The 288,358-nt window shown below is 45.8% G+C and overlaps 2 protein-coding genes and 1 pseudogene across 2 annotated transcripts; 2 read left to right on the plus strand and 1 right to left on the minus strand.

Moving 5' to 3' along the window:
* The first annotated feature begins 15,056 nt into the window (after positions 1–15,056).
* On the plus strand, positions 15,057–54,311 carry LHX4 (LIM homeobox 4). Its single transcript, XM_037145533.2, has 6 exons — positions 15,057–15,132; positions 31,848–32,019; positions 46,580–46,782; positions 51,127–51,281; positions 51,660–51,831; positions 53,917–54,311. The coding sequence occupies exons 1-6, from the start codon at positions 15,057–15,059 to the stop codon at positions 54,309–54,311; spliced, it is 1,173 nt and encodes a 390-aa protein (XP_037001428.1).
* A 12,533-nt stretch (positions 54,312–66,844) lies between these two features.
* On the minus strand, positions 66,845–201,439 carry ACBD6 (acyl-CoA binding domain containing 6). Its single transcript, XM_037145628.2, is given in 9 exon segments — positions 66,845–69,601; positions 87,696–87,726; positions 129,297–129,386; positions 140,364–140,469; positions 155,900–155,982; positions 189,974–190,070; positions 192,706–192,770; positions 200,663–200,686; positions 200,688–201,439. Coding segments are annotated over 9 exon segments (843 nt in total). The 5' UTR covers positions 200,880–201,439; the 3' UTR covers positions 66,845–69,446.
* On the plus strand, positions 70,602–73,523 carry LOC128627156 (NADH dehydrogenase [ubiquinone] flavoprotein 2, mitochondrial-like; annotated as a pseudogene).
* Positions 201,440–288,358: the final 86,919 nt, after the last annotated feature.

The following is a 288,358-nucleotide window of genomic DNA, read 5'->3' on the forward strand; positions in this document are numbered from 1 at the left end:
AAATTCATTTTGCTTATTTTAATAGGCAACACGTGCGTAAGTATTAAAAGGATTCAGACGGAGAGTGAGGTGTCTTTCTCTCCGCTGTGTCCCAGCCACGCAGGTCCCTCCCGGGCAGCCCAGGGGCCGCTGGTTCCCTCCTGTCCTTTCAGAGCTGCGCTGTGGAGGCACCAGGAGAGACACGCATTGCAAACACCATCCGGCACCGCGCTTTCTGCACTTAGTACCACACCTCAGGGGCCCTTTCACTGATCGCTGTCAGTTTTGGCAGGGAGAGCAAAGTGGGGGGCTTGTACTACAATAATTTTTTAAGTGTGTTTTGACCATAGGAACAAATCAACAGACCAATGGATCATGAGGGAAAGTTCCACGGGAGAACCATGAAAATACGGAAATGTCCCGTCTGAAGAAGGTGGTGTCACCAACGGAAGGGACAGTTGCTGGTGAGCGGGACTCGGGCTCCCTCTGCGGAGAAAGACGGCTGGACCTCTGCCTTGCACTAGAGATGGGCTCCAGACGGATGAACAACCTAAATGTGAAGGATGACAAATTACAAAGCTAACGAAAGAAAGTATGGGAGCGCGTCTTCGTGACGTGGCCGTGGGAGAGCGATTCCCGAACAAGACCCCGAACAGACACCGGCAGGACACGTCCCGTTGGCCGGACGAGACCAGGGCAATGGGGCTAATCACAGTGTCTAAAATGACCCTTGTCACCATCTGGTGTGGAGCCAAGGACAACCCTGTGTGTGGGGTGGCCTGGCAGGAGACTGTCCTCGCCTGGATCAGGGGGAGGGACAGGGCTACCAGGTGAATAAGCCGGAGAACGCAGCAGACAGATGACTGTGACTGCCCGGCAGCCAGGCCACCCCCAGCCAAGAGCGCAGCATCCAGCCCTCGGTGGCGTTTCCGCCACCAGCTTCGCTCACACCACCCGCCCGCCCGCCACGGGCCAGACCCTGTGCTCGGCCTGCCTGCGGAGTGTGTGGTAAAACGGGCCAATTCCCTGCGGGCTGGTTTGGGAGTGACGAGTGTGAAATGCGGCCTTCATGGTGGATTACCAGCCAAAGGAAGCTGCCCTCCGGGCGTTGGGAGAGAGTGCACACGCCCCCTTTCTTCCTGGGAGAATTCCTGTCTGTGTCGAGCCTGTGGCCCGAGCAACAGTGGCTGTCACCCTGTCCCGCTTCTGTGACCAAGAAGACCGAATCAACGTCCGTATGTTTTTTCGGGGGTGGGATGGGGGGAACTTGCTGCTGCAGTTGTGGCTTGCAGACTGTGGAACAGAGTCTCCTACGGAAGGGCTGGTCCTCGCACTTTGTCCCCGCTCCAGAGGAAAGCTTTGGGGGGTGGGGGACTTCTCCTGAGGGGCAGTAACATTCAGAGCAAATGGCGGCGTGTGCCCTGCACTCAAGGAGTTTGGAGTCTCGAGAGGGAGACCCATGTGGAAGAGTCCCATTACGACTCAGTCTGTAGGCAGACACCCTCGGAATGGCTGCAGTTACCTCCCCTTCAGGCAGGGAAGGTGGGGGTCATGCAGGAAGAGTGGGCGTTCACCAGGATATTGGCATGAGGGACAGGAGTGGGGGAGGGAGAGAGGCGGGGGGGAAGCACTAAGCGAGAGTGAGAGGGCCGTGGCCTGAACAGGGCACTGAAGGAACAGCCTGGGAGTGCAGACTCCCTCCTGCAGGCAGGAGAGGCTGGGGGTGTCTCAGTGAGACAGGGCACAGCCTGGGGTGACTTTCAGCAAGACATCCCTGGTGTGAGGGGCCCAGGGCCGAGGGGCAAGTGCCCCTGGCCAGTAACCTGTAAGTAGGACTTGTGGGTCCCCCGGTCTCAGGCTGTTCCACTCCATGGGCCTTTGTGTGTGCCCTTCCCCCCACCCACAATCCTTCCCACCCAACTCCCGCCTGGGTTACCTGTCCCCTCCTCTGAGGAGCCTCCCGGCTGTCAGCTGCTCCTCCCTCTGGAGGCCACGGCAAGCCCCACCGGTTCCCTCTCCCGTTGCCCCCATCACCTCGCTGATGCTGTGTGCTGACCGCGTGATCTCCCTGACCCGACCGTGGACTCTGGGAAAGCAAGGGCTGCATCCCGTCCATCCCTGTATTTCTCTGTTTGTCACCCCAGCTGCTCAACTAGTGGCTGACGAATGAATGCGTGGCCTCCGTGTCCCCAGGAAGTAAAACACTTTCTGAATGTGCCAGGACTCAGCCCCTCCGCCCTAGGCTGGTTCGACTCTCTCTGCCCAGCATGCACTCAGCCTCCTAGGGAGAGGAGAGATATCTGGCCCTCAGAAGCACCCTAAGATCTGAGCATTGGTAGACCTGTTGTGGCCAGGTGCCCCCCATGCAGGGGTCTGTGGACATAAATCTGCAGGAGCAGGCTGGGCTGGGAGTCTTCTCAGATGCTTCCAGGTGCAGGATCTGGTTCTGCAATGCTGGAGGTGCTGGGGGCGGGATGAGGAGGGCCAGCCAGCACCCCACAGGCTCATGGGCAGGACCCCCAGCCTCATTCCAGCCACAGCGGCCGAAGCAGGAGGCTGCGGTGGCTCTTCCTGCGCCTCGGTGTCTGGGTCATTATCCCAGGCTTTCCTTTTCTTCGGTAGCTCTCATCACAGGGACCACGTGGCTTATGTAATAAAGTCTGCGGGATGCCCCGAGAGAGCAGGAAGTACATAAAAAGCCAGGGACCATTAGGAGTGACAGGGAAGCAGGCCCTGACAGCCATAACCACGCGTTTCCAGCCAGCGACCTCACCAATAACGGGTCCCGCAGCCTAACCGGTCCTGACAGGCCACTGACCCACCGCCAGCCACTCCACTGCCCCAGGCAGGATGCGCTGGGCTCCTCCCCATTCCTGGGCTGGAGCAGTGATTTAATCATCGCTCACTCACCCCTTCCTCCTTTCAGGGAACAAATGCGTGCCAGGATGCCATCCTATGCGGGCCTTGTCCTTGGAGCTGGGGATGTGATGGCGAACGAGACAGCTTCCTCACTGTCAGGAGAGGGGCGTGCCAGGAAAGGGGCCAAGGCGTCAGGACAGCACCCGTTACCGTCGGGGAAATGCTTCCAAGGGCCAGGCCCTGAGCACGAGTTCATGTGTGATTCTGGGGGGCAGGAGTGCCCCCCGTTTGCTGAGGTTTCCAGCGCTGAGGCCTCTTGTAAATAAGATGTCTTGGGAGAGAGAAGCTAATGAGAATCAACCCTCCCTGAGCAATCACGGGCCTTCTCAGAGTTGCCCATGCGGTCCCCACGACGGGGTGGCTGGAACGAGGTGGACGCGCCCAAGTCTGTCAAAAGCAGGAATGTGTGCTGTCGGGGACGTTCTTGTCGTGAAGACCACTGGAACCCGAGGAGGGACCTGTCCCTTGGGAGCTGAGGGGTCTGGGAGGGGCAGGGTGTTCTCAGGGAGCAGGGGCTCTGTCAACACTCTCCGGGGTCTGAGGCCAGGGCGCCCGGACCCTGGCAGACTTGAGGAGGCCCCCGTGTGGTGGTTGGGGGCGGGGCAGGCTACCTGCAACACCAGCCTACTCCCAGTACTCGCCAACTACCTTCAGACGCTAACCCCGCGCCCTGACAGTTGGGCAGGGGCTGGGCGGCACCCTGATGCCCACCTCAGGTCGCAGCGGCCCTGCAAAGGAGACCCTGGGCTTCTCTCTTCAGCCTCAACAAACAGCAGGACTAACTGGCACTCAGCCTGGGGACAGGCACCTCCCTGTCCCCAGAACGCCACGCACTTTTCTCTTTCCCTCCCTCAGCATCTTCTCCTTCTGAGTAGCCATCCACCCAGTCTTCTGCCCGACCCCACAGAACACAAATCCCTTGCTCTCCGGGCTACAGCAACCACACCAGCCAGGAAAACCTCTGTTTAACCCTTGGTGCCAAGGTTAAGCTCACTAGGGGCTGAACTGTGTGTCGCCAGGGCGCCGGGTGGGCCTGAGAAGAGCCCGTGAGAGGGGAAGACCCCCTGCTCTACAAGATTCATGCCGTGGGTCAGCAACGTGCTTCACACGCTGTTCCGTGCTCCCAGAACTCTTTCTCTGTTGCCTGTACTTGGGTTTTTCTCCTTGTTATGGAAACTGCGGCCTGCTCTCCTTAGAATATATTTTAGGTGTTTAAAAAGTTGTGTTAAGCAAACAAAGTGGTTGTATAGCTGGAAAGGGTAGGCAACCAGACAAACTCTGGTTACCGTGGAGGAGAGGAGGGACCATCTCTTGATGGAGCAGGTGGCCCGCAGGGCCCGGAGCAGAGTCCGGCAGTTGAGACTGGCCCGTGTGTCCGGAATCTTGGGTGCCCGTGGTGCCAGGACATAGGGGACTGGTGGGTGGGCCTCCCACCTAGGGCTTCCCACCTAGACCCTCCTGCCAAAGCCCGGATACAGCCTGACTGTGCGAACAGACAACATATAGCTACTAATACCGCCCCCTGCATATCACGCATGGAACTCTCACTGTGAGCGTTCAGCAGCCCGAGATCCCCATAAGGCGCCTGTTATTACCACTGTGCCCGGTTTATACATGAACCTGTTACCACTTCCCCTTACATTATTTCAGTTTATCATGACCTTTGACATTCTCCAAATGTCAGCCACTCGTATTTTTCTGTACCCACTTTCTGGTGCCAGAGGATGCTGACTCAAACCCTGCCCCTGTCCTCGCTTATTACTTTTGCCTTTTCACTCACTGGATCGCCTTCTTCCTTCTCCACCTACCCAGAGCCTTCTTGTCGTCCAGCCAGCTGACCACGCTGTGACCACTGCTGTCTCTCGTATCTGACCTTTGACCCCCTCACCCTGCCCCAGAGTTAAGCAGGGTAAATCCCTGCCTCTGTGAACGGTGGGGCCCTCAGGCCCTCTTGGTCACTTTCAAAGAGCCCGGAGGCTGTGAGTGGCCAGAGAAAAGTCCCCCCAGGGCAGGCTGGGGGCCAGGAGAGGGGAGCAGGGGCCCCCAGAGGCTCCCCCAGCTGAGGGACAGAGCTCACCAGGCTCAGGGTGGAGGTGCTGGGCTGAGCTAATCACCTAAATGGACGCAGGCTGTTGAGAGACAGGCTCTATTCCCTAATAGAATTTGCCCTCAAGTGCAATTTAATTTTCTCTGAGGCGGTCTCCAGCCCCCTGCTCCCCTCCCCCAGGCAGACCCTCATCTCCCCAGCTTCCAAGGGGGAGCAGAGCTCCTTCTCTCAGAGCAAAGAGGAGAGGGGCCTCCTCTGGGCTGCGTCCACATCCTCATCCTTTGGAGCAGCCCCCAGCCACCAGTCACGCCCCTGCCCCCGTGCCCACCCTGGACAGGACAGACAGTCTCTGACTTCCCCGTAAAGCCGCCTGCACTCGGGCAGAACAGCAGTTGCAGCCTCCACCTCCTCGCCATGAAGGCCGATCCTTCCCCTGACCTCTGGTAAGTTCACTCGCTTTGAGAATTCTCTTTGTCCTGCTTAGTGTCCGAGGCTTGGGGGGAATGGTCAGGAGGAGAGTGAGGGAGACAGGGAAGTGGGAGGGTCCGGGTGCATGTGGACATACACTTGGGCCCCAGTGGAGGGGGCGGAAATCAGCTCAGAGCCCAGTGGTTTGGGACAGAGCCCAGTGCTCAGCTCCTGAGCGCCCCAGGGACCCTCCTGGCTCCCCAGAGCCTCTGTGGGAGCTGGGTTTCCCTCCACAAGTGCCATATCCCCAGATCCCAGGATGCCATGCCCTGAAAACTGACCCTGGTCCCTGGTTGTTGGGAGTATGGGAGGATGTGAAGACCTGGCTGGGGTCTGGGCTCTGGGCTCTGGGTTGTCCTTTCCTCCTCCCTGCCAGTTTCCAGGTGGAAGGGGGGGCATCTCAGAAACTGCTTTCCCTCCCACCTCTGAGCCCCCTTCTGGCTGTAACTGGGGCTTAGGGAGGTCAGTGCAGGATCAGGCCTGGCCTGTGCCCAAGGTCATGAGCTTCCCCCTGCCTCTCCCCACCCCCAACCCACCCCCAACAGGAACAGGGCCAGGGCCACAAAGGCAGCCCCGGGGGGGAGGGGGGGAGCAGAGGAAAGGGGCGGCCCCCCTGGGGTCAGCTGCGGTGGCACTCGAGGAAGGGAAGCCTAGTGGGCACACAGGGGTCCCTGGACTCCACACAGTCCCCTTTATGTGGCTGCCCCTGGGGAGGCAGCACCAGAATTCCTTTTTCTCGGCCATCAAAGCCTTGAAAAGAGCAGAGGGCGGGGCTGAGCATGAGGGAGAATGGATGGGTGGCAGGTCAGGGTCAACTGCGAGGGGGAGATGGTCGTTCTTCAGGCACAGCCACCTGCTCTGTGTCTGGCGCTGTCTCGGGCAGCTGAGGTCTCTTCATCAGCAGAGGGGCCTGTCCCTGGTGGGGCCACATGCAGGAGCCTCCTTCCCTCAGTCACTCAGCAAGGGCTTACTGGTCCCTTACTTGGTGCCAGAAGCTGTGCTGGATGCCGGGAAGGAAAGGGTCCGCCGTGGGTGTCCGTGTGAGCACACACGCACAGCGCGTGCGAGTCAGCACGCCCCAGAGCAGCACCGTCCAGCAGAAGTGTAACGCCAGCCCCTCAAGTCATGCACTTTTCCAGTAGCCAAGCTAACAGAAGAAAGACGTGAAGTTAGTAATGGATTTTACTTAACCCGATACGTCCAAAATACCATCATTCCAACATGTAATTGAAGTTTTAAAAATCTTTTTTTAATCTTTTAATTTTACTCTTTTTAAGATTTTATTTTTATGTATTTATCTTTAGAGAGGAAGGGAAGGAGAGAGGGAGGGAAATATCAATGTGTGGTTGCCTCTCATGTGTCCCCTGCTGGGAACTAGCCTGCAACCCAGGCATGTGCCCTGACTGGGAATTGAACCTCAGTCGTGTGGTTTGTAGGCCCGCGCTCAATCCACTGAGCTACACCAGCCAGGGCTAAAAATCTTAATGAGATATTTCACACCCTCTCCTTTGTACCATATCCTCAAAACCTGACACGTGATTTGGGTTTCTAGTGCGTCTCATTTCTGAACGGCCCCATTCCGGCCCCTGTAGGCACCTGCGCCTAGTGGCTGCAGTGTGGGGCCGCAGAGGCCGCGAGCATCCGCGCAGGCGCGTGGCCTCCAGGCCTGCAGCGTCGCTGTCGCCTGGAGACTTGTTAGCGAGGTAGACACTAGTGCCCTGACCTGCTGGGTCAGAGTCTGTGTCCGCCGGCAGCCCAGTGGCACAGGCCGTGGGTGGGCACAGCACTGTGGGCGGGGCCAGGGTCGCAGGGGTTTGCGGGAGGACCTCTCTGTTGTGGACGGCACACGGGCCCCTTCTCAGGACAACAGTCTGAGTGTCATTCCCAGTGAACAGGAGGACAGAGGCCGGAGAGTCCCTTCCCTGACCATCCAAAGCGGCCATGGCCGCAGTGTCCCAGTCCCTTCTCTGTGGACCGATGTTTTCATGCCGAAACGTTGGTGACCAGGAACGGGCTCCTCATGGTGACCCAGGGCTGTGAAGAGATGTGAGAGGTGCTGCGTTCGCTGTCCTTACCCGCTGAATAGAGGGGACATGGAGGGACCTCCCTGCACCAGGCCCTGGGCCCACAGCCACAGGCCGCCTGTGACGATGCTCTCGGGCAGGCGCCGTTCCTCTCCCCACGTCACAAATCTGCACGCGGAGGCTCACAGCGGGTCACACGCTAGCTGGACCCCGGAGCCCGTCTGGCCCCAGAGTCAGGAGTGTGACCCCTGCCTCACTCCCCCCACTCACGAATCCCCTGGGAGGGGTCTTCCTCCTGTCACCTCCGTCCCCATCTGGGACACCCACACCTTTTGGTTGGAAGTCAGTTCCTGGGAGGAAGCTGCTGAGTGAAGCTCCCCCAGTAAAAGAATCTTTTGCCAAAGGATGATGGGTGTTTTAATAGGTTAGCCCTGATACCTGCCTCTGGTTTCACATGGAGCAGGGCTGGACTTCCCGCCCCCTCCTCCTCTGCCCCGGTAGCCTCCTCGCTGGGGGCTCAGGGACTGAGGTCCACCTTCCTGCCTTGTTTCCTCATCTGCGACATGGTCGTCAAACCATGCGTTCTGTCGACCTCTCGTGGGAGGTGTGGGGGAGCCAAGGTGCTCAAAGGCCCTTAGCAAAGTACAAAGTGCTAGTAAAAGGCTGGTTCCCAAGATCGGTCTTGGCAGGGAGGCCTCTGCACCCTGGAGACTGCAGGGGAAGAGAGGGAAGGGAGAAGGGGCGGTGGCTGGGCCGCCTCTGGAGCCCACGCTCTTTTGTTAAATAAACTTGCACAGTCAGCCGACTTTGAAAACAAAACAAAGAGCGTAAGTGCAGGTTGCGTGGGCAGAGTTGTGTGTGACGAGAGGCCAGAAGGGAAGTACCCTGGTGTGAGGTGGAGGCTGTCTGGGGAAGTGGGAGGAAGGAACCAAGTCTTCCCACCAGCACTGCAGGTGACAGTTACTGACATGTGCCAGAGTGACATCTTAGCATCTTCTGTGGGTTGAATGCTGGGCTCTGGGGTTCAGACATATCATCTCCAGCGCAACAAGCATCCTGTAATGGAGGCAGCTTTATCCCCATTTTACAGATGAGAAAAACCAAGTTGGTGAGATTGAGGAGCTCACCCTCGGTGTTGGGGTTTGAGCCCTGGGGGGGCTGACTCAATGCCAGAAGGTTCTTTTCAGGGAAACCCCCTCCCAGCTGGCCCCCCAGGATCATGGGTTTCTCTCTTTCCCAATGAATATTTTTAGGAGCAAGGAGCTCCCAAGTTCTAGTCTTTACTTGGAGACATCCAGGAGAAGTTCTTGTCCCTGGTTTCTTCCATAAAAACAAAACAACAAAAAGGAAAACAGGCAAAATATTACAGAAGGGGGATGATAACGGTGCAGCCAACATTTCCAGGGAAAATCTCTGTAGGTGCTTGGGGGACTGTCTCTAAGGAGAGGACGTGCTATTTTTATGTCATTTAGTCAGCGAGAAGGCAAAGTGAAGAACCTGCCAGAGGTTCCCCCACCTGGGACGTATCCAAGTGGAGATCTGAGTGGGCATACTCTGAGCCCAGGGCCCAAATGTTCAGTGACCCATTCTCCGGCCCGTCAGCGTGGGGAAGGTGGATGCACCTGGCAGTCTTCGCTGACACTCGTTCAGGGGAATGCAAAGGGGGCTGTGGGCCCTTGTCTTCAAGGGTCTGGCATACAATAGGTGGTCAATAAATGCACGAGTTAAGGAATGACCTACGATAGTCTAGATTTTGAATGGGAAACAAAGAGAATGAACCCTGAGATTAGAAGGAGCCCAGATTCCCCAGTTCATTCTCCAGCTCCCCATGCACACAGGCCACGGGGTGTGGCGGCCACACAGAGGGACCTCAGAGGACTTGGCCTGGCCCGGTAGTGTACTCTGCATGGGTCCACCACCTGGCCCTGCCCAGGAACCTTCAAACAAGAGTTGTTTGGTGATGCTGGCAGTGCCAGCAAAGAAGGAGCCTGACTACCTGTGACCATGCCCTGGTCCCACTGCCTGTGCAGCATCGGGCACATCGTTTGACCACTCTGTGCCTCACTTTCCTCGTCTGTAAAGTGGGGGTAGTAACAGTCCCTGCCTGGAAGGCTTGGTGAGGATGAAGTGAGTTCCTACCCCCGGAGCCCTTGCAGCAGGGCTGGCCACACGCACCAGCTCTTGCCGCGTTCCCTCTACTCCGAGGAGCCCAGAGCCCTTCTCTGATTCTGTTTCTCAGCCACTGCCTGGCTCAGAATCTTATCTTGGGAGTTCGATGCCCACATGCAGGGCCAGCTCTTTGCCGTGTCCCCTCAATCCCCGTGTCAAGGACACAGGGCAGGTTTAAGATGAGCAGCCACTGCCTTCTGATCGGCACCGTGGGGGTGGGGGGAGACCCCTGCAAGGTTCTGGGAAGAGAAGGAGACAAATGACAAAGTGCTGGGCCCACGAAAGGGACCCGTGACAAATGACTGGAAGGACTGGGTGGACAGATGGAGAGGAGCAAAGGCCCCTGTCCTTTTATTGGAGAACTCCTTGTGGTTCCCTGAACAAGACAGTGGCTCCCCAGGGGCTGGGCTGAGGGTTGGTCTCCCCGGCTCTCTCTGTGGGGATGAGTAATATGGACCGGGGCAGAGGGTCTATATCAATCTAGCCCGCCAGAAAAATGAATGAAAATTGAATTCCCCAAGGAGAATCGGGGAGCTGTTATCCAGACAGAGATAAATCAAAGGATGCCAGAGAGACAGGGAGAGCAGGCTTGCAACAGCAGGAGAATAATTAAGGAAACAGTTTCAAAATGCAAATGATAAAAGAGGGTTTGAGAGGAAGGAGGGCAAGGCGGAGATGACCGGAGATAGGGTGACGGGGAGCAGGGGCGGTGGGTTCGCCCCCCCAGTGGGTGGAGACAAGCTGGGTCTCCGGACTGCGGGCAGCGGGCATCGGAGGGTGGACTGGCCCACTCGGTGAAGCTCCTGCAATGGAAGGAAGGGTTTGAAAGCTCAGGAGTCTGCAGTGTGCAGCGGCGAGGGCACCCGATTGGGAGTCCAAGGCTGGATTTAATTTCTAGTTGGCTCTGCAACTTATTAGCAGTGGGACCTCAGGCAAACCACTTAACCTTTCCATGTCCTGATTATGCCAGACCCAGGCGCGAGCAGGAAGACCAAGTGAGTGAAAACATGGGGGAGAAGTGTGAAAAATGTAAAGTGCTAGACAAACGCAAGCTATCACCATTTTTCTTTTGCTTTTTAAAAAGATTGTATTTATTTATCTTTAGAGGGGAAGGGAAGGAGAGAGGGAGAGAAATACCAGTGTGTGGTTGCCTCTCTCACACCCCCTACTGGGGACCTGGCCTGCAACCCAGGCATGTGCCCTGACTGGGGATTGAACCTCGGTCATTTGGTTCCCAGGCCTGTGCTCAATCCACTGAGCTATACCAGCCAGGGCTATCATCATTTTTCTAAATTGAGTTTCTGGAGGTTCTTCCCTCAGAATTGGATCCACTGACATGATGGGTTTGGCTCCCAGAAATGTCTAGGAAGTCCCGGATCCTCTCACTGTCTTACTGACCCACCGTCTTGACCGAACTGAGACTTGGCGCCATCCTCTGGTGCCCACCCTCCAACTAAGCCATAACCAGCAGGCACAGGTCTGAGGTCAGCTGTGAGCCCTGGGTGGCCTTCTGTGAGAACAGCCCCAACTGAGTCAGCTCAGAGGTTCCAGTCCAAACAAATCCTCCTGAAGGGTCTACCTGAGGGAATGAGCCCTTCCCCCTTCTCTGGGGATACAGACTAGCTTTGCCCCCGTTAGCCTCAGTTTTATCGCCCACCCAGAAGGTAGAAACACGACCACTTACTGACCTGTTGTGAGGAGTAGATGGAAGTATGTGGGTGGAGGCACCTACCTGGGGGCCCGGCACTGTTTTCAACTTTCAGTGACTGTTGGTTGCTCTTATCACCAAGTAGGCTTTTGTATTGTTATTGTCATCACTATCAGCAGCAGTAGGTACTAAAAATCTACTTAAGGAAGGTTTCATGGTCAGAGAGCAAAGCAGAGGCTCCGAGAGGGACACGAAATGCCTTGGCAGAGGGAGATGTTTGGAAGACCTTGGGAAGGGGACCCAGCTCATGCCAGCAGGCCGATGCATCTAGGAAACTCTTGGAAGGTGACAAGGGCCTCTGTCAGCTGAGCTGCTGACCACAAGAGCCAGGAATGAGGGACAAGTGGACCTCCCAGAGCTCTTCTGCCACTGGGTAGAAGTGACAATGACCTCCCCTGTATCAGTGCTGGGCACAGGAGCGTCCCCACCACAGTAACGCTGCCCCTCACCCAGTGACAGGCTAGTGACAGGCCACAACTAAGAAGAGGGCGGGACCTTGGCAGGGTCCTACCAGGGGGAGCTAGGCGCTGCAGAGAGCCTTTAAAAAATCTAATTCTAAATTATAGAAGTAATTACCACAAGGCTCTAGGTTTCACTGCATATAAATATTTTATCTTTTAATAATATTACTGAAAAAATATAATCACTTTACAGAAAATCTGGAGAAGAGAAAAAAGAAAAAAATCCACAATACATCTCCTTATAGTAGTAGATTACTTTTTACACTTGCATACTTTGAATGGCATTTTGGTATCTTTCCTTTGTCCCCCCCCCCATGCTTTTGAACAGCTTTTTCTGTTTTATAAAATAATGTGCTTATTGAGGAAACTGAAGAAAAGCAAAAAGAAGGAAATAAAAATATCCACTGCACGGAGAAACATTTTTCTGTTTTAGCCTATTTTTCCATTTGTTTATCTTTTTAAAAATTATCTTAAAATACATACTGCTTCATATTCTCTTCCCCCCCTTATAAATCTCAAACACTTTTCTACATCACAAGATAACCTCTGTTTTATTTTCTAATGACAACATAACATCCATCACACTTACTCTAGTTTACTTAATAATCCCCTATTGTTGGATATGTAGGTTATTCCACTTTAAAAATGTTATGAGCATCCTTGAATCTATATCCTTATGTTCTTGGCTATTTTCTGTAGATACATTTCTATATGGATTGGGCTGAAGTTTTAGGTGACAAACATATCCCCAAAATGCCTTCAGGAGACACCGTTGTTCATTCCCACCAGGAAACTGTTTCCCAGTTTCCAAACACCCTCCCCCACAACCTGTATTATCATTGCTAACCTTTTTCCACACTTATAATTGTACAATATTGCATCCTGTTTTTACTAAAAATTAGTCTTCATTTCCCATGTTGCTTAATTTCCTAATTAGTTTTAATAATTGCATAACATACTAGCAAGCAAATATACTTCATAAACATCATTTATTTGGTTGAGTCCATAGGTTATTTTTCTCCAAGATGTAATGGTATAGACACATCTTTATGCATGAAACGGTTGTTTTCGAATTTTATTATTTTGTGTACTAGACACTCAAAAGTGGAATTACATGAGCTAATGCTATGAAAAATTTATAGATTTTGGTACATACTGCCAAACTGCACCCCACACGGATTTAAGAGTTCATATGCACACCAGCAAATATTTGTGAGTTCCAGTTTCGAAGCAACTTTGCAAGTACTTAATTCTATGACTCCCCTCCCCGCCCCCCCCCCGCAGATGGTCATTTAACAGACAAAGAGAGGTAAGGACCTCGTCGTTTTGTTGCGATTCTCTCTAATTGCTAACAGAAGTTGGCACTTCCTCGTGTTTGTTGACTAGTTATGCTTTCCAAGAAAATATATGGGTAAACGCTGAACATGTCTCAGGGTTCTTTGCCTTTTTGGGGGGGACTGGAGTCCCCTGGCTGGTAAACAGGGAAGAAACTGTGCCAGGCCAGTGCCGGCAGACACGGAAGTCACTGCGACATCTTTGGAGACAAATTCTAAGCGCAGCCCGCACGCTGTCTCCCCGCACCCCCATGCTTGTCCCTCTCCAATCCTGGTGTCCCCTCTTTGGGGACCACACGGTGGGGGGGAGCAGGGGACGTGATGGACGGCTGGAGAGGGTGCACAGTCCTCCCTTCCCACTCTAGCTGGACCCCGGTAGGCTGGGAGGACACGTCTGTCTGCACATCTGGAACGAAACTCAGAAGGGGGTGTCGAGAGGGCTGGTCCCGAGAGCCGCTAGGTCCGGGGGCGGCGGAGCTGGGTTTCCCGAGCGCGCGGTCCGCGGGCTGCGGGCATCTGACCAAGCGTTGGAGAACCTCCACGGAGACCTGCTCCAGCAGCGGGCTTCCTGTTTTATTTCCTCCAGGAACTTGCGTCGAGAGTGTAAGCGTTTATGTGTGTCTTGTAATTACAATAACCAACACACGCCGGGGTGTCCGTGTGCACGCGGCCGCCCTGCACGCACGAGGTCGAGAATTGTTCAAAGCGCCCGCGGTCGCAGGGAGCGGCGTCCCGGGACTGAGGGCAGGAGCGGCCTGGGAGGCCCTGCCGCCGCCCGAAGGCGCGGGGCTCCGACGGGGCGGAGAAAGAGGGGAGAGCGGACTGCAGGCCACCGCGTAAGGGGGCGCGCACCGTGGGCCCGCGCCCCGCCGCCTCAGCGCGCGGTCCCCGGCCGCCTGCTCCGGCCCGCCGCCGCCCGCCGCGGGACTCGCGCATTCCGGCCGGAGGGAGGGCCGGCTGTCCCTGGCCCATCCTCAGCCAGACTCGGCGGAGAGAGAGCAAGAGCTGGGGAGCGACCGCTGGAAAGGAATTGGCCCGAGAGGAGGAAGAGGAGGAAGAGGAGGAAGAAGAGGAGGAGGAGGAGGATGGAGTCATCTAGTTCAAGAGCGCGCTCGGTCCGGCGGAGAGAAGCCGGGGGCCGGGAGCGCGCGAGGAGAAGAACGCGCGGTGCAGCCCGGGCCGCCGGAGGGCCTGCCCCGCCCTTCCCCGCCTCCAGGTCCCAGTGGAGGGGCGGGGAGGACGCGAGCCGCGGCCGGAGCCTGAACCCCCGGAGGACCCGCGGGAACCTGCCAGCCCTCAGCGCCCGACCACCTGCTGCCGCTGTCCAGACCGCCCGCAGTATTTATACCGGAGAGCGGGCCGCCGGGCCACGAGCCGGGGTGGGGGTGGGGGACGGCCCGCCAGGCCCCTCCCTGCTCCAGGCGGCCCTGCCCTCCTGCACCGGCGACCCCATTCGGGGCGCTAGGACCCTCACTCCCACCGGGGTCCGCCGCTCGCCGCCGGTGGGCCGATTGGCTGAAGGGCGGGCCTCCCTGCGGAAAGCGACGTCACGGCTGCTCCTGCAGTGTGAATGAATCAAAATGCCTGGGTGACCGCGGCCTCCCCGGCGTGCGTCCGGCACGCGAAGGGTGGCGGGGGAGGGGGAGGGAGGCGGGCGGGGGAGGGAGGAGGGGAAAAAAGCCAGGGCTGCAGCAACAGCGTCTCAGCCGGGATGCGCACCAACCCGGGAGAGCGAGATCAAAGGGATTTGAAACAGACCGAGGGCTGGCGGGGGGAGGGGGCCAGCCAGCCTGTGGAATCCTCCTGGAGAGGCGGAGGGTCCGGCTGCCACCGTGACTTCGGCGGCCTGGTTGGGCTTTTTATTATTATTTTCAAATTTCCGAATCCAGCTTGAGCGGGAGAGCGAGAGATCTCCGTAGACTGCGACTCGCCGGCTCTCGCTCCGAGATGATGCAGAGCGCAGCCGTCTCCGCGGAGGGGGCTGTCAAGGGGCTCCCGGAGATGCTCGGTGTGCCGATGCAACGTAAGACACCCCCTTTCTCACGGATTTAATTTAATAACAAGACGGCCGGCAGCCCTGGCCGGTGCGGGGCGGGCCGGACGCTGCGCGAAGCCTGGACCGAAGGGGCCGGGAGGGGTGAGGGGCCGGCGGCCCGGGCGCAGAAGCGGTCACAGGGCAGGGGCGAAGGGCCTGGCTCTTGGCTTTTGGGGCCGAAAGTGAAAGCCTCTCAAATCATACTGAGGGCGAGCCGAGGACACCCAACCTCGCGTGGCCAGCCCATGGCTATTCTAGGACCGTTGGGGAGAGTGCTGTTTGGGGACGTCAGGGGAACAAGCTGCAGGGCAGGCCTGACCGCTGGGGCGTTCTCTCAAATCATGCCCGCCCCCCGCTCCCCGGGGGCTACGGTCAAAGATTCCAGTACAGCTACAGCAACTTAACCCTATCTGGAGGAAAGTTGGAGAGCGCGCCCCCCGCCTCCAGGGGCTGGCGGCACTGAAGCCCAGGCCACACGTTCTGTTCCCGTGCGCAGAGCGCGCGCGCCTGGTGCGTTCCCGGCGGCTGCTGCCCGCGCCGCCCGCCGCCTGGGCCGCCGGGGCTGCCTGCTACTAGAGAGGAAGTCCCCTCGCCATATTCCATCTCGCCAAGGAAGGCGCAGGAGGGAGAAGCCCGAGGACGAAGTTGTGAACTCAGGGGACAGCCTTTGTGCACGCGAGGGCAGGCTCTCGGGACGTCTCGGAGGGGGAGAGACCAGGGTGTGTGGGTGCTTTGCCTTCTGGCCTTCTTTCCCGCGCCCGAAATTGGCAAGGCGGAGGGATAAGCAAGGCTCTGGGCTTGTTTATCTCGGGTCTGTGTCTGTATAGGTGTACGCGCGCCGGAGGAAATCTGTCTCTATCTCCCACTTCTGAATCGGGGGTCTGCGGTGGAGAATCTACGAGGAAGCCGGAACGCGAGTTCTGCCCCGCAGGCTGGCGGGCTCTTCGGGACTCCCGTGGGCTCCGTGGAGAGACGAAGGGTCCTTCTGCTTGCCAAGTGTCTGTGCTTCTGCCCGAGACCTCTTTAATAGAGCAGTAGGGGCGTCCTGTAGGTTTATTTTCAGTAAGAACCGGCTCATCCAAGGATGCTGCCCACCGATGAACTGGAGCGCACGAGCGCGCCCTCCTGCGCCTCGGGTCTCCACGGCAGGGTTTCTGACCCCCGCCAAACCTCAAATGGCAGGCTGGGTGTGTTCCGGGGCTTCCTGGGAAGTTTCTGAGAAGGGGCTAGAAGGGCTTAGGTTCCACCTAAACCTATTTAGGGTGGTTTTTTTTTGGGGGGGGGGGGCGGACTATGTCCTACAGTTACCCCTTGTGCCTAGTTCTGTCAACTGTTGACAAACAGTTCCACGTCTGCGCGGCGCCTTGGGAAGTTTGCTGACTAAGGTGTATCTGTACAAAGCCTTGGGGATTCACTGCCTCCCCCACTGTCCCCACCCCACCCCAGGCAGGGAGGGAGTGAGCGAGTTTTCCGCCCCTGCACAAACACAAATCCTGGCAAAGTTGCTGCAGGTCTCTAAGCTGGTTGCAAGTCCTGAAGCCCTGCCCAAGTCAGGGGAGTGTGTACGCGGGGCTGCCCTCCTTGCTGCCCAACACTCTCTGTGCTTTAATAGCTGCGGTCCCTACACGGACTGTTGGAAGGAGGCGAGGGCCATGGGTGCTCTGAGGCCTTTCTCAGGTGGGACTCGGACACGTCTCTCAGGGGGTCTAACTTTTTGTTTCTCTTACTCAGAGACAACTTTGATTTCCACGTCAGGAACTCGATTTCCTAAAATGCCTAGAACTCCCCCTCAAAGCTGCAGTTGGGCAGGGATCCGCGTCTGGCGGGGAACTGTGGAAAGCTTCATGGGATGGAGAAGGGGACTCCTCCCTGGTGGCCCATGGAGGCGATGACCAACCAGGAGGGGGTGGTCTCTCCTTCCCTTTGTCTTGCCCAAGTTCTGCTTCCTGGGTTGGCCTGGGAGAATTTGGGATGCAGCTTTTTTTGTTGTTGTTGTTCTTTTTCTTTTAGGATGTGTGTGGATTATATCCGATCCCATCGAAGCAAATCCGGCCACTGCCTATTGAGCTCTTGGTGCTGGGAAGTGGGGTGGGTGCCTGGAGTCTGCACACACAAACACACCAGTTCTCTTCCCTGGGCCAGAGGGCCAGGGCCTAAGAGTCCATGTGGGAGCGGAGTGAGGGACAGTTGTTGGGCCTCAGGGAGGAAGAGCAACCGCAGGCCTGTTCGAACCGGGGTGGGGGGCCGGGTGGAGGCCGGAGAAAGGCTCTCCCACTGGGGTCCCTTCAACCCGCCCCCTCCACACACGCACATTCTTGTCTTGCTCCTTCACCCCGAGCCACTGCCCTTGGCGCACTTGGGGGCGCAGGCTTAGGGATCCCCGCCCTCGGTGCCTCTGGTGCTCCGGGCTCCGGAAAATTCTTTTGCTTTTGGGGGACCAGTGAGGTACATGCACTTAGATAAACGTTGCCAAGCGGTGCAATATTTCTCTTTCTCTCGGCGGTTCTCTTCCGTACGCGGTGTCTCCCGCCTCCCACCACTGCTGGCTCCGGGGTGGATCGCGGTCGTCGCGGTCACCCTCCTCCTGCTTCCCCTGCGCAGAGGTGGCGGGGCGCCTCCGGGCTTCGTGCTCCGCTCCCACAGCCCCGGGGCGGCCCGATCAGGCCCGCTGCTCCCAGGACAAGCTCCGGGGTCTTCATCAGTGTGAAGGAGGGGTGCCCTGGGGCCAGAAGCTCGGGAAGTATCGGGCGGGAGGTGGCTGGGAGTCACCCCGGGGCGTCACGGGGCGGCGAAGTAGAGTCCTAGGCCCTCAAATCCCGGCCCCCCGGGCAGCCCCTCCCGCCTCGGGCCAGTGCTTCCTGCGGAACTCGGAGCCCCGGCTCCTTGCTCTGCGCGTCGGAAAAGCTCTGTTTGCAGGAGGCGGCACCCTCGGGTCAGGTCCAGTTGTAGCCGGGCGCCCCTTTGCAAGGCTTTGGCGGGTTTTTTTGTTTGTTTGTTTTGTTTTGTTTTGTTTTCCCGGCCGGGCCGCGCGGACAGGTTCGGAAACAGACCTGGTCACAAGCTGCGGGCCCTGGCTCCTCGGACTGCGACGTGGGATGGCGGGCTCGTCTAGTTTCGGGCGCACCCTGCCTCTACCCCGCGCTCTCCCGTCCGCCTCCTCCGCAGCGGCAGGAGCGTGGTGGTCCGAGTCCGCACCGCGCCCCTCCCGGGCGCCGCCGGGTGCGGCGAGCGCGTCCCGCAAACTCGCACCTCGCGAAGGCGGCCGCGCTCCCCCAGCTCCCGCCCCGCGCGTCTCCGTCCCGCCGGCCCCTCTTGCGGGCCAGGACGACCGTGCGGGACGTGTACGGAGGTGGGCGGTTTGCCCGCCCCTTGCCCAGATAGTCTCCCGGGCACCGAGGGAAAGGACCAGGGACACCTGCGGCCCCAGATTGCCGGCCGCAGAGCGGGTCAGCCCGGGCGGGCGGAAGAAGCGCCCTGCCCGGTACCGGCGGGGGTGGTAAATGGAGAGCAGGCCCGCGGTGTCTCCTGTCCCTCTCTGATCTCCCCAAAAGTCTACTGCTCGCAGCTCTTAGGAACCCCGACGCTGTGCGAGGAGGGTGTTTGATTTCGGGTCGACGGCACCTGCGCGAGGGACGCAGCGCTCCGCTTTCCTGCCTCCCCGGGGCTCCGGCCCGCGGCCGCCTCCCAGCACCTCCCCCGCCCCCGCGCCGCCGCCCTCCCGCAAGGTCCTTTCGGAAGGGGTGGGTCGGACTCGCGTCCTGGGCTGGGAGTTCCCTCAAACTCCGGAGCAGCGACGCGCTCTTCTTTCCATTCCTGCCTTTACCGGGACGGGGGGGGGGGGCACAAAAACATCCTTAGATATTCAATCGGACTCCAATACAGAAATTCAAACGGCTGCCCCCAACACCGCAAACCCCCTTTCCCGAGTCGCAGACACATTTTCAGCCGCGAGCCAACACTTAAAGGTCAGACGGGGTGTCCCCGCCGGCACATTCGGGCCTAGCGGGCTACGGGTTCGGATTCTGTCACCGCCAGGGCACCGTCCCAGCCGCGGGCCAGAGCTGCGCACCACCCGCAGGGAATTTGGAGAAACTGGGGTGACCGAGGCAGCGGGTCGAGGGCGCCCGAGGGGCCAGGGGCTCCCGCGCCCTCCATTCCTGTGCTTCCGTCAGAGAGGGCAGGGAGGGCGGAGGGGAGCCCTCCCGGGAAGCGGTTTAACGCTTTAACCAGGACCCGGAGCCGGCCCGTGGGGTGGGTGAGGGGCGAAGGTCCGCGCTGAGCGGTCCCCATTGTCCGGAGAAGACAGGAAGTCGGGGCTGAGAGGAGAAAGCAGGACCCAACTCGGGGTGTCGCCTTGCTGGGTCCGGGCTCGGAGAAAGCCAGAGCCTGGCGGGGCTGAGCGGGAGTGGGGTCCTCGGGCCTGGGAGCGCGACCTGCCTGTCCTCGCCGCCACTAGGGCGGAGCTGCCCCGCCCCACGGACAAGTGCGGGCCTGGGTGGCCTGGGGACTGACGCCGAGTTCCTTCCGCAAGCGCCTGCTGCGCACCTGCGCGCGGCGTGGGTCCCGAGCGCCCTCACCACCTGTGCCCTGGGTTTTGGTGGGCTCGGCAGGGGACGCGGGTGCGGACGGGGTGGCCCTGGGAGAGAGCGGGCTTTGCGGGCACCGCGTCCGTCAGTCCGGAGCAGATAGGAGATCACGGCTGCGAAAGAGGGAAGAGAGGGACTGCGGCGGTGTCTACCCCGCCGCATTTGGCACCTCTGCGCCTCGGCCTTTTCCCTCCATCCACCTGGCCCATTCCTCTTCCTGTCGTATTTCTTTCTGGTGGCCTCGAGCGGGTTGGGGACGTCCAAGCCTGGGACGCCTGTCCTGCCGCTTTGGGACCGCGGCGGAGACTTTTCTCCGCGGGGAGAAGGGTGCCCAGCGCGAGAGCGGACAGTGCGCCCAGCGCGAGCGGAGACCCGGCGGAAACCCCTCTCTCTCCTTACCCATTTTGCACCAAACATTTGGAAAGACAGAAGTAAATCCCAGCGCCAGTGACACGAGTCTTTCGGTCACTTTTTAACCCTTGGAAAGCGGTTGTCCCTTGTTTGGAGCAGCTCCTCCTGCACCGAGCCTGGAGGTGGCCAGCGGGTACAGGGATCCCTGCGCGCTGCCGGTGTTCGAGCCCCAGCTCCCCACCCTGCTAACCTGCGCTTAGCGGACCTTGAAGACCGCAGGCAGGCTCCCTCGAGAGACGAGGTCTCGACCTGGGCAGCCGGTGCTGTAAATGAATCGACCTGGAGAGGGAGTTGGTGACGCTGTGCAGCGGGAAGGCGGAAAGGCGCGGGCCGAAGGTCGCACCCAAGGGCCCCCGAGGAAGCCGCGCCAGGCCTGGGACCCTGGGGCAGAGATTGGCTTCACCCAGGATGGGACTGTTATTACTATTACTATTATTACTATTATTATAAATAGGCAGGCAAGTGTCTTTCAAAAGGATCTGCAGGGTGAAACTAATCGGGAAGGAGAAGAGTTGCGAGCAAAGCGGGGCAGGACAAACCCGGGAGGACATGAGGGAAAGAAGGCCGAAGCCCCTGTACCTGCCTCTGGACACGGCAAAGCCAAAGCGGGGTTAAGGCAAGAATGTGCCCTGCGTGCTCTGGGGATTAGAGCGGCGTGCGTCCTCGGGAAGCCTCAGAGACCGCCCACCCGGCTGCGAATTCCTGCGTGAATTTTTTTAAAGCCGAGCCCTCCTAGAGGTGGGGGAGGAGGGAAACCGGGCCTTTCTTTCCATTCAGTCCACAAAGCAGGACCCACAGGGGCGTCTTGTGCATTGAGCAGTGACCTGATGACCCCGCTGACCAGGTGTAGACAGCCTCAAGTCCCAAATATTTCCATTGTCCGAACTTCCCACTGGCCTCGGACTTCAGTGCCCTTTCGCTCCGTGCTACAGTCAATTAGTGATTGCTTAGCCCCAGTGAGGGGCAGGAGCCCGGGAGACAGCCGTGCGGGGGAGGCGCGAGTCGCACCTGCGGGCGGCCGGGGGTGGAAATGGGCAAACGGGGACTAACCTTTCTCTCCGCCACATTGTATTGTTACGAAAGCTCCTTTGAGCTTCTTGTTTCAGTAAAGGGATGGAGGATATCTGGTGGGTTTCCCTGGCCCAGGAAAGTAGTCCCCTCCTCCCAACTGAAGACTTTTGTGGAGGGGGGAGGGATGGGGGACCTGTGTCATTTCTTTCAATTAGGGAAATGTATCAGGGACAGAGCTGAGGGACTCTGGGATGCACAGGGGCTGGGGACCACTTTAGCTGGTGGGGGGAAGGAAGGAACAGTGTTCCCGGCTTTGGGAAGCCCCAGGCTGGAGACTGCCCAAAGCGGCTGTTTGCTGTCTTGGATGGACTGCCGGGTTTGGGAGATGGTGGGACTTTGGTGAAGGTTTTCTGCCTTTTCTCTGGAGCGAGTGTGAACACAGATGTGAGCAAACAGGGTTTACTGCTTTTGGTAAAATTCCATTGTGGCTTGAAGGCCTTCCTTTCTTTTCTTTTTCCTCCCTCCTTCCCCTCCCTGCCTCCTCTGTAAAAGCTTTGCAGGGGGAACATGGATTTGTGCCTGAAACCACAGCAAAGGGGTTTCTCTGGGGTTCGAACACCCAGCAGGCTGCAGGGTGATGAGGTTCCTCTCTCGCCCTCTTTCTAGGAGGCCTGGGGAGGTGGGGCAGTTTCTGGGCTCAGGACAGAAAGCACCCTGAATCTGGGGTATTCTTTGTGATAGAAAGAAATCCACGTGAAATGTTTCTAGGAGCTCCAATCCAAATGGAGCACAAACCAGCGGGTTTGAGGCAGTGCTGATGCGGGTAGGTGGAGGAGCCGGGTTTAATTGGCAAAATTGAAATTGATTCACTCTTGGAAGATGCACTTGGGTTAGCTGTGTTACTGGCAGGCTGGAACACCATCTTGGGAGGCAAGTCCTGACTCCTGTTGTTATTTTGGTGGATTTCTCCCTCAGCTCTCCACAGCCCCTCCGCTCTGTCAGGCTGGGTCGAGCCACAGATGTTTTACGGTGGAATCTCACCCCCAAATGTCTTTAAAGTATAATTTGCTTTAATTATAATGTTAGAGGGTGAAGGGATTGGTTCTGGGAATAGCTTCATAGAGACAAAACTTGGAGCCAAATTAATCGAAAGTTTCTGCCTAGGAGGGGGAGGCTGCCAAACGTACGGAATATTGGTACAGAATGAGATATCAGAAAAATACGTTGCGGAGATGAAGTGATGATTAAACGTGTCAATGGAGTGGAGGCAGATGCCTGGAACATCTCCACAGATTGTCGTGGATTTATTTGATGTGCTTTTCTGTTTTATTTGCAATTACTGGAGATACTCAATATCCTACTGAAGATCACAAATTTTGTGCCAATATATAACTTAGAAGTAACCCTATACCTGCAAATCCGTATTTACATTGTGTATCTTATTTACTGCAAGACCCTATTAGAATGTCACCCAAATGTGTCCTTAAAATGGTAACATTGAAATGGTCCCCAGGATAATTTTGAATGTGATCTTTTATTGAAGGGGTTACTATGTTTGAACTGAGCAGAAACAGAACAAAGAAGGGGTTCCCAGGGACCCCACGCCAGCACGTGAAACCGCTGGGAACCGTGGTGGGAGGCAGGAGAAGCTGAGGCAGATAGTGTGTGTGTTGGGGGGGGTGACCCCTTCTGATAAGAGAAGGGTTTTCTGTCTTTTTTTTTCTGGTTGTTAATCATTTGTCAAGGCACATAGAAATCACTACAAATTAGATGTGTGCAGATTGGTGTGTTTTTAAAGTATGTAAGTGAATATAATTATAACAGAGAATATGATTTACCTTAAATGTAATGCCATTTTTTAATTAGAGTTTTCCCAGTGTTTCTGTGGCTGGCCCAGGTCTCTGTCTAGTCCTGGTGTTGCCATTGCAAAAACATCACAGTGTTCAACGCATCTTTTCACCTTAAGTGTTAAAGAATTAATATTGGAATTTTTGGCTTCAGCTGTGATATTTATGAGCTTATGTTTATTAGGTTATAAAGGTCCCTTAAAAGGAAATTTACAAAACATTTTGTTATTTTCAAGGTACATTGGTTTAGAATAAGGAAAAATATAAACAGGAAGCTATACCTTGTGCAGTAAAGATTAATTGTCTTCAGTAGGGAAATGGCAAATACAGAGCCAGGAGGGGAAAAAACCCAGACACACTGAGTCGTGGATTGCCAGGTAACACGGCATCCTCCGCCCCAGGTTTGCCCTGCGTGTGGGCAGGTTGCACAGATGAGTCCAAGGGTCCTTTCGGCACAGTTACCCGGTGATGTTAGAGGGACATCATGACCTGGACGCTGGATTTTACTGTCTGTGGGGCTGGTGGCAACTTTGAGTGGGGAAGTTTTATTTTGAAGTGTGTACCCAGTACCAGAAATCTCCATGGACTGAACTGTAGTTTAGTTATAACCCTGTTCTAATCCTCTGATGAGGCTCTTCCAAGATGTAAGGATGCGTTTGGGCAGACACCACGCCGTCCTACGTGGTGCGTCTCGTGGCCTCAGAGTCAGTGGTTCCCAGACTAAATCAACAAGCCCCCTCTGAGAGTACATCCCCAGCCTGCCTGCCTTTTAAAAATCACCTTCCTTCTTTAGTACTGGGGAACCTTAGGTAAGGGGGCAGGAATGTTTGCCATTGGCTGTTTTCTCTCTTTAAAATTTTTAAAATTTATTGATTTTTTAGAGAGAGAGAAAAGAAGTGAGAGAGAAAGGGAAACATCTATTTGTTGTCCCATTGTTTACGTATTCATGAGTTGCTTCTTGTATGTTCCAGGGCCAGCGAACCAAACTGCCCCCACCTTGGTGAATCAGGTGATGCTCTAACCAACTGAGCTACCTGGCCAGGGCCTGTTTTCCCTTATAATTGGGGAAGGAGCAGAGAATTCCAAGAAACACGCTTGCATGATATTTTAATTGCATGTGTGTTTCCTTAAAGTCCCATTAGGCTTCTCCGTTCGATTTGTAGTCAGTTAAAAAAAACCCAAATAACTGAAATTATGTATTTTTTGAACCATACATCAGCCGAGTGTTATTTAAGACAGAACTCAAAAAACAACTTACTCCTGAAGTGGAGTCACCAGCAAAAGGGTTTGGGGGAGAAAGCCACCAGATAGAGGTGATTTTGGTGAGCACAGTTGGAAGCCTGGGTCTCCCCTCAGCCCCACAATATGCCCCAGAGAAAAAGCAGCATCGAGCCCCTGCTTGGCCCCCAGCTGTGCGCCCTCAGGGAAGCCCTTTGAACTGTAGAGATTGACTCCTCCCGGGTCTCCGAGAAGAGTAAATAAATGAGCTTGCAGATTTTCAAGTACTGGACCAAGTTCTGCATGCTGCAGTCCTCAAGAGCCGAGTCACGGCTCCGGTTCTGCAGAGGGAGCCGCCCTAAGTGGGCCGGGTGCCCCTGGGAGTCCCAAGGTATTGTGAGCTTTATGAACTGGGAGACCCTGAAGCATCTTCCACATCTTCCCCTATCCTGAAAGAAGCAAGGGGAAGCTTGTCCTGGGCGTTAGGCTATCAAGGGAAATTGTTTGCCAAACAAACAAAGACATTCTATGTGTCTGAAGACAGTTTAAAAAGCAATGCCTCCCGACAAGCCAAAGGAGCCCACTGAAGTCCGCACTTTACAAAACGTTAATCTGATCTCACAGTGTGGTTCCATGAACATCATTCCTATCAGTACCAACATGTTAAAGTATTCATCAGCATTATCATTCCAATGGAAATATCTGAAATTCTACTTCCCCAGGAAGGCACACTTTAAACAATACATTCTAGAAGTCTAGAAGTCCTTGTCAACCGTATTGCTTGTAGCTTTAGTCTTTTTAGTGAAAAAAAAATTTTCTTCCCTCACCTTGTTGATCTGTGACCAAAGAGATAGAAAACACCATTTTTCAAAGAATTAAAATCGATCAAACAAACCAACCAACCATCTCTGAAATGTTTCATGGTGGTTCTTGGTTCCCTGAGAGCAGTTGCTTGAAAATGAAGAGATGTGAGTGGGGAATAAAAATGCACAGTATTTATTACAGATCACCAGGGGATATGGGCAATTTGGTGTGCCACAGACCACATCAGACCTTTTTATGTCTTCCAGGGACCAGCATTCTGAAATCTCACTAACGGAGGAATTGGGGAATTTAACGTGGACTCCATTTTCGGATGGGCCACTCTGAAAATAAGTCCTTCCAGTGTCCACCACAGCTCAGGGGCTGGGCATTCTCTTGTGGGTTTTATAAGCTTCCTTGATAAAGAAGTGGATCCCAGCTGCAGGCAAAAGGGTTTTTAGCCATTTCTTATCAAATAAACAAAGTTGCTTTTTCATTGGGCATTTAGATGTATCCAAGAAAACTTCTAGAAGCTTCACATGGTAATTTGAATTCAACCCCTCCTTGCTTGAATGTTTTATAGCAAAAGTGAAGTGAGGTCAGGCAGCTGGTGGTTCGAACACCCCTGTTCTCACCACTCACAAGTGGGGAGGGGAGCAAGGTCTGGCAAATTTGCCTTTCTTCTGTGGAGGAAGCAATCTGCCAGATTTTATTTTTTACTTCAAAAACACTTAAGCCCTTGTAATGTTGCATGATCTGCCATTCATACTCTGTGTTTATGCTGATTAGAAAGAGGTGTACATCTTCCAGGTGCTTTAGACCTAAGGGGAGGGAAGAGAATTTTGGGTGTTTTGGTGAGGAAGAGTGAGGGAGGGAAAAATAGTACCTTGGAAAGTAATGAATCATGGAATCACTTGGGTGCCCTTTACATACGCAAATTCATCTTGCTGGCGAGTAACTGTGAGCGTGGAGAAGGGAGCTGACCACTGAACTTAGAGGGTGGGATTCTGGGGCCTTAAACTCATTATCGATGTGATTGCACAGCAATGCCGAGGGGCTGGTGCTGCTATCCCCATTTCACAGATAAAGAAACTGAGGCTCAGGGGGTTCAGCTCTTTGTTCAAGATTACATACTTGGCGGAGATGGGATCTGAACCCAGGCCTGGCAGGCACTGTGATCTGAGATTTATTGTAAGCAGTTGGGCAGACCTGAAGGCTTGAAGGTCTGAACTCTACACAGAACTGGAAACTTTCAAATTCCCTCAGTAGTTTTCCAAAGAAGTGTGTGACCAAAATGTGTCTGCTTCTCCTAGCTGTCTGTTCCACTTACTGGCCACTTCCCCTTCCACCCCAGAGTTGGACAGCTCCCTTCACAGGGATGGCCAGAGACTTTACCGGGCTTGGCTTCAGAGGGATTGGCTTTATCTCCCAGAATGGTGGTGCCGCAGCCTCTGTGTGAGGATGTGTGTATGTGTGTGTGTGTGTGTATCTGCAGTGTGTGTGAATGTGTGTGCTAAGCGTGTGTGTCTGAGTGCATGTAGGTATGTGTGTGTGTGTCTGTGAATGTGATATGGATGGGTGTCTCGTGTATGTATGTGTCTGTCTTATGGTGATCTTTGTGACTGTGTGTGTTTATATGTTGTGTCTGCGTGTGAGCTGTGGACGCAGGAGGCTGGTGGGCGGGACCTGCCCAGGGGCAGCGTATTGTGCTGTGTGGTCCAGCCTCTCTACTGATACGCTGCTCTTCCTGGGGTGCTCCTGCCTTCCACAAAGTCCCCCGTGGAGAGTGTCACCGTGGAGCGCTTGTGTGCAGAGAAGAGAAAGATTTTCTTTTTAAATGAAATGACTCCTCGAGTCAGGAGCTGAGCTTATAGATCAAATTCTGTCTCAGGGACTCCCGGGGCCTGCCTCTGTTTCCGTCTGTAGAGTGGAACTCGGTGATATTAAACAGCACAGGAAATGAGTGGGCTTCACCAGGGGGGACTGGGAACTCCTCTTGCTCCTCAGGAACTTCAGCTACAACTTGATTTCTGGTGGGACACCCATAGCACCTCTGTCCTGTTCAGCCTCTCCAAATTGTAAAAAGTAAAAGCCATAATTTATTGCAATTTTTTTAAAGGCTTGGGTTGTTGCACTTTGAACATTGTCTAGGTAGCTTGCATTTCACATTAATCTAAGTAGTTCCATAAGCACTGTCACCTGCAGGGTGGGCTCTGTGCCCCCTCGTGAGGGGCAGGGTGAATCTGACCTGGACAGACACCATCCACAGGCTGGCCACTTGCAGGGGGGTGGCGGCCATAGACCACACAGGGGTCCTGTTTCCAGGCCTCCTCAGGGTATTAGGGGTCCGTCACACACACACACACACACACACACACACACACCAAAGGACCTGAATCTGTGCCTCAAACATTCCCATCTGCCCAGTTGTTTAGGAAACATCAAACCTATTCCCTTGCCCTTGGCCCCGCTCCCAGCCCCCCGCCTCCCTCTCTCCGTAAAGTGATAGTGTAGAGCCAGCCGGGTGAGGCCATGCCTCAGACCTGTCCACTCTCTGGTGGACACAGGCTCGGCTCAGATCCTGGCTCCGCCACTGTGGGACCTCGGGCACTTTGTGTATCCTCTCCCAGGCTCAGTTTCCTCATCTGTGCAGTGGGGATGCTGACACCTTCCTCACCCAGTGGCATGGCTTATTGAGGTGATATGCATTCAGGACCTGACAGAGGTATAACACGCTCTCGATGCCTGGTTTTACCGCTGTTAGTCATATATTATGAATCTCTTATTTTTTTAAATTTAATTTTTTTTACATTTTTGTTGTTGTTCACGAATCTCTTAAATAAACCAGTACTACATTACCTTTGTTTTTAAAACTCTCTCCGAATCTATAGGTTTTATTATTATTTTTTAGTTAAAAAGCACCTTTAGTATGTCCCTTACATTGTTGCCAAACCGAGCGCCCCAGTTTGGCCCCCAGGCCTCTCTCTGAGAAGCCCAAGTTCGGGCAGCCCTGCGGGATCCCGCGGGAAGCCTGCCCCGCAAGCCAGCGGCTGATGGCTCCTCTGATTTCGGTCTCGTTCCTGAGCGCGCTGTCTCGGCTTGCAAGCCTCTCCAACTCCGCGCCCGCCCTCCCTGCATACATTAGCCTTAATGTATTCTCTCTTGAATACTCATCATATTAAGGCTCCCGCTAGATACCTTGCTCGAAATAAATTTTATGGGCATACATCCTCGCCCTCATCCCCGTGCATTTGCGGACGGAGGAGAAATATAGCCGCATCTTTCCTCCCAGGCAAGACCAGACAACAATTAGGTGGGAATCAGCGGCCTCTGGCCCCGGGTCGGCGAGGTGCGGGGAGGGAGCGGGCGCGCGCCCCGCCGGGGCTCGCCCTGCGCCCCGAGGACGGCTGTCAGTCCGGTTGTCCGTCTGGTTCTCCAAGGGTGAAGCTGCCTCAGCTAGCCCGGCCCCTGGCTCCCCAGAATCCAGCGTCTGCTCACACAAAGACGCCCCCAGCGGGCGCTGTGCCCCGGGCGATTGCCGGGCACCAGCCGCCGGGGCCCACGGGTTCCTGCGCTCCGCACCCATTTGTCCGCAAACCTCTTCCCTGAGCCGGAGGGCTCCCTGGTTAGAGCCGCTCTCCCTTCCCTGCGAAATGACGCCGGGCGATCTTCCCGATGCCCCGTTCCTCAAGCCCCTGGCCCAGCAGCCGCAAGGGCTCCCCACGCAAACGCGGGCAGGAGAAACCCCACCCCCGTGCCCTGTAGGACCGCCTTCGCCTGCTTGTCCCTCTCTTCCCCCGCTTCCCAGGCTGGAATCGCCGCACCACTGGAGCTCCTGGTTACCCTGGTTATCCACCCATCACTCCTCGCAGTCTCGCCTGTGTGCGTCCAGCTATCTCGGCTCCTAAGGCCCTCTGCTCCCTCAGAGCCTCCCTGGCCCCTCTGGGGAGGCTGGGTCCTGGAAATGTCTGCAGAGAGGCAGGGGCGTGGTTGCATGAGCACCTACTGGAGGCAGCCGGGCAGCGGCCCAGACTCCCCATACTTTCTGCGTCTTGGGGGTGCGCCCTGAGCCTCCCCGGGGGGTCATGGCCCCTGCGCAGGGTTCCCAGGAGGCTTCAAGGGACCAAGCCAGGTCCCTCACTTTCCTTTCCCTTCCCCTGCCTTCCCCGCCGCGCCAGCAGCACCACATCCGACACCTGGTTACTGCAGGTATCTCCTAATAACAGCAAGCCCTCATTGAGCACCAGCTGTATACTGGATGCTTTGTTTGGTCTTCACAACGATCCAGTGAGGTAGCAGGTCACCACCGCCTCCCACCCCACCGCTTTCACAGGTGAGGAAACCGAGGCAGAGAGGGCGGTGTAATTTCTCAAGGTTAAAGAGCAGCGGTAGGATTCACGCCCAGGAAGTCTAGCTCCAGAGCCCACGGTCTGGCGCTGCACGGTCCTCCCCCGCCCCCCCCCCATGGAAATCCCTGTAGTCAGCTGTGCTCAGGGCTTTGCTGGGCACATCGAACTTCTGGGTAAGTAGTTACTGATTGAACAATGTCTTTGTCATGGAGGAAACCTTTTGAGTTGGAAAAAAACACCCATGCACACTGGGACAGGCATCAAACGTCCCATCTTCATGTATCTCCCTATGTGTGACCCCTGGGCGTTTTCATGGGGCATTTTGGCCTGAGAATGGGGTCAGAGGGCAAAGTAACCGAGGGGTCTGACATTTGGGCAAATGTTGCTGGCCTGCTGAAGTCAGGGAGACCTGAGTGGGGCTGGGGTTTAAATGGGTCCCAGACTGATGCATGTACAGGCTAGTGATGACAATTCAGTGACTGTCCCAACAGCCTGTCTCTGAGTTTTGGATGCAAATGACAATACTTGAGAAAGCTTTCTCCCTACATAGCTTTCCACGTGTTCAATCCCCACCCCTCACCCTGTGCATTGAGGCTAATTCCCTTATGTGAACACTTTGAAATTACATCACAACCAACCAACATGACGTGAGTGAAGAAGCATGTACGGTCCCTGGGAGGTTTGGTTTCATAACCCTGGTCGGCATTTTGGAGTGTTCGTTCGGAAGGAGCATGTGAGCAGTATTTCCAGGTGGGCTTCTTAGAGAAGAGTTGATCAGCCGTTTATCCAGTGATGAACGTCTCTGGTGTTACTCTTGCGAGCCGGGCACAGTGCTAGGCAGTGAGGTTACAAAGCTGAGAAAGAAACAGGGGTCCCACCCCCTTAGGGTCCCACCTTCTCATGGGAAAGACAGTGTGCAAACAAATAGTGAGCCAAAGTTCTATTTATAATAGAGGGGGAAACACTGGGGCTGCTGGCCCCCCAACATGCTACCATAGGAGGCTACCATAGGGGATGACATGCTGGCACTTGAGTGTTTTTTGTTCTCAATTGGTTGCCTTCCCTTTTGGGGGTGGGGAGGGTGGGTCAGGTAATGGTTAGAGATGCTGGCGCTATTTATTCTTCCAGCTTTGGAAGCCTGATCATTTTGTCTGTTTTGAAGCTACTTAATTGGCTCAAAAATCCCTTAGTAAAGATGAAATGGCAGAAAAACAGGCCTTGGGTAGGAAGTCCCTGTGGGAGGGCAAAACAGGGTTCAGCTCCAGACGACTGAACCCACTTTCACTATTTATGTAGAAGGTGGTCCGTTACCAGGTATTAGGCAGCTCTCACCTCAGTGCAGCCAGCTCTGGGCCCAGCTTCCAGGAACAACTCCCAGCCCCCAGAAGTTCATTGCCTCTGCCATGATCGATCAGGACATTACCCCCACAGACCCTCATAGCCGCTGCGTGCTCCACACCAGCACTGTGGGACCCTGCCCATTGGCTGTCCCTCCCTTTAACTTAGCTCTGAATCCAGGTCCCTTTTAAGTGCATCAGATTGGCAGACTCTAAGTTCCATTTGGAACCTGAGCTGCAAGGGAGTCTGGAAACGCAGTCTCTGCTTTGTCTGCCTGCAGCACAGGGAGGCAGATGCAGAGGGGATGGTGTTGGGGCCAGTCCACAGTATCCATGGCAGTTTGTTAAAATACTCTCAGGGGAGTCTCTCAGAACACTGACATTCTCCCCTGCAGGACCACCCTCAGACCTGGACCTCCATCACTGCTCACCCCCCACACAAGTCACTTGCTTTTTCAGTCTGATGGCCTCTCAGCCCATGCCTAGGCAGGGCTCACTTAGGGGCTGATGTGGTTAGCCCAGATTCCACCCAGCAGTGAGTTAAAATGTCAGGGAAATGGAGGAGAATGTTGTTGGCCTTCCTGGCCCATTGACTGTGGAGTTTCAGCTGGCATAAATGGCGTTAGCAGATGCTGCTGGCCTTGTGCTGCTCTTAGAAACACAGGCAGCTCGCCCTGGCTGGGTGGCTCAGTCATCTGGAGTGTTGCCCCACGCACCAGAAGGTTGTGGTTCAACCCCCTGTCAGGGCACATACCTAGGCTGCAGGTGCGATTCCCAGTGGGGACATGTACAGGAGGCAACTGATCAATGTTTCTCTCTCTCGCCCACCCTTCCTCTCTCTCAAATCAATAAACATATCCTTGGGTGCAGGCGTGGGTGAGGATTTAAAACCCCTCACGGGCGACTCTTGGGCCAAAGCCACCCAAGGCCAAATCAGCAATGCATGGTCTGAACTTCAGCCCCTGGACCAGGGCCCTCTGTACAGCGTACAGCCTGCATAACTGTATGCGGCAGCCCTGGAGGTGTGGGTTGTGTCCTCTCCCACCGCTGGCAGAGTGGGAAGGCATCCAACCCCCCCAGGGCCGGCCTGGTCAGCAGGGCTGTGCGGAAGGCTCATGCTGCCCCTCTCTCCTCTCCCCGCAGAGATCCCCCAGTGCGCCGGCTGCAACCAGCATATCCTGGACAAGTTCATCCTGAAGGTCCTGGACAGACACTGGCACAGCTCCTGCCTCAAGTGTGCAGACTGCCAGATGCAGCTGGCTGACAGGTGCTTCTCCAGGGCCGGGAGCGTCTATTGCAAGGAGGACTTCTTCAAGTGAGTCAGAGCTGGGACGCGGCCTCCCCTTCCTTGCCTGGGTCTGTCTCTGCCTCTCCCTGTGCAGTGGGTGGAGGGGGTGGGAGCTGGCAGTGAGGCATGTTGGGTCCATCCATGGGGGCGGTGTATCCTTGAGCTGAGAGGCTGCTCCTCTGAAGACCCCCGTCGGATCACCAGCCCCATCACCACCAGAGGGCCTAGGGGTCTCCACCTCATCTGAGCTCTGCCAGGGCAGCCGGCAGGGAGCATGCGCCGGACTTCTGCAGGGTGTAGCCTAGCACAAAGTGCTCCTGCAAACCCCGAAAGGAGATGTTCTCTCTGTCCTGATGAGTCCTGGTGAGTCTGTGCTTCACGGCTGTCTGTGTCTGTCTGCTTCTTGGGCCTCAGAGGTTTGGAAGACTGCTTCTGGTAGTGGTCCAGCTAGGGTCTGTGAGTGTCATCACTTTCAACGGAAGAGGCAGTTTCATGCGACAGTTAGGAGCCCAGACCCTGCCTGGGTTTGGAACCACTTATTAGCTGTGTGCTCTTAGGCAAGTTGCCTAACTTCTCTGTGCCTGGGTTTGCTTACCTGTAAAATGGGGCTGATGATAACAGTTCCTACTCCATGGAGTTGCTATTAGCATTGGGTGAGTGAGTCTGTGTGAAGCCCTTAGGATAGCGCCTGGCATCTGCGTGTTGGTTCCTAACACAGTTCCCTTGATTTTTCATTCCGATATTGGGCCCATCAGAAAAAGGCCTGTTGGAGCTTTGGGTCAGGGTGAAGGGACCACCTGGAAATTTATTTCCATGGCATTTAGTCTGGAACTTGTGTCCCAGAATCTAGTACCCAAAGCACTTAGGCCAGTGCTGCTGCCACCGTGGACCAGCTGGTAACAGCAAAGCGGGAAGGTTCGCCAAGGCCTGGACACATTTGGTGCAGGGGAGCAAGCGCACCCCTCGGAGGTTGTGTGTTCTGGGACAGGGAGAAGAAACGCAGTCCTGGAAACAGAACATGACTTCTCCCAAATCTCCCAAGTGTTTAATTGTAGGGAGCAAGCCCTCTGTGTTTCTGAGGATTTCCAGCTGCTTTTTTCCACCGCCGGCTGGAAAGCACATTAAGGAGCGTCGTGGTAATGACTGGGGCTGCCTCTGAGGCTGTGTCCAGAAGGCGGCTCTCACTGTCGGTGCCCATCCCACTGGGGCCCAGTAGGCACTGCCGTCTCCTTGTGCGTGTGCGTGTGCACCTGAGGGTGGGGCAGTTGCGGACACACTGGACAGACCCTCCACGGTTCCGTTTGGGAGAGGGCCTCTGGTCCTGCGTCTGAGCCTTTCGTATGCACTTCCGCTTCTCCCGTCTTCCTTCTCCTTCCCCGGCTCCGCCCCTCTCCCTGTTTCCACACACTCCACCCACTCCGCTCCTCCGTGCGAGGAGAGTGCGCCTTTGTCTCCTTTCCTCAGTGGTGGCTGCTCTTGGACACCTGAGGGGGGGGATTGCATCGTGTGTGTGCACGTGCAAGTCTGCACCTGTGTACACTTGGGAACAGGATGGTGTGTAGTGTGTGAGGAAGGCAGGGAAAGCAGGGGCTTGGGAGAGTTGTCCCTGCCCCACAGTCAGGCCACTATCCCTTCCATGTGCCTTTGGAAAGCCTCAGTGAGCTCTGGGGGAGGCAGCAGGCCCTGTCACCTTCCTGCTGACTGGGGGACAGGGTTGGTACTGGGATGTCCCTGGGTCAGACCCCCCGCTGGTCCAGCTTGGCAGGTCGGAGCAGCCTGTGGGGTGCAGGCAAGGCCTGTCCACTGCAGAGCCAGGGCCCCTGTCTGCAGAGAAGCTCTTCTGGGCCCCAGAACCACGTGAGGGCGCCCTCTGGTGTGTGGACCATGACTGGCAGGTTGCAGGGTTGGGAAAGGGAGGTGGCAGCTTGGGTGCAGGTTTGGGGGAAGGAATGCTGTGGAGAGAGAATCCCCCTAGGCCCAGGAGGGGCTGGGGGTGCGGGCTGGAAAGGGATCAGCACTGCTTTACAGACAACAAGCTCTTGAGAGGAAATAATGGCAGCCACTCACCCAGGCTGGTGCCCCATGCCCCTGCCTGCACAGGCTCCCCATGCCGTGGCCCTCATTTGGAATTTTCCAGGCCCTTGCTCAGCAATAACCTCCTGACTGATCCCCAAACCCCTCTAGCCCACATGCCTCCCACCACACCAGCACCCTCCCTTCCAGCTCGGGTCCTGCCTGAGTACCCCCAGGTCTCTCAGTAGGACCCTCGGCCTGCAGAGTATTCCAGGTGCCCTGCGTCCATCCTTCCTCCCAGTCCTTAGCTCACTGCCTTGCTGGGTCCCAGACACCCCCTCCCAGCAGGCTGCCCCCTTTCCCAGGCATCATTTTCCCACCTCCACCCCGTGGCCACTGTTTCCCAGGCTGTTTCATCATCCAGGGACCATGCTCAGCCTTTCAAGGTCTCCCCTGGTCCTTTCACGGCCGTGAGCCCAGTGCCCTGGCCACTGGGGCCCCTCAGAGGCATGGCCACCCGGTCTCTTCTGGTGACTCAGCAGGAGCAACCTTGTTTCGCTCACTCCTCATGAACCTCTTTGATCTTCCCGTTGACTTGAGGGAAGACTTAATTGCTAGTCATTCATATTTCTGTCCTTCACCTATCCACTGGCCCCAAGCCCTGGCCATGGTCTGTCACCGGGTTCAGTGCCACAAAGCATAGATTATAGCAGTTGGTGGCCAGCTTTTTCTGTCCCCTGCATGGTGTCCTGCGAGTCTTTGAGGCCCAGGCTGCCTGGGAAATGCACAGTCCCCTTATTTAGCACAGTATTCTCCCTGCCCCCACAGGACTGCCCTGCTTCACAGAACCACCGGTTTCAGGGGTAGATCCTTAGGTAAAGCACAGGAGCTGTCCATGGCTTTGGTGCTGATTCCAGGCCATTAAGGCTGAGAAGCGGGGGCGGGCTGCTGTGCGGACAGAAATGTAAAACCCCATTGCCAACGGAGGCTCAATTAGAGGTGAAGATCAGGCAGCTCCGAGGCCTCTGGCCATGTGGATTCACAGGCAGCTGGGCCCACCACCACCCCAGCTCTTTGGGACCGTGGCTGTTTGGTACAGGGAGACACAGCTGCAGGTATCATCCCAGTCCTAGGTGAGGACAGGGAGGGAGGGGGGGTGGGAGGGAGTTGTCCAGGGTCAGAGTGGCTTCACCACCAACCCCTAGGAGTCTTGGGACCTGCTGCTTACTTGGGGCTCAGGCTGTAATGTGGCCAGAATTCTGAGTGTTTTGCTTCTCATGGCAGCTCAGGAAATGCCCGGAGGTGCCTGCTTTCAGATGGCACAGTGGGGCACTTGTGCCATTGGGCACCATGAGCAGAGGGAGCAGGGTAGTCCCTGGAACCCCAGGTCCCTCCCTGGTCTCATGTAGGCGTGGGAGCTGGTTCAAGTGCTGGGTGCCCTTAAGCAAGTTCCTTGACACCTCTGAGCTCGTCTGCTTTTGGAAAAATGAGAATGTTCATGGTGGCTGCTTTAGAAAACCTGGCATGCTGGAGCATCTTGCAAAAGGGAGTATTTTCACCAGCAGAGTGGGTTGGGGAACCCAAACTCTGCACCTTGTACTTGAATTTGCCCATCACACCTCCGACAGCTTTCAGCTGTGAGATTTGGAAGGTGCCCAGTCAGAGCCAGAGAGATTGCCTTCTCTATGCCCCTTGAATCGAAAGAAAAAAGAATCCTGACTGTAATGTGAAGAGTGGCCCCCTGAGGTGTGTCATATCTTGGAAGTGGAAGCAGGACCCAGGGGGAAAGCTGGAGATGAGCTTTGAACTCCAGGCGATGCGGTCATACTGGTGACTGGCAGCAGAGGGCGCTGTTGCTGTGCCACAGACAAAGCAGTGTTGTGGAGGTGGTACTCTGTGGTTGTTGCATTTTTCTATTGGGGACTGTTAAACTGTCTTACTCAGTAACATTGACTGATTTGTACTGTTGTTGCTTCTCGGGTTCTTGGCTCCCCTTTCTCCAAAGGAAATAAGATTCTGAGGCCCGAGAGGAGAGCAGCAGTGTGATTTCAAGGCCATCCAGTTGCAGTCACAAGCTGAAGTGCCAACAGCTCCTTGCACTGCGTTTGCTAAGCAGGTCCTTTCTGGACTGTGTTCCCAGCATGTCTCGGGTCCCATGTCACCTTGCAAAGGGTCTGAGAGTAGGTCCCCTGGGCCCCCTCTGGTCACTGACTAGGTTCTGGCAGGAGCCTGGCAGCTCCCTGGCTCTGAAGTGCAGTGAAGCCAGGACGGGATCTCTGCTGCGTGAGCTGGTTCAAGTGCTGGGCGCCCTCAGGCAGGCGCCGTGAAATGGCCAAGCGTGTGTCTCCTTCAGGAAAAGTGGGAATGCTGGTTGGTGGAGGCTGCTTTAGAAGACCTGGCACGCTGGAGCTCTTCTGAAAAGGGGGTTGTGTCAGAAGCAGAACAGTTTGGGGAACCCCCTGCTCGCTGAGCTCCTGTCCTGTGTTTTACTAGCTGTGTGTCCTCAAACACGGGAGCCGGCCCTTCTGACCCTACTCCCTTACCTGTGAAGAGGCGCTCCTGCCCCACGGGGTTGCGGTGAGGTGGGAAGGTCGTGTGTAAACTGTGCCCAGCACCAGGCGCTTTATCAGTATCCCTGGGTTTCTGGTCCCAATGTGGCCACGTGACCACAGCCCTGGCAAGCTAGGCCGTCCGGGTCCTCCCTCAAGGCTGGGCTTGCGCTGGCTTCTGGCCTCTTCACCTCCATCCTCCCACCACCCCACCTTCCCCCACCCTGCCATCCCAGGTGTGATACCTTCCCACTCGGGTGACTTTTTTTTTCAATTTAAAAAATATTTATTTATTTATCTTTAGAGGAGAATGGAAGGAGAGAGGGAGAGAAATATCAATGTGTGGTTGCCTCTCGTGCGTCCCTTGCTGGGAACTGGCCTGCAACCCAGGCATGTGCCCCGACTGGGAATTGAACCACGATGCTTTGGTTCACAGGCCCGAGCTCAATCCACTGAGCCACAGCAGCCAGGGCTCAGGTGACTTTTCACACTAGCACCCCTCAGATGGAGGCGGGGCAGCCTGGCAGAGTGGAGAGTGCGTCCAGCTGCATGCTGGGAATAAGCCACGGGGTAAAGATGCCATGTGGACTTACACGAAAACTTGGGAAACAAATCAGTGACTATTATAATATGAAAACAAACAGCTATAGAATCAAAAAGAAGGCAGCAGTCATACAAATACTTAAGGTAAAGCACAGCCTTCCAGAACATTCCAGGCTTTCGGGGAGCTTCAGACCGCACCCCTGGCCACCAGGGTACGTGCTCTCGCATCTGCCTGACTGAGGGGTTGAGGGGAAGAGTTGGGGGCATTCTGAGGGTGACTGCCACGCCAAGGGGTTCCTGTTTAAAAGGTCCTGCTTCTCTGGGGGTGTCTCCCTGCCCCCAGGGCCCTCCCCTGCCTGGCTGGCCGGCAGAGGTGGGCACTGTCAGGACCTGGCGGGGTGGAGGGCCCCTGCGCTGCTTGTCAGTGGCGAGCTGAGCTGTGAGAGCTGCCAGGCGGCCCCACGCCGCCCCCAGCCAGTCAATCTCCGGTCGTCAGCAGGGCTGTCGGCCAAGGGCCGGTAAGCGGTGTCCTTGGGAGCCGGGAGCTGCTGATTTATCCCTGCGGTCAGAACAGCCTGTTTCAGCTCCGGCACACTCTGCCTTTGGCCTGGCCGCAGGGTGGCTTCTCCAGCTCATGTCAAGTCTTCCCTCGTGACCTTGGCCCCATCACTCCGGTGACCTGGGCCTCCATCTCCCAGCTGGGCAGATACCCATGGGGTGGGGGGACTTCACAGAGTAAGCAGGAGTGGGGTTCGAATCCAGGCTCCGCAGGGGTGTGGGGCATTAGACCTCTCTGAGCCCCACCAACCCGTTACTGAAAGGGGAGGGGAGTAGAAACACGTCCTGTTTTGAGTGCTGTGAGCGCTAAGTATAGTGAAGGAAGTGCTTAGTTATCCATACTGGCAGCTCTTCTGATTGAGGTCGTGATGGAGGAGGGTCTCGGGCTATGAAAGGCCTCAGGCCACACAGGGGTCCTGGGGTGGGAGGTGGGGCCTGTGTCCAATGGCAGTGGCCGGTGGGACCCACCACCCCAGGTCTGTGCGGGGACAGCCACCCCTCCCTGTGGGGTCCAGAGCCCAGGGCAGCGGCTGCAGCCCTCACCCTCACTTCCCAGGGCCAGATTCCCAGCTCTGGCCAGAGGGACCAGCCTGTGCCCGTGTGGCTGCCTCCAGCTGGCACCCTGCTGCTGCAGGAAGACACCCTCTCAGCTCTGGAGTGGCCTTCGGGTACGGTCTGGGGCCAGGTGCTTGCTGAGCCACTCGTTATGTCCGACAGCGACACCCCTGTGAGGCCACACACATGCGCACACGCACCCCCCCCCAGCAACATGTGTTTAAGGGACCCCCAGGGGAGGGTCTCTGACGTGTGACTTTCCATAATTTCTGAGTAGTTTATAGTCTTAATTTCCTCGCTAAGCAGATTAAACCTTTTAAGGTAATGACCCAGTGGTGGGGATGGTGGCTGAGCCTGTGGATGTTTGCAGGATTCAAACACACGGGTGGGCCCAGGCCCACAGTCCTCTGCCAGGGCCTGCAACCAAGGCAGAAGCAATCACTTAACGAAGCAGCTCCCCCGGGACCCCAGGCCGTATATCAGGGTGATGAGTCCGCGGGCTGCTGTCTGCCAGCCCTCCCAGAGCCCTCGTGACATTGGTGGTACCTGCGTCCCTGAGACGTTGCTGCCTTGGGGTGTCTGTTTGGAAGCTAATAGTCACAAATCATCCTGGAGTCAGATGGCATCTGGGCTGTGGGAATGGGGTCCCCGAGCAAAGAGGGACCCAGGTGACGTGGGTGTGGGAGGTGTGGATCAGTGTCTTTATCCCAGGAAACCCCCGGCCAGCAGCGCAGTCCCCATTCTCCGCCCCCCATTCAGGTACCAAGTCACGGGGTCCCGCCTCCAAAATGCCCTCCCTTTCCATCCTCACCGCTGTCTCTGCCTCCCTCAGGCCACACCTCTGCACTACCAGAAGCTTCCCAACCGGCTGTCCTTGGCCCTGGTTCCCCCTCAGCCAGTCCACACCTTCCCACCGGGCCTGTCCTTGGCCACGCTGCCCCATGGCCTCTGGAGACTTCCAAGCTTAGCACTTAAGGGCCCTCAAGGATCTGGCCTTACCCCATTTCCTGCTGATTCTGTGGCTGAAGTCACACAGGGGAGTGTGAGAGCCGTCTCTGGCTTGTCACTTGGGGTTTAGGGGATCTGTCTGTGCCCCAGGAAGCCCCCCTGGAGGAGGCTGGGCTCTGCAGTGGGTGTGCTGGGCCAGGGCAGTGGGGGAGCCTGGAGTGTGGTGTGAGGGGGGTGGATGGGGCCTCAGTCCCCGAACGCCCATGCCGTTGCCCGTCATAGTGCCTGCCATGCCGTCACTGAGAGTGAGTCCTTAGGTCCGAGGGGCCCAAGAATCAGCAGGCCATCTGCGGGCGCCACACGAGGGCCAAGAGCACCTGCCACACAGGGCTCCTCCAAGAGTGGCCCTCGGAACAGCTGTGTGGGCTTGTTAGAAGTATGGGTTCGGCTTCTCCTCCCAGGTGGCCTCGGGGTAACCTGGTGAGAGCTGAGTTAAGGCCTCGGCAGAGAAGAACGAACCGGAAGTAAGGAGGGCAGCTTAGGTGCATGGGAGGGTGGAGGGGGAAGGGGGAGAGTGTTGTCCGGCCAGTGAGCCCGCAGCTCCAGGCCTGTCCCCACCTGTGTGTGAGCAGGGAACAGTAACCGCTACCTACAAGGGCTGTTGTGTGGTTTAAATGCGATGGCTCACCTGCCATGGCCTGGTGCGTGCTACGTGCTTTATGAGAGTTTGCGAAAGTTAAGGGAGGGGCTGGGCTCTCCCAGAAGAGGCTGGAGCCTGCCTACCCCCAGCAGGAACAGCAGGAACCGGGAGAAGCATGGTTGAGGGAAAAGGAGAACCCATCTCTAGCTCCTCTTCTGCCGCTAACCGAGCTGTGTGATCCTGGGCCAGTCACTAGCCCTCTCTGGGCCCCAGTTCCCTTCTGTGGTAAATGAGGGGGTTGGGCTAGGTCACCGGTTTTAAAGCTTTTTCAGAAGCATTCATCTCAAAATCACACTGAATACTTGGGAAAAAGAAAAACGTATTTAAAACCCCTAAAAGCAGGGCAGTTGGTGGGGGGCTGGGAGGGATGTGAGTGAGAGTGTGCATGGCCGGGGGCCGGGGTGGCTGCGTCCCCGCTCCCCAAAGTGCTAACGTTCTCTGGTGTCAGGCCTGGTCCAGGTACGGCCCTGCCAATGCCTGAGGAAGGCCCGCCACTCCGGATGGGATTGGCGTGCGGGTGACGTGGCTGTGGCGCTGATTTGTGCCGGCAACGCCAGCGCGCACAGCAACAGTAAATATCCGCAGCCGACCCGTCAAGTGTGCTGATAGATAAATACATATAGCGAAGTGTCGGCTGGGCAAAATATACGGCCTGCGGTAAATCACCGCCAAGCAATTACAGCATAAAATTAGGTTGTGCCCTATTTCGTTTCCTGGGGATGGCGTACTGGGCTGGGGTGGCCCCGCGTGCGGGAGCCTGGCGAGAGCCCGGCCTGCCCCGCTGGCTGCCTCCCCGTGGCCACCAGCAAGGAAGACCATTGGGTTCAAATCCCAGCTCCCCCACTATGGCTGTGAGGCCCCTGGCAGGCTACCCACGCTCTCTGAACTTGTTTCCCCATGGGCACACCGCGGAAGGGTATCAGTGCTCGCTGTACGCGTGGGCCACTCGTTATTCATTCTGCAAGTATTCACAGAACACAGAGCCGGGGCCGGGTACTGCGCTAGGCGCCGGAACAAAAGAGTTGCGACCCCGGCTGGCCGCCCAGAGAGGGAGAGGGACAGTGAACGGTCAGCCGATGCACAGGATATCCTCTGGAGGTGGGTGCTCTGGAGAGGGCAAAGGAATGTCCCCTCCCCCCCAGGGAAGGTGGTGCTGGAGAGGAGACCTGTAGGTCACGCAGGAGTGAGCCAGGCAGGTATCTGGGGACGGGTGTTCCAAGCTGAGGAAGCAGTGCCAGGTGGAGGATCCAGGTGGCTGGGGTGAGTACGCAGGCAGAGTGGCTAAGTAGAGACTAGAAACTTGATGGGGGCTGGAAAGCGACCTTGACCTTTGCTCTGAGGGAGGCGGCAGGCACTGGAAGGTTTGGAGCAGGGGAGTGAGATGGTCGGGCTCAGGAGCCCTGTGGCTGCTGCTTGGAGAAGGGACGTGGGCCGAGGGCTGAAGCCCTTGGGCCCGTTTGGATGCGGCGGTGGGTGCGGGGTGGTGGCCCTGGTCGAGCAGTGGAGATGGTGAGAAACGGCCCCGCCCTTGGTGTCATTTTGGGTAGAGCCGGCAGGATCTGCTGACAAATCAGATGAGGGTGTCCAAGCTTTCTGCCTGAGTGATGGAAAAAAATGAAATTGCCCTTCTTGGAGATGGGAAAGACCCTGGGAGGAGCGGGAGTTCAGTTTTGGACGACCAAGTAGAGATGCTGCAGAAGCTGTGGGATACACCAATCAGGAGTCAGGCCAGGGGGCCAGGCTGGAGGCGGACCTGAAATCCCCAGGGGCCTGGAGCCCTGGGGAAGGGGTCTGCCCCCCGTGGGAAGTGGTGGGGAGCTGCCAGCAGGAAGAGCCGAGCCAGGAGAGCTGGGTCCTGGGGCCAAGTGAGTGTCGTGTTGAGAAGGAAGGGAGGCAGGAAGCCAGCGCCGCCGGAAGGTCCGGGAGGCGTGTGTGCGTGTGTGCATGTGTGCGAGAAGAGATTTACTGTGAGGGTCGAGTGACTCTGGAGGCTGAGAAGCCCCGAGATCTGCAGTCAGCAAGCTGGAGACCCTGAGGGCTGAGAGTGTAAGTTCTAGTTCAAAGCCAGCAGGCCGGAGACCCGAGGAGAGCTGATGCTTCTGTTCAAATCCAAAGACAGGAGAAGACCCACGTGCCAGCACCTGTGTCAGGCAGAAGCCTCTCCCTCTTGCTGCTTAAGGGACCTCCTCTCGGTCCCTGTCAGGCCTTCAGCCGACTGGAGGGGGCCCCCCACACTGGGGAGGGGACCTGCTTTACTCAGTCTACCAATTCAAAGGTGACGGCCCAGAAGAAACACCCTTACGGGCACCCTCAGGATAATGTGGGGCCAAACATTATTGGGCGCCCAGGGTCCACTTGACACATAAAACGAATCACCAGAGTGGATTCAGGAGAGGGGGGGAGCAGAGGGAGTAGGGGGGCGTAGAGGGGAGTAGATGGAGGGAGGTGGGCGGGTCAGAAGAGGGACTTTAAGTGGCAGAAATAATAGCCTGCCGGACGCTGCTGGGCAGGATCTGGTAGAGGGGAAAATTAATGAGGCGAGAGGCAAAGGGGACAGCTGCTGGAGGAATCGTCTCCGTCGGCGAGAGGGTGTGGACTCTGTGCCCAGGTGTGCGGCTGGCCTTGCACAGGAGCGAGGATGGACCTGCTGCGGGAAGCAGAGGGTGGGCAGGAGGGCGGGCAGGTGGACAGGGCGGTGGGCGCGTGTGGCAGGTCGTGGCTGAGAGTTCTCTTTTCTCCAGGGAAACAAGAAGCCGGGCAACCAGCTGAGATTGAGGATGGGGAGTGTGAGAGAGAGAAGGTGGGAGACAGGGGGAGGGTGAGGCGAGATCATATGCCTACAGTGGCACACAGCAGGTGCTCGGTGAACAGGAGCCTTTTCTCCATCCAGTTTCGGTGACTGGACTATGGCACCTGATCACAGGCCAGAACTCAGAACCAGGCACAGGCCAGACATTGGTGGTGTAGGGTGTACGTGCCCCTGTTTCTAGAAGGTGTCCTGCCCGCAGCACTTGCTCAGTACCCTCTCGCTGCAGGACCCAGGCACCCTGCCCTGGAGGGTGGTCCCAGCAGGCCTCTCAAGAGCAGGGAGGGTGGACAGACAAGACAGACGGGCAGATGGGAGCTCAGGCTGAGCTCGAGGACACAGGCCCGACCCCCTTCCTGGGGTCAGGAGCAGTCCCCAAATGTCACAGTGATATGGGGTGCACTCCTGACCTGGCCAGCAGGACACAAGGTGGCGAATGTGGTGTGACTGTTGGTGTGACTATTGGTGTGGGTGGGTGAGGGGACACTCCAGGGGGTGAAGGCTTTCAAGGCAGCTTCATGCTTGGTGGCTCCGAGCAGCTGGCAACACCTGAGGGGGACAGGGACCTTCCACCCAGGTTCCCATCCAGGGTAAAGGCACTGCGCCCGCGCCTGGCTTCTGATGCTGGTCCAGCACAGGGGCAACACAGAGCAGCTCCCGCTGCTTCCCCAGGGGCTCCGCACTCACCTGGCCCGGCAGGCTGACCAGAGAGGCCGTGCTGAAAAGCAGGGCCAGTGTGGTTTGCATCCGAGTGGGCTGGGCCCTGCACACAGTAGGTGCTCAGGGGTAGGATGCAGGGGGCACTATCTGAGAAATCCCCAGGAAGCCTTTCCCTTGGCCAGTGTCCAGCTCTGCCCCCACCTCCAGCATCCTTCACATTTGGTCAGGTTGGTTAGAGGATTGTTTCTCGGTGTAGCAGCCAAGTTCACAGTGAGACCTCATTCTGGACCAGGGAGTTGTAACCACCCTGTCTCACTGTCACAGAAGCCGGGTGGCCAGGCCGTGGATGTGACTCTGGCTGGTTCTGGATCTGAGACTCAGAGCCAGCGTCTTCATAGCCCCGTGGACGGCACCTGATGCTGGCTCTCCTGGCTCTGAGAGCGAGTGGGGTAGGGGTGCGTCTGGGGGCTGGGCCATGGTGGCTGGGCCGTGGTGGGGGCACCCCGTGGGCCAAGGGAGTGCACGCAGTCAGCCCCTCACCAAGTGTCCCACTTGCTGTGCTCCGGGGGAGCAAGGTAATAAGGAACAACTTCCTCTTACCATCACCGTAAATCCCACAATCAGGAGAATTGCTTCAATTGCTAAAAAACGCTGGTGGAAGAGTCCATTTATTTTTCATTCCTCTTGTGCACTCGCCACCCTCATGCATGAATCACTGTCGGTATGCAGATTAAATTTACACCCCCATTATCTTTCATGTCTGTGGGGCGCTGGTGTCACTGGGTTTCTGGTTACTGAAAGCCACTGTCTGCTTGGTGGTGGCGAGAGAGTGTGGCCCGGCCTGCTCCGTGGGGCAGGCCCTTGGGGGTTCCACCTCCGCCTGCTTCGGTCTCTGTGCCCTCCCCACCTTTTGGCCGCAGGATGGGACTTACTTTTTGGAAAGTCCCAGTGCCTCTCTGGAGCTGCCTCTGCTGCCGTGTTGGCACCCAGCTTTGGGCTGTTTCTTCAGTGGGGGGTCATAGCGAGCGTGATGAAGGCGCTGTTTTATTTCAAACACCAGCTTTGAGAACTGGTCTGGACGGGATGCAAAAACCACAGGCACTTTGAAAACACGCTGTAGTCACACACACAGCGTAGGGTTGCGATGGGCTTACAGTTGTCTGTATGGAAAATAATACAATAATGAATAAGTAATCATAATACAAGAATAAGCTGTGTTTTGTGTACTCACAACTGTGAACCTACGTTTGTCCACCCCTCTGTCCAGGCCTCCTTCTGCATTGTTCCCCCAAACACACACACTCACACACTTGTGCACACTCACGCACACTCACATACTCACACACGCACACACACTCGTGCAGGGTAGAGCGGGTGCCTGCTCACCTTCCTCTTTGACACACACCGTGGGCTTAGGCGGCCACGGTGGAGGAAGCCTGGCTCGCACCGGTGTGCCGGCAGGTGTGACGGTGTGCCCTGGACTGATCGTGCAGGACTAGGGCTGAGAGTGTACTTTGTTCTCCAGCCTCACGACCAGCCATTCATGCGTGTGTCCTTTGAACACATGCTTCTTTATTTTCTGATTTCTGATTCCACAAATGTTAACTCTGCTTTTCTGGGTTGGGCCCCTTTGAGAATCTGCCGGAAGCCCAGGCCCCTCTCTGGATGCCTGCATTTGGAGAGCTCGGGGGTGCTTTACAGAGAGCCCTGTCCTGGCTGCCGTAGACAGACCTGCTCCATGCACCGCACCCCTCCCACCATCCCCACAAAAACCAAGAGCTCTTCTGGGAGCTCAGGGGTCCACAGTCCTTCCAAGCGGGATGCCTCAGCCCCTGGTGCCCCAGCTCAGATCTCAGCTCTCGTCTCAGAAGAGCAGTTCCCTGGGCCCCACTCCTGCTCTTTCGGGATCCCCCTTCCAGACTCAGAGACCCCCATTTCTCTCCGAAGCCACAGCTGGTCACGCCTGCTCCAGTCCCCCCAGCAGGTGTCATTACTGCGTACAACGCCCATCATTCTGCATTAATCTGGGATTCATCATGATAGCCACGACCATAATTAATTTATTTGGTATTAATGTGGATGAAATATGTACTGTCCTTTCAGGGGAAATCAGGCTGCCTATAAGCATTAGTTAAAAGGACCATTAAAATCAAACCTTCCCCAGATCCATTAGGCGAAGTCTTTCATCCTGAAGAAGATAAAGTTGTGCTGTGTGAAATGTCATGAATAATTAGGTTGATTGCTGTTTTAAACTCTGCCCCTGCCTCCCCAGCCCCTCCCATCTCCCTCCTGAAGTGGGGAAGGCTCACCTGCAGCAGAGTGGCCCCTCTGTCGCCCACGCCGGCCCCGAAATTCCTGCTGCCACTCTGGCCGCTGGTGTGGCTCTGTATCGGTGGCCGGGATGGGGAAAGGAGCTTCAAGGACTCACTGGACTATATTTCCAAGATGTCCCCGGCCCTTTCCTTCCTAACCTCAGCTCAGGGTGGCTGTAGGTACCTTCCTGTTGCCTCGGTGCTGGTCCATAGGTGTAGACCAGGGGGTGTCTGAGGTGGTGTTTTCAAATAGGTTTGTAGATTTCCTGGCCTGAGTGGCACAGGGACCAGAAAATGCAGTCCCCGTCTCAACCCACATCTCAGAGGCTGTGCATGGGAAGGGGATGGAAGCCAGTCTGGCGGGGTTTTGGTGTGCGCTGGATGGAGGGTGAGGCAGGACAGAGAAGGGGGGACCCGCTCTGCTGTCCCCGGTGCCAGGTCTCTGGGCTGCTGGGGTGGAGCCGGGCCACGCGGGCTGCTGGGGGAGGAGCATGCGCAGAGAGGCTCTGCCGGTTGCCATGGGCACAGCGGCCTGGGCGCAGTGACCTGGGCGTAGTGGCCTGGGCGCACGCAGTCTCCCCGTGGGCTGGCCCTCTGTACCTCTCCACGGAGCTGGAGAAACGGGAGGTGGAGGTGAAGCTGCTCGATGCTCGGTCCCGGGTGTGTCGACGGGCGTTCATCGGGCAGTTTTGAGCCCTGGGATGTCAGCCTTTGCGAAGGGAGACTCCAGTTCCAACCCAGCTTCTTCATTTTGTGGTTAAAGAGCCTGGACACAAAGCAGCGAGGCCAGTGAGAGGCCGAGGGACCAGGTGGTAAGCGCTGGCTGGCCCAGGGGTTGAAGCCCGAGGACGCCCCTGGAGTGGTCGGGTGGGAGAGGGGCCCTCGGAAGGTGGGAGGACGCCGGCCGCCCCCTGAGCCCTAATCCTCTCATGCCACCCCCCAGGCGCTTCGGCACAAAATGCACGGCCTGCCAGCTGGGCATCCCCCCCACCCAGGTGGTCCGCAAGGCGCAGGACTTCGTCTACCACCTGCACTGCTTCGCCTGCATCATCTGTAACCGGCAGCTGGCCACGGGGGACGAGTTCTACCTCATGGAGGACGGGCGGCTGGTGTGCAAGGAGGACTACGAGACGGCCAAGCAGAACGGTAACGGCGCCGCCCTGCGCGTCCCTGCTCTGGACCTTCGATGGGGCCGGGCCCTCTGCCCAGAGGCCTTTCGTCTGGGTCTCTCGGGCCCCTGCTGCCACCTCTCAGCAGAGACAGTTAGCTGTCAACGTCCCCAGCCCTCAGCACTAGCCGCTTCCTGGGAACTGTGACCGAGTGGTGGTTACTGAGAGCGCACTCGTCCACACTTGGCTCGGGGCAGCCAGGACCTTGGGTCCTTTTCTCGGTGGCTTCTTGCCTGGCTGGGGTGGGGCTGGAGGGTGATCTGTCTACAGTGGACGCTTGGGGTTGTTCTTAGTCTTGTACATTGGGGTGCGCAGTTACTTGGCACCCCCACACTCAAAGTCTTCAGCCAGTGAGAGCCCTAGCGCTGGCCTAAGTCACCCTTGGGATAGCTAGAGTGGACTCCAGTTCACTGTGCCCTGTTCCCCGTCTCGGCCCAGGGCCTTGTAGAGGCCGGGGATGCAGGGGCACCAACTCCTCGTGTCTCCTGATGCCCCTGGTGTGAAGCAGGTGCTCAGCCAGTGTCCACATTCGGGGAGACCCCCGCTCAGCCACGTAACTCCCCCCACCACCCTCCCTGCCACCTTGGGGTCATTGCCCATGGCCTGCGGCGGACCCTGCCGAGTTCCACAGCCAGACAGGTGGTGGTTACTCCCGCCCTCCAGTGCCACGTTCCACGGCAGCCCAGGGTCTCTCCGGGGCCCAGACTGGGCCTGGACCCCCCATTCCTCCGAGCCCCGCTCAGGAAGGCCCAGTCCGATGGCCCCTCCTGTGCCCCTCCCCCCACTTTAGGTTCCTCACTCACAGCTGTGTCCTGGGCGGGGGATACCCTCCATTGGCCCCTAATGTGGCATTTGGCCAAACCCAACCTGGGCATCTCAGAAGCACAAACTCACAGAAGAGCGAGGTCGTTTGCCTTGGACAAGGAGTTGATCCCCTCAGTGGGTGGGGGGGGGTCGCTGTGGAAAGCAGCTCCTGACAGCTGTGGGCTGGATGGAGAGAAGAAAGTGACGACAGTCTCCTGGGTGGCCTTCCAGAGCTTTCCTGGGCCCTCCCACATAGGTCAGTTAGATCGGATCACCACACAGAGAAACTGTGTTTGCTTAAAGAACGAGTCCAACATAAAGCGTTTGTGGTAGTGAGGAGGCTGAGCGGCTCAGGGTGAGTCAGGGATCCCCCAGCTCCCACCACCCCCCGCTTGGCCTTCCCCGGGTGAACAGGCCTTCAGTCCCTTTCTCCTCTTGCCAGGGCCTCTGTTAGCCCCTTCCCGGGCTCTTTGCTGTAATGCATTTATCTGCTCTGGTTCCTTAAAGCTCACTGGACGTTGTTGCTTTGAGCTTTGGAGTCCATTACGATGTCACAGGAGATTAGGGCGGCTTGTCAGGGCCAAACCGTCAAAGCAGATGGGCTCAGATGCCCGTCAGGTCACCAGGTGCTTGGGCTTCAGGGCCTGCCCAGGGTCCCTGGCTGCTCCCCAGGGTCAGCGGCCACGTTCAGGCCCTGAGTGCCCCTGGCCTGGTGTCTGCACTGCAGTGGGTGGCTCAAGGGAAGGACAGCCTAGCTGGGCAGACCAGGGCAACACGGTGTGAGGATGATTTGCGCCGTGGCACACCTCTGTGGCACCATGGAGAGGGTGGTCATCTCTGCTGGGTCACCTACTAGGCGGGGTCCCTTGGCAAGCTCTGTGCTCAGTAGAGCCCAGGCTGCTTAGCTGCCTGTGGGGGACAAGAGCCCCTGCCACACAGAGCAGTTTCCTGAGGCTTCGATGGAACGCAGAGTGCGGAATGGGATGTTGAATGAGGACGAGGCTTGTGTGGAGGAGAAACGCAAACGGGGGTGGGGGTGGGGCCACGTTTACGTTTTCAAGGAGCTGAAGGTTGCTCAATATTTCCAATGGGCCCCCCAGTCTCCGCTGACAGCAAGGCGGAGGTCACGGCCACCCTGTGAAATCCCGGTGACCCTAAGTGCGGCGGGGGACCACTGTCCACTGTGGGACATTTGGCCCTCTCTTTGGATGTTTTAATCCCCCCTTGCTGATTCACCCCCTATTTCGGGCTTCCTTTCCCTCCGTGTGTTACACAAAGGGTCTGATAGCTGCTGTGTGTCCGTTAGTGTGAGCGATTTCGTTCATTTGTTACATCTCCCCGGATCTTCACATCTTCAGTGTAATGAGGTTGCGTTTTGTGCCAGGGACAAGTACTGGGAGACCCTGCATAATTCAGAACTAACGTATTTTCAGGCTAATTTTCCCATAGGAATTAATGTAAAAAGTCAGGGGAGGGGGATGTATTCTGGGAGCACATAAATCCATAACCGGTGAAGTGTGTCTTTGCCTTAATGCCACGTTTTATTTTCAAAGCCCTCTGCCTCCTACCTCCCGATGCTCTCTCCTAAATTAACAGTCCAGGGCATCCTGGTCTCGCATGGCCTTCCTCATAGCATTTTATCACATTTAACTTCCGTCCCGAAGCTATTGATTTTTGGGTCCATTTTTCAGCGTGAGCGCGGCCACCACGACTTAATGAATACTTGGATGACATTGTTATAGGATATGAAGAAGATTTTAAATTATAATAACAGTGAATGTTGAAATAACAGCATGAGAGTCCTCGTAATCACAAGAGGAAAGGCCTGTGTGTACAGAGCGTGGCAGCCACGCACCACCAACCCGGGGGGACGGGCGTGTCCCAGCAACCTGGCTGTGGCACCCACACCGTCTAATTTACTAGGGCAACTCGCTTCAAAAGTGAAGACGTCCTCGATGAGTTCAATTTTGGGGGCGGTTTCATTATTTCAAATTTTACCTATAAAGGCTGTTATAGGTATTTTAAAGGGCACTATTTTATATTGGAACCGAAAGCTGTAGTGCTGGCACCTCTATGCTTATGGGAATGATTCCCTAAGACGGAGTTTAAAGTCATGTGTCTTGGAGGTTTCCTTGCGTGCCCACCACAGGGGCTCTGGAATCCTTCCTCTTTGGGTTCAGGGCTCTGGGTGGGGTGGGGGTGAGTGGGTTGGTGGCCAGGGTTCGAGGAAGACTGCAGCTCTGCTGGGGAGAAAACCAGCCCAGGGAGAAGGGGGGACACGCTTCCTCGTCCCCCTGCCCCATGTGCGTGGGCCAGGCTTTGGAGGGGAGACCGAACGTGCCCCCATCCCTTGCTCAGCAAGAACCCCAGTCTTCTGACGCCAAGAAAAACCTCTCAGAGTTGTCGGGAGCACTGTATGGCCACACGGCTCTTATCAACCCCAGGCAGGGTAGGTGGGTAACGAATGCTGGATATTATCCTTGTTCCTAAGAGAGGGTTTTTTGAATGGAAAGGAGGGAAGAAAGAGAGGAAGGTAGGAAGGTAGCAGACACAGTAGTTGGCTTTACTCTTGACCGGTGTTTTTCAAAAAATGTTGACTATGATCCATAGCAAGAAACTCATTTTACATCATTTCAACTTAACACTCATGTTTACACAGCGAACACTAAAGAAGTTTCATGAAACAGTGGTTGCCCTGATCGATCCCACCCGGTCCCGTCCCATTCATCTCATTTCCTCAAAGTTCTTTTTAAAAAGACTTTATTTTTAGAGAGGGTAAGGGAGGGAGAGAAACATCAGTGGTCGCCTCTCACTGCCCCCCACTGGGGACCCAGCCGGAAACCCAGGCGTGTGTCCTGACTGGGAATCAAGTCGGCGACCCTTTGGTTCTCAGCCTAGCACTCAGTCCACCGAGTCACACCAGCAGGGGCTCATTTCCTCACAATTTTTAATCCACCAAATTGACTTTACAGCCACTGGTGGGCTCTGACCCATAACTCATGCACATTCTGTAGGTGGCTAGTGAACGCACACAGGCCACCCCTGCTGTGAGCCTGGGGAGCCCACGGCAAAGGAAGGGGTGTGATGGGTGGGGCTGGGGAGACACAGGTTACTGGTGGGGGGAGAGGCAGGAGCATGTGGGGTGGCCCAGAACAAGCTTCACTCTGGCTCACTCGCCTTCACAGCGCTGGTCACCACGCACAAGGATGTCCAACCAGAGCACTGGCCATGACAGGGAGATGCGTGGCACTGGGCCTTCGGTCTGATGAGAGCCCCTGTGTTGGCTGGGTTGGCGGGGGACAGGGAGGCCAGAGGGAGGACGGTGGTGTCCTTGTGGTTCGGTGACTCAGGAAGGCTGTGGTGCAGGAGTGGGCTCCACGGGTCTGAGGAGGCTCCACCCTGACGTCCGCCGTTCCTCCCCGCTGCCCTGCACACAGCAGGCAAGTTTATGTGAGGAATGGGGACCGGACCCAGGAGTGTTGGGTGGGCCGAACCCAATAAGGGGTTTTCATCGCAGATGACTCGGAGGCCGGAGCTAAGCGGCCCCGCACCACCATCACAGCGAAGCAGCTGGAGACCTTGAAGAACGCCTACAAGAACTCCCCGAAGCCCGCCCGGCACGTGCGGGAGCAGCTGTCCTCAGAGACGGGTCTGGACATGAGGGTCGTGCAGGTGAGACGCACCTTTGCCATCTGGGGACCAGGGACCCAGCGCCAGTCCTGCAGGGCCCGGGGCCAGGAGCAGGGCTGGAGGGCATGCTGGGCCAGTCTGCGAGATGTCTGTGCCCACTACGTGATGTCTGTCACTCCTCTACTTGGGGAGTGACAAACAGGACGTGTCACTGACCATCAGTAGCATCACTGACCCTCTTGGGGAGTTGGGCTCAGGGCCACGCCCCCAGGGAATTCACTGGGAGGGAGATTTCTGAGGCTCAGAGTCCTGTCTGCCGAGGCCTCAGTCCCTGTCTCTAGCCACCCATCTCGGGGACCCTGGGGCTGTGGGTTCGTGGTGGGCGCCCCCCTGAGTGTGCCCCTTGCGCTTGTATGGCAGGTCTGGTTTCAGAACAGAAGGGCCAAGGAGAAGCGCCTGAAGAAGGATGCCGGGCGGCACCGCTGGGGACAGTTCTATAAGAGCGTCAAGAGGAGCCGGGGAGGCAGCAAGCAGGAGAAGGAGAGCTCTGCGGAGGACTGTGGGGTTAGTGACAGTGAGCTGAGCTTCCGAGGTGAGCAGGGCTGGAGGGGCGGGGCTGGGTCCTAGAACTGGCCCCTGGGAGGCAGTAATCCGTGACTCCTGACCTTCTTGAGGCCCTGACCACTGCCGCCCGAACACAGGCTTTCCCCTGTGGCTGGCGGCAGCGGTGGGTGGGGGGGACATGGCAGTGGCCCTTTCAGAAACCAGGAGAGCTCTGCTGCTGGGAGTGGAAGCTAAGTTCCCCAGCACTGTGGGCCCCACGGCCCCCCACTTTCCTGCTGACTGGGGCTCCCTCACCAGCCTGAGCAGCTGTGAGCAGAGCTGGGTCTCAGCCCATGCGCTCAGCCCATCTTGCCTTGCGTTTCTTCCCTCTGCAGGGGCCCTGGCTCCCTCCACCCCCACCCCGGGATTCCCTAGAGTTGCCCCTCTCTCCTCTCCTGGTGGTGGGGAGGACGTGCTCACCAGGCCCCCTGCCCTGGGGAATCACTGCTGTGAGTGCAGGGGAGATGGGACAGGCCTCATTTCCAAGTCCCGCCCCCTCCCACCCCCGCCACGTACTTCCTGCCATCCGACTGCCCAGAGGCTTTGCAGCATGCGCTACGTTCAAATCGGCGCGTCAGCAAAATTGCAGATGGCTGCACGTTTTGGGTCCTTAGGTTGTTTGCAAATAGCTGTAACTGTTCTACCCTGAGCTGCAAATGTGGAAGGCCTTCTGTCGCAGGGGAGGGAAGCATACCACACAGGGTCCCAAGTCGGGTTTCCAGCTATGGCTCTGCATACTGATCCGATTCTCTTGAGCCTCAGTTTCCCCGCCTATAAAAGGGGAGTAGCCACATCCTTGCTCACCGCACAGTGCAGCTGTGGGGACCAGTACACACTGATGACTCTGGGTGTGTTTGGAGATGATTGTCCCACAGTGGGCCCAGGTCCCATGGGGTGACAGGCACAGGCAGGAGGCCAAATAATGGCTGTGGTACCGTGGCGCCGAGCCTTCCTCTGCCTGTCCCTTCTGAAGGGCATGTGCTACCTGCCTCCTCTTCATGTCCGTGGGTGGAGTGGGGCGCAGGCTGTTAGAAGGGGCGGGCCTTGAAGTCTGATCTGGGGGTCCTGGACAGGACATGGCGCCCAGGCTCCGGTGGGGAGAGGAAAGCCCGTGGGGCAGAGGGTGGACAGGCTGCCCGCCAGGAACACAAGGCCTTGCGGGGACCGTAGCTCAGCCTAGAGGTCCGTCCTGGGCCCTGGGGACGGCTCAAGGGCCTTCCACTCACCTCCTAGGCCTGTGGACAGGGTGGGGAAGGCCACTTCATGTGGTCCGAGCTGCTGAAATCGATGCTGGGAACACAGAGGATGGTCAGGTCTTGCTTTGTAGCTCCTTTCTGTCGGGTGCAGGCGGGTCCCCAGGATGACACATCGTTGGTCTGTCCAATGATGTAATTGTAGAATCCTGTATTTCCTAAAACTCAAACTGTCCACCTCTGTTGGAGAGGTGACTTCTTCCAGGTGGCAAAGATCCCATTAGGTGCCCTTAAGGAAATTCTCCAAGAGACAAGAAGGTCCATTTGTCTCAATCAAGTCAACACTGCCCCCAGTGGAGACCTTATTAGACAGAGAATCCAAGTTCTTGGGCAGTAAATGTCTCCTCTAGGTAGACCAGAAGGACTCTGTACGGGTGACTGAGTGTTCCTTTGCTACCCTCACCACACAGGGCTGCTTGTTTCCCAACCAACTCGCCCAAGCACTGTGCTTGCTTGGAAGCTTTCAGATTAAATCTTGCGGGCACGAAGCTTCCACTGTGACGTGGGGCATTCACAGTCCCCAGTGTGGCCAGATCCCCTTAGCACCGGAGCGACACAGGACCCACCTGCTCAGCCAACACCGTGCAGCCTTCTGCGTCCTGGCAATTTAGCCTCCGCAGGGGTTTCTCGTCCCCCCCCACAATGTGGGTTGGTCTCTGGGCACCAGGCTGCCATGGTGGTACCTGACCCCTGCATGGCGGTGAGGCAGCTGCGGTCCCCTGGCTTCTGTCCCAGCCGTGCGTGTCCCTAGGTTGTAGAGAGCGGGGCCACTGGAGTCCTGCCCGGGGGCTGACCGTGAATCTCCGTTCTTTTGTCCACAGAGGATCAAATTCTCTCAGAACTTGGCCACGCCAATAGGATTTATGGCAACGTGGGGGACGTTGCAGGAGGACAGTTAATGAATGGGAGCTTCTCCATGGACGGGACGGGACAATCCTATCAGGACTTGAGGGATGGGAGCCCCTATGGAGTCCCCCAGTCTCCATCCTCTATATCATCCCTGCCATCCCACGCTCCTCTGCTCAATGGGCTGGATTACACAGTGGACAGTAATTTGGGCATCATTGCGCACGCAGGGCAGGGCGTGAGCCAGACGCTGAGAGCCATGGCCGGGGGACCCACCTCTGACATCTCCACAGGAAGCAGTGTAGGCTACCCCGACTTTCCTACCAGCCCAGCCTCTTGGCTTGATGAGATGGATCACCCTCCTTTTTAAACTCTGTCCTCCCCGCCCTCCCTGCCCTCCTGGCTTGAGACGATATCTTCGAGGATCGAAAGAGACTTGCCTTTTTAGGGCCCAAAGTGCGCCAAGTTGAACTTCCATTATTTTCAATGGAAGTGCTCTGCCGCCCCCTTGGAGGTCACCTTGCTGGGGTGTCGCTCTGCTGGGGACACGGTGGGGGGCAGCCCCCTCTCCGAACACAGCACAGGGGGCAGAGCCTCGAGCACTGGGGTGCTGGCCTGTCGGCTCCCTCCCCCACCCTGCTTACAAGCTTTGGCTGCTCAGTGCTTGGTGGCCGAGGTGACCATGCCAGGCCACCCTGGCCTTCGGGAACTCTGCTCCACACGGTGTGTCTCCCGAGATGCCCCGCCCCCGACCAGGGCTCTCGCCAGAACTGAGGTTCCTGGAGTGGAGACAGCACATCCCTTCAGCATAAGAAAAATGAGTTTCAAAATAAAAGAAGTCGCTTGTGGAAGGCCCGTGGAAACTTTGCTGGGCCACGGTTTGATAGTGGAACGCGCCCCGTCCTTGTTCTCCTGCTGTGAAAAACAGGACTTTGTCCCGCTCCAGAAGTGCGAGCCAGAGAATATTTGTCAGTTGTGGTCTGTGAGGAAGCCCGTGCAAACCACCCAGTCTGTCCCCAATGGCAAGAAGTGGTATTCATGGCAGGCGACTCCAAGGCTGGAGCCGAGTGGCCCTGCACCGTCCCAGCGACCGCCTGGCGAGTCCCCTCGGAGCACAATGTGCCTTTTTGATTTGCTCATGTCATTTATTCCACTAGACAGGTTATGGGTTATGAAATGGTCGAAGCTAAACTGTGGAGAGAACAGAATGACAATCAGTGGAAGTGTTTGTAGACCCATTTGGAGTCCCAGCGTGCAGTCCCTGAGGCCAGATCAGCAGATGCCGGTCTGCAGAGCCGCCACCTGCGGGCTGAGAGCACAGGGAGCATTTGTTTTGAGGGACCAGGTTCAGTTGAGTTTGCAAACCCGGCCCACCTGCAGCCAGCCCTCCCCGGCCCTTTAAAAACAAGATCTCCCTCTGCTGTGCTAGCAGACTCGGTTGGAGAATAGTCTTGGCCTCTTCTCTAGCACTAGCAATGCTTTTTGGCCCATTGCGGTTGGGAGGAATCATTTAGGGAGCAGCCCTAAAATTGTGCCGTAGGTTCCAAGCGGTCCTCGGGCAGCATCTGTCTGGGTTTCTGGATTTCTGGGTTGCCGGCTGGCCTCGCGCCAGGCCCTGCGGAGCTCCGGGCCTGCACTTGCTTAGGACGGGGAGCTCTGCGGCCAAAGGCAGTGCTGCCTCACAGCTTGCGGGTACGGCACATCACCAGGCCTGAGGCGAGGGCAAGGCCAGCCCCCGCTTTGTGAGCTGCCAGCCCTCTGCAGACTGCCCTTTGGTGGGAAATAGCGTCGTGAACGGTGCTGCGACCCCCACTTATGCACCACCCCTTGGTCCGGCAGGGGCTGTCCACGGGCACACTGGGCATTTGCCAGGAATTGGTTTGCTCCTCCCGGCCTCCTGTGTTCTTAGCCAAGACCCGCAGAGTAGGGAAAGGTAAGAAGGCATTGTCTCTCTTTCACATTAAGTGATGGGGCCCAAGATGCTAAGGACCCTTTCTTTTGTTATTTGTCACCTTTTGAGGACCACAAGGATTGAAGTGTGTGCCAGGGAGGCTCAAGGAGGAAATAAGTACTTCCTCTTTGGCCGCTGCATTTTCTGTAGACGCCTTCCCAGGACGAAACCACGGTCAGTTAGTCTTCTTTATGATATGTAGTCCGTAAATTCCTGGGACCAGCCTTCAGACCACCTTTTCTCTGCTCAGTTTTGTAGCGGACCCTCATTTTTGGACATGCTGCAATTGTGGTTATGGCTCGGGGAGCCTGCAAATGTAGGTGCTTGGTTTTTTTCTGAGGCTCCGGAAGTAGGGATGAGGGAGGGTGGAGCCCAGACGGTTCCCAGTAACTGAACAGTGGGGGGTGGCAAAGACCGTGAGCCCCGTGAAGGAAAGGCACCTGCTGCCATCTTTTTGGAGGACAGAGTCTCGAATGCGCTGTTCTTAGCAGGCTGCTCGCAGTGCGCAGGGGAAAGACTGAGCCGGGCACTGGCCAGTCAGGACTGTCCGCCCCAGACCACTGTTGTGGCTCGACCACCTGGTGTAGGGGCTCCTGGGGGCTCAGAGGCCCTGCCTTATGTGGGGTGAGCAAAGTACAGGGAGCGTGAACTCTCTGAAGTAGCATGTTCCTCCTCCCCAGGGACAGCCTTGTGTTTTAAGACCAGCTGACCAGTTTTTGTTTAGTATAGGAGTTACTCCTGCTCACGCCCTAGTCCATGGCTGGGGGAGTGGGAGGCCTTCCGCCTCCATATCAGTCCCAGAACGCGGTCGCCGGGGACTCTGTGAGCAGCGCAGCTGGCTGTGGTGGGAGCTGCCTTGGTTTCGGCGGGGTTAGCTGGCTGCAGGAACTCTCAGAGCACTGGCCACCAAGCCGGGGCAGATGAGGTCCCCAGAGCCACTTCCCCAGGCAGTGGCAGACACCAGTGCCCCATGCAGAAGCACAGCCGTGACAGGCCTCAGGTTTTATGCAGCTGTCCTTGCGAGTGGGGTTAGCATTATGGACCAGCAGGTGCCACTGCGTGCCGGGACTGTCCCTTGGCCCTTTTGCGGCTTGGGGACAGAGAGCACAGGACGCTACTGTGTGGTCCTCTCCAGACCCTCTGCTACTGCCCAGCAGCCTCCGACGGAGCTATAAGGTGCTACCTGGGAGCGGTGGTCCCCTTGCTAAAATGACATGGGTGCATTTAAAAAATGAAATGAGACTTCCTAGAACAATTTACATCATCTGGGCCTCTCTTTGGCTCCAGGAGAGCAGTTAACCAGCAACATTTGTCTGTGGCACCCAGCTGACGGACCTTAGAGTAGGGAGTTTCTGAATCCAGGAGCAAATCAATAATAAAAAAACACCACACCCCAGTTTCCAGCAGTAGCTGGTATGAGCAAAGATGGGACCCGTGGGGCTATGGGAGAATCTATATGCCCTAAAAAGTAATAAACCCCAGAAGAAGTCCCCAGTGCAGGGGCTGCGCCGGCCCACTGGGAAAATCCCGAGGTTGGGAAGACTGGTCTGGCCCTTCCAGGGACTTGCGGTGCAACCGGACGCAAACCCCTTTCTGTCTGCGCTTCCTCTTTCTCCCCCCATCTGATAACTGTGAATATAATGTAGAGCGCAAACCAGCCACCACTCGGACACCATATTCCTGCAACCTACTGCAGTGAAATGCCAGGGAAAGAGCACACAACTAAGACGTAAGAAAAGAATTTGGCGGGGTTTCTAAAAGTTGGATTTTTTTTGCCAACATAAAATATGAAATCTTCTCAGAATGCATTGGAGGCCATTCGATCTTCCTCCTTATGTTCAGTTTGCAGGAAGCATACGTAATTGGAGAGCAAAAGACACGACCCTCTCTGAGGCCCAGGCGAGTTCTCTTGCAGTCAGCGCCCCCTGCAGGAGGGGGTGGGAGGCTTCTGCTGAGCGAGAGCTGTGTTCTGGGTGGTGGTGCCCTGGCACCCACACTCCCTCCCGCCCCCCCCGCACCCCCCACATGCCACTACTGACAACATGGTTATAACCATGGAAATCATGACCGTACCTCCTCGGCCAGCAGGGTCTGCAGGAACCGAGGAGGCTCATTTTTAAACATTGCACTTTAAAAATTGGAAACCGTGAGATGAAGACAAATTCAATTAGGCGGAAATGAGTTTTGTTTTATTGCCTGCTGCTGAGGGCTCTGGGCACGCTGGACACGAACTGAAAAGCACACCGCTGGCTGGCTGTCTCTTGGATTGGTCAGTTGGCCCTTTTTCTTGCTGTCGTTGCTCCAACTGCTCTCCCACGGTGACAGGAGCCAAAAAAAAAAAAAAAAAAAAGAGAGAGAGAGCCCAGCAAAGTCATCCCACCCACACTCTGCGTGGTAGGCCCCGAAAGCACAGTTCCATGCTGCTAGCTCTGGTGAGGGAAGCTGCAGGTTTGGAGGCATTGCCAATGCCAAGTGTTCCTTTGCTTGGGGGGGGCGAGCTCAGGTGGGCGGAGAAGGGCAGCCCACCCTCATCTGCTGCCCCCCGAGAGACGAGAGTCATTTGTGCTCCCTGACTCGAGGACTGTGTTCAGCCAGACGGGCAGGTTCAGGGCGGTGGGGTCCCCCCCACGCGCTGCCCTGACCTTGCACTCCGACCTCAGAGCCCCAGGCCCCCTAAGCTCTGGATTCTTGCCCTCACCCTTCCCAGTGTAAATTTTGTACAGTGAAAAGAAATGACGTCTCATTTGCTAGGGGGAAAAAAAGGAAAAGGGGAATAAAAAAGACCCACCCACCCTTATTTATTGCCACGTGACTTTGGAACAGAGAAGCCGGTGCGTTTGTATAATATGCTTCCTGTGTGCCGGCATGAGATGTGTATGGTAAAACGATGTCAAATAAACACGGAAGTTCTTTAGAAGCTGGTGTGTCTTGCTTTTTATTTGGCTTTCTGGAGGTTTTTGCTCTTGACTTAAATCAAATGCGAGGCCATGCTGGCAGGGGACCGTTTCAGCACTGGGAGAAAGCTCCGCACACAACGCCAAACGCCAGAACCACTCGCAGCCACAGATACCAGCACCGCCCAGCGAGGGCCGGTTAGAGAAAGGTCTGCGACGTTCCTCCTGGCAGTTTCCTGGGGCCCCGTCCTTGGGTCTAGGTGTAGGGACAGGGCAGAGGACGCCCATCGACCACATAGTTTTTAGTTACTGTTTCTCCCTTGAGAAAGTGTGTGCAAATGTGTACATCGGCGTGAGGTGGGCAGACAGATAGAAACTCCTCATCAGAGTCACTGGGGCCTTGGACAAGCTTTTCTAGGGAAATAACCATTCAGATTTTTTCTCTGCAGGGGGCTCGGTTAGTAATGGGCCGGACCTGAAGTTTAGTGGGAGTGGGAAGTGCAACAGAGAGTCTTTAATTTAAATAAAAAGTCATAGGCCCTGGCTGAGTAGTTCAGTTGGTCAGAGCATCGTCCTGCTACGCCAAGGTTGTGGGTTCAATCCCTGTTAAGGGCACATATAAGCAGCCACTGATGAATGCATAAATAAGTGGAACAACAGATCGATGTTTCTTTCTCTCTCCTCCTCTCTCTCTCTCTAAAAATCAATAATAGTAAAAAAAACACCTTATAGCCTTTCTTTAGAGCTGTAGTCCCACCGAGGAAAAACCATACAGTGCTTTTTCCATTAGTGATTAGTAGTTTGGTTGAAGAGAAGATCCAAACAGAGGTGTGCTATCCAGCACTATGGCTACTAGCCACGTGTGGCTATTTATACATAAGTTGCCTAGTATTAAATAAAACCAGAAGTTTAATTCCTTATACTAGCCATATTTTAAATGCTCAAACCCACATGTGGCTATTTAACACTAAATCGATTAGTATTTAAAAGTCAGAAGGTTTAGTTTCTCGCACTAGCCGTATTTCCAGTGCTTACTGGCTACGTGGCAGTGGGCACCGAGTTTGGACACCAGTACGAGGGGTTTCCACCGCAGCAGGAAGTTCTGCTGGGCAGTGCTGGATGGAGTCCGGGGCAGGAGAGTGGGCGGAGAGAACTCCCTCTTCCCCTCTTCACCTCTTCAGCTACTGGTTTTCCTGGAGGACTTGGCGAAGCACCCTGAGACTCACACAGCGGTAGTGACAACTGTCGTGTCTTGTGTGGCTTGCTTAGGCGCACCTCACCAGGCTGGGCTCTGGCCTCCCGACTCTGCAGTCTCAGGGTGCCACCAGGCGCCGGGAGTCCACCTAAGCCTTCGACTTGCTCTGTGCCCCACAGTCTACCCACCTGAACAGGGGAGAGCGCCCCTTCCTGGGCAGGGCCTCCCCTGAGACTCCTGGAGGGCTTCACGGTCTGCCGTGGAGACCCAGACCTCTGCTACCGAGGGAAGGATTTATGGTCCTTTGCCAGTCACCTCCTGTGGTGCCTACGTTACTAGGCTGAGACAGGCAAAAGGCCGTACTGGGTTATCTACCGAGGGAGGCTGAGGGTGAGAGGGACCCTTACTGGGTGCGAGGGAGGGTGAAGACAAGGGCGCCCAATGGGAGTGGGGTGTTGGTAGAACAAAATGCAGGAGGTGCTGCACGTGAGAATTGTGCTTCTTCCCTTGCTCAGTCCCTTGGGTGGTGGTTAGGGAAATCCGCCAGGTGGCTACGAAGGGCTGTGTTGCTACTAAATGTAATCACTCATCTGAATATTCCTAAGGCACTCAGCGCATGCGCAGTGCGCCCTGACCGGCGTCTTTCATCCCAACCCCCTCATCACCTGCTCTCTGCTGAGTTGGTACGTGCCAGGCACTATCCATTGCTTCGGGCGTGTCAGGCTGACAAGTCCCTGGGCTGCTTCCACCTCGTGCTCTCTGTCCCCTGACCCTACGGCAACGCTAATCGAGTCACATTCTGAAATTGTCAGATGAGTTCTCAGCTCACAGGGGAAGGCTTTTGTGATCTGGCCCTTCTTTCTAGTTTGGTCGCCAGTGACCAGCTCCTGAGCATGTAATTCTTTGAGAATGACTTTTCAAAAGGACAACTGCTTAAAAAAGAGTAAAGGAAAGAAATCACCCGCCAGAGAGAACGAACTAAGACACCAGTTCTGGAGAACGGACTAAGGCTCCACAGTGGGTGTTCACTTGGCTTTCCCTGCCTTCTTTCTCCCTGGGCCCAGGATTCCCCTCAATTAAAGTCAGAAAAGGACTAAAAAGAAGCATGGCTGATGTGGATCAGCGCTTGAGTGCTGGCCTGAGAAACAAAGGGTTGTTGGTTCGATTCCCAGTCTAGGACCCATAGCTCGGTTGCCAGGTCCCCAGCAGGGGTCGTGCAAGAGACAACCACACACTGATGTTTCCCTTTCTCCCTCCCTTCCCTTCTCTAAAAAGCAATAAAATCTTTTTTTTTATGATTTTATTTATTTTTCTTTAAAGGGGAAGGGAAGGAGAGAGGGAGAGAAATATCAATGTATGGTTGCCTCTCATGTGTCCCTGCTGGGAACTGGCCTGCAACCAGGCATGTGCCCTGACTGGGAATCGAACCGCAATCGTGTGCTTTGCAAGCTCGTGCTCAATCCACTGAGCTACTCCAGCCAGGGCAGAAACGAAATCTTAAAAAAAAGTCAAATGCAAGTTGGAATATTGTAAATTTTAATCAATGGCCAAATTAGAAGTAAAATCATAACAGAGGTGATCCTCAACGTATGGATTTCCTTAGATTTGATGCTTGAGACATAGTTAAAAAATTGTCCCTTATAGTCTAAACAGAAAACCGTTGCATCCTTTTGCCACATCTCTTTACATGAACGCTATTACAGGTTTTGCCATTTAGAAACCCAGGAGTCTCTCCCCATAGCGCCCTCTGCTGTCTGTGCAGCGAGTTGCACGCAACGGGGTTCGGGCTGGGCGCTGGTCTGGATCGGGGCTGCTCCGGAGAAGTTAAGCGATGCTTAGCCTCTGCTGCTGAGGAAAGACTGCGAGTTAGGAAGGAGGAGAAAAACCCCAATGTTTATAAAATGAGCCAAATCATTAGGAAGAGGAAACTTTTTTACTATCATTCTTCTAAAAGGAGTAATAAAAAGAACACATCCAGGCTATTAAATAAAGGTCTTCACACCAGCAGCTCTGGCCTGGGGCAAGCACATCACATCCCTTCTGAGAGGCAGGCGGGGGCTTTTGATTTTCTCTTGATGACTTTTTCATTCCTTTTATTCTCTCGTTTTTGTCCACTGTGATTTCAGGATTTTCCTTTTGAAACCCTTTCCTTTGGCCCTCTCCCGTTAAATACAAACATTGAATTTAGGTGTGTTATTAACTGGGCTGTTGTTCTGTAATTAAATGAATGAGTCACAGAAGCTGTCCCTGCTGGCATGCACGTGACCCCTCTCAAGAAAGGGGCTCCTAGGAGAGAAGCGTGACCCCGCGACTTAGTCACGCCTGGGGTGGTTCAGCGGACCCCTGGACCTGCCAGAGCTTTCTGGGCGGGGCTGTCTCCGGAGCTGGGGGAGGGTATCTGTTTTTAAAGATTTATCTTTCTCTCGCTTGCTTGCCAGCCCTGGGCCAGGATCTCCTGTTGGTTGGGAGGGGCTTGGGGGTTTTGGAAAGGCTGACGGCTGGGAACTGCTTCCTGAAAGATAAAATACAGACCCCGAAGAGTAGTCTTGGCACACACTCGCAGCTGGAAATAAGCAGTTAAATAAAAGGCCATTAGCATGGTAAATAGGTTTCAACAGATGGCTTCAGCACAGCAATGGAAAACCCGGGCAAGGACTCTGGGGTTAAATCTTCTATTTTAGTCACCTGGGACTAGCTCATCATTCCAGAAAAACAAACATCTGTGGAGTTGCCAGCTCCCTCCCCGCCTCTGAAGTGGAGGCGGGGATGGCCAGGGATGGGTGGCCTCCGGCCTGTGCAAAGCGACCTAGGGAGTCGAGAGTCACTTTCTCGACACCTGTCAGCTGTGGGGCTTAAAGGCTGGAACCAGGAACCTGTGTTACTGATGGGCCTGGACTTTTATACTCAGTGTGTGTGCTGGCTTTATTATTTTTTTCAGAATCATTTTAACATTTAATGCTTCTCAATTAAAGTGATTTCCTGGAGTGGATGCCAAGCCTCGTTTCGAATGCGCATTAACCACTTTCCCTATCGGTAGTTAAAGGCACTGGGGGATTTAAACAGCAATCCACAAGTCTGTTCAGTCAAGGTTCGGTGGAATAAAGCAGATTATAAACAATAATATATGTCTTTCTCTTCTTTGTTTGGAAAGGTTCCAAACTCACAAACGCAGCTAAAGTGCTATGAACGTATCCAGGACTAAGCTTTGGGCCCCACAAATGTACTCCGTGCAAGCCTCCGGCCCTGGGGCGCCACTTTTTATCCTGCGTGGGTACTTTAAAACAGCCTTTTATTACACAAAGTGTCCATCAACCGAACTTACCTTCTAAATATTAAAATGGAAACCAGGACGGCTCCCCAAGTGAGAGGGAAAATTAATCCCAGCAGCAGTGTGGGGGGTGCACTGGCTGCTGCAGCCCCCGAAAGCTACCTCCCTGTCCCTTCATGCCCTCGCAGTCCCCCACGCTGGGTTCAGATGGTCATTTCCCCACGAGGGACGGCCACCCTGAGGGCCTGGAGTTCTGCCATGAGGCCAGTGCGGGTTGCGGGGCGGCCTCTTGGATGGTTCCGTCCGGTTTTTAACCTCAGTATTTTAATGCGAAGTTACAGTCATTCCTTCTGAGCACATAGGCCGACAATGAAAAGAAAGAGTCTGTCCTGGCGTGACGGAGCACGCTGCCTGTGGCCGGTCCCCCTGCCAGAGGGAGGAACGGGGCCCCTGGGGGCCCGTCCTGCACCTGGGCTCTCAGGAGGAGAGGGTGACAAGTGTAAAACAATGACATTTATCACGGTGCAAGACAAAGTAACACCATAAAACACAGGGAAGGAAAGTGTGAAGAATTTATATATGAAAGTAAAAACAGTAAATGAAATGCTGCAAATGCCCAGTAACTATGGCGACTTATACAAAGTTCGAGCCATTAAGCCCCGCTTTTCTCGGAGGAGCACGACAGGAATATTTCAGGGATAAGTGAATAAAGATGATGTTAAAAAGCTTTCCCTGCTCAGTCCTTCAGTTGATGCCAATTAATGCGTGTGTGGAATTGACCACACCTGGTGCAAAATAAATGTCAGGTGATAAGTGTAACAAGGAAGCTTTTTCCCTTCTGTTTGATACTCTGATACTCACTATGCTTTGGCCCAAAACCTCTCTGAGAAGGAACTAGACTGGTTACTGAAATAATTAAAGACACTCAAGGTAAAGCGGCAATTACGATCATCATAATTTTTCACGTCACACGATTAGAGACTGCACTGAAGCCTTTTTACGTTTCAAGGAGCAAACCCAACGTGCACACATGAAATCCATGAAGAGCTTGACCAGGCACCTGGAGTGTGGCTGCTGTTGTTGTTTACGCTTTAGCGTACCCTGAAAGCAGGCTCAGGGAAAACCGCTGGGCTTCGTGTGGCAAGGCTTGGCCATCACCTTGACTCTGAAAGAATAAGATCGTGTGTGTGGAAGTGCTGTCTGTATGAAAGTCTATACCCGTTCTGAGTTTCAATTTCCTCATTTGTAAAATAGGGAAAAATGCCAATTACTTCTAGTTTTACAATGATTTTGAGGTTCAATTAAGACGCTGGTATACAGCCCTGGCTGGCATGGCTCAGTGGATGGAGCGCTGGCCTGCGAATGGGTTGCCAGTTCGATTCCCAGTCAGGGCACATGCCTGGGTTGCGGGCCAGGTCCCCAACTGGGGGCATGTGAGAGGCAACTGATCCTCTTCCTCCCTTTCCCTGGATCTAAAAGTAAATAAATAAAATCTTAAAAAAAAAAAAAGGATGCTAGTATATAAAGTCCTGTATAAAAGTAAGGTGTAATTACTGTCATCTCCTTGAAGGTCAGATATACTAACTATAAGATACATTAGTTTATCTATCACTAAGAAACAAAATGCCATCAATTCAGTTATGATATACCATTGTTTGTAAAAGAACCAATTTTGGATATGTTAAGATATGAAAAAAAATGTGTGCCTTAGAATTAATCAAACAGAATTGTGGGTTCTATTGCAGCATTTGACCGTGAACCCCACGGGAACTGGAACTCGAAGTGCATTAGAATGTTTGAGCTCCGTATCAGCCCGGGCGCCGACCCCCGCTGCAGCCCCAGCTCGGCTCTGCTGTGGGCACTCGCCGTGTTCATTAATCCTCGGGGAGACCGCACTGTACACGGAGTAATTACCCATAGCCAAGTAGTTAAACCTGGCAGGAAGCTGAGAAATACCTATTTAATAGAAAGGTTCACTGGATTATAGCAACCTTTTAGCTGGGAAATGCTGAAACATTAAAAAGCGATATAATAGCTGCGCTTCCAGATATTACACTGCGGTTGTTGCCCTTCTGCCTGACAAGCATGAGAGAGAACAATACGTGGTCAGTTGGCTGACCTCTCACATCTTTATTAGAGACACAGGGATAGTCTGTTTAAAATATTGAGATTTTTGTTAGCAACTTAGGGATTTCTATGAGACTTTTTGAGATGTCTCATGCTATATCTTGACATAACAGGGACAACTCTGACGCTGCACGAGGGTGTGACCAGAGATGACGGTGGCCTGGAACAGGCCCGCCATTCAGTGAGCGCTCTGGACTTTGGGCACAGAAGAGCTTGGCCACCTCGCAGGAGCCGTGCGCCCTAACACAAGGCACTGGGAGCTGTTGGTCACCCGCACTCACCTGTTCACGCCTCATCCTCCTTTAAGTGGTCTTAATGGCATGTGCGGTAGCTACTTCAGAGGGCTACCATGGAGGGGAAGATTAAAAAATGCTGAAAAACATTCTGAAAAGTCAGAAAAGATAAACATATACACAGGCATCACTAGGGGGTAACAGGGTGGGCAGGTGGGCTCATTTCTGTCCTGTAGCCAAATCAGAGGTCGGAGGCCAGTCCTCTTTAGAAATTTCCCAGTGTGGCGGTCAGTGATAAAACTACGTCTAGTGTTGGAATCTTAATCAACTGTTAAAAAAATTACTTTCCCATTCGTTCAAACAGGCATGGCAATATCCACACACCCTCTGGTAGGAGCACTTACACCATGGAAATGGGGTCAGTCATCAAAATAATGATCTCGTTGAAATTCTCTAACAGAGACCCAGACAAAAATTCTCACTCGGACCCACAGACCCCTGGTGGACTCCACAGATGAGCTCCAGGAGGTCTGCGAACTTCTCAAAATTCTACGCACAACACTGTGTTCTGGGGGAAGAGCCCCAGTTTCTCAGCCAAAGGAATCCCCAAGAGTTAAGGACGCTAATTAGACTTAAGCAAGAGTTCGGAACAGCCAATCAGACACGGTTCTTGGCCTCCCCTTTGATGTTTGTTTACACGATCCTCTTGTTTTTTCACTACTGTGCCCAACAACTACTGGGAAGGCAGCCTCTTAGCTCAGCGGGTAGAGGGCAAAGGCCGTGCGGGTCATGAGGGAACACTCAGCACAGAAGGGTCGTTAGTACTGTTCTGATCACAGTACCTTCCGGGCACGAAAAAGCAACATATTCACCGTCTCGCTTTTTTAAAGGCATAGGAAACTGGGTCTGGGTGTGAGTTCATGTGTAAACACACATCTTCAGAGGTGGCTGGAGGACGAGACAGTGAATGTGGAACTTGAGGATGCGGCATGAGCAGAACAGCAACGTGTCAACAGCAAGGAAGGTGCAGGTGGCAAAGCAGCGGACAGTGACTGCTCACAACTGTGACAAACGCCTTTTGTTGTTCACTGTCGAGCTGGTGTTATGAGTCCTCCAGCCCCACAGGTTTCCGGTTTGAGAACACAGTGGCGACCGGAGTCTGAAAATACTCATGTACGCTGAAAAAAAAAAAAGAGGTGAGTGAATTCTAATCCTAGTTTTAAAAAAGTACTGAACGAATGAAGTTCTTGTTGACTCATGACCAGAAATGAACCTTCAGAGAAAGGCTGTCTATGATATTTTAAAATACTAATTGGCTCAGACATCGTTAGTTTGTCCAGAGAAGGAAAGTTCTGGCAGCAGAAGGAAACTCACATTGCATCCAAGCGTGTCTTTGTTTCGTCCTGCTGAACGTACAGAAACGCGATTCCCCCGCATCCAGAAGTCGGCCGGCTCTCTGCCCCAGTCCACCAGTGCCCTCTGCTTCGTGGGCATGACCGCAGCTCTGGGCAATGGGACTCTCCATCTGGCTGAAGTGAGAGGTACTACACAACAATTCAGTCATTTAAGGGGAATAAAAACAAACCAAGACCCGGTTTTCTCTGACATTTGGGAACAAAACCTCTCCCTAAGGCTCAGGGAGATAACCCACAGATTGTTAATGTGACAGCAAAATTTTTAAAAATTCAGATACCGGCGACAAGAGATTTCCGAAAACCTGTTTTAAAACACGGTTGAAAATATTGATTATTTTTAGTGATAGTTTTGAGTGTAAATTTTAAACCTTCACAATAAAATGAATAAATACCAAGTGACAGTCTTTGCTTAAGAACAATCTATAGTTTTAGATGTGGCAAAACAGGCTATACAGCAACTTGTCTAGGAAACAGCACGATCAAATTACAAAGGAAAGATGGAAAAAGGGGTTCTTGATAGTTCCTTGCTCGGATAACTACCCTGTACATCTGAAATGAATAAACACTCTTTGATTTGCTAATGCCCTGAAAATACACAAAGAACAGCTGATCCTTGAATGGCGCACGGGGTGGGGGCGCCAAGCCCTCTCTGCCATCAGAAACCAAGGTGTAACTATCGCCTCCAAAAAACTTAACTCCTAACAGTCTGCTGTTGACCGGGGGCCTTTCCAATAACATACACAGCCAGTCAACATGCCATTTGTGTGTTATATGTATTTTGTACTGGGTTCTTCCAATAAAATAAGCTAGAGAAAAGAAAATGTCATAAGGAGGAGAAAACACATTTGTAGTATTCACTGAAAAATAACCTGCGTGTGAGTGGACCTGCGTGGTTCAAACCCGTGGCATTCCAGGGTCAGCCGCACTAGTGGTAGAAAGCTGCACGCGACGTCTCAGGCACTTTTACTGTAACTAGTGAAGAGGCTTCTTAAACCCACTCAGGTAATGTGGACCATGAGTGTTCAGCTAAATAGCAGGCTGCGATGTGGCTGCGCAGTACCACTTCAGCCTGTACTAACCCGCAGGTCACGTCCACAGACACTAGAACAAATGCAGAGTTTGGGGAATGGTGCGGCTTACAGCTCAGAAAACAGGAAGTTTGCTTAGAACAGTCCCACAGCGAGCGGCACACCCGTGTCTCACTTCTGCTGTGAGGGGCCTGGTGAGCCCCTTTCCGACAGGTCGGCTGGAGCTGCAGAAACTCCTGCCAGGGCCGGGGACTCCACTAAGAGAGCTGGCTGCTTGTTACTTAACGGGGACACATTAGAAAAATTACTGCTAAGTGGCGATGTTTGCACCTCAACCTCTTATTTCATTTTTTCCCCCATCACAGCTTGTCTCCTTTCCTTATACAGTAAGAAATGTCATGAAACCCCCCAGATGGGCTTCTTTAGGCTTAAAGGAGAAGTTTACGAGCCGGTTTCAAGGTGGGCAGACTTGTCTGTCCATTCACAAAAACTGTGCTCTACTTGTCTATGCTTTTGGTAAAAAACGGATGCTCTCCTGGTATCCAGAAATAACCCGAGTCACCCCTAAGGACTGGGCATTATGGCTATTTCACATTAGACCCAAAGAGGCTCAACAGTTCAGGCCCGAGCTCATACACAGACTGCCACCATCAGTGACAGGGATGTCGCAGCCAATTAGAAGGCCACATGGCAGGGGAGGAGTCGAGGGAAACTCCTCCCTGCCATGTGAGGGTGAGAGTAAGGTGTCCTGACCGTGAAGTGGACTCCAGACCCTGTGTTTCAACCTACAGTGAGGTCACTAAATCACTCTGAAATGCCCAAGGTTTCGAGGTTTTCCTCTGACTTCTATACCCTGATGTGATAAAATTGTGCCCTTGCTTTTGCTTTCTTAACACCCCTCTTCTTCCCTATCTCCCCCAATTCTGTCTGCCAAGAGGCTGGACATTTTAGCTCCCTATGAGGACCCACTGTCCAAAATGCCACCAGATCACGTCACCCCCACTCCAGGATTTCAAGGAACTTCCCCCCATTGTCAGTGTCGAACTGTCAGTCATGTTTTGCTTCTGTAAGTTCCTTAAAAGGGCAGCCATGTTTAATGCTGTAAAATACGATGTGTCTCCTCCCCTGACCCTCGACTGCAGTGATACATTTCACAGCTCGCTCAGCAGAGCCTATCGCATTACGCACGGTGCACATGCTCAGCACCAAAGCTGTACTGGTCGGAGGGCATGCAAGTAGAATGAACCGCCGAGACTTCAAAATCCCCGATCCTCAGAACCGGTTTTATTAGCAGACAGACAGCAGAGATGGGTGGTAAAAGCAGCATTGTTTTCCCAGTTTTCTTTTGTCGCCGATGCCCGATGCTGTTGGACGGTGCCTCCCAGTCTTTCTGTCTAAGCCTGGCCAGCCGTGTGCTGCTGTAACACCAAAGACACGGCCTTGCATCCTGTCACCTCTTCCGGCAGGCAGCCGTCCTGGTCCCGCAGGGTGGGGTCGGCGCCGGACTGGAGCAGCAGCTCCACGATGTCCAAAAACTCACAGGCAGCAGCTGACGGGAAATGGACAGATACGGAGACAAGGTTACTGGGGGACAGAGGAAGGAGACTTCGGCAGGAAGGCGATCGGGCCTGTCCACCGGGACTGTGCCAGCAGGCAGACCTGTGAGTGTCAGCGGCGCGAGATGGGTTGTTGGTTGCCCAGAAGCAAGCAAGTGAAGAAACACACGTTTTAACAGTGAGGTTTCTGGATCCTATTCTTAAGGATGGGGCGAAGGGCAAGAACAAAAAGAATGTTTAAGTATCTATTATACTGGGATTGGGATAATGTTAGGTTTGCGACTATCCTAAAAGGCTAAAAATTTTGTCAACGTCAAAGAAACAATTATGTTTTGTTTTTGAAGAGGAGGTAAGTGGGTAACTAACTGAACTTTAAAATTTGTGCATGAAAAAACGGAAGCTGGCCTAGGTATGAGACCATCCCTTCCCACAATCTTCTTCCCCACCAAACACTAAATGGCACCAACCACACAAGGCACAGGAAGGGGACAAGGACCTATAATACGAAGACCGATTATGAAGATGGTGCAGCACTGCCCCAGGATGGACTAACGGACCGAAGGGCTAGAACACAGAGCCTTCCACTCCTGTGCATCCCAGGTCTCTGGGAGAGCAAAGCCCCGTTAATTAGATGGTGCTGAGACATGTGGGCTAAAGGCAAAATGGGCATTTCCCACGAGATGAAACAGAAATGGCAATAAGCATGAAACGTGAGCAACTACATTAGTAACCAGGTAAATGAAAAGGAAAACCAGAAGACACCACTTCATAGCCAGTAGGTCGGTGAAATGAAAGCTTAGACAGTGCCAAGCCTTGAAGGGGACAGGGGCAGGGGACACTCCCCTTGAGCTGTGAGGGGGTAGGGTGGCGTGGGCGCTTTGGACAGGTTGGCATTACACACTGACCCGAGACAAAGGCACACCTCTGACTCAGCTCCTCTGCACCCAGCTGCATGCTCTGCAGGGACGTCTGCAGGGGCTGGGCTCCCCAGAGATGCCGGCGAGAACGCACACGGCAGCGCTGCTCACAGCAGACGGCAAGTGTGCAGCACCCAGTGCCCGTGCGGAACGACATGCGAACACCAGACACTGCTCACTTACACAGTGAAACCCCACACAACACCGAAAACTAATGAACATGAGTTCACACCCAGAAGATGATGGTGAAGGAAAGAGAACCCCAACACAGTATCACAGCGTGGCTGCGTTTCAACAAAATTTTAAAAGACAAGACTAAACACTGCTGTTCAGAGACACAACTATGCCATGAAACGATCAGGGGAATCGTTAATATACAATTTGGGGACAGTGCTAATGGGTGGGGCTGGGAGTGCAGGGAAGCTGTGTGATTGGATGGATAGACACTCTCAGATGTGGGCGAGGTTCTATTTCTAGCTAGGTGGCGGGTACCTTTTTTTAAAGCTACATTTTAAGCCCTTCATACACATTTATCACTCTTTTGTGGTATGATCCATTACACAACAGCCACTACAAAAGGTTAGATAAAAGGGAAGAAGGATAAGGAGCTTGATTCAATGAGTATTTTATTGAATACACACTATATCAGTCCTATCGAGGATACAGGCAAGATTTCTGCTCGGGGGAATTTATTATAAAACAGCTGGGAGAGTAATATGTAACTCGGCAACCCTACCACAAAGGAATGCATAAGTGTTGTGGCAGACAACACACACACGCACACACCACGCAAAGGTGGAGGAGGAGGGGGGTGAGGAACAGGAAAAACAGCACCAGTGGGTAGTGTGGAAGCTGGGCTCTGAAGGACCAAGTAACACCGCAGGTACACTGAGGGGGAAGGCGCTGCAGAGTGAGAAGGGGCCAGGGCACAGGGAACCCGGCTGCAGGCTCCCGGAGACAGTGGAGGGTCTAAAGCAGAGAGGCTGGGTTTTAACCCCACTGTGCAGGGCGCCTCGAAAGCCGCACTGAGGAGTCTGCCTTTAAGGCAGGGGAGCGGTGAAATTCGGCTTCCGTGTCAGGATGATCATTCTGTGAAGAGAGACCTGCGGGGCCGAGAAATCTGTGGCAGGAGGCCGATCAGGAGCTGGTGGTAGTTCTTTAGGGGCCTGAAATGAGCCAGTGTCAGCAGGAATAGGGAGAAGGGGCCAAAATTCAAGGAGTGGGACATAGCAACATACTTAAAAAAATGTTTGTGAGCACTAAATAAATGGAGCTGATACAGTGTTCTATTGCTAGGGACCGATAAACATTTAATTATTTATATTTGTAAAATTTCCTTTTATTTTCCGGGACAAAAAATATTTTATTTCAAATATACTTACAGGTTTTTGAAAAGCTCATAGGCTTAAGGCCCGTGATCATAATGTTTACTGGATAAAATGGCTCGAGTATCTCCACACTCGATATGAAACCCAGATGCCATAAAGAAAACTAATGGTAAATCTGAACACACAGAAACTTAAAATTGGTAAATTTGAACACACAGAAATTTAAAACAGCCATACCACACACACAAAAATACTATACAGAAGGGTAACCACACTCTAGGAAACAGTCACATACGTAAGACAGACAAGCGCTAATACCCTTGATATTTAAAAAATATTTCACAAATCAACCCAGAGAACAATGGGGAAAGAGCTACGAGAACCAAAGATGACACGGACATTTCCAGTTGGGGGGACCACACAGGTGTTGGTGACGTTACTTCTAGAACAAGGAACCAGAAGAAGGGAGCACAGGAGTTTCTGGAGGGAGCAGACTTGGGTCGGGACGCGACAAACACAGATAAACCAGGCCGTCCACACTGCCGTCTCTATTTTTGTCCTACGCAACTTTCTGAAGACATGTGTCCTGGTCTCAGGATTCTTAGCACTTTTTTTGGTTACTCTGTTAAATATATTTATATTACATGACCTCAGGTGGTCTCTCCCTTACCATGCCAGAGAGAGATGTTTGAAAATAACATATGGCTCACTTAGAATTCCTAACGGTGTCCTTACTAATAGACACATTTATGTGGCTGGGAAATAGATAACGTCAGAGGCAAAAATTGTTAGTGCCAGTTATTAAATTTCCTCTTGTATTTCCTTTACTACAGTTTATATTCATCTACTTCAGATTGTGCCAATTAACATACAGTGTGAGCTCTGGGGATCCTCGTCTGGCACCGCGGGGAAATACCAGCAGTTTTGCCCACCACGTTCTCTGCAGCACTCCGGGCCCGGGTGGCTGGACTCACCGCCCAGTGGGGAAGACATACAAGGAGTCTGCATAAGACAGCTGTGCAAAATGGAGCTGAAAGAGCCTTATTTGTGCACAGAAATACTCCTGAGAACAACCCAGATACTCCACTTGATTTCACACCAGAAAACTGTAAGAGAAGAGAAGCAATTGTAAAAAACTACCTGGAAGGGCATGAAGCAGCAGCTGTGCCCCAGTCCTGGATTCACCCAAAGACAGAATGGACGGCTGCCCATCTCTGCTGTGGACAAGACTGCAGAGGTTTTACAAGTACACCCAGTGAGAGTCTATGAAGTAGCAACTTTATACAACGTATAATCGAAAGCCAGTTGGAAAGCATCACATTCAGGTCGGCACTACTACACTGTGCATGCTTCAAAACCACTGAAGGCCATTCAGAAAAAGCTTGGAATAAAGGCTGGGGAGACTACACCTGACAAACTGTTCACTGTTATACAGGGGGAATGTTTAGGGGCCTGTGTCAATGTACCAATGGTTCAAATAAATGACAACTACTATGAGGATCGGACACCTAAGGATATAGAAGAAATTTTTGATGAGCTCAAAGCTGGTGAAACTCCAAAACCTGGGCCAAGGAGTGGATGCTTCTCTTGTGAGCCAGCTGGGGGGGGATCTCACCTCTTTGGCTGAACCACCCAAAGGACGTGGCTTCAGTGTACAAGCAGGCCTTTAATTTACATTTGATTGTAAATATGTCACTTGAAAATAAAATATGAATCTTCTGTAAAAACAAAACAAAATGAAACAAAACATCTAGTGTGAGATTCCCTATCCCACCTGCCCCCACTTTTTTCCTGGTTTATTGAGTTCATGTTCACTCTTAAAAAAATGCTGAATTATGACAGCTGTATCTATCTATTCATGCAACTACTGTTGCAACGGAAATATAGGGCATGTCCGTCACCCCCAAAAGTTCCCCTCTGTCTCTCTGCAGTTGATCCTCCACCCCGGCCACAGCCCCTGGCAACCACCGATCTGATTTCTGTCCTTACGGTTTTGCCTTCTCCAGAAATGGAAACCCTATGGCGGAGTCTTTTGTGTCTTGCTTCTCACTAGGCGTAACACTTCTGAGATTCACCCACGTTGCTGCAAGTCCCTTCCTTCTTATTGCTGAGCAGTGTTCTATTACATGGACCTACGCAGGCATCGGGGTTGCTTGCAGTTTTGGGCTGGTATGAGTAAGACCTGATGAACACCTGGACACATCTTTGTGTGGTTCTTTTTTGTTTTCAGGTCTTTGGGGTAAATATCTAGGAATGGGACTGTTGAGTCAATGCAGCAAGTGAATAACTTTAAAAAAAAAAGACTACTTATTTATTTTTTAGAGAGAGGGCAAGGGAGGGAGAAAGAGAGGGAGAGCACCATGAATGTGACAGAGAGACACCAACTGAATGCCTCTCGTGTGTGCCCTGACGGAGGACCAAACCTGCGGCCCAGGCATGTGCCCTGACCAGGAATTGAACGCACGACCTTCGCTTTGAGGAATGATGCCCCAGCGACTAAGCCACACTGGCCAGGGCTAGTTAACTCTTAGAAGAGACTACCGCACGTCCGAAGTTTGCATTCACACCACACATATATGAATTCTTCCTGCTTTGACTATGGGCAACTGAAATCACAGAAGGTGGAACTGGGGGTGAGACGATGCCGTGCATCAGAAATGAGAGCGGGACATCGCTACAGATCCCCTGGACACGATGGGATGATAAAGAAAACTACAAATAACTCTGTGCCCACACGTACGATAGCCTAGATGAGATGGACCAATTCCTTCAAAGACAACTTGCCGAAACTCATATGAATACAACCCGAAGAGGCCCGTATCTGCTAAGGAGGTGGAATGATGCCGTAATGATGGATACAATGCCGTTTTACATGTGTCCACTGAATGTACAGGAGTGAACCATGATGTAAACTTCGGGTGATCACGCTGTATTGCAATGTGATTATGATACGTCAACGCAGGTTCATCAACTGTAATACACACACCGCTCTGGTGGGGAATGCTGATAAGAAGGGAGGAGGAAATAGGAAAACATACACTGGTCTCTGCACCCAGTTCCAGGCCCAGAGTCCGACGGCCCTGCAACGTCCTGCGTGACAAGGGCACCAGGGGCATCTTCTGTTCTAACACCTGGTCCTTCCAGGTTACCTATCATGTTTCATCGACTGACGCACCTATTCTTACACCACAATGTCTTGATTTCTGTAAGTCTTGACCAAAGGATGGGCCCTCCACCTTTCTTCTTTTTCAAAGTTGGTATGGCTATTCCGGGTACTTTGTTGTCCATATCACCTTTAGATTAGCTTGTTACAAAAAGTCCTCCTGGGAATTTTTTCAGGACCGCATTGGGTATGCAGGTCACTCTGGGGAGAATGAATAGTTTAAGAATAACGGGTCTTTGGATCTACAAACAACAGAATCTCTCTCCATTTACTTAGATTTCCCCTGATTTCTCTCAGCCATATTTGGGAATTTTCAACATACAAATTGTGCACTTATTTTGATTTATCCCTAGGAATTTCATGTTTTTTGAGGCTGCTGTCAATGATATTTTTAAGAATTTCAAATTGGTTCACTACAAGCATAAAGAAAAACAACTGATATTTGCATATTGACTTTGTAACTTTTTTTTTAAGGTTTTTTATTTTAAATTTTATTTATTTATCTTTAGAGGGGAAGGGAAGGAGAGAAGGAGAGAAACATCAATGTACAGTTGCCTCTCATGCGTCCCCTGACAGGAACTGGCCTGCAACTTAGGCATGTGCCCTGACTCGGAATCGAACCGTGATCCTCTGGTTCGCAGGCCCGCACTCGATCCATTGAGCTACACCAGCCAGGGCCTGACTTTGTAACTTTCAATTTCTAGTTATTCACTAACAGTATATACGAGTATGGTTGATACTTACATATTAATTTTTGTATTCTGCAAACCTGCTGATCTCACTTGTTAATTTTAGTAGTTTTTTTCCCCGAAACATAGAGTCTTTGGGGTTTTCCATATAGGTGCACATATCGTCTGTGAAAAAGGAAATTTTATTCCTTCCCTTTAAATCTCATCTGTTTATGTCTTTCCTTTGCCCACTACACTGGCTAGAACTCCATACAAGGTCAGACCAATGTGGACCAGTCGGGTCAGCATTCGGCCATTCGCCGTTAAGGGCAATGTTAAGCTACCAATTTCCTCAGGCTGAGGAAGTCCCCTTCTATTCCTATTTTGCTGTGTGTGTATGTGTACGTGTGTGTTTGGGTCACTTAGGGAGGCTGAATTTTCATCTGCTCTTTCTACACATGTGGAGATGACTGCATGTTTTGTTTGGGGTTTTGCTCTGTTGATGTGATGAAGTACAACGACTTTCAGTTGCTGAATCAACCTTACATTCTTAGGATAAACACATTCAATTATGATTTATTACCCTTTTTTTACATTGCTGGGCTCAATTTGCTGACACTTCGTTGGAGCTTTTTATACCTACATCCAGGGGAGATACTAGCCTGCGGCTTTCTTCTCATCTTGGGGGTTCTCCTGGTTCTGGTGTGAGGGTGATGTCAGCCTCAGACTGAGTTGGGCGGCGCTGCCTCTCCTTTGATTTTCTGTAAGAGTCTGTGTGCAGGCCGGGTATTATTTCTTCCTTAGACATGCAGTAGAATTCACCAAGGCGGCAACTATGTCCTCAAGATTTTGTTGTGGGAACGTTTTTAGCCACAATTTAGATTCTTTAATAAATATAAGGCTATCCAGGTTATCTACTTCTTTTTGAGAGAAACAGTTTGTGTTTCTCTTATCTAATTTGCATAAAACTGTTCATAATGTCAGCAGAATCTTTGCTTCTCTCTCTCTTTTTAATTGGCCTGGCTAGAGGTCTTTCAGTTTTATTGACCTTTTCAAAGGTTTTCAATGGTTTCACAGATTGTCACATTGATTTTTTGGTTTTCTATTTCAATAATTTCTGCTTTGGTCTTTATTATTTTATTCCTATGCTTACCCTGGGCTTACTTTGCTCTTCTTTTTCTTTTTTAAAGGCAGAGTCTGGGGCCATCTATTTGAGGCCTTTACTCTCCCCAGGAAGAGCGTCTGATTCGCCTCTAAGCACCACTTTTAGCTGCACCCCACACGTGCCAATGGGGTGTTTTCATTTTCACGTAGTTCAAAATATTTCCTAATTTCCCTGGAAATTTCTTCTTTGACCTATGAATTATTCAGAAGTTTGTTTAAGTTTCTTTTTTTCTTTTTTTTTTTAGGGAACATTTAAAAAACTTTTTATTTTGAAATAATTTGAATATTAACAAAAAGTTGCAAATATGGTACAAAGAACTCCCATATATCCTTTGCCCAAATTTCCCAGATGTTAACATTTAGAAACACTTGATTTATCAAAGAAGAGTTTTTTTTTAATTGATTATGCTGTTACAGTTGTTCTATTCCCCCCTTCATTCCCCTCCACCATACCCCCCCATCCCCACCATTACCCCCCTTTAGTTTATGACCATGTGTCTCAAGTCCTTTAGATTCTATATTTCCCATGCTATTCTTGCCACCCCCATCTATTTTCTATCTACTGTCTATGCTACTTACTTTCTGTACCTTCTCCCCCCATCTCCTCCTCCCACTCCCCTGTTGCTAACCCTCCTTGAGATCTTCATTTCTATGTTTCTACTCCTGATCTAGCTGTCCTTTTTAGTTTGCTTTCATTTTAGGTGTGGTTGTTAATAACTGTGAGTTTGTTGTCCTTTCACTGTTCATGTTTCTTTAACTTCTTTTTCTTAGATAAGTCCCTTTAACATTTCATATAATAAGGGCTTGGTGATGATGAACTCCTTGAATTTGATCTTATCTGAGAAGCACCTTATCTGTCCTTCCATTCTAAATGAAAGTTTTGCTGGATAGAGCAATCTTGGTTGTAGGTCTTTGGATTTCATGACTTGGAATACCTCTTTCCAGCCCCTTCTTGCCTGTAAAGTCTCTTTTGAGAAATCTGCTGACAGTCTGATGGGGACTCCTTTGTAGGTGACTGTCCCCTTAGCTCTTGCTGCTTCCAGGATTCTCTCCTTCATTTTAATTTTGGCTAATGTAATTATGATGTGCCTTGGTGTGTTCCTTCTTGGGTCCAACTTCTTTGGGACTCTCTGAGCTTCCTGGATTTCCTGGATGTCTATTGCCTTTGCCAGATTGGGGAAATTTTCCTTTATTATTTGTGCAAATACGTTTTCCACTGGTGGCTGTGCCTTTCCCCCTTCTGGTACCCCTATAATCCGGATGTTGGAGCGTTTAAAGATGTCCTGGAGGTTCCTAAGACTCTCCTCATTTCTTTGAATTCTTGCTTCCTGACTCTTTTCTGTTTGGCCATTATTTGCTTTCTTCTGGTCCACTCCATTGATTTGAGTCCCAGTTTCCTTTTCATCGCTATTGGTTTCCTGTGCAATTCCGTTCATTTCAATTAGTTTCGCCTTCATATGTTTCTGTAATTTGTGGCTATAATCAACCAGTTCTGTGAGGATCCTGATGACCAGTGTTTTAAACTGTGCGTCTGAGAGTTTTGCTATTTCTTCATCACTTAGATCTATGGGCTCTGGGGCTTTGAGATCTTGCGACATTTTTGGTCTGTTCTGGCCCTTTAAGTGTGAGAAGCAGTGCCTTGGACTCCCAGGTCGCTGGGTTGTGATGCTGTATGTGGGGGCGTGGTCAGAGCGGGGAAATGGCGGCGCCCTTCACTGCCACTTGCCGCGGGGACCCACCGGGCCCGGTTCAACCGCCCACTCCCTCGCCTGACTGCCCGTGCACAAATGCACGACCACAGTCAACACGCAGCACCGCTTCCCCGCTGTCTCCTCCCGGTCGCTCGCCTGGTCACTCGCTCAGTCGCTCACTAGGTCCAACCCTGCGCCTGGATTCCGCGAGTCTGGATTCCGCGCCTGAGCCAGTCTGACCGAGTCCTCCTGTGCAACCCCGCTCCACCAGCTACTGGTTTCGCCCCTTACCGGTCAGGCTGAAGAATTTGTTGTTAACGGACTTCTGAAAAGTTCAATTTTCCGTGTTCTGGCTGTGATTTCTGTTGCTAATATTTAGTTGTCCCTAAACTTGGTTGTGTGAGAAGGCACGGCACATCCACCTATACCTCCATCTTGGCGGAAGTCCAGAAGAGTTTTAGAGTGTACAGCTCTCTCAGTTGTTGACACGCGTCAGCCGCGCCTCAATCTCACGTGTGAATTCCCGGGTGTTAGGCTCCAGTCCCTGGAGTCTCCGGAGTTGCCCGCGCTTTTCCTAGAAAGCTACGGATCAGACTATAGAGGGTGAGGGCCAGAGTACAGCCAATCCTCTCCAGCGCCGGAGCTCTTCCTGGAAGCCCGACCCCTCCCGGGGCCCAGGTAAACCTGCGGCCCGACTCCTGCTTGCCCTTCCGCTGCGACGAACCCCCCACCTTAAGTTTCTTACAATTGGGAGTTTTTCTAGATCTGTGTCTGTTAATAATTTCTAATTTAATTCTGAGGTGGTCACAGAGCAAACTTTGCAAGATTTTTTTTCATTTGTTGAAGTTTGTTTTCGCAGCCAGAATATGATCTACCTTTATAAAGTATTCCAGGTGTACCTGAAATAAAGTTTATTCTACTTATTAGGTGAACGGGTCTCTGGATACCAACCAAGTCAAGTGGATGGACTGTGTTGCTCAAGTCTTTTATATCCCTGCTGACTTCTTATCTACTTGCTCCATCAGTTATTGATTTACTGCTTGACAATGGGTTGTTTTTTCCTTGCATTTGTCCCCTAATGTTTGACTGAGTGAAGAACATTGTGTGTAGGAGGACAGCGAAGGCTGAAGAGATACTACTGTTCACCCCAGAGAGTAGGCCTCTTCTTCTTTTGTGCCATTAGCAGGGTGCCCAGTCCATCTAGTGAGCAGCTGAACTGTGTCTGCGGTTTGCTGGTGCTGCAGGTTCGCTTCAGGGCTCCGCTCATTTTCAATCCCTCTGCATGTGGGCCGCCGCCGCCTTAGGCTTCGTGTGCAGCCCAGGGTGCCCAGGGCTTCTTCAGTGCTCCGCTCCACCCGCAGCTTGCACGGTCCCCGTGTGTCTCCCACAGAGGGAGTCTCTCTCTCTCCACTCTTGCTCTTGCCCCATCTCTAAGATTGCTGTTGCTTATTATTCAGGACGAAGCTCCTGGTGGCCATGGGGTGGAGTTCTCTGTCCTCTTGGGCTGGTCTGTCTCAGGCAGGCCCTCAGGGGTGGGGATTCCTCAGTGTTCTGGCACCCCCCCTAAATGTCAGCCCAACTCTGCCTTGTACGAGGGAGAACTGTCTTGGGCGTGAGAGAGGCTCCCGCCCTGTCCCAGTGGCGGGTGGTCTGCTTTGTGCTGGTGCAGGGTTCACAGCCCAGGGGTTGCTTCCCTGTCCCTCCTTCATGGCAAACAGACTTTGCTTCTGTTCCTCCTCTAACAGCAGCGGGTATCTGCCTGGGCCCAGGGACAGGAAGAGGACAGAAACATTTTCTGCTTCCCCCCAGGGGTTTAAGGGTTTTGCTTCTGTGGAATGAGTCCAGGGAAGTGGCAGGGTTTCAAGACTGCAGCCCACAGAGGAGGCCCGCTCTGTTCCCAGTCTCCCACAGAGCGCCTACTTCCTGGGAAGGAGCCCTGGAGTGAGGGCTCTTCTTGGCTCTGAATTATTCTAAAATGTCATTCCAGTCACTTTAAGAATTTGTTCATTTTAGCAGTTTTCTTCTTATCTGTTTCAAGGTGGCTGCCTCTTCCCCAGTCACTCCATCAAAGGTGAAAGGGTCTGTGTGTCTTGCAGGGGCTGGTCACTCTTTGGAACCGTTTTCTTTGCTGGAGATTCAGTGGGAACAGAGCCCTCCCGGAGGCTGGGGTTCGATGATGAAGTAGGGCATCTCTGTTGGCACTCAGGTGGTGATACGGGCGCTTCTCTGGTTCCCTTGTGGGTGCTGCCAACTCAGGGCTCCCGGGCGACATGCTATGAAGTGGGCATAGAGCCAACAGCCCAAACCAGGCTGTGGCGAGTTATGAACTAGGGACAGTGCTGGGGAACCTTTACGTCTCCCATGCTGACAGATTCAGGCACCAAGTGCAAATCCACAATAGCACAAGGTCAGAGGTGGCCCTAAGTGAACAGAGGTGGAGGCGGAAATTCTGGGGAACGAAAATCAGACCAAATTGGGAGCCCTGTCTATCTCTGCCGTCAGAAGTGTGGGAATCCTTAGAAGGCTACTAAAATGATAAGCGTTGACATGCTTGATGACCGAACGAATAGAGACTAGGTGCAAAGCAGAGAAAGGCAAGAACTGCCTGCTCCAATGCTAGGACAGGGCTGGTGGGCGGAGATCGTGTCTCGGGTCAGGCACAGGCAGGGAGGAAGGCGAAGACTGAATGTATTTACCAAGGCCCGGGACTCAGCAGGAAGTGTTTAGAATTACAACATCCCACTGAGAATTTCAAGTTATCTCCCAAAATAATATAATGAACCCAACACGGCGAATCACTGTGTATACCAAATTGGATTCCAATGGAGGGCAGTTTGTCACAGAGCGTAACAGAGTTAAAGGCGCACTGCCTAGTATCAAGTAGCTGTGAGGAGAGGCTGTTTCACCTGCACGGAACTAGCTACATGATATTTATATTTTGAGAAATAATCATTTAGCCTTCTTGCCACAGCTACCAGTCTCAACTTACTGCGAGGAACACCTGGTTAGGTTTTAAAACGAGAACTTTTAAAGCAGTGCCAGAGGAATACATTCCTCAGTGCACAGGTCTGCACTACAGGGTAATCGCTCGCAGGGTCTGTCAGACTCCGCTTTGCTCAAATCTAATCCAACACTTGAGACTACTAAGCATGAAGCTCAAGGCCAAGTGGATGAGCACTCTGGCTGACAGCACTGAGCTGGCCATCTCAGACAAAGGGGCATTAGTTCCACATGTGCTGTACGACGCAGTGACCCCTCCGGCACAGAGGGACACTGTCGTCTGTGACCTTGCAGAGGAGCTTCAGTTTTTAAGTTCCACATCCAGAGGACAACAGCCAACCAGCTGAGAAATGGTTCACTGGGCTGTGTAACAACCACCTCACCTAGCAAATGTGCATAAAATTTTAGCTCCAGTTTAACTACAAAGTGAGACTTAAGTTTGGAATGTAAGGGTTACAAAACAGTACTTCTGAGTAAGCGGTATGGCATCCGTAGGAAAGGAATTCTATTAACGAATATGCCTGGGGTTTATGCAAAGACAGACTGACAGAAGAGCGCAAGCAATTTGGAAGCTGGAGCAGAGAGACAAAAAGGAAGCGAAGAGAAAGACGGAGTTAAAGGACGGGAAACCGCACAGCCGGGATGAGGCGGGCACTGCGGGACCACCTCTTGCAGATTCACTGTTCAGAGGCATAGCTGTGTTTCTGTTTAGCAGAGCCTACTGGTACATACAGGTGCCCAACAAGTAGTTTTTTTTAAAAAACAGGCTTCGAACCCCCAATTAGATGGCGAGTACCTTGATTTCATGCTTCTTTATACTCTCCCCTCCAGCTAGCACTGTGCTGGGAACTTAGGGTTTGCTCAAAATTCATTAGTTAATTGATTTCTCTGCCTCTGGCATCTTCGGCGAAGCGCACTTCACGAGGCAGAGTCATCTTTCAGAGGTGTGAGCTGCCCACCTCCTCTGGGTGAACAAAGGCAAAGAGGATGAGAGAGGGGTGCAAAGGGAAGGGGGCAAACATTGGACTCAGTTAACGAGGGGATGTACTGGTGCCCACAATGTGCCGGGCAACACAAAAGCGGTCACAAGCCCATCTCCAGGAAGCTGGAGCCAGGCTGTGGGGAGGAGAGCAGTTGCTGAATTTATGGTGCCCTGGGAGCCTCTATTTGTCAAGTGCCACAGAGGCAGCCCTGACATTGGCACAGGTGAAGATGAATTTTCATTCAGAGCAGGGAGCCTTCTGACTCCATTAATCCTCAGGGTTTTGATGATGAATTTCTTTCTTTTTTTATTTTATTTATTTTCACTCTAACGCCTCCTCCCACTGCCCTGTAACAGAGTGGAAGGAACAGAACAGATGGTGCTTTACGTGGAAGACCGAGGGCTCATGAGGATAGAAAGCCTGCCCACTCTGGAATCACATGACCGCACGTGCAAGGAAAAGCCTTGATTTCCCCTGGGAGACACAGATGCAATGATGTGCGTATTCCCAGCGGAGGGTGGGGAGGGGAAGGCTAACGGGCCATTTACAAGCAAGACCACTCTTATACTAATGCACACCTCAGCAAGGGCCGTGTATATTAACAAAACAACAGGAGGGCCAGCACCCGAGGATTCCAAATCAGCAAAGTAAAATAAAGGCAAATAAAGGTTTTAGGACACTGCCACGCAAAGCCCACTTAGAAAGAACTAGTAAGGACGGACAGTGGTAGACGGCCCCTAGTTACCCCGCCATTGGCTCTGACCCAGTTTTAATCGGAAGAAGCCAGGATTTACAACCTGCTTAAGGACGGAGTTTGACAACTGCTCTAATCAGAGGAGCTGCCAACACAAGGACAGCTGTCAGGCCAAACTGTAATTCATGAAAAATAACAGCCAGCCCCCAAGATACCCTCACCATTATCTGCACTCGCTGGATTTAACTATACCTACAGTTTTATGAAAGTTCCAAGAGTAGATTAAGGGTTCTAAAATTAAACTGAATCAACAAATAGCTACTGAGTGCCTATTAAATTTTTTTAAAAGGTTAAATAATATTAAGTGACTAAAAAGATAAAATTTGCCCAGCAGATTCCCTGGCATTTGGTAGGGACTTAATAGAGGGTAATTATTATTACATGCTAAACTCAGTTTTGACAAGGTTAAAAACTGGCAAAAGTCTACTGACCTGGTTAAAAAAAACTAAATTAAAAATAAATTACTGCTATAAGTGATTAAGTTAAAATATTAATTTCATGAAACCTTCCTGGTTGTCAGAATATTCTAGTTTTATATATTTGTAATGCCAAAACCTCTAACTAATGATCTTATTTTAGTGTTTAATTATCTTGATTATAACATATATGATATTTATTTTGTTCTTTCTACAATGAATAATATCATCTGAGAGAGAGAAATAGAGGTTGTTTTACAAGATCAATTTTGGGCAGGATTCCCGAACCACGGATGATTTTTATTAATGTCTAAACTCTCAATAAACAGAAATAAGATTCTAAAAGCACACAGACAGCCACATATATCGATATGTGTTTGCTCACACACACGGTTTTGAAAAACAGCCCTGTCTCACTGACTGAGGTGACCAATGATAACGGATTTTATCTTCCTTCTAGAAGAGATTATCTTCCACAAAATGTCTGCTTTAAAACGATACCAGGACAGTAATTATTTAAGAAATTATGGGGAGAATACTGGAAGTGTAATCAGAAGCCCTGGCCAAGCGTCCGGGCTCTGCCCCATACAGCCTGTGTCGCCCCGTCAAGGTCACTCGCTCTCTGGACTTCAGCCTTCCGTTGGCGGACGCAGGATGGGCTCAGACCTGTGCTGGAAGGGCTGAGGGACCGCAGACATGAAACCGGTGACGCCATTTTATGTTGGGCCAGGTTTGGACTTCTCCTTTATGTATGAAAAAATTTTGAGTATAAAATACTTGTAAGAGGGTACCAAAATTATGTATACACATTTTCTGAAGATGAACTTGTTCATATAACTAACTAGCACACAGATCGAGAATCAGATCATTATTACAGGATCAGAAGCAACCCTGCCTGTTAACTGGGGATGGAGACGAGTTTTCCTGGTTTTGACCTTTATAAAAATGGAAGTCTACAGTATGTACTCTTTTGCATCTGGCATCTTGAACTCAACAGTATGTTTATGAGAGTCATTCAAAGACTTTGTCGCTGTGGTTCATTGGGGCATAGAATTCCACTGGACAAATACTTATGTTGATCAGATACCATAATTCCTGAATCTGAAGATTCTGTTTTATCAACTAAGAACATTATCAGTAAATACACTCTCAAATACTGACCCTTCCCTAATTTCTCCTTTTAGAACTCCTGTTAAAAAACACTGAATGCTTTCATTTTACACTCAGTGTCTCTTTTACATGTCCACCTTTTTCTTTCTCTGCTACCTTTTAGAACTATCTTTTAGTTCACCCATTTTTTCCCTTGTACCAATTCTGTACTTTAACCTATCCTTTGCAAGATTTCTGTATTTATGTTTTACTTTATTGGAGTTCGATTTTTTCTCTTTGGAGACTGCCCGTTCCTTTTTGGAGTGTTGTTCTTTGGTTTTTGATTCTTTGATTTTTAGATACATTTATTTCGGTAATTTCAATCCGCCGACACTCACCCAGGTGCATTTTGTAATTTTGGACTTCGAGCTCACGTTGAGAAGGCCTTCTTTCCGTAGGAATTTCGGGTTGCCTTGCTTGAGGATGTGCCCTTTTAAGAGTTTACATCTGTTTCTGCCAGGTCTCTAGGGACAATCAGCCTCTTGTTCGTACTGGGTTAATTTCATGACTGGAGGACTCCCGAGACAATCAGAGATTGTGACGGCGGGGCTGCTTTTCCCACCCAGATGCTGGTCTGTGGGAGCCTAGCTTCTGTTGTCTTCCTCTTCCTTCCTTACACCAGTGGGACATTTTCTTTCTTCTCACACACTCACTCTATGGCTATGGGGACCTTGTTTGCTGGGTGGGAGGCGAAGGACACCCAAAGTCAGGGGCATCCGTACATAGTAGGTGCTCAACAGATATTTGTTGAGTGTGTGAAATAAAATTAAGAAGGTAAGTCACATTCATAGTACTTACAGGTAATACATGTGTATGCTTCCAAATACAGAAGGTATTAAAAGGCTGATAGGAAAAAATGTTCATCCTATGCTTATATTCTAGCCCCTCCAGTTGTGAAAGTTCCTCTTCCTTTAGCCAACCAAAATTAGCTTTTTTGTGTCTCCTCCAGAGGTATTTTATGCATTTACTCACAAATGTGTACAGATGTATTCATGTTAGCACACTCTATATGCTGCTCTGCACCCTAATTCTTTCACATATCAATATCTTACGAAATTTCTTCTGCATCAGTAGAGAAAATATAGCTTATTTTAAAGCCAGTCAGAAAGCCTATTTGAAAAATCCCAACCCAGCTGCTGTCCAGAAATGTATTTTATAGAGATGAACCCTAAGCAGGCACATCCCCACATTCATAAAGGCAGATGCTCTGGACAGCGGACTAGGGACGACAGAGTGACTGACCTACAGTCTCAGGGCGCATTCAGTCCCAGTGAGCTGTTTCTACAGGTTCCGGGTGAAGAAATGAAAGGAAAACACAACACGTGGCACAGAGAAGGCGCTAGAGCCTGTCTGGGCGGCGGGTGAAAGAAGGAAGGGGGCGGGGGGAGTAAGCGCTGTGTTAGCAGAGCATGTGGGTGCGACTCTCTAAGCAGAGTGGTGAACTCTGAACCTTACGGCAAACATTTGGAGGTAAAAGAAAAAACTCACTTCTTAAAACCAGGCATCAGGAAAAAAGGGAAGCCCTGAATTCTGCACTGAAGGCCTCACGATCGCTGTGAAAGGTTTCTCCTTCCTCCTTTCCGCTTATCAGTGGCTGGCTGACTTAGGCCTGGTTGCCCAGACTGCATCACGGCTGCACCACGGCTGTGGAGGAGGCTGGGAGGTCTTTCTCTGGGTTGGAAATCAGGATTTAGAATGCCAGCTCTTGGTGGTGGTGCAAGGGCTGCGTGGCGGAATTATCACAGAAGCGTGTCTGAGGAGCGAGAGGCGGGCGCCGTGGAAGGAGGCGTGGGGGGGCCTACGTTCTCTCTCCTTGCCTAGTAAGTGTATCACTAGGTGAGTTATTAACTTCTTTGGGTTTCAGCTTCCTCAATTATAAAATGGAAAAAAATAACTACTTTAGAGGGATGTTTATGGAAAGGAGCCTAGAAATTACATGTACACTGTGTTGTGTATGCACGAATTTAATGGTATTCCTTTTAAAGGCGTTTGGTGATAAAATACGTACGCATGCATGTACGTGTGTATATGAGTAATTTTAATTAACAAGTATTTTAAGTACAGTATAGTGAGAGCTATAAAGATGAATAAAACAAAATTTTGGTCACTACAAATAGAGCTGCCATAACTGTTCTTAATCACGTCTCATTATATACATGTTTGGCAGTATTTCTAAGGTATACAAGGTCTGTCCAGAGAAAGTCCAGCTGTTGTTAATATAAAGAAAATGGTCTGCGAGACACTGATGTAACCTGGCAGTCAAGGGGACTGCACTGGAATACACATGCACGAACAATGACAACTTTGCTGTGCTAGTCAGCGGGGACGGTAGACTCAGCTGAGTGAACATGTGTACTGTGTGGCCACTGCATCCAAAATGACTGAGTAGCGCAACGAATCTGCACCCCAGTTTGGAACTACTACCCTTTGCAACAACATGGATGGAACTGGAAAGCATTATGCTGAGTGAAATAGGCCAGGTGCTGAAAGACAAATACCATATGATCTCACCTTTAACAAGAAGCTAAACAACAAAACAAATAAGCAAGCAAAAAAAAAAAACAAAGACACTGAAATAGAGAACAAGGGGACAGTGACCAGAGTGGAGAGGGAAGGGAATTTAAGGGGAAAAAGGGGGAGGGATTTGGAGGAACAAATAGGAAGGACACAGGGAAGAGAACTAAGGGGGGTGGAAATGGGAGGGAGGTGGGGAGCAAGGGGCGGGGGAGGCTGGGATGGGAGAAAAAGACAAAAACTGTACTTGAAAAATAACTACATTTTAAAAAATAAATAAATAAATAGCATCAGGTTTGAATAAAAAAAATAAAAATAAAATAATTTAGAAACATCTTACCATAATGTAGAGCAGTTTGACCTTCATTGTCCTGTAAAAGAAACAAAAAATACATTTAGAAGTTGAAGCTACTGCAAAAGTGTGGAAGTACATCTATAGCAAATATACATGGCATACAAAGTTCCGCAGGCTTATCAGACACAGGAATGAGGAAGTCAGTTCTGTGAGCCTCCTTGTAACTTTTGACAAAGCTGTTCAGCTTGGAGAAAAGGAGGCTGGTGCCTGGATTAGCGGTTAGCACGGGCTGGGGTCGGAGTGGAACAGGGATTTATTGTCCAGTGGGGACAGAGTTTCCGGCGAGGGCGGTGGGTGACAAAGTTCTGGAGATGGACGGTGGCGACGGCTGCACAACAAGGTGAATGTGCTAATGCCACAGACCTGCACACCTACATATGGTTGGGAGGTTAATTTTGCAATACATGTACCTCACTGCCATTTAAGAAAGAGAAAATGAGAACTGAAAGGTGCGGATAAAAGCAGTCCCCAGTAGAGAGAGGAAGTCTTGACAAAGATAAAAAGGGCAGTGTGAGACGGAGAGGGAATGAAAGTTCCCAGTTCTTGTCATTCCAACCCCATCCTTGCCTTTTTGGTGAGGAGAGTCATCGATGAAATACTCACAAGACAAATGTCATCTCTGTGTCAGTTGCAAACAAGAGTCCTTGCTAATACAGAATGCAAGGCACTTTATGACCCAGACCTTATATCTCCTCCCCCAGTCCCATCTCCCCCCCCATTTCATGACCGTCAATTACTAATTGGAAGCCCCATTTGGACTCCCAGACCCCCACACCTGTAAACACACTTCACTGGGATGGAAAACTGTCCTGCAATTTTAAAGACAGTGTTTGCTCTTTTCTTTTCTTTTTTTTTAACTTTTTTTATTGATTATGCCATTACATTTGCTCTATTCCCCCCTCCATTCCCCTCCACCCTGCATACCCCTCCCCCACCATTTCCCCCTTTAGTTCATGAACACGTGTCTCAAATTCCTTAGATTCTGTATTTCCCCTACTATTCTTACCCTCCCCCCATCTATTTTCTATCTACTGTCTATGCTACTTATTTTCTGTACCTTCTCTCCCCTTCCCCTCCTCCCACTCCCCTGTTGCTAACCCTCCATGAGATCTTCATTTCTATGGTTCCATTCCTGATCTAGCTGTCCTCTTAGTTTGCTTTTTTTTTTTTAGGTGTGGTTCTTAATAACTGTGAGTTTGCTGTCCTTTCACTGTTCATCTTTTTTATCTTCTTTTTCTTAGGTAAGTCCCTTTAACATTTCATATAATAAGGGCCTGGTGATGATGAACTCCTTGAATTTGGTCTTATCTGAGAAGCACTTTATCTGTCCTTCCATTCTAAATGAAAGTTTTGCTGGGTAGAGCAATCTTGGTTGTAGTTCTTTGGTTTTCATGACTTGGAATACCTCTTTCCAGCCCCTTCTTGCCTGTAAGGTCTCTTTTGAGAAATCCGCTGACAGTCTGATGGGAACTCCTTTGTAGGTGACTGTCCCCTTAGCTCTTGCTGCTTCTAGGATTCTCTCCTTCATTTTAATCTTGGCTAATGTAATTATGATGTGCCTTGGTGTGTTTCTTCTTGGGTCCAACTTCTTTGGGACTCTCTGAGCTTCCTGGATTTCTTGGAAGTGTATTTCCTTTGCCATCTTGGGGAAATTCTCCTTTATTATTTGTTCAAATAAGTGTTCCAGTTGTGGCTGTGCCTTTCCCCCTTCTGGTACCCCTATAATTCGGATGTTGGAACGTTTAAAGATGTCCTGGAGGTTCCTAAGCTTCTCCTCATTTTTCTGAATTCTTATTTCTTCATTCCTTTCTGTTTGATCATTTTTTTCTTCCTTCTGGTCCACTCCCTTGATTTGAGTCCCAATTTTCTTTCCATTACTATTGGCATCCTTTGTATCACCATTTATTTCAATTAGTTTAGCTTCCATATGTTTCTCTAATTTGTGACTAAAATCCACCAGTTCTGTAAGGATCCTGATAACCAGTGTTTTGAACTGTGCATCTGAAAGACTGGCTATTTCTTCATCACTTAGATCGATCGGTTCTGGGGCTCTGAGTTGTCCTAGAGCCATTTTTGGTCTATTCGTGCTGTTAAGTGAGCGGAGCAAAGCCTTAGTTGTTTACCAGGACGGGGAGACCCAGGTCGCTGGTTTGTGACGTTGTGTGTGGGGGCGTGGTCAGAGAGGGAGCAATGGCGGTCCTCTCCGCTAGCCCAGCGCATCCAGTAACTCCACACGCGTGGGGCTTGTTTATCCGGTCGGAATTGTGCGAGCCTGCTGCTCCGCGCCGGCTTCCCTTCTCACTGGTTTCTCCGCACGTAGATGTGCGCGTGACCGACGGACCGACCCGCTGTGCGCTCCGGCAGCCAGCTCGCTCGCGATCAACGCCCTCGGTTGCCTGCGCGCACCGCCCCGGGAATTTTTTCCTGCTAACCTGCTCCGCTGCTGGCCTCGCTCCTCCTACCGGTCCAGCTGAGTATCTAGTTGTCCTTTGGACTCCGTATTGTCGATTTTCCGTGTGGCTTGGTTGTGACTGCTGTTAAAAATAGTTGTTCTTAGATTTGGTTGTGCACAGAGGCGAGGTTTTTCCTCCACCTACGTCTCCATCTTGGCGGAAGTCCTGCTCTTTTCTTGTATTCTTAAAATTTGTCTTTGACACATTTGAGCATCTTAAGTAGACTTATTTTATAGTTCTTCATAGTCCCTGTATTTCTCTGGGCTGAGTTCAAGGCAAGGAGGTGGGGTGACCATACATGCGGTGTTTGTTGTGCTGCCTGAGGTTTGCTTTGTACTGACAGCTTCCTGTGCGCTTATACTCTTGGACTGCAAATTCATTTCAAGTGGGGTTTTCTCTGCAAAAAACTCTGGGCTGTGCTCCATGGGTTGAAAGTCCTTCTCTCTAGAATGATTTTGCTTTTGTTTCTGCTAGACACCACAGAGATGTTATCAGTCCGAGATCCTTGTGTTGATTTCTCAGGTTCAGGATTTTTGAACAGGTAAGTAGCATAGATTTAAAAAGGGCAAACCTCCCTCCCCTCCCTCCTCCCACTACCGGGCTTGGAGCACAGGCTGAGACAAACTCTCCACGTCAACTCTGCATCGGTGGGATTTTTTCAGTCTACTTTTTTCCTGATGGTGGTTGGTGGGTATTGAGCCTGGCCAATCCTTCCAGGGCAGCCCACTGTTGGTTTAAGTTACCACTCTCTTTTTAAAGCTTTGGGGTTTAAAAAACCTTTATTGTACAACGTTATGACACAGTTCATCTTCTTCAGGACACCTCCAGGTCCCCCCTTTCCGCCACCGCGGCATGGCCTGCACTCTGTGTGCTTACCCATCTCTGCCACTGGGCTGCTTACAGGCAAGAACCGTGTCCTCCTCCCAGGGCCTGTCACGGTGGCTTCCACACAGTGTGTGCTTTCAGGAAATGAAAGCACATATTAATCTTTCCCCATTGATTTATTCTTTAATCTCTTGACTACCTTTTTTCTCTTCTCTGAACTTTATTTTTTTTAAGTCCCCACATATCTCCTATAGGGTGGAGTATAATGCTGGGTGTAACAGGCCAACGTGGCCTGAACAATGATGAACAGGAGCCGCAGTTTACAGTTAACCAGGTGCAGATCACTTCCTATTCCGGTGGACCTGCAGTCTTTTCTCTAGATGCGCACGGAACAAGTTGGCCACTCATGCGAGATCCTCTCCCCACATGTATTGTGCACTAATCCTTTCTAACTTTTATTATTTTTGATCGTGGCCACATTTTATTAATAACTGTCTTTTTTAAGGACTTAGTTTTCTTCTCTCTCCAGATTGGGCACCCTATCAAATACAGTAAGTTTATTTTTTTTATTCCACCATATGAAGTACTGATGAAAACATTACATATTTTGCTCAAACTGATACAGAGAAAATGCTATTTAAATTATCCTTTTAACATCAAGCCACTAATTACACTTCTGTTTTCTGTGCATAAAACTTAGTAGGCAAATCCTGATTTTTTCCTAACTGCTAAAAGCATTTTATCAAACTGAATTAAAGGCCTTATTTCCAAGTCAAGATTTTATATAAAGAGCCATGGAAATAACACACTTCCTAGATGTTCTCTGTGAGCAGAAAGTTCTGCTGAGTGTTACTGGACTTCTTTTTTGTGACAGCAGCGGCACTGACACTCTAATGCAGACTTGATCCGCCCTCTATGCCAGTGTTAGTTCTAAAGACAGAGCAGTAGGGCAGCACGAACTGTCAAAAGAGCAACAGCAGCCCTGGCTGGCATAGCTCAGTGGATTGAGCGCGGGCCTGCAAAGCAAAGGATCGAGGTTCGATTCCCAGTCAGGGTACATGCCTGGGTTGCGGGCCAGTTCTCAGCAGGGGATTCACGAGAGGCAACCATACATTGATATTTCTCTCCCTCTCTTCCTCCCTTCCTCTCTAAAGATAAATAAATAAAATCTTAAAAAAAAGAGCAACAGCAGAACAGAGTTGAGACAGGGATGAATTTTCCCATGTGCCTAATAAGAGGTTTTGTTGTTATCCAATAATTTGATATTAAATATACATTTTATTTCCAAAATAGAATTTCAAGCGAATACATAAGGAGGCACTGAAGAAAACTGGTTATGAGGTATTAGAAGCAATGATAAGAATTATGAGTTGGTAATATAATTTGGGATAACTTTTAATATTATTTCTAAGGTTAGAATGTACCGCCTCTCTTTATCTATGAGATCTGTGACCCTGTAACAGAATATGTTCAAACCAGTTTGACAATTCAGAAGTTTGCAAATGTATTTCATTATTATTTTTCTAAGAATTTTTCCGAGTGCATAAGGGAAGCCTTCAGTTGAAGGTCACGGGCACCCTCCCCACCTGAACTGGCACACGACCCTTTGAACAGGCAGGTACCAGAAAAAAGTTACTATTCGTTTATTTGTACCCTCTCTGAACTGGAATACCATCTATACGTCAACAAACCTTTTTCCGTGCTTACCATTATCAGCTATTTCCAATAAGACCTTATCAGGCCAGTTAAAATCATGGTTACTCATAAATGGCTGTTTTCGATTACAAGCACGACAGGGCTGCCCGCCCCTCCCCGCCGCCTCTTGTCTGCCGTGTTCTTCAGGTCGCTGTGCCTAATTTGAGGCTTTCGAGTTCCGGTGCTGTGAGCTGAAGTGTTACAGTATTTAATGGGAAAGACTGAGATTTCTTATCTTTCAGCCTAGAGCACGTCCACCATGAAATCAATTAGAGCAGGGACATAAACATAAGAACCACGACTCTCGCCACAGAATTGATCAGCAAGTGGGGGCAAAAAGGCAGGAGGACAACTGAGTTGTCTCCTAATGGTGCTCCTTCCTGTCCCCCAACAGTGCTAGAGAAAAGGACTTAAAGAGACATGGAGAATGTCCCTCCGTTCTGAACTGGCTGAATGTCTAACTACCTCGATGTGTCTGAGAACAGGGATTTGGGTGAAACAAAGGACGACTGTCTGAAATTACTCTCGAGTCTGGTTGTAGTCTTTAGGGACACAATGTCAGTTATTCCTTCATCCCTCCTTTGTGTGCCTAGCACGTAATTAGTGCTCAAATCATGTTCGATCAATGAACTAGATGACTGTAACTAATGTAAACCCTGTTTAGTTTTTAATTATTAATAATTATTTAACATCAGCTACTATATTGTAATACTCTATTACGATTACGATGCTTTAATGAAGCCCATCATCTTGTATCTACAAAATCTTCACCTGTTGTTCCTCTTTGTATGTTAAAGTGTAATTCGTATCAAAGCAGGACACTGACTCCAAACGCTTTTTTTTTGGTAACCTCAAAATAGGACATGGAAACCCAAACCTTAGTCTTTACAAACATTCTGTTTTAAACTATATTACAAAGAATAAATGGAATTGAATGTCAAGAATGAGTAAGTGAAAGCTTTTACTCATCTGGTTTACAACTTATATCAGCTAATTTTTCTAAATTTAAGTTGATTAAATTTTTTTGGTTGTTTCATTTCAAATGACCACACCAGAAGAGGGTTGTTTGTCATGGTTATTTATGCTTTTCCTTTCTGTTTTAGCTTAAAAGAAATGTTCAAATGTAATAAATATGGAGTTGTTATAAACAGCAGCAAAAACAGTTCCAATAAATTAAAGTTAGTCATACACTTGAAATCTTTGTAAGGGATTATACACTAGGGTAAAATAAAAATACTCAGTTAAATTAAAAATAAAACCACACAATAAAGTTGAAATGTAGACAAATTCAAGCATGTTTAAAATTCAAAGTATAAAAGCATAGAAATGCACAATCCTACATTATACCTCCACATCCTTTCTGTTCAAATAAAAATTCACAGGGAACACAAATGACAAAATAATACAGGACATTTAAAACCCAGACTCTCAAGTAAGAAAAGGAAAAATGGCCCTATGGCCCTCACTGTGTGGTTCTTTACCGTCCATGGCAGCCCCTCTCCCATGGGCCTGGTCCTCTGATCTGGCTCCCCCCAGGGCTCTAAGCTTTCACCCCCTTCTCTGCAACTGGCTTTACAAGCAGCCACCCTTATTTATAACTTTAAGCAGAACCAGGAGCCTCCACAATCCTTTAAATTTTCTCTCACCCACCTTTATCTTTTACCCTGTATCATAGGAGTATGTCTGTGTTCTGCTCTTACATCTAGCACAAAACCCTGCACAAAGTAAAAGTTAAATAAGACTAAAAAATAAAGTACTTGCAGGAAAACCAATATAGCTATACCTCACTGCTGCAGGAACTTGATTTTCTGGCATTCTCAAGCACCTGGAAGAGGGCCCGGAGTCTGGGGGGAAATGCTGACACGGACTGTATTAAACACGTGACTGGCCGGCTCGCCGTGGAGAAGGGTTCTTCTTGCTGGCTCGAGAAAGCAGTGCTGGGCCAGTCTTTACCCTTGAAATACGAGATGCAATGGGAGGCAGAAGAGACATGGAAAGAGAAAAGTGAAGGAAAGCAAGGAGTAGAGAGCAGAGTTGGCAAGAGGGGCAGCAAAGCCCAATGGTAATTAGAAGAAAGACTGGGAAGCACTAGCAGCAGCCAGCAGGAACGAGAAGCTGTGACAGCAGTGCAAGTGGCATTTTAGACCAGAGAAGAGCCAGCCATAAAGGGGGCCGGGCTGCACGCCAGCCAGTAGATTTCAGCAGTCTCAAGAGAGAAAGAGAAGCTTTGGCCCCACGTTTCACACTGTCTATAAATACTCATGCTATCGTACCGTGATTTAAGAAGGAAGCAATGCAATATTGCGTACATTTTAGAAAAAATATTTTATAGAAAAAAACAAAAATAAAAAGCGGAATGTAACTGTTCTATTTGAAACCAACACTAATCTAGAATGTTTATCTTTCTAAAGGCTGCTAGATAGTTGAGATTGTGTTAGAGTAAGGGGAAAAGAAAGGAAGAAACATTGACGGAATTCCTGCCTTGTGCAGAAAGTTTGAGAACACTGTTCCTTTTAATCCTCAAGGCAACTCCATCACACACATGTTATTAATTCCATTCTCAAGCTGGGTAAAATGAGGCTCAGAGAGTTTATACAGAACTTGCCCTGGGTCGCAGGCCCTTGATCATCAAAACCCACGTGTTCTCAATTGTACTATGTTGCTGGAAAGAAGCAAGGGGAATCAAGACAAGTAGATGTCAGGACTGACTTGTCAGGAAGGAGAAATACGATTCAGCTTTTATTTTTGCAGGTCAAAGACAACAGGTGGCCTAAACTATAGTCTCACCTCAGCGTGCTGTGCAGTTCCCATTAACCGTGATCTGCAAACTGACGCACCTCATCAGAGAGCGCGGTAAGTAGAGAGGACCAGGCGCTCCTCTCTCCTTCTCAGCTGACTGCTGCCCTTTCCCAGGTAGGCATATATAATGAAGCTGTAGCTTAGTCTACGCACTGTTACAAATTAATTTACTAAGCTGGCATCAAGTCAGGCACAGAAGACAACAGGGCCAAACTGCTTTCTCTTCTGAGGGTGTTCCGCTTACTGCAGTACTGTTGCTATAATACTATACAGTAAAAACTCAATGCACCTGGATCCACCCTATTCTATTCCATTTGTATGGCCAATAATCACACGTCTAGCGGAGAAATCCAAGAAATGACTCTTCATTGCTACTCATTGACTCTTCACAATGAAAATCTTCAGAGTCTGCTGGGTCCACAAAACAGTTCCCCATCCACAGAGGGTGCTAAGAGAGAGACACTTTCATTGGTTGTTGGCAGGAGCATAAATTGGTGTAACGTTTAGAAAATGTCCACTGCCTCTGGTTTAGCACTTTTAGAATCTATTTTTTTAAATGCTTCAAATATTTTAAAAGCTTTATGAAAAAAATTTTAGTTCATTCCAGTATTATCTAAATTAGCAAGATACTAGAAACAATTTAATGTCCAACACTCCTGGAAAAGTTAACGTCAGTTGATTATTATGCAGCAATTTATTTTTAATTTATATTTTATTGATTATTCTATCACAGTTATCCCAATTTTACTCCCTTTGCCCCCATCCACCCAGCACCCCCCACTCCCTCAGGCAGTACCACACCATCGTTCATGTCCATGGGTCCTATAAGTTCTTTGGCTACTCCATTTCCTGTCCTTTACAACCCCGAGGCTATTCTGTAACTATCTATTTGTACTTAATCCCCTCACCTCTTCACTCATTCCCCCAAAACCCCTCCCGTTTGGCAACCATCAAAATACTCTCTGTATCCATGATTCTGCCTCTGTTCTTGTTTGTTTAGTTTGGCTTTTTAGATTTCATTGTTGATAGATTCATATTTATTGCCATTTTATTGTTCATAGTTTTGATTTTCTTCTTAAGTCCATTTGACATTTCATATAATAATGGTTTGGTGATGATGAACTTCTTAATTTTCTTTAAGACTTTATTTATTTTTAGAGAAAGAGAGGGAGAGAATCATCAGTGTGTGGTTGCCTCTTGTGCACTCCCAACTGGGGACCTGGCCCACAAGCCAGGCATGTGCCCTGACTGGAAATCGAACTAGAGACCCTTTAGTTCACATTCTGGTGCTCAATTCACGGAATCACACCAACCAGGGCTTCCTTTAGTTTTTTATTGTCTGGAAAGCTTTTTATCTGCCTTTCAATTCTAAATATCTTTGCTGGGTAGAGCAACCTTGGCTGTACGTCCTGCTTTTCATGACTTTGAATATTTCTTGCCAATCCCTCCTAGCCTGCAAAGTTTCTTTTGAGAAATCAGTTGACAGTCTTATGGGAACTCCCCTGTAGGTAACTGCTTTTCTCTTGCTGCTTTTAAGATTCTCTTATATGTCTTGGAGTGGGCCTCTTTACATCCATCTTGCTTGGGACTCTTTGTGCTTCCTGTACTTGTATGTCTATTTCTTTCATCAGATTAGGTAAGTTTTCATTATTTTTTCAAATAATTTTCAGTATCTTGCTCTTTCTCTTCTTCTGGCACCCCTATGATGTCAATGTTGGAATGCTTAAAGTTGTCCCAGAGGCTGCTTATACTATCCTTGTTTTCTTTTGTAGATTTTTTTCTTGTTGTTGCTCTGATTGGTTGCTTTGTTTTTCCTTATGTTCCAAATCATTGATTTGATTCTTGTTCTGCTCCACTCTACTGTGGTTTCCCTATAAACTGTTCTTTATTTCAATTAGTTTAGCCTTCACTTCTGATGAGATCTTTTTTATGCTGTCAAGGTCCTCACTAACTTCTTTGACTATCCTTATAACCAGTGTTTTGAACTCCTGCCTGACAGATTGCTTATCTCTATTTTGTTTCATCTTTTGCTGAAGTTTTGATCTGCTCTTTCTCATGAGCCATGTTTCTTTGTCTCCTCGTTTTGGCAGCCTCCCGTGTTTGTTTCCATGTATCAGGTAGAGCTGCTATGACTCCCTGTCTTGCTAGCACTGCCTAATGTAGTAGGTGTCCTGTAGGTTCCAGTGGCACAGCCTCCCCTCTCACCCAAGCTGGGTACTCGAAGTGTGCCCTTTATGTGGGCTGAGTACAACCTCCTCTTGTAGTTGACCACTGATTATTGTTGGCAGAATGATGGGAAGGATTTACCCAGGCCAGTCAGCTGCAATGACTGGCTGTGACCGCTGACCATCGACCTCCGCCCTCTGAAGAGGATCAGCTGTGCAGCGGCAGGTGGTGGTGCTCTGACGTGCTCTGTACCTGTCCACTGGGGGTGCAGGCTCTGGGGTTTCCCAGGTGGTACAGGCCAAGGTCAGCCCCCATCTATATTTTGCCTGAGGTCACCATGCTTGGGCTATAAAGCAACCTCAGATGGCTGCTACTTGTGCTAAGCTTGGAGATTCCGAGGTGAAGTTAAGCTGTGAATCTAGGCTGGCTGCTACTAGTGCCAGGCTCAGGGCCATTTAGCAAGAGGTATGGAGGCTGGGGACTCACTGATGATGGCTAGGAAGTTGTGAAGCATGAGCCAACACCGGCCACTTATATGGAAAAGTTATGGTTAACAGTTCGGGTGGGCCCTTAAGTCTGTTGGGATGGAGTCTCAGGGAATCGCCAGGGCGGGGCAAACAGTATTAGCCAGATTGATGGAGTCTCAGATATGGCACCCACCGGAGGCTCTGTGACTCTGTGGGGGAGGGCTCAGAAAAGGGACAATGGCCTCTGCCCGCCTTTCTGTCTAGGAGAAAACTGTGCCCCTGCTCTTGTCTTGATGCCGGACACTTCACTTCCTCCCTATATGCCACTGGTGTCTTTCAAGTTGCTGTCCTGGTGCTGGAGCTCCGAGGGAGTGAGTCTGAAAAAGTCTGTGTGTGGGTTAAGAGGAATTGCTACCTTCCTAGCACTGGAACCCTGGACTTGGGACCCTGGTGTGGGGCTGGGAAAACTTGTGTTTTTATACCTTTTATGTGCCCCAGGAACTGTGGTAGGCATTTTCACACATAATCGAATCCTCCCAGGCACCATGTGAAGTAGGTGTTATTACCCTAATTTTACAAAAGTAAATGAGACTCCAAGAGGGTACGTACTTCGGCTGGTCACACGGTCAGCAGGCAGTGCTAGCCTCACTGGACCCTGCGACTTTCTGCCCCCAAACCCACGTGAAAACATCCAACAGTGCATTAGAAAACAGGGACCTGGGGTTTAGAGAGAGGGCTGGACTAGAGCTAAGGATCTGAAAAAGCCATAGGCCTACAGGAATAATGGAACCCGCAGGTGTTAACGGGGTAACCTAGAGAAGGTACAGAGTGAGAGGTGGGGTGAAGGGGAGCCTATGGCTTAAAAAGGGCGGACAGAAGAAAACAAGCCTGGTAAGGAATGATCCAAGGAAGTGGGGTTAGAACCGAACCTGATGCTGAGGGAAGAGTCAGGGAAGAGCGGCCAGTCATGAAAAGGTCAAGTAAGTGGGCCAGGGTTCCCCTCCTCTGAGAAGCCCCAGGCAGAAACAAGCGGCTGCGTGTGGGGGTGGCCCAGTGACTGCCTGTGCATTTCCGTCAGAGCAGTCACTGAAGATCGCCGTGATGGTGATGCGTGTGTATCATTCCCGGCTGAGGCAAAGGTGCCCCTTGGGAAGGGCTCAGTCTTCCCTGTTCTGACAGCCTCCTGGCTCTAGGTCAGAGCCCGGCTGCAGCAAATGCACAAACGCTCGCTCAGTGGATGGGCCCAGGGCTACTTAATGCTGAGTGGTAACAGGCCGGAAAGCTCTGCTTTAGTTAACTTCTTCGCCTTTCCGAATGTCACTGACTTGACACTTTCCTACTTCTCTGGGTTCCTGCTTCTGGCCTTCATGGCCAGGCCTGCCCTAGTTTACCTGTAGTTTTGAATGTTTACAGAAGTGCTAACTATTCCAAGGTTAATACTGGATGCTGAATGGCTGGGGAGGGGAGAAAATTCTATTAACAGGAAATAAATCTTCGTGAAAAGGACGGTAAGAACTACTGGAAGCTGTGACAACAATTACATTCATGGGCCAGAATGATGCTGCCTTTTCCCCCACATCTACATACCCACTTACATGTAATATACAGTGGGAAAAAACCCCGATTGACTGAGCCCTAATGATTTTTATTACAAACCTAATACTATGGATATTTTCTTTCTAAATTATTTATATTTAACTGTACAGTAGCTATTATGTTTCTAGACCTTCTGGCAGGCCAAAGATTTTTCCACTGAGAACTTGGCTTGATCTCCATCTGCTACAAACACACACACCTTTCTCTGTTCTACTAAACATTAAGGTAAAAGTTGCCTTGAACTTCACTGTATTAAGAGCCCAGATAATCAGTACTTTTCTAAAAATGTGACCATTCCATGTGCTAGAAGAATCCTAAAGATTAATCAAAGGCTTCATTCAGTGGAGCACAGCATTTAAAAGTGTAGCAAAGTATCACAGGAATTAGAGGTTTGCAGAAGATTTATTCCTGCAAAGTCAGGTGCATATCAAATCATACTCTGAAAAAGATGGGGAATTATAGCACTTATTGATGAATCCTTTTAAGCAGTATCTTTTTATACTTAGCCAAAAAGGTCAAGAAGCAATAGCAGTACCTTTTTATACTATAACTAAGTATTCTTTATCAGTTAAGTAAGAAAAAATGGTGCAGTCCTGTACTTCCCAACCTTTACATATCTGTGCTCCCTTAAGATAAAAATGAAAATCTCATGCCCTCGAAACAGCTCATATGGAAAATTTCACACATACACAAAAACAGAACATACAGACTTCCATGCGCCCATCTCCCAGATTCAACGACTGCAATGATCTTGCTGTTTGCTTCATTTATTCCTTTTTTCTTACGGAAATAATTTAAAGCAAATTCTAGACATTATTTCATTGCCCCACGTATGTCTGTATACAACTCTAAAAAACGTGGAAATGTACTTACAGAACCACAGTACCAAATTTTCCTGATTGTGTTTTAAAAATGTCTTTTTATAGTTGATTTGTACTCTGAGGATCCAAACAAGGCTTACATGTTACATTTGACTGTTATGTCTCTTAGGTAATTTTCCATCTAGAGCTGACCCACCCTTGCATTTTTAACGCCACTGACTTGCCATAGAAATAGAGACAGATGTTCAGCAGAATGTCCCGAGGTCCAGATTTGCCATCTACTTTCTTTTGATGTCATTTACATCATAATCACACGTATTTATTTGTAGGTTTTATTAGATTTGGGCCCAAGTGTATTTTTTTGGCATGAGTATTTTATATGTAGCACTCCGTGGTATCTGAGAGGAACATACGTGTGGAAGGATAAGGGTAAACATTACAGGCAAAGGAAAAACACGAGCAAAGGCACCGACAGAAGTGCTAAGCACGTGATGTGTTCAGGGGAGGAACCTGCACTGGTTCGAGGCACCTGCTCAGTGCCGTTCGCGGCACTGCACACACAGGTGCTGCCCCTTTGGCCCTGCTTCTGAACCAGCATTTCCAGGGAGGCTCAGCTACCTCCCTGTTCACAAGCTCCTCAGGAGGTCCAGAAGCTTTTCCAGGCCTGAAAGCCACTGGCCTGGAGTGCAGTGTGCACGGAAATCTGTCCTTGGTATGTCAAGCTCATTCCCCCTGTTCCAAGGGCTTGGGGCATGACTCACCACGACTTCTCTCTGCTGAAGCCTTACCATGACCTACCTGGCAAGGTCTGCCTTGATCACTCTGCTCATCTGCGCATAGTGACCACTCTGCTTTACTTATTTCTTAGCACTTATCTGATACTGTCTTACTTGTTTATTTACTTGTTTTTGATGTGTATTCCTCACTAGACTTACGCTCCCAGAGAGTGCAGAGCTTGTCTGTCTTATTCACTATGATAATTCCAAGGCTAGAGAAGCCTGGGTATATAAAAGGTACACACTGAATATTCACAGAATGAATGGATTAATCTGGCAGATTTAGGAAATTCTTTTTGGAATACTCTTACGTAATACAGACAGAAAGCAATTTAAGCCTGTCTATACTAAGACTGGAACACTAAGTGTCTTCTTTTCTCTGCCCTTTTGGATATTTTGCTTTATAACAGCTCGTGTCACCTGATTGTTTAAAAGGAAAATATTTGGGACAGCATTTCACAGGAGAGGACTGCAACTCTGAACATCTATGTAATCAGTTCAATAATAATTTCCAAATGTACTTAATGGACTATTAAATCAGTAATTAGAAATCAAATTCTGCTACGCTGCAAAAGATGTCAAAATTATGTATGCTCAGAATGAGATATTTTAAAATTAAAATTTTATTTAATTAGCATTTCTCAGAGAAAGGTATTTTAAAATTAAAAATTCATTTAATTAGTGTTCCCATAATCTACACTAAAACTTATTTGTACCCTGATGACTTATAAAAAGACAGGCAGGGAGAGGCAGATTTATGGAAAGAGCTCCCAGTGACAAACCAAACTCAGTGACGTGAAACAGAGCAGAGCAACGCCCCAAAGAGCCCAGCAGAGAAAATGATTTAGGGTTTAAGAAATAGGAAAACAATGTGAATGAAGTCAAAAAGCTTGTACATAAGCTGTTTTGTGGGGTGTTTGAAAACATTTCTTCTTTCCACCCACACTTTTGTGAGTTAAAGTTAATGGGTTTCTATCGCATCCTGTAGCCACTACTGCCAGATGCTTTCGTGCGGATGAGGCAGATACCTGGTTATTTAAGGGGCAGGATAAATGGGCCAAGACAGCTCTCCCGATCCCCAATCCACCAGGGAACGTTTGAGAATTCCACCTGACACAGGACAGCACTGTGCTCTTAAACAATCTGCAGTTTGATCCGATTGTTCCCCAGTGGGGGAGGTACGCCACCGCTCACTCAAGAGTCATTGATTGGATTAACAGCCTAATTCCCAACAGATGAATAGAATACTGATGTCTTGTCGGCCCAGATCACAAAAGGAAAACACAATCTGCTTCTACAGCTCAGAGGTTTAACCCTCTATTTGCCCCGACACTACGATTTCAGATTTTAGCACTGTAATTTCTTCAACTCTTGGCTATAAATATCATCGAATCGTTGTCCACACACTCTCATCCTCTTTTAGGGTAATTTTTAAAAATTGTAAAAAACGGAGAAATATTTTTACTTCAGTGTTTACTGTCCAAATTAGTCCTGCTTTGTAAATTCTTTCCTGGGTTTCCTAAAGAAATATTTAATAAACTGCTTTCTTTGGGGACCCGCTAAAATAGGACAGAGCCTATGAGAAGAAAAGCAAAAAAAAAATCCATACATTCAAGGATAAAACTCTTTTTGAGCAATTTTTCTGGCATATGCAACTGATTTCATGAAGGGGAGTGACTATTAATAGAAACAGAGTCTCAGTAAATGTTAGCTTTAGTTCATTCCCCTGCTGCCTGTACACCATTCTGCCTGTAACCTGTCCATGTAACAGGCACAGTGGGTTTTGGTCAGTTATGAGTAAGAACAATCAGTGATGGTAGTGGCGAATCTGTTCACTGCACGGAGCAACTGATGTGTTCTCTTACTCAATCCACCCGAACCCCTTATGACATTGGCATTCAACGACCTCCTTTCACAAATGCAGAAGCTGAAGTTCAGGCTAAGTGACCCTGTCTGAGGTCACATGATTTGCAGGTGGCAGAGCTGGAACTCTCTCGGTCTCTGGCTCCAAAGCAGATGTTCTCACACACTAGGGGGACTCGGTGGCTCTCTCTGTGTACCCTCATATTTGCATGGAGATTTTTGAGCATTCCGAGGTGTTCAGAAGACTCAGCCTTCTCTTAGAATCAGTTATTATTCTTTTGGAGAAACATCTCCATGTATACAAATGTCCTCTGCTGGCTTTTCTTCAGGACATTTTTTCAAGGATTTAATGATAGCCCCTGAAAATTAGCCATGTCAAAAAATAGAAATCTTTTCGTCCATGGCTTTGGAGACTTATATCCCTTTTCTTCAATTGAACACTCCTACTGCACTTGGCCTCTAATTCTTTTTCCACAGTAATGGACCCCATCCAGGTCCTAACATCCTAATCCACTCATTCCTACAAGAGCCTCCCTTATACTCACCGTATTTTTCAGACCATAAGATGCACCTCGGTTTTAGAGGAGGAAAATAGGGAAAAATTTTTGAAGCAAAAAATGTGTTAAAATATTTAATAACATAAATAACATAGTATTTCACCAACGTAAATGTAAACAGAACTCAACAGCAGCATTAACCACCATTATTCCTCCCAAATTGTGAGGAAGGCGTGCGTCTTGTAGTCTGAAAAATACGGGGTCTCCCATCCCTTTCACAAGCATTGTCCTAAGCATGCTATCTTTCTGTTTAAAACTTTGACACATATTCTAATTGTCTTCAGGTCAGATAATTTCTAACACAGAATATAGAAAGTTTAGATCAGTTAAAATGTGAGAACATATGATATAATAATTATAGATTGTTTATATTAGGTTATAATATATAAGAATGAATATACTACTGTTTATATTATAACATTACATTAGATTAGATTCCAATTTTTATTGTAATATATGCTTCCAAAACAACCATTATGTTCAAGAATATTTTTGAAAAACAACAATTACAGGGAAGAAAGCCATTTTTTGGAAAGAAACAAGGAAAAAGCTCAACTAACAACAACTAAAAAACACCCACAAAACATGGGTGGCGTAAAGATCTTTAATCATACTGCCTAACTTTACCAGGTCTTCCTTCATTCAGACATGCTTTCCTTTAAGAAAATAAGAACCTGCACTTGCCTATCATTTTACAGAGCACCCAAATATACCAACTTATCTGAAACTAACACCCTGAAGCAAGCAGGCAGTAGCTCCATGTCATAAACAAGGAAACTGAAATTCATTCAGCACAGTTAAGTAAATGACTTTCCCAAAGTCATCTACTAAGCCAAACAACAGAATTAGGACTTTAAACTTACGTTCTTTGCACAAACGAAGTAAAGCGATGGCGAGTTTTGTAATTTCTATGTGTAACTCCCACGCCTAGAACATCAGCAACAGTTGTCGTTGAATTTGGACAATGAGCATCAGTTACTAACGTCTCGGCTAACCGAGATTCCTCCTCCACCCCCTGTCGATCTGTCAGTATCCATTCAGCTAAACATGAAGAAATTCAACTAAGATGGAAAAGGGCAGTCCTGGTAACTAGAAGTGGAACTTCATGCTGAGATAAAAGTCTAAAACAAGCGTTTAGAAGATACAAGCATCGTGAAGAGACCTTAAATGCAGACGCCCTGTCCGAGCTCCCGAAAGCCGGAAGGCCCACAGGAGGGTGAGCCTCTCCGGAGGTCCGTCAGGGAGGGGCGGAGTGCCAGAGTGGGCAGAGCAGCCTCCTGGACTGGGAGGCCCCTCCGTGGTGGCCGGTGGCTGGGACTGAGGTTCTCATGGCCCCGGGGACAGTGCAGAAGCTCTGTGGGATTTTTTGGTTTGTTCATACTGTGTTATCTCTTAAATGCAGAGGAAATTTTTTATAACCCTCAGTAACGTAAATTGGGGAGACAGAGATCTTCGTTCTGGACGCCCTGGTCAGGCGTGAAGTAAGCTGTCAATGCAGGGAAGCAGGGAAGGCTTGTCTACTAACCCACTGTAAAAAATGATACCCTGAGAGGCTCACTGCTTTTAATAAAACCTTAAGGTTTTCACATTCTGCACGTCTACAGGTTTGGATTCCTATCATATAACACAAAAACTGCATTTTAGCAGTAATTCTAAAATAAGTCATATTAACTTTAGTTATCCTTTCAAAACACAGTAATGGTAGCAACATCAAGCAGAAATGAAAAACCAAAACCAACCAAACCAACAAGAACCCAAATTCAACAACTGGGAAGATCAAATCAGTGGGGCATCCTTTGGGGTAACAGAAATATCTGCTCATCTGATCATGGAAACCAGGTTAAAGACAGGGCTGGGACAGTTGTGCCCTGAAACAAGCAGACTGCAGGTTTTATAAATACATACAGAAATAATTAAAATATAAGGGGTTTATCGGGATTAATCTCCTTTAAATAATCTCCGCCGAAAAGCCTGTAAAGACGCTGCTGGCACCGGGCCACGTGAGACCAGCTGTCGGGCATCAGAGCGGCAGGGGCTGACCCGACCACTCCCATACCGACCTCCTCTGTAGGGTCTTCTCGGGACTCTGCCTTCAGTCCCCACTGCCCTGCAGGGAGAGGTGAGCAGACTAATGCCCAGGACAAGGTGGAGCAAGATCATTGGACTTGATTACCTAGCCTTAGCCAAGAAAAAACCCCAAACCAAAGCAAGTGGTGCTGGAAGGGAACCACAAAATGTGGGCTCAGGGGACACTGGGGAATGCAGGAAGGCTCCGGAAAGTGCTGATTGCCCGACTCCATTCATTTAACTCAAGGCAATCTCAGAGTCACCTTTAATTATTTTCAAACTGAGTTTTAAGTAATGGAGATAGTGCCCTTACTCCCAAAGGAAGCCCAGGGCAACTGATAACTCTTTAAAAACAGTAGCAGTTATTGTGCTTCCAAGTGAGCCACAAATTCAACAAATATTTTTAAAAGGTGACAGTGCCAATGACTAAAGCGAGAATATTTCTAACAAATGGCATTCTTTCAGCCGGATTTTGTATCTCTATTCCATGGCACTTCCATGACTTTAAAAGGAAAATGTTAAACACGAACAATAGCTTTGAGGATGACATGAAATCAATGTATTTGCAAATATAAAGTATATATTGTTTTCTGAAGAGGATTTGTTCCGATGGGAGGTGCCTGGGCTGACAGAGGAAAAGAGGTGTGAAGCAGAAGAACGTCCCCACTACGAAGCATTCAGACACTGTGAGAACAGGTATCAAGTACCCGCTGTTGTGCGCAGGCTTCCACCGGAAGACAATGAGAGGGGTGCCAGCCCACCTTCTTTAAATGGGGTCTGTGGAGGTTACGGAGCCTCTTTTGGTCTAATTTTGCTTCTATGACTTTTGCATGTCAACAAACCTTTCACTGCGGCAATTTCTTGTCAGAAGGGTAGTTTTTTGTCTATTTACTACACAGGTGCATTTGAGGACAGGTGAACAAACGGCGTGTGTCTAACTTCCAGACTAGAGTCAAAGTGGGTTATGACAACTATGCTAATATTTCAAAGGAAATACTTCTGATGTGGCTAGAATGAAGTATTCTGGATAACACAATGACCACGTTTCCTAAACAAAATGGTCAAATTTAAAAAAATCTGAATGTCAAATATAATTAAAAAAATTAGTAAGAAGGTGCTTTGGGTTTTTACATGGTTAAAGGGCAGAAAATCTTGCCCTTTCAAAGAACATTTTCACTATGAGGACACCATAAGAGACAGCTTCTCTCTCTATTATGCAGCAGGTCACAGGAAACAGAGTATGACCAGTGTCTACTCTTTCAAATAACACACAGGAGCCCACACCTTTCTCTAAAATGAAAGCTCTGCCTTCGTGTTCCCCTGACCCCCCGCCCCCCCACCACAGAATGGGATTTGGGGACTGCCAGTGAGGAGGCCAAAGGTCAAACACACGCCTGCCCATTCGACTGTACTGATACCGATCGAGACACTTCTCTCACATTAGCATGCGCTCAAATGTTAGTAACTTTCAGACTAAATAATTTGATTTAAATTTTGAACCACTGATCCGGAGATGAACATCTCTTTTCACAGATCCCTTAGGCCAGTGGTTCTCCCCTTGTGGACCCCAGGCCAACAGCATCGGTTTCACCAGAAACTCGCTAAAAATGCAAATTGCTAGGATCCGCCCACATCTACTGAACCAGAGACACTGAGGGTGGGACCCGCAATTTGCTGTAAGGAGCCGGCGTCTGACAGTCACTGTCCTAGCCGGTGTACCCTCTGTAAATGAGCGCCAGTGTTTGGACGCACGGAAATCAACACCAACCGCAGCAAACTAATTAGATGTAATAAAAGTTTCCTAAGATATTATTTTAAACAATTTACCTTTTCCTTAGTATTAAACATACTTGACAGGATTTCTTTTCATCTTCCAACGAAAGGCTGCCCATCAGAGGGACCATGACAGTCTGGTGCACTGGTTTTATAGTTGTGTAACATAAGCTGACATTTATTGGAGCTTCGCATGAGATTTTTCCATCAGCGAATGTGTCGGAAGAGCAATAACCAAGTCTGCTGTGTTGGGCAAACACCTACATAGCAGGCCACTTTCAAGGCCATCAGGCAAAGGGGGTCAGTTGAATTTTTTTTTACTGCACGGCCTAATGCTTTAAGAGTGTCTTGATGGAATCAAGGAAATTGGATTGTCCCCCCATTTGCTGGGCTAAAACAAGCCTTTTTTATTTATCCCATTAGAGGAACACAAGAGAAACCTTTTAAATGTCACTAAAAATGTCCCTGCATTGCAAAAACCCAGTCAAAAGGGCTTTAATTTTCTCCAAGAACTCTTTAAGTGATGCAGTATGTCAAGGTTTAATAAATTGTAGGTGGGGATAGTTTTCTTTGCCGGCAACTTTTTAATTTTTTTTTAAAAGCAGGTGCCTAGACTCCCTGCAGAGCCAGGTCAGGGCCCCACCTCTGACAGCAGTCCAGCCTCAGCCCAGTAATTATGAACCACACAGACTCTGGAAAACAGGTGAAACAAATTTTAAGGACACTTTTTAAATAGAAAATACTTTAGAGCTATTGACAGTCATGGTTATGGTTAATCTTTCTAGAAGTCATATTTTTTATTGAGCTTCAAGAACCCGGCCTTGAAGAAAGCTAACCCTGAAGGCAGCACGGTGACCAGGCCTTCGACAGTCGCCCACGGAGAGAGGTGCCATGCGGTGCAGACCGACACTGCGTGGTCCCGGCCTGCAATGGTGCGACCCCCATACTTTACAGCGTTTCAAACACTAAAACATCGGTTAACACAAACAAGTTGATCTATATGTTACATGGGTTGATGTATGCTTAGAAACATATAGTAAACTGGTATATATTTACCTTTTAAGATTATATATTTAATTTTGACAAGTTTGTTGAGTAGATATAACCATTAAACGATCTGGGGTTTTTGTTGTTGTTGCTGAATTTTCCCTTTCTCAGCAGAATACTGCACGTACTTCCAAATACAAAGCAAAACATTATAGGGGGAATACCAGAATGGAGGACTTTTTAAAAAAATGGCTATCTATAAATGAGGGTGGCTCCTTTCGTAAATTATAACTTTAATAGAAATATTTTTAACCATACTCAAATGAGAATTGTGTGCCTTACTCTATGTCCCATCTCTCACTGAGGGGGCGAGAGAGAAACTATGCCATACACAAAAGATAATCCCAGGATTCAGAAAGAAAGTAATTCACAATTAAATTACGTCAGCTGTTCCTCTTTCAGCTCACATCAGGGCAGATGCTGTGGGGCTCACAACGAGACAGTCCTATGGTGGGCGGGGGGGGGTGATGCTGGCTGCCCTGTCCCTTCACTGACCTCTTGTGTTCCGGGTCTGCCCTGTCACCGTGGCTGCTCCGGGGCGGGGGCAAGGAGGGGCTCAGCGCGGTGCTGGATGAGGGGTGGGAAGGAGGCTGGGAGCAAGGAAGCTTATCCTTTTGACCTGTACAGTCAGCTACCATTATACTTTCAATAAATACGCTTTAATTGTTCATTAAAATTAGTAATTAGAAGCTAGTATCCTCTTTCAATGGAAAGTCCAGTTTTATTACTGAAGTTCCTAACACCTTAATGCATTTCATTATTAGTCATTCTATCCCCTCTCTATAGGGAGAAGTATGTTTCCACTTTGAGCTGCTTGCAATGAATAACTCAGAAGCTATAGATAAAATTCTGAATTGTTACGGCCATGAAAGGTGAGTCATTGAAAGTCTTCCTAGTCTGTCAACATTGATAAAAGAAATGTCAATTACAAAGTGAGAAACCAAGAAGCACTGAAGGAAAAGAAACTGACCGCTGGAGCGGGCAGGCAGGTTAGGAGACCCTGCCACCGGCTCGACAACATTGATTTCACGGGAGAGCCTACTGACCCCCAAGCCTGACATTCAGATGAGGAGAGAAGCTGAGAAGTGCAGTGTGTTCTCTTGGCTGAAATGCAGGGATTCCAATTCCGGGTTCTTCTCTTCCTAGGAGACCCATGCAAGGGCTTCAGCAAGTGTGCGAACCTATTAAAAGTCTTTGCGAAAGTTCTACGTGCATGCCCGTTCTCTCTGGTGTGCACCGCTTTCTTCTGTCCTTTCTGGAAAGGTCGAAGCCCGGCATGGGGGCGGCGGTGGCACAGCACAGATTAAACAAGACTGCCCACCAGCTGGTGATTGCTGAAACTGGGCGATGAGCACATGGAAGTTCGTTACACTTACTATTACAATTTGCACACTGTTAAAGTTGTAATTAAAAGGTTATTTACAAAAAAAACTACTGTGAAAGGAATTCATTATGTACAAACCAATTCTTGATAGAGGTCTGTGGAATTATATTCATCAGTCTAAGTGAATTGCTAATGTAAGTGACAATCCTATCTTTCCTTCTATCACAGGGTAAGTCAAAATGAAGGTAAGGGATTAAGAGTTTTAGAAAACATAAGTGTAGAGAAACCATCCATAAGTATGGAAATCTTTCACACCAAAACTTTCAATGATCCAAGTTACTTGACTTTTGAATTCCTTACTCTGTTTCACAAAATGTTGCAATTTGACACAGAACCAGGAAATAGGAAGAGAGAAGAGGTAAATGAAAGTGAAGACGGGCAAAGACAAAGAAGGTGGTGGGCTGGTGCCTGGAGGGGAGGGGACACAGTGGGAGGAATAAAGTGGTGGGTTAATCAAATCACTTTAAAAAGCTCGGCCTCCCACAGCTAACCTTGCCAATCAGGGGAAGAAGGAGCCGGAGCAGGAGCAGAGGCATGTTTGTGCACATTAAACTTTGTGTGTCCTTGAACCTGCCGTGCACTTCCTGCTCTCAAGCAGCCTGGGAAGGCTTTATAATGCTCACCCTTCCAGAGAACCTTGAATTCCATTAGAAAGCTCCACGGGAAGGAGAAACCCTCAGGTGGCAGCTTGAACCACAGAGCCAGCTCATACCCTTTAGTGATATTACAAGTGAGCTCATGGGATTAAGTCTGCAAGTCCTGGAAAATTAGAAAGTACGAACACACTGACAAATGCCATTATATCAACAAGAACAGAGGGTATCTTCTTTCCTTTTCTTTCTCTTCCTTTCTTGTTTTCAAAGAGACGGCAAATATTTAAAACAATGGTACAACAAAGGCTGGTTACTAAGTCTACACCAAAACATAACTGGTCTGGTTAAAATCTGACTAATAAATATTATAATACTATATATATCTCTAAAGTGCTTCGCCATAAAAGCATTCACCCATTTGGTGGCCTAGCACATTTTACTCACAAATCACACTTTAAAATAAAAGTATAAAAGTATATACCTTGTCTTTTGCGTCACAGCTATCAAGTTATTACAATTCTACTTTGTTCTGTAGTAATGAGAAGATACCTTATATAATTTACAGTTTTAGTATTACATGTAGGCAGACGTAAACTCAACATCTTAGAGAAATTTCTAATAATTAGAACTTTCTAAAATGGAATAGGCTACTCTGTGACGTGAAATGTTCAAACAGAGACGCTAGCTAGCTTACCCACCCTTTGAAAGCTCAGTAGAGAGATTTCTGACCAGATGATCTTTGAATTCCTTTCTACCTTGCTGATTTTACAACTAGGCTTTATTCAAGGCCGCGCAGTTAGTGACAGAATAGAAACTGGAATCCAGGCAACTCAACTCCAAGTCTAGTCTTTCTACATGGAGGGTTATAAACCCCTCCAGGGACTTCTGGCCGGGAATGTGGAAGGGGGGCTAGCTGGGGCAGGAAGCAGCAGTGGGCATGGGGAACAGGCGGGCTCCAGGGTGGTCAGCTGCGGGCAGGCGCCACAGAGCTTTCGAGCTGACTGCTGCCCCGTGGGGATGGGCCCTGGGCTGCCGTATTTTCAGGTTTTCCAAGAGAATCCTAAAATCTGTATTTTTGTGTAAAATTTACTGGCAGTAAGCTACAAATAAACTGTGGGTGACAGTATGAGGGTCAAACCAAAACAGATCTCTGGGCAGCACGCGCCCCACGCCAGTTTGCAACCGTGACACCTTCCTTAGACACTCCTTTCCCAACAGCCAATTAAAAAATTTTAAAGATATTTTATTTACTTATCTTTAGAGGGGAAGGGAAGGAGAAAGGGAGAGACCATCAATGTATGGTTGCCTCTCGTGGGTCCCCTGCCGGGAACTGGCCTGCAACCCATGCATGTGCCCAGACTGGGAACCGAATCGCGATTCTTTGGTTCATGGGCCCAACAGCCAATTTTTAAAAACCCTCCTCTAGAGTCTTCAAACTGATCCGCATCCTCCTGGAAATACAAAAACCTAAACTGGACCTGTTATAGTCTTCTGTGTATACGGCTGCATTTTGCTCTGGCTTTTCGAGAATGCACTTCTGCCAGCACGGTGGCAGCATCTTCTACGCTCAGTGCCATGCTGCGGTCTCACTGTTCACCTGGGCCCAGGATAACCACCGAATCTTCCACCGATGATGTTTGTGCGCAATCAATCTCCATATACGTGCGTTATGAGCGTGGCCCATAAATATTCTATAGCACTTGTTTCACAGAAAAATCACCTTTTCTTTGAAAATTCATTTTTCCTGAGTTATCTTATTCCCATCTTTCAGGCATTATTAACCACTCCATAAGTAGTATATCAGTTTGATCATCAAAAAAGCAAGCTTGACCATTTCTAGACCTTGCTCTGTTGACTCATTTGTTACTTTGGGTAATTCTTTCACCTTTAATTCATCCTCATAATGTGACATTTAGAAGAACATTTTAGACTCAGCCAACATGAAGCACAGCCAAATATATTTTATAACATGCATACATTTAAATAATAAATCTCAGAAATCATCCATGAACACATCCACTTCAACATTCAAACAAGTTTTAAGGAAGATGACTATCCATTTCTTCAGTTCAATGAGGAAGAATTGCCTGCCTTTTTAAAAAGTTACAGAATTACAGAGTCGATCCAATTCTGAGCATGCAGTCATCTTTATAGTATGTAAAACATTATAATTCAGTTGCAGGTAGCTAAGATGTTCAGAAACGTTAATGGTGAAGAAGGTGAATTGCTTGGGGATAAAAAAAAAGTTCCTTTGTTTTCAGGCTTACAATAATGTAAAATGTCAACAATTTCTGGTTTATAGCAATAGCAGGAAAGGATGCAGCCAGGGGACCATTAAGAAGGAGCAATTTACTATCCTGGGACCTACCACTTTGACAGTGCCCTATAATTCAGTTAGATGTAAAAATAAGATGACACTGGGTGTTCTGTGAACTCAAAGTAATTTGAACTTGATTCACACTGCACCGTGAGCCAGTTGTTCATTCTTAGATACAAACTTAGCAAAAGGAGTGAGTATTCAATATAAAAATGACAGAAAAATATAACTTATTAAAGAAAATTATGAGCTCTGAGAAAAGGAGCATGGATTAAATGTCACACTGAAGGGGAAAGCCTGGTAAACAAAATCACATCTACACAGGAACATTTCGTTATAAATAAACTATTAAGGACATGCAAAACTTCTTAGTGTATTCCTCATAAAATGAGTCAGATGGCTGTGAATTCTAAAAGTACCGAGTCAGTGTGACAGTGTTTGGGGGGGGCAGTCCACCACCGACACTGGGAAGTGTGAACTCCACTTTCCCACTCCCTCGCTGCGTGTCCTACAGCAGTTCACAGGGCCTCTCTGAGCTCTGGTCTCTCGGCTGTGAAATGTGGGCAGTGCCACACAGGACTCTGATAAGGATGAAATGAGCTAATACGTGTAAACTTATTCTATGGAATAGGGAAAAGTGATAAAAACATTCCACCTTTAAATACCGATTTCATCGTCTTTATTCACCATTTTCAGACTTCCTTGCATTGACACTTGTTTCTCTGTTAACTGGATAACTCTGCCTACATTTTTTTGAGATGTAGAGATTTCTTTGCATAAGGGTCTAAATACATTTGTTTTATTAGTCAACAAATATTTACAAATGCTGAGTATTTCACTTGGTATTAAGTACTACTAAAGGCTTGGTATCCAGCAAGGACTAGACTTAATCTCTACCTTCATAATTCATTATAGGAGAACTTTTTCTTGAAACAAAATCTTATTCCAAAGCCTAATCCTAAAACAGGTCGAAGATGAAGTGGGGAGGGAAACTCCTAGGTACCTCTGTGGGGTTCACAGAGCACTTCGAAGACCACCACACTGGTAGATAGGCCTCCCCCAACATCTCTGTTTCCAGGATGAGAGTACAAATGGGTAACTCCAGAACCCCCCTCCCCACCCCTGGCTCCATCCTGCATCATCACAAAGGGGCTCACATACTTGAGTACAGACACCTTAGCCTCCATGTCTGAGCCCAGTCCATTCCCCCACTTCCCGCTCCCATGCCCCTGGGCCCTGGTCAGGCCCAGATGCACACACTGAAGGAGCAGGACCTCCCCTCGGGTCGGGTCCAGGGCATGAACTGGGCCATGCGGACTGGTCTCCATGCAGGTCTACTGCATTCCTAGTGAAGATGTGCTTAAACGTGCACAGGGAATATAAGTTGTGCATTTCAGGGAGGGGAGAATAAAAGAGAGGATATGATTACTTCACAGCTCAGCTCTTTCTTTTTTCTACATTTGTCACAAATGAATGTCTTCTACCAGTTTTACAAGATTCTCTCTATTTCTTTCAACCATTCACAGTTTAAAATGTATGTTAAAGAAGGCACCACATTTCTAAAAAATAAAGAGCTGCTTGAATAAAAAAAGTAACAGCTCCACAAAACAAAACCAGTCCATTGCCAAAAATCCATTTCGACATGGGCACCGTGGTCTCATAACGCATAACCTCCGCCGCAGAGCACCTGTAGTTCAGGTCTAGACCAAAGTCCTCCCCACCCACTACGCGGGACCGCCCGCCCGATGTGCGTGCGGCAGCGACCTGCTCAGGCCTGCCTCTCTCCAACAGTTCTTCGCGGAATAAACAGGTGCGCTGACCGCAGGTCCACAGAGTCATGAGACACTCGGTCAACCTTGTTAAGATCAAGTTTACTAATCTTTCTTTCTATACATTCATAAAAACCAGTTTTGTAGAGGTATTATTATGTCTCTTCTAAATCTGTACTCTTTGTTCGTATCAAACACATATTATGAAGTGATGTGTCTGGTCATGCATTAGGGTCTGGGAACGGAAAAGTCCAAGTCCCTACTCTCAAGGAGCCCAGAGCCCTACGGAGAGACATTTACAATAAAGAATGATGGGTACTGTGAAAGGTGCGGAAAAGCACATCACGGAGCGCAAGAGAGAACTCAAAGGAGGCTGTAGTCAGAGGAGGAGGAGGAGGATGGGGGTGGGTCAGGGGCTTCCAGAGGAGGTGATGCTTTAATGAAGAAAGGGCAGGGGAAAGGCTTTTGCGTGTGTGTGCACGTGCATGTGTATGTGTTTCAGGTCAGGGGGTATTCATCTTCAAAGGAACAACCATTCTTCAATAGTTTATAATACTTGTTGAATGAGGACTGTATTTTGAACGTTATGCACGAGACTACTAGGAATATTAAAGAAACAGAAAACAGGATCTCTGCACTTAAAGAACTCACAACCCAACTGGAGAGAAAACACATGGTGGACAATAAAGTAAATACAAATATTACAATAACACTAGTTTCCCTGGCTGGTGTGGCTCAGTGGATTAAGCACTGGTCTGTGAACCAAAGGGTCACAGGTTCGATTCCCAGTCAGAGCATATGCCTGGGTTGCAGGTCAGGTCCCCACAGAGGGTGTGAGAGAGGAAACCACACATTGATGTTTCTCTCCCTGTCTCCCTATCTTCCCCTCTCTCTAAAAATAAATAAAATCTTAAAAAATAAAAATTAAAAGAAAAACACTAGTTAAATAAAACTGTTGGGGAACATTCTATACATTTAGTGATGTTTTCTTGAGAACTGGGGTTCTTCTTCTTTAATTTTATCTTCCTTGGATAGGAATTTTCCACCATGCTTCCCTCAACTCAGGGTGGATAGTCTCTGACTACATTTAGATCCCAAGTGACTCATTAAAAATACGCCTTTGGTCCCCTAATCTTCCATCAGAGGGGAGCTGTTTTATCATTATTTTATTTTGGTGTGTACGCGAACTTATAGAAAATAGGGGAGCGCCACATGAACAAAGGTTCCAAGCTGCAGAAACACACTGGAGAATGACCTCATGTTGGACTGCCTTGTTTCTGTTTAGTTTTTACCCCATGCTCATGAACTTCACTTTGCAATCCAGCTGGACTCGGAAGGGTCAGGAAAACACGGAATCCAGTGAACGGCCATGAGAGCACGAAGGTCAGAGACCGGGCCGGGCAGATGGGGACAAAGGGATGCTCTCCCGGGCTACGAAGGAACGGCGGGTGGTTAGAGTGAAACACAAGTCTAGTTCATGAGCGGTGTCCACCGTCAGCAACGGTGATCTTCTTGCTGGTCCTGCCACTCCTGGACCCGCAGTGCTCCCGGCTACCACGACATCCACGTCGTCTTTCATGCTTGCCAGCCACCACTCAGTCTTGGCGGTGATGAAAAACTGGGGACCATTTGTATTGGGTCCAGCATTTGCCGTGGACAAGATGCCAGGACCCGGGGGCTTCAGGATGAAATTCTCATCACCGACTTTCTCCCCGTAGATGGAAATGCCACCTGTGCCACTGTGGCCTGTGAAGTCGTGAATCCCGGAATAAAACTGTGAAAGCAGGAAACTTTATAGCCGAATACTTTCTCCCCAGTACTCAGAACACAGTTTTCTGCTGTCTTTGGAACTCTGCCTTCAAAGAGCTCAAAGGAGACACAGCCCACGGGCTCACCCTGGACCGTGATGCACTGAAGAACACGGTGGGGTTGACGTGGCTGGGCGTGGACGGCTGTGGGGCAGCGGCATGTGCCAGGCGCAGACTGCCCGGTTGTTTGTTCTGCTTAACAATATCTTCTCTATAAAACCTTCATATTTCCACTCTAGTTTGATAAACTAACTGAAAACTTACCAGTCAGGGATCATTTGTTACTGGAAAACTTGGATTTGAACCTCGACATTGCAGTAGCTATGTGACTTTGGATTATTATGTGGAGAAATTCATCTCACAGGTTGTTGTAAGGAAAAAGAGACCAATATGTAGATACGTCTCGCACAATTATTTGAAAAATAACAAGTGCTCAGCCAATAGGATTATATGTAAATTTGTATCCCTCCTTTAAAACTGAAATCATATCTGATAATTCTAAAGAGTTGTTAGTGATTCGCATAGGAATGGGTTAGTTTCCTCTGACTGTCTCCACCCGAACTCCAGCTACAGACAGTGACACTGAAGGACTGGCCGGTGAAAATCGGGTTTGGAATTACTAACCTGGCACTACAGACTTATGTGTAGACGTTTTATAAATTTGAGATTTTCATCTTCCCAACACCACTTAACCCCTCCTGAGTCATATTTCTGGAGTAGAAGCTTCTTGTTTTAAAAATCTACAGTTAATTTCAGTGACCCCGATTTAGGGACTTCTGAGACATCCGAGGGAGCTCGCCACCTTCGTAAGGTGAGAAACACTGGACAGCACAGCTGGGGCCGATTCACAGGTAAGAGCTGCTGGAGCACAGGCGGCAAATATACAAGGCCCGCGGGCTGAACCTCCACCTTGTTTTATCCGGCCCGGCTCCTGGTTTCTACCCGGTGGCAGCACCGAGCTCGTCGCCCCTAGTTAAGGAGCAGTTACGTTTACACTGTCCTCAAGTTACATTCAGCCCTTTGAAGGCGACTGCGAGGCTGATGTGGCCCCAGTGAAAATGAGTCTGACACCCCCGTACCAGAGGGTTTTGACCGCAGAATCATTTCAATACCGAGGTAGCAGTTAGATTGTGACATTAAAGGAAGACTGATCTGTCATAATTACACAGGGTGAAAAAAGTCACGTTTTTGAGCTGCCACAGCAACACACGGACAAAGGGGCTGGCAGTCTGGACAGGTCAGCGTCGGTGGAGATGCGACAGGTACCCAGAAGCTCTCCACACCTAAGACCGACGACTGCGGATCTCAGTCAGATGGCAGCTGAGGCTCAGTGGCAATACTGTTACTAATGATAGGTGGAATGCAAAGCTTTATACTGATTAAATAACAGTAATTATTATTATTATGGATAAACGATAATATAACACATAAAACAACAGCTAAGCTTTTGACAACGAAGTAGAAATTGAAAGTGTGAACAGCCTGGGACAGAGGAAAACCTTTCCTGGTAACACACTGGCCTAATGGTTTTATTACACAGGGTTCTTTTTGTTGTTATTTTTCTACGAAAATATTTATATATGTAGAAAGGTAGAGACCTATTACTCATATTTAATCATTGATAACATACTGCCATGTTTTCTTTATCCGTTTTTGTTGAAGTAGGTAGAGAAATTATAACCATCAAGACATCTTGTCCCTAAAGGTATCAGTGTGCACCTAAGAACAAGGAAAATTCCTACAAACCACAATACCATTACCAAACTTAAAGAAGCTACCACTAACTCCTTAATGCTAGCATAACATGGGTCTCTTTAACTTTTACAGTTATATACAAATCGAGACAACATGGTCTTGTGTTATGCCCTTTCCCCAAAGCAATTCCATACACTCTTTTTGAATTATTAATGGAAAAGTTAGCTCTCAAGATTAATCAACTTTGCAAATCCTTTGGCTCTTACTGGCAATATGACAGAAACTCCTTTGTCACTTAAAAAAAAAAGTGTCACTAGGGCATGTTCATTGGGTAATACCACAGAGAAGGCACTGGAGTTTCACACATACCGCTTGAGACTTTCAAGAGTTCTTGATAGTAGCACTTCTTTCCAAGTGTCACGGGTGAGGACTGAACATCAGCAAGAACCATGGCAAGCTCAAGACTGCCCTTAACAGAACCAGGACCTCTGGCCACTGTCAGATAATCTGTCACCATAAGCTACTTGTATCCAAGCCAGATATTTATTGCTATTGATCTGCCTGGTCCTAGCAAAAGACTTTTGTTCTCCCAGACCGGGACTCTGACCTCAATTAAGTTATGAATTTCAATCCGATAGACTGCTCCACTTACCCTCCTGCTCCTCCGACTGGATTAATTAGAATTAGCTGGGCCGAGAGTCACCCCAAGCTCCTCATGGATCATGTTATTTTAATAATAAATAAAGGAACGGCAGCAACGTACAAGAAGTATTTTGAAAGATTGCTCATCTAGGAGCATCACTCAGGACCTGCCAATATCAATTTTTCTGACTTTGATGACCTCATTTACTTTTTATTTCTTTTTCCTTCACTGTGATTCCCCCCTTTATTTCAGCTCGCTAAACATGTTCTTTTTCCCAGAGAGAGTACTATCTGTCATTTTCCCACTTTGCTTACTTTAGGGTGTCATGAGAGAGTAACGCATCTGAACAATCATCTGCAAAGATGTAACTTAAAACATTTAATAACCACAGAGTATCAAGAAAAAAATACCATCACCTTACAAAAATATTAGTCTTTAGCTAAATGCATTTATCTATAGTTGGTTAATACATTAAAAACAGTCTAATCAGAATGTCACTGAGAAGGCAATATGTGAGCTTGCAAAGCGTAAAAATGTGCAAATATATGTATTTTTAATCCATAACCCATTGGGGCAGATGAGAATTGACCCACTGACCAATGAGAATTCTAAATCTTGCTGATATCAACAATAACCGGTGGGATCAGGATTTGTTGAATATACCATTCTAACTTTATGACTTACCCCATATATAAAAAATTATTTTAAAATATAAAGAATATTATAAGAACACTCACATTCTGAGATGTAGTATTTGGTATTTGATACTGAAATTGTAACATTTTTAGAAAGTATTATAAAGAGAATCCGAAAAACTATTTATATTATCAACTGATGTTTTTGACAAAGTAAAAAACCTTTTACTTCTTTGATCATTAAAATTTTGAGTTTTGAATGGCTCTAGGAACTATTAAGAAAAGAATTACCTAGAATGCTCAGTCAAGTAATCATTTTAATATTAGAAGCAGTGCACAGTCAAACTCTGCCCTCGAAATACCAAGAGTCCAATGTACGTGTGGCAGGCATATTCCAAGTGTAAAAGGATGTGCCGTCACACCACAGACCAGGGATTTATCGAGCCTTTAAAATGGGAAGTGTTCTCATCAAATAATCTCGCGGGGAAGAAATCGGTATACATGAAAAGAATCCCTATAAGAAAATATAAAACAGCCATATATTTTATAAGCACAGCTGTTGGATTTAGTCTCCATCCCCTCACTCTCCCCCATTACCACACGCACCCTCCCCAGGTTCTGCAGATTCCGTAAAGCTCCATTCCTTTCAGAGAGGAGTTTTACGTTTCCCTTGGAAAGGTTCTAGGCTCAAGTGCCAGAAAACATTTCTTCCTCAGGACCCAAAACATACTAGCAAACTAGGAAGAAGCAAAACAAGTCCGAGGGCTGGACTCTGCAGAATCAGGGATTAAAGAAGTAATCTGAAGGCTATTTTCATAATGATCCACTTGGCAGGAAAAAGAGATCAAACGACAACATGTATTGTGTTTTGGCCCAGGGCGTCTGTTTTCACACCTGACTTTCATTAATTGCATACTCTTAAGTGGAATTAAAGCGATTCTCCAGCAAATCATACAGGTGATTTAACACATTAGCCCAGACTTTCCAAATGACCCCTTAACTAGGGTCACAGGGACAAAACGTGAGGGAAAACAGGGGAACTCAACATATTTACACCTTCATTTACAGTTGAAATATTTTCCATTGTAGACCATGACGTTATATAGTGTGGACTACAGTAAAGAAATCAGAGATCTAAAAATCTCAAACACTATTTGAAAAACTTATAAATAGTAAATAGTTTATGGCAACAAAGATTGAATATTTAAGAATAAATTTAACGAGAAATGTGCAGAACATGTATGAGAAAAAAAATTAAATACTGAAATACACACAGACTTGATTAAATGGAAAAATACCTCCTACACTTGGATAGGATGACTCAATATTATGAATATGTCAGTTCTCCCTAATTCATAAATTCAATGCAATCCCTTCCCAAAATACCAACAAGCGATTTTATGGAATCATACAAACTGATACTAAAACTCATATAAAACAAACAAACACTCAAGAATAGCCAGGAAAACATTTAAAGGGGAACACTCTGATGGAGAAATAGCAGTTCTAGACATTAATATCTATGAAGCCTCTTTTGTAAATAATTACATCATTGCATGAACTGACAAAGAGACCAACTGAATAGACTGAAATCCAGAATTAGACCCAAATGTATGACAAAGTGGCATTTCAAATCACTGGGGAATCGACTTCTAAATAAATAATGCTGGGACAACTGGGAAGCCATTTGGAAAACGACAAAGTTAGGTCCGTCTCTCACAACCATGCATCTAGAGATCTAAATGTGCAATAACAAACCATGTAAATACTAGAAGAAAACATGGGTAAATTCCCCTTTACCCTCGGTATAAGAGAAAACTTTTTAACCATGACTTAAAATCCAGAGGCGATAAGCAGACAAATTTGACTACATAAAAATAAAAAAATTTTATATGACCAAAGATACCATAAACAAAGTCAAAATAAAACTGAAAAACTAGGGGAAAATATCTGCAGCAAATACCACAGAAAGTGGCTAATATCTCTGATATAGAAACAACTCTTAAAAATGGGGCTACAATAGGCCAAAAACCTGATAGAAAAATGTGAATAGACAACACCAAAAAGGGACATAAAAATGACCCTCAAACCCGTGAAAGAAAGCCACAGCTCACACACGCAAAGCACAACACACTGGGATCCCACTTCTCCACCAGCTCGGCGAGCATCTGAGCCTGTGACAGCGCAGCAGGCTGACAGGACTCGAGGAACGGGCTCTCGTACGCTGTCACTGGGAAGGCGGTTTGGTGCGACCCTTCCGCAGGGAAATTTGTCAACACCTGGAAAAGAGGGCACTTACCCTTCTGACCCAGCAATGCTACCTTCAGGAATCTGTCCCGGAGGTACGGTCTCCCCTTGTGTGGGAATATCTTTCCTCGCTTCAGTCTCTGTAATACTCTCTGGTCTCTTCTTAAAGTGTGCATGTCACATGGCACCTGGCCAACCCACTCCTGCACTGTCCTCCTCAGGGAAGGGGCAGGGCTCCTTCCACTGTGACACGAGAGGGGGCGGGTGGGCACACTGCCCTGCTGGCCGTGGACGACTAACGCCCACGTCTGAGGCTGATCTTGTTCTGCCTCTTCTCTGTGTGAGCACAGCACCGGTCCCCCAGGGCTCAACTGTGTTGTGTCTTCCTCGGGGACTCGGGCACCACGGTGCAATGGGCAGCAGTGTCCGTGCTTCTCTTTCTGGTGCTGGCACAGTGATGACCTTACAATGCCACACGTGGCTGGAGTCCTCCCTGGGACCAGTACTCGGTGCACAGTACCCTCCGCCCATGGGACTGATAACCCATGCCAAGTACTCTACTCAACAGCTGGGTCCAAAACAGAAAGTAACTTTTCCATGAAGAGGTTTCTTTGGTCACACACACACACACACACACACACACACACACTAATGGTCATTCCTCTAATGGTATTTGCTTTTACTAATATTAAATTTATTCTCCACTTCTGTTTGGTGCCTTTCTTCATGTACAATGCCCTTTTTCCAGTATGCAATTATAGTCATCTTTCTGAAATATTTTAAATGGCAATTAAAGACAACGTAACACTGAAATGTAACTAAAGTGACAATATTAACAACTAAAGACTTAAACACAGGCAGTAACATGACCTAGTTAACAGTGATGTAAGACATCTCAATTTGAAGAAGTTGAAATGTACAAAAAATCACCTTAGAAGTGATTTAATGTGACATAAAATTAGTTTCATGTCATTCCAACAAGAATTCCATGGCCTCAAGGAATGGCTACTGAAAAAGGTAAGATAAATCTAAACTAAAAATGCCACTCTTGGGAAAAAAATTGTTGAAAAACAAGAAAAACTGGAAGAATACATTAAGTGACTATATGACTGTGTTGAAAACATGACATTTCATTCAAGTCATTTCATTTAAGTAATTTGTGTGTAATTTTATATCCTAGTCCAAAATTATATATCTATGTGTGTTTATGTATCAAAATGATTTCTGGAGCTACTCCTAAGTTCAATGATTCATATTCCCCAAATCTTCAAGGAAGAAGATACTCTGAAATGATGCATCCAATTTATCTTACAGTCTCTTATATTTTCTCATATATAACATGTATTCCACTACTGTCCTCAGCTAGATAAGCTATAAAAAACAATAAAAAGCTTTTTGAAAAACACTGAGTGACATGAAAAGGTGGTCACTACTCAAGCAAAAAAGAAGTACCCAAACCATGTGCGTGACCGGCACCCGTCTCAGGCAGGGTGGAGGAAGACTACCTTTCCCACCGCCACCTGCTCAGGTAAACCGAAAAAGAAAATGTACATACGAAGACATCCGAGGGTCCTGGAAGCCAAAGGGACGGAGGGAACTAAACCACAGAGCTATTCTGAGGACAGCGCCCCCCACCCCGCAGCTCCTGCAGCGGGGACACTGGCCGACCCCGTGCACAGGCTGGAACTGGACAGTGGCACAAATGAACGATGGCGCCGGGGGACATAAAATCAGCAGAACTTTGGAAGGGTGGGTGGGGCGGCTCAGCAAGTCAGCCACTGCAGAAGTCCCAAACACAAGGTACTGCGCTCTTACGTGACTTATTTTATGGATCGGGGGCCGTGTGGGAAGCCAGAGTTTCTAAAAGCAAAGACACAAGGCTCTTCTGTTGTTTGGCTGTGTCTGAAAGACACAGTCCTACTGGAGGAGGAGGGCTGCCTCCGACACAAATCTCAGGCTGAACACAACCCAGAGGTGCGAGGCAGGAAGCTGGAGAACGAAGCTCAAAGCAGAGACATCGGACTGAATCCTCCCCAGTCTTCCGGGCCCAGGAGGCAGAGACCCACAGGCTCACAAGCAGAGGCCCTAGCGAATTTCCCACAAGACGTGGAGGGCAGCAAGGTGAACCAGGTCCGACTAAAGTTCCAGCCCAGCCCAGCCCCAGCCAGCTCAGGTCCTCACTGGCCTGAGGTGCCGGCCCCCTCAATCTATGTACCTGACCGAGAATACAGGGTACCTTCTTTTGGGGAAAATAACACTGACTTCAGCTTATGGTCCTTCACAGATATGTGCAATATACCATCACCATATGAAATACAGCGCTTCCGCCTCCTTTCTGGCACAGTGAGGTCTGCATTAGACGATGCCGAGGGAGATGGGTGCCTCCGTGGGTGGGAGGGCAGAGGAGAGGTGGTCCAGAGCAAGGTGGCGGAGCTCCCCTAGCACGAGGAGGATGTCCGCACAGGAAGACGGCCCAGCACAAGTGTCAGAGACCAAGAGGGGCGAGGGGACAGCCCCCAGAACGCTGGCATCAGGCTGCACGCTGAAGCCCGCGCTGAGGGAGGAAGGCACTGGCATGGCAAAGCGACCCGACTCGAGGAGGCAGAGAGCAGGAAGAGCCGGGAGGGCACCCTCCGGAAGGTGGTCGGGGCGGACTGTCGGAGCTCGGTATGAGGAGGGCGCCCGTGCAGGGGAGGGGGGGTGGCAGCAGGAGGGACGGGCACCCGCGGGGAGACCGATCAAGTCCGTCAGCAGGACGAGACACCGGGAGCAGGCTGCTCACTGTCATCGGAAAAGGGAGTTACAGATACGGAAGGAGAACACTGGCCGAGTCCCGGGTACGACTGCACCGGGCCTCAGAGCAGGGCTAACCTGAAAATACTGAAACCTCCAGAGCAGGTTCTTCTATCATAATAGAGCCAAACTAAAGGTGAAAATGGAAAGAAAACTGCTGGCAATTAGACAACACACATCTGGGTAACCCAGGATTCAAAGAAAAAAAATCACAGTAAAAATTATAAATGTATTTTGACTAGAGGATAATAGATCAAAATCTGCTAAATGCATTTAAAGTAGTGCATAAAGAGAAATTTATACCTCTGAGTACACCTGTTAGGAAAGAATAGTTGAAAATCAATGATCTAAGCTTCCATCTCAAGAAGCCAGAAAAAGAACAGCAAATTAAATCCAAAGAAAGCAGAGGGAAATAATACAGAGCAGAAATCATGACAGACACCAAAGTGCCATGGAGACAATCAACAAACTAAAAGCCCATCCCTTTGAAAAGATTAATACAGTTGACAAACCCTTAGCAAGAACAATCAGTAAAAAATAAATTAACAACATCAGAGACTAAAAAACAAGATATCACCACACACCCTAAGAGACTAAAAAATACCAAGATAGTATCAGGAATAACTGTAGGTCAATATTTTACAACTTAAGATGAAGTGGACAAATCTTTGAAAAACTCGACTTATTAAAACTGACAAAAGAAAAACATTAAAAAAATGTGAACAGCCTTGCATCTGTTGAAGAAACTGAGTATGTAATTTAAAGCTTTCCTGGGTCACACGAGCTCACTGGTGAAGTCAACCATGCACAGTGTTAATTTATCTATACTGTTTGTTATTGAATGTCCCTGCACAGGTTTTTAAATGGTTGACCCAGGGTCACTGTGTGTGTGTGTGGAACTTGGCACCGTTCACTGGCATTGCCGCTTTACCTCCTGCCCGACAGCAGCAGGCAGCGCTTCCTTTCCCCCACCAGGGCGGTGCCAGAAGAGAGAGATGAAAAGAAAAATGCCAAGAGGCTCTGATTCAGGCGGTCATCTCGTTTGTCCCACTACTAAGACCATCACCCAGTCAAACCCCCAACCTCCTCCCTGCACGCACACTGGTCAGGTGTCTATCGTGAAATGTTGTCCCTTTGAGGTCAGTACTGCTGGTCCTTCCGAAGCTGGTTCTGCTGCTGGAAAGACTTCAGACAGGTGTGAGGATGGTGACACAAATCACCAATGATGATTTGGTGATTTGGTGATCAAAGGGGCTGGCCCTGAGTCCATGCTCCCCACAGCAGATTTTGCTGTCAAAGAACTTTGCTTCCCGTGGGTTTTCTCCACTCAGTAACAACAACAAAATGGGCTCGGGGTCTGAACAGACGTTCCCCAAAGAACATGCAAAAATGGCCAACAAGCACATAAAGGATGCTCAGTGGCACTAGCCACGAGGGGAATGGCCATCAAAACCACCACGAGATGCCGTGAGCTGCACGGGCACAGCTGTCACCCAAGGCAAACGACAGAGCCGACGCGGGTGTGGAGCAACGGGAACTCACACACACGACAGCAGGCGGGGATGGAAGAGGGACACCGGTCTGGTCGAAAACCACAAACGGGTCCTTGACAGAGGGCAGGTTAGGAAAGACCTTCTGGGGGTTCTGGAAATATTCTAACTGTATGGACGGTAGTTGCATATATACAATGATGCCCATACATGTTACTTTGGTTAAAGCTGTGGCAAATAAAATAAAAAAATACATGTACATAAAATGCATTAAGTTGTATCCTTAAGATTTTTGTACTAAATGTGCCTCAGTGAATGTGTTTTGTATCTCCATTATTTTAAATAATGAAGGAAACTACTCTAGGTACCGCAGTGCACCAAATATCTTTCAAATGTCACAGATGTGTGAGCAGCGAAAGTAGAGATGGGAAGGAAACGTACTCAGGCTGCACAGAGGAAAGGCTGAGAGCGTGGGCTCTGCAGTCCGAACGGCAGGTTCCAATCTCGATTTCATCACTCAGTACCTCTACGACTTCTCAAAGCCCCGGCTTCTCCATCAGTAGAACACAGAAAATAACACACCCAGCTCAAACAGATGTGATGGCTAAAACAATACCCGTAAACGCTCGGTGCGTTGTAAACACTAAAGTGCTGCTTTACATCTCTCCCCGCCCCCTTGTAACAGAATTACAGACGGCTTTGTTCATTGCTGTACACCTTACTCGTGATTTGTTCTGTTCTTTTCGGATGATGAAGAACTCAGTTCTGATCTACAGAACTGGGAAGCTACCCTACAGGCAGCCATTTGAGTCTCCTGCCCAGGAGTCACTAGAGACCCCTGACTCCAGGAGCAGCAGGGCAGCCTTGGGGTGGGGGCCTGTGGTCTTCATTTGAATCCCCTCAACAGCCAGGTAAAATCTAGGATTGCCATGATCCCCATTCTGTTGTCTTTTACTACTTAAAAATGGTATATGAATTTCGTGATACCCAGGGCACAGTGCAGACACCTAACACGACCAATGCTTCTTCTACCTTTCCCTCTACCCTATTTCCTTAATGCTACTTTACAATAAACCCGAGAAAACCTAGCAATAAATCTTCAGCATTCAAATACTTTTTAATGTGCTTTGGGAATAGCTTCAGCCTTTCTCCAGGGCTTGAAAGATCAAAGTTACTCACGGGGTCTGCGGGGTGTATGTGTGTGTATTTAACCCATACCCTAATCTGAAATGCGGTTAAGAGCCTAGCTTTCAGAGTTGAACTAAAAATCAATACCAGGCAGGGGAAAAGACAAAACTGCGTCCGTAACACTGCCAGATAACAAATGAAATCTATAAAGGATCTTTCTGAGAAATAAAATTAAAAGTTCCAATTCCATCAGAGTCACAGAATGTAGAAAAACTGCAGGCCAATAAAAGTATGGAAGATACAGTGAAGGGTAAAAATGACAGGAGAACACGTGTATCTCTAATTACTGCTCAGTTGCAGGCTAATGGTAAAAATTAGTCTTCAGATACTTGATAACATCAGCCTGTCTCAGCTGGGCTAGTAACCGAGATCTGTGGCCATGCAAGTACTTCTAATAAAATTGATTTTCTTTTTTGGCAACCAATAGGCCAGTCAATGATAATTTTGTTTAAGAAAGACTGAGTCATGAGAGAGATGTACCTTTACTTGCATTTATTATGTTTGTATTGTCTATATTTTAAAAGAGTTTTCAATAATAAAACCAGAGAAGAGATTACAAGGGGAAGGCTATTCTGAGAGCTAATTTCCAAAAGCCCTCTGACTCGAAAGCATGTTAGCAACCCGAACTGACAGAGTTGGAGTCCCCAAATGAAACTGGATCATGCGAGTGAGGACTGCCACTCAAAGGGAAATCAAGGGTGGGTCAGCATAGAGTGGTCATGTGACCATAAAGAGGACAAGGAGAACACCGGCCAGAAATACAGTCCTAACTGATCCACCCCGAAAACCCACGCGAACTTTCACTTCGCATTAAAGCTGATATTCAATAAAGAGTGTCCTATGTTGCCACATAAGGCAGTTTTTGGACTGTCTGCCTTATATTACCCAACGAATAGAATACAGGAAACCCGCAGGCAAAAACCGCAGGCTATGCCTAACTTGGGGACATTTCCTTCCAAAATACTCTGAAGAAAACCAAAACACTAAGTCAAAAGGATATATGTGCCCCTATGCTCATTATAGTGTTATTTACAATAGCTAAAACATGGAAGAAACCTAGTGCCCATCAACAAATGATTGAACAAACATGACTCGGTCATAAAAAAGAATAAGGTCTTACCATTTGCGACAATATGGATGGACCTAGAGGGTACTGTGCTAGGTGAAATAAGTCAGAGGAAGACAAATACCGTATAATTTCACTTATAAGTAGAATCTACAGAACAAAACAAACAAATAAACAGAAACACAGACAGTTCATAGTTCATGAACTATGAAACAAAATAGTTCATAGACAGTGAGCCAATGCAAGGGAGGTGGGGACGATGGGTAAAAAGGTGAAGGGATTAAGAAATACAAATTGGCAGTTACAAAACAGTCGTGGAACATAAAATACGCCATAAGGGAAATAGTCCATAATATTGCAATATTATATAACAGTCTGTATTATTGCAATATTATAGCACTATATGTGGTACTACTTTACAAATTACATAATCACTTCATAAATTATATAATTGTCTAAACACTATACTATATGCCTGAAACAAATATAAAATAATATTGAATGTCAACTGTAATTTAAAAACAAAAATAATTTTAAAATACTGCCCAGCAATCCCAACAAAATAAAAGATGCACGGGCATGAGTAATTTGTTTCCTTATTTTTTAACTTAGAGATGGTGGTGGAGGTTGGGGGAAACAGGTTTGAAAGATGATTTCAGAGTTCACACAGAAAAGTAAACAAGCAAAAGTAACAGGAATAATTCCAATCAGGTAGGGAAGGAATCTACCCTAAAAGATAATACAACGTAGTTTGAAGGTATAATGCTTAAAAAAGCGCAGCAGAAGTACACGAACGGAAAAGCACAGCAATGGCTCAGAACAAGAGCCACTGCCCGGGAGGACAGCGAAGGGAGACACGTAGTGACAGCTCAGTGGGCACAAGGTGTCCTTTGCGGGGATGAAAATGTTGTGGGACAGTAGTGATGGCTGTACCACACCATGAGATGCACTGATGCCACAGACTTGTACACTTGACGATAGTTAGTGGTGAGTTTTATGTCCTGTGGATTTGACCTTAATTTTTCAAACAAGCTCCCTCTTCATCACTCTTACCTGAGAGTTAATATCAGCTCTGTGTTGTAGCAAGACTGTAACTAGTTCCTTGTGTCCCCGATCACAGGCCCAGTGGAGCAGAGCTCTGCCCTAAAACACACACAGAGAGAAATACATTTGTTATTACAGGTCAGGGGGCATATGCAAGACACGATGTTTTAAGAAAGACAAAGTAATATGTAAAACTGGGTTAACTGTTCTGAGGATGACTGATAGAAAATGCTCTGTGGGAAAAGCAGCGAACTTTCTGGAATGGACTGGAAACCCCAAGCTCCACGAGTGGATCCGCTGCCTTCTGGCCAGAGCCACACGGCAGCCTGGCCAGTCCCCTCCCCTCCAGAGTGGAGTCCAACGGGCGGTACAACAGCACCGACGAAGTCTGGTAAATGAATGAGCCGCAAGACAGTGCTTTGTGCGGTTCAAGCTACTATTTTATGAAGGTAAATGACAAGTTTCTTAAATTTCATGTTCACCAAAGAAATCTGATGGATGAAAAATTGAGTACTTAAATGTGGGTAGAGAAAATCTGAATTTACTCAAGTCTATTCCTTAAAATGTAAGAAAATTTAATCAGTTTGAAAGTAAGCATTTTCCCTTAATATCCCAAATTTACACCTTTAAATATCTCAAAAACACCAGTATAGTCTGCTTGGTGTCCATCTTCAAATGCTGACTATGAAAGCCACTTGTAAAAAAGAATAGATGATTAATGGTTAGGAAAGAAAGTATCAAAAATGAAACATCACGTTAACTTGTCTACCAAAGAAGCTGAGTTACTGCCGATGTGTTCATTCTATCCTGTACCATCAGGAAATCCGGGTTCAGGTCATGAAAGAAGCCCACCTGGGCCAACGGGCAAACAAAACCGCCGGAGCTAAGGGCTTCTCTTTAGAAAAGAGTGAAGTACGGCTTATCACTGCTTCTTGAAGGTGGTGGTGATGTTGTTATTTTTAAGAGCTGGAATGTTTTTCCACGTTAAGTTGAAGTCCCTGCTTCATGTCATTTTTGAAAAGATTTAAGTAGGACAAAGCAGGACAAAGATCGTTTTAGAGAAAAAAGCACTTTTCAAGACAGCTTTTCTAAACCCACTTACATTCTTTATCTTCCAGGCTCTTTTCAAGCACCTGTTAGTTCCACTAATTAGACCAGGACCTACTCTTGAAAAAATAAACAAAAAAACAAAGACAACTTCTTCCCTACTAATTGTCCTTTTCTTTCACTTGCTCAAAGTATTTTTATTTATTTGTGAAGATGTTTTCCAACAGGCTTACACAAAATCCAAACAGGAAGGGAAACAGAAAATTTAAATGAGCAAATCATTCAAAATCTGCTGTAGTAACAAAACTATTTTGGTCGGAGCCCACTGAGGATTTTTTTAAAATGGATACAATCGTAAAAGCTGAGTAGACCAGGTGCTGCCGAATTTCCTGGGTTAAAATTTCTGTAAGTGTGATGACCGCTGTTTCCAGGGCACCAATTTCAAACTCTCCATATGCCTAATTAGATATTCTAATAAGACTCTCAGAACAAACCAATTTATAAAATCTTCTATACTTGAGTGTAACTGTTTCACAGCTTTTACATTCAAATAATCAAATAAAACTTCAAAGTCTATCATTTTGAGTTCAAACTTTAAGTGTACATTTTATGACTATAAAGTTAAACCATTAACAAGAATTACTACATAGTTAAAATGATGTGTGATATACTTCCACAGGGCACCTACCAGAACTACCTAACAGTTAAGGAAGAAAACATAATATTAATTTATCTAGTACTTTTACCACAAGATGTATGGACAATTTCTGCTCCACCAGGTTCTTGATTTCTCCTTAGAATTAACCCAACAGGGTTACATCGATTAATACTAAATTATAAATCCTCAGCTGTTTCGATGGGAAAGCAGACAAGCAACACATTTTACTGCTAATGGGAGTTATATTTTAAATTTCCCATACGTGGTGCCAAAAACTTACTTTATGGGAAACACCTATGACTGGACCTCAGGGGTGACTCTCAGTCTGGACGTGTTTTCCAGAAGGGCGGCGCCCACACGGCAATGCTTTAGGGAGGACGAGGTGCCCTCGGACACCCACGCTGCGCTTTCTAACACGCTGCTCGACCTGCGACGTAATTAATTTTTGTAACACATTATTTTAATGGTACACTAATTAACCTTGAATTAGAGTGAATCCTCTGACGATGACTTTCCGTAGAAGTGCTGAAGGTATCTACATTAAGACTGCCTAATGATTAATATTTTTATGCAGTATTAAAGAAGCTCAACAACAAGAACAGGATTAAACATACTTGTAAGTAAGCACGGGTAAAATAAAAATGAATCAGGCTTTGGAATTTTTGTCTTCAAAATGTTTTTTCCCCCAATTTTTAATTGTTGTTCAAGTACGGCTGTCTCCATCTGTCCTCCCCCCCCCCCGTTATCCCCACTTCCCCCGTTGATCCTGCCCCCCTTTGGTTTTGTCCCTGTGTCCTTTATACATGAGCAGAGGCCAGCACAGCCAGGTGTCTGAATGTGGGATGACACCTCACTTCTTCCAATCATAAAGTTCCCATAAACATGCTCTCATTTAAGATGATCAGTTCAAGAAATAACATAGCCAATACTTTGCAGAGATACTATCCTCCCAGCCATTTAAGACCAAATCAGGAACTGATATAAAGACCTGTGGTTTCTTTCCTTTTTCTCAAGAAAAGCCATGAATTAGGTGCATATCAAAGCTGTCACCGCTTAAAGACTTTATCCAAATTTACGAAGTATCTCACCTATTTTTGTATATAATTAACTTCTATGAATGATATAATCTCATGTTTAAATTTATTTTTTACTGCTGCCACAGAAGCTGACAATTTTTTGTGTCTCGTTTTAACAACCCTTCTGCAAAACATACCCCAGAAGTATCTAGGACATGGGGGGAAGCCATTATGGTTCAAAGGAATCTTTGTTAGGCTACCAGAAGATCACAGACACTGTTTGGAGAGCTCTGCAGAAATTCTCGAATTCAAATACAGGAAAACACGGGAGGAGAAAAAGAGTTCTCATCTATTAAGCAAACAAGGGTACCAATACTGTCCCACCGCAGACAGATGAATGGCTCTAAAGTGCTCTGAAGGTGCAGGGTGGCGGCTAACCTATTAAGTGGTATTACTTTCATACCTGCTGGAAAATACAGAGTGGGCCATAATATTTTAAATGCTTCTTTGATATCCTTAGTTACTTGTCCTCAAGCCATGCAATTTTTAAAAAATTATAGTTTCGCTGGGATATTGCAAATTAAGAGATTACATTATAAACCAAGTCTTGGTGTTCTTACGGTGTCTGGAGAACGGACACAAAGCATGCGCATGGCACACACAGTGGACAAAAACACGGACAAGTGGCAGGTTTAATTTCTAAGAGGTGTCACCTTGTCACTGTACCAAAGATGGTATGGTACAATTCTGTCTAATTAGCAAATGAAGTACTGCTAACAGGTCGCCTTGAATTTCTCTCTGCAAAAAACTGTTTCACTTTACTACTGTAGTAGAGACTGCCTTATTCCCAATAATCTGTAACGACTCTGTGTCCTCTGTCCGGCCTTCATCCTCTCCCCTCTGCTGCTGAGGCTGCCGTAGCAGCTGCTACAGTGAGAACTGCCCCCACAACCACCAGAAACTGTACAATGCCTCCTACTTCCTCCTCCTTCTCAACAGTGAGCCGACAATGTCATTTCAAAAACCTGAGACAGGAGTAGGGTTGGAAGGTGGTTTAAGATCTCAGGGAAGCCAGGAGCTCCCTGTGGGATAGTCAATTTGGCAGCATTACAAAGAAAATCACACATGATTATGGGTGATAGACATTTAAAATCAGCAACTACTTGATCTCTTCCACTAGCTGCGGTCTAAGGCAGAGAGAAATGGTGTTGCTGAGTTACCAGGGAATTTTTTTAAAATCCCTTCATACACATTTAGTAAGCTATGATGTTAGTGGCTTAAGAGTGAAGGGATAAGCTAGGGAGATCTGACTTCATCCTGTGAAGGACAAGTAGTTACGGCAACAGCAAGTTGCCGTGGAATCAGCCCAGATGCCCATCATAAGACAGCAGGTAAGTTACAACATGTGCCCGTGATGGAACACTGCTTAGGGGTACAAAGGAAACAGTGACCTATGCACTACGGATGAAGCTCAGAAGCATTATAATAAATTAAAGTAGCCTCATACGAAAAAGTACATATAATAATTCCGTTTATGTGAAGTTTAAGAACAAGCCAAACCAATCTACGGTAGAAGAATGATTCGCACAATTGTTACCTTTGTGGAATTAGGGGAGAGAACCACCAGGAAGGAGTGTGACGAACTTCCTGGGGTGACAGTCATGGGTAAGGGCCTCTGTCTTCACAGGAGTTTTGATGACACAGGTACATGCGTTTGTCAAAATTAATCAGATGTGCACTTATGATGTGTGCATTTCAATGTGCATGTCATCTTCACAGAGAAACTAAACTAACACTGGCTTCTAATTAATGATCCCATATTGAAGCATTTAGAAGGGAGTGTCTTTAAAATACTCTGATCAAAAATGTATCAAAATGTAAGACTGACAGACGAACAGAGGTGGGTAGATATGGATAAAACAACACAGTAGGATATCAATGGTAGAATGTAGGTGGGTGGGAATATAGACAATTACTATAAAATTCAAAAATTTTTAAACTTTTTGTAATCATTAGAAAAAAAGCACACAAAAATTTGTAAGCCCACATCCATAGCAGCATTATTCAAAATAGCCAAAACATGAAAGCAACCCAAATGTCCATGATGATTTGGGTTGAACAAAATGCAACATACACTCACAATGGAATGGCGTGCACTTTTAAAAAGGAAGGAAATTCTGACACACGCTACAACATGGGTGAACTTTGACGACAGTATGCTATGTGAAATAAGCCAGTCACGGAAGGACACACACTGTATGATCCATCTCCATGAGGTATGGAGTGGGGAGTGGGGGGTGGGGGGGCGAGTCGGTGTTTATGAGAGCAGAGTTTCATCTAGACAAGGGGAGAGAGTTCTGGAGACAAATGTTGGTGATGTTTGCATAACAATGTGAATGAACTTAGTGCCACGGAACTATACAACTTAAAAATGGTTAAAATCACAAATTTTATGTTATGCATATTTTACCACAATAAAAAATAAGTTGTCAAAGCTCCTAAGAAATAAACTACTTTCCCTATTTTCTGATTTTGTATTAAATATGAAGTTTCTGATGTAAAGTATTGCCATATGCTTGATTTTTAAATGGTGTTCATGCCAATGAGCACAATTTGACATTTCTCAATGAGTAGTATGAATGCACAAAGTTCTTGCAAATTAATATTTCAATCAACTGTACAACCAAAATAATGCATACTCAAATGTAAAAAGTTATTTAAGAGGATGCATTTTTTTCTTCCTTTCTCAAATCTTAAATAAAAGCATAAATTTAGCCTCAGTACACTCTGCCTCCTACAACGTCTTTGTTAGGTTAATGCTACCAGTGTTGCCTGATGTTCCAGCAGTTTCTCAAGACAAAAGCATGTAAACTGTGTTCTGACATGACCCACGGGTTGAAAACAAAGTGAGAAGGGGGAGAAATGGAGTCAAGAGAAGGGTGGTCTCCTTCTATAAACACACAAAACATGGTGTAGCAACTGGACCTGCAAATGGATGGAAAGGAAAGAACTTAGAAGTAGTTCAATAAAGAGAAGTAGGTCAATAAAGTAGTTCAATAAAGGAAGAATCTATGGAAAACCAATGAACCTGATGAATGCTTTTTGGGGGAAGGGGAGAATGAGGGCTTGCACCAGAATATGCACTCTATTTTGTTCAAATATTATCATCACACTGCTGCCTTGGTCCTAAAGATTTTTTATATTAAACATTTAAAATATTATTTAAATATCATCAATAAGCATGTGTTTAATGTCTATCGTCTATGGCACTGACCTGAGAAATAATGCACGTGACAAGAACTATGCAGATATAATTTGTGCCTGAAGACTGGTAACACATATTCTGCTCATGTCATAAACACTTTACACATTATTTAAATCATTCTCTACCCTTAAAGGATATTTTTTTGAAAAACTGTAAATATTTGGCATGTATGGGGAGCTATATTGATAGTTTAATAATAAAAATTGAATCGGTATTTAAGAAAATATCTTAGATCTTTTTATACTTCTCTTCATATTGTCTATTTCAATTTCCAAATATTTCTGCAAATGGTTAAAAAATATAAAACTTGTAATTTGGATAAAAATGAGTATACATAACACCATGACGCTATAAACTTGGACCCTAAAACCTCTGATAGATAGCTTCCTGAATAGTAAATATAATTACAAAACTTTTTTCTATCATCTGAAATATAGACAATATCCTAATTACTGTATCAGTAGGAAATACCATGTAGTTTTCTCAAATTAGAAATATGTGCTCTAGTCTATTACTAGTAATTACAACTTGAGTAAATACCAGATATGTATCAGGAACTATACTGATGCATAATAAAATAACTTCAGTATGGAATACTAATATTTAATCTCATATATGTTCATGTGTGATAATGGTTAGAGATCCAAATATATGCATTTCAGGAAATATGATAATTGTGTTTATTTCAGATATGTGGGAATGCAAATGTGGCATATTATAAAACTATAATTAAATTTCTTTATGTGCTCACAGCAAATTTTAAGTGCAATAAATGTGATTTTTAGTCATGTAAGGGCAAGACTGAAATTGAGTTAAACCTGTTGGATAAACATACCATTCATTCATTCATTCATTCATAACCTCACCCAAGGACATGTTACTTAGTTTAGGGAGAGGTGAAGGGAGGGACAGAGAGAGAGAGAAACACTGATGTGAGGGAGAAACGTCGATCACGCCTCAACCACAGACGGAACCCACAACCTAGGTGTGCACCCTGACCAGGAATTGAACTCGCAACGTTTTGATTTACAGAACATGGTCCAACCAGCTGACCCACATCGGTCAGGGCTGCATAAACATTTTAAAATAAAGCCCTATACCATCCCAAATAATCTTAAGTAATCAATAGTAAAATATCTCAAGTTCATATATCACCTAAACACAAAGACCTGGATGTCCTTTCAAAACTGTAATTGTTATCCAACTTATAGAGAAATGCAGTATTTCTGATAAAGGGGTTAATGGTATTTAGCCGGCAACTCGACTTTGAAGTTATGTACCTTTAGTCCATCTCCAAGGCTTACCGAGTTGTTTTACTTGCTAGAGCGTTAAGTACCGTGGAGCAGTACCATTAATTTTATTTAGGGTGTTAAGTTTAATTCTCACTTTAAGCTCTCATCTCCCTCATGTTCTCAAATTAATTCATACAAATCCCTGATTAATAATAAAAGGGCTTGCCATCAGTATTCAAAGCCCAGGCTGAGTTGTCATGGCTGAGGGGGCAGAAATCTGCTCGGAGCGATGAGAGAACCCAGCTGAATTCCTGGCGTCTCAGTCTATGAATGTGTAAGCACTTCATCCAACGGTCGGGCAGGCTGGCGGGGCAGGCGGGTGCGTGGGTAACTCACTGGAAGTCCTGGGAAGCTACTACATCAAAGCAACTAAGTGACAGACGCAATGCATTTTACAAGTGTTCCTTTTATTTTTACACACACACACAAATGTGTGTAAAATTAGTGTAAGCTGTTTGTGTTCTAGACATCTATTTTATCCCTTTTGCTGCTGTCCAATGATCTCTGCAAAGGTCCTGTGTGAATCTGGTTTTTGGTACTACTTTTATGCACTGATCCAAACCAAAAGCGAGTGAACCCTGGGGTGGACCACGGACTGTGGGTGGCTATGATGTCTCACTGCAGGCTCCTCCTCAGTGGAAAAAAAACAAAGCCCCACTCTGGTGAGTGGAGGGGGCTGTGCGTGTCTGGGGGCGGGGTGCGTGGAAAATCTCCACCTTCCCCTCAATTTCAGTATAAACTAAAACTGCTCTAAAAATTCAGTTAAAAAAAAGGTAAGTGGCTTTTTCATTCATTTCTTCCCCACATTATCATTCTTCTTTCATATTATTAATAATAATCAAGATAGCTAAAATTTACTGAGTTCTTACTGTATGTCAGGTACTGTTTAACTGCTTTATATATATATTAACTCATTTAAGCATCAAAACAACCCTGACACACGTGCTATTATTATTCCCATTTTACACATTAGGAAACTGAGTCACAGAATAAAATTGAAAGGTCACATGGGTAGGAACTAACATTGTGAAGACTTGACCCTTGACCCCATGTAGTCCAGCTTACCAGCATTATATTATACTGCTTCTAGTTATTCATTTATTTGATCATTCATTAATTTGTCCATTTGGTTTTCTTCTTTTTTGAGCATTTAGAATACTCAGAAACTGTGATGGAAACATTTTCAACAAAGGGTCTCACTCAGACAGCCAGTGGAGGAAATGCCCCATCAAAACCACAAAATAAGAGAGGAAGTTACTGGGGGAGGTTCCCCATCAAAACAGGGAAAGAGATAGCAGGAGGTGAAGACCCGGGATCCAGAGAACAAGAATCCGGGAGGACGGGGAAGAGCGTGCCAGGGACGGCGGTACAACAGGCCTGGGATGACATCTACGCAGCCTGCGAGCAGCCAGTGCAGCTCAGAGATGGAGGGGGCAGGGGGCAGAGGGTTCCAGGAGGGAAGGCGCTGGAACGTATAGGGGGCTGACGACCTGACGTGTCTGACCGCGCTGAGGAGACCTCTGTTGGGCAAACTGAGGAAAATTAACCATGGAAACATAGAAGACTGAGAAAATATAAAGGGAAAAAAGAGTTAATTGTTAACCTTAAGAAACACAAATCTGTACCGTGGTATGCAGACAGTATCTGTCATAACTATGTGATTCTCCCTTCCCTTCCCCCCCTGCCTTGCTTCTCTGTGATATGGCAGACTTCCCACCATGCAGCCTGGGGCTGGGCCTCATGCCTGGCTTTGGCCAAAGAAATGTGAGTAGATGTGGACATGCCACACGCAAGCAAAATCTTTAAAGTATTTGTGGGATCTGGTCTGTCTGCCTTCAGCTGCTGCCCCGGGCGGTGTCCATCTATTGAGACTGGATCTGAGAATGAGAAGATGAAATCGGGATGAACTGCTCCCAAACAAGGCTAGCAGAACCAGCAAGGCCTTCCGTAATCCAAAACCCCTTTTTAAAAAAGATTTTTTAAATTTATTTATCTTTAGAGGGGAAGGGAAGGAGAGAGGGAGAGAAATATCAATGTGTGGTTGCCTCTTGTGCGTCCCCCACTGGGAATTGGCCTGCAACCCAGGCGTGTGCCCTGACTGTGAATCGAACCCCAATCCTCTGGTTCGCAGGCCCGCGCTTAATCCACTGAGCTACACCAGCCAGTGCCCAAAACCCTTTTGACATATGAGCAAAAAAGATGTTTTTGTTAGCCACCAAAATTTGGGATTTTTTTTTTTGCTATAGCAAAAGCTAATGCAAATAGTAAGTCTATAACTCAGTAATGAATAATATTTATGAAGACATAATAATATAATTATATTACATTGTTAATTAAATTGTAATTGATTATATAATAATAAACACTGATTCAACAGCTTCAATAAAAAATGTTGTGATGTAACTACGTTCGTTGGAGGATGGATGGGAGGGAGATGGGGAGAGGAAAGATGAGTAAAACAGCTGGATCCTAACATCATAGAAGAAAACCAATAATGTCTAAAGTGGGAAAATCAAGAGATACAAGTATGTTATTAGGAATTACGTAGGTAATTGCAAAAGAAACTAAAAGAATCAAATATGAGAAGGATGCAGTAAGGGAACACTTTTTTTGTTACAAGACATAAAACACTTTGATTTTTTAAACTATCCACATGTATTAATTTTATAAAAATCTTAACTCATGAGCATAAAAATAAGAAGTGACAATAAAATCTAGGGAAGCAATCATGCCTGATCTACTAAAAAAAAAAAAAAAAAAAAAAAAAAAGGATTCTGATCCTGAAAGGCAAAAATCCCCTCGCAGGAATCATGACCTGGTCTCATTACTTCACAATCTGGCATCTGCTTCCTCTGGCTACATCTTCCTTGGCTGTGTTTGTTTCACTACTTAGGGAAGAACAAATAGTATTATTACTGGTCCCCTTTACTGGAGAATTAAACCCTTACATTTTCAGTTCCAGATGTCACTGATGTCCGTTACAGGAAAGATGGTGCCTTAAAATGAGATAATACAGCGTGGGGCAAAGGCGGGTTTACAGTGGTTTGTACGGGAAATAATACAATAACTAATAAATAATAACACAAGGGTAAACTCTGTTTCACGTACTCACACCTGCAAACCCACTTTTGCCCCACCCTGTATTATAGAGAGAGCGCTCAATTAATATGTAAGTTGATTCTTTATCTACTCTCCATATTATCTATGATCACTCCATGTCCTTGTTCTAACAATTGCTACCTTTGGTCATTTCAGTCAGCTTTCACTGCATCATCCAAGACTGAGAAAAATGATTAAAAGTGAATTAGTAAAGTTTGCTCTTTTTTAAACAACTATAACTTACGGACAATTTAAACTCAATACGTAAACAGTTTTATTCACAAAACAAACTTATGAAGCAGTACATTTTACAAGGTATATTTAAAAAATGAACGACATTTAAATGATTGGATTTACCAAACTTCTGACAGTTTTACAGACATCTGTTTACTGAGCAATGGACAATATACCATTTAAGATACAATGACAGCAGACACTAAAGCTATTTCTGAGTGTTTTCATACTGCCTGTAGGTTGCACTTACGTCCACAGTCTCTCCCTTTATGATGAACACATACAAGTCACTCGAGTGCATGTTTCACCTAGTAACTTGTACAACACGGCGGAAGCCTCACTGAGAAGTTCTTTCTGAACTCCACCGTACTCTGAGCTGCGGTCCCCAGGGCTGCCGTTTGGAAAACAGCACCGGGGTAGAACAAGAGAGCGTAAGAAAACGATGACAGGAGACGCTTCTCATACCTCTTCATCTTTCATGTTCACATCCACGTGTTTCGATTTGATGACTGTGGATATATGGTCGATGTTGTTTTCCCTGCAGTAATCAAAGATGTTTTTATCTTCTTCCCTAGTTAGAATAAAAATAAAAAGTGTGTGTCTTACTAGGTAATCCATAAAAGTTACATATTTTTAAACCACCTGTTTGCTACTGACAAACATCAATGAAGTCTGCTTTTATAAAGAGTATTACATGAATAGTAATGGATTTTCTGTAAGACGAAATACATCCAGCCTCTGAAAAGACTCAAGTTCTTAGCAACTGTAACTACGGGAAAATGCTCTGTTGCTCTAACAAGTTACACTGGCTCGCTTACTTAACACCTTGAGCACATTATCTCAGTGCTTCCTCTCCCGTTACTTTACACACTGACAGACACACATTCCCCAACTCAGGAACCTGCACCGGCAGCACTGCCGTCAGAAGCACCGTACTGTGTGTACTGACTACAGCTACACCAAGGTGTCAAAAGATCACAACACAGCTTTCTGCTTGTCGCACAGGACAACAGAACGGTAAGTCAATTACCACCCAAGTTTCAAATATATATATATATGCGAAGGTAATTTTCTTAAGGGAAAGATAAGTGAAGAGTTATTTTCTTATGGGAAAGGTATTAGAACATCACAAAATTCAGAAATCCTTCATGAAATAATAGAAACAAACCCTGGGAACAAAAATTGAGAAGCATACCATGCACCCAGCACCATTCCATCAATGCGCTCCATTCATTTACTCTTATCCAACAACTCCACAGACCAAGAACAGGTAAGGACGGACTACACGGCCCACCAAATGGCGTCACATTTACCAAAAGTAGAACACGAGAGCTGGAACTCACTCAGGTGACCTGATTTGGTACACAGCACATTTCCTACTATATCTAGCTGCATCTTGACTAGTCAATTCTAGTACATTCTAGGAACTGAAGCAGTTCTTCACGTGAGGTCTATGAGTTCTCTAAACCAGGACACAGAGTCATCTGTGTAAATGCATGTGCAATTTTCTGAGTGTGTGTGTCTGGGGACGCTGCGATGAGATTCTCAAAAGGGTAAGTAAATTGGAACACTAGCAATGAAACAGTTCCATGCATCGACTGCATTTTCTAGGCTTAAAAGAATGCAATTTGAGTCCCTAAAATTATAACTACTGTTTTACAACCTCAAAGCCTTAGCGTCCATTCATCAGAAATTAAAGCCCCTAGCCACAGGAGTCCTTCTACTTTAAAAGCCAATTTAAATACCTTATGCCCTATAAAAATTATTTTCAGTCAGAGGTAATTAACTTAAAACACAGCACTTTGGCCTTAAATCATCTACGTTTTCACTTGTGCATCTGATGTATTTAATTGAGCACCGACTACATGCAAGGCACTGGGCACGATTCTGTTGGTGTCAAAGGTAAACGAGAAGCTTGGCACCCAACACATGCGCAGTACAGTTGGGACGATACTATCAACATGCCACTCACATAGTAAAGCTGGGTCTTTAAACAGGCCCAAAGAGTACAGAGGACAGACAGCCTGCTTCAAGCTGGAGAAAATCAGGTCGTATCCAGCAAAAAAAATATCATATTTTAAAGGAACATATAGTCTCTTGAAAATGTCTTCTTCTTTTGAAGAAGAGAAAAAATGTCTTTCCAGATTATTTACTCTGAAAGGAAACAAAGAAGTCTGATTTTTAAAATTAAGGTCGTGAACAGTACCACTTCATATTTCACTACCACAAAAAACAGTTTCTATGAAAATGTGCACTCAGAATACCAACTTGGAATAACAGGGACCTATTTTCCTCCAATCCAGTAACAGAGAGCCCTCTAATTCACGAGGCAGCAACTTCCACTGTGAGAGAAAGGACATCACTTTAAGTCACGACATGAAACACGTCTGACTGGGAGTTGATGGTGGGGCTGGAAAGGGAAGTGTGGAGGGTCCTGGGTGTCCGTTACCCACACCCAGTGAGAAGCAAGGGCTACTCACAGAGGAGAGGACCTTCAGAGAGGTCCTTCTCCCTGAGCCCCAAAGGTGTGTGTATGCCTACGCCATAAACAGTAGAAGTAAATATAGGACAAACATTTAGATTTTTACACACAGAAGTATGTATAAAATACTTCAGGGTATATGATGTAAATTAAATACCAAAAAATTAGATAAAGTCCCCACAAATGCAATATAAAGTTGAGAAACTCATACAAAAACATTAGTGATTCACTTGGGTTTATTGTTAGTTACCTACCCACACTCCAAGTCTATCTTGCCAGCAACCAAGCTGTCAATACAATGTCACCACCTAGTGGCCAAAATGGAGAAACACCTGGAACAACATCTTTCCACATCTCCTTTCTTACCCCCTAACAAGATTACGTATGATATACAAATCAAATTCTCTCTTTTCCCTCTACATTTCCCTGTCAATACGGCCTCCCAGAGGCAATCTTCCCCATTACAACCATAGTTAAACGAAACATGTGCCAGTGATTCCAACCATTGCCAAGTTCAGTGCAGCCTGAATAAATGTCAGGGCCCTTCCACAGCTTGTCTTCCTTTCTCTAACAATTCTTACCCAGTCACCTTTCCCCCTCTCCTGAATGTGAGAGAGAAAATGATCATACCTACTCTTCACGGGCAAGTACAGGTTATGTTTGTGATGCTACCCTTAAGGATGTCCCACGGTATCGCTAGCAAAAGACAGAATGTCTCTCTTTAGATTACTTCAAATTTCCCGAAATTGACAGAAAGTATATGTATAAATCTGAAGGGGGAAAAAAAAACCCACTGGCTTTCTTTGAAAGTCTTCTGAAATATAAAGGCACACGTTTGTGGAAAGAGGGATGGGGTCTAAGAATGGTGTCTCTCACCTCTTACAGACACAACAGAACCTTGCCGGCTCCTGAGTACGCCATCTGCACCGCGGTCTCCAAAGACTGTACTTCCCTATCAAGGGTATTTCAAGTAGTGAGGTTTCAGGCAGGCCACCTGCCTGAAAGTAGTCCATTCGACTACTTCATCCCTCTCATAGAACTAAAATCACATCTATGGGGGGCTAACTCAAATATCTAACTATTTAATAGGTACATTCAATAACTATTTCAATGCAATCCATCTATTTACCAAGCAACTACTAATCAGATATAAAAACACTATTCCAGTAAACTGGCAATGGAAAGTTATTTCTCGAATAAAGACACAAAGGAGAGTAAGCCAGTATTTACACAAATACAAACAAATGCCCCCAGTGCCTCAGACTAAGGGGGGCCTTCCTGCGGGCTCTGGAGGTACAGAGACTTCAAAGGGATATGTGAGTACGGAAAACGTTAGTGAATCAAATGGCTTCTGTGGTAAGTACTTCATCACCATTCTCCTTTTCAACATTCCCACTGTTTAGCTGCTGCACCCCTGCACCCCGCCAAAGGCGTAGTTTATGAAAGAAAGCACACACCTCTCTCTGTACTATGGTCTACTTCTAGGAAGTATATATAGCCAAGAGTTGATTAAGATTTAGCAAATGACTATTAATTAAACCTGTTACTCTTCTGCATAAAAATACTGTTTTAATACACTAGAAAAGGTTTAGGGGAAATAGGACTGTAGTTTATACTGCCTTAAGATATAAAATCTTCCATGGTTCCAAATAAAGAGACAATCTGGGTAAAAGTTTGGGGTTGAGAAGACTTCTACAACTAAGGTTAGAGGATAAAGAGGTGAAATAAACAAAACAAAACATCAACTTGATGTTAAACTTCATCTCAGTCTAATAAAAACAATATCTGTTAAACTATTAAAAAAACTCCATATCACACACAATTTCAATAGAATTTACCTATGTTCAATAATTATTTGACAAAATTTATCATGTATGTTGATCAACTGTATGGAAATAATTATAACTCAAATGAGAAAAATGTAATGCTTAAAGCTTCTAAGTAAGAAAAAATTAAAAGTTTTAATAATTTTATTTATTTATCTTAGATTTTATTTATTTATCTTTAGAAGGGAAGGGAAGGAGAGAGGAAGAGAAATATCAATGTGTGGTTGCCTTTCGTGCATCCCCTGCTGGGAACTGGCCCACAACCCAGGCATGTGCCCTGACTGAGAATCGAACTGAGATCCTCTGGTTCGCAGGCCTGTGCTCAATCCACTGGTGTACCAGCCAGGGAAAAATTAAATTTTTTAGAAGTCCAACTTATATACATATTTGTGTTGCAGAAAATTATGGTAGCATGGTAAGACTACACAAAATATATTACTTTGAAATAAAAGTAGGAGGGAGAAGTAGAATAAAAAATGATGTAAAATTTCTGTTAAACAACTTGTTCATGTATTTTTAAGTCAAGATCAGAATTTTATTGAGTTAAACTTTATTTCACATGAAGTTGTAAGAAATAATAGACCTTATGTGCCATTTTCCCAGTTTCTTTCAATGGTTGCATGTTCTTGTATTTTTAAAAATGGATTCTCATTATAGCATTTAGATTCTATTGAGTACATCTAAAAGAATAATGCTTACTTTAAATTTTCATTATTTACAAAATGCCAGAAATTATCTTAAAAATGTAAAAGGAAATATAGTCTCCCCAAATTCTCTTAGGAACTACACCAGCAAGAAGGTTTGAGTACCACTGCTCTGACCGAATATTCTAGAAAGTAGAGGCTCAAAGCAAGGAGCAGGCTCATCAGCCAGGGACGGTCAAAGAAGGCACAAGAGAAGAGCTGACATTACAGCCCAGCTGGGTAACGGAAGGCTTCTGAAGAAAAGAGAGAAGAGGAGAGGTACCACCAAAAAGCAGCGTTCAGGGGAACCACACGCACTTGGCTGTGGTCCGGTGGGAAGGTTAGAGGGGTAAGCCAGGCACAGATCGCAAAGAACTGGGCACACTCACTGCCTGTAACATAAGGAGCAAGTGTTTGTTTAAGTTACGAGTCAGCTGGGGAACAAAACAGGTATTCACCCTCCAAAGCCCGGGTTAGGGGTAGGGCTGGAAGGGAAATAAAATCACCCTCTTAAACTAAACAAGCTACTAATGAGGAGAGAAAGGAATGTCTCCCAGGTAGACTTGAAGAGCTACTTGATCCAGACACTACCCTCAACACACTTAAAAAAACAAAAACAGAACAGAGAGACAACTGAGGAGAACACAAGTCAGTGAGGCCAATTTTGAGCACTGACAAAAGAAACAGTCCGAGGAAGAAGGCATTCTCTCCCAGGTGTCTCTCAGCTGGGAGACGGTGGGTTCACAGGCCTCCCCAGAACCTTGGCTAAAGCAACTGTCCAATGACTCACCTTCTCTCCTGCTCTATTTGCAGGGTCGCTAGTGGTCCCCTGACTAGTAATTTGCCTTTCTGGGCCCCTCGATGCTCACACCGAGAGCACCCAGGGTCCCCAAGCTCTTGGCTCACTACACTGGCATAGCCCCTTCGGTAAACCAATAGGCCTTGTCATTCACACCTCAGTTTCAGACAAATTTTGTTATTGCTACTCTGCCTCTGAGGGCCTGCTCACCGGTGCATCCTTTTCCTAGGTCTCTGAGACTGAGGAGTGACCTTGATCGCCCACGTCCACCTAACCGCCACCCTGGACAGCGCCTTAGGGGCCAGCCTCTCCAGGCACACTGCCCCAGGAAGCCCACTGGCACTGCCAGTGAACATCCCGTTGTCGCAGGAATTTAAGTTTCTAATGTATTTGCTGAATAGGTAAAGGACCTGGAAGGTAAAGGATTACTACTTTGTCCAAAAATAACGTTAGGAAACAATGATGTCATCTCACTGACCTCACTTGGCAAAGATTTTTAACATCCTATTGAACGAGCCAAATACAAGAAGAGCCCAAAGTCTAGCGTTGATTCTTTTTATATAATCTTTATATGCTATGAATGTATATGTAAATATACAATCTTTATTTGATATAATATCTGATATTACTAAGCCATCAATATTTTAGAAGTCGGATAAAATGTCCACCAAGAAATCAAGATATTCTCTGCATTTTAAAAAAGCATGTCTTCACTTATGAGCATAAACAATGTACACTGACACACTTCATTGTACTGACAGCTGCACTCCCCTGAGTCTGTTCTTGCTCACTGGTTTTCTGTGAAGCTGGTGGAAGGCTTCCCTGGGAGCAGCAAAACAGGTGAAGTCAACTCCTAACTTGGGGATTAAATAGTAGTCGTGGCTGTCGCACTTAGCACCCAAAAAGTTCCCACTCTTAATTAAGATCTAATTCAAACTTTAGATGCTAAGTTCACCTTGTGAAACACTGTTTCGAGTCTCAATCTTACCAAAGACCGTAAGTGAGTGCCTACACTATGATCCCCAGGTAAAGTCTTGCCAATAGTACCTATGCCCTTTCTAAAATATCCAGAGCCTAAGCCCTGGAGGAGGAACACTTGGGCAGTAACTGTGCTCAGGAAGCCTAGCGCTCAGATCCAGGCATTTACAAAAGTTTTGGGTTTGGGTTTTTTTTTTGTCATTTGTTGTGTTGTTCTTAAAATAATTCTTGAAATCCTAGATGACAAATAGACATTTAGACATTGTTCTTCAGTTGCCATATTCCACTGATTCTGAAATACAATTTCCTCCACATTTTTACATCTCTGATAGATCTTGGCATGTGTAGTATCTTACCATTGCTCAGCGGGATGTTTCCCCTGATGGTATTTAAACAACAGTACTCCACAACCTGTGGTGCTCAGAGTCAGTGAAGTAGCAGGGTAGGTTCAGAACAGACAGTGCCAAGTGAGCAAGTGAACAAAGACTGAAAGAGTTCACACACAGAGGTGGGCAAAAGGAGGGTTACAGTGGTGAGCATGCATAAGTTTATGTGCTCGTAGTATTATTTATTATTGTGCTATGTGTTTGTATTAGAACTGTAAACCTCCTTTTGCCCACCCCTGCACACTGAACCACGATCCTCGAACCCAGAAGCTACTAGATCTGCAGCTGGTTTCAGTCATGGGAAATAACTCCTTAGCCCCCATCCGCTCCTGCTGTGTGATAATGGCAACTTCTTCCACCAAGTAATAATTATTTCCAGACTGTGATAAATCAGCAGTGTACCTAGTTTTAGGACTAGAAAATTCTAAAAGCCTCATATAAAAAGTTGCATTTATTATCTTATTTATGTTGTTAATGTAATTAACATATTTTTCTCACATTTTTCAAGCAAGCAATGACCAAAAAAAAAATCTATGTATACTTCTTGTACATAACTTATTATATTGGAAAAGTTATTTAGCCATGACTTAAAAGATACTAGTCACTGAAAATGCATTTTCATCGCTTAAAACATGCTTAACTCTAAAAGTTGGTTGAAAATTTCTGATACTTCCAATGCTTATATGAAAAAACACAGTTCAATTCTGATCAATTCTTGCAAAACCAGGGCCACATCAGAAAAATCTATCAAATCCCTTGACTAACGGGCTCTGCAAAGCTGAGTTATATTCTCAACCATTAAGGTAAGTCTAAAATCAATAAAAACAATTAATCCAAAGAAAACATCATCATCAGTATATTGATAAATGAAAGGCTGCAGTCTCTAATTTTACCAGGAAAGCACATCTTTAAAAACACTAAGTGGAATGGGATTCAATTTAAAATATTTAAACTGAAGATATTTACTATTATTAATATAATAGAAACTGCCAGACTGAATGTCATCAGTGGGACAGCACAGTGACTCCTCGGACGTTTCAGGACTGGCAGAGCACAGCAGTGAGAACAGAGCTGCTGCCCATGTGACGTCGGGCAGGAGACCTCACCTCTCTCAGTCTCAGTTTCCTCAGCTGAAAGATGCGAATATTAATAATACCTACGTCTCATAAGATCCTTCTGAAGATTACGTGAAATAATACGTCACAAGCGTAGTATAATTACTAGCATGTAAGTGGTCCATAAATGTCAGCTGACATCATTACCATAGGATTTTAGCATACATTGTAAGCTGGGGTCATATCTCATGAATCCTTACATGGGGTCAGTCAATTCATCTAACAAATATTAATCTGACTTTCAAGGAAATAAAAATAAGCCAATGCGGTTGGAGTGGAGTGAACAAAGGGGTGGTTGGGGGAGGAAACTGGCATTGGATGGAGATGGGGAAAGGCCCTGTAAGACATGTTAAAGGGTTTTTAAATTTTATCCTAAGTGCTATGGGAAATCATTAAAAGGCTTTAAGCAGAAGGGTGATACGATGAGATCTGAGTTATAAATCTGGGGGAGAGACAGCACAGGAAGTGGGAAATCCAGTCCCCAAACCGTTCTGTGTGTCCTGGCCAAGAGATGATGACTGTTTAAGAGCAGCGATGACAATGCAAAGGGACGATTGTGACAGTAACAAAACATAGCCGAATGTGGATTATTCTGGAACCTGAAGAAACAGAATCTCTGATACGTTAGGGGATGCAGGTAGGACAGTATTACACAGAGACCCGGGAATGGCACGCCCAGAAGTTTATACATCTGTACACGTGTGTGCACCCACACACACACACAACTTTGTAAACAAGTCTAAGTGCCTAGCATTTCACAGGTGCTACACACAGACAAGGATGTAAGAAAGAGAAAGGTAAGTGCAGAAAGGGTAGATGGAGAAGAGAACAAAGTGGAGAAAAAGAAGAGGGGGAAGATACGAGAAAGGAGAGGAAGAGATGACGGGCTGGTTTCAGCTGACGAATGACCCTCTTGCTCAGAAAGGGCTGCCAACCCACAGACGAGTGGACCTGCCTATCTGCGTGGCTGGCACCATGGCACTGAGGACACGGGAGCCGAGGAAAGCGCCTAAGAAAAGGTGACTGTGAGAGCCAACAGGCTCTCACAACAGTTACTGTTTATGTCCAGACCCGCCGGTCTCAAGGGACCCATTTTCACATAATCTATAATTATCTCTTCGCTTTAATCGCCTTGTCATTCCTGAGGCTCTCCTGGGCACTGGAAGAGGAAAAGCTCATTAACTAAACCTTTTCTCCGCTCTCCAGCCACCCATGGCTTTTAATTGCTTGGTGTGTTATTATCTAGGAGTGCAACTGGGATCATTTTCATAAGAAAGGGAGGTGGAGAGGAGGGAGGGAGGCACGAGTCCCTGAGGTATGCACCGCAGACAAACCTTTGCTTTCTCAATCATTTATGCCAGCTGAGGTTTTACAGGCTGAATAAATCCATAACTCAAGTTCATTCTGAGCAGTCAGATTCTCAAGGGGGAGTGTCCCTCTTGCCTATCCACACTTGTGTAGTCCTCAAAGGATAACCAGAATGAAACAAGACATATGTCATCCAATTTATCACCTATCACCAAAGTGTTAACACAATGTTGATGGTGGGCAATATAGTGAAACAGGTAAGGATTTCACTATTACCAGCCACACACACGAAAGGAAGCAGGATAATCTTTTTGGTGCTAGGGCGGTCGTGTTGATGAGACCAAGGTGTTCCAGAATGACTTAACCTATTGAAAGCATAAAAATCTAAATATTCAATTCTTTAAAAACACATACTATTGAAGCATCAGAGTCCTACACAGATTAAAAACAGAAAAATAAAGAAAAAACCCCACAAAACAGTATTCCTATCTAACAATGAACTTCTGAATAAATAACTACATGGAATTTCATACCATTTTATAAGTCACTTACAGTAAAACATTATTTGTTGTAGCTTTGTCTCCAAACATACCCTTTTCAAAAAAATTTCAGAGTATGTTTGTGTACCACTTTCATTCCAGCTCATATTTTCATCAAAAAGTACAAAATTAAAGTATAAAATAACCACGTTCATTCTAGTTCTTAATACTTTTATCTTCCATTTTATAATCAGAACTAGAGAGCAGCCAATGGAAAGATATTTCAAAAATATTTTCAAAATCCATTACTGTTTAAAATTTTTAACTCTGTAAGTCAATGGTGAAAGAATCTTTTTAAAATTCTACAGGCTCTTGTGTCTGACCACAGCAGTGACCTCTGGTATTTTCTGCCAAAACAGTTCATTTGTCTCACAGAACAACTAATCAATTCCAGAGCCCATCAATCATTTTAGCTGTATAGGCTCTGGTCTTGCTTAGAGAAGGTCCAGATGGCTGCCTGTGTAAGTGGGATTAATAAAATTCTGATAGATTGCATAGCATCAAGCTGCAGAACATAACAGGGAAGATCAAATCTTACCACGGGGTGAGATGGATCTGTACATGCTTCATTTGTTGTATTTTTAATTCTTGCTCTAATTCTCAATTTATGTGCCAACTTCTAGATAAAACCTACGTATGCAAGTCACCCAAAGTGTTTTCTTGTTAAGTCAGCACATGTAGTAGAGAACCGACTGGCTCTTGGCAAAGCCCAGGGCTTACCAAGCAGAGCTTTTCCTGCCAGTCTACAGTATGAATGAACCACAGCTGATCTCAAGACTAGAGTAACTGTGTGAGTTACGGATTTCTTACTCTCTTGCTTCTATAGTTTCAAACGCAGACCTAACAGTATTGGTCCTCCCTCCCGTTTTTCAATTTCTTCTGAAAAAGCAAACAACCTGTTCCACATCCTATTACCAGACTGACATGTGATTTTAGCCCCCAACATAAGCCTATGTCTGGAGTCTTGACTGTGGGGACTCTCAGTAGCAATACTATGAAAGTGAACAGTGACAACAGGGTCATTGTAACTTGTTTTGTGCCGGACACTGTTCTAGGATGCCTGCGTGTATGTGTTCCTATACCCACATACGCACCATATGAGAAAGGTACTGGAGTCACCCCGTTTTACAGATAAGTAACTTGTCCAAGGTCACAGCGCTAAGAAGTGGTGGAACCAACATTTGAATGCTGGCAGTTGGGCTCCATAATTTTTGTACTTCATTAGCCCCACATTATATCGCTTCCACTATATTACAGAAGGATTAACTAGCTTCAGAAGAAGAAACTGGTGTCAGGGCTCTGGAATATGCACTCAGAGATCTGCATCTATGACTATACTGTCACTGTCTGTGACAGGGTGGAATACAGGTCAGAGCCAAAACAGGCATGGGGCAAGCCCAGAACTGGCCCTGGTGGTCCATGGCTCAAAAAATCCATGATAAAACTGAAGTGGGCCCTTAGCTTGTCACCTATGGTGCGCACTGTCAGGAAAGTGGCCACGACAGTGGGGCCTCGGCCTTGTGAAACTGATTTATTCAACCGTGGTTTTCCTGATCTTTAAAAATGTGAGAAAAACTACAGGTTTACTCATTAAAGTATCCGAAACAGAACTCCAAGTACACTTTTAATGATCTTTTTAAAAAAGAATGGTTCTACAGATGAAAACTTTTCCTTTCATTCAAGTTTACCATTTGGTTTCTGAAACTCTAAAACCTACTGTTACTTTCATCTTCAGCTGAACATAAAATTCTGCCAAGAAACTGCAATTAACTTCAGTTAAAACAGAACTTTCTCTTGGAAAACTAAAACACCACCTACTATATGTCACCAAAATACAAGCAATATTTGGCTACATAAAAGTCAACAAATAGCCCCCTTTCAATGTTGTAACTACATCCTTCTACTTAAGAAACAACAGGGCCCTAACTGGCGTAGCTCAGTGGAGTGAGTGCCAACCTGCGGACTGAAAGCTCGCCAGTTCCATCCCCAGTCAGGACACATGCCTGGGCTGCAGGCCACGTCCGCAGTGTGCGAGAGGCAACTGATAGAAGTATCTCTCACACACTGACATTCTTCTCCTTCTCTTTCTCCCTCCCTTCCCCTCTCTCTAAAAGCAAGCAAATAAAATCTGAAAACAACAAAGACAAAAAACAATAGGGGTACATCTGGTCCTTCACTGGAGTAGCCCAACATTTCAATGTAGAGTATTTTTTATCATGAATCTAGTTTGTTATGCTGGAATTGTGTTCAATTATAAAACAAATTCTCTATATAGGAAAACTAGTAGTTGCTGTAGTAAGATTACTGTTTGTGACAGTTAAAAGGCTTTCCAGTGGCTCTCATCTTCATGTTTCTTACTGTTTCATATCATAACAACGTGTTCTGGAATACAGAGACTTAAATCATATCACAAAAAAATATTTAGATGAGTTAATGAAATAAGGCCAAGACTAACCAGTTCTGCCCACAGCAAAGGTTCCCGTCATTCGATTAACTCATGTTACTAAATACACATGCAGACGTCAACGGTGAACACACTATTAAAAGTGTGTTCAGACGAAGCTGAGATGCCCAGATATTCACAGTGTTTTGTCTCACAAATTCATAATAAATGTACGTTGAGTTGAATTAAAATCTCTATAAAAATACATGATGTTGCCCTGGCTGGTGTGGCTCAGTGGACTGAGCTCCGGCCTGCAAACTGAAGGGTCACTGGTTTGATTCCCAGTCAGAGCATGTGCCTGGCTTGTGGGCCAGGTGCCCAGGTGGGGGCATGTGAGAGGCAACTACACATTGATATTTCTCTCCCTCTTTCTCCTTCCCTTCTCCTCTGTCTAAAAATGAAATAAATAAAATCTTTAAAATATACATATATATGAGATGTTATTTGTTACTATTTCTTATGATCAAATTCTAAATACTGATTTAAAACAAAGAATCACTTATTTAGAAATTGGACGAAGGATAAGCGAGCGGGGAGGTGAACTCTTCTCAGGAACACTTGGATTTTCCAGACATCTACTCTCACTTCGACTGGGGTGCATCTGATGTGCTTCCTGTTCGGTAGAGACATAGCAATCAGGTCACTGGCCGGCACAAAAGAAAGTGCACACAGCATGTCATTTGGAAAAATACTAGAGTCTGGGAGCCCTTAAAGAAACTGGTGCACAAAATAAGGCTCGTTATTACTTACAGATAAGTGATTGATATTATTAGTAAGTATGGCAGGGGAGAATAATGGGGGGAAATGTGGATAACTGTTAATTGAAAAACAATAAAAAATATGTATACTAAATAAAAAATGCAGCATAGGGGATACAGTCAATAATAGTGTAGTAACTATATATGGAGCCAGGTAAATTCTAGAATTAGTAGGGGAATCACTTTCTAAATGTACAAATGTCTAACCACTATGCTCTACACCTAAAACTAATTAAAATATTAAATGTCAACTGTCATTGAAAAATGAAATAAAAAATTGCCCCCCTCCCAAAGTATGTGTGGTGGTTTTTAAAAAGCAAAGTCAAGAAACTGTCTCAGTTTCTTTACCCAGGAAAGTAAAACAGCCTGTACATTTTCTTAAGCGCTGAGGGAAGGAGGTGAGGACAGGCACATCACCAGAAAACCAATGCGCAGTCCCTGCTTTGCGACAGGGCCACCGGGCTCATGCAGTGTGAGCCACAGTCAGGAAGCTAGGCAAGGCTTCCCCCTTCGGGAAGCAGCCACGGATACCTCCCAAGCCCTGGGGACTTCCACTAGGTACCTGCTAACTTCTGGGCGCTTGCTCAGATGGTGAGAATATAGAGATAAAATGTGATCTCTGACCTCCAAAAACTAAAAGTTTAGTGGAAGGACAGAGTTTTTATTTACTGTGGTCTAACATGATAAATGCTATAATGAAAGTGTGAACCAAGAACTATAGGAAAACAGAGAAGGAATGGCTAACCCCCCTCCTATCATGGAGGAAAAATGACTTGATTTGAACATTTTGTAAACTTTGATTGGTAGGGTTAGGGTTCTAAAACACCATTTTGGGGGAAGACTCTAAAGATGAAAAATACAAGTTAAGAACCCTGAAATACTTTCTGAATGTATAAGGGTGAAGGAGGAAGGGGATTAATCTCTGAAAATGGTTTTTAAACTTCGCTTCCTCAGGACTGCACGGGGCTGCCCACTGTTCTCAGGGACCAGGGTGGCAAATGCACTCCAGGCCAGCGGCAGCCTTAGAGGGCGCCTTTATTCCCCTCAACTCTCCAAAAGCCTTTCCCCATCCCAGCCCAAATTAAACGCGTAATCCAAGGAAAAGGGGTGTGGTTGCTACCCAATTAGATTCAACAGAGGACCCCTAGTACGAACCAACTGGTCATTAACTGGAAATGATGGGCATTTAAAGTTTTTGATTCACAGCGGTATCAAGGCTTCCCTCCCAGAATGCTGCCTGGGAGCCCTTATCCCCACGTCCTCATGTGGTGGGTAATGCCAGCAAAATCTTCTGCAAGACTGAAGCATAGAGTTTTGGTACCACTCCCTCTTCACCCTATGAAGGTACATGATCTCCCTTCAATAAATTTAACCAATCCCCACTGTCCATTAGAAAATTAAAGTTCATTTATTTCACGTTAATGAGTAAGAAAAGTAAAGTTCAGGTAATTCAAAAAGGGTTAAGCACATCAGAGACTCCTATTTCATTTTTATTCGTAAAGAAACAATCTTAGAAGGTGTCACGTGACTTTAAAACAGGACAGAAACCTTTCCCTGATTTACGCAGACACAGTGATGAACGAAAAGAATTATCCAAAAATGTCATACATTATAAGATTTAAGTCCTTTATGAAATAATACAAAATGACCCACAATTTTTAAGTTGTGGTAAAAACCATGTAAAACGTACCGTGGTCACCAGTGGTGAGTGCACCATTCAGCAGTGACACGGTGCCGGCCGCTTGCACTGCTGTGCAAGGCCTCTCGGGACGCTCCCACCCTGCAGAACTGAAACTCCGGGCCACTAAGTAACTCCTCCCACCCACCGCCCCTCCCCCAGCTGCGACAGCGCCCTCCTACTTTCTGCTTCTGTAAACCTGACTGCTCGTGATACCTCATATGAGTGGAATCATACAGTATTTATCTTTTTGCGACTGGCTCATTTTCACTTAGCACAATGTCCTGAAGGTTCATTCATGTCCTAGCTACATTTCGGAATTTCCGTCCTTTTTGAGGCTAACACTCCACTGCATATACTATCTTTTGTTTGTCCACCTGTCACTGGCCCCCTGGACGGCGTCTACCCCCTCGGCTGTTAAGGACGGAGCTGCTACGAACGCAGCTGGGGAAACGTGGTGTTCAGACTCCATGGCGTTCAGACTCCGTGGCAGGCAGAACTGGAACTGCTGGGTCCTACAGTGATTCTCTGCTCAATTTTTTTGCGGAACCTCCACAATACTTTCCTTCATGAACCATTTTACACCCCAAAGTGGTTTTTCATTTGTAGCCCAAGTAAATAAACTATAAAAATTAAAATCATTTAAAAACTCGTATTTTGAGGAAAACTGACACCAACAAAACTCCACAGCTTTAGATTGCCTGAGACACAAAACCCTGCCCTACCGACTATTTAAATGCCAGGCAGGGTTACTGTCTGGTACTTGTTGATTAATCAGACACTTGTTGGTTTTAAAGATTATACACCTTAAAAATTCTTTCCTGTCATTTATTATCCTACTGGAGATACCACCAAATCAGTGTCAAGTTAAGAAAAAGTTCTTTAAGAATGAAGTTTTCAGGATTAAAAATATGAAGATACATACACACAAACTTACATATACATGATGTATATAGGAATAGATACACAGATATTCCTATTATCAATGACCAGAAGAGAAAGTTACCTGATGATTTCTTCATGATACAGAGAACTAACAACTGGTCCGCCAAATCCAGTACCTGCTTCTTTTCCTTTCTTCTCTGGCGTCTGTGAGGGGAGGGGTAGAAAAACGACACATGGATTAGAGCAGTGTGTATTTAAACCAGTTACCAAATACTACTTTGCTAAGGAATACTCAAAGTTTGACTGTTCACCATTTCTCCACAGCACTAGTCACAGGTTCAAGATGGCACCAGAAAGGCAAGGGGACTCTTGGGTCATCAAAGCAGTGGAATGAGTATCCACCAGCAAACTAAGGTCGTTCCACAAGGTCATTCCACAACTGCTTCCGGAGTCACCTAAACAACACTCCCCTAGCTGATTACAAGAGCTTAGCTATGTTCGCTATAGAAAATACGGCTGGTCTGTGTGGAACAATGAAAACAAAATATGAGATGTAAATACCAGATATAAAAGGTGATCAAGAAAATCATACCCACATTAACAAAATTAAAGTTCCCCCAAAAGAAAGGAACTAAATTAAACTATAGTAAAACTTCAAATTCAATCATAAAGAAAATATTTTTAGGTGGTGAGAAGGAAGGAGAAGGTGGAAGGGAGAGAGGAAAAGAACCCTGGAATAAAAGGAAGAAAAAAAACCCAACTTATGGCAACGCTTTCCAAAATCGAGTATTCACCAGGTCCTGCCCCTTGATATTCTCAAAAAGCACAAGATGATGATGAAATTTAGAAGATCCTCCCAAAACCCATAACGTGGAAGCAGGGGACCTGGATGTTGCTCCTGTCTGAGAAGCTTCAACTGCAACCTCTGCAGAGCCCACACGTCCTGCAGCACTGATGGTCTCGAAACCCTTACTGAGGACCAACTGGCCTCAGCAGTGTGGGTTTATGTTTAGACTCAGTGCGCTACTGTACTGGCCCATCCTCACGCTGGCACCACATCATTACTATTACAGCAGCTTTGCAGCAAGTTTTGAAATTGCAAGTGTGAATCCTCCAACTTTGTTCTTTTTCAATAGTGTTTTGACTATTTGGGGCCTTTTCTGCACGTCCATCTGAATCTGAGGATTGGCTTTCTCACTCCTGCAGAAATGGCAGTTAAAAATTGATTTGAGAGAAACTGCATTGACTCTGTAGGTCACTTTGGCTTGTATTACCATCTTAACAATGTAAAACCTGACAGTCTATGAACATGGGACGTCTTTCCACTTATTTAGGTCTTCCTTAATTTGTTTCAGCAATGGTTTAGTGTGCAGTTTTCAGTATAAAATCTTTCACCTCCTTGGTTTACATTATTTCTAGGTATTTTATTCTTTGGGATGTTATTGTAAATGAAATTTTTTTTAGTTCCCACTCTGGGGTGCTCGTTGCAGGTATATAGAAACACAACTGATGTTCGCATGTTGCTCTCGCATCTTGCAAATCTGCTGAACTCATTTATTCACACAAGTGGTTTTTGCAACAATTTTTTGGATTTTCTACATGTAGGATGATGTTATCTGTCAAAAGAGCTAGTTTTACTTTTTCCTTTCCAATATGGGTGCTAAACTTCTTTTCCTTGTCTAATTGCTCTGGCTAGAATTTACAAGTCCAATGTTGAATAGCAGTGGTGAAATCAGGCATTGTCCTATTACTGATCTTAAGGGAAAAGCTTTTGGTCTCTCACAATTGAATGTCACGTCACTTGTGCTTTCTTATAAATGACCATTATCATGGTAAACAGATTTTGCCTTCATTTTTGAGAGCTATCTTAAATGGTATAGAATTATGAGTTGACAGGGTTTTTTGTTTTTTTTCCCCCCTTTTGACTTTACTCCTACTGATTTCAGGCTTCAGAAAAGCTTGCTGTACTTTTACCTTGGTTCCTCTGTATCATTTTGGGAGGTGAGGGGATCTGGATGCTTTTTAGATTTTCACTGGTTTTCACCAATTGATTATGATGTGACTTGGTGCTTCTTCTGCTTGGGGTTCATTGAGCTTCTTGGATCTATGGGTCAATGGCAGTGATTATCAACTAGGGAAGGTTGTTGTCCCCTTTTTTCCCCCAAGGTACTGGGCAATGTCTGGGGTCAGTTGTCGCAAATGGGCGGTCCCACTGGCATCTAGTGAGTAGACAATGGAGTTACTGCTAACCATCCTACAACGTACGGTTCAGCCTCCACAATAAAGAATTATCGAGTCCCAAATGTCAATGATGAAACACTCTGATTTGTAGTTTTAGTCAAATATTTACGATTTCAGTTATCGTTAATTACATTTTTATTTATTGTCTCTTTCTCGTGCCTTTTCTCTTTTGGGACTCCAATATGAGACATTGCTTGGTATTTTCCCACAGCTCACTGGGGCTCTGTTCATTTCTCATTCAATCTTTTTTTGCTCTGTGTTTGATTTTTATTAGTTTCACCTGCTGCATATTCAAGTTCACTAATCTCTTCTGATGCAAAGTCTAACATGCTGTTAATCCTACCCAGTGTATTTTCTCATATCAAATATTATTTTTTTCCTTTATAGAAGTTCCATTTGGGTCTTTTTGGGTCTTCCCATTTCTCCATTATGGTCATGTTTTTCTCTACTTTCATGAGTATATAGAATATATTTATGATAACTTTTCATCTCTATTATTTCTGCTTTCACTGACAGCTTTTCTTCTCTTGGTTTTGGGTCATATTTTCCTGCTGTCCTTGAATGCTTGGAAGATGTTTACTGTAAGCCAGAGAGTGTAAATTTTACACTCTAGTTTGGTGATTTCGTTGTGTTCCTCTAAATTATGGTAGACTTTGTTTTGACATGAATTCTGTTATGTGGAATCAATCTGACCCTTTCAGGACTCACTGTAAAGCTCTGTTATGGCAGAGCAGCCTTTAACATGCTGCTTAATTCAGCCTCTCCGCTGAGTTGCAATCCTTTGGAGGCCGCTGCCACAGGCCCCATGTATTACATTTTCTTTCCACTCGGAGTAGCAGGAAACAAAATACTCTCAGTCCTGCGTCAGCTCCAAGAACTGTTTGGCCTCCTGCTCTCTCGTATTTCTTTTCCTGGCCTGTTAGTTCCTTTCTCTCTCTCTCTCTCTCTCTCTCTCTCTCTCTCTCACACACACACACACACACACACACACACACACACACACACATTAGTGTTTAGTCCCAGGGACCCCTGAGCAGATCTCTGGACCACCCTCCCTCTGCAGGAACATCCCCCCTGGTACCTGGCCCCCTGTTTTCTAGCTCAGATCGGTGTCACGGCCATGCTCTTCTGATTGAACCTCCCTTCGCAGCAGCCTGAAAACTGCCGCCAGGCAGTAAGCTGAGGCGACCACTACACTCCTCTGCTTCCTTTGTCTCCTAGTTTCCCACTACTTTTAGTGCCATTTCTGAAAATTATTATTTCATCTATTGTGCTGAGTTTTCTTCTTGTTTTGGGCAAAAGGGTAAATCTCATCCCTATTACTCCATGCCCAGGAGCAGAAGTCCCACAAACATTAATTTAAAAGCCAGCATAACATTCCACGCAGGAATGCGCCATAATTTATTTAACCATTATCTGACAGTTGTCTATTTAGGTTATTTCCACTTTTCCTCTTAAAAAGATATGATGAATATCTGTGTACATCAGGCATAATACAGTTGTAATTAAAATCTTTAGGGAAAATATGACCCCATAATTTGATTACAGTGTATTCTAAATATATTTCTTCTTCCTGAGATTAATTCCTCTTTCTGAAGCAAAACCACACAGCATGTTAGGACGCTGCTGACGTTTTTTTTCTGGGGGTGGAGGGGAAGGGAAGATTATATCTTAAGCAGAAATTATATTTCAAAAAATATCTGCCATTATCAGATTGAATTCAGAATAAAGTTGCCAAAGACGCATTAGTTTCCGCCTCCACCCACTTCATCCGTAAGGAGGGGACTCTGGCTGCTGTGGTCTCTGGATTTCCACTCCAAGGAAACGCTTCTCATCAAGGCTTAAGCAGTTTATTTCATTTCTCTCTACTCAAAATCCATTAGGTTATTTTTATGTCGTGTCAGCAGTTACAGAAAGAGACTCCAGCCTGGCAGCCAGCAGGGTAAAATTTGCCAATTCTGACATTGCCTCAGACTGCATCATCTGAGACAATGAGATGCCCCTCCACTGGGAGGGGAAAGGATCCGTCTTTGGTTGGATCTTTACCATCTGGATTCGGACTCCACATCAGGAGCAGGGTCAAGATTTAAAACCTTGTGGAACTTTCTTTTCCACCTGAAAAATAAGTATTCCAAATGTTATCAAGCTAATATAGGCAAGGCAGGGTTTCTTCCTTCCATGTGCTACCTTTTTGGCTCCTGTTTTATTGCTTTATTTATTTATTTATTTTTGCTTAATTTGTTTATAGGTCTAGCTGTACAATGTTGAGTAATCTCTCTGCTTCAAATTCCTCATTTGTTTTATTTATTTATTTATTTATTTAAATTGATTATGCTGTTACAGTTGTTCTATTTCCCCCTTCATTCCCCTCCACCCTGCCCCCCCATCCCCACCATTACCCCCCTTTAGTTTATGTCCATGTGTCTCAAGTCCTTTAGGTTCTATATTTCCCATGCTATTCTTGCCCCCCCCATCTATTTTCTATCTACTGTCTATGCTACTTATTTTCTGTACCTTCTCCCCCCATCTCCTCCTCCCACTCCACTGTTGCTAACCCTCCCTGAGATCTTCATTTCTATATTTCCACTCCTGATCTAGCTGTTCTTTTAGTTTGCTTTCGTTTTAGGTGTGGTTGTTAATAACTGTGAGCTTGTTGTCCTTTCACTGTTCATGTTTCTTTAACTTCTTTTTCTTCGATAAGTCCCTTTAACATTTCATATAATAAGGGCTTGGTGACGATGAACTCCTTGAATTTGGTCTTATCTGAGAAGCACCTTATCTGTCCTTCCATTCTAAATGAAAGTTTTGCTGGGTAGAGCAATCTTGGTTGTAGGTCTTTAGATTTCATGACTTGGAATATTTCTTTCCAGCCCCTTCTTGCCTGTAAGGTCTCTTTTGAGAAATCTGCTGACAGTCTGATGGGGACTCCTTTGTAGGTGATTGTCCCCTTAGCTCTTGCTGCTTCTAGGATTCTCTCCTTCATTTTAATTTTGGCTAATGTAATTATGATATGCCTTGGTGTGTTTCTTCTTGAGTCCAACTTTTTTGGTACTCTCTGGGCTTCTTGGATTTCTTGGAAGTCTATTTCCTTTGCCAGATTGGGGAAATTTTCTTTTATTATTTGTTCAAATAGTTTTTCCACTGGTGGTTGTGTCTTTCCCCCTTCTGGTACCCCTATAATTTGGATATTGGAGCGTTTAAAGATGTCCTGGAGGTTCCTAAGACTCTCCTCATTTCTTTGAATTCTTGCTCCTTGACTCTTTTCTGTTTGGCCATTATTTGCTTTCTTCTGGTCCACTCCATTGATTTGAGTCCCAGTTTCCTTTTCATCTCTATGGGTTTCCTGTGGAATTCCATTCATTTCCCTTAATTTAGCCTTCATATGTTTCTCTAATTTGTGGCTATAATCAACCAGATCTGTGAGGAAGCTGATGACCAGTGTTTTAAACTGTGCATCTGAGAGTTTTGCTATTTCTTCGTCGCTTAGATTTATCTCTGGGGCTTTGAGGTCTCCCTGCGACATTTTTGGTCTGTTCTGGCCCTTTAAATGTGAGAAGCGGCGGCTTGGACTCCCAGGTCGCTGGGTTGTGACGCTGTATGTGGGGGCGTGGTCAGAGCGGGGAAAATGGCGGCGCCCTCTATCGCCGCTGCCGCCCTCAATCGCCGCCGCCACGGCCGGTCCAGCCGCCCAATCCCTCGCTTGTGCGCAATTAGGCAACCACAGTCAACACGCTGCACGGCCTCCCCACTGTCTCCTCTGCAGTCGCTCACCCGGTGAGTTGCTGGGTCGCTCACTAGGTCCAATCCTGGGTTTGGAACCCGTGCGTCTGGATTCGCGCGTCTGGATTGCGCGCCCGGATTCCGCGCCCGGGTCTGACAGAGCCCTCCTTTGCAACTCCTCACCAGACGCTGGTTTCTCCCCTTACCAGTCGGGCTGAAGAATTTGTTGTTAGCGGACTTCCGAAAAGTTCAGTTTTCCATGTTCTGGTTGTGTTTTCTGATGCTATTATTTAGTTGTCCCTAAACTTGGTTGTGTGAGGAGGCACGGCACATCCACCTAAACCTCCATCTTGGCGGAAGTCCCCCAAATTCCTCATTTGTAAAAATAGGAATAGTAGCTATCTCATATGAGTGCTGGAAGTATTTTAAATATATATACATAAAATAAAACAGTGCTCAGCACAAAGTAGATACTATATAAATGTTAGCTAAAGTAACAATGATTATATTAACCCATCCTGAACTATAGTAACTTTGTATAAGGCTTCAACCACAATCCTTCCTGTTGCTCATCTTTACATGATCTTTACATTCTTGATTTTTTAAGACAGAAATGTGGATCACAATAGATTTTAGGGCCTGTACCTCTCTTTTCTGTTGTTTTCATGATGTATTTAAAAATCTGGCCTCCAGGACACTTTCAAATTGCTTGGCTCCAGTCCTCACTCCTACTTTTACCTGGTTCTTCTTTTTCCTTTTGTCTTTATTATCCTTTTACTGCTTGGTTTTGACTAAATCCCCAGGCCACTGTGTGAGGCTTCTTTGGCAGGTTAATCTTGGGAGCTCTGCGGCTCAGGCAGATCTGGAGACCCTTACCATGAACCCCTTGTACTTGGACGTGAATCGAAGTGTGCACAACCCCTCTAAACCTCACCACTGGCAGCCGTAGGCTCCAGCCATTCTGAGGTCGGTCAGACTCCCTCGTGTTCTCTCCTCTGGAAACACAGAAGATACACAAATGTTGTTGCTGCTGATGGTTTGTCCCTGTTTTCTTTAGTCAACTAGTTTTGTTACAGATATTGCCTAAGAGCTTTGGGTTGCGCTCTCCTGGTTATTCTGTAAAGGAAGCATTTGGGAATAATCAAAAACTATGCTACAACCACTGCCATCTTCCCAGAACTCCAATGATCGCGAATGATTTCTGATGAAATGCACGAAAGAAAAATTAGAACAGATTAGAAAACAGTAACATTACCAACAAAACAGTGAAACAGACACACACAGAAAGAGGCTTCTAACACCTGAATATCTATAGAGAATACCTATATAGAAATATGGATATAGATAACACAGAAAGAAGCTTCTAATAACTAGAGCTGTAAAAAAAATCGGGCTGATTTCTTAACAAATACTATATTTCCATCACTTCTAATGGAAGCCAAAAGACTGCATATTAGAATAAGTTGGAGACAGAAAGTTAGATAACCACGAATGTTCTTTCTAGCTATAAGATTACAATCCTACAAAAGAGAAATATTATTTTTTAAAAAATATATACAAATGACCAATAAGCACATAAAAAAGATGCTTAATATAATTTATCATTAGAAAAATTCAAATCAAAAAACCACGTTTGAAAGTCAAATTAAGATACCACTTTATGTCCATTAGATTGACTAAAATTAAAAAATCAGAAAATAACAAGTGTTGGCAAGGGTACAGAGAAACTGGAACCATCATGTATGGTTGATAAGAATGCAAAATGCTGTAGCCACTTCGTAAAGCAGTCTGGCAGTTCCTCAGAAAGTTAACACAGAGTCACCACTGACACAGCACTTCCACTGCTAAGCACGTATCCATGGAAAATGAAGACATGTGTCCGCACACACACCTGCACACCAAAGTTCTTAGTAGCATTATTCACATTAGTCAAAAGGGGGAAATAACCCCAATATCCGTCAGTGGGTGAATGGATAAGTAAAATGTAGCGTATGCATACAACAGATTATTATTTGACCGTAAAAAATGGAGCACTGATTCATGCTTCAACTTGGAACAATCCTCATTCTTCTGTGCTACACCATACTAACTGAAAGAAGCCCATCACAATAGATCACATACAATATGACTCCACTTACTTGAAATGTCCAGAATAGGCAGATATATAAAGTAGACTGGTGGTTGCTTAGGACTGGGGGCAATGGGGAGATGGGAAGTGTCTTTCTGAGGTGATGAAATGCTCTAAACCGGTTGTGGTGTTGGCCACACAACCTCGTGAATATGCTACAGGCCACTGAACCGCACCCTTCGAATGGGGGCACTGCACTGTGTGTAAGTCATCACGTGCCTCAATTAAGGGGAAACGGCAACCCCAAAGAGCACAAAGGTAGGAACAGTGGGTGAAGGGATAGAAAGATATTTACCTTAACTAGCTTTTATGCTCATCACATTCTTACTATGATTAGTAAACATAATGTGCTTAGTAAACTACGTTTAAGGATGCTAGCAAACTTAAAGATCACATGAACAGGAGTTTTCACCTAAAATAAGAAAGGTCAGCTATTTAAAAGAATGCATTTGGTTTGTTGTCGAATATAAGTTTACTCTCCAGATCCGGAGTCGAAGAGGCATCACTCTGCCAGGCTATCTCTAATCTAGAGCCACATGATTATGACCTTGTCCTATCGCTACAGTCACAAAATAGAATTAATTCTAGATTATGTTAGGATTTAGCTAGGATATATATCCTTATAAAACGTAACACCAGCTTAGAATGACACTTCCTGAACTCGGGCCAGTACAGTACTAATTCATAAAGAAAATGTATTCATAATTAATTATTCAGAAATATAATTACAGTCAATGAACCTTCAAATATTTTTTTTATTATTCTCTTCTTATTACTCTCAAACATTCAGGTCAGTCTTCTAAAAACAAAAAAAAGGGCAAAATTAATTTTATAGTTTTAAATCTTCAAAGTAGGTAAGTTTATAAGCAAAAGCTTCGAAAAGTTTTAAAAAACTCTCTCTTCATTTTCTAACTGTATCAAGGCACGGTGCGCATGACTGCCGCCAGGGAAGGACCTCGGGTAGACTGTATCTGACAACAGCAATTACATGCAAGGTTGGAGATTAGGGGACCGTGAATGTGCGGGCAGTAATTGCTTTGGTGTTTTCTGTTACCGTTGAGGGTCAATGTGAAGAGAATTCATGGCAGACTTCACCTTGGATGCAGCTGATCCAGGCAGAGCGAAAGCCCCGGTCAGAGGAACGGCAGGCAAGCAGAACATTCATTTGCTAAGAAACTGCTAAAGCATGAAATAGAAACAACTAATATGCAACACTAAAAGGTATTCCCACCTATACCTTTGAATTATCTGTGAAGAATATCAGAAAGATTCACACATTGAGGTTCCTCAAATTGCGAAGAGATTAAGGTCCTGATAAACTCATCACAAATACCATAATCCAAAAATGTATTTAATACGCCTCACCTATCAAACACTGTAACTTAGCCTAGCCTACCTCGAATGTGCTCAGAACACTTACACTTGCCTGTAGTCGGGCAATCGTCTAGAGTTTCATCTCCAGAGTCATTGCCTTCCTCCTCTTCTCACCAGAAGCAGGGGGCACAGATGGGCGTTTTGTGGACATGACGGGATGTGAAAACACGAAACACAACATCAACACTTCACTGTGGAGTCCTGTTCATCTGCCTTCGTGGTGGCGGGGCTGGCAGGAGCCACGGCTCACTGACGCTGTCCAGCATCACGAGACAGTATCATGCCGACAAGCCCAAAAGTAGTTTCTACTTGAATATGTATCACTTTTGCACCATCATAAAGTCAAAAAATCGTAAGTAGGGGACCATGTACATGATCCAATGCTGACCTTTATTTAGCAAGAGTTCAAATAAATGATCTTTCATAACATCGCACTATAACAAAAGCTTACAGAGTATTTGGAAATTATAGTAAATAGAAACCTTGGAAACCTGAAACTCTGGAAACGTCTGAAAGAGCATTAACAGCAAGCTCATCAGAACAACAGCAGGAAGACGGCAGACTAGACCAGACCTTCGGCCCCTCCCCCCACGTCGCAGACCACAGTAACTCACCAACCGCCACAAGCCCAGGAGACCAGCAGGCGTACACCTAGGAGGAGGGGCCAGACGTGCCAAAGGCTGGGACAGAAACGTCCCCTGGCAGTGAAACCTCAACAATCGGGGCCTAACTCTGAAGATACGTCCCCTTACCAAGTAGAGTCCTACCTGCCACATGCGGTCCTCTACACGTTGAATCCTGCTTACTCTGTCAGGCCTGCATCACCCTGGCAGGCTGAACTGTCCCCAGTCCCTCTGCTGGAGAGGAACCAACCTTGTCACAGCAGCATTCACCTTCGAAGTCCTAAGAAAGGTCTCTTATTCTGTCTCCCCTGGTCTCAGTGACAGACCAAAGGTTACTGACTCATTGGCCCACCAGACTAGAAACAAATCACATCGGCCTTCGCCTGTCAGTTGAATCTTGCTCAAATGACCTCAGTAATCAGATCAGCGCTAAGGAAACTTAAAATCAGTAGTCAGAAAAAACTTGTAATCACTTAAAGAGGGGGAGAAGCTGAGATGAATCAGATGACTGGCTTCTTCTGAGGGAGGAAAAATGAATTGGAGAGGTAAAAGAATTTTCATACAATAAATGTAAAGACATACAAACATACACGAACATTGAAAGCACTGTTCCATAAAAACCTGCCGTACTACAAATATCAACTTTTTATCAACGTCGAAAATACACATCCTCGTTTAATATCTCTCTCCTACAGCACAGCTCAAAATAGCCCATCGGTGAATAAGCATGATTCAGCAACTGAAATGTTTTCAAAAAGACGATGGAAACTGTACATAATGTTAGAACCACACTCAAAGAGCATATGTGCCACATCATGAGGCATAATTTCTGCTAACAAACATCCCTAACTTTCCCCAGTTCAACTCAGTTTAACACAGTAAGTACTGTGAAACACTTACTCTCTCATATACTGAGCTTATCACCGAAAGGTGTAAGATCGAATATTAAAATGTTCACTATAAATGATAAAGGCAGATTTACAGACAAGGGGCTGATTGGTGTGGACTGGAGGCTTTATGGAGTGAACAGGAATTGATCAGGTCCAAATGACACCACAGGTCGAAAGGGTCAAGGCAGCATTTCAGGGAGCAGCGTGGGACCCATCGTATTTGAGGGACGACAAGGAAGCCTGCTAGACAGGAGCCTGTTTAGGGCACGGACAGTCAGCGATAAGTCTGGGTTTACAACATTAGCGACAGAGACACAGGCTACCAAGGACTTGAAAATAAACAACCTCACTGAGAAGGTACCAAATTTTTTTTTAATTAATTTATTTTTTTAAATTGATTATGCTGTTACAGTTGTTCTATTCCCCCCTTCATTCCCCTCCACCCTGCCCCCCCAACCCCACCATTACCCCCCTTTAGTTTATGTCCATGTGTCTCAAGTCCTTTAGGTTCTATATTTCCCATGCTATTCTTGCCCCCCCCCCATCTATTTTCTATCTACTGTCTATGCTACTTGTTTTCTGTACCTTCTCCCCCCATCTCCTCCTACCACTCCCCTGTTGCTAACCCTCCTTGAGATCTTCATTTCTATGTTTCCACTCCTGATCTAGCTGTCCTTTTAGTTTGCTTTCATTTTAGGTGTGGTTGTTAATAACTGTGAGCTTGTTGTCCTTTCACTGTTCATGTTTCTTTAACTTCTTTTTCTTCGATAAGTCCCTTTAACATTTCATATAATAAGGGCTTGGTGACGATGAACTCCTTGAATTTGGTCTTATCTGAGAAGCACCTTATCTGTCCTTCCATTCTAAATGAAAGTTTTGCTGGATAGAGCAATCTTGGTTGTAGGTCTTTAGATTTCATGACTTGGAATACCTCTTTCCAGCCCCTTCTTGCCTGTAAGGTCTCTTTTGAGAAATCTGCTGACAGTCTGATGGGGACTCCTTTGTAGGTGATTGTCCCCTTAGCTCTTGCTGCTTCTAGGATTCTCTCCTTCATTTTAATTTTGGCTAATGTAATTATGATATGCCTTGGTGAGTTTCTTCTTGAGTCCAACTTTTTTGGTACTCTCTGGGCTTCTTGGATTTCTTGGAAGTCTATTTCCTTTGCCAGATTGGGGAAATTTTCTTTTATTATTTGTTCAAATAGTTTTTCCACTGGTGGTTGTGTCTTTCCCCCTTCTGGTACCCCTATAATTCGGATATTGGAGCGTTTCAAGATGTCCTGGAGGTTCCTAAGACTCTCCTCATTTCTTTGAATTCTTGCTCCTTGACTCTTTTCTGTTTGGCCATTATTTGCTTTCTTCTGGTCCACTCCATTGATTTGAGTCCCAGTTTCCTTTTCATCTCTATGGGTTTCCTGTGGAATTCCATTCATTTCCCTTAATTTAGCCTTCATATGTTTCTCTAATTTGTGGCTATAGTCAACCAGATCTGTGAGGAAGCTGATGACCAGTGTTTTAAACTGTGCGTCTGAGAGTTTTGCTATTTCTTCGTCGCTTAGATTTATCTCTGGGGCTTTGAGGTCTCCCTGTGACATTTTTGGTCTGTTCTGGCCCTTTAAGTGGGAGAAGCGGCGCCTTGGAGTCCCAGGTCGCTGGGTTGTGACGCTGTATGTGGGGGCGTGGTCAGAGCGGGGAAAATGGCGGCGCCCTCTATCGCCGCTGGCGCCCTCTATCGCCGCTGCCGCCCTCAATCGCCACCGCCACGGCCGGTCCAGCCGCCCACTCCCTCGCTCGCGCGCAATTAGGCAACCGCAGTCAACACGCTGCAGGGCCTCCCCACTGTCTCCTCTGCAGTCGCTCACCCGGTGAGTTGCTGGGTCGCTCACTAGGTCCAATCCTGGGTTTGGAACCCGTGCGACTGGATTCGCGCGTCTGGATTCCGAGGCCGGGTCCGACCGAGCCCTCCTTTGTAACTCCTCACCCGAGGCCGGTTTCGCCCCTTACGGGTCGGGCTGAAGAATTTGTTGTTAGCGGACTTCCGAAAAGTTCAGTTTTCCGTGTTCTGGTTGTGTTTTCTGATGCTATTATTTAGTTGTCCCTAAACTTGGTTGTGTGAGGAGGCAGGCACATCCACCTTAAACCTCCATCTTGGCGGAAGTCCGAGAAGGTACCAAATTTTAAAACACACAGTTTCAAATGTTCTGACAAGCAGAGCGCCACTCCCGCAGCTCCACGGCCCTTCGCTCACAATGTCACTAGTAGTCTTTGGGCTGCACAGAGATGACCGGTTTAAATGTTTCTTCCCTTTCACTAGGTTTTGATCTCTCTGAGACAAAGGACTGTTTACTTTTGTATCCCCAAATCTAGTACTATGCCAGGCAAGCTGACTGAATGAAAAATAGGCGAGTGAGTCAATTGTGGTCATATCGAATGAACGTATCATCAAACCTTACTGTGTAACTAAGCGGCTGTAACACAGCAGCACAATGCAAACCACAGGCAGTTAGCACTTTGTGTGCTCTCTTAACACCCACTGAATTATAGAATCTCATGACTGGGAAGAACATTAAAGAACATTTAGAAAAGAGACTATTAGCATAATGAATAAACTAATAAAAGTAAAGCTGATCAATACACAGTTTAAACAATGTCTTTACAGTTACCCATTTTCAAGTATTTCAAAGGTGAGGCATCATCACATTTCTTACAGTAAGAAAAATATCAAATACATCAAACTAATTATTCATCTAAGTCTAACAATAGATGACACTTCTACTACCTAATTTGGATTACTACAGACAGTATTTAAAATATTCTAAATTAATTTTTTAAGTTCACAGGCTTTTGGCGGTCACTGGCAATCTACCAAGTGATCTGAGTGGTTTCGCAGTTTGATTATAATGCTGATTCAACGAGAGCCTGGCACTCTCCCAGGGCCTGTGGTTTTTCTGACTTGCTGAAGAAAGAAATTAAGGATGTATTATTGGGTATATTTAAGTTTTAAGTAAATACTTTGTTTTATTATTAAAACAATTATGACAAATCTTCATTAAAATTTATGTATATTAGTAGTTTGCCTATGCTAGAAATAACAGACTAAAAAGCTTAAAAAACACTTTCTAGAGCTCCAGAAAACTTGCGGCTTCTAAGTGGAATGTTTTCATTTTCTAGTCACTGTAGTCAAGATCACCTAGCTTCTCCTATTGAAAAGTGAAAGCTGAAACATTGACACAGAGACTGGCAGTGATAACCTAGAAGAACTGGCATAGAGGAGGGAGCAAGTCTGAAACACCAGGAAACCTGCCATTCACTTCACAGGGACTCTCTAGTGGTCGTGAGCGACTCGTGTGTAAATTGGTTCGAGTAACCGGTGAGCGCTCCTTTGGGGCACATCATTTGTAACACTGATTTACTGGTCTGCTGCCTCCCAGAACAGGTCTGATCAAGAGTTTATAGTTAGGCTGCGTCATGTGGACACAGAATGTGCCTCAGCACCTCGCTTTGTGAGATGGTGTGGACATAGAAAATAAAACTGTTTGATTCAATGAATTGAGAATGTTGGTTCCACTTCTACAGCTCTGAAACATTTTTAGCAACATCATATGTCCAAAAAGCTCAGCAGCTGTAGTTCTACAAGTGACTGAGAAAGCAGATACCATACTTCATCCTATATATGTACTATTTCTCATTTGTTCATTAATTCACCTTTTGGTCACTGCCTCCTAACTACAAGTACAATGGTTACACAGACAGATACACTTTCGTAACCTCTTAGAGCTTCAAGTTTAAAGGAAGAGACAAATATGCACAATTATAATGTCAGTAAATACTATGAAAGAAAAGTTATAATCTCCATAGATTTTAAAGTTACAGTTCATTCTTTTGCCCCAAACCCTATGGGATAATAGTCTCATATTCTGTTTCCATCCTTTACTATGAAGCAACGCTAGCTCATGGTTTGTAGTCACAGATTTACCCAGAGGAAAATTCTGGAAAGCAAATGCAGACACAAACCCACCTGATTTGTCTAGTGACTTCATTTGTCAAAATGGCATCAAACTAAACATACTGACCCGCACCGTATCTCACATAATCTACCACGGACAACCTTCTGTGTTGGTCTTTTTATTGCTAGATAGTGTTCCACTGTATGTAATTATTTAACCATTTCCCTATTGATGACCACTGAGATGACTGCCAACTCTTCAGGAAGGCAAACGATATTGAGGTATATATCCACGTACAAATGTTTTCTAGAACTTTCAAGTATTTCTGTGGAATAGAGGCTCAGGAGTGAGACTGTTAGTTTCTTAGCCTACATTTGCTGGGGAAAAGAACCTGAGGCAAAGCATCCAAGCTTAGGAATTCTTAGGAGGTGAAATCCCAGGATGTAAAAATGAGAGGGAAAGGGAGGTAAGGAAAGTAAGGAGGAGGAGCAAATAAAACACAGCACAGTTACTGAGCAGTCTTCACGGACCTAGGTCACGCAGGACTGGCAGGCTGAATGAGCCACCACGCCTCAGAAGAGGCAAGACAGAAAGGAAGAAAGGAAAAGCAATTTCACTACCAGTTCCCCCATACCTGCCTCTCCTTGGTCAAAGTTTGCCCCCTGAACTGGGCTTGCTACCCAACATGTCCAAGCAGCTGCTAGGGACAGAGCTTCTATCACACCCCGCCCTCCCATCACCTGATCTTGGAAGGAAGAGAAGGAGTCAAAGTTTCCACGAGTCTGGTCCGCTGAAGCTGGTCCTCACACCAAAGGAGCCTGAGTGGGCAGGAGGTTTGAGGCGGCAAAGAAACGTCTCCTAGAAGACTGCTGTCAATTCGCACTCCACTAAACGTGCCTGCCCGTGATTTCCTTGTACTCTGCCAATAAGCCTTCCAATTCAACCTATCAGCTCAAAAGTATGCACTGTTCTATCTTACATTTCTTCATTAGCAGTGAGATGGAGCGTCTTTCACTATTTATCGGCATTTGCATTTCTTCTGGGGATGGCTCATTCTTACAAACTTCAGGTGTAATTTCTCACCCTTCCAACCGGAGTCTGCAATGAAACTACGGGATTCTGCTACTGTCAGTTCTGCCTTGTCTCCTGAAATCCCTCCAAGCTACCTACCAATCTGATACTTAAGGCTATTAGTGAGCTTAAAGTCGGCATCAGGAAATCTTCACCGGCTCCTCCGCCCACAGCCACAACAGAAAAGGACAAGGCAGGCACACGACAAGTTCCTCACCCCCAGTTCCCACAATTATACTTCGCAGGGTTAGGGAAGCTTCAGCATATAGGACAAAGTTGGCAGTTCCACCCGGTTTCCCTGTGTTCTTGAGCTCTGGCCGGAGGGACAGTGGCCCCCAATGGCCATCACTGTTGTCTCTGAGCCGATCAAGCATCACTGCCAGCGTCCACTTCAAATTTTCTTGCCCCGTAAGACAACCACCTTCAATGTAGAATCTTTTCCCTGGCTGGTGTAGCTCAGTGGATTGAGCACGGCCTGTGAACCAAAGTATTGCGGTTCAATTCCCAGTCAGGGCACATGCCTGGGTTGCAGGCCAGTTCCCAGCAGGGGACACACGAGAGGCGACCATACATTGATATTTCTCTCCCTCTCTCCTTCCCTTCCCTTCTAAAGATAAATAAATTTTAAAAATCTTTAAAAAAAATGACTGGAACCTTTTCCATACAAGGCCAGGCACCAAGAAATTCAGATGCAGATTTGTGATAAAAATCTCTTTTCTTCTTATGCTTTTTTCCTTTCAAGAATTACCCTGATCATTTAAAATATATATATTTTATTTATTTATTTTTTGAGAGAGGGGAAGGGAAGGAGAAAGAGTGGGAGAGAAACATCAATGTATGGTTGCCTCTCGTGTGTCCCCTTCTGGGAACTGGCCTGCAACCCAGGCATGTGCCCTGACTGGGAATCGAACCGCGATACTCTGGTTCACAGGCCCACGCTCAATCCACTGAGCTACGCCAGCCAGGGCTCTGATCATTTTTTTATTTGATTTTTAAATTGTACCCAAGGGCCAACACATCACCCCAGTCTCTCTCCCTTTCCATCTCTGCTGGACTCTAAATACTGAAAGCTACATGACCAATAAACTTAAAGTAGCATTGGCTGGGAAGCTGTAAAGTTACTAATATTTTGGGCCTCAAATTGCAAATCGTGTGGCAGAGCTGTGAGTCTCACTCCCACGCACGGGGACGTGGTGAGACCGCATGGCCTGGACAGCTGCGCACAGCGAGACTGGAAATGGTGCAGCGCCCAGACAGTGTCTCGAGGCCGAGCCTGAGCAATAGTTTAAAAAAATGAACATATTTATTTTCAACTTGGTTAACAAAATCTAATTCATACAGCTGACGGATTCGATGTACATGGAGAAAAACTGTATTTTCCAACTCTAAATTAAAGGAATCTGACTTAGACTTAACTAAATCAGTTCTTTATGATTCAGGATTTGCAGCCACAAAAGGAAACGTATTAACTTTTCCCTTTGAATAATTTCTCTATAACTGCGACCTCGTCACTCATTCAGCACAGCCTACCACCGTGTGCTGTGTTATCACTCACTGACTTCCCCAGCTGCACTAACACCGGATCCCATTTATTTTTTGGTAGCATATTAATAAAACTCTTACCTGTTAAATATTATAGGTGGTATAATAATAAAAATAATTTATATTGGCATTACACTCTACGTTTTACAAACTCTTCTACACATATAATCTCAATGAATTATAATCTTCCTTCACAACGTTAAAATCTAACAATACACTACAAATTCCCCAAAGTAAATCATATCAAATATTGTAAATAAGATTCTAATAATAAAAGACCAATAGACATATAAAGAAATTAACCTGCCATCGCCTTCCTACCTTGCTCCAAAACAACTCCACATCTGCCCTGCTGGTTCCTTTTCCTAAGGTTCCTTTTCCTAATTTAAGCTTCTAAGAATATACATACTAAATTTCCCTGTATTGTATTTCAATCAATTGCCTAAGCTGCGGCTACAATGTCATAAATAAAGATCATAAATTTCTCAAAAGACAGAAAATCAAAGACACCCAACACCTACAAATTAAACACAAAAATACACAAACTAAACAATGAAAAGGAGTTATGATATAAAATTTAAGTTGATCAGTTAGTTAACCAATTTATTCTGAACAGACTTAGTCTTTACTCTCTGTACTAGTATTAAGATCACAACCATGTGCCAAAATCATCTTGGCCCACTCTTTTCATTTTTTATGTTTTCTTATAAATTATGGAGCTGTGGGAAAAAAGTCAATCGCCTTTCAGATATCTGACTGCAAAAGCACTACTTAGAATAGCAATGATAGGAGTTATTTAAATACAGGACTCCGCATGAAATGAGGGCTATCTGTAGAACAGCACACACTTAAACTAGGGAATATATTACATTTCAAATACCTAGAAAATCTCAAGCCTCCCATGATTTTGTATTCACACAGCAGACGAGGTACCGTATACTGTACTCTAATATGCAGAAATTAAAAAAAAAATGGTGGCCTAGAAAAGTGAGCAACACAGTGTTTACTACAAATATATACACAACATTTTATCATATCCAGGCATTAAAATGCCACTTTGTGCTTACTATAAAATATACTTTAAAAGAATATGTGAAGTTACATTGAATAGATTTTTTAAAAACATTTTATTTATTTTTAGAGAGAGGGAAAAGGAGGGAGACAGAGAGGGAGAAAAACATCAGTGTGTGGTTGCCTCTTGCACACCCCCAACTGGGGACCTGACTCACAACCTAGGCATGTGCCCTGACTGGGAATCAAACCAGTGACCTTTGGATTTGCAAATCCAAAGTGCTCAATTCACTGAGTCACACCAGCCAGGGCACACTGAATAGATTTTTAAAGTACATGATTGAAATGACATTTAAACCAAATGCCATTGTGTGAATATGGATTAAAATATTTAACCATATTTTTGTTGTTGTTAAACCCAATATCTTAAAACTGTTATTTGAATATAAGTATATTCTAAGTTTTCCAAAATTTCAATGCATTTTGCATTAACCTGTGAAAATAACTTAATGGAAACTTGCAACTTAAGAATTGTCCTGTTCACTTTGCAACTGTATATTTTCTTGTTCTTAAATGATATAAATAATCAAAAGTTAATCTATCATCTTGGAAAAAAAGAGATTAGTGACGCTTCACTCTTCCATCAGGCACAGGTAGTAGAAAGGCTAAGATTTCATCTAAACACAAAAAAGATCAAACAAAAAAGTGTGATTGGTATAGAAAAATACATGTTTTTTAGCCTCAGTAGAGGTTTATACCAATGTGTCTCCTTAAAAACCTCTCAAAGATGCACACACACACAGACATACACATCTGTAAACAAAAAACTGTTTACATCACTGATTACTAAAGCTATGCTTTTAATGATATCATTTCTGATATGCTGAAATACCAGGAACTTACATATACATGGGGCAACGCCTGACCTGAGGAGCTTCCAAGTACAGCATCAAACTCTTTCTTTAAGTTAACATATCCTATAACATAACATAACATATTTAGGTACCAAGTATGTTGAATATTCCACCACTTCATTATTCAGAGTTGATTTGCATGCGTAGATAATAGCTGGCAAGACTGTGAAAGAATGCTACACACCTTACAGGCAGACAAGAATGATTCAGAGCAAAAGAAGATGACAAACAGCCTCATGACTTCGGGGAGACTTGGCTGAAGCACCCCATCAGGCTTCCCTGGAAACTTCGGATAGAGCCAAAGGGGGTGAGTTGTTGGTCTGAGGACAAACATCCACAATTTGAATTTTCTTGAAAAATACCACAAACAATGGTATAGATGTGTGTGACCAATAATTATTTAAAAATCATAATCCCTTCTATTCAGTTTTTTTAAGTCACAGCACAATGACAGTAATTAAACCAGATGATTTAATGATTTTGCATCGATCACCAGAAATGCTAGAGAAAAGATGTAAAAACTAAGTGATCTTGTATCTTGAGTATACTGGGAAAATCACATTCAAAGGGCATAAATTCTTTAAAAATTTCAGATGACATATAATTAATCATTATTATTATAAGATTTCAGTGGGATTACAGCATTAGTTTATGCTAAGTAATACAACCTGAGAGGCTCAATAAATCTTGGCGCAAGTGATCTCTGAGGACAAATTAACATAGTCCCCCCAAGGTTCTACAACACAAATAGATCTGAAAAGAAAACCAAGGTTACTGCACTTGGAAGTACAAAAACCAAGTTCAGTACAGAGTCATGAACAAAAATAAGGAGTAGTTCCACAAAATAAAACATAAAATAGAAATAAATACTCCATGGACTATAAAACCTAACATGGAGAAAGGACACAAAGGTTCAAATAGTAGTAAGAATGATTTAGTCAACTATTGTATAAAATATCAGATATTTTAAGCATTTAATCTCTCAATGTACACGATAAAACTTTGGGGGATAGGAAGTGAGAGAAACCTTAAAACTTATCCTTCTAGGTTTATAATACAGAATTTTAACATCTCAAAATGTTAACAATTTTAAAAATCTTTAAAAAGGTGATATACTAATTTATCCAAACATTTTTTGTAAAGTACACAGTAGAGATAGGATTGCTTGGGATGAAAGGTTAACACGAAATGCAGGCAGAGCTTTCCTGTTCTTTAGGGTTTAATGTTGTCTAATTCCTCAGTAACACCATCTAACTCCCTTTGCTGTAATTACTGGTACTGAAAATGCTAAATGATGGCAGGCAGTATGAAGGGCATTTAGAAAAGATGCCCACACACAACATGTGTACAGACACACGGCAAAATCACAAACCTTCACCAGCAAAACAGAAGCTTTGGAGTCACTTGATTCAAGTATTTCTTACAATCTTATACTTGTATTAAAGGCTAACTAATATCTATACTGATATCTGTTTATATGTACACATAGTTATTCTTATACATAACAAAGTTAAAATTCTGAAATTCTAATATGTATTCCACGTTGAGATTTCTCCTCACTGTAAATCTCCACATAAAAGTAATACTTGTAAATACTTCGAAAGACTGTAACTTCTCACCAAAATATTATGGAGACTTTGGTTTCAGAGTAAAAAATAAAGACCACTTTTCTATTATTTTACAATTTCTCACTTATTAATGAATCTGTTAATATTCACTTATATCCAGTGACAAATATTGTCCAAGAAGTAATACTATGTTGTCAAGGAAGAGTACAAAGCTCTAAAGCCATCTTGAAACAAACCTAGTGTACATTTCTCTTTAAAAAGTCCCACACGCATAAAAATAGGTAGTGTATTAGGCTGGCTTAAAACACAGTGAAATCTACACTTTCTTTTAAAAGGGTAGGTAGTCCCAGAAAGGAGCACCAGACTCCAACATGGTAGGGTCAAATATCTGATGAATATTTAAGGAAAAGACAGAAATAAAACAACATATCCATGAAAATATTCTGAGCAATGCGGTGTGGGGAAAATAATGTGTGTCTCTAAGTCAGGCATGTGTAGGTCTGAACTCTTGTTTTTGTATATTCTAACTATGGGCTGGTTATTTAACCTTGCGGTTAAAATATGTTTTCTCTTCTATGAGAGGGGGATACTAATACCCACGCCACAGGATTGTTGAAGAATTCGAGACTAATAACATCTTTTACTCTGAATCTTAGGTATATATACGTAGACAAGTATAAGTTTGTCTGAAAGGTAAATACTTTTTTAGTATATATTAGAATAGAAATAGAATATATTAGACTAGAAATAACACATTCATCAAATTTCTGGTGTATCATTTGGCTGACTTTTGTACCACTGTATTTTTTCAATAAAAATGGCTGGCTGGTGTGGCTCAGTGGACTGAGCACCGACCTGTGAACTGAAAGGCCGCCAGCTGATTCCCAGTCAGGGCATGTGCCTAGGTTGCGGGCCAGTCCCCAGCTGGAGGCACGTGAGAGGCAACAGATCAATGTTTTTTCTCCCTCTCTGTCTTTCTCCCTCTCTTCCGCTTACTCTGAAAATAAACAAATAAAATCTTTATAAATAAATAAGTAAATAGGGAATTAAAAATAAATCTTAGGTTTCAAATCCAAATTAACAGATTTTTCAGGTCCTACTTTTAAAATGGTCCAGTGTTCTAACTACTCTATAAAATGTTAATATATAATAGAACCTAATTATATGTTTAAAAGAGTAGATAGGACACATCTCAACTTTAAAAAACCATCTTTCCTATTTCCATTTTACTTAAATTAAAATGACAGATTTATACTAAGAGTTCCACCAAAAATTTTAAAATATGTGAAATGTCCAACGTAAGGAGGAGCCACAAAACTGGAAGATGACAACCCCTAATCGCTAACTCTTCTGTCTCAGGCAATGCCCGAAGAAACACTGAGACTGACCCCCATATTTCAAAATCTGGTTCCAGTGCAACCCAATCCCATTAATATCACTGAAAACACTAGAAGTTTATCCTAAGTAATCTCATCTGAGATCTTCAATGCAAAACTATGGGGTTATTTAAATATAGAATGTGAGTCCTAAAAGCATTCACAAGTTTTGTTTAAGTTATACCACTGGGTTACTTTTTTAATGAAGAATGAAACTGTCACTTAAAGTTTCTGTATAAACACGCGTACAGGCATATACACGTGTGCAGGCATCTGCATACATACAGGCACACACGTACAGGTATGCACACATGTACAGGCATGCACACACAGGCATATACACGTGTGTGCAGGCACACAGACGTACAGGCACATACACACATACTGCCTCCTTTCAAGTGCCAAATATAACAAAAGACAAACACACGGAGGAAATGGGAACATACCAAACAATACAGATGAATACAGATGAGCATTAATTCTAAACAAAACACTGCACACTTAAAAAGAAAAGATTTTTATTTATTTATTTTTAGAGAGAAGGGAAGGGAGGGAGAAAGAGAGGGAGAGAAACGTCGATGTGTGAGGGAAACTGGTTGCCTCTCGCATGTCCCCAACCAGACACCTGGCCTGCAACCCAGGCACATGCCGACTGGAAATTGAACCGTGACCTTTCAGTCTGCAGACACCCAACCAACCAAGCCACACCAGTCAGGGCATATTACACATTTCTGAACCACAAGTAGGGGCCACTACATTGGCAAACACACATCTACACACATGAACATTAAAAACTTTGTAATTCCATACTGTACAACCTTTATAAAGTCAGCAGAGTAGATCACTTTTTGTTTTTACTAGTACACCATGCTTTTCTAATACACCATACAAATTACTTGTATGTAGAGGCTATTAAATTTTACTTCAAAAGGAACTATTCCTAGATTATTCTTCTGTCTGTGGCTTTACTATCATAATTCAATTAGTCTACTCCAACCTGTAATTGCCATAATGACAAAGAAATATATCCTGTTTTATTGTATAAATAAGAAAATCTTAAGAATTCTTTTGCAAAAGAAAATTCTGATTACATAAGATATGAATTGTCTTTAAATTTTCTAATAAATTTAGATTACCAAACATAATTTATGTTGCTTATTTTTCTTATATGACTTGAATAGGCCAACAAAATATTTACTCATTTTTAGTTCTCATCTATTATTCCAAGACCACACATTTTGGATATAAAGATAATGTTTTTTATTGAAGCTCCATCTTTATCTTTAGTTAAAACACTGTATTTTGATTTATTACCTACAGCTAAAATTTTGAATTTGTAACTTTACAGTTACTGTAATGTGTGTCTATAAAGGAAAAACCACAAAAGATACACAATGTAAGTGCATTCATCATCCCAGGAAATGAGAGTGATTTCAAACTGTGAAACACTGCCCTCTACAGATAATTCCATTTCCCTACAACTCAACATCATAACCCGAACTAGGAATTTTGGATTTTCCTGCCTTGTTTTTGACTCAAAATTCTTCTGGTCCATAAAGCTCTTTTTTTAAAAAATTAATTAATTTATTTTTTTGAATTGATTATGCTGTTACAGTTGTTCTATTCCCCCCTTCATTCCCCTCCACCCTGCCCCCCCCACCCCACCATTACCCCCTTTAGTTTATGTCCATGTGTCTCAAGTCCTTTAGGTTCTATATTTCCCATACTATTCTTGCCCCCCCCATCTATTTTCTATCTACTGTCTATGCTACTTGTTTTCTGTACCTTCTCCCCCCATCTCCTCCTCCCACTCCCCTGTTGCTAACCCTCCTTGAGATCTTCATTTCTATGTTTCCACTCCTGATCTAGCTGTCCTTTTGGTTTGCTTTCGTTTTAGGTGTGGTTGTTAATAACTGTGAGCTTGTTGTCCTTTCACTGTTCATGTTTCTTTAACTTCTTTTTCTTAGATAAGTCCCTTTAACATTTCATATAATAAGGGCTTGGTGATGATGAACTCCTTGAATTTGATCTTATCTGAGAAGCACCTTATCTGTCCTTCCATTCTAAATGAAAGTTTTGCTGGATAGAGCAATCTTGGTTGTAGGTCTTTAGATTTCATGACTTGGAATATTTCTTTCCAGCCCCTTCTTGCCTGTAAGGTCTCTTTTGAGAAATCTGCTGACAGTCTGATGGGGACTCCTTTGTAGGTGATTGTCCCCTTAGCTCTTGCTGCTTCTAGGATTCTCTCCTTCATTTTAATTTTGGCTAATGTAATTATGATATGCCTTGGTGTGTTTCTTCTTCAGTCCAACTTTTTTGGTACTCTCTGAGCTTCTTGGATTTCTTGGAAGTCTATTTCCTTTGCCAGATTGGGGAAATTTTCTTTTATTATTTGTTCAAATAGTTTTTCCACTGGTGGTTGTGTCTTTCCCCCTTCTGGTACCCCTATAATTCGGATATTGGAGCGTTTAAAGATGTCCTGGAGGTTCCTAAGACTCTCCTCATTTCTTTGAATTCTTGCTCCTTGACTCTTTTCTGTTTGGCCATTATTTGCTTTCTTCTGGGCCACTTCATTGATTTGAGTCCCAGTTTCCTTTTCATCTCTATGGGTTTTCTGTGGAATTCCATTCATTTCCCTTAGTTTAGCCTTCATATGTTTCTCTAATTTGTGGCTATAATCAACCAGATCTGTTAGGAACCTGATGACCAGTGTTTTAAACTGTGCGTCTGAGAGTTTTGCTATTTCTTCGTCGCTTAGATTTATCTCTGGGGCTCTGAGGTCTTCCTGCGACATTTTTGGTCTGTTCTGGCCCTTTAAGCGGGAGAAGCGGCGGCTTGGACTCCCAGGTCGCTGGGTTGTGACGCTGTATGTGGGGGCGTGGTCAGAGCGGGGATGTGGCGGCGCCCTCTACTGCCGCAAGCCACGGGGACCGCCGGGCCCAGTCCAAGAGCCCACTCCCTCGCCTGTCCGCTCGCCCACAGATAGGCAACCGCAGTCAACACGCAGCACCGCCTCCCCACTGTCTCCTCTGCAGTCGCTCACCCGGTGGGTTGCTCGGTCGCTCACTAGGTCCAATCCTGGGTTTGGAACCCGTGCCTCTGGATTCGCGCGTCTGGATTCCGCGCCTGGGTCCGTCCGACCGGAGTCCTGTGCAACCCCTCACGAGACGCCGGTTTCGCCCCTTACCAGTCGGGCTGAAGAATTTGTTGTTACCGGACTTCCAAAAAGTTCAATTTTCCGTGTTCTGGTTGTGTTTTCTGATGCTCATATTTAGTTGTCCCTAAACTTGGTTGTGTGAGAAGGTACGGCACATCCACCTATACCTCCATCTTGGCGGAAGTCTCCTGGGCTTCTTGGATTTCTTGGAAGTCTATTTCCTTTGCCAGATTGGGGAAATTTTCTTTTATTATTTGTTCAAATAATTTTTCCACTGGTGGTTGTGTCTTTCCCCCTTCTGGTACCCCTATAATTCGGATATTGGAGCGTTTAAAGATGTCCTGGAGGTTCCTAAGACTCTCCTCATTTCTTTGAATTCTTGCTCCTTGACTCTTTTCTGTTTGGCCATTATTTGCTTTCTTCTGGTCCACTCCATTGATTTGAGTCCCAGTTTCCTTTTCATCTCTATGGGTTTCCTGTGGAATTCCATTCATTTCCCTTAATTTAGCCTTCATATGTTTCTCTAATTTGTGGCTATAGTCAACCAGATCTGTGAGGAAGCTGATGACCAGTGTTTTAAACTGTGTGTCTGAGAGTTTTGCTATTTCTTCGTCACTTAGATTTATCTCTGGGGCTTTGAGTTCTCCCTGCGACATTTTTGGTCTGTTCTGGCCCTTTAAGTGGGAGAAGCGGCGCCTTGGAGTCCCAGGTCGCTGGGTTGTGACGCTGTATGTGGGGGCGTGGTCAGAGCGGGGAAATGGCGGCGCCCTGTATTGCCGCCGCAGGCCACCGTCCATCGTCGTCTATCGTCGCCGCGCCGCCGCCGCCGGTCCAACCGCTCACTCCCTCACTCGCGCGCAATTAGGCAACCACAGTCAACACGTTGCACCGCCTCCCCACTGTCTCCTCTGCAGTCGCTCACCCGGTGGGTTGCTCGGTCGCTCACTAGGTTCCTGGGTTTGGAACCCGTGCGACTGGATTCGCGCGTCTGGATTCCGCGCCCGGGTCCGACCGAGCCCTCCTTTGTAACTCCTCACCCAAGGCCGGTTTCGCCCCTTACCGGTCAGGCTGAAGAATTTGTTGTTAGCGGACTTCCGAAAAGTTCAGTTTTCCATGTTCTGGTTGTGTTTTCTGATGATAAAGCTCTTTTTTAATGAAAGCCTTATTCTGGAGAAATGCCTACTGCAAATATTCTTCAACCAGTTTTAAAGTCTCACCTTCCCTCTAGCTCGCCCAAAACTGCACCTCTATTCTAGACAAGCCCTTTAGAAGACAGAACTGAGCGGGCCCAACACAGAATGGGGAGCAGAGGTAAGAGGTGCTGCAACAGCCTAGCCAAGAGATGGTGCTGCATGAAGACAAAGAGAGCAGGGATGGAAAGAAAGCGATGGATATACAATACTGAGAAGGCAGAATGAATGAGACTTGGTAACTAACTAAATGGGCCACTAAGCAGTAGAAAGGAAAGATCAGGGATTACTCCTAGGTTTCTCATTTGAATTAACTAGGTAATGGCAATACCGTTACATAAGACAGAGAAGAGAAGAAAAACAACTGAAGGCAGATGAGGGGAGGAAAAAGCTGATGAGTTCCAGCTCGTGTCTGAGTTTGAGGTCCCCCTGCAACACTAGTGTAGAAATGCTCAGGAAGTATTTCAACATGTTCAACTAACACAAGTAAAAAAGGCAGAACCCTTTGAGTTGAATGTAGCCTAATGTACTTAGGTATGTTTGATTTGGCTCACTTGTGTGAAAGTTTTTTTTCAAAGCCTCCTTTAAAAACCAAGAAATTTTATGTGAACACCTAGATTTCGTATCCGACCTGGCACTACGGGGTACTCACAGTAATAACCGGTTGGAGTGAAGGTCCGATTCCCCTGTTTACGCAGGGCGGGCACCCCTGCAAGTCCCAGTCCGCCCACCTGTATTAATGGCCTGGCCCCTGCAGGCATTTCACTTTTGAAAAAATATTTCTTCTGACCGTGGTCTAAAAACCCTGAGCCCTGATCACACGGAAAAGGTCAAGGCTAAAAAGTAAATTTAGAATCAGCATAGGCTGTAGTTAAAACTGTTAGGAACAGCAGGGAGAAACATCAACACAGCTAATCCTTGGGCAAAACAGTATTTAATCATGAAGACTTCTGCTTCATGACATTCCCATCACCTTAAAAGTGCTGAACATTCAAATCTTAGTTCAAAACTCACGTTCCCTGTGTGTATATTTTAATCTCTTGTAACATTGTTACTCCTTAACTATAAATGCTGAATTTTCTACTCACTTCCAGGTAGGTTTTTTGACAAATTAAAAGCATCCTATAAATGCTGGCTGAATTAAATAAAGTAATCACCTAATAGTGAGCATAAAATATGCCCTGGAACTTGAAGAACCAAGAAAGGAGCCAGGAGAGGGTTAGAAATAGGTGATGAGAGAGAAATGCAAAGGGATTAGTGTTATTTGAGAAGGAGACTAAGACAATCAAAGGACTATTTACAGGCACGCGGCCCAGTGCTAAATCCTGTAGGTAGTATGGCCAACACTCGAAGATGAACCCAATACCATCTGAGGCTTTGAGGAGTCTGCAGGTGACATGTATCACTAGCAAGAGAATGACTGTCTAGCATAAGGCAGCCAGAGAAAAGAAACCTAATTCAATACTAATGCCTGGGAGTTGACAAAAATTCAATCTGCATGATGAGAAAAATATCAAAGAAGATAAATTTCTGGCAAAAAACCTATCTAATTATTTTTTAAATATAAATTTCAAGTTATGACACTACCTTTGTAGGTAAGTATACTACAGGTATGACTTCATCTACTCTGATGTTCAGTGAGTTTTTTTCATTTCATTTCTTTCTTTTTGGTGGATTAAGGTGTTCAATGAATTCTTATAGGTAAAAGATAAGTTGACAATGCTGTAAAAACTCCAGATAAATAGAGCAAGTTTTACAGAAGGTTAGATGCTACTGGATAGCTACATGAGCACTTACTTGGCCAGCAGAACAAGAGAGTAGAGTGTGAGTTCTCCCATGTGTGCTATTTATCTTCATGAACAATGCACAAATATAATTCGATGATGCTAGTCTAAGAGTCATCAGACCAGTAAGAAGAGAAATAAAGTTACTAATAAGATCCCAAGGGAGCATGAAAGTTTTAAAGATCTAAGGAGTAGCCCTGGCAGTTGTGGCTCAGTGGATTGAGCACTAGCCTGTGAACCAAAAGGTCACCGGTTCGATTCCCAGTCAGGGCAAGTGCCTGGGTTGCAGGCCCTTCCTCTCTTTCTCCTTCCTTTCCCCTCTCTTTAAAAATAAATAAATAAATATATTTTTTTAATCTAAGGAGGAAAAAAAGGCAAGAGACTAGATGGTCAGTGAGAACCAAGGTATTAACAATACCACTGAAACACACAGAAAACCCCAGAATTTCTGAGAATATAAACATATCTTTTTTTATAGTGAACTTTGCTCCCTCTGGTGGTCACAAGAGGTTTCACCAGGTGTGAGTATAAATGGAGGCAGAGCAGTGATTTTCAACCTTTTTCATCTCATGGCACACACAAACCACTAAAATTCTGTGGCACACCAAAAAATGTATTTTATTAATCTGACAAAAAAATAGGTATAATTTTGACTGATTTACAAAAAATAATTACCTACCCTTTTTGCTCCAAAATGACTTTAAAAAAATCAGGTGCCTATCCTTGTATATACGGATTTATGGTACCAAGAATTAACCACTCAGAGGCAACCTTATTATGCAGCATGACCAACGAGAGGCAACTCTATTATATGACCTGTCTATTTATGGTTCAAGACAGGGCAGTCCCACCATGCTGCTACTGCTGTGTTGGCTGTTGTCATTTTTTAAATTGGACACAATCTAAGGGAAAAGAAGTCAGTGCCCCTTAAGAAACCGTCAGGTATTGCATGTTTTAAAAATTCTTACAGTATTCCAGTTGAAAATCACTGGGGTCGAGGGCAAACAGAAATGAAACTGCAGGAACTATCTTAATTAACCTTTATCCATATGTCAGACAAATAAATGTTCAACTTACAAAAAATTTTTTTTTAATTTTATTAAAAAATTTTTTATCTAGCTTTAGAAGGGAAGGGAAGGAGAGAGGGAGAGAAATATCGATGTGTGGTTGCTTCTCATGCATCCCCTGCTGGGAATTGGCCCCTGCTGGGAACTGGCCTGCAACCCAGGCATGTGCCCTGACGGGAAATCGAACCACGATCTTCTGGTTCATAGGCCCGTGCTCAATCCACTGAGCTACACTGGCCAGGGCCCACAAAAAACATTTTTTTAAAAGAAACAATTGAGAGTCTAGCGTTACAGAAGGAGCAATGCAGAATTAGAAAAACACTCACCCCAAACTAACAGAAACATGGAGTGGAGTGGTGTTTACCGGAGCATTTAGGGGAAGATGCGGGAAAGAGGAAAAAGCCGAGTTCCAAGGTCACAAACGTCCAGTTATAAGACGAGTTCTGGGGATCTAATGTACACCATGGTGATTATACTTAATAACATTTTTATATACTTGACAGTTGCTAAGACAATGGATCTCAAATATTCTCAACACAAAAAAAGGAAATGGTAATTATGTGACACAACAGAGGTACTGACTATGTTGGTGATCATTTGGTGATGTACAAGTGTATCAAATCAAATCTGAAGGGGAAAAGTTAAGGTGAGGTCTAAGGGGAGCCCTAAATCCCATGACTGGTGTCTACAGGACAGGAGAGGGGATTTGTATACAGAGAGACAGGGCAGAGGGCCATGTGAAGACAGAGGAGACTAGAGTTATGATGCCACAGGCTAAGGAATACCTGAGGCCACCAGAAGCTGGCCCAGGCGAAGGACGATTCTTCCCCAGAGGTGTCAAAGAGAGCAGATTTTTTAAAAGTCATTTTGGAGCAAAAAGGGTAGGTGTCTGCTAGAACTTGATTTCAGACCTCGAGCCTCCAGAACTGTGAGAGAGCAAATTTCTCTTGTTTTGAACTACAATATACCAGCTTGTCATTCTTTGCTATGGCAACTGTAGGAAACTAATGCAGCCTGACACATCCTGTGCCAGAAAGAAAATGCTCAAAGAATGATGGGGATATGTCACAAGGACACGGGAGCCATCTTGAAGGGGTTCCCGGTGGCCAAATAAATAATGATGGGAATGGATAATGATCCACTAACTAAAACAAAGATCCATGAATACACACTGACGCATGTACATGAATGCTGGGAGAGGTGACAAGCCAGGGGCCCTGAGTGTCCCTATACCTTCTCGTTCAGTGTGCAGGCAGGCTCTGACCACTCTCTACCTGAGCCTTGCTCAGGGCTCTGTGTGCAGTGGGCCACCTTCAGAAATGAGGGCACATCTTCCCAACCCCTGACAAAGAACAGGCTTGCTTCCACCTGCTATAAAAGTGGGGAACACCCAAAGCTCAGTGCTCCTTCCCTAAAGCACAACCCACAGCATATGCAGGAATCTATCTAGGCCCACCTGCGCCATCCCCAGGGGACGTGGGTCAGGACAGGAAAAACCAATGCAAATCAAATGAAGCTCACGCAGTGTGCCATGCCATGAATAATAAAGTCCTTTGGCTCAGACCCAAAAGTCCTGTACCTCTGCCAGCATCTAAGAAACAGTAAGAGGCTAACTTATTAGCTTGCAAGTAAGGTATAGTCCTAGACCCTTCCCAGTTCTTGACAATGAATAAATAAATACAAAGGGGGAGAAGGGAAAGCCCATCCCTACAGAGGAATGGCAAATGATAAATGTAGAGAAAATTATGGAGTTACAAAATCATTAATGGTTATTAGAACTAGAGGGGAAAATCTGATTAGGAAAAGGATGCTTACATAATCTTAAAGTATCTCCCCAGAAATTACTCACTAATTACAAGGGAAAATAGGAACTTTACAGGAGAGAAATTTGGCAGACTCCACCTTAGGCAAATGATCAAAGCTAACATAAGCAATACTGGGACAAACAGACACCATGTTTCTCCTGGTGCAAGGTACTAAGAGGGGCACAATTCCGTGGTATTTCCCCCTAAAAATGTATAATGAAAATCTAATTATGAAAAAACATCAGAAAAACCCAAAATAAGGAACATTCTACAAAACAACTGGCCCATATTCTTCAAAAATATCATGATCAAGAAAGAAAAAGTTGCCCTGGCTGGTGTGGCTCAGTGTACTGAGTGCCTGCCTGGGAACCAGCGTTGCCAGTTAGATTCCCAGTCAGGGCACATGCCTGGGCTGCAGGCCAGGTCCCCAGTAGGGGGCGCGTGAAAGGCAACCACACATTGATGTTTCTCTCCTTCTCTTTCTCCTTCCTTTCATCTGTCTCCAAAAATAAATAAATAAAAACCTTAAAAAAGAAAGAAGTCAAAAAGAACAGAAGTCAATCTGTTCCAGATTAAAGGAGATTAAAGAGACATGACCACTAGATATGATGCATGATCCTGGATTGGATGAGGAATCAGAATTTTGAAAAATAACTACAAAGGACATTTCTTAGGTAAACAATAAGTCTGAAAATGAACCATGGGCTTGGTGATAATCTCGCATCAGTGCTAACATTCTGACTTAGAGGAAAGAGAACTGGTGCACCCTGTCAGTGAGAATGTAAACTGGTCCAGCCGTGACAGTATGGAGGTTCCTCGACTCCCACACGACCCAGCAATTCCCCCTCTGGGTGCGTATCTAAAGGAAATGCAATCAGACCCCAAAGAGGAATCTGCATCCCACGTTCACTTGCAGCATGGTTCCCAGTAGCCAAGACACAGAAGCCACCTACGCGTCCATCTATAGAAGAATGAATAAATTAGACATAATTTATATATACAATGGGATATTACTCAGCAATGAGAAGAAAGTAAATCCTGCCATTTGTGACAACTTGGGTGAAATAAGCCAGGCAACGTATTATATGATCAGACTTATATGTGAACTTTAAGGTGATTAAAAAGTCAAATTCAGAGAAGCAGAGAGTAAAATGATATTTTCCAGGGACGGGGAGTGGGGGGGGTGAGGTGATGGGAAGATGACAGTCAAAGGGCACAAAGCTGCAGACACGCAGGATGAGTGAGCACAGAGATCTAAACTGTACTAGGCCAGAAATATGCTAAGAGAGTAAATATCAGAGGCTCTCATCACAAAAAATAATGAACTGTGTGAAATAATATATTAATTAGCGTGACTACGGTAATCATTTCATTATGCATACCAAACATACTAATGCCCTGCAGGGACTCTGAGCCCAGTGGTTCTCAGAAAAGAAGAATTTCAAAAGAATTAATAACACACAAAAAAATCCCAATATCCTGCAGAGACTGTGAGCCCAGGGGTTCTTAAAAATAAAATTTCCAAAGATTTCAGGACTAAAAACATGCAGGAAAAAAAACCCCAACTTTGATAATTATGGTATACTTGGGTAAAAGAAGGTCCCTGATCTTAGGAAAAATTAAAGCACTTAGTAGTAAAGAAAATGGGATCCCTAACTTATCTAAAAAGACTCAAAAAAACTTATTTATGTGTGTGTGTGTGTAAATAGAAATATGCCAAAGCAAATGAAAAACAACTGGCGTTTCTCGGTAAAAGTCATCCAAAAGTTCCTTGTATTATCCTTGAAACTTAAAAAAATATATATATAAAATCTCAAGTAAACATTAGTTGATAATAATGCACTGTTATTAGTTTTACTTAATGATATATGTAAAATTTGCTAAGAATACATAATCTTTACGGTTCCTCACAAATCTGACATTTTAAGATTTTGTGATTAATGGAACAAAAGTCCCTCATACTAAATTAATATGAACTCAGGAATTAACCTTATTATTATCAGAAAACACTGAAAATTGCTGAATTCACTCACTGCTAAAAAGTGTGGACTAAATATTTTTACGGGGAAGAAGGACATTCGGTTCGTGGTTCCACACGGCACTGACCAGCCATTACCCCACTGAAACACCCATCGAACAAGGTTTCACAAAATTTAAATAAAGCACCAACTCCGCCTTTACTACATTCTTTATAGACGTTCTCCAGTAAGTAGGCTAAAAAAAGACAGTACGTGTAAGTGAGCAACGTCCAGGGCTCCCAAGGTCCAAAGCACTCTCAGCTCTCGCCGGACTCCCTGGCACTTGGCTGTCACCGCTCTGTACTACTAATGACACGTCAGTGCGTTTCCTCTTCGCCAGCGTGCTTTCACCTACGCAAAGGCAGGAGCACATGTTTTCATAGCTTTTTCCTATGACTAAGCATTCTGTACTCGCACAGAAGGAGCTTAGAAAAACCCCCGAGATATCCACCATTTTTTAAGATAATAATGACGATCTCATGTGAAACTCTCAAATTCTGAAACAGTTTTTACATGGTTGAAATTATTGTTATGTTTTGAAAAAGTGTCTAGAATTCAGAGATGTTTTCAGTATTAGTAGCTGGCTGGTTATGTGAATGTTTAAGCAAAAGTATTTTTATGCAGATAAATATTGCAGTAAGTTTACAATCTTTTGATTCGGGCAAACAAAACTTAAGAATGGTACTTAGGCCTAAGTTTAGATTTCAACATGGACTTGAGAGCAAGATGCTGGGTTCGGGGGAAGCACGGTGTTAACCACTAAGCCTCACCTGAGGGGTCCAGCTGGGGTCCAGCTTTTTAACTGCTGCGATGTACTCCCGCATTGCCTGGCTCCGGCTCGAATCACCAAGGGCTTTCCATGCTTCCCTGTGGGACAGGATACCCAGAGTGGCCCATCGTTACCGATGTGAGTGGCACAAACAGCAGGTCTCTTTTTATTTAAAAAAACCGACAGACACACTGACGGCCCGGGGAGATGGACACAATAAGCCACGGAGCAGCAGCCCTCGCTGTGTGCATGTTCGTTGGTGTGCGGCACACACCTTATCACCCCACCTACGGGGCATGTGGACATTTCTGTCATCACCCTCCCCCATGAAATTTTAGTAATCCAGATACACTGCATATCTGCTTAATTCTGGCAGACCACAGACCATTATACTATCTTAAGATTTCATGATTCCCCCACACCAACTTCCCCCTTGTGGAAAATGCCTGACCTACAGACCAATAAAAGTAGCTCCTATCTTGTGAATTAACTGTGCTCATAGCGTTTGGGCAGCGTGGAAACTAATCATCAAAGAAAACGACTTTCCCTGGGAAAGCACCTCCCCCTTCCGCTGTCTTCTCATCTATAAGCTGCTAGCACGGGATCCTGAGGCCTCAGGCAGGGACTTCGAAAGCGAGGGCTTGAGAGGACAGAAGCAAGAATACACGTGGGTAAGAAGGTACGGAGTTCCTGCAGCATAAATACCAAGAGTGGTATGTTAGTCTTCCTTTCTGCAAACTGCCAGGATAGGGTCCTGCTTGGTCTCCCTACCAACTCTGCTTCCAGCCAGCAAGTTGACCCACTGATTCGCTGCGAACCAGCACTCGGTCCCGCCGGCTCTTAACCATCTTCCTGCTTCTGTGATAAACATAACATCTTTTTGAGGACTTCTTTTTTTTAAAATTTAATCTTCATTGTGATTTTTCCATTATCACTTAGTTTCCTTATACCCCTTCCCCCCAGCAATGAGGACTGCTAAATTTATTTTTACTGAATCTCTTGAGAGTTCCTTGTAGACGTTCTAACACTTCAGCCCTAACTATATCAGCATATATCAAACTGAGGAAATTTCTCATCAATATAATCAGATTTCTCTGATTTGCCAAAACTTCCTTCATAGCTTTCTTTTCCCAGACCAGGAGCCAATCAAGATTCATACACATCATTGAGCTCCATGAATCTTTACACTTTTTTGTCTTCCATGATACTGATATTTTTAAGAGTCAAAACCAGTTGTTTTATAAAATATCCCTCAATCTGGATTTGCCCGATTGTTTCCACACCTGGAGTGTTCTTGCCAAAAACGTTCATGATGATTAGAATCCGGTTAAATACTTTGTCAAGAGCAATGCACGGGTGACGTGTCCTTTACGAGGCCTCCTGTCAGAGGGCACGTGGTATCAGTTTGTGCCCCACTGTTAAGATCGAGGACTTAGTAAAAACTGTTTTCTTCTTTGTGATTAATACGTAAATTGGGGGTCAGACTGAATACACACGGCTCCCAGTAGTTTTTCATCTAATGGTTTTGCCATCCAATTGAGATTCTTGCCTGAATTATTACAGTGGTTGTACAATCTAAACTTTTTTTAATTGTTAAGAACAATTTAAATCATGCAAGTACAGGAAAAAATAATGAACTTATGAGGTTTCATACATTTAAAAAACTCACAATAAGAGTTACGTCAGGCATGCTCTACAACAGTGAGAGAGAGCAGCTGGGGAATAACTATTCACCACCCTGGCAAAGCAAGCCGGGGCCCGGAGCAAAACCGAAGCCTGCTTCCTTCCCTGGGAGTGTTCTACACACACACACACACACACCAGCCCTCGGAGGTAAGCAGTGTGCTCAAAGCTGCGACTGATCTATACCCCACTTCAAGCTCTGCGTCTCCTCACGGCTGGGTAGCAGACAGCTCACGGGCTGGCAACCTGTCCCAGGGCCGCATTTTGAGCGGCTCTGCTCTAGGATGTAAAGTTAGAATCCACTCTTAGCGCTTCCCTCTACTGCCATATTTCACTGTTTTAAAACCTCTATACATTTGATTCCAGGACTAAAGCTGCAAAGTCCTTCCTGCTATAACCAAGGTACCCTGTTGTATGAGATGTCTCTTTTTACATTTAGATGACGTAATAGGAAATAAGGCCTTGTGTGATAAGAGGGACATCTGAATTATAAGTAAAAAAAAAAAATGTGAAGGTATAATCTTTTTACGTATTCAGAAAAGAAGTGAACCTGGCATGTTTTTTCTTTCTGTCCAAGAGGTCATGGTCAGCACTTCTTTACGGTGGCGGGAGGGGCAAGGAACAGAAGAGCTCTGGGGATGAGATACAACTGGGGCGGGAGAAGAGAAATGGGCATTCAGCCTGCTCTTCTCCCGTCTCCGCCGCCTGGCCTTCTTCCACAGACCCTCCAGAGGGAGAGGTGGTGTCTGTACAACAGGCAACGGGAGGAAAGTCTCCAGCGACAGCCCCATGGTCACTCTAAGAAGCCACACATCTGTAAGGCATGCATGTCTACTACGAAGTACTTGCACACCGACACCAGGGCACAAGCTTCCTACAGGAGACTTAGGTAAAATCGGATTCTTTTAATCTCTCTCCCAATTACCTCCCTGAGCAGTCTGCAGCAGAGAGATTAATTTACAAATCATTCTCTAATCTGCTCACCCCTTTCTAACTCCTAAACTCCTAAACCATGTCCAACAACCTCAATAGATTCTGAGAATTTCTTACCATTTTTGCTTTCCTTCAAAATCAAAGAAGCCTGGTTTAGGAGTATTGCAATTTCCAACTTTGACCTAAATGAAGGGGGAGAAATCAAGAATTTATTTTTCAAAGAAATACCAGAGAAACTTTTTATTTTCAAATTTACTATGTGTACTTAGAAGCTATAGGTTAGAAAATATTTGCATCTATATAGAATAACAAAATTTAACCTTCTTTGCAAAAGCACACACAAAAACAAACTTTAAATACAGGCTGATTTTTCTTACTGTATACGACATTATATAATACTATAATACATTTAAAAACATGGGTGACCGACAGTTGTGTTCCTAAATTAACAAATTATATACATGGCAAGTTATAAATGTAGCTTATGCAACTCTATTTACCACTTATAAAATTTTAAAACATGCAATAAACTTTAAGTACAGTTTATCATAATTCATAATACTGTTTACTTATGCTGATACTCATCACACTATCAGCATTTCATCTCTCCAAAATTCCAGAAAAAAAACACTATTTTTAAAGTGCCCTATTATGAAACTAATCAATAAAATTTTATGTGTTGGAAGCTGTGCAAAAAATGTCAACGGTTTCTCAACGATATACATTTTATCTATTCCACAATAATCTTTTCCTGATTGCAGTCAATGCTTATCTTTAATCTAGTTAAGCTGTACAGTAATTAGCTGTACTGTCAAGAATCATAAATGAAATTGGTACACGTACAGAATTCACTATCCGGCCGGATTCCCACTGCCAGAAGCAATCTCCCTTTCTGGGGACCTCTCTTAGCGCTTACTCTGTGTGACACCATCTGTGATCGCACTTGTCACTTCAACTTTGCTTGGAAAGTTTTGTGTAAAGTCTCATCTTTCTGTTAGAATGTGCCCTGTAAGAAGCCATTCTTAACTCAATCACTGCACCTGATGCAGTGCCTAACTTAAGGTAGTAAAAATGTTTGTTGACTATAGAATGAATGTATTAGGCATATGTTCAATAAAACACCTACTTTCCCTAATGCTCAATGCCCTACTCTGACCCCAATCCACTTCTCAGGGACCTTCCCACTACCTGCTATTACTCTTCTGCACTTGAACTTTGCTAAAGTCAAAGTGACGGTCTACTCACTCACCAGATTAGTCTACTCACTGCCCTAGGGATTTTGATTCTGAGTTTGGCTCTGAGTGATTCCCCTCACCAGAAATGCCTTCTCTCCTTCCCTCAGCTTTTCAAAACACTACAGCTCCTACCCAAGACTCTAAGCGCCCTTTCAGTCCACAATGATCTTGTCCATCTCTGAAATCGTAGCGATTATCACCTCTATCATTTGCTTAGCACCCCATCACTATCAGTGTGGTTGTTACTGAACGTACACTCACGCAGGAGCAGCCCTGTGAGGATGGACACCGGGGAGGTGACAGACCAGCAGCTGCATTGGTGGCACGAAAGCTCCACCTATGCTGTGTCAGATGGGCCACACAACAGTCCCTTAGGTTTGTTATCACAAACTCTGTTTATACATGAGTGCAGAGAAGCTGGGAGGGGTGTGGCAGGCCACACCTTAGTGAATCCTAATCACTAGTCAGGATGTGAATTCAGGACTTGTTGACTCCGAAGTCCGATGTTCCTCTACTATAACTTTCCATTTTACATGTTACACAGAATCTAGTCTTCAATTCTGGCATCTCTAAAATCACCTGAACTACTGCACTGATAGAAATATCAATGAGATTAACTATTTGACTTTATAAAAACAGCTGTTATTACCACTTTTGTTGTTCAACCAGATACAGCCAGTGGCAGAAACAAACACCCGGATGTAGTCCCCATTTCTCCCGCAGTAATAGGAGTCCCAGCCAGACACACGGTCACCCAGCCGACCATTACACGTAGCCATGCAACTCCTGCCCAGGAACAGGGGTGCGAAGTGTGAAAGGTGATATAGCTACCTCTCTTAAAAAGAAAGGAGGGCTCGTCCCTCCCTTCCCTGTGCCCTGGCTAAGACACGCGTGTGACCGTGGTCAGCCACCTCTGGCCACGGAAGGAGGGCCCAAGGGCAGCAGCTCTCCACCTCCCTGGTCTCTCGATCCCTTTACACTTTTAGAAACTGAGGGCCCCTAAGAGCTTTTGTTTATGTGGGTTATATCTTTTATCATGTTAGAAATTAAAAGATATTTTAAATATATATTAATTCATTCAAAAATAACACTCATTACATGTTAACATAACAAAATTTTATAAAAATAACCACAGTCTAAAGAATCAGTCATAAGAATTAGTGAAAAAAGTGATGTTTTACATTTTGCAAATCTCTTTAATGTCTGCCTTAATATATTCTCAGAAATCTACTTCTGCATTCAGTCTACTGCAATGTGTTGCTTTGGTTGAAGCATAGGAAGAAAACTGAGCTTCACACAGATCTGCTGTTAGAAAAGAAAGGGGTATTTTAGTAGCATTTTCAGATAATGGTGGATATTCTTTGTTGATACCACGCCAAAATTCAATTAGTGGCAGATTCTTTAAGGCCACTGGAATCTGAAGTCGTATCAATTAATTTTTCACACTGTATACTAAAATCCATGGTCTGACTTATACTTTAAAAGAGTTTCACCCACACATAATTTGAAACGCTATTCCATGCAATATTTGGGAAACACGGTTACTGAGTTATGCAGACCTTCCAAATGCTGACACATTTCAAATACCAAAAGTTCACAATCATTAAAATCTCCACCCACCTCATCAAAAGAGTAAAAATTAGGAAGTATTAGAAGGTGTCAAGATCATGTGGCAGCTTCTCCAAACTTTGAATTTTCACGGGGAGCCCAAACATTATCTTCAGCACCAAATGCTATCAGCTGCTTTCCTTACAGGGATGCGCCCACTTCATTCATTTTCAAGAAACATTCTGCTAAATACTCAAATCTGAACAAGCACAGTTTACCTGTGAGTTGTTCTATAAAGTAAAAATGATGTTTAATAAACAAAAGTGGATAGCTCAGCCTGGAACTCAAAAAATTACATAGGTGCTTTTCCAATAACCAGATAATTCCGTGCGCAGCAGACACGCCCTGTGCCGCCCCCATTTCGTCACACACAGGACTGAAGGGACTTGTACTCAGGTGTTCTGATTCCATAAGAATCAGAAAGTTTTGCTTCTTCAAAGGAGACATTTTTTTTGTTTTTATTTATTTATTTATTTATTTATTTTTTATTGATTATGCCATTACATTTGCTCTATTCCCCCCTCCCCTCCCCTCCACCCTGCATACCCCTCCCCCACCATTTCCCCCTTTAGTTCATGAACATGTGTCTCAATTTCTTTAGATTCTGTATTTCCCCTACTATTCTTACCCTCTCCCTATGTATTTTCTATCTACTGTCTATGCTACTTATTTTCTGTACCTTCTCCCCCCCTTCCCCTCCTCCCACTCCCCTATTGCTAACCCTCCCTGAGATCTTCATTTCTATGGTTCTGCTCCTGATCTAGCTATCCTCTTAGTTTGCTTTTGTTTTAGGTGTGGTTCTTAATAATTGTGAGTTTGCTGTCCTTTCACTGTTCATCTTTTTTATCTTCTTTTTCTTAGGTAAGTCCCTTTAACATTTCATATAATAAGGGCTTGGTGATGATGAACTCCTTGAATTTGGTCTTATCTGAGAAGCACTTTATCTGTCCTTCCATTCTAAATGAAAGTTTTGCTGGGTAGAGCAATCTTGGTTGTAGATCTTTGGTTTTCATGACTTGGAATACCTCTTTCCAGCCCCTTCTTGCCTGTAAGGTCTCTTTTGAGAAATCAGCTGACAGTCTGATGGGAACTCCTTTGTAGGTGACTGTCCCCTTAGCTCTTGCTGCTTCTAAGATTCTCTCCTTCATTTTAATCTTGGCTAATGTAATTATGATGTGCCTTGGTGTATTCCTTCTTGAGTCCAACTTCTTTGGGATTCTCTGAGCTTCCTGGATTTCTCGGAAGTCTATTTCCTTTGCCAGATTGGGGAAATTCTCCTTTATTATTTGTTCAAATAATTTTTCAACTGGTGGTTGTGCCTTTCCCCCCTTCTGGTACCCCTATAATTCGGATGTTGGAACGTTTAAAGATGTCCTGGAGGTTCCTAAGCTTCTCCTCATTTTTCTGAATTCTTATTTCTTCATTCCTTTCTGTTTGATCATTTTTTTTCTTCCTTCTGGTTCTCTCCCTTGATTTGAGTCCCAATTTTCTTTCCATTACTATTGGAATCTTTTGTATCCCCATTCATTTCAATTAATTTAGCTTCCATATGTTTCTCTAATTTGTGGCTAAAGTCAACCAGTTCTGTAAGGATCCTTATAACCAGTGTTTTGAACTGTGCATCTGAAAGACTGGCTATTTCTTCATCACTTAGGTCTATCGGTTCTGGGGCTCTGAGTTGTCCTAGAGCCATTTTTGGTCTGTTCGCGCTGTTAAGTGAGCGGAGCGAAGCCTTAGTTGTTTACCAGGTCGGGGCGACTCAGGTCGCCGGTTTGTGACGCTGTGTGTGGGGGCGGGGTCAGAGAGGGAGCAATGGCGGTCCTCTCCGCTAGCCCAGCGTTTCCAGTCACTCCGCACGCCTGGGGTTTATCCGATCGGGATTGCGCGAGCCTGCTGCCCCGCACCGGCTTCCCTTCTCACCGGCTTCTCCCCACGTAAATTCGCGCGACCGACCAACCAATCGCCGCGCCTCTTCCCTGTGCGCTCGGGCAGCCAGCTGGCTGGCGATCAGTGCCCTCGGTTGCCTGCGCGCGCCGCGCACCGCCCCGGGAATTTTTTCTTGCTAACCTGCTCCGCTGCTGGCCTCGCTCCTCGTACCGGTCCAGCCGAGTATCTAGTTGTCCTTTGGACTCCGTATTGTCGATTTTCCGTGTGGCTTGGTTGTGACTGCTGTTAAAAATAGTTGTTCTTAGATTTGGTTGTGCACAGAGGCGAGGTGGATCCTCCATCTACGTCTCCATCTTGGCGGAAGTCCAAAGGAGACATTTTTAAGCGACACTGGCCTTCTTCCCTTGAGTGCACGTCAGCAAAGAAACAGGACCACTAGTACCCTTACTGCCAGCGCCTCGATTCGTGCTGATACATCCGCAGGTTCACCCACCAGGACAGCACAGGAAAAAAGCAAATGGTGTCTCAGTGTTGTCATGAAAATAGTTTGATCTTACAGATCCCCTGAGAAAGTCCAGGCATTCCCTGCTGCCCATGGAACCTAATTTGAGAACTGCTGCCTTGGGGGATGGCCGAGCTACAACACAGAAAAAGACCGAGCCCCTGGGTGCTCACGAACCAGGACCACCCTACCAGTCCCAGCTCACCTACCTCCAGACCATTATGGGAGCTGAAAATAAAAGGCCAGCAGCTGCCCCATGTCCCAACCCACACAGAGCTTTCATATTCCCAAGTCAAAGAACAGTTCTGGATCCAGAAAAGACTGAGAAAATAAAACTGTAGGAATTTAGGACGTCATGAGGAACAGTTTCCAGATCATTAGATAACGAATCACGAGCTATAAAGCAGAGTTATAAAATGTGCCACTTTAATGGTGCATCCAAACTCTGTCCTCTCTGATATACGGTATGAGATAATCCAGTGCCCTTGAAATAGTGTATTCCAACAAAGGCTTGTCAGTGGCAAATGCCAGTAGATCAAGTGTACCCCGCTTAAAGTAGAAGGACAGGAGTGGTCTAACTTGCACTAGTGCTGAAGACTCCGATACAATGAAGCCAAATTGGGTCTGAAATTTTCATTGTCCCATTGTTTTCATAGGTGTCAATTAGTTGTCTTTTGCTGGGAGAATGTAGGCTAGTGAACAGAGGCGGGGTGGGGATGGGGGGACCTCTTAATTGGTCTGATCTTTTTGAAATTTCACTAGATGAGCTCGGAGCCATAAGCTTATCCGAGACTAACAAAGCAATTAGGTAAGTTTAGGGCTTTGCCTGAGAAAAAAAGGCTTATAGCTTAGCTTGTTTTTATCTCCTTTCTGCTGACAACCTTATCCCATTCAGCCAAAAAAAAAAAAAAAAAAAGGGGTGCTAGTCCGAATACAAATGGAATTATTTTATGAGAAATTGTGACCCATCATGAAGGAATTACACTGGGATTCAACTTTATTATTCTACCAAGGATGCTATTTTTAACACTGTCTTGGAATTTTGTTAAAAATAAGGTATCTAGAAGATGGTGATGAAAACTGTGTCTGATGTCATATCTAAGCAAGCATAATCTTAATCTCTCCCATCCAAGTACTAACCAGGCCCAACCCTGCTTAGCTTCCGAGATCAGACCAGATTGGGCGCATTCAGGGTGGTATGGCCATAGACTAATCTTAATCTCTAATAATGAAGAATTTCATTGTCCAGACAGAGTCCCTCTAGACACCCTGTCAAGTTCCTGAAAGGGTGAAGGACACACCTCTTCCAGACTATCTGGATGAAGTGAGTAAACCTGAGACAGAGCGGCTGACCAGTGACTGTACTTCACTGATGACTTAAAAGTCAGATCTTTAATAATGACGACACTGATATCAATAACAAACAAGCATGCTGGAAAGAATGTTCTATAGAGAATTTGGAGAAAATTAATTTTATACTTCCCAGAAAATCATCAGCCAGACATGCAACAGGTCCTAGCACAATGCTAAATTCTTGTTAAATAATCAAAAGTCTCATTTTAATGTTACTAGGACACAGTAAGTGACCAAAGAGAAAACAGATATCCAGAACTTTACAAAGAAAGCAAATTCCAAGGCCAATTTAGGGGCAATTTTCATTCAACACTATGACTTATAACATTTGCACCTACAACTGTATCTTTCAGATCAATTTAACTGATACTCATCAATCTTCAAAAAAAAGGTTCATCTTTGTTCAGTATATTCAGTTGAAGAATTCAGAGGGACCCCACAACTATTTTTCTAAGAGATAATACAGGGGAAAATAGATACCAAGAGGCAAAAAAAAAAAAGGTTTTAAAAATGTAATAAAATAAAATGGGCTATTATCCAGCACTTCATTGTTTCTAGTGTTCTAAAGAGCTGGAGTTTCCCTGAATTGTTAACTCTTACCAGCACATTTTCAGTGTCCAAACCCAGATTGCTCGGGTAACTCTGTAAGGCAAGTACCATGATGCTCTTGCATTCCCTGTAGGCAATAACGCCCAAGTGTTCTGCACCTAAAAGATGCTGAACAAGTATTTGCTGACTTTGATAAAGCAATTATTTTCTTCTTCTATACTTAACTCAATGACTCTTTGAATGACAAGTTGAGTATGTTTTATATGACATTATTATTACTTTTACTTCCATACTTTCGAGTCAAGTTCAGAGTCTTAAAGTCAGGAGCTACAAGCTAGTTCTAGTTCTGACTGATTTATCTGTATGACCCTAGGCAAGTATCTACTGTCTTTGGGAGTCCCTTTCCCTTTCCGTAAAGAAGGGTATTATTTCACCTGATGTTGTGGAGCTCTAGAATTTTTACAATTGTATCCAACAGACAGAAGCATATTTAAACCCTAAGGTACTGTAAAGCTTTTAAAAAAATCACAATAATAAAAGTAATAATACTTTATTTTGCATTGCATCACCCTTTTTATTACAATCATATCATTCTCTTGGACCTCAAAAAATTTGGGGGTAATGATAAATCTTTTTTGTCATCCTCATTTTGTAAAGGTTCTAAAACTGGTAAAAGCATAAGTGCAAGGTCACTGAGCAAGTCAGAGAAAACAGAAAAACTGTCATTCAGCGTCCAGCTAAACACCACTCCTAGGATGACAGGTCCTTTCCGTGTCGGTACCAATGCTAACCTTTAAGGGATGATGAAAAAACAAACGAAACAGAACCCGGACACACTTCACGACTAGTCTTGTACCAAACATGTTTACTATTAGCTTTTGTTGGAAAAGAGAAGGCCTCCTGTCACTCCCCGGCATCCACACCTTCCCTGCGACGTTACCTGCTTGTACCTGGCATACAGGTAAGAGGAGCTGCTCCCTGCTGGCCACGTGAATCAAGCCCTGGAGGTGCGCCGCAGCCTTCTCAAACAGCTCCGTCAGGCTCCTGGAGCTCTCGGGGCTCTGCAGCGATTCCACATCCCCAGAGTCGTCCCCCGAGCTCAGCTCCCCGCCGCTGTCGCCCGTGGTGGTCCCCGCGGACAGGAATGGAGAGGCCATGTGTCCTCGCCCAGTGCGAACCTCTGTATCGCTCCGTCCTCTTCGGGTCCGGTGTAACCGGCTCGAGGTGGGGGGGGGGGGGGGGACCTGGCCGATGAGACTGGTTCGAATCTGAACCGCGATCAGATCCCTGCTCACTTACTCCGCGCTCCCTCACCTAACCCCGCCTTCCTCCCCTTCTCTTCCGGGGCGTGCGAGGCAGTCTCCGCTACCGTCGCGGCTCTTCCCTGTCTACCGATTCTCCTCCGCCTTCCAGGGAATAACTGTAGGTTCCGGGTGGCGTGGGAGCAGCGCAACCAGGTGGTCCTCAGGAAGGACTGCGTGCGGCAGGGGCGGGGGGACGTGAGCGCGCCCGAGCGCGCGCCCGAGCACGCGCCCGGCTTACGCTCCGCGCCGCTGCGGGTAACGTGCGCGGTTCCAAGTTAGAGGCACTTGTGGGACCGTGTTGGGGAGGCTGCAACTGGAGATCTTCCTCTCTGTTGCTGGGGTGTCCCTTAATCGTTTAGCTGCAAACTCCGGAACCGTTCCCGGAACAGGCCATCGGTTAGAGGAAGGAGGCCTTCGATTTGGTAGTGTAGCCTTAGCAGTGGAGTCGCGGGAAACAAAGGTAAGAACTAAGGTTCCGCCTGCGCGCCCACCTCCCCGGTTTTGTGCCGGGGACGCCCCCAAAGAGGCCTGGGATCCCGACAACTGTTTGAGAGTTTGGCTTGAAAAAATAAAATGGAGTCACTCTAGTCGACTGCTAAATTACCAAAATCAAGTAGGTTGAGTTAGAAGGAAGTGATTCTGTTCTTGTTTTTAACTAGCCCACAAACTTTTGAAACTTTCCAGTCCTACGAAAATGCCTAGGTATACATTAAACTTTCAGGTAAACTTCTGATAATCTCCTGAAGGGCAAACAAAAGAATGTTAACCTACCCAGACCACCAGTCATCTAGAGGATTAACCATCCAGAACCAATCCAGAGACGAAGAATGCAGGACTGATTCATCTCAAAAATGTACTTTTTACAATGAGAACTCTCAGCTCTTTTTTCTTCTTTTGCCCAGCTCTATGTCTACTTAAAACCTTATGTCTCTTGCAAAAATATCTCTTATTTCTAGCCAAAGCCTCCCAATTTCATTTATGCTAAGCCAACAGGCTTAATTTGAATAATACTAAAAAGCTGGGAGATGGGAACTTCACCCGCCCAAACTCTGCGATTGATTCATCAAGTCAATTCTCCTTTGTGGCTTGCTTTGTAGCCTGTGGAACCCCGAACTCTCAATAGGACGCTAGTCCCTGGTCCTCAGCAAGAGTTTCCTTCCAGGGTCATCAGCCTTTGCCATGTGCTTTCTTTCCAGACACTAAAGTGAAACCAAAAAGAAGCTATAGTTCTGTCCTAAAGGAACTTAAAAAAGCAAAAACTATAACATGATTTTAATAGTTAATTAGTAATGTGTCCTAAGTATTGTTTTTAAAAAAAAAACTACATTCCTTTAGTACCCAAAACACTGTAATACACCCCATTAAATGGTACAAAGAAAGTGCTCTAAAGAGTGGTTATTGACCCTTTGGGGTTAGGCTTTAGACAGGTGGGCAGGGGAGGAGGGTAGACAGATTGAGAGAATAATGAAAAAAAGGCAGGAAGATGAGAAAGTTTGGATCAGGATTCAACAAACATTGCTAAGTGCTGTCAAAATTCATTAAAAAAAACAAGTTAAACCAATCACTTAATAGTAGTAAATGTTTACTATGCACACACCAAAAAGTTTGGCAGACTCAGAGCTCTCAAACATGGGATGAGACTCGGAAGTATATTATAAAGCCTCTTATATAGTGTGGAGGCCATGACTGTCACAGTGATTGGTCCTCATGTTAGAATTTTCTTAAATGGAAGAGAATTGGTTAGTAGCTACCTCTTTTCAATTTTGGGAGGCGGGAATCTAAGTTTTACTTATGACCTTCAGAGGCATAAGTAAAAGTGATCCAGGTCAGATTAGTCTCATTTGCCTAAAAAATTAAGCTAAATTCACTCTTCTTGTATGACTAAACTGGTTTTGTCTACTCAAGGAATTTTCAAGTCTGGTGGCTACTCGAGTTTGATGTTACAGTATCCAGATGTGCCGCTCTTAGCCCCTTCCCTCGGGGCAGTCACCATCCAGGATGGGGATGACTGATGAACAGATTCTTGTCATTGAAAGAGGGTGAAGAAATTAGCCAAAGAACAGACATGCATAACTCCTTGTAGGGCAACAGTGTGGTGCCAACCAGATGGAAGGTGGGGTGGGAAATGGGTGGAGGTGGGCAAAGGTGGGGAAATGAGGCCACCTGTATTAATGTCAACAGTAATTTTTTTTGCAATTAAAAAGTGGTAACTTATTGAATCCCCTGCTATTTAGGGAACTTAATTCTTACCATTTTCGGTAAGCTGAGTGATTTCTACATTGGTCATAGGAAATCAGCAGGGAATTGTTAAGCACAGTTAATGAGTAGGGAAGCAAGGTAGAGAGGCTAATAAGAGAAGCTATTAAGTAGAGAAGCTAATAAGAAGAGAAACCTCTTATAGAAGCTGCCCTGGTACTCACAGCTAAGCCATGTTATTCTCCTATTAGACAGAAATAATCTCATGAAATACCAAAGTCAAACAAGGTCATTCTGAAACATGACGAAATAAGATAAAGCAGAGGGCTCCGTAAGTTTACCTAAGCACAGACAAAAACAAGATCACTCTGCCAACCATAAAATATCAACCCACCCTCTTCTTGGCCATGGCACACAGCTAAGTCTTTCTTCAACAGATAAATGGGTGAACGTGTAACAGACACAGGCATAGTTCTTCCAGGCAGCGATTTTCAACCTTCTTCATCTCACGGCACACGTAAACTAATGACTAAAGTTCTGCGGCACACCAAAAAATCTGTTACATTATTTTGTTGGCCTGACAAAAAAAAATAGAAATACTTTGGATTCCTTCACACTGGACAGCTGTTGTTGTGTTGGCTGTTGCCATTTTTTGTTTGGCAATTTAAGGGAAAAGAGGTCGGTGCGTGTTTTAAAAATTCTCGCAACACACCAGCGTGCCTCGGTGGCACATGGGTTGAAAACTACTGCTTTAAGAACTTACAAGGAGAACATGAATAGGGGAGATAAAATATTGCAAGTGATGTGGAAAAGGCACAGCAGGGAGAATAAGTAGTGTGGGCAAAAGCCCAGTGGTGTAAAAATAGCAAGCAATGTTGCTTGTTTTCACTTAATAAATAAAATTCAATAAGCAAACAGCAGGAACGTCGTTAGCTGTTTTTCTCTCTTACCCAGCATAAACTGAAAATTGGGAGTATATATTAACTTTCTCCTAAGAGGAAAAAACTTCCTGAACAAAGACTGCATTCTTTGTGCAAATAGTAAGAGAATGGCGTTCTTATAGGCCAACAGCTTATTTTTATGTCTCTAAGTCAAATTAATCGTATTAATCTAGAGCATAATCTTCCAGGAAACCCACGGCCTTTAATCCAATGCTTTAAGCACATCAGTGGGACTCGTGCATATAGACAGATAAGTAGGTAGACAGAGATATTAGACTGAATATCTAATTTGCATAATCTTAAAGATCATTTGGCCACTTTCAAATAAAATAACCAGCAGAATTATACTAAATGCAAAAAAATAAAACGGCAGGGGTTGGGGTTGGAGAAGAATTACAACAAGAAAATCAGATTCCTGAACTCTGTGAAATCTGTATCATGAACAAAATTTAATTAAAAAAAAAATCACATCCTCAGTTCTCAGGGGTAGATATTTTCTACTAAAAATTAAGAAAAAATGTGATTGATTTGAGACCACCCCATTAAAAATGGGCAGCTTCATCTAACACAAATAACAGAAACTTCTGGGGGATGGGTCCGTGGGTTGAAAAGCTAACTTTGTAATAGAGTCTTATGTAATGCTATGTGTCATTACATGGATACAGTTTTAAGGGCAAATCATATGCCACAAAGGAAAACAGCATTAAATAATAAAATCCTGGCATACTCTTAAGATACTGCTCCTGAAGAGGTTCCATGAGGATTGATGAATCTGGACCACAAAGCAGTACAGACAATCAGTGGGCTCGGTTAAGTGCTTTGTGCTGGCCGACTTCTGTCCCCCATTTAGGACATTTTGGTGGTGGTTGTCAACAGAGTAGCTAGTACATTGATGGAGTTTAGTGAGGATTCTCTATTAGTAAGTGTATTTTTTAAATTTTGTATTGTTATTTTGACCTGCTAAAAGTTAATTTAAAATGAATTATTAAATATTGACTTAGTAATCTTTCAGGCAATGTGTTACAGTAAAAAGTACACAGGCTTGGGAAACTGATACCATCCTTGCCATCAAGTGACTTAAATTTTAGTTGGAGAAATAATATTAGGACTCACCAAACAATTAGAAAGTCAAATAAGACCAAAAAAGTAAGTGCTAAATCTTGTGAGTCTCTCTGAAGTGAAATAATGGTAGTTGGGTTTTTTTTAGCTGGATATCTTCCCCATAAAAGTCCTCAGATGAGCCTCGTTCTTTTTCCAGAAGAGTCCCTTTCAACATTAAGTGATTTGCATTAGGCCTCACCTTTAGGTGAGTGATCAAGGGCATCTAACTTCCCCGTCTTCTTTTTTTTTTTTTTTTTTTTTGCCAGACATCTTGCATAGCACATGGCTTTATTCTGGGACTGAAGGTTCACCAGCATTTTGGGGACTGTGTTGGTGACAAAGAAGAGGTCAGTGAAGTAGACATTGGCCAGGAAGAAGTACATGGGAGTGTGCAGGTATAAGTCAGTGCTTATGGTCAGGATGAGCACCTTTCCCACCATCGTGATCAGGTGCAAGGACAGGAACATCCAGAACAGGGCCTGCTGGTCTTCAGGATTCTCAGAGAGCCCCAGGAGTATGAAGTCTGAGACCCGACTCTGGTTGCCTCCATGCATTTCCCCACCTTTCTGCCTTATCTGCACCAACAGACATTTACTATGCTCTCAATCACATCAGGGCATTCATATAAACAAAATCAACCATGTTCCTAGCACTAATATAATTTAGACTAAATTTTAAAATGTTTTTAGACTAGCAACAAAATAAAAAGAGAAACAAAATCATAACATGGGAACATCTTTTTGCAACTCAGTCAGTCATTCCAGCAACTCTAATCTGGCATACTCAATATCACAGGCATAATGTCTATGTTTTATTTCTTTTTTTAAAAATTTTATTTAGTTATTTTTCAAGTACAGTTTTTTTGTCTATTTTTCCCATCCCAGCCTCCCCCGCCCCTTGCTCCCCACCTCCCTCCCATTTCCACCCCCCTTAGTTCTGGTCCCTGTGTCCTTCCTATTTGTTCCTCCAAATTCCTCCCCCATTTTCCCCTTAACTTCCCTTCCTTCTCCCCTCTGGTCACTATCCCTTGTTCTCTATTTCAGTGTCTTTGTTTTTTGTTTGTTTGTTTTTTTTCTGCTTGTTTGTTTGTTTTGTTGTTTAGCTTCCTGTTAAAGGTGAGATCATATGGTATTTGTCTTTCAACCCCTGGCTTATTTCACTCAGCATAATGCTTTCCAGTTCCATCCATGCTGTTGCAAAGGGTAGGAGCTCCTTCTTTCTCTCTGCAGCATAGAATTCCATTGTGTATATGTACCACAATTTTTTGATCCATTCATTTACTGATGGGCACCTAGGTTGCTTCCAACTCTTGGCTATTGTAAATTGTGCTGCTATGAACATTGTGGTGCATAGGTTCTTTGATATTGATGTTTTAGGATTCTTAGGATATAATCCCAGCAGTGGAATTGCTGGGTCAAAAGGCAGGTCGATTTTTATTTTTCTGAGAAAAGTCCATACTGTTTTCCATAATGGTTGTACCAGTCTGCACTCCCACCAACAGTGAACTAAGGACCCCTTTTCCCCACAACCCCTCCAACATTTGTTGTTTGTTGCTTTGTTTATGATAGCCATCCTGACTGGTGTAAAGTGGTATCTCATTGTGGTTTTAATTTGCATCTCTCTGATAGCTAATGATATTGAGCATCTCTTCATGTGTCTCTGAATGTTCTGTATGTCCTCCTTGGAGAAGTGTTTGCTCAAGTCCTTTTCCCATTTTCTAATTGGGTTGGGTGTCTTCTTAGAGTGGAGTCGTGTAAGTTCTTTGTATATTTTAGAGATTAAACCTTTGTCTGAGGTATCATTGGCAAATATGTTTTCCCATACAGTTGGTTGTCTTGCTAATTTAATACTGTTTTCTTTATCCATGCAGAAGCTTTTTATTTTGATGAGATCCCATTTGTTTATTCTTTCCTTTACATTCCTTACTCTAGGGGACATATCAGTAAAGAAGTTGCTGCGTGAAATATCTGAGATTTTCTTGCCAATGTTCTCCTCTAGGACTTTAATGGTGTTATGACTTACATTTAAGTCTTTTATCCACCTTGAATTTATTTTGGTGTATGGTGTAAGTCTGTGCTCAAGTTTCATTTTTTTGCATGTAGCTGTCCAGTTCTCCCAACACCATTTGTTGAAGAGGCTATCTTTACTCCATTTTATGTTACTGCCCCCTTTGTCGAATATTAATTGACTGTAGAGAGTTGGGTTGATTTCTGGGCTCTCTGTTCTGTTCCATTGGTCTATGTGCCTGTTTTTATGCCAGTACCAGGCTGTTTTGATTACAGTGGCCTTGTAATACAGTTTGATATCAGGTATTGTGATCCCCCCTACTTTGTTCTTCTTTCTCAAAAGAGCAGCTGCTATTCGGGCTCATTTATGGTTCCATATAAATTTTTGAAGTGTTTGTTCTATGTCTGTGAAATATGCCATTGGTACTTTAATAGGTATTGCATTGAATCTGTATATTGCTTTGGGTAGTATGGACATTTTGATGATGTTAATTCTTCCAATCCATGAACAAGGTATATGTTTCCATTTGTTTGTGTCTTCCTTGATTTCGTTCTTCAGGGCTGTGTAGTTTTCTGCATACAGGTTTTTTACCTCCTTACTTAGGTTTATTCCCAGATATTTTATTTTTCTTTTTGCTATATCAAATGGGATTTTTCTCTTTATTTCTGCTTCTGCTGATTCACTGTTGGTATACAAAAATGCCTTTGATTTCTGGATATTGACTTTGTAACCAGCTGTTTTGCCAAACTCATTAATTAGTTTGAGCAGTTTTTGGGTAGAGTCTATAGGATTTTCCATGTACACTATCATGTCATCTGCAAACAGTGACAGTTTTGCTTCCTCCTTTCCTATTTGGATGCCTTTTATTTCCTTTTCTTGCCTGATCGCTGTGGCTAAAACTTCCAATACTATATTGAATAGAAGTGGTGAAAGTGGACAACCTTGTCTTGTTCCTGATCTTAGTGGAAAAGCTTTTAGTTTTTTCCCATTGAATATGATATTGGCTGTAGGTCTCCCATATATGGCCTTTATTATTTTGAGAAATGCTCCCTGTATTCCCACTTTGCTGAGTGTTTTTATCATAAATGGGTGTTGTACCTTATCGAAAGCTTTTTCCGCATCTATTGATATGATCATGTGATTTTTGTCTTTGCTTTTGTTTATGTGATGTATTACATTTACTGATTTGCGAATATTGAACCATCCTTGCATCCCTGGGATGAATCCTACTTGATCATGGTGTATGATCTTTTTGATATATTGTTGGATGCGATTTGCCAATATTTTGTTGAGGATTTTAGCATCTATGTTCATCAGCGATATTGGCCTGAAGTTTTCTTTCTTTGTTGTATCTCTATCTGGTTTTGGAATTAAGATGATGCTGGCTTCATAAAAAGAATTTGGGAGTTTTCCATCCTTCTGGATTTTTTGAAATAGTCTGTGGAGAATAGGGGTTAGCTCTTCCTTAAATGCTTTATAGAATTCTCCTGTGAAACCATCTGGTCCAGGGCTTTTGTGTGATGGGAGTTTTTTGATTACTGCTTCAATTTCTTTTGCTGTTATTGGTGTATTTAGATTTTCTGCTTCTTTTTCACTGAGTTTTGGAAGATTGTATTTTTCTAGAAATGTGTCCATTTCCCCTAGGTTTTCAAATTTCTTGGCATACAGTTCTTCATAGTAATTTCTTACAATCTCTTCTATTTCTGTGGTATCAGTTGTAATCTCTCCTTTTTCATTTCTGATTGTGTTTATTTGTGTCCTCTCTCTTCTTTTCTTGATGAGCCTACTTAAAGGCTTGTCTATTTTCTTTATCTTCTCAAAGAACCAACTCCTGGATTCATTGATCCTTAAAATTGTGCTTTTAGTTTCTATGTCATTTAATTCTGCTCTAATCTTGGTTATTTCCTTCCTTCTGCTTGCTCTGGGCTGTCTTTGTTGTTGTTCCTCGAGTTCTTGCAGGCGTAGGGTTAGGTTGTTTGTTTGAAATGTTTCTATTTTCTTTAGGTAGGCCTGTATTGCTATAAACTTCCCTCTCAGGACTGCCTTCGCTGTGTCCCATAAGTTTTGGGTTGTTGTGAGATCATTTTCATTTGTTTCCAAAAACTTTTTGATTTCTTCCCTAATTTCATTCTTGACCCATTCGTTGTTTAATAGCATACCATTCAGTCTCCATGTTTTTGGGTGCTTTGGGTTTTTTTCTTTGGGGTTGGTTTCTAATTTCAGTCCCTTGTGGTCAGAGAAGATGCTAACTTCCCCGTCTTCTAAGCAGTCAGGGCCTTTTCTATCTCCTAAAACATACTGATCTTAGAACTCGTTAAATGGAAAGGGAGCTGTTAGTGGATTGGAAAAAGTTAAAATGAATTATCTCTCTGCATTAGAAGTCAAGATAGTTAAGGATGTTTGAACTTTTAAAGGATGAAACTAAAAATGTTTTCATCCATCTCTGTAACTTTGGGGTATAGTTACTGGATTGAAGAATAAAGGAGCCAGAAAACAGAAACATAACTAACATATTGTTCCTTTGTAAGATATAATTTCTTTATGTGAAAAATGTGTCCTGTGGGATTGAGTCACCTCTGGGTAGTTTGAGATTCCAGATGTCCTCCATCTTGCAAGGCGCCAGGCCGGTGGAAGCGCAATATACACATTGACCACATGGTGGCGAAATAGAGCCAGGTTAGTTTTCCCTCAGTGTGAGGGGCTTGTGAGGTTATCTTTGGCCTTGGGGACTTTCTGTTCCGGAAGGACACAGACCTAGCACGTAGTCCGACACAGTGGATGGAACAGTTGTTTAAGCAATTATATCTTTATTTTAAACAGCAGCAGAACCCTAGTTCTGTTTCTTCTTTAGACTTGGAACCCAAAACCTAAGAAGGAAGAGGAACACGGGCTATGTTAAGTCTCAGTTTGAAAAACTGTTCTGACTATCCACACATTTTTCTAACTGTCACAGTAAGAAATAGAGGTCGTACAATGTAGAGGGAGATAAACTTTGCCTGGAATGGATGTCATTACCCCCTTTTGATTGCTGTTGGCTGTTTTTGTTTATCCTTTTCTTGATTATTTGTACACTGACAAACAGTATTAATTCAGTGGGTACAATCCATCTATTAAAATAGCATTTGGTTGACTTGGTTTTCTTTCTTTTTCCTTTATCCTTTTGTTCTTCACAATAATCCTTTATCCCTTTTCTTTATTCTTCCTAACATTGTTGAGTATTTGACCAGAAAAAAAATTATATTAACCTTTATCATACTGAAGTATTTCATGGTTCTATTCAAAGCGTATATTAGAACTGGATAGTAAAAATAAATATATTCTAGTAGCTCCCTACTATCAAGCTTGGATAATCTATCTCAAACCCAACCTTGACCTTCCTGACAGATCGACCCAGGCAGATGCACACCTAAAAGGTCCAGTGCCCTCTAGGGGGCACTATTCACCTATCTGAGAATTCTGCTGCGTTAACCTGGAGGAGTTGACATAAAGACCGTAGTGCTTGGTGGGCATGTATCAAGGAGCCATGGACAGAGCCAAAGGGGGAAGGATGGAGAGAGGGAGGGAGGGAGGGGTAGGTGGGGAGGGGAAAGAGGTGGTGAGAAAATGAAGACAACTGTATTCAAACAACAATAAAAAATGATTAAAAGAAAGAAGAGCTTATTGTTGATGTTGGTCACAACAGGACGGGTTATGTCAGTAACAAAAAACAAAACAGATTTCAATGGCTCAACACCACAAATCGTTCACTTCACCCACGCTCCGCCCCTCGGTTTATCAGGGTCATCGGGGACCCACGCTGACGGAACTGGTCTTGGTACCTGTTTCCACAATTTCTAAAGCAACAGTAAAGCAGAACGTAGCAAACTGTGCCCTGGCTCTTGAAGCTTTTTCTCAGGAGTGACGCACGTCACTTCTGAACGCATTTTATCAGCCACAGTAAATCACATGGTCATACCTAACCTTAAAAGGGCAGAGAAAATGCAGTCTACTGTGTTCCTGGAAAGAGAAAAGAGGACCATTTGTGAACATCTGTAACGATGTTCATTATCTTACTCTTTTCTTCCTTCCTTCCTTCCTAGCTTTTCTGAAAACGTATTATATTATTTCATGGGGAACTCCCTGCCAAGGTAGGGTCACTTGCTGAATGGTAAGAGATGGGCTGCCTCACGCACCTTAGGCCTTTGAGAGGTGATTCTACACAGCATTTTACAGGACTAGAACATCGTTTCTGCAAATAGCGGCCGATTCAGAGACCATCTGTAGTTTATGGAAAATATTAACTGTAGGGAACATAACGGCAGTGAGTCACGTGTCAGCGACATATTCCTCTTTGCCATGGAAACCAGGAGACATTTTGCAATTTATCAACAAGCGTGCTGCCAGATTAGAGTTGAAGGCTTGTTTCCAACTCATTGTGCTTGTCCAGGCACGGCCCAATTATCCCTAATGCATGGGAGACGTAGCTGTGTATTTCCCACTGCGCCTCTTGAACTTCAGCTGCTGGCTGAGTCCCGGACAGTGTGTTGTTACATTGTCGCCTTCCTGCAGGGTCAGTTGAGGGTTTTCTGTTTTCATTATGGGGATGACGAGCATGCCTTAGCAGTCAGGAGGAGTCAGTTACCCGATACTTTGTGGTATGTCAAGGGCACTGGCCTTGACATAGAAAGAGCTTTGCACAGGCTTGCCACCCATGCGAGATTACTTCCTTTCTGCCATTAAAATGATTTCCTGTTTTGTTTTCCATTTTGACACCTGTTGGTTTTACGTTTCTCTGCTTTGGAATTTCCTTCTCAACATTGTTACGTGTTGATGAGGAAGGTCATGGCTAAAGACTTAGTAAGACCACACTTGGAGCTGTTTTTTCTAGGAGGGCAGAAGTCGGGTGTGTTTTGTTTGCCACCGTACCCCCACTGCCTGGGATGGTTCCTGGCACATGGTGCTCAAGAAATATTATTGACTTAATAAAATAAGTAATCATAACTAGATAGAGAAGACACTGTTGGTTCGCTTGCATCATAGTTCTCTATTTTTCTTTGACCAATGGCAAAAAATTCTGAGCTTCTGGACTGGAACGAGAGATGCAGAGACCCTTTCCCCGTCAAACTAACAAGTCTGTAGTTTTGCTCTCCACTAATTTAGTTGCTAGCCTCCACCACTCCCCGTTACACCCGATTTTCTAGCTAAACTGAACCACCAACTATTCTCTGAGTGGGCCTGCTCTTTGTTATGGGTTGAACTGTGTCCTCACTAAAAAGAAACGTGGACGTCCTAACCCCCAGCAGTTCCAAATGAGGCCTCATTTGGGAAAAGGGTTGTTGCAGACGTAATTAGTTAAGATGAGGTCATACTGGAGTAGGTTGCCCCCTAATCCCAGATGACTGGTGTCCTGGAATGACAGCCGTGTGAAGGCTGGGACACAGGAGAGAATGTCATGTGAAAGCAAGGTCGACACTGCAGGAATGAAGCTATGAACCAAGCAAGGCCGGACCCTGCCAGCGAGGGACCAGAGCTGCAGGAAGGACAGAAGGATTCTCTCCTCCAGCTTCCAGCGGGAGCCTGGTGCTATTGACACTTTGCTTTCGCACGTGCAGCCCCCGGAACTGGGCCAATACCTTTCTCTTGTTTTAAGCTGCCCAGTTTGTGGCCCCTTGTTACAGAGACAAACACACTCCTCACACCTGTAAGCGTTGCCTGCTCTCCCTGGTCTGCACCCCGCTGTCCATCTTGAGGGTCTCCTGGATGTCGCTCCCTCAAAGGAATCTCTGAGTCATCTCCCGAATATTACACAGGCTGCCTCCTCTTCCCTCCTACAGGGAGGGCTTGTGTCTATTGTGGACAGAGAGGAACAGGCAGAGAATTCTGGAGAGAGGACTCTGAAGTAAATTAGGGAGAAAGCACAGTGATTGTTAAGGCTCAGGAGGAAAACAAGGGGTGGGGAGGGAGGCCAGGAATATTTTCTGAAGGCAGAGTGAAGGCTCTGGGAAGGGCTGCCATGCCCAGGTGAGCAAACAGGATGCCTGGCGTCCCTGGCAAAGAACCTTCCTCCCTTTGCTAAGGACACCGTCAGGAGAAAGCGGCTTGCAGTAGAAATAGCGAACAATCAAAGGCAGAGCTAGATATGACCCCATAGCCCCACTCAGTTCCAGGAAGGTCTGAGGAGGAGTCTGTAGGGGGGGTGCCACAAAGAATGAGGTCATGAGATAAATATTTGAGTGATACATAAAAGTGGACTCGTGTGTGGATGCTTGTTGATTTAAAAAAAAGATAAAGAGAAGCAGAGGCAGGGAGGGAGGAAAGGGAGAGAGGGCATTCTTGTGGGTTATTTATTTATAAATGCCTGTAATTTCTCTCATGGCCCTTTGGTCAAATCAATTAGATAATAAATTATGCATAACCATCTCTACTGGCATTAAAATGCTTGCAGTGAGAAATGATGGATGTTCTGGTGACCTGTGTAAATTTGCTTGGGGTCAGAACAATTGTCGTGGCCTGTTGCTTAAACTGCTCTCGCTAGCCCAATTATCACCTAGGAGGACTGGGCCAGGCTGGTGGAGGAAATGACTGCTAAGTAGAGGATCAACATGTCTCTGGTGTAAGTAAGGCTCAGCTCTTGGTGTTTCAGCCACCTTGGTTGAAATAGCACGGAGCAGCCATCCGTTCAGTGAGAGTGAGTCCAAGAGACAAAAGAGATATACACACTGTCTCGGATGGATGGGGAGGGAAGGGAAGAGGTGGCCTGACTGGGAGGAAAGAGCTAGAATCAAGGGGTGAGCCCACAGGCTGGGCTGGTTGGTCCTTACAGGCGCCTAGGGCTCGGCAGAGCATGGGGGTGGGGTGGAAGGGAGGTGTGGGGGAGGGGGAGCGTACTCGCTTCACTGATAGGCAGACTGAAAATGCAGGCTTTGAGCACTAGCAAATCAGGCCTCCAAGATACAGGGTCCGGCACAAAGAACACCCCTTTTTATTACAAAATCTTTTATTACAAAATCATAAGCACATGATTCTGTAACATAACAATACCACACTCAAGCACACCATATGGCATTTTAGGGACATGTTCAAATTAAAACTATAAATTATTACGTCCATGTTATTACCCGAACAACCGCACTCAAGCGGGCGTTACTTCTGCCGGACCCTGTATTTGGGCAGAAGGAGCATTAAACAGTTAAAAAATAAAACGCATTTAAAGGGTCACCCTTGAATGTGCTGGAGTTTATACTTATTTTATGGTCTATAATTTAAAAATGACAGGTGATGTGTTCTTTTCAGTGCTTGGAGTCCAGGGGTAGGGGTTGGAGATGGAAGAAAGCTGGGATGCGGTCCAAACGAGGTCAGGGGTTGAAGCTGGGGATCCGTTCCAAGTTGAAGGACGGGAGCTCAGGTGTGGAATGGAGAGAGGTGAAGTGGGCAGGAAGGGAGAGGTCACAAGGGCCAAGCCAGTAATACTAACAAATGAGGAGCAAAGGCGCACGTGGGGGATGGTGGGGGATGGTGGGGGATGGTGGGGGATGGTGGGGGATGGTGGGGGATGGTGGGGGATGGTGGGGGATGGTGGAGGCTCAGGGCAGATGCTGCAGAGGCTTTCTAGCCACTTGTGCTGGCAAACGAGATAGGAAATGAGTGGCAGCAGTTCGGCTGGTGCCCTTGACAGAGCTGCTGACCTTGTGGAAGACATCATGGGCAAAGTGGGGAGACGCAGCAGCGCCTGTGAGTAAGAGTCTGCGAATTAGGCCTGGCCCTGCAGGATTAGGGGCGTGGGCCCAGCTCCCAGCCTTCGGAAGGCGCTGGTGCGTGTTAGGAGCCCTGCCCCAGAGGCAAGCTGGCGGAGAGTGTGGTGGCCCGGGGGCAGGCACGCTATGGAAGGGGCTTCATGAATTATTTCTTCGATGGGCGCTGGAGTCCGAGAGCATCCCTGCGGCCTTGCACACGGCATGACAGCAGCTGGAAGATGTCCTGGACATTGTTCCCCATCTTGAGCCAAGTCTTTTTTGTGCTGGTATTAATTTTTATTCTGCACATCCCTGAGGCTGGCGACCTGGGGAGAACTTCCTGTCACGCAGAGGAAAAGGCTGAGTGCACAGAGCCACAGCTGACACTCGGAGATGCTGGCTCCGTGAACTTGGCGGGTACCGACTAATTAGAATGTGCTAGAGTTCCTCCAGGTGGGTCAGGTCGACCGAACTTAGGAAGAGAAAAGCTGCCTCTGGGCAGAGGGCCCACAGAAAGCCTTTCTGTCGACTCTGGGCTCTGGGCTGGTTAGTTCGATACACTAGGGATTACGTCCCGATTCCTTCTACCTGGGACACGTGTGCGTACCCTCTGTGTGTCACCAACTCTGCTTCCCTTCCTGCCTCTGACATTCACACGTCAAAGCTCGCCGCCTCCCTTAACACGTCCACCCATGGGCTCCAGCTCGGAAGTCCTGCTTCCTGATCAGTCCTTTCAGGCTGCTCTCTGCTTTCCCACGGCAGGCGGCCAAAACACAGACCTCACCTGTCTCCTTTGTCTTGCAAAACGCCACTGACATAAAGCAGTTGCACATAACAGACTTTTCTGAAGATGAGAGCAGACAGAGCCATTATAGCCCAGGGCAGGAAATCATTTCAAACGCAACATCCAACATCATCGCTCCTACAAGTTCATGGCCCTTCTCTCCACCGGGCATTTCACTCTGTGTCCCTCTTTCGTACCCTCAGGGTGCTCTAAAGCCTGACTTGCCCCCCCAAAAACAGAGAAATATCCCATCCTTCCATGTGGATGGGACCACTATTTATTAAGGGATCGCATTGTCTGCTTGTATAATCTCATTTAATCCTCTGCACAACACCATGGTGGACTCCCTCTTTTTCCGCACGAGGAGACTGAGGCTCAGAGCCGGCGGTGCCTTGGCCGTGGACACACCACTGAGATTTGAACCCAGCTCCATCCACTGCGGGCTCATGCTCTTCCTGTTACAGTTGCTGCCTCTTCACAGACTCCTTAGGTCATCGAATTCAAATCTGTTACTCACCCCTTAACTCAGCAGAGTTTTCTGTAGAGTCAGGTAAAAATTTCCCTAACTTTCCTTCTATGCAATTGAATCCGCCCCCAAGAGCTCTTGCTCAGAAAGCACACTCCGTCTCTGGGGGGCGTTGTCATATGTGAGTGGCATCTCCACGGATTGTTCCTCCCCCCTTGACCCTGGAGAGAACTTGCTGGAGAGTGTCTCCACTCCCCTCCTCCCAGTTCCTCTGCTTTGTCAGCTCTCCTACGGAAAAAGCCTCAGTTAATGGAAGCCCGTAGAGGAGGCCACAGCAGAGTGGCTGAGTCTGGTGCTGAACCTCCCAGGGCTCTTCTCCCACGGCCGGGGGACAGAGGAGGGACCCTGCTCCTCCACCTGAAGCTGTCTTTTCTTCCTCCTTTCTCCCTGGCCTTCTTGGTGCTGTGCTGGGCACTCCATTAAGCCAGGACACTCAGCCCCCCTGAATCCTCGTAATTCTTCATTATGTCCTTGCCACCGGTTGCGCCGACAGCCAGCCGTAGAGGGGAGAGCACGCATTCAGGCGGAGTTATGAAGTAAACACCGTGTTTCTCCTCCCTGACCTTGCCCTCGACGTGCATGAGTCCACAGTCCACTGACACCTTAAACCAAGGAAGGCTGAGAGGGAGCGGCTCTGCTACCCAAACCCCTACACAGTCCACCCACAAACACTAAGAGACCAGGGTTCGTGAACCCGTCAAGAGGTGGTTCTGAGTGCTCAATGGGACCGAGGCATGCGATCAGGGAAATTGTACGTTTCGAGAAATCAAAACAAGGAGGAAAGACATGTCTGCACCGATGGGAATTGCAGCCCATTTCTAGAGACAGGACATGAAAGGTAATTATCCAGCCTAGAGAGGACACGTCAAGTTGCAAATGTGTCTTGCAGGCAGTGAGGGCCGCAGGAGTTTGGGGGAGGGAGGCAGCACTGGCCTGGGAAAGAAGACGAGTGGTTTGGCTGGACACGAGGCTCGCAGGCACGTAGCCTTCCTCGGCCGGCCAGGCGGGGCAAGGGTATGGAGAGGAGAGGGGCAGGAGCCAGGGTGCGGGGGCAGGAATGTGAAGGATGTGCTCAGAGGACAATGAGTCATTCCCTGGGCTTTCTTGACAGTTGCCACATAACAGTGGGCACACAGCAGGCTATTATGTTTTCTTTTTTTAAAAGCCGCAAAAATAAAGCGAGACCCGAATCCTGATAGAGAAAACATGCTTGTGATATCAGTGCCCAGCAACATGGAGGACGTGAGAATTCCTGAGCCCGATATGAACTTGAACCCTGACGACATTCTCGCCCTTGTTTGCTGGAAACTCCATTTAGTGAATTGCTGTTGGACAGGAATCTGTTGTTTGGGAAATGTCAACACGAACCTTGTCAAACCTCACCTTTCTTCCTAAGCATGGTGTCAGGCAATTATTTCGGCTTTGGCATAATTGATCACAAACTTTTCTGCCGTTTTAAAAATGCTCGAAAGGTCTTTGGAGCCAGGGAATGTCTCCATGAGGAAACCAATCCTGGCAACATTACCTGCACAAGTGTTCTGAGTCCTGTCACGTCAGCTCTTGGTGTGGGGGAGGCGTGTGCACTTTAAGGTGTGTTTCCCGAGGATTGAGAGTGCTGAGGATTTCTGGTGCATGCCGGCGTGTGTTTCTGAATTTCCGAGTATGTGTTAATGAATGGTGGGGGGTTATGCGGGCTCCCCAGTCAGAATGGAGGCAGTTCTGAGACATAAGCAAGAAGGTTTTTTTTTTTTTTTTTTTTGCTTCTATGGTATTTTCTATCGGAGATGTTTTTGTCTTTCTAGAATTTTCTGTTGCAGAATACCAGCTGCCTCTCACTCAAAACTGATGGGAAGACCTCCTTGATGTACCATCTTTTAAAAAATAATTTTAACCCACCCACATCTCCCGAATGGTTACTATGCATTCCCAGTGTATCTAGAAAGGAAATTAAGTCTCACTTCACGATCACAGCAAAACCAAGGTTACCAGAGTACAGAAGGCACAACCACTGAAGACTTTGTGTTCTCTCAGTCACAGCCACACACTAGGAAAAATTCAACTAAGCCTCCAGTTGGGCGTATTAAAATAGCCCTTTTACCAGTTCAGAATCACATTTCAAAGGGTGCCTAGGTGCAAAGCTAAGTCAAGTACAACCTAGCCACACGACAGTGCCAAGGGTAGTAGGTTGTTTTCCATTTTGTTTTAAAGTCCGGAAGGCAGCACGGAGCCACTGCGGACATGCAGGGAGCTGGGTGACCTTTCCCAAGCCACCTCACCTGTCTGGGCACCCTCCTTTTAAAAAGGAAATGCCACTGTGCCTTAACACACCATGACCAAAGCAGAAAATCTGTGCAAAGTCCTTTGCGGACTGCGGATTTTTTTTTTTCTAGAGCACTTAAAGGAATCATAGAGGTGGAGATGAGATATGGGCAAAGCTTTCTATTTAAAAAGCGATTTTAATATATATCATTGTAAGTGACTCCCATTTAGCAATTAGAGGATTATTAATTAATATCCCAAGAAAATACTGTTATACTACTATCGTATTTTCTAAATGACCCATTTCTCTTGTTTCCTGTCATTTAGAATTTTCTCCGTGGAAGAAAGTATTTAAAAGACAAATGACCTGAAAGACGATGGGGTGAGATTTTTCTAAGTGTCTTCTGTCCAGAGACACAAGGCTTTTTCTGCTGTGCCCCAAATACAGTAGCTGAACACGCTGATTTATTTGACTGTATAACATTATTTTCAAATAAAGTAAGGAAATAGAGGGTGATCCAGCAAGTCCTGTGGAGGGAGGTGTTGAGGGGAGGGTGTGGGCAGAGGAGAAGAGAATATGGAGGGGAGCCGAGCAGGAGAAGCATCAGGCACCTGGACACCTTCAGGACTGCGGTGGGATAGACGAGGCCCCTCTTGGGTGAATGGAGCCCTTTGGCAAGTCCCCATCCGCCTGTGAAGGTGTCTGGGCTTCATCCAGCCCGCCTCGCCTCCCCCACCACTCTGCTCTTTTGGGAAAGCTGATCAATAAGAATGGCACAGAGCGCTTTGTTAAAAGGGCCGGTATTCAGGTGGCCACGTCTCCTCTGGGAAAAGTGGTCGCGCCGACCTCCTGATGCCTGGCGCTGCGGCCTGAAGTGGGACCGGCGCTAAACACCCAGGGAGTAGTTCACTGTCCCCACGTGGAGCTTATCTCCAAAGAGCTGAACTTCTTTCTAACTCGTTTTCCTTTGACGCAAGGCAACGGCAACCCCCAGCTTTACTAACTGAAATGCTATTTTTCAGCTACTTTTTAATATTCCTTAACAGTTGCCTTTGCCCATTGACAGGAGATGCACCTGATCAGCCCTGCGATAGTTGTCTGGGTCTCCCCACACAGGGATGGGATCCCATTGGCTGCACTGCTAACAAGCCTGGATTCAAAGTAATCCCCGAAATCCCCTTTCTCCCTGGTATTGGGAGAGCAGGGCCACGTTGCAGTGTGGCGCCAGGGGGCAGTGTTTCACCCAAGTACCACTTTCTCCACCCACCGCCCTCTCGTCTCTAGGTGCTGGGGTCTCATATCCACAAGTCTGAAGTCCTGACTTTTTCGTCCTTAGCCAGCACAGTGACAGCTCTGAGGCTGATTTTTTAATTAAAAAGCAGACCAGGAAATTTGTATTTGAGTGGGATTTTGTCACAGTGGGATACGAGGGGGATTATAACACATTCCTGTATCTTGCAAGTGTCTCTGGAGTTCTATACCGCCCGGAACAAGCCTCCGATAGGGCTTACGGGGGAGGGAGAGTTCATGGACAACGTTTATCGAGAGCTTCCAAGGTTGCTTCCAGTAGAAATAATCTGAGCACCACTAACTGCCTCTTCTAAAATTAGTTTCTATTTTTAAAAAGTTTTATTGTTCAATTACAGTTGTCCCCATTTTTCCCTCTCCTCTACCCTGTCCATCCCCCCTCATTCATCCCCCCCCTTGTCCTTGTCCATGGGTCCTTTATACAGGTTCCTTGACTTGACCCTTCCCCTCTTTCCCCCTACCCCCCACCCTTCCCTCTGGCCACTGTCAGTTTCTTCTTCACGTCCATTCTTAAATTCATTCCCCTGCTTCCTAAGTCAGCTAACCAAGACCACAGTGGAAGTAACATAGGAATAGATCACTGAGAATACAAACAAAAATATTAGTTCACTGATTTGTTTATTTGACAAATACTTGTCAACCGCTGCAGGGAACAAGTGAAGCGTCAGTATCTCTTCCCCAGGGAAGTTACATTTGGGAGAAAAAGTACACAATGCTTGTAATTTAAATATGTTCATTGCAAAAGGTTGGAAAGTAAAAAAGGAAAAAAACTTTAACTTTTTTATAGGGTTCCTTATAGTATTTTACTTCATTCTTCTGTGTTTAAAACAAATAAAACTGCTGTCATACTATGTGCACAGTTTTTGTATTGCACATCCTCCATTTATTCTCACCTATTGTGAGAACTGGGAGAGGAAGGTTTTAACCCTCACTCCAGCTTCACGACATACATAATGAAGGGTTCATATCACACAGATTAATGCCCTCACAAATTAAGGAAAGAATAAAACTTAAAAAAAAAATGGGCAAAGAACTCATGAATAGATAAGACACCAACAAAAGAAATACATGATCAACATACGCATATCTAAAATATGCAAATTCCCTAGAAATAAAAAATGCAAATAATTAATGGCATCTCATTTTCACCTATCCAGCTGGCAAACATTTTAATAATGGTCAGAGAAGTGCCCTTCAAAAGCCACCAGGGGAATATGAATTAGTACCTCTTCTCTAATGGGAAATCTGGCAACATGGATCGAAAGCCTTAAAATGTTTATATCTTTCTCCACTGGAATTTTTATCCTTAAGAAGTAAGCATTACAACTTACATTAGGAAAACACTGGAAATAATTTAAACAATTGACAATACAGCACTGATTAAATTATTGCATTTCCATCCACAAAATGAATAAAGAAATTAAACATCAGGGTTTTAAAAATATTTTATTTATTTATCTTTAGAGGGGAAGGGAAGGAAAGAGGGAGAGAAATATCAATGTATGGTTGCCTCTTGTGCATCCCTCACTGGGGACTGGCCTGCAACCCAGGCATGTGCCCTGACTGGGAATCGAGCTGAGATCCTGTGGTTCACAGGCCTGCGCTCAATCCACTGAGCTACACCAGCCAGGGCAAACATCGCGTTTTTAAAGTACAAATTTCACAATGTTCACAACATATTGTCGAGCGGGAAAAAGCCGATTATAGGACTGTGCATAGTGTGAGTTCAGTTTTTTAAATATACACATTTATTTATATACTTAAGTATGATTATATACCAAATAATTAACAATGGTTATTTCTGTGCTTTTAAAAAATATTCAAGTCTTATATTTTGTTCATGTATATTTTAGTGATTAGGAATAAAAAAGCAACTAATTACACTTTAAAAAGAAAAATATGTATCATCGCATTTAATCTTCCTGAGATAGAAATGATTATTATTCCCAGTTTACAGATGAAGAAACTGAGGCTTAAAGAGGCAATGAGAGGCCACCTAACAAGTAGGTGTGAGGCTGGCATTTGAACCCTGGCAGTCTGGCTCCAGAGCCTACACATATCTACCCACATATTCTTTCTCTTTTGCAAAGAACTTGGAAGGCCCACTCAGTTAATAAATTCAGTAAAATCAGGCTTGTTGCACAGATAAGAGGGTAGGGGTCTTGTTCAATAGGAGGTTGTGGCATTTAATGTGAATTAACTGGAATTTTGCTCCCAGGGCTACTGCAGACACTAGTTGCCCACACTCACACAGCCAGTGACAGAGCTGGGGCCAAGTCCAAGCCCCGCAGTCCGCGTGCCCTTGCCAGCCACCACAAGACGCCTCTTGGGGGTCTGCCCAAGTCTCCATTTCTTGAGAGCAGTGGGAGTGAAGAGGAGATGTATTCCACCTGTGATTCCATCTGGTCTCCTGATATCTCCACCGCCCAACTGGCAAATACCCTTCCCAGGCACGAGGCCCTCCCCGAGCCCTTGTGATTCCACTGTATTTCTAAATATTCAATATGCTTATGTGTCTCACTTTTTCACTCTTCCAACTCCTGTCTCCAAATTTCCTCTCATCACTATATTTCATCCACGTGGAAAGATATCTCACTTCCCTGTGGAAACTCTAGTCCACATCTCAGCATCTCAGAAGTTGATTGTGTTGTTTGCTGAGGCGTGGGAAATTTGCTCTTGAGGACAAGGGTCATAGTAAGAAAATATTAATGTTTAAAATCAGAAGCTAAAAAAAAATCACAAGTATTTCCAAAGGAAGAAGTCCTAATGGTTTTTCGAATGCACAAATGATAGCTTGTGAGAAGCGCTTAAAAGCTTTCCTGCCAACTCGAAGGTCCAAGGTTTGCTTGGTCTTTTTTGAGGTTTCTTAATGGAATCTAAACACTTCATTGTGTTCAGAGCAGCGAATTGAATACAAAGTGGGAGGCCTTCGGAGGAAAGCCAGCAAGTCGCACCAAGTTTAACTGCATGAGATCGGTTAGTTTTTTTTTGTTGGTTGTTTCTCCTTATGGTATTTAAATGTTCCTATGAGAGATGAGTATCAGATTGTTTCCTTTTCTCACTGCAGGTGGGTCACACTGGCAGGCTCATCAGCCACTACCCGCTGCCTCCTAGGTGTCATGCCTGAGTTGCCACTTGGGGGCACTGTAATGCCTCCCTGCCTTCCCATCGCCATTTTCCCACCAATCTCTACACAGCAGTCTTAGGCCGTTGACCTGGCTTCTGGTCCATCTTATGATATAATGGTCATTACAATCTCAGCAGTTTCTTGAAAAGCATCAAAGGGCCACATTCTTGACATATTAAAAAATAGGACATTATGTGCATGTAGTTTTTTGAGTGGAGCCCGGGGTACTAGTATTCAAAGGAACCTCCTGAAGAGGATAAGGCAGGTACTGTGACCACCGTTTGCAGAACAGACGCCTTGGCTTGGGGAGGTTAAGTCAATGTGGAGACCTCAAATAGGTCTCGAAGGTCCCTCGAAGAGCCAGGGACCTTGCCTCCAATCATTCTGGAATAAGATCCAGCCTTCCTTTTGAAGGAAGACCTTTTCTTTCTTTTCCTTTTTTAAATGAAGACATCAGAACAATAAACAGCAGTAAGAATAATGCAATAGAAAACGAAAATCACACATAATCACATTTCTTTTCCGGTGTCTACGCCTAAAATGGTTTTGACCTCAAGAAAGAAAGAAAAATCACAATCCCCTTCAAAATTGAATATAAATTCACTTAAGCAGGGAACAGACGGCTTGCCCAGCTCCTTTCCCCACCCTACCATCCACACGAGGCAATTTAATTAATGGGCAAATGGCCCGGTGGCAGAGTTTTCCGATAGAGTGACATGAAGAGTAAGATCCATCCTCGAACGGAGTTCGTTGGCACAACACTCTGGCTGCATTACAAAAGCAGAACAGAGCCGTATGTTTCCTGGAAAGCAATTATTTGGCAGGGCTCCAGCCTTGGGTGCGTCCGTATAGAAAACTCACTCAGGTGGCCCTCACGGGTGCCAGGGCCAGGGCCAGGGTTGGTGGCCGAGGGTGTGCGTTGAATGTGTGTGTGATGGCGTGAGGTCCTGAGGCTGGGGGAGGAGGACACAGCCAGGGAATACTGAGACCCACAAGAACCAGACTGTAGATCGTTGCTGCTTCCTCTGCTCCTGTAATCCGTTCATTCATCTAGCCAACAAATGTACACAGGATATCTACCACACACTCAGCATCGACCTAAGAATTCTCCATGAGTGAGCACAAGAGACAAACTTTTAAAGGATTAACAACAACAACGAAAAGGCCATGCTTTTGATAAGCTTCCAGGTCAGATGAGAAATAGTTATTTCAAGAAGCACTTAAATGTTTATCGAACGTCTGCTCTGTGCCATGAGGACATCTCACAAGCCTCAAGGCTCCAAGCTGAAACACGGCCCTGTAGAGAAGCAGCTCTTAGAATGTGTTTTATTGATGTGGTCCATGCTGTACAGAAGTGCAGACGAGACTGCCTCTAAAACTACTCCAAGGCTGCCGTTGATGTTAAAGTTCGAATCAACTCAAGAACAGGAATCCGTTGGAAGCCTGTCCAGGACCTTTGAAAAGGAATGGGCAGAAGGGCAAACTCCCATCAGATGTAAGCCAGTCAGGCACCTGCCCCATTCCCAACACCAGGACTCTATCTGAGAGACTCCCCGACCCCCAACCCTCACCGCTTCATCTCATTGTCTCTTACAAATATGAACCTCAAGCGTAGTCAGCATTCCGTGACTGGCTTAACAGAAATGTCCTCAGCCATGTGGTTGTGATTCCATGTCTGCTCCCAGCCAATGGCGGCGGCAGCAGTCCTCTGGACATTTTAAAGGGTCTTAGGATCTCTTTTTGTATGAAAATGCCTTGGAGACTGGAGATTGGCCCCCGAGACCTCACACTCCATAAACACCAGTGCTGGCACATCAGCCTCTTTCTGCAGCCGAGAGCTGGTCAGGCTCTCGGCCAGTGTGCAGCCTGTGCTCTGCTGCCTTTGGATCCTCTAAGTTGGAGCCTTTGGGCGCTGCACCAGTGCTGCTTCTCCGCAGCCCATGCCTGAGTTGTGTCACGTGTGGTAGATCCAGATCTGTGCAACATCATGCAGTGGTGACGACAGCCACTAGCCTCCTGAAGGTGCCACCTGACACCACCAGCATTGCCCACCAGCTTTACATGCAAACCAGCACCCAGAAGTCCATCCAGCTTGTCACAAAGCCTTTCAAAGAGTAACCCTGCAAAAGAGAGGTCTGCAAGGAGAGCAGAACACACCTTGGTTTCACCCTGTCTCTAGCTTAGCAAGTCCTTTATCTTCTTTGGACCTTAGTCATCTCATTTGTGAAATAAAGGGTAAGACTTTTGACTTGTAAGGTCCTTTTCAACTTTAACTTCCTATGTACGTAAAAGCCAAAGAGAGAAAAAAAGAGAAAGAGCCAGGCAGGAGCCAGTAAGAGTCGCTGCCCCAGAAATAGCAAAGATGTTTCTGGCTTGAACCACCAGAAGGGTAAGTTGCCTGATGGGACACGTGCAGTGGAGGAAGGTTTGCAGTGAGAGGCAGGAGGCGGGCGCCCGGAGACTGGGCGTTTAGTTTGGGACGTGTGCAAGATGACCATTCGACTTCCAAATGGAGGTGTTGAGTAAGCAGCTGGATAGATGAGCCTGTAAGCAACAGAATCAACTTCTCATTGTGCAAGATGGGGAGCCAGTTCCCACCAAGAGCATTAAGAACCAGTTCTGCTCATTTCAAATCAAGGGTAATGTCAGAGCTCTGCGTTCTTTCACTGCTAATTTCTTTACGCTCCACATTTCCAAAGGAGGTAGAAAGATCCTTTCTTGACCAGCTAAGAGCTCCCAGGCTCATTCCAAGCAACTTCCACTACAGAAGATCCAGGCTTTGGAAAAATGGAGCTAGAGTGGTACTTAGCTCTCCAAACTTTTGGGGGAAATTACCTGGATGCTCTTTATGCTACATTTAGCCTTTTTATTTGAATTTCTACCCACGTGGCAATTTAAGGAGGTTTTACCCCAAAGGAAAAAAACATATGGTAGCATTAGCTAGTCCTGCTCAGGGTACATGACAAGAAGCTCCAATCACAGGCTACAAGAAAGTGTACGTTACAGAGAAGCCCAAACACCTCACTATAATTAACTGTTTTATCAGCTGCTTTGAAAACATATTATTGAGAATTTCTAGAAGAAAAAGGCTTGGGTTTCCCCGCTGAGACTGTTTGGAACCTGGCCGCTGGGGTTTCCATGAACTAAACTATCATTACCCATTTCTACCACGCAAGGGGGTCATTAGGTGCACAAACCCATTTGATTTAAATTCCTACTTATTTTGGTGGTGGATCTCTATACAGATTTGTGTCCCCAGGCAGAAAATAAGACAGTAACATTTATGCATCTTAACCAAGTATTTTCTCAAAGGCCCCATGAATAGTGTAACTAGGGCTGCAATAAATGATGGAAGCTTACACTCAAATATTTTGCATCAGCAATGAATTCTTGTTTTATTTCCCAGTTAATAAAAACGACCAGGAACTGGCCAAGAGGAGCCATTCTTCCCTTGTGTTTACCCGCCTGCCACAGAGCCGTGCTCAGTTCCATGTGGACACTCACAACGAGAGGGGGCAGGGTGGGAAAGGCCCAGGGAAGGACTGCCACCCCCAGGGACAGTCCTGTGGGGGGACACAAGGTGCAGAGAGCGATGTCTCTAGGTCCTACCATCACGTCAGGCCCTCGGATCTTTGACAGAGGTCCGATGGAAGACAGTTTTACTCAGAGGGGCTGTTCTGTGTTGATTGGGGTCACCCTGGTGTTACGCCTCATTTTAACCTCTCCTGCTAGTTTAGTATTGGGATTATATGCCTGGGATTCTAATTTACTCAGGCACCTGACCTTGGGCTGCCTGGACTGTACGTTGCTTTTATAGACTAGGTTCCAGTGGCCAGCCCCAGCTTTCCTCAGCACCAAACTCCTGTCCCTGACCTGGTTTTCACAATATCCCAATAGTTGGTTCCCCTGGGAACCCCTGCCCCTGATTCACCTCAAGCCCAGAGGTTTCCCTGTGCTTTGGCCCATCTCCCCTGGTGCTTCTGCCTGGAGTCCTCAGCGCCACCTTCAGCTACCTGTACCCTCACTTTTCAAGGTCAGACTCAGGAGCACCTTAAGTATAGAAAGCAGCATTTAACAAGTCCAAGTTTTGCAGTAGGGCTGGTGGTCTCACTGAAGGGCTTGGAAACCAAAATTATTATATTGATGAGCAACAGTCCCACGTGCTCACGGACTAAGTAATTCCAGCCAGCCTTCTGTCACCACCACTGGTGACGAATCACCAACAGAGATGGTAGCACATATGACTTCAGACATGAGATGGGTCTGGGGGACAGGAAGAACGAGACCTGCCCAGAACAAAGGATGAAAGGGTCACCAGTCACCCCTCCCTCCTTACCTCCCAAGAATACTTTTTGGCAGCAAAAACACTCCCTTTCTATTATTTTATCTTTGGGAGTGGAGAAGATAATCCAGCCAGTCTTCGCATCCACCCATGCTCGCCCCCCTGCCACGCTCACAAGCTCTGTGACCCATGTAGGTCATCTTCACCCAACCAAAAAAAAGGCAGCACTTTCTTCCTGTTCCAGCATCATCCTAAATCCTCCCAACGCAGCTACCTTTAAAAAGATGAGATAATTACATGTGAAGCATTTAGAACAATGGCTGGCACATACTAAGCACTGAATACTTGCTAGCTATAATTATTATTTTTGTCTCTCATCTGCAGGTAATCCACCGCCATTGGCCTCCTCAGATGCCAAGATCTTAACCCCACCCTCCACCCCACCACACACACACACACACACACACCAGGTGTCATCTCGATGAAAAAAACAACAGTAACAGCAGCCCTGAGCATTATAATCATGTACGCCAAGACGTGCTATCTAGGTTGCTTGTTAAAAATGAGCTCACAGAGAAACCGCTCAGGGACGGGAAAATTAATTTTAAATGCGTAAACGATAACCACATGTAATGTGGGGACCTTGTTTGGGTCCTGATTCAAACAAACCAGCTGTAAAAAGACGCTTCAGAGACACTAAGGGAAAGTTAATTACAGACTGGGTATTTGTGAGACCCAACTAAGTGCTGTTGTTAATTTTGGTGGGTGTGATGATGGCGTTGTGGTTATGTTTTCAAAAGTCGCTGTTTTGAGAGACTCAGAGGTGAACTAAAACGATGTCTGGGATTTGCTTTAAAGGACGTCAGCAAATGAAAATCATAAACAGAAAAAGAGGGATACCTCAAGTAAATGTGGCAGACCTTTGATAATATTAAATATGGGTTATGGGAATCCAGTGGTTTCTTATATGATTTTGTCTACTTGAACATGGGACCTTATGCAAAAAAGTTGCTAATTAATGATATTTAGATTGACGTTCTCAACGCTGGAGACAAGGTTACGAGGCTACAACCAACTAAATAAGACAGTGATGGGTGGCTGAAGCCTCGACCAGAGGTGGCATTTCTGGTGTCGGGGTGTTGAGGTTTGGGTGGGTGTCACCTCTGGATCCTTGGAGCCCGGAGGAGAGAGAAACATTGGGAACTGAGGCCTGTGCCACGGCAGGGACTGAGGGAAAGCAGGAAAACCCAACACAGAAGGTGACTACAGGGAGGCCAGCCCTGCTTGTGGGGTGGCATCCAGGCCATTTTGCCCCCAGCCTCTCCTTGGAAGGAGCCACCCTCTCTGTCGATAGCCTAGTCCTTGGCTGTCCTTTCGTCTGGAGACAGAGGAAACTCGTTGGGAGTAAAAAATAGGAATTACTTCTTTTCCCAGAGTCCACATGCCCTAAAATGACAAGATTCTCTTACCAACGCTTTTAGGAACAGGTAGGACGTGACTCTGGGAGGCCTGGGAAGGGCTGTCTCCACTCCTCTTTACCTAGAATGCAATTTTAAAGGGGCGAGGTCTTTCATTTACTATTTAGAGTTAAGGTGACAGTGTTGACATTCTTGGATTATGACTGCAGCCCACCCACCCTCGTGCAAAAGGACCAAGATCACACCCTTCCCTCCCAGGCTGGTGGTACCCTGGGCACGGGGAGGATAAACACAGACTTTATCTGTCTTTAAATAACCTGTTTTACAACATCACAGCCCGCTGTTTACCTAAATCTGCTGGACAAATGGAAAACCCTGGCAAAAGCTACAGGGGGCCGGGTAAGAGGACATGGATTTCGTGAGTGACTCAGGCACCAGTGTGCCTCTTCTTTCCCAAGCCTGGTTCAGAAAAAAATTTTTTTTTACTTGCAATTCAGTGTGTTTACTCTTACAATCTATAATCGCAAAGGCTAACTTCTTTGTTGGTGTGCTTTATTAGTTCGAGTTGAGAAATCACATTTCTCGCCCGTCATGATGATGGAGCTGGGGCTCGGCCATTTGTCTCATTCATTCCAGTGATTCCTGAGATGCCCCGATGGACTCCCATCCCTCCTGCTGGACTGTTCTGTTCGGACCTTGCTATAAATGATTTCACCATCCTTCTCCCTCGCCAGCACGCTAATCCGAGGGATGTTCTCATATACAGCATGCTTATTATTGTTGCTGTTTTTACTGCTGCGGGGCCAGATGAGGTGAGGACAGAGGGAGCGCTCTGACGGCCTGGTTGCCCTGCAGGTCTCATGCTAAAACCTTGCTCTAGAACTCGGACTGACTTCACAGAGCCATTCCACCTCCCACTCTTCTTCTTCCAATGGACAGTTGTCTGAACCGTTGGGATGGCAGACATAGACATCGTCGTAACCAAGGACACTCCTTGTACACCCCTGTGGCTTGTCACTTTTCTTGAATTTTTGAAGTGGGGAGGTGGCAGGAGAAGGAATGGATACCACGCTTGTGTATTTGGCTCTTTCCACTCTGGGGTTTTATAAAAATTAATAAAATAGTGACTGCAGGGGGCCCTCTGGTAGCGGAAATGATGCCATTTTCTTTGCTTATTTTCTTCAGATGTCCTTTCCACAAATCACTTGATTTTGAGAAGTATAAAGGAGTTTGGTTTCCACTATGTCATTTTCTGACTCAACTATATTTTTAAAGAAAAGCGAGGCTGTGCTCCCACTAGGAGGTCAATAGAATAATGTTCCAAATGGGTTGCAGTAAAATTATGTTAATCTTTTACATGGTGCAAAGGGCAATACATCATTTCCTTGTCGATCTTTTGCTTCTGTGTGAAGCAGGAGTCATAAAAACACTTAGCTTATGCTGAGAGAGCAATGAAAGAACAGTTTGCCCAGAAACGGTTCCCCTTTTGTCTGGATAATATACTCCTTCATCTCTTTGGGGTCTCGTCCCTCCCCACCCCCACCCCCAGGTCCTGGTGAGGTTGTCAATCACACAAGCACAGTGCCCCGCCCCTGTCTTCGCTGTGCTGGGGAGTAGATGACCCAAGTTGACCAATCCAAGGATAGCATCACTCCAACCACTGCCGTTCATTTAGAGGCAGACACATGGCCCGCACAGGACAGTAGGGACTGTCCAAGGCTGGCAATGCACCACCCAACAGAGCTTGTCTGCTCTGCACTGGCGTCTTGTTGGTTTGGTGCCATGGACCCCTGGCTCAGTGGTAAGTTCACGCCCTTGGTGCCCAGCCAGGACAGCTACATCCAGAGGGCCTTCCTGGGTGACATATGCTGACCAGAGCATAGTCAAGGTTCCAGAGCAAAGGAAGCTCCTATGGTCATCAAAGCCAGGCCTCAGGCAATATTTTTGGACCTGCCGAGGTGGGTTGACGAGCCAACCCACCAGAGGACAGAGTGCCCCCAAAGAGAAACTAACCAGGACAAAAGGGAGATTAGGGGCAGGTGGCCTGGGCTCTGTGCCAAGACCTAAATACCCTTAAGATAAAGTAATGTCACCCTGACTGGTGTGGCTCAGTGGGTTGAACATCATCCCACAAACCGAAAGGTCATCAGTACGATTCCCGGTCAGGACATATGCCTAGGCTGTGGGCTTGGTCCCATGTTTCTCTCTCACATCGATGTTCCTCTCCCTCTCTTTCTCCCTTCCTTCTGCTCTCTCTCTGAAAATGAATAAATAAATAAAACTCTTTTAAAAAGATAAAGTAATATCTCGATGGACTTTTGGAGATCACAAAGAGATCCCCTTTGTCCTTGCCCCAGAGTAACAGATGCCCGCACACATTTGCAGGGGTCAGACAAGACAGAGCAAAGATGCCTCAAGGCGATCTGAAGCCACCTCTGGACAGAGGGAAGGTTGTTATAAGGTTGGAGGGCCTTTCTCGAGGCCCACAGGGTTAATTCCTGCTATTACACCTGAACGCTCAGGAGGGTAAGTTCTCCAGAAACCACCTGGTACCCAGAGGTTGAAACAGGGCCCTCCTTAGACCAGCGTGTAGGTGCTGGGCATGAGCAGTACTCTGGGCTTTTCTATATGGCAGACCAAGAAAGGCAGGGGCCATGGTGGGGTAAGAATTTAGTGCCTTTCAAAGTGACTCAGTGCTGGTGCGAGGTGACACGGGGAAAGAGGGGTGTTTTATTTTCCCTGGAGGACGTGGTCTACTTCACTGGGGTAAGGCCACTTTGACACGACACCAGCTCTGTGTGAAATCTGGTGCTGAACTCACTGGCCTCCCTGTTTCTACTTTATTCTTGAAAATCCGCATTAGAAATTGATGCCCCAGTCAGCTGTCTGTCTGACCTGTCCCTCAATCTAGTTCTGCATCTGTGATTCCTTTTTTGTGCCTTTACACTTCCCTGACCATTTTTAAAAAGATTTTACTTACTTGTTTTTAGACAGAGGGAAAGAAGGGAAAAAGAGAGGGAGAGAAACGTCAATGTGTGGTTGCATTTCATGTGCCCCCTACTGGGGGCCTGGCCCACAACCCAGGCATGTGCCCTTGACTGGGAATTGAACTAAATTGAACTAGTGACCCTTTGGTTTGCAGGCCTGCACTCAATCCACTGAGCTACAACAGCCAGGGTTCCCTGACCCTTCTTAAAGAGGTCATGCTATCTCCCACCCAAGGCAATGGAATGTATTAACATAACCCTGCTGATAAAGGCTGATCTGTAGTTGTCCCTGGAATTCACGAAGTGTTTGGGGCCCACTCTCCCACCGACCTGCCTCCTGAGGCTTCACATCCATAGGTCCTGCCAGTGGTTATATTGCCTCACGTAGACCTTTCTGGATTTTTAACATTGTTATGCTAACAAAAACTTAATCCAGTTTATGACGTCCCACTCTTACCAATGTGGCATGTGTGGCCCTTTACTTGCCTCTTGATTGGTGATAAAATAGTCTGTGACTATCACTGGGACTGATTTTGACTCAGTGATTTCTTAGCCAGAGGTCAATGATTTCTTTACATCTACCCCGGTGGCCATCTGAATTTTATAACGTTAAATGTTCTCCTGTCAGAGAAAATATCCCAGCTAGAAAGTGTGATCTTTGTGTCTAGGGAGACAGAGAATGGTATTCAAATCCAATGACTTAGTATAAAAATAAAATCAACTGCTCTTATGTGCGTTTTGCGTGAAGTCATCTTGAGGACGCATGATACCAAGAACACGTCAGAGGGCCGCGGTGGGCAAGGGAACTCCCTAAATGGAAAACTAGTGAACAATCAGCTAGTAAGACCAGAGGCAAACCTCCTTTGTTAAAGGATCCTAACGGGAGAAGGAAACAAAACTTCAGTTTCAGGTTCTGCCTTCTGAGACACAGCAAGATGAAATGGATGAGGGTAAAAACAAACAGAGCCGTATTCAATTCATAAATGCAGACGGAAATGTCCAGGAAGCAGCGTGAGGCACAGGCAACGTCACTCAGTGTAGAGGGGTGACTAACTGTCTTGGTTTCTCTGGGACTGTCCCCGATTGATCTTTGAAAGTCCCACGTCCCAGGAAACCCCCTCCATCCCGGAAAAACTGGAGCATTTGATCATCCCGACGAGGGCCAAGTCACAGACCACAGGCCGTGGCCAAAACAAACAGACCATCCAGGTATTTTTTTTATGGTCGATGTGTATTTGTCTCGGTATCTTTGTGTTTTGGTAAAAGAAGGGTTAAAATCCTCAACCTCCCACTCAGAATTGTTACGAGAAATTGCTTCGATTCATTGCTAGGCAATTTGCAAATGTGAGGTGCTATACAATTATAAATAATAGCTTGGAAGTGATTTTCACGCAGCTGGTAGACCTTACCTGGCTGATGCCAAGGTCTCGCTGCGTTACTCTGAGCGCTTTCCCTATGGAGAAAATCTAGTCCATTGTGAGTAATTTCACATTTCTTTCATCCAGCTAATGTCAGGCCACCTCCCAGGACAATGCAGGGCAACCTTGGCTCCGATTTTATTTAACCCAGCTGGATGCAGCCAAATTATGGGCTTCTTTTCGGGTGGAGCATATTTTTGTGGGCTGTGGGAGACCTGTAATTTTTTTTTTTTAATGCAAAGCCATTTATAGCCTTGGGCGATATAAAATCCACAGGGTGCTTACAACAGGGTCGTGTGGCCAGAGCGTGTGCCACAGGATTCATCTGGGACACAGTGGAGCCAGGGCCTCACCCAAGTCTCCGTCCACCCACCCTCCACATCTCCTGCACCTACCCACTCCCCAAGGCAGGGCAGCAGCCTGCAGAACCTTTTACTTCATCTACACTTGTGGTCCAGAGGTCTCAATTACCAGCCGGGTTTTCTTTTCAGCCAGAGAGAGCTATTGTTTGATGCTGTGCATTCATCCATCTGTACGCACCTCAGATGGGTCTGACTTGCTAGCTTCTGAGCCACGGCAACAGCAGAGTCCAGAGCGAGAGTCCTCGCTGAGGAAGCAAACCTCATTTTCAGGCCCAGCTCAGCCTTGGTCTGGTGGATATGTCCCAGGCCCTTTACCTTACCTTACAGGGTCCCTGTTTCCTCATCTGCTAAGTGAGAGGGTTGGATCAAATTAGCTGTAGCGCCCTTTGAGCCTCTGAAGTTCCATGATTCCATACAAGAGTGTTCGCTGGTGGTAAATATGGGAAAGAAATGGAAGAGCTAAAGAGATAGGGGGAAAGGTCTAAGCAGGGTGGACGCCAGTGCCCCACAGAGGAAAGGCGGCCAAAGTGAGTCCTCAGCCAGAGGGCTAACCAATGACCATGAGAACCAAAATAGCTACTGTTCAGTTCTAAGGAGTTGGCCGGGCTGTGGTGTAATTTGACTTCTCTCCTGCATCACCCTAACTTTTAGTAAAAGTGCTACCCAACAGCCTTCTGCTGGGGGTGATGTGGAGGAAAGATTACCAGGAAGCCAAATAACATAATGTTAAATAGCTGCTTCGAAGGAAGCGTTGCATTGAAATCTATTTACCAATAGTTCATATTTTCCTCAACAAAACAAAACAACTGCAGTTCTGCAAATCTCTGTGGGAAACACTGAATTTAGCAATGAGCCCTGCAAATGGAAGTTCTTGGAAATGACTGCATGTGACATGACTACTTGGAGAGGAATGGAGGAAGCAGTGATCGTCACCACTGCCCGGACTGACCTTCACTCTGGGCTCTGTGGCCCTGGGTCCATTGTTCTTTGTTTCAGGGATCCAAGAATTCTGCAGCAGAAAGGATTGTGTTCATCGAAGCAGGCTCAGAACTCTTCAGTTTCCGACGTTACTGGTGGGACTCAGTTGCTGCTCCTCCTTTTACTCTCATTAGCTTCTTGGGTATAGTCCACAGAGGAAAATTGTCTACTGTAGATTCTTTCATCCAGAATCCCCAGAGGTGTGCAGAGTAGTAATAAAGATCTGAGAGCTACTTCTGTCATTTTTTTCAAAGTTGTATTGACAATTATTTCCCTGAGTCTGCTCCGTCTTTGGACCTTTGGATGTAGTACCATCCCACTCACTACACTAGGTAGGAATATGAAATGATGTCAGGAATTTATTCCAGTCCTAGTTCTGTTTACTGTCTGATCCCACTGTTGGCTGCTATCATCCTGACCCTCTCTAATCCCTCCAGATTCAGGGCCTCGACATCTTACAGTTGGTCTCTATAATTTTTAAAATCTTTTTGTCATAGAACATTTTACATAAATGTAGAGATAGAGACAGCCAGACACTGAGATGGAGAAAGGAGACAGGTTATAATAAACCTCATCCCCATCATTGAGCTTCCACCTCATTGACGCATCCGATGCCCAATTACATTTGATACGCAAAAGAGATCACTTTGAACACTTCCCTCCTTTATACACTAAAAGTATGTTTGGTAATACTTATGTAAATGAAACAAACAATGACACTGGCCTTCTAGGGTGTCTCAGTAACAAAAAAATACTAGAAGTTACATTTAGAGATACTTGGCATTTGGATGTGGGGCTGCACCTCAGAGTGCTAAGAAATAAAGAAATGTTTCTTCTTCAGCCCAACGACCACTGCGGCTGCTAGGTTATAATTCTCCACGGTCGACATGCATCAGAAACGTTTGTATAACCCAGGCCTTTGCTGGCTAAGTGAACATACAGAATACTCAGGTCCCTAAGTGTCCAATGGCATTTAGTTATTTTATAAGATCCTGTAACTTTGTCCTCCAACAACTTAGGTTAGTATCTAGCCTTACACAGTAGCAAAGCTCTTTTTATTTTTTTATTTTCTTTTTATTTTTTAATCTTTAAAAATTTTTTTAAAAATATTTTATTTATTTATTTTTAGAGAGAGGGGAAGGGAAGGAGAAAGAGAGGGAGAGAAACATCAATGTGTGGTTGACTCTCATGTGTCCCCCACTGGGGCCCTGGGCTGCAACCCAGGCATGTGCCCTGACTGGGAATCAAACTGGCAACCCTTGGCTTCACAGGCCCACGCTCAATCCACTGAGCTACACCAGCCAGGGCACAAAGCTCTTTTTAGAAAACTGTATACATTATATTCCTGAAACTAATACAAAATAATATTGAATGTAAACTATAATTGGAAAGCCAAATGGATGCATTATTTTGAAACGGGGTAAATAAAAAGAATGAATCAAGGAAAAATAAAATAAATAAGTGTATAAATTCAAGTTTTTGGTAAATTAAATGATGCTTTGAAAAGTTGCTTAATCCAACTTTTTAGTTCTTTAGGAGTATCAAAAACCTGCTTCAGTTTTTTAAGGTTTCACGCTATCAGTCATCTTCGGGTGGGAAAAGTCTGTACCGGCCTTTCTATTTTCAGTTTCACATGGGATTTGAGTCACCACGTTCCAGGCTCAATGAACTAACGATAAGAGGAAAGGAAACACAAAGGTTATCAGCAAGCGGGGTTATCTGGTATATTTGCTCTGCTCTCTCCCAGCACCTCTCCGAGATTGCTCTTGCCTAAACACTCTCCTCTCTCCATCTGCCCCTCCCACCCCGCATGGCATTGGAATGGAAGCTCAGAAAGCATTGTTATTGGAAAGGCCAAATCTAAACGACAGTGGTGACCAGATGCTTAGTGACAGCCAGCCCACATGTATAGCAAGAAGCAGGGCCAAGGGAATCTCCGTGAATCCCTTGAGGTGGGCACAAGGACCTGCTATCCGCTGGGGGGACAATCCAGCCATGGTAACAGGTGGTGTTGCAGGGGGTGGGCGGAGTACACAGCAGGGGCTTAGAGAACTGGGGGACCATGGAGATCCACATATGTGGGTAGCTCTCAGCACTGGGCTGCCTGGCAGCACTGAGCAGGCGTTTCGCATGGGCCAGCCGTATGAGGTAGCTGGGTCCTCAGCCTGGCTGGGGCGTGTCTGGAGGACCTTCCCTGTCATTGTCTGTTCTGAGATGTGAGAAGTTGTAGGTGCCCCCAATGGCTCGCTGGGAGGATGACGCCCAAACAACTTGGTTCAGCAAATTCAAGACCAGCAACTGGGTATAGTCATATAATTAAAGTGATTTTGCAAATTAAAGTTGTTTTTTCTCTTTGACCTTCTTTTTTTAAAAAAATTAATTAATTAATTAATTTTTTAAATTGATTATGCTGTTACAGTTGTTCTATTCCCCCCTTCATTCCCCTCCACCCTGCCCCCCATCCCCACCATTACCCCCCCCCTTTAGTGTATGTCCATGTGTCTCAAGACCTTTAGGTTCTATATTTCCCATGCTATTCTTGCCCCCCCCATCTATTTTCTATCTACTGTCTATGCTACTTATTTTCTGTACCTTCTCCCCCCATCTCCTCCTCCCACTCCCCTGTTGCTAACCCTCCTTGAGATCTTCATTTCTATGTTTCCACTCCTGATCTAGCTGTCCTTTTAGTTTGCTTTCGTTTTAGGTGTGATTGTTAATAACTGTGAGCTTGTTGTCCTTTCACTGTTCATGTTTCTTTAACTTCTTTTTCTTAGATAAGTCCCTTTAACATTTCATATAATAAGGGCTTGGTGATGATGAACTCCTTGAATTTGATCTTATCTGAGAAGCACCTTATCTGTCCTTCCATTCTAAATGAAAGTTTTGCTGGATAGAGCAATCTTGGTTGTAGGTCTTTAGATTTCATGACTTGGAATATTTCTTTCCAGCCCCTTCTTGCCTGTAAGGTCTCTTTTGAGAAATCTGCTGACAGTCTGATGGGGACTCCTTTGTAGGTGATTGTCCCCTTAGCTCTTGCTGCTTCTAGGATTCTCTCCTTCATTTTAATTTTGGCTAATGTAATTATGATGTGCCTTGGTGTGTTTCTTCTTGAGTCCAACTTTTTTGGTACTCTCTGAACTTCTTGGATTTCTTGGAAGTCTATTTCCTTTGCCAGATTGGGGAAATTTTCTTTTATTATTTGTTCATATAAGTTTTCCACTGGTGGCTGTGCCTTTCCCCCTTCTGATACCCCTATAATTCGGATATTGGAGCATTTAAAGATGTCCTGGAGGTTCCTAAGACTCTCCTCATTTCTTTGAATTCTTGCTCCTTGACTCTTTTCTGTTTGGCCATTATTTGCTTTCTTCTGGTCCACTCCATTGATTTGAGTCCCAGTTTCCTTTTCATTGCTATTGGTTTCCTGTGGAATTCCATTCATTTCCATTAGTTTAGCCTTCATATGTTTCTCTAATTTGTGGCTATAATCAACCAGTTCTGTGAGGATCCTGATGACCAGTGTTTTAAACTGTGCGTCTGAGAGTTTTGCTATTTCTTCGTCGCTTAGATTTATCTCTGGGGCTTTGAGGTCTTCTTGCGACATTTTTGGTCTGTTCTGGCCCTTTAAGTGTGAGAAGCGGCGCCTTGGACTCCCAGGTCGCTGGGTTGTGACGCTGTATGTAGAGGCGTGGTCAGAGCGGGGAAATGGCGGCGCCCTCTACCGCCGCGGCCGGTCCAACCGCCCACTCCCTCGCCTGTCCGCTCGCGCGCAAATAGGGGACCGCAGTCAACACGCAGCACCGCCTCCCCACTGTCTCCTCTGCAGTCGCTCACCTGGTGGGTTGCTCGGTCGCTCACTAGGTCCAATCCTGCGTTTGGAACCCGTACGTCTGGATTCGCGCGTCTGGATTCGCGCCTGGGTCCTTCCGACCGAGTCCTCCTGTGCAATCCCTCACCAGACGCCGGTTTCGCCCCTTACCGGTCGGGCTGAAGAATTTGTTGTTAACGGACTTCCGAAAAGTTCAATTTTCCGTGTTCTGGTTGTGTTTTCTGATGCTAATATTTAGTTGTCCCTAAACTTGGTTGTGTGAGAAGGCACGGCACATCCACCTATACTTCCATCTTGGCGGAAGTCCCCTCTCTTTGACCTTAGCCTGTCCAGGTGTCTGCAGGGAGACCAGCCATCCACATCAGTCATGGAAGCGAGGCTTCCAGGGCAGGTTAGAGATCAGCGGGCATGGAGGGTGGTCTGCAAGGACCCCTTGGAGTTCTTATTTCTTTTTAGGAGGCAGCTATAAGATGGCTGATGTGTGAACGAGATGTGGAACCCAGCCATTCTTGGCAATATTTGGAGAGAGGCGGAGAAAGTGGACACAAGAATGAACTGGCTGCAATTATGGCTGAAGAGAAATATGAATGTGTGGGGTCCTTCTAGACAGGTGAGGTCTGGGACATTCAGTAATATGGCTGTGCTGTGAATGCTGTCACCCAGACACAGTGTTGTTCTCAATTAGGTGACAGGTAGGCAATAGGGAATCCAGCATCTTAGGGACAATGTCCTGAGGGGTCCTATGAGACCAGAGATAAAAGAGGGAGTATCTCTTGTGCATCTTATAGCTTTAAGAATGCTATAACTCAGGGATCCAGAAAACCTACCAGGGGTGTCCAACCACAGTCCTCAGGCTACATGCAGCCCAGGATGGCTATGAATGCAGCTAAACACAAAATCGTAAATTTACTTAAAACATTATGATATTTTTTGTGGTTATGTGTCTCAATGTATTTAATGTGTGGCTCAAGATGACCCTTCTTCTTCCAGTGTGGCCCAGAGACACCAAAAGTTTGGATACCTCTTAGGACCTAAGCCAAGCCAAGGGACCGGTGGAGGGAGGAGCAAACCTGCTAAACCAGAGAAGAAAGCCTGGCGATCCAGGTAGGAGGCAAACAGGAGGCCACTGTTAGACACGGAGTCTGAAGCTGAGGCATTCTGGGAATGCAGGCCATCCCATAATGAATGGGGTGAGCAGATGGAGACAGGCCGACAATATCTAAATCGGGGCCGTGGCCCAGGCTGATTCTTCTGAGGGGTCAAAGGTATGATGGATGGTCAGTCCACTCTAGTTAGAGGAACACACATGGGGAGCAGAATGAGACAAACAGCAGTCAGTTTAGTACTGAGCGTTTTCCTCTGGTTAAAGATTAATTTCCTAATTCTAAAGATGACCTGGAAACTATGTGCTCTTTCTTCTAGATCAGTGGTCCTGGTCAGGCAGATAAAGACACAAGTTAAAGGTTAACTACAAAAGCAGCCTTGCCGCTACCTCCCTCAGTCTCCGGGTCTGGCCAGCGAGAGGAGTCCTCTAGCCCAGGGGAGAGTAAGGTGTGAAGCTCTTGCCACTCCTGGCTGAGTGCAGGGCACACTGGTAGTAGAGGGAGTTGTGGTCCCAGCCTCCTCCTGCAGACCCCTAGGCAGCCTAGACCCACCTCCCCCAGTCAGAGAAGAGCAACAGTGAGACCACAAGGTACAAGGGGCCTCATGGGAGCAGCCCAGATGGGTCCACATTCTGTTACCCCAGCCTTCCAGGAAGAAGAGGAAAGCTTCTCTTTTATAGGACTAACCAGTGTGCTACCAGAATCCTTGTCTTACCGTTCTATAGAGCCTGGTGTCTCAGTCTGGGTCACCACCCACAATGACCACATCATTTATCATTTAAATCAGACACCTTTGAGGGCAGAAGGGGGACTATTACTTACGTTGGACATTTCCTACAAATTAATACCTTTGACTACCCAATGCATCACGGTAACCCGATCCTTTCAATTGTATTATAAAAAGCTAGTCAGGCTCTTAGATTCAAATATAACACTTGAATCTAAAGTAGGATTGCCTGATAAAATACCAGATACCCTGTTAAATTTGAATTTTAGATAAACATCACTTTTCAGTATAAATATGTCCCAATTATCGCATAGTGCATACTTACACTAAAATTATTCTTCGTTTATTTGAGATTAAAACTAAATTGAGTGCTTTATATTTTTCCTTGCTGTTGGCCACTCGAATCTAAAGTCAAACCACTTTATTAGATGCTGATTCCATCCTACTGATTGTGACGTAAGGCTTTTTAGTCTTCAGCTGATTTAGGAAATCATCTTGTTGCCAAAGAGAGGAAGCGGAGGGGACCACCCCAATTAACCCAGTCACTTGAGCCCCTGAAATCAGCTTCTTTCAGTTTCTGGACTAGGGTTAGGCTGGGACCAGGTCGTGCTGCTGGGGTGAGCTGGGGTGAGAGTGCCCGGCCGTTGGACAAGAAGTGGACGAACATATTCTTCCTGCTTCCTGTTTCCTTCTGCTTGATCCAGGCTAGTGTACATTAGAATCACCTCGGGAGCTTTTAAGGCCCACTGATGCTTGGGCCCCACTTCCAGCCAATTAAATGAGAATCTCCAGGGCTGCAGTCCAGCATCCACGCACTGCAAAAGCTCCCCAGTTGATTTTAATGTTCTAGTGAGAACCATTGTCCTATGCCCTCACTCTGATCCCAGCGGCCTCTGTTTTGCTTATTTGATTTCCATTCTGAGTACCCTCCCTGTAGAATCAGCTATTTTGTGGTCCAGAAAACATGACTAGAACACGTGTTCCATGTCAGAATGGGGGCATGGATGAGACTCCCTGGAAGGGTTCTTTGTCCCTGCAGGACGTGTCTTGTGCTGATTTTTGGCTCTGCCCAGGCCTCCTGCCTGTCCCAGTTTCTCTTTAGCTTTGGCATCCAGTCTCCTGCTCTCTGCTCACAGCACGGCACTTCCCACTTTGCAGCTGGTCTCCTCTTTTTGGGCCCACCCGCAGGCTGGCCTCTGTGCCTTGGACCAAGGAGCCCCTCTGGAGAACTCTCCCTGCAGACTCCTGGCTGCCGTCCAGGACGCCACCCCTCCCTGCCTTCTGCCTCAAGGGGGCCAAGTTGCAGATTGAGCTGTAGAGAAAATCCAGATTTTGTATTTCCAGAACAGGAATCGGTGGGCCCCTCAAAGCCCCAATTTCCTTCCATCAAGCTGGCAGGGTCGACAGTGGTGCTTTACCAATGGCAGCAAGGAAGGCCCGGCAGCGGTGCAGTGCCCGTCATCACTGAGAATGGGCTCTCCCACTCGCTCTGGAATTTGCCCCGTGAACTCAGAGGAGCTTTGGGCGATGACCAGCTCAGAGTCCTGAGCAAGACTTTAGGATTAGTTATTCGCCGAATTCCTACCATGTGCTATAGGCTGAGTGTACACTGGTGAATAAAACACACAGTCCCTGGAGTCTATGGATCTTATTATCTAGTCACAGATACATGGAAAATAGGATGAACAGGGAGGAAAACTGGGATGGAAACCCTGGAGCAGAGTGAGGGTGGAAATGAAGTGCTTTTGAAATGTAACGTTTCGCCCAGCAAGCAATCGACCACCTTGACTTTCTCAGAGGCACGAGGCTGCACACTCAAGTTCCCTAATCAAACAATAGGCTAGTGCAAACCGAGCTATTCCTTAAACCCAACTGTTTACACGGAGGCTACAAATCTGTTCCCAAAGAACCCCCACCCATTCACAACGGTCTATGAAGCAGATGCTCAAGAGCATTTGTCTCTCACCCCCAGGGTTTCAGTTAAGAGGAGGGAGTGGGTTTGAGTGTCTGCAGCTTCTGGAACTTCACACATTCGGTGCTGTCTTCGTCTGTGCCCAGAGGCTGCTGCCCGGCTCCCCTCTCAGAACAGTGATGATTTTCAGAGGCATAAGAAGGCGGGCTTGCATTGAATTATTAAACAACGGGCATTGAAGATATGTTTTCTTTGACCTCCTTACCTCCGGCTTTTACCAGTCAGCGTTTTCTTATGTGGAGGCAAAGATTTCTGGAACACTGAGACATTATGCCTTCCTTCTCAGACTGCTTTCCAAACTGACTTAAAGGCCCTGTGTTTTAAAACTCCTGTGATAAACTTGAACACACCGCATGCTCTCCTTTCATTTTCTGAAGTTAATCGTAAATTTCAGAAGGGGGAGGACCAAACGCTCTAAAACAAAGCACTGCCTTGTGTCCCAACCAGTCCCCTAACCCGGGCCCCTGGAGCTGCTGGGCGCTGGTGGGAGCACAGTGGGCGTCTCAACTCCCTCCCTCCGCCTCCAGTTCCTAAGGATCATTGTTCCAAGTGGTAAGATTCACATTTACCATCTTCATTTGTGGGTGACATCTCATTAGCATTTTTAGTTGTCAACCTCATCTCTGTGACAAAGAAGACGAGATGTGACCAGTAACACAATGCCACAGGCTTTAAACACATAAGCAAGAATGCATAGAACCCAAGTGACCATTGTACTTCTGAAATGTCCACTTTGTGGGTCAATACCTGTTTCTAGGGCTAAGGTCATTGCTTAAAAAAAACTGTGGCATTGCCCTGGCCCAGGGGCACAGTTGGTTAGAGTGTCATTCTTTCCATACACCAGAAGGTTGTAGGTGCTGTTCGCAGTCAGGGCATTACTTAGGTTGTGGGTTCTCGATCCCGAGTTTGGAGCAGGTACAGGAGGTAACCAACTGGTGTTTCTCTCCCCACCCCTTTCCTCTCCCTCTAAAAACCAATAAACATATCCTCAGGGGAGGGTAAAAAAACTGTGGCATGCTCATTTAGGCGTAGTACGAGGCAAAAATATGTACTTTGGAGGCAGGTGCCAGCTGCAAATCAAGTTCTACCACTTTTTCACTGTGGTACCTAGTTGCTAAACCTCTCTCTGAGCCTCGGTTTGCTCATGGCTGAAATGAGAGAAAGGACAAGAAAAAACTGTCTGTAAAGTGTCTGCCCATCCCAGGTAGCCCAATAAGTGTTAATATCATAATCCCCACAAATGACAAGGGCTTTTGAATTTCATTAAAAGAACTTTGAGTGTGATCTTGGGGGGAAATTCTAAGTCTTTAAAGGTTAAATTAGTTGAATAAAAGTGGATAATAAATGGCAGGAAACTCTTGTTGCGGGGGGGATAGTCATTGCTATAGACACTAGCCTAAAATTTTATGTGGCTTATTAAATGACTCTGAAGTTAACTCCAAAACATGCTCCCAGAAGCCTCTGAAAGACCACACGCGTCTCAGAGTCGGGCCTGGGCTCCCTGGGTGGCCACTTTGAAACGGAAACAACTCCTCTGAATGTTTCAGTAAAGTCACACCACATCGCTGGACCCTGTAAAAATAAAGAAGGGCTGAATTATTGTTGCAAACCTGCCCTGTCATTTCCTCTAGATCCCGATGTGTGCTCTTCCTTTTGAAAACGGGGGTGTGTAGTAACCAGTGTTTTCCCCCTTTTCTAATGCACTCCTTTTCATTTTTGAACCTTTGTAACTGAAAAGGGATCTCAGACTCAGCGCCTGCTATCAAAAGCCGCTGTCGTGGTGCCACAGTTTCAGGAGCTTTCAGATTTCTATTCCCCTCCTCTCACCCCAGATGCCTGGCATACGCGATAGCAGCAAAAACAAAATCTGTTGCGTTTTTGGAACATTATTGATGCGCAAGCAGTCCAGGAACTGCGACAGCTAAGAGAGTTCCTCCCCTCCCCCGCCTGCTTTTTCTTTTTTTAATCCAGAGAGCAAAGAGCACAATTTCGTGTGAAGAACTTGGTCTGGAAGAATCACCCCAACGCGCTCTAATCGGCACGTTTCCCCCTGCTGGTCTCCCACCACCGCCCGGTCTCTGCTTCCCGATAGGAAAACCGTTTTAGGTGTTAGACAATGATGTTGCACAATGGAACTATAAATCCGGTGTTTGTCCAGAGTTTCAATGGCACTGTGGAACTCCACCCTTCCTCCCTCCCATTAGCAACATCAGGAGGTGAGTTAGCGAGGGGCAAAATCAGCGGTTAGTGTCTCCTGAGTGGGTTTTCAAATGGCTGCCCCCAGGGTCTTCTAGGGTTTTTAAATAGGAAGGTGATCATTCGACTGAAAAAAAAAAAAGTGCGTCGATAAGCAGTTTAAGATTCAGTGTGCATTTGAGAAAATGCAGCCCTGAATGTGACTATGTATGCTGTGTAAGGTTTCCTCTGAACCCGCCCCTGTCATCTGGAAATCTTTAGGAGGGAAGCTCTTGAGGGTGTTGGATTATAAAATTCATTCTCTCGTTTCCGGGACTTGAGGACCTCTCTCTCTCTGAGCATAACGAATGCGAGATCACAAGTGAAGGTGCTCTGGGCTAAGGAAAGATTGATCCTAGATTCAGACAATTCTACTTCTCCAGGGAAATCACATGGTGCTTCTTCATTAGACAATCCTATCCACCTTCCCCCCTTCCCTAGGCTGATGGGATTCACCCCACATGGCCAGTGTGGCTGGCAGGGTTATATACATTTAGCTGGCATGGTCAGGAGATTGCTTATGAGGGAATTGAGCGAATAAGTAGCATATGGAGAATAATGGCAGCCAGGTCTCTTACTGTTCGACAGGTCTGTGTTTGAATTACAGATATAGAAAGGAAGAAGGCTAAACTCTGTGGTGCTGGATTAGAGTTGAAGGTACCCATGTGACCTCCTGGGTGTTATGTAAGTGGATTAATTAGATTTAAGTGTATTCATGTGTGTGTAAGTGGATCTATAAGTATTTACATAGGCATAGTATCTAAATCTATCTATCTTTCTGTTTTCCTGTCTGTCTGAGTAATTTCTTAGCTGTAGGTGCACAGAGTTTCTGGAAATAAAGACACTCAAGTAGCAATGAGCATACCCAGCACCCACATCTTGGCTACTAAATATCGTTCATTAAAAGGGGCCTGTAGCCCTTCAAGAACTGACTGATTCCAGAGTATGTAGGCCAAAAAAAATGGTCCAGCAATTGACATGCAGAACCTAATCCCTGTAACCTGCAAATGTTACCTTTTTGGGGGGTGGGGGGAGCTTTAAAGTTGGGCCTAAACTTCTCCTCAAGATGAGAAGATCATCCTGGGTTATCTGGTAGGCCCTAAATGCTATCACAAGCATCGTTATAAGAGAGGTGAAAAGAGATGTCAGGCAGCAGAGGGAGAGGCCATGTGACCACAGAGGCAGAGACTGAAGTGATGCGGCCATCAGCCAAGGAATGTCGCCAGCCACCCGCAATTGGAACAGACAAGGAGTAGATTCTCTCTGGGGCCTCTAGGGGGAGCGTGGTCCCGCTGGCATCCAATTTCAGTCCGACGATACTGACGTCAGACTTCCAGACTTCGACCTTGTCAAAGAATAAATTTCTGTTGTATTAAGCCACAAAGCCAGTGACAATTTGTTACAGCATCCACAGAAACTATTATATGAGCCTGGGAGAGTGAATGAACCCAGAATATCTTGTGGGTTCACAGAGCAAGGTAATGGTCAGGGATGATGCGGACATATCAAAAGGACCCACCTTGAAGGACACCCCATTGGCCAAACTGAGGGCAATTAAGAATCAAAAAAATCAAAATGAAGAATCAAAAAAAAATGGCAAGACTAATGATTACAACCCACTATAAATAAAATAGAAGTCCATATAAACCCACATAAAATGGTATCAATAAATAAGAAAAAAGTCTACCTCACAGTGTAGTGCCAACTAATAAATACAGGAAAATAATGGAATTAAAAAATCATTTGGCAACCATCATAACAAAAATTGATTTAGGCAAGACTCATCAATGGAAGATGAAACTAGTGGATGAAAATTTAATGAGACCGAATATTTACAAGGTCTCATAGTGTCTCCCAATAAAATATCAATTAATTTCATATTAGTAAATACAAATGCTTATTCATTAAGTTTACTGTAGAGAAATTGGCTAATGCCAGCTTAACTTAGTGACCAAACTCAATGGCACCACTGACGGGACAAATTGACATCATGTACCCTGATACGGCACACTGAGAGGGACAAAGCATTGTCCCTCTGTAGCGGCCCTGCCAAAAATGCAGGCTGGCAAACTGATCATGAGGAAGTATCAGACGTACCCAAACTGAGGAATTTTTTACATAATAACTGGCTGTACTCCCTGCAAATATCAAAGATACTCAGGTCAAAGAAAGGCTGAGAAAACGTTCCAAATTATAGGAGACTAAAGAGACGAATGCAGTGCATCATCCTGAATGGACTTCTAGACCCATGAGGAATATTGTTGGGACAGATGGCAACATTTGAATGTTGTTTGTGGATTAGATGGTAACACTGCATCAATGTTTGTACTATAGTTGTGCCGGAAATGTCCTTGTTTTTAGAAAATGCATAAAGTAGATAAAAAATATGAACAGTGAAAGGAAAGCAAACTCAGAGTTATTAACAACCACACCTAGAACAAAAGCAAAGTAAGAGGACAGCTAGATCAGGGGTGAACCATAGAAATGAAGATCACGTGGAAGGTTAGCAACAGGGGAGTGGGAGGAGGAGAAGGGGGGAAGGGGGGAGAATAAGTAGCATAGATGGTAGGTAGAAAATAGGCAAGGGGGAGGGCAAGAATAGTAGGGGAAATGTAGAAGCTAAAGAACTTGAGACACATGGTCATAAACTAAAGGGCAGGGGAATGGTGAGAGAGAGGGTGTGCAGGGTGGAGGGGAATGAAGGGGGGTAACAGGACAACAGTAATGGCATAATCAATAAAATATATTTAAAAAAAGAAAATGCATAAAGTATTAAGTTGTACTGCGGCATTATGTGCTTAACTTCCTCTCAAAATTTCAGGAAAAATAAAAATAAAGTGTATAAATATTCAGAGAGAATGAAAGACAAACGTGGTAAAACGTTAACAACTGGGGAATCTGGGTGAAGGGCAAGTGAGTTCCTTAGAGTGTTCTTGCAACATTTTTGCAAGTTTGAAATTATTTCTAAAGAAAAAAGGGTCATTACTCTTTCATGGCACCTTATCACTTCCACTCAAAGAGCCTTTCTGCCTCAGCATTAGTCACGGAAGTGCAAGGGCATTGGAGGGAAAGGCGGGAGAACTGATCCTGCAACTCTTGAGTCATTTGTGAACCCCAGCTTGCCTTTCTCTCCCTCTCTATGCCTGAGGCATTGGTATCACTAGGGGGTCTGCCTTGAAAAGGACAACCAAAGGCAGAGTTAAAACTCACTGCTAAGGGGCACCAAATCCCATTTCTTTTTGCGGGGTAAAAGATGTCATAAAATTAGATCGTGGCAATGGTTGACCAACCCAGTGACAATCGTGAGAAACACTGAATTGCACACATTGAATGGCTAAATTATATGAGAGGTGAATTCTATCTCAATAAAGCTGTTAAAATTACTGCTGCTCCTTTCCTCACCCCACACCGAACCGTGACTCTGTGGTCAGAGCAGCACGTCTGTGACAGTGGCAGTGGGTTAATATCTGGAGGAGTAGAGAAAGATGACTCTTCTCCCAGAAGCAGGAAAGAACATACGGCAAACCATTCTTTCCTGGGAGGTTCAGAAGGGACAGAGTCAAGGGACCCCTCAAGCGCCCTACCTCCCGGGCTCTGTCGTCATCCTCTGCTGCTCTCCCCCTGTGCTCAGCTCCCGGGTGACTGGATCCTCATCTGAGGCTTCAACTCTCTCCCATAGGTTGCTGACTGTCTGAGTGCTTTAGGATTAGATGTTGCAGCCAGCAGGAGAAAACTCAAATATGACTAGTGTAAAAGCTTAAACAAAAGAGAAGTTTGGATTTCTTTCCTTTCTCACATCAGTGTCTGAGTAAATAGTCCAGAGCTGTTATGAAGCTTCTGATTGCAGAGACCCCGGTTCTGAGCTCACAGGCAGCATTATGCACACATCCAGAATGAAAGATCTCTCTGGTGGAGGGCGAAGTGATGGCCCTGCCCTGGGTCTTTCTCATTTTCTCTTTCAAGGGGTCTCGACCTTACTGTCCAAGATTGCAACATCTATCATCTTCCAGGCAGGAGAATGGAGAAAGGGACAGATGCAAAAGGAGAGCACAGGGTACCCATGGGCTGAATCTAAAGTAAGGTCTTTAGAACTTCTTACACGAAGTTTCACTTGCATTTCATTGGCTAGATCTTTGTCATGTGACCTTACCCAGCTGCAAAAGATGCTGGGAAATGTAGTTTTTATTCTAAGTGGCCTTGTAATCAGCAACGACAACAGGAAGGAAGGGAAGGGAAGGAGGGAGGGAGGAAGAAAGGGAGAAGTTTTAGTACCAAAGAATGAGAAACAATAAATCACCACTGGAACAACTAGCAATCTTGATCGTTCTTTCCCGTTCATAGTTTGAAATTCAGATCCATATAACCGATTGTCTCTTGGATATTTCTACCCAGTTGACTCATAGACACTAAAACTGAGCAAATGGAAAGCACTGTGTTCACCTGCTCCACTTCCACCTCAAACCTGCACCTTCTCCTGCGATATCATCCACCCAAGGCTGTTCACCTTCCAGCCTTGGCCTGCCTCGCCCCGTCAGCTGCCTTCCCAGGCGTGTACCTTTGCTCCAGTCTTACTGAACTCTCTGTGGTTCCCCAAACAGCAGTTTCACAGCCCCCCGACTTTGCCCACACGGTCCACTTTGTCTGGAATGACCTTCCCATTTCGGTCCATGTCATTACTTCTTCAAAACTCAGCTGAGCATTGCTGCCCCCAGGAAGTGCTCCTAGGTTCCTCAATCGGATTTAGACTTTCCTCCTCTTGCTCCCATAATGCACCATCTAGAATTATCTTCATATTCATTTATTTGTATGTCTTTCCCACTAGAGTATAAGCTCTTCAAGGGGTGAAATCTTACCTCTTTTGCCTTTATATCCCTACTGCTTGTCACATAGGTATTTGTTGAGTGATCCAATATGCCAGGTTCAATCTTACAGTGTTTATATATAGTATCGAATTCTCATAAAGCCCCTAGGAGATGTGTTCATTTTACAAATGGGAAACTGAGGCTCAGGAGAATTGCATAAGTGGCAAAAGCCACAGAACTAGTTAGAAGCGCAAATGGAGATTAAATCCCATGCCTTGCCTCCCTGTGTTCCTGTTTAGATAAATCACCTCTGTGGCTGTTCTGAACGGAAACATGGAAGCCCCCACTTTGAAGTGGGTTAACCTCCAACCTGAGTGCACAGTCAGAAGTGTGTATTTCGTCTCTTTCCCCAAATTCCTGAGTCCCTGAACACAATTCTAGGGTACTTACGAAACATAGAGACTAGGGACTCAGTGTCTTTGCCTCCTTCTGGGAAAATGCCTTTATTAAGCTTGGGTCTCTAGCAGGGGAGGGAGTCTGTTTCTTTATCTACTCTTCCAGTGGCTATTCAACACCAACTGTGTGTTAATGTTAGCCTGGTTCACACACACACACAAAGCCCCAGAAACAAAGACCTTTCAGCCATTACCAGAACCTCTTAATCTTTTTGTTGGAGTCAGAGATTCAGCCTTGTCTAAGGGATATAGTTACAAATGAAGAACAAGCAATAGAGAGCTGTATTGTATGTTCAAGGTTACATGTTATTGTTCTTCCAAAAGCAAGGCGTGGACCGTTCTTACATAGGAAACAGGTTGCAGGCACAATAAAGAATGTGCTCCCTTATCTCAGATGTACTCCGGCAGTTCAGCGAGTTGTTTACCACTCAGGTCTTCCTTATTCAGCAGTTTTCATACAGTAACGACACCTTTAAATTCCTTAATGCTCTGCCTTCCCAAAAGGTAATAAGAAATCGAAACTAGGCCCTGCTGAAATGAATTCATTCCAGGGGAGAACAAAGCCATTTTTATACACTCCTGCAATGTCCATTTGACTAGAAGCCAGAATGTTTTACACAGGCAGCAAAATCCATCTCTTGGAATTGATTCAGGTTCTGTCCGATGGGGTGGGGGTAAAGGAAAAGAAAAGCACGTGCTTATAATTGCCGTTGGAAGCAGTCCCAATGACAAGAGCAGTTCTTTAATTAACGTTTCACCTTCCATTGTGTTAATGGAGCAGTAAGGTGTAATAGGAACAAAGAAAAGCAGGGAGAGGGGAGCTGGCTTTTATATTTATTCATTTAACAAATAAATGTTCAGCCCCCACCACATATGAGGCCCTGTAGAAACATGAAAATTAGTCACACAAGGGTTTTGCCTTCGAGAGAATACAACAGCAGGCAAATTGACAGGGGAATGCACACACACGTGCATACACACTCACTTGTGCACACACGTACATGTGCACACGACTGGCTTACCCCCACGATTCGAACTCTTTATCAGAACTTCTGCTACTAACCACACTCAGGAAATGAACAGATTCAGATGCATTTTAAAATAAATTCATCTCTTCCCAAACTTTTACTACTCACTTTCCAAAACTGAAGAACCTCAGGTAATCGGTATCTAAACTCATCACCCAAACTATCAAGTCTCCAAAGTCGGAAAGCCGAGCACTGTGGCTGGCAGACTCCTTAGCCCCGTGGAGGCGTGATAAGGGCTGTAAGAGTAGCTCTGGATGGCAGGCAGCGGGGAGGAGTGCGAGCTATCTTCCAACAGGGGTACAATTACGTCAAGAACATATTTTAATTGAGTCCTGAGGGATGGGTAGAATTTTTTATCTCCAACCTCAGTGCCATTTGGCAATCCTTTTTTTTTTTTTTTTTGGTCCCTATATGCTCCTTCCCCAAATCTCCCTACCAATTCTTCTAAATCCCCCGACTCATTCACTTCCGGAAAATGACCTTACTTCTTCAAAGAGAAAGGAGGAGCTGATACATGCAAACGACTTCCATTCCCTGCCCGTATTCTTTCCTCTCTAACAAAAACCACCCACCCTTTCTATGTTTCATCCCTCCTCATCTTATTCCCACCAGGTCAAAGGAAGGAATCTCCTAACAAAGTAACTTTGTCTTTCCAATTCTATCCCCTCCCAAGCCTGTGGGTCCATGACAAATATCTACAATGTTTTTTGCTTCCTGTCTGCCCTGGACTCCTTCCTTCCTAACTCCTCTCCCCATTTCTACGTGCTCTGGGCTGCCAATAAATAACGTGACCCTGCTTTCCCTAGCGCAAAGTGAGGCACAACCCAAATGAGGCCAATTAGCATCTGTTTCCAGGATGGATGGGGCAGGGGAGGACAGGTAGTTGAATTCTTTTCTCTGGAACTGCCAGCTACAAGACCAGTGCGAGCCTGCCTATTTCCCATGGAGGGAACTTGACTGAGAACCAGGCTGAAGAGAGGCCGAGGATGCCGGGAATTACAGACAGCTGGAGCATTGTTACGATGAATGGTTGTGTCCCCTCAAAATGCATGTTGGATTCTAACTCTCAGTGTGATGGGGTTCAGAGGTGGGGCCTTAGGGAGGCAATTACGTTTAAAAGAAGTCATGAGCATTGGGTCTTCCTGATGAGATTAGTGCCCTTTATTAGAAGAAGAAGAGACTGGAGTCCCACCCTCTCTCTGCCGAGTGAGGGTGGGTGGACGCTGGCACTCGGGGAGGAGGGCTGGCGTCCTGATCCCAGACGGCCCAGCCTCCAGAACAGAGAGAAACCGATGTCTGTTGTCTACGCCACCCGGACTAAGCTGTTTTGTTCTAACAGCCTGAGCGAAGACAAGTATTGACAACATTGCTTTTAAATTTTTGGATTTTTCAGTTATGTGAGCCAACTATTTTCCTTTTTGCTTAAGGTTGTTTGAGTTGGGTTTCTGTGGTTTACCACCAAGAATTCTGATTTAAGTCATCTTCTTTCTCCATCCTTCAGCTCCCCGCCCCCTCCCCACAGTAACTTTGGTTTCTCCCTTCACGAATTCCTTTCCTCAGCCTATACACGGGCTGCAGACTTTACCTGTCTAGGAACACTCTCTACCTGTCTAGGTGGATGCTGAAGCCACTGCCTGCTCTTCCTGCTTCCCTTCACATCCACAAGCCAGGCTTGGTAGGTGACAAAGTTGTCACTAGGCTAGTCTGTGGCAAAACAAAAACACAGCACCATGCAGTGAGGTTGGTTTTAAGTTTGGTGTACTGAGGTAGAATTTAACACAGTAAAATTCGCCCTTTTTACGTATGAACATTGAGCAATGTAACCCATTGTGTAACCACTGCCGTAATCCAGAGATTGTATATTTTCAGCACCCTGCAAATGTCCTGTGGCCCCTTTAAAGTAAACCTCCCTGCCCAGGTCCTGGCAAACGCTGATCTAATTTCGGTGCCTACAGGTCTTTTTTTCAGAATGTCCTATAAATGCGATCATACTGTAATTACTCACATATGTTTGGTTTTTTTTTTACTTAGTATTATTATTTTGAGGTTCATTCAAGTTGCTATGTGTTTCATTAGTTCATTCTTTTTTTTAATCTGTAATTTTTTATTTTTAAGTATATGTGCTGGTGAATAATAGAATAATCTTTTTTTCTTTCTTTCTATGCACTGGTTCTGGGCACAGCGGTTAGACAATCACACGCTTCACGCAGTGTTCCCCTCAATATTTCCAGTACTCTGACAGGCACCATATATAGTTATCATAAGATTATTTATTGTATGTATTTCATAAGCTTAACTTACTTCCCCATTTATTCCTTTTTAAAAAAATAACTATTTACATACCATGCAATTTGCCCATTTAAAGTGTATAATTCAATATTGGGTTTTTTTCTGTAAGTTTGTAAACAGAGTTGTACAAAAAATTTTTTTTGTAAACAGAGTTGTGCAACTATCACCATGATCAATTTTAGAACATTTTTATCACTTCAAAAAGAAACCCTAAAGCAGTTACTTCCCTTTCTCTCCAAACCCCAGCCCAAGACAATACCAAACTGTTTTGGGGACATTTCATATAAATGAAACGTACAATATGTGGTCTTTGGTGTCTGGCTTCTTTCCCTCCCTTCCTTCCTTCCTTCCTTCCTTCCTTCCTCTCTTTTTTTCTTTTTTCCTCACCCAAGGAGATTTTTTTTAAGACAGAGAGGAAGGGAGAGAGAAAAACATCAATGTAAGAGAGAAACATTGATTGGTTGCCTCCTGTATGTACTCAGGCCAGGGATCAAACCTGCAGCCTAGCTGCATGCTTCTCCCAGGAATTGAACCCACAACCTTTCAGTTACAGCGTGGCACTCCAACTAACTGAGCCAGACAACCCAGGGTTCTAGACTACTCTTTTTAAAGTTTATCCATGTTGTGACATGAACCAGCACCTCATTCTTTTTTCATTGCTGTATAATATTCCTTTGTATGGATATATCACGTTTTGCTTATCTGTTCATCAGTTGGTAGGTTATTTGTTGTTTTTCTACTTTTTGGCTACTATAAATAATGCAGGTATAAACATTTTTGTGTAAGTTTTTGTATGGAAATATGTTTTCATTTCTCTTGAGTGCATTACTAAGAGCAGAATTGCTGTCATTAGTTCCTTCTTTTAATTGATGAGTAAAATTCCATTGTATGGTGGCACCACAATTTGTTTATCTGTGCACTCACTGATGGGCATTTAGATTGTTTTCCATTCTTCACAATTATAAATCAGCTGCTATAAACATTTGTGTAAAGGTCTTTGTATGAACGTATATGTTTTTCTTTCTCTTGAGTAAATACACAGGAGCAGGATTCCTGGGTTATTTGGTAAATGTATGCTTAACTTTATAAAAATCTGTTTTTCAAAATGGTTGCACCATTTTGCACCACTTACGTCATTTATGAGAGTTCAAGTTTCTCTACATTCTCGTCAGCACTTGGTCTTATCGGGGGTTTTCTTAGTTGGTTGGTTGGTTGCCTGCTTGCTTGCTTGTTGCCATTCTGGTGGGTCTGTAGATATTTCCTTGTGGTTTTAATTTGCATGTCCTTAATAACTAACAATGCTGAGCATGTTTTTGTTGGCTTATTTGCATGCTTATTGGCATATATCTCTTTTTTGATTAAGAAATCTTTTGCTCATTTAAAAATTGAGTTGTTTATATTCTTATTTCTTTGTGAGAGTACTTTATATATTCTGAAAACAAATCCTTTATCAAACATGTTTTTAGCAAATAGTTTCTCCTAATCTGTGCCTGTGTTTTAGTGACACTTAAAAGGCAGACTTAAATTTTGATAAAGTTTAATCTACCAAATTTTTCTATTATGGCTTATACTTTTTGAGTCCTTTCTAAGAAGTCTTTGTCAACCAGTGGTTTTAGTTTTTATTTAAACTAAATCTATTCAACTCAAAGAATTTTACATTTATCCCGAGATTATGCTTCCTTGTTGGAATTAAAATAGTTTTATAGCTTTTTACAAATAATAAAATGATGACAATAAGAACAGATAGAAGTGTGTGTGAGTGTGTGTGTGCGCATGCCTGGAAAAATCGAGTTGATGGATGATTTTATGTTGGGGTCGTAGGTCAGGTTCCCTAGGAAACAGAGAGAAATTTGCATGTGACAGATTCTCTCCTTGACCAAATCCTTCTCGGTCTCTTCCACTAGGTGTTGACCTTTAACTTTGGCATCTGTCCTTGTCAGGCTGGCATGGCTCTGTTTCAGTGAGAAGCCTGTTGAGTCAGTTTAGAGAGAATCTGCCACCCTTGATACCTCATCACCCTCCACATCTGTTCAAATTCTTTACCCCCCAGCAACCCTGACCCCCCTGGCCAGCCTTCAGCAAGAATTCTGTTAGGTCGGTTTGGTCAGAATCCCCTCTTCCCCTGATGTTTCCTATTGGTAATTTTCCATCTACTGCCCCTCAGCCCTTGCTCTTTGGTGGTAAAACCCCACTCGTCCTTCTTATATTCAGAGTTGAGCCCAGTTTTATGTGGTCTCTTTTCCCCGAGTGCAATAGTCCTGAATAAAACATTTCTACCTCTTTAACTACTGTCCAGCTCTGTTTTTTCTTTGACACATACAGGGATTTTGTTTGGGGGGTGGGTGCTACCAGGAGCAACACCTCTAAAGGTGGGCATGAAAGAGGCAGAGGGAGACTGTGAATTATGATGCCCTTGCTGCAGAGGCCTGGCTGATCCCATGGGAAGCTCTGGAGCTGGGAGGACCCTTCAGAATTGCCCTAAATACAGGGAAGAATCTGGACCCTCGTGTTCCTTAACCTTTCCCCCCATCAAATGAGGTAATGCATGAAACTACTATAAACCGTGGTACAGGAGTGAGAGGGATTAAATATTTGAACTGTAGTAAGTCTTGGTGAGACCGAGGCAATTCTTCTGTAAGGAGAAATACAAGCACAACCAATTAGTCATTTGTGAAACCCTCTCCTTGGTTCCGTGACCCCTGCCACCTGGCAGCCATGTATCCTGGCAACAGTCTCTGGGCTTTACGCCTGGTTTGCATCATTCCCCTCTGGGGCGAAGACGTCTCTGTTGCCTGTTTTATTGTTTTTTGTTTTTTGTGGGTTTCTTGTTTTTGGCCATTAGGAAAAAAGGTATAACTGTTTTGTCTCAAGCAAATAGCTTCCCTTGAACCTGGCAGGTCTGGATGATAAAGAAACTGAAGAAGGGAAAGACTTCATGACCAGGAGTGAATGCCAGGAGACACGGACAAGGCTTTTATGAGAACTTTAATAAAGAACAAGTCTAGAGCATGTGTGGGAAATGATGTTCTGCTGGTTTTAATTTATATGCTCGGGCATCACTTGTGCATCACTGAGCCCCGCGTCTCACTTCGCACATTGTTGTCAGTCTACATCTTAAAGGCAGACAGAAGATGAAAGCCGCCCACCTCAAATCTCTGTGCCAATGAACCGGAGGATCCACCAGGAAAAGAGGGGTTTTTCCTTCCCCAAGATGGTCCTCCTGGTCCTTCTTGGTCCTCTCAGCAAAATGTGCTCCTGGGAGTCAGAGCTACCAGGAGAGATGAGGCCTATCTGTTTTCATATTTCCAGTGTGACCTCCTTGAAATGCGGAAACTAACCTGGGATCATTCAACCAGTCTCTCAAGTCAATTGAGCCAGAAACCTCGAGCTATCTTTGTTTCTCCTGCCTTCCCCACCTCTCACATCCACTTAGTCACTAAGTTATGTTATTTTGACTTAAAAATAGCTCTCAGGCTTATCCTTTTTGCCTCCGTTATCATTGTTACTTCTTTTGTTTCGGTTCTCCCCAGTCTCTTGGGCAATTGCAGCGGCCCCCTAACCAGTCTCTCTGCCTGATTTCCCCCTTTGCAGCCCATTCTGCACACCACAGCCAGAGCCCTGGTTTGCAAGTATGGAGCCAACAACTCATTCCCCTGCCTAAACCAGATTCCTGTAGCTCCCATTTGCCTGTAGCAGTTTTCATACAGTTATCATTGTATCAGGAGTGAGAACCGAGGGTCTCACACAGTGCGATCAGAACTGTGACCATGTGAAGGTCCACACTCCTTAGTCATACCTACAAATGTCATCCTTGGTGTGACAAATTTGACTGCAAGCACAATTAGGACTAGCTTTAGCTACAGGATATTTGTTGTACCCTTAGCTAAAAGTCCTGAGGCAGGCTGCCTTACCATTGGTTTGTCCACTTGCTGACTCTCTGTCATTTCTCTCCTATTCTAGGTGTGTGGTGTCCACCCCCGGGCTTTTCACTAGTGTCACAGATAGATATTACATTCTTGCTAATGTCACAGATAGATGTCACATGACTGATAGACACAGACACATGAGTTTTCTTTCTTTTTAAAAATTCAGCCTCAAACTCTTTCCCTCAATACTTTCCACCAGATGTGTTCTATTTTTCTGGCCAGAACCGAGGGCCATATGCAGCCCTAGTCCAAGCATTATGATCAAAGGTAAAGGGGATTGCTGTACTTGGCTTAGGGCAATGGTGATTTGTGGTCGGGCCCTGGGCGTTTCACCACCCGAACGAAATAAAAATTCTGCTAGTAAGGAAGAAGAATGGCTCGTGGGATGGGAACTGCCAGTGTGCTCCCCAACTAGTAAAAGGCCCTCGTGAACCGGCCTCCACCGACCCCATTAGTGTGGTCTTTTGCCATTCTCCTTTACCCTGCCTTTCCCTCTAGCCACATGGGACCACTCGCACTTCCCAGAACAGTCCTCTGTGCCTCTGCACATGCTGTTCCCCTTGCCTGGAATATCCTTCTTCCCTTGATAATCTTACAAATTCTCATTCTTCTCAGAAGACTCAACGGAGATGTTGCCAGCTTTGTAAAATCACTCCCGATCCTCCAAAGCAGAAAGAAAACAAAGGCTCTAGGTTAAAGAATGTCAGAGAAAATGAGAGATAGAATGAAGAAAGGGTAAAAAAATAAAAGAAGGAAGGGAGGAAAGAAGGGAGGAAGGAAGGAAGGAGAAAAGGAGGGAGGGAGGAAGAAGACCTTTGAAGCTTTGAGAGTTAAATATGATGTCTAAAGTTGTTTAGATTGTCGCTTCCCGGAATCTCTGCCTAATGTCTTTGAACTATGACTCTGACTCAGGTCCTTCCCTCGGGGCACGTCTGTTCCTGTTCTAACAGAATTCTAAACTGTTTACACCATACCCGACCCAGGCAGCTTCTCCGTTTTTCTCATCCAGCCATCTCCCTTACAGGCTAGAATCACAGATGATCGAGATACCTGTCTCGTGCATACGTAACAGCAGCAAGGTTTTCGTTCTCTTGTCATGCAGCCCTTCCTCGGCCCTGCCAGCTTGGGCTACTTCCACCGTCTTTCGTTGGCCTTGTCCTTTGTGGTCCTGGCTCCCTTTGGAACGTCTGCTGCTGAGGGCTGGGACCTGGAGGCTACGCGGGTGGAAGGGGAAGGCTGGGTTACATGCAATGCTTGCTGTTTAATGAAGGCTTTTTGGCCATTTCACCCAAATGTTCTTCCTTCAGTTCAGAAATCTCGGATGCAGACTTCTTGAGGGTGCCCAGCCAGGACAGCCAGAGCAAAACCGCACAGGGAGATACCTGGGCTTTCAGTCCTGCAGTCTCCTTTGGGTGTAGCCATGGCCCCCTTTCCCCTGAGGGCGCCCTGTGGCCTCCACCACCTCTATGGGCCTCTGTCAAAACCTGCCCTCGGAATGGAGTTAAGGACGTCATTGACATAGCTGCTATGGCTGAATGAGAAATCTCTCTGGAAAGGTCTTCAAACTGAGGGTTTAATGACCATTTTTGACATCTAGGGCTATCAGTGGCAAGGAAAGAGTGGCGTTTTAGATGGTAGAAGAGGCTTCTCGGTATCTGTGATATCATACTTCATGTATTTGGCCTCTCCTGGCAGAAGTTGCTCAGTATTCAAAATAAGTTATGAAGTCTTCTCTTTTCTGGACTAAACTTCAAAAGAAGCACTATGAAGCTAACTTTTATTGAGCACGTACTGTGTACCAGGAATTTTGCTAATGACTTTACATTATTCTTCCCCCTCAAATTTAGACAGAATATTATTTAGGATCCTCTTGATTTACCTGAACCAAATAGGTATGAATACACAGGGTTTTTATGGGCTCGCCCGGCTGGGAAGCCCAGCTTTAGGGCTGGCTGCAGACGTGACTGGACTCACACAGTGCGATCAGAACCTCGTCTCCCTCCATCTCCTGGAATGGCTCCACCTTCCTTTGTGCATTTCCGTTTTGCTCTCAGGTTCCGTTCTGGGTGCAGGTGGCTGGAGCTGCTCCAGTCAGACAGCCTTCCAGTGTCTCTGTCCCCAGTAAAAAATTGCTTCCTCCTGAGTGCTGAGATACACTCTGATGAGATGGGGTCACATGCTCGACCGTGATCTGCACTCACGGGTGGGGGTCATTCCTGTAATAACAGATGTGGAAACTGAGGCTGGAAGGTTTAAGTAACCCGCCCAAGCTCACTGCTAGAAACTGACAGTGCAGGGACTTGAATCCTGTCTGTCATATTTAACAAGCCATTCTTGTTGTTCCATTTATTCCAAGAAAGAGTATTTACTCTTTAAATAAGTAAAAACAAGAATGCACAACTAGAGTAAATGAATTAATGGTGAATTTTCCGTAATGAGAATCATGCCTAACTTGTCCTGCAAATTCATCCCAGGGGGCAGGCTAGAAGCTCTCTAAGGAGACATAACTCTCTTCCCAGTCTGCCATTGGCCAAGTGCCACTGCCAAGGGAAAAGAAGGGGGTGGGGCCATTATTAAAGACGCAGGACAGGCTTCTGACTTCATTATCAGAATGACTTGAACCAAAAATTCTGCTGGCTTCAAGTAAATCAACACGTGAAGTGAATTATTGATACAATTCTCACTTTCTTAGATACTTCATATGGCTTAGCTGCCTCCTGGAAGGATTTTGAAACAGTCCTTCAGGAGACGTGGCCATTGTTGACTTTGTTCTGAACTCTCAACCACAAGAGGCTATAACGTCTGTTATTAATGGCCTTATCACATTGACACAGGGCCACGTACTAAGTAAGATAGAGGAAGCCGTGGTGCTCACTGCAGGACAGAACACTCAGTTTGGAGTCAGCAGGGTCCTGGCTCTGGCCCAGACTACCTCTGTGACCTCAGACAAATCACCTGAGCTTTCTGCATCTCACTTTCTTCATCTATAAAATCTCTAACATGAAGATAGCACTTCTTTCACAGGTTTTTGTGAAATTCAGATGATATGATATATTTTAAAATTCCCGTGTATCTGCAAACCTTTAAACTTTGCATAAATACGAAGGATTGTAGTCCTTCTGATCTAAAAATCTGAGAAGTTCATGACTGCCTATGAATATGAACAGTGGAGAGTACCAAGAAGCAGGCTGTTCTCAACCAAGTTGGAAATGAAGTTTGCGACTTCGGTGGCTGGTTCTGGAAAGAATCACCTATTCTGGAAACAACCACCTATTGAATAAGAAAATATAGTTTGCTGCAAAACAAGAGAAAGCATGAAAGCAAAACAAAGACAACGAATGTGTTTTATTGGATTGTAATGCAAAAAGAATGTCATAGGAGTGTGGCATCGAGTTCTGAAGCAAAATTAGCAGTTATCTGAACTCTATATGATCCTACTGTCTCTGCACGTGACTTCTAGATCTTTAACTCTCATCCAAAAGGTCCCACAGGAAACAGGGTTCTGAAGAAAGACCCGCAAGTTGGAAGCCTTAACCACCAGCTGCTCTTTCCTTAGGCCCTGGAGTAGGCATTAGAGGCAAATGGCCCAGACTTGTGTGACTGATACGGTTGTCACCTGGCGTGGCATCCATACCTTGGAGATCCACCTCCGAAGGACCCCTGGCTATAGTGTACTTCTGCCAGCTGTCTTCACCGCCCAGGTGGTTCTCTTGGGTGGCATCCTTCATGCCATTCACAGTGAGCCGTGGATGGGTCTCCTCCATTCCAGGGCCCACCCATCAGTGAAAGTGAAGCTCCCTGCCAATGAGTCCTCTTTCTTCATTCTGCTGCAAAGCAGGCCTCCCCAGCTAGTCTTTCACCTCTAGGCTGCTTCTGATGAAAGTCAATCTCCAGTCCTTGTGACCCTCAAACTCCATGTGATACAGGTCAAGATCTCCAAATGGTTTTTGTGAAGCCCTCTCATTTTTTAAGGTGAGGGGGTATTTCCAATGGCAGAGTAGGGATGAGACGGGATGTGGAGCATAGCACCAGGATCACTTTCTGCAAAGCCTTTGATCTGGCCTCTTAACCCTCCCAATGGGTGTTTCTAGCTTCTCTTCCACATCTGCAAGGTGGGTAACACGCGGACAATGGCGGAGCAGTTGCACCAGGCCGTTGCATGCCTGCATAGTGCGGTGGCCTGGCACTTTCTTTGGAATGTGTTTACTTAGGGCCTATCTTAGTGTCCTTTGCAGGCTTGAGAGAATAGGGGAAGCAATTTTCTGCACAAAATAAAAATCATCGATCATCCCACTAGGTTTTCCCTCCTTTGGAAGTGCAGAGAATGAGAGTAAAAGTCTCCTTCCTTCCTTTAATCTTTAACAGTTGCTGTGTATTTTTAAAAACCATCTTTTATGCTCATGCAAATCTAGAAAATAGATGACTTAAAACATAGCTCCCAAAATTTTGACATGGTTCCCATCTAGAGGTGGAATTTATGTTCCCTTCCCTTGAAGTGAGGCAGGCTTGTAATTGTTTTGCCCGATGGAATACAGTGGAAATACTAGCTATGTGACTTCTGAGGCTCGGTTGCAAAGGGCCAGGAAGCTTCTTCACCTTGCTCCTTGGAGATACTACCACTGGAAGCACTGAGCCACCACAGAAGAAGCCTGACCACCCGAGGCCATGATATTGAGGAGGCCACCCCTGGGTCCTCTGGTCAACAGCCCCAGCTGAACCTTTCCCTCAGCATTGCAGCCCAGCACCAGTCAGGCAGGGAAAGAAGCATCCTAGGGAACCATCTTCCAACTGCAGCTGTTCCCGTCCCTGCCTGTGAAGCTACCCCAGCTCTATATTCCTCAGGGCAGAGACACACCAGCCCTGCTACGCTCTGTCTGAACTCCTAATCCACAGAACCTGTGAGCATAAAGCGGCAGTTGTCTTTTGTCACTAAGTTTTGGCAAGCTTTGTTATATAGTAATAGACCACAGAAACAGGCAACTATTCTTATTAGAAAGTTTGTTCAAGCCCTGGCTGGTGTAGCTCATGGATTGAGCATGGGCCTGTGAACCAAAAGATCGCGGTTTGATTCCCAGTCAGGGCACATGCCTGGGTTGCAGGCCAGTTCCTAGCGGGGAACAGTTCCCAGCAGGGGACACATGAGAAGCAACCATACATTGATATTTCTCTTCCTCTCTCCTTCCCTTCCCTTCTAAAGATAAACAAATAAAATTTTTTTAAAAAAGAAAGTTTATCAGCAAATGTTAAGGATGTAGTAGAAGGGGGCAAGATTAGGGGCAGGAAGGCAATGTATTAAGCTTTTGCAGTAGTCCACATGCGACAAAAGCATTGGATTGAAGCAGTAGTAGTGGGGAGGAGAGGCTGGGCCTAAATGGAAAATACTCAGGCTCAGCACTCTGCCCCGCCGGCCAGCGTCAAGAATCTGCAGCCTAAGAGACAGGAGAAAAAGGTGTAGGGCAGGTGAGCTGCTTACTGTGAAGGTGTGTCACCTTTGGCAGATCTCACCATTTCCCTCTGGGTACGGAGTCAGCCTCCTGACCCCAGGCTGTGATGACGTGGTTTCGTTCCGCAGATGGGAGACCCTGAATGGTAGGCTGTAGATTATATTAATCGACCTACTTTGTTTTATCTTACGTGCTCACTTAAAAGCCTCTTAGACTTAGAAAGAAATGTACGCAAAGTGATGTACGAATTAGCAGAGCCTTGCCATCTTTTTCAGCAGAGCCCTTGTACCCTTCGGCGAGCAAAGAGCTTCTGGGCGAGCAGGTCTGCCTACCGCAATCAGTCTCCCCACCACAGGGCAGCGAGGCGGGGCGGGGAGGATGGAGCGTGCAGAACCACAGAAAGACAACCCCCCACAGGCATTCACCCCACATGTTTCAAAATATACGAGGCCCAGACTGTAGAAGGGCATGTGCAGGAAGGTGTAGTTGACGTTGTGGGAAAGATGGGCGCGGGAGTGAGTATATGTGCGGATAAGTGATCGGACAGAGGCGTCCATGCTGAAATGGTAAGGTGGTCTCTGAGGGGTGATATGAATTCTGGTTTTTTGGTTTGTTTGCTGGGTCCTTTGTGCTTTTTTAATGTTTTCCCAGTTTTCTGCATGTATGATACTTCTGAAAATTAACAAAGCAACTAAAAATCATTAGGCCTTCACAATTCCTCCGTCCTGCCTGTTCTTATCACTACTAGTGTTTCTTCCTGGTTCTGCTTCAGATGAACCTCCCAGTCTTCATCTCACTGGACCAGGAGATGACAAATACCATGAGGGACTACTTTACACACAGAGTTGAGGAGCCTTCTCATCTCCCTTTCAGAATTCCTTTCTAAACCCTTCTGTGATACTCCTGCCATTCTCCGGGTGCTAAGGACAGTCTCTGGGTGCTCCCTTGACCCCAATCTTCTCTGCAGTGCCAGGGCTGTGGTCTTGAGTAGCCAGTGTCTGTGCTCCCACTTCTCGGCCTGGCATTTCCCGTATCCTCCCACTCCCCACTCTTCATCCAAGCGCCTACTTCCCTGGTATATAGAAATAGTCAATAAATCGTAAACTGATTGACATCATTTGAATAGCTAATAGCTTCCTGTTCACTGAGTTTTAAAAGGGATTGGTTGCCCAGTTAATGCTACTGTGTCTCTAGTCTAAAGCTCCGGTCAAATGCAGATTCTCATACTCCCATTATATTTCTGTGCAAGCAGGTCACAACCTCTTTCAGCCAAGCAGGGAAGGTCTTCCGTGGCCGGGCGCCCCCCATCGCCATTACTATCAGCTAGAGCAGCAACTAATTTGGTCATGTTGATGGATGTCGAGATGGTGCCCAGATTCATCATCCACAGGCAGAGGTACAGTGCGAGAAACTAATTTCTTCCTGGCCCAAAGTGCTCCAGGTCACCCCTGATTACAGAGAAAATGACATGAGTCACTGTGTCTCCTGAGCCAGCTCAGCCAGTGTTGTGCACAGCTAAGCCAACCAAAAACAACAGGTGTATTCTGAATGTGTGTTGTCCCACCCACTTAGTTCCAAGGCTCGAACTCTGATTTCCCAGGCGGGAAAAAGGTTAGGGAAACTGCAAAATGCAGCAGTTACAAAAAGCATTTCAAACCAATACCTATCAGAGGAAAAAATGCAGACAAACTTCTGAACTCCAGCCAGGGAGCCAACTGAAAATGAGGCTGCACCTTGTCCAAGAGAATCATTTCCTCGGGCACCTTGAAATGGTTTCTAGTGTGTTCTGTGACTTCTTTCTGTAGAGCAGAGGTGGGACCATTTTCTTTGTTATGCCAAAATTTCGTTCATTAAAAAACATTTTTAAGGACCTACTCTGTGCCAAGTACTGTGCCAGGCACTGATGCTTCAAATAGTATTGATCAGTCTGTGCTCTGAAAGAAGCCACAGTCTAGATGGGGGGTGGCAGAGGGGATGTGAGCAAATGATGAAACAAACATAAAAAAACATAAATGACCTTTTATAAGAGAGTGCAGTAGAACAGAGAGGAGGAAGTGTTTGATTTAAAAGTCCTCCTGCTAGGAAGGAGGAGGAGGTGGGGAGGGGCTCAGGGGGTGGGAGGGAAGCTGAGAGGCAGGGAGGAGCTTAGCCAAGAGTGAAATCTTCACTCCAAGGGTAATTGCTAACCAAGTGGATAGAGAGGCACAAGTGAGGAACTTCCATAGAGGCGAAAATTAGAGCATGTTTATCTGTGAGAGGTAGTTCCAACTCTAGATTTTTCTATCAGCTTGTGTTTCTTTTGTTTCTTGTTTCACTCTAAAATTAAAGCTAAGTGGGAACATTTTGTAACCCTTGAACACTGAAACGGTACAATTTGATCTGTTCATTTCACAGTAAAGCTCCTTCAAATCTTCATTCCTCTTCTGTGAATCTTTGGAGTCACACTTGACCTGGACGATGGAGCAGAGGGGGAAGAAAAGTGAAAGTCCGTCGTTTTTAAATAGTTGGTTTATACTTTAGAATCAATTTCCAAACAGATTCAGAGGAAACAACTAATGTATTTGTTTAACTGACCCAGTTAAAGATGGTGAAAAAGTTGGAGATAAAAAGCTACATTTCAATTTTATTTCCTCAATTAAGCTGATAATTGGGAGATAACTATAGAATATACCACATCCACTCTGAAGTATATTTATAGGAACAGCACCAGAGATCTGGCTCTCTAACCTTTCTCTATAAATCAAGGATTCTCAGAAGCTCTAACTACAGTTAAAATATCTGCTCTCATGTGGCAACCTGACTTGACATGTATTTCTTTTAAACTAACTTCTTAAATTATAAGCAATATATGATTACGGGTTAAAATGAAAGTACTGAAAGGAATAACAGTTACTCCCCAGAAGTAATCCGCTAATAAGTTTTGAGAATATCCTTCCAATATACATATTACAGCAGGATTATATGTAGGTTAAGGCATCTCCAAAATCTCCACATATGGAGAGGCTTGGGGGGGGAGGGGCAATCTAATTAGACTAGAAGTTTCATTTGCATAGTAACCAATTAGCATTTAGGTTGATGTTGAGCGGTCGTGGTTTGTGGGGGTGGGAGCTGGAGGAGATTATGGGAGAACGCAAAGGCTTGTTAGGTCCAGCCATAACAAGCACTGCTGTAAGTACATTTCCATGATTTGCATTTTTAATTTAAAAACTTGTCTTGAACATCTCACCATATCATTAACGCATAGGGATATACCACCTTCTTTGATAAATAGTTACCTAGGATTCCCTTGTATCTAACTAGATTGTTGATAAACATTTAGACTTCTTCCAGTTTTCCCTAAGCATTCTTGTGTGTGAACATCTGCATGTGTACATATAATCCACTCATAACATGAGAATTTCTATAGAATACATTCATAGAAGAAAAATTTCCATGGTGAAGGATATGGGAAATTAAAGTTTTGACAGAAAATGGTCATTGTTCAATATGCAGTTCAATGTGCAGTTATTACAGGACTCTACTTCCATCCTGGTGGCAGAATACGGTCTTACATAATTAATAGAGTGATCATACAATTTTGTGCCCAAGCCAGAACACTCTTGAAAGAGAAGCGGATGCTATTAATTATTATGCTGAGAACACAGGCACCATCTAGGCCTCTCCTGGGCCAACTGAAACGTTGGATCACCTGACCAATTATTAATGTAAATATTACTAATGAGCATAATATTGCCAAAATTTTAAGACAACTCTGCAAATGGCTTAAGAATTTTCAATTATCCTCCTTTTATCCTTCCTAAACCTACTTTCTTACTACTTTAATCCTGTCAGTATTACATTGAGAAAGTGCACGAATTCTCTAGCAACCTACCTGTTGGGTCTTGTCTTGATGACAGCAAACCAAAGATTCAGTTAGGGAAAAGAAGGAAGGATTACCCTCTAAATATTTTGCCCTTACAAATTTTTCATTAGAAATAGGAAGATTCTAAAATCAGGAATCATTGTTGGATATCAAAATATCTCATGGAGGAAAGAAATGACATGGAGAGAAGAAAAAAGTGTTTTGGAAAAAATATCAATAAGACATTATCACAAAACATTCACTTCCTGTAAATCCAGCCTCAGCATCCCCAAATGTTATGTAAAAACATGAAAAAGAGCAGAGCATGTTCAATTTTCTAAAGACAATGACTTGGGTTCCTGAAGCCCAAATTTCAGGTAATCCCTGGGCTAACATTGAGTTTTATAGCTCAGCCTGGGAATATATATTCTCTTTGGTGTCCCATAAAATGTTGGCAGGGCTCTGCCCACTTCTTTGATTTTTTTTTTTGGAGAGTCCACAGCCTGGGATACCAGACATATGGCCTTCTGTGAGCGTGATCTATATGGCTGTGTCCCGTCCCAATTTTAAGACAGCTGGGCTAAAAAACGCATCTTGCTCCCAGGCGGGATCAATCTATGGTAAAAATCTATGTGAGTTCAGGAGACAACCGGTTGCTCCAGATAAAAAAGAAAGCCCATCACTTGTCTTGTCTGTGTGTGTTCCCGTCCCTCCAGCAGCGCTCTCTGTTATTCATTAAGGATTACATTTCTTTTTCTGCCTGTTATCCCAGGCTCAGGAAGAAAGCCCTTGATGGGTTAATGAATTGCCCAGCACACTGAATCATCTGTGTCTTGTGTTTCTCACTAAATGAGAGGCTTTAACAGATCTGCGCTGAGGTGTTGGGAAGTGTGTTTCTAGCTCATGGCAAGCTGTTGAAAATGCCTCAGTGCCTACAATGTACTACCTGAAGGCCACGCCACAAGAGGATGTTTTCCAAAACATTCCTCATTCCACCTCTTGTCCATTGGCTGCTAATTCCAAAAGTAGATATAATGGTCCAATTTTTTTTGTTAAGTCTGAGTTAGTTACAACAACATATTGTTTAGTAGGAGCAGCTATTATCCTACTTTGATTTTTTTTCAACATCTAGCAGTATCTTCATCTTCTCACCTAGACTTCATTTTGGTTAAGGTGTGCATTGGCAGAACATTCGAAATCCACTCTGTTTCTGTAAAACAGATGTTCTCCTTTTTCAAAAGCCACCCAAAGGCAGAGACCAAGCTGCAGACCCTGACAGAGTGAGCTAAAATGTTTGTCAAAAAGAAACAAAAATCGCCAAACAGTACGACGTATGGCAGATCCCACTGATGTAAAAATATGTATAAATATCATATGTGTTGGTATATGAATGGAGGAAATTTGAAAGTCTATGTACCATGTTGTTAATGGCTGTTGTGTCTGGGAGTAGGATTGACAGGGCTTCTTACTTCCTAAGGCATCTGTATGATTCCCTTTTTCTACAATAAGCGTCTGTTACTTTTTCAGTCCTAAAGATTGGATGTGAAAATAAAGTTAATCAGAAGAACTGAACTGATGTCTTAGTCCTACAATAAGCGAGGCTGAGCAAAAGCAAATCCAAGGAGTTCAGCAGCGGGGAATGAACATTTCACATAGAAGACAGCAGCATTATTATTAATGAAGAAATATAGATGCTTCTCAGGGCAGAGAAAAAGGACGAATGCCTGAGAGACAGCATTTTCTACAGGCGTTATTTTTTTAACCTGCTTAGAGAAGTTTTTTGAAACTCAAAGAATGATTATATAAGAGTATTCATTTTGGGTACATAATCTGAACTTTCATTTTAGGAAAATGTTCAGCTAGAGTGCGTCAGATGAGTGCCAAATAAATGAGTGAATGAGAAAATATTATTCTAGGCTCTCTTACATGTCCACATCAAAATGATGAGGAGAGAGAGACTCCGAGATTCATTCTAGTTCCTTTAGGTGTGGAGTATCTTAACAATGTAAGTGACTCTTATGATTTAGAAAAGGAGAAAAGTAAGCGATAGTTGCACAAAAGCCCTAGATGTAGAATAATTCTGCAAAATTCTGCAACTGCCACACACACACACACGTTTCACACAGCATCTACTGCCGTGTAAGGCTGTCTCCACTGTCAGAGCTCTTGTGATTTCCCAGGCAGAGGGAGGGACTCCCTGCCAGTGAGGACCTGACATGCCAAGATTAGCTATGCCAAGGAGATTCTCTTTCAGAGGAGTTAAAGCTAATAAACTCAAACAAAATGATTTGCTAGCTGGAGAGAAGAAGCAGCCCACTTACACAGTGTGAGTCTCCTTAATGGAAAGTGCCCCAAAGTGACAGTACTAGGACCCAAATCTGCTCTTGGTCCCGGTTTGGAAAGAGGAGAAGGCAGGTGTCGTCTCAAGGATGTTTTACCTTATTTATCTTACACGGGCATTGTGGGAGAGCGTAAGAACCTCAGAGAGAAGTTTAAAATCCCTGTTCTTTTAATTTTTTAAAATCTATACCTGAGGACATTTTTTTCATTGCTTTTAGAGAGAGAGGAAGGGGAAACATCGATGTGAGAGAGAAACATCGATCAGCTGCCTCCCATTTACATGCCCCAACCAGGGTTCAAACCCATAACCTGGGTATGTGCCCTGACTAGGAATCGAACCCCTGACTTTTGGGGGGTGTGTCTACAGATGACACTGAAACCAACTGAGTCACACTGGCCAGGGCTAAAATCTGTTCTTTTAGAAATAACTTGATCTGACAGCTTGTTGTGGAAGCCGCTCAACACTTTTTCTTCCTTATCCTGCAGCCCTTCCCATTCTTTCATTTGCCACACGATGCTTCTGACCAGCAATACAGACACAAATCACATTTGAGGGACCCCAGAGCCAAACAATTCAACTGTGGGTCTGATGGCCAGGAGAGATACAGGGGCCAGAATTCTAGATTTGGAAGTTAATGTCAAAACTGTCCATTCAAAATCCACGAGAATGAATTTAAAGTGGGCTGTCCCCTTGCTCTCAGAAAGAAAACCTGTTGAATTAAGCCTCCAGGTCTACTTTGGGCAAAACTCAAGACATGGGTCCTTTTGAAATTAAAAGTTGAAAAACAATTCTGTTTTCAATAATTGCCCAGTGTGTACCCAGCAGCATGGCGGGCATTTTACACATGTTATCTTGTTTCACCTTCCTCACAGTCCTGTGGTTTTTACAGTTGTCCAAGGTCACAGAGAAAGACAGTGGCAGAGACAAGATGTGGGCCCTGTTTTTACAGGCTCCAAAGTCTGACTCTTTGTACTGTCATCGAGTGTCTCCCATGGAAGATGGGAGAGGGCAAAATGTTGGTACCCTGGGCGGCATGTGCCTGCACTGTGCTTGATGGAGTTGGTCCAACTCCTTGAGGATGGGCTTCAGCCTCTGATTCTCTTCCAGGCCTGTCAGATACGTACATCATCCCCCCTGTTCACTGCAGCACCTGAACCCCAGGCAAAGGAGCCGGTAAGCCGGTGGAGAAGAGAACAGAAATATCTCTCATTTTCTCATATACTTGTTTGTTCATGTATGTACAGTATTAACATTTTTTTCTTTTATTTATTCTAAAGAGAGAAGAAGGGAGGGAGGAAGAGAGGGAGAGAAATATCAGTGTGGGAGAGGAACATCAGTGCTAGAGAGAAATATCAATTGGTTGCCTCCTCCCTGCCTGGGTTGGGGACTGAACCCACAACCCAGGCATGTGCCTTGACTGGGAATTGAACCTGTGCCTCTTTGGTTTGCAGGACGATCCCCACTGGCCAGGGCTCATGTACGGTATTTAATTGAGCCCTCCTCCTTCGTACCCCTGAGTTTCCTAGAGCAATTGTGCCTCTCTCTTTCTTTTAACCTCCTCTTTGTCTGTCCAGCACCAGCAAAATCAACAGTACATGATGAAAGGAAAATAAATTATTTTGGAGCAGCATGCTTTCTGAAATGAGATTTCAATGGATTATACACAAAAAATGAACTGTTCAGCCAATTATCTTGTTTGTTCAAGAATGATTTTATTACTCAATTCAGCCATAAGTCTGTGTAACTAACTGCTATCAGATAAAACAAAAAGGGTCATAACTAAGCAGAAGGTGAGCAATGGGGTTGATGATTTTTTTTCCATAAGGTCATGACCTTGGAATATATGTAAATTCATGAGCGTGTTTGATGCTTTGTCTAAAACATGATCCGAAAAGCGGGAGCTGCAAGTAACCTTGGTAACAGAGCAAGAAGGGAGATGGCCTATTGTGGAATCTAAAAATTCTGTCTAGGGGAACAAGACTCATGGTGGTCATCTAGCCCAGGTGCCTTCTTTGATAATGGGGGAAATTGAGGCTCAGAGATGCTAGATGAAGTTTGTTAAGTTACCTAAGTCATTAAGGCTACCAGCCTTGGGCTTTCCCATTACATCCCAGTGTTTTGTCTATCGTTTATTTCTGGAGGTTATTTTTGTTTACTTGCTTATGTTTAAATTCTTTTTATTTTCACTTGTGTTGTTTTTAAAATTATAAATGTCATATATGCTTATCGTAAAGAAATCCCAAACAGGAGTACATAGAGGAAAAGTATGTCTTTCTTTTACTTCTCTCTAGAGAAAACCTCTGTTCATGGACTGGTACGTGTTCTTCCTGATTTTTCTATGCATTTACAAACACATACATTTTCTCTTTCATAAATGAAAACATACTATTCATATTGTTTTGAGGTTTGCTTTTTTCAGTTTCTGTTTCTGGAAAGATACTTACCTTATTCTTTTTTCAAATTGAGATAAAATTCACGAAACATAAATTTCCATCACTTAGAAAGATACCAGCCAAAGCTTTTTAGTAGATTCACCATGTTAGGCAACTACGACCACTATCCAAATTCCAGAGCATTTTCATCACCCCAAAAGAAGCCCTGTACCTGAGTCCCAATTCCCCTGTCCCCTTGATTCCCTGGCAATTGCTAATCTATTTTCTGTCTTCCTAGATTTGCCTATTCTGAACATTTCATATAAAAAGAATCATACAATATACAGCATTTTGTGCCTGGCTTCTTTTACTTAGCATAATGTTTTCAAGGTTCATCCATGTTGTAATAGGTGTCGGTACTTGGTTCCTTTTTATGCCCAAATAATATTCCATTGCACAATAGACCACATTTGGTGTACACATTTAACACCTGATGGCCACTTGGGCTGTTTCTACTTTTCGGCTATCATGAATAATGCTACTACGAACATTCTACATATTTTATGTGACTATATGTTTTCAATTCTCTTGGGCTCGCTCTTTTGAATTCCTGCATAATATTCTATAATTTGAATTGATCACATACCTATCTCTCCTATTGATGGCCATTTATGTTTTATTCATTGTTTTAAAACTACAAATAATGGTGTGGTAAATATCTCTATGCATATTTCTTTGAGAAAGACAGCACAGTGTCTGCTGCGTCACATGGAAGAAAGCACTCTGTGTCTACTAAATCCCTGCACTTAATAGTTGCATTAACTTAAGCAAGTTGCTTAGCCTCTGTCTGTTGTTCCCTAGTTTGTAAAATGCGATAAGAATAGAACTTAAGGGGAAACGACTAATATAAATAAAGCAGGTAAGGCTTGACACATGGTATGTGTTCAAGAAATGTGAATATTACGTGCAAATATTTCTATAGGTTACGTTCCTAGAAATAAAATTGGGGGGTAAAAATATTCATTTTTTTGTAACTTTGAAAGATATTGCTCATTGCCCTCCAACAAGGTTATATCGGCAGCAATGAGAATGCCTATTTCCCCACACTGCTACCACTTGTGGAAATTATTAAGCATTTTTAGTTTTTAGCTTTAATTTTCTCTATCTAATAGGTAAGAATGGCATCTTGTTACTATAATTTGCATTGCCCTAATTATGACTGAAATTGTCTTTTAATATGTTTACCCTATTTTTATTTCTCCAGCAAAATGCCTGCTTATATCTGAGGCACACATTTCTATCGATTTACAACCTTTTGTTATATATTTTGAAAATATTTTCTCTCAATTTGGCTCTTGCCTTTTAATTTTGTTAATGGTATCTTTTGTCATATTGAAGTTCTGAATTTTTATGAAGTCTAATATATCAATATTCTTCTCTGGAAGCTGTCCCAGAGACATTAAAAACTCAACTTGGGAGTATCACAGATCACTTTTACTCGTAACTCATTGGTCAGAACTGGTTGCACAACCCTGCCTAACTACAGAAGGGACTACAATAATAGCCCGGAAGGTGAGGGATGGGAAATGATGAGCGATAAGGTTGAATAATGGCCATGATCTTCTAAGTCAGAAAGAGACCATCAGAAACAAGGGGAGAACCATAGAGAGATAAAGGTAGAGCTAATATGCCTCCGGGAAGTGGGCAAGAACATGGTGATCAAATAGTACAGAACTAATTCCAGCTGAATTAGGAAAATGTGGATTTAGGAAGCTTTTCATATGAAGTGAGCCCAGAACTGGATTCTAAAAGGGCTACATTTTCTGAAGAACTTGATAGAGTTCTTAGCATTCAAAGAGTGAGCATAGAAAAACTGGATTCCCAACCCCTCATTAGCCATTGATTTAATCCTGATGTGAGGAGTTTGTGTAGATCATCCAAATATTAAGTCACCAAGCCAGAGGATATTTTGAATGCATCTGGGGAATGGCAGAACTGTCTGATCTTAAATAAACACTGCCCAACCCCCATCCTCTGTAAACTCTCTTAGTATGTGTGTGCGCACTTCCGTGAGAGAAAAAATCAATACCTTCTTGGATAAATTGAAATTGAGCTATGTCAAGGCATACATGCATTGTCTGATAGCATCTTTCTGCCAGGAATCTAATATATCGATCAAATTTCCCTAGCAGAGCACCCGTGCAATATACAATAGCAAGACGGGCTAACGTGGGAATGTTGGCTCTACAATTATTTGGAATGTTTCTTTTAACCAAAAAATCAAAGCTTGACATCACCATGCAGGGCACTGTATCTCCTGATGAGCGTTCTAATCTCTTTGCAATTTCTGGCTGGGGTCATGAATAACACACTCTCCTGTGTCTGTGCTTCACCTATTTCTGACGGAGGGCGAGAAATGATTTTCTCAGCTGGAACACTCCTGTCAAAGACAGAGTTCTGCCTCCTCCTCCCCTTTGCCTCCACCTCTTCCTCCCCCTTCTCTGAGCCAAAGCGTTATCCCCCCTCCCCAACCCAGTAACAGCAGCAAATGCGTGGGTGGCAATGTGGCTGTACCTCGATATAGCTACGGAAGTTGTACCTTTGCATTGTGCCTGTGTGGTTTCGATGGTTAATAACTTTGTTCAGTGTCACTGTTGTTAAAAGGACAGGGTGATGATGGCAAGGAGGAGGAAAGGCTCTTTGCCTGGCTCTTTCAGACACGCTCTTTCCTGGTTCAGAATGATGACGCACAGGCACGAGGGCTACTGGCCGACGCTGTTCAGCATCCATGAGCCTGCTCTGCTGCTCAAGAGGAAGGGACATGGAGCAGCAGAGAAGAGGATGTGCTTGTGTTTTTAAGTCAACTGTCTTGTGATGCAGAAGGCCTGTGAGACATTTCAGATATTAAACCCTAGGTACATGGAAAATTACTCACATGGCTTTATATTTTTTTCCCCTAATGACTCGAGTGATCCAAAGGGAAATTATTCCAGTTAAATGACTCATCTCAAACACGTCTTTTTGACTGCGTCTTGGGCAAGGAAGAATCTGTTCAGAGGTAGCAATTTATAATTTAACATTTGGACAGGTCCATAGAAGTATAAGTCAACTGAGTCCAAATAAAGAAATGTGCTATTTTTATCAACTTCTGGATGTTCTTGGCAGAACAGAGGCTAGACTCTGCTAGGGAAAGAGTAGGTTTAGGATCTTTTTTCTTCATGTTTTCAATAAAGATTTAATCATCAAACTAATATTTTAAAGAAAAGCCAAGAAATAGCCTCATAAAATTTTATTAAGATATGATGAAAAGGTTGGCAAGAGAAAGAGGAAGGAAGGAGAGAAGGAAGGAAGGAAAGACAAAGAAACTGTCCTGGAACTAGAAATAGATGCACCTGCAACAGATAAATTGTGGTATTTCTATTACTCCATCCTATTATTGTATAGATTATCAAAGGAGACTTCATACATTATAATATGTTTTTATCCCATAATAAAGCATTTCATCCATTAGAGATGAAAAATACCATCTTAACACAACTCTGTCATTCAAATGTGCAATAAATCTGATAAGGGAATTTTACATTTCACAATGTTTCCAAAAATTTCGCATGTTGCTTTATTTAAGAAGAATGCATTCTTATCCCTGTGTAGTTAATGAGGCAATGATGACCAAATTCATATAACAAAATAATGATAAAGTTGGAACCCACTTCCTCAACATCAAATCTGTTACAATATACTGTCTCTTTAGACCAAAATCTTACTATATTTTTAGACATATGAAGTCTGTCCAGAAAGAGTTCAGCCATTGTTAATATAATGAGAATGGTCTGCATGATATCAGCGTAACCTGGCAGCCAAGGAAAGTGGACTGGAATGCGCATATGTGAACAGTGATGACTTCACTGTACTAGTCAGTGGAGGCTGTAGATGCTGTTGAGTGAGCATGTGTACTGTGTGGCCGTCTCATTCAAAATGACTGAGTAAGAACAGCAACGAATCTGCATCAAATTTTGCATTAAAGCCCTGGCTGGTGTAGTTCGGTGGATTGAGCACGGGCCTGCGAACCAAAAGATCTCGGTTTGATTTCCAGTCAGGGCACATACCTGGGTTGCAGGCCAGTTCCCAGCAGGGGATGCACGAGAGGCAAACATATTGATATTTCTCTTCCTCTCTCCTTCCCTTCCCCTCTAAGTATAAATAAATAAAATCTTTTAAAAAATAATAATCATTATTATTTTTACAAAATTTTGCATTAAGCTTAAACATTCCTCTGCAGAAACTATTCAGATGATTCAGAGGCTTCACAGACGATGCAATGAGTGCAGTGCAAATGAAAGCGTGGCACAAATGATTCAAAGGTGGTTAAGAATCTGTTGAAAATGATCCATGTTCTGGAAGGCCTGCAACAAGCAGAGCACCTGAGAATGTTGAACATGTTCAGACTGCAATCAACAAAGATAAGTGATTGACAGTGTGAGAACTAGAAGCTGGTCTGGGGATTCCAAAAACTACTGTGTCCAAGAGATGCGATACCATGAAAACTGCCACAGCCGTGGGCAACTGGGGATTGGCAGCTTCATCACGACAATACACCCCCTCATGCATCATTCCACCTGCAGAGTGTTTGGGCAAAACATCAGATCACCCAGGTGGCTCATCCCCACTATAGCCCAGATTTGGCTTTTTCCAAAATAAGAATCACCTTTGAAGGGGAACAGATTTCAGGTCCTTGATGAGAGTCAGGAAAATATGATGGGGCAGCTAATGGCGATTCCAACAAAGGATTTTGCAGTGTTTTGAACAGTGGAAGAGATGCTGGGAGAACCGTGTGAGGTCCCAGGCTGCCAGCTTTGATGGGAGCTGAAGTGTCATGGTCCTATGTACAATGTTTCTTGTATTTTCTGCAATAAATGTCTCTACTTTTCATAGTGCATGGCTGGACACTTTCCGGACAGACCACACACACTTACCTTCATTTTCTTTTTTTTCCCTGGGACTGAGTTTGAGCCCACAGCAGTCCTTAATAAGTTTTTGTCTGATGCATAATTTTTTTAACCTTACTTCTAAGGAGTGACAAAGGAGGGTTTTGTTCTCTTGGTTGGATATTATGTTGTGTTTTGAAGGCTCAAAGGGGAAGAATTGGCTTGATTTTATCTTATACCCCTTTCCAGTACCTTCTACTTATGGTAAATTATACTGCGGTTATTTGCAGTAATAATGGAGAAATTAAAGTAGGTATGTCATGATGATTGAACAGGAACACTCATAAATCCAAAATCAGAACTTGAGTAACAAGACTGTTATGTAACAGTCTGATTCCTAACTCTCTTACTTCTTCTCCTAGGTTATACAGTTTGGTTCTTCATTATCATATGTGTTTCGTATTTAAGTCTGGTCTTACCAATGCATCATATGTAAATTGAATGCGGGACATTTCTCTTGTAACCCTACAGCTAAAATCAGTAATCTTTGGAGTCCTCTTGAAACTTTCTGCACTTAGAAATATCCCATGCTTCATTTTTGCTGAATACTCTATATTTATTGCCTGTCATCTCTGATGAATTTCTTATACTCTTTAAATATCCATGCTAATTTATTCCGTCCTTCATATCTTCATTTATACATCGATACATCCAGTATAGTTAACACATATTGTGCTCCCATAATATTTACCACATTGTACTGTAATTTTTTGTTTCTCTTTCTAGATATGAACTGTCTGAGGGTGGAGGCTGTGTATTCTTAACTTTTCATTTCAGAAAGTGCCTGGCACATAGTAGGTGTACAAGGAGTGTATTTAGATGAACGGCCTCTGGGAAAATGCCACATACCTGGCAAGCAACGACTAAATGAAGCCACTGATTTCTTTCACTTTCTGTCTTAATTATTTTCTTCATAAATAAAAGGTCTGGAATATTTGAAAGAAGAAGATCCTACTTTCTGAGTGGAGTTTAAGATATTGTTACCATACAAGATCTTATTTAGATAAAGCAAACAACCTATTTTGGGGTGGCTGGATATTGAATGACTCTGAAACTATTAAATATTTCATTAATATGTGTATTTTTCAGTAGGTTGATATATTCATGTTATAATGGTAAGAAACCTTAGGTGGGGATCAATATATACTGCATTTTAAATCCTAGTAGAATAAACAGAAAATAATGAAAAAAAAAGCAATGGATATTTGTTCCTATGTTCATTTGAAATTCTGCCTCTGGTTAAACCAAGCAGCCTTTTCAAAATCATTGGAACTGTAATAACACACCACTAAATGCTTTTGCTCGTTCAATTTTTCATTTTCAAAAGCAATCTGTGCTTTAAAACCTGGAAACCTTTGAAATATGCATCAGGCAGGAGGCTGGTGTGGAGATTGCCTTGAGGTCAGGGCTTTCAGTTCCTCGGTTGCTGAGTCTGAGGTTTCTGCCAAAGGCCATGAAATATCCCTTCATTAACTGGGTCTTGGCGGCAAATATAATTAAGAGCTAGCCATAGACCAGAATGTTGGAAAAGAATAGGTGTCTCCTGTGGTGTGAAAATAGGGCCAAAGATGCTGAGCCTGTGACAGGAGTCCTGTGCAATCACCACCCTGTAGTTGGTGGGGCTTTGATTTAACACAGTGGCTGGGACTAAAGCAGCTTTGCGACGCTGGTGGTTTCTGGCAGGTAGCGCGATCTGTGTGGGGCTGGCATGAACAGCGCACCGCGGCTTGACTCGTCACGCTGGCGATACCTCCGGTTCCCCAGAGCCCTTCCCCAAGGACGCCGAGTCAGGCCAGTTAGGTGCATGTTTGTACAGGTGGAGGATCAGCTGTTTTTCCTGGAAGTCACCCTCTTCTCCTTCCAGTTTTCCCACCGTGGGTCACTCAAGGGTGACCAGACGTTTACTGCTCCTTGAAGGCTGAGCCTGCTGGTGAGTTGGACGCCAACACACAGCCTCAGAGAAACGATGATTTGCCTTGCTGACTGCTGTCTCTAGACTCCCTGGCACCACTGAGTTTAGGGCAGAAAAAAATATACCTGGTAGCATTCAAGTCTAGAATTGTAATGAAGTTAGGGTGTCCAGATGAATGCTTTTAAAGGGATTAACCCAGTGTTCCAGGGAGCCTTCGGAGGATGATAAATTATTTACGCTTTCCACAGGAGAGAGGAATAGGAAATCCTCACTTGTGCTCAGAGATGTTCGAATTTTGGAGGAGGCAGCTCTTTGTGTTACACGGAACACATCGCAGTGGACCTTTTGTTTTTACCTGGGTCATTAGTGTGCGCCTCTGACCATGCCGGCATCCCTGGGCACACCAATTACACCTTGCCGAAGTCTGCTCTCAGAAAATTGGATGATGTGGTTGAAAGGAAAATCCCAGACCATCGTGGGCTGAGTAGGAGGGATTTTGAAATGCTAATATTTGCCTTTGTGAGATGACACGCTGCTGATAACCCCTTCCATCACACATTTCTCACCTCCCTTGGCTCATTAAAAAGACTCGAACCATTTGCCAAAACCTCTCTTCACACCCTGACACAAGTCAAACTGGCTTCCTTGCCATTTCCTGAACACACTAGCAAATAAATATTTATCAAGTCAATGCTATGTGCCAGGTACTGTGTTATGTGTTCTATACACAAGAAGTTCTTCAAGGTAGTTAGTAATTGTCCATTCTTTTATTCAATGAAGAAATAGTTCATGAGCACGTACTATGTGTCAGGCATGTGCTAAGAAGTGAGGGTATGGCTGTGCACAAAGCAAACTGGGCTTCCAGTCTAGCAGAGGTGATAGATGTTAAATAGTAACACTAAGAGAAAGATAGGAAGGCATGAGGACCTTAGGCAAGGAGGTTCGAACCTGAGGAAGGGATGTTTACCCTGAGGCATGAAGGAGCCATAGGAATCAGACAAGTGAAGAGGATGAGTGTGAATGCTGACTCGGCCATTAAAACAAGGTCAGAGAGTGGCCCGCTGGTGTGCACTGCACACCAGCATTCCTGGACCCAATCCTGGCTTGCCACTAACTTTTTAAAATAACTTTGAGCAAGTTACTTAACTTCTGCGCTTCTATTTCCTTATCTTTAAATGGGGACGGTCACAGCACTAAGCTGATAGGTTGCTGTCCTGATAAGTGAGTTGCTATGTGCCCAGCAGGTAATGTGCATTATTTAAGTGTTAGTTATTTTGACAAGGAAGTGGAGGTAGTTTGAGTTACTCTCTAACCCAGAGTATCCATATAGAAAGCACAGAGAAGGAGTTGAGGTTAGAAAAACTGACAGAGCTTGGCTTATGGGGGCCGGGACAGGGGGAGGCCTTGTAAATGTGTGAAGGACTTTCTGGATCTGTAGCTGTAGAACAGTAGGAAGTCACTGAGGCATTTTGAGCAGGACAGTGACACAGTCAGGTTTGTATGAGCCAAGCTGGTGGCCATAGAGATAAACCAAAATGTGTGGATTGGAGGCAGAATGAACAACCCTCGGTTATGGAGTGAAATATGAATGAGGAAGAGGGAAGAATGAAGAACAGGTCCCTAGACTTGAAGAAGCCAGGGCATTTCAAATGTCCTAATAACAGGGAGAAGTCCAGGGTAGCTGTGGGCCCATCTGTGTTGATAGCTTTGGTGAAGAGAGTTGGCATTGTTTTCCCCTAAGGGCTCTTCTTTTCTCAGGGCTAGGAATTGAGCTCACCTGCTGGGAGTAATTGAGAAAAGGCTGGAGTGTGGGGGGGTGTGGTGGGTTGAAGAGGCAGGACTTGAAATGTTGGTTGTGGAAAGTGGGAGAGAGCATTTGTTAGGGAAACCCAGGCGGAGGACTCTGGTGAGATGCGATGTTTCACTTTTAGTGGCACCTGACTGCCTAGGTGTGAGGTTTTCTCAGCAGCTCCCGGCAGCTCTCAGATGCGGTAGAGCCGTGACCTGCTGAGAGCCATAGAGTCAGGATAATGAGATGATGATAATCATGATTCTAACATTTATAAGTTTACTGGTTTACCAGGTGGCAGGTGCTGTTCTGAGGGCTTCCCATCCATTCTCTCATTGACACAGGCAGGTCTTAGAGGTGCATGAAATGTATTAGATAGTAGCACATTTACTGACAAAGTTCAAGTCAGCGAATAAAAGCTCAGCAGTTCGGCACATTATTTGTATCGTTATTGTATAGAAAGCATATTTATCTAGCCTCAAAATCTTTGGGAAAGAATCAGGGTCAAAATAACAGCAGTGAAACAATATCTCTTTGGCTCAGTCTTACTCACTCCAAAAACCCCCTTGCCTCAAATTCTGTATTAGATTCCTAGGGCAGCTATAACAAAGTACCATAAACTGAGTGGCTTAAAATAACAGAAACAACCCAAATAAGGGGTCAGTGGGGCCATGCTCCCTCTTTCCTTGCCTCTCTGCAGCTTCTGTGGTGGTTGGTCCCCAATCCTTGACATTTCTGGGCTTATAGCTCTGTCACTCCAATGTCTACCTCCGTCATCACTCGGCATTCTCTGGGCGTGTCTCCCTTTTCACATGGTGCTTCCCCTTCTCATTAAGCACACCTTCGTTTGGACTAGAGCCCACCCTACGGATCATATCTTCACTTGATCACATCAGCGATGACCCCGTTTCCAATAAGGTCACATTCTGATGTACTGGGAGTCAGCACTCCAACACACCTTTCTGGGGGACCTAACTCAACCCACAATAAATTCCTTCCAAGTAGCTCTAAAGTCCTGGGTGGTCATGAACTAGTACGACGTTTCCACCTGCTTTTCTACTCTCCTCAAAGCCACTACAACCTGATGTCCTCTTCTCTCATCCAGCTATAGGTTGGTCTGCTGTGTCCATCTTGAGTCCTTACATGCCCCACATTGTGCCCTGACCCCCTCCCTACCTGTGCCTCCCCACATGGTTTGTAGGCAGATCTACCTTATGCTTTGTTTTTGTCCATCCACCTGCAGGCCCTGTTCCCTAAGCTCAGCTGGGCTGGAAGGCAATCACAAGGACAGATGCTGCTAATCATCCCTCCCACTGACACTGACCTTGAGCCAGAGACCTTGGGCCTCCCACTGGTCTTTGAACCAGTCTTGTGCGCCTTGCCTCTCTTCTCCCCAGTCTGATGGCTGGTATGATGCCCTTCAGTACAAATTAAACCTCTGCTAACCCCAGACATGCCCAGAAATATCAACAGGAGTACTAGAGTGAAGGCAGCCTGGCTTCTCAAGTCAAGACTATGACTTCCTGTGATATACTTTTATACAAAAATTAATTCACAGCATGATGCCGATCATTGGTACTGTTAGGTTGGGCTACCTACTGAATCTACTGCTCAAGATTTGCAGTATCTTCTGCCCTATTAGATACGGCTTTCTCCACATTTACTCTTCTCCTCTTCCCAAGCCTTCCAAATCCAGCAAGATACTTGATTTCAATCCACAGCCCCATAGAGTCAATCATAGCCTCTCACCACACATAACACAAGCATGCCCAATAATATTCGGCTATAGTACATCTTGATTTCTTCTTCTTGTAAGAGGCCCTATCATTACAGTAATTATAAATGTTTGTACCTAATCCTCACTATGACAGTTTCACTTTTGCCACAGTAAGAAAAGGGTTGACTGTAATTATACCTGGGTGGTGTGTGTGTGCATTTGCTTTCTTTTTTTTATTAAAATATAGTTGACACGATATTCCTGGGTGTCTTTGATCCTAGCCTGCCTCCAGGTGTGCTACCTTTATTCCCACCTAAAATATCAGTCTAAAGTTAATCAATCAACAGTATTTAATGAGTGTTTTTGGGTTCTTCATTGGTAGAAAACAGAGAAAATAATTCCCTGTTTGGTAATTATTATATTAAACTCTTCAAACTTTGATCATTTACACCATTTATTCAAGAAGTACTGAGCACCTACTATGTGTCAGGTACTGTGCCAGGTACCAGGAGACACAGCAGAAGCAAAACAGAAATAATCTCTATCTCCTCAGAATCTACCATCTGTTGGAGAGAGAATCTGGACCTTAACAACCTTACAAATAAATATATATTAATCAATGTTAATAAAAATGGTAACAGAAGTGTTCAGAGTGCTGTGAATAATGGAGAGACCCTAAGTGAGGTTGCGTGTGGATGGGCAATGATGTTTAAGCTGAAGTTCAAAGGGTGAGTAAGAAGGGAGGAGAAGAATATCTTACGCAGAAGAATAATAGCACATGGACAGTCTGTGAGGAGCAAAGGAGCGAAATGCCTCAGAGAAGCTGAAAAAAAACCAGAGAAGCTGGAGCACAGTGAGTGAGGAGGAAGATGAGACTAGGTGAAGGAAAGGGAGGGCAAGGACTCCATCCTAAACAGCCACAAAAGGATTCTGGGTTCCAGCCTTTGTGTCATAGGCAGCACTGCAGGGTTGAAAGCAGGAGAAAGGCATGATGGGATTTCTGTTTTAAAAGATGCTCTGACTGATATATGGACCATGGAGTGGGGCCAGGAGGGAGACACAAGCTAGGAGACTGTTATTAGGGTCGAGGGAGAGAACATAGTAACAGAAAGAAGTGAACAGATTCAAGAGCTATTTTAGAGAAAGACTCAACAAGTTTCTTTTCAGAGAAGTATAAAAGAAAGCATTAACCAATATATTACTGAATTATTTAGTTTCTAATACCAATAATCTGGAAATTAATCACCGGCTCGCACTGAAGTCATTACTGAGAAGCTGTCCCATTGTGTTTCAGGTGATACAACATCAAGCAAGACCCAACCCTCCAGTTCACGTGTAGAGAAAAAAAAAACGACTTTCATTGCGTAGCATGCTTTGCCTGGGGCTGTACGGGTGCTTCAGGTTTTCAGGAAGTGAACAAATAAAAGCTGTGACACTTTTTTTTTTTTGGCTGTCATCAGGAAACAGTTTTTAGAGATGTATAGAGAGCAGGAGCAGGAAGTGAGGACTGTTTTTCTTAATTAAGTATAGACACTTTCCTATTTGGTGTCTCCTCCCCCATCTTTTGCTTTTGCTTCTGCTTTGACGTCCAAGAAGCAAGAGTCTGTGGGACTTATCTTCAAATTACACCTGCCCGATCTACACTCCTGACACACTCCCAGGCACACTGACATATTCTGCTTTCTACACACGCACACCCTTCTCCCTATCTCCCACATCTAAACTGATTCTCCTCTTTGCCCTCTCACCCCCTCCTCTACCCAGATGCTGGCTCTCGGGAGCCATTGGAAAGACTGAGATGGGGTACACTGTGAACCAGCGGAAAGGACACGTGGGACTTCCCTAACTGGTTTTCCTTATTATTAATCTGTCTCGCAGAGAAGGGCAACTCCTTTCCTTGGACTCAAGACAAAACATCTCTTTGTTTTAATGGCCAAGTCAGAGGTTTTGGGTAGCTTGTGGAGATGTCTTGGGAAAGGGAAGGAGAACTTTGCCTCAGAGACCTGTACCCTGATGTCAGGAATACTCAAGACTTGCAAGAAAGGGATACATTTCTGCTCCAACCCCTCACTTTAACACCTCAACTAAGTTAACTTAGAAAGACAAAATGAACAGGCCCAAAGGTTGATGGTAGTTCCTCCTGGGTGATAACATGGGGGTCAATTTTTTTTCTCTTTACACTTTTCTGTGGTTTCTAAATTCTTTACAATTAGTTTGTTTTAATTTGATAGTTAAGAAACCTAAAATTAAAATCAAGCCTCCCTACCCTGGCTGGTGTGGCGCAGTGGTTTGAGAACAGGTCTGTGAACCAAAGGGTCGCTGGTTCGATTCCCAGTCAGGGCACATGCCCGGGTAGCAGGCCAGGTCCCCAGCGGGAGGCATGCGAGAGGCAACCACACATTGATGTTTCTCTCCCTCTGCTTCTCCCTCCCTTTTCCTGTCTAAAAATAAATAAATAAAATCTTTAAAAAAATTAAATCTCCCTGAGATTAGATTTTTTTTTTTGATGGGATGTATTAGCAATGGAACAGAACACCAAAAAGCTTGTGCATCCCAGGAGGACTTTTAACATATTTGATGACAAATCCCCACTGCCTGCATGCTTCAGACTTCTCCCTTTCCTGGATGGTCTGTCTTTTCCCTTGTACACAGGCCTCTCACTCTAGCCTTAGTGTCCAGCCATCTCGGGTGTCGGGGAAAAGTCCAGATTCTGATGACATGTTTTTATAATAAAAATGGATCTGCATGGATTCAAAAATTGTCTTGATTATCACTCCTCAGGGCAGGGAGAGAACATATACTAAAGGATCTATTTATATTGCTATATGGAGTCTACTGTATTAAGTGCTGTTAAAAGTGAATAAGAGAGGTCCCTTCCCCTAAGGACCTAGCTACAGTTTGGGGAAGGGTACGTCTCCAACTTTAAAGATGTAAGTGTTGGCAGAAAACAGTGATTCTTCCTCTTTGATCAAAGCATCTGTGAGACTCATAAAAGACAAAGGCATGTCAAAGGGAGCTACATAATGGCCTACAGCAATTTTTAGAGCCTGAATAGAAAGCAAAAACTCTTCACAGTAACCAAAAACAAATAATCTAAGCTACTACCCCATAAGCATTTGGATTTAATAACAAAATAAACATGTCTTCTACTTTCTCATTGTTTGCAGCATTGTTTTGTGTTTTTTTTTTTTTTTTTTTTGGTCAGGGCTAAGGAACAGATATGGAAAACCACTATAGTAATTGGAAGCAGGGAAAGCTGAATACAGGGAACCGGGTGCCTACAAAGTCATTGGAAGGGCTGGAGGGGTGGGCTACTGCCCGAGAAACTAGAAAGGCCTCCAGGAACTCCTGGTCCCAAGGGAATGTCCATTCCTCTCTAGTGTGGTCACAGTACCACCTTCATATACTGTAATCTGTGGTCTAACTTACAAGGTTCACCACATCCAACACAGTAGCATTGAATACTAGAGAAAACAGGAAGGGCAAGCCAAGGAAATTTGTTACTATATGTATAACAAAGTAAGGAAGAAAATGGGGTAGTTAATACAGACCTTACTTCTGTAACAGATCCCAAGCCCATAGTTGGTATTTATAACTTCCTTCCACTCCCATCTCATATTCCTTTTAGTACCTTCAGCCAGCCAGCTCGTCATGATACCTTATCTGAAGGGGTAATTCAAGCTTTCATTTTAAGGGGTCTGAACCCTTGGTGATCCTACCCATATAGGATTGGCTTATCTCTAACTTCTACCACTGGACAGAGCAGCATAGTGAGGTGCCCTGGAGGTTCTTCTTGGTTTTAAAATCACTCATACCCATTATTTTATTTGCAGTGGAAACTCTGTTTCCCCTTGCGAATCAAGACCAATCTTTCCAGCAATACAGGAGCCCCCCTTTACTTGTTGCTTTAACATCAGAATGAGACTACATTGGCCAAATGGCTGTCTCAACTTCCCCTTTAATGGAGCCATTGTTGTTGAGTTTAGGTGGGTGTGATCTTTCTCTGGCTTTTAAACCTTCCAAACCAGCAGAGAGCCAGGCATGATGAAAACAGATCAAAAAGCTTCATGATCAGGTCCTTATATGTAATAATGATTCTATTCCTTCATTTCTAGACTCATGTAGTCTGACTGGAAGAAGCATAGCCATAGATTGGCTATACGTTAGAGCATCACCTCATTCCAACCATTCCGAGCACAGCCCTCCAACCATTCCGAGTGGTGTCTCCTGGCTGTTACCATAGCTGAGTCTTCAATAAGTTATCATATCATTCTGTCATGGCATGTGTTTGTAGGTGATGGGATACGTGGTGAGATCGACGAAATCCATAGATATGTTTCCTTTCTCTCCCTTCTTTGGTAGAAGCAATATTGAATGGGACACTGTGACAGTAAAGACAGTCGCAGACGGTATTGCTGGTAGACAAGGCAAATGCATACATTGAATAACTATCTGTTCCAGTGAGGATAAGTTACTGCCTTCTCTCCAACTCCCATGATGAAAAGAGATCAATGTAATAAACCTGCCACCAGGTAGCTGACTGGTCTACCCACCCCCAAATATGGTATTATACTGCGGACTCAGCATTGGCCTCTGCTGGCAGGCTGAACACTCAGCAGTTGACAGATCAGCCTAGGTGAGGGAAAGGCAATATTTTTGAGGTCTAGTATATCCTTCATCCCCTGCTACTATGACCATTTGATCCATGAGCCCACTGACCAAGTCCTAAGGTGGCTGGAAGGGGAGGCTGGCTGACATTCAGAGATAACCATTGTATTCATCTGATTACTCAGTATCCCCACAGCAACAGCTATGGACAAAGTTCTTAATCTCTATGACCCACCAGGGTTCTTGGCTACAAGCAAGAAAATATGACTCTGGTTAACTTAAACAAGAGACAGATTTTATTAGATAGCTTTAGGTTGCTCAGAGAATCAATGTAAAGACCAGTATACAAATCTAAGAAAAACAACAGAAGCCAAGAAAAGCTCACCACTGAGAACAGAGCAGAGGTCACATCAGAGAAACAATCAGGCAAGGATGCTCACTGCCATTTTCACTGCTGGACTCTCAAATCTGCTGCAGCCCCTGACAATACACTCTACTTACCGCTGCATCTTTGAGTGCTTCCACAGGAGGCAAGATCCGTGGCAGGAGCATCTTTTGGGCAAAATCTGGACCACGTGCTTCCTGCCAAAGAAGTGAGCTTGGGATATCTGTCCACTTTGGCCTAGTGGGAGCTGAGGTCTTATCTCCCATTGAGACCTAAGGGATGGGAGACCCAGCCACCTAGGAAGGCAACTCCAAAACCAGGCAAATGCCTACCATATCCTCTAAGCCTCAGTTTTCTCATCTGTCCAATGGAGATGATAATATCCACTTATAACCTTTATCCTCTGCTATAGTATTTTATCCTAACATCCTTTTAATCCTTATCCATTGTTATAAAGATTAAACTTAAAAATGCATGTGAAATACAAAGAAACATAGTTATTATTTTATTGCCATTAGTGCCTCAAGGTCTTCATCTCCATGTCCTGAGGCAATTTCTGCAATTCCTGATCTTGGAGCAATTTCACTATTCTTCCCCCTCATCTCCTGCTCTTAGATTGCTGTGTACTGCTAGCAAAATTGATAAAATCATCCATTTATTCCATTAAACTGAATAGTTTCCCAATGCAAAGTGCTACTTGCATACCTCTTCCCTGATTCTGCTCCCATTTCCGCAAGCAGATGGATGAGCTTGTCTCCTACAGAGAGGAAACTGGGAGTTTGCACATAACTCCCCTGAAATCCCTCCCCTCCAACTACAAACTTACATGTGTCTGCCCCTATCACCCCCACCCCCAAGTCTCAACCAATGTCAAGACTCTCCTCAAACAATGACAAAAGCTCATCCCTCCCCTGGTCTGTACTCTTCAGCCTTTCCTGCGCTCTTGCTTGAACTTCCATTCCCCAGATTTTCTGTTTTTTTCTGGACCACTGCTTTCTCCCCTGTGGCTCGCAGTGTCTAACACTGCAGAGACATCATTCATACTCAGAGGGCATCACCTTGTTCTGGGGTTATTTAAATAATGAACACTATTGTTTTTGCAGAATTGATAAATGCACTTTGCAAACATGGAAAGCAACACAGAAAAATACAAGGAGTAAAAAAATCACTTGAAATCTCTAAGCCAGAGATACTCATTCTGAACGTTCTTATTCAGCTTCAGTGGGAGGTACAGCATAATATTTGATCCTTCTGCAGGTCAGTTCCTCACCTTCAGCATGATCACTAGTCTCATTTGCTCAAGCAACAGAGCAATATTTATATTTATCACACATAATTCTAAGTTTTAGAACAATTACTCTGTGGTAAGTATAACTGTTCCCAAACTTAGAATTACATGTGATAAATATAAAGTGTTTGGACTCGGCACTTATGAATTTCTGGATAAATAGCTGAGCATGCTTCTACATTTTCACTCCTGGTGATTCTACAGCATGTACACAGAGTAAACGTGACTTAGGTACACAAAACCAAAACATAGTTCCCTGCTTAGCCTTCTGTAACCCTTCATGTTACGGAAGCCGCTTTCTCTGAGGTTACTAATGACTCTTTAATTGCTCAACCCAATGGCCTAGAAGTTGCCCTGCTCAGTTTCTCTGCAGAACCTGACACTTTTGGATCACTGCCTTCTTTATGAAAATTCCATCTTTTTATGGCCTCCACGACACTACTTTCTCCTAAGTGCTTTGCTGAGTACTCTGGCCATGCCCCAGGCTCTTTCCTTGCCCAAGTTTCATTCTTGGGCTCACACCAGGATGTTCCCTTGGACTTTTTTCCATTTCAGTGTGTGCTCTCTTTCTGGGAAGACTTACCAGGACATAATTATCACCTACATGTGAACGGCCCCTCCATCTTCAACAATACCATCTCTTCCCCAAGTTCTAGTACCGCATGTTTTGTGGATTGCTAACCATTTAACACCCAATAACACCCTAAACCTGTCCTCCACTTTCGTTCCTTGCCTTGGTTACTGGAAGCGTCATCTACCTGGTCATACCAGTTAGAGTCACATGTCACATCTCCTCTCCATCACTGTGACGGGCATGGGTTGTGTATTCGACAGTCAGCATAATGTAGTAGTGGTCAAGAGCAGACTCTGGAGTTGGAGT

The sequence above is a fragment of the Artibeus jamaicensis genome, unplaced genomic scaffold (assembly GCF_021234435.1).
Source record: "Artibeus jamaicensis isolate MK-2021 breed Jamaican fruit bat unplaced genomic scaffold, CSHL_Jam_final contig_327, whole genome shotgun sequence".
Taxonomy (NCBI): Eukaryota; Metazoa; Chordata; class Mammalia; order Chiroptera; family Phyllostomidae; genus Artibeus; species Artibeus jamaicensis.

What these genes read in the sequence shown, in the direction of transcription:
- LHX4 (XM_037145533.2), top strand. Translation starts at nt 15,057, where the DNA reads ATGATGCAGAGCGCAGCCGTCTCCGCGGAGGGGGCTGTCAAGGGGCTC. An exon ending in TGCAAGGAGGACTTCTTCAA is followed by an intron (nt 32,020 to 46,579) that starts GTGAGTCAGAGC and finishes GCCACCCCCCAG; the next exon opens with GCGCTTCGGCACAAAATGCA. An exon ending in CAGTGAGCTGAGCTTCCGAG is followed by an intron (nt 51,832 to 53,916) that starts GTGAGCAGGGCT and finishes TTTTGTCCACAG; the next exon opens with AGGATCAAATTCTCTCAGAA.